Source organism: Camelus dromedarius, chromosome 5 (assembly GCF_036321535.1).
Source record: "Camelus dromedarius isolate mCamDro1 chromosome 5, mCamDro1.pat, whole genome shotgun sequence".
Taxonomy (NCBI): domain Eukaryota; kingdom Metazoa; phylum Chordata; class Mammalia; order Artiodactyla; family Camelidae; genus Camelus; species Camelus dromedarius.
The window spans coordinates 68,265,281-68,527,790 of record NC_087440.1 but is presented as its reverse complement, the minus strand read 5'-3'; the positions used below and the strand labels follow the sequence as shown (position 1 = coordinate 68,527,790).

Sequence of the window (262,510 nt, the reverse complement as noted above, 5' to 3'; positions counted from 1 at the left end):
AGCACCAGGTGGGAGGTGGAGCAGGGGTAACAAGGTGAAGCACATGGGGTCAAATCTCAGGAGGCCGCACCTTCTATTCTGAGGCCCAAGAAGCCACTAAATGCAGGGATCTTTTGGGACGGTCACTCCTGTGGCAGTGGCCTGGGGAGGAAGACTTAAAAAAGTGGGCCCAGGGGTTTTTACCAACACCTACTAATGGAGAAATAGAGGAAGAGACTGAGTTCATCCTGCAGTTGTTTTCGGAGCTGGTTGTGTGGAAGATTTAGACCAGGACAGAACAAGGGCTGACAGGTAACTGGGGCTAACTTGGTTTCAAAGGACACTTCCGGGTCCCCTTGCTTCGGGACCAGAAGGCAGCCGCCAGTGCTTTCCAGAGCAGGCGGGGCCAGCTGGATCCTAGGGTGGCTGCAGAGGAGGATGGAGCGTGAGGCAGGTGTTTATCCGTGGGCATTTCTGGTAACCAGTTTGTGCCACTGCTGTCCTCTGTTTAGAAGGCTACAAGCAAGCAAACGGCAAAGGGTTTATTTGAGCTCAGTGCTGCTTTCACCATTGCCTGTTCATTCTCTACCTTTCACTGTCACCTGGGGGAAGGGCAAAATGCCCTAATAGACTTGCAAGTGAAAAACGCTTCCAGACTGTGTAACATACTAATTTTCAGGACACTCTAACAAGCAAACATACCAGACAAACAAACACACCAAAGTGCTTAATCAACTTCTCAGCTAAATTTAACCACTTTTCACACAGCCTAGAGAATGTGACCTCTTCTGGTTCCAAGTCCCAACTCTCCACTTAACAGGTCTGTGATGGAAGGCAAATCATTCAATTTCTCTGTGCCCAGAAAATGATGCTAATAATTTTAGTATTACTACTACTGTCGTACCTCCTTCACAGGTTGTTATAAGGGTCAAATCAGGTAAGATGGGGGCAAGTTATTTATAAAACATAAGGCGCTAAAAATACGTTATTAACATTCAGCTCATCCATCAGACGATCAATCTCATACTCTCCTGTTTTTTTGGATTTCGTTCTCTGTACATTAAGTTGTAGGAGGGTTCTGACAGGACAGATATGTAACACTCAAGGGGGTAACTGAAGAGAGTTTAATTGGTGAAGCATCCCGGGCTAGCAACACTGAGGTAGTTATCTCGCTATAGGTCTGAAGGGACAAATGGAGAGTTGTTGGAAACAGAGAGCTGTGTTCCCACGGAGGAAGAGAGCCTCAGCCCAGCAGGAGGGGAGCCTGGGAACTAACAATCCCACCTCACTCTCCTGCCCTCTGCTTTCCTGCTGCTTCATCCCACTGGCTGAACCTGATGTCCACAGAGGCCAGCCTCTTGGGCATGGAGTGGATCTGCAGGGGCAAGTGGAAGCTCTCCAGCAGAGCCACTGAAGCTGGTCTCAGTCTCTGCCCTTTTGCCCTAAGATTTGAGATGTTACTGTAGCTGGCCTGCTGCTACAGCAGCCAAGCATCATGATCTTCTAAGTTATTAACAAAAGCAACACACCATGCCCTGGTTCTTTCTAGTTTATTGTTTGGTAGAAACACTGGCTCTTTAACACTTTGTATAAACATCTCACAAACTGCTTCTCCTAGATGACAAAAAGTCAAAAGCCAGTTTTTTTTTTTTTTTTTTTTTTTTGAGATGGGGCCCCCTGAACCTGACACTGAAGTCACCATGATAGAAACAGGAGCTGCTGTACCTAACATTCTGGAAGGTGCCTCAACGAAGGCATGGTAAGGCCTGTTTAAAACCTCTAACATCTAAAAAGAACCATCTTTCTTTCCAATGCCTATGAATGGTAATAAAGGAGAATCCCAGACATCTGATACTAATATAGAGTGAGTTTGAAAAGGCTGCTTTCATGATTTCCAACTCTAGCCTTAAATCTTTCTCTAGATTCTCAGAGAAATGACTTCCCCTGCTCTCCAGCTGACTGTAAGTACACATGCATATTTCTGGGACCCAGGCACCGGCTCCGACAGTCTTGCCTGGCCTCATCATTAGGTTTCTTGAAAGGGCTTTTGGTGAAAGAAGAAGCTTTAATTATTGTCAATCTTAAGCCCTTAGAAAAGTACTTTTTGTTAAAAAAAAAAAAAAAAAAAAGCGGGAGGGGGTATTCTAAGGAATTCAACAAGAAAAGGAAATAGGTACCTTTTATGAAAAGGACTTTAAAGCCTTCTGAGCCCACAACTTAACTGAAATAACTTTACTGAAGTGTCTCCACATAAAACATAGCACCCGTTCCCCCACAGCTGGACGGATGGATGGGATATGCATACATGGAGCATCCATTTAAAACAAAATAACCTCATTGCAAACAGCAGTTGTGGCAAAAACATGGCTACTCTTCACTCCCTTGAGTCACATCCACCTCCCTCCAGGCTGCACCCTCAGAATTAGCTATAGGAGAAGCAGTAAAGGTCCTGCCGGACGGCCATGAGCAACCCCGGCGCTCCCTGGAAGCCCCCAAGCCGAGAAGAGAAGGCCACGCTGGGAATGTCGGCCTTGGAGGTGGGGTGAGGGGAGGGTATGGTTCTGAGCAGCTGGGCATCGTGGAGGCTCCAGATTCTCGTGTAGCAGTCCTGGCCCACTGAGAAAGAGGGAAGGCAGGTGGCAGGTTAGTGAGAGAATGCAGAGGACAATTTGTGGACCTGGTTTTCTCCCATGATTCCTAAGGGCTAAAGATGAGTCCACGTGAGCCAAAACAAACTCCAAATTATTTCTACTGATAAGATGTACTTTTTGAAAATTAAAGTTACAGGTCGCCCTGGGTCTCTAAAACCACAGCTAACTGCAGGCACTCTAAGTGACAAGAGGCACTGGGTGGCTCATGGGGCACCATGGCTAACAGGTGGGCATCCTGCTTCTCTTGGTGTCAAGGGCTACTGAAGAGGGAGCCCAACCCACATGGTCTAGATGACATGCAACTGATTTCTTTTTCATGAAATGGTAACCAGGAAGATCTCTTAATTTCATTATATCCTGGGGACAAACTAGGTGACAACCCTCCCCAGAGCGCTTCCTAGTTTAATAAGGTTCAGTACACAAGACCGGATAGTCCTCGTCACCGTTGTGAGGAATCTGACACCTGACACCATTGGTTACGGCAGCCCAGACAACATGTGCTACTGGAGATCTTCAGGGAGGAGGGCAGACCTTAGATGTCATGGATTTCAGTGTGTGCTTTTGACCACCTGAATGACTCTACGACCAGCTATGGGTCAGTTCAGGCTGTGCAGTTCGAAGATTATTGCAGCCTGCCTACTACACACATCTGCCTCTCAACAAGGATATTTTCTACTATCCAGAACATAAAAACTCTTCTGAGATGAAAACTTGGGGAAAACAGACTGTTGGTGGTGAGAGTAATAAATAATGCCTAAGAAAGTTCTAACAAAATCATGCTTCTTAGCCACACAAAAAAACTCACAGCAAACAGGTACTTCCTGTAGGAATATTAGCAAATTTGAGGATCTGTGAAGACTGAGAACATATCCCTTAATAGTAGGGCCTACTATTTCATCTGTGAAACTGTCCAATTTTCATGCTAACAGAATATTCCATAGCCCAGAAGCAGTGTAATCTATGATCAACTTGTAATTACTTTCAAGGGGTTTTGGTGCTAGGAAGCTCTGCTTCCATTCTGCAAATCATGTGTTCACAGTAGTGCTGTTAAAGGGACCCAGCCATCAATTCCTTTCAAGGACCTCAATCTCTTTTCTTGGCATCTGCTGGTGGATGTAAGAGCAAAAAGGACAGGGAGCCCAACGTCTTCGACGGGACAGCTGCATGATGGGATGAGGGTTGCACTGAATGCTCACCTGGTGAACAGACTTATACCCCTCACCCAGGTCTCTTCAGTCACTGTGTTCTATTGCACTTTAAACTCTTGTTTACTAATGTCCAATTCTACATCCTGTCATCTCCCTGACCCCAGGAGTCCAAAATTCCTTTATTCGGTTTTGTTTTGGAGTCATTTCTCCCTCGTCTACTTAAGTTGCTGGGGACCTAAGGGACAGTGTTTGATGAAACCGATCTCCTCATCCCCAGGTACCTGCCACCACGATTCCTTCTTCTTCATGCACGTGCAGGGGCAGGTGGGCATACTCATTCACGTGCCCTTCATACTGCCTTATGCACTTAGTGGTCCTCAGGTCCCACAGCTTGATCTGTGGGAAGAAGCATAAGGGGCTGTTAGGGAGGGTCTAGCAGGTACGCTGGTGAACCCCAGGCACGGAAGCTAGAGAGGGTGATGCGGTCTCCAAAGAACTCTTCAAGTCAGAAAAATCTAAGTCTCAAACTCCTAAGCCTTTGCTTCCATTAAAAGCACCGGAACCAGCTTCACGTCTATTTAGAGCGGACAGGGCTTCCAGTGGGCAGCAAAGCCCCGCACAGCCCACAACTCGCCTGGTCTCCAACTGCCTTTTCCCGGCTGCTGTCTGGCATGAAGGTCTCTTCGGCAGAGCCCTTCCACCTGGCAGAGCTCTGGGCCACCAGCTCCAGCAGCCTGAAAAAGTCAGTGGCACCCCTACCGTTCCAGCCATGTCGGATGCCATGACACATTGCTCTTCTTGGAGGATTTGTACAGAGGTAACTGCTGAGTCGTGGAACAGACGGGTGGCCTGCCAGCCCTTGCCCTGATTTCGACAACGCAGATCAATAGCAAAGATCTCCCCGGAACGACAGCCATTAAACAGCAAGGGAGCCTGTGGAAAGAGGGGCTTCTCAGTACCTCCCTACCAAGGCTGGGAGCGTTGAGACCTCTGGAATACGACCCCTGCCTCCCCTCCCCTATCCCAGCCCCTGGTAAGAAGTACAGGCGCAGACAGGTTCCTTAGGGTTTGAGCCTCAGTGGAGTTGGAAGGGTCCTTAGAAAGGTCAAAGAACTGGATGCTTCATGTCTCTCCAGTGTCCTCCCCAATGGCTGCAACTGGGACCTAAGGTCTCACCCTGACCCCCTCCCTGTGAAGTGATGGCACCCTGCCTCCTCCCAGGTCTTTAGTGAGAAGCTGGGTGGTGAGTGGGGAAGGGGAGAGAGAAAGATCCAGATAAAGACACTGGGTCCCAAAGAGAGTGGGAAGATGACTGAGGAACCCTGGATAATGACCTCTGCTTATTGTCCAAAGCAGACACATCTCCTTCCACACTTTTAAAGAAAGGTGGCATTTCTACAGGTCAAGTCTTTGAAATGTAGCAATAAGAAGAATCTTGATTGTTTAACATATAAAAGGTGTATCTGACAGTTGCATATAAAACTATTAAGTGTTATGAATTGGTACTTGATTTACACATTAAAAAAAGGACTTGTGCTGCTGGCTAATCTAAGTACTCAAGAACTGCTAACAATTTATTTAAACAGGAAGTTGTTTAAAGCCAGCTGAGCCAAGCATTTCTGAATCAGCCAAATTTCACTCAGCACAGACTTATTCACCAAGTAACCCATCAGTCCTTCTGCTGCCCTCTTTTTCCCTGTAAAAGAGGGAGGACCACTAGATGCCACACAGGGAATCCCATCTCAATCCAGCAAAATGTCCACTCTCGGGAAACTGTGTATTATGCACGCCCTTCCAATCCAACCAACCATGAGCGCAAACTGCTGGGCCAAGACATCGCTGCTGGTCCCGAAGGACTGCCGGTGCCCCGTCACCACACTGGTCACCAGGACTCGCCGAGACAAACCTGACAGACACGGAGATGGGTGGGGAGACAGCGTTACTCGCAGTCTGCGGGGAACGACTGTGGGCAGGGGTTTAAGGTCTGTGAAATCCTTCTCCCTGGGCACGTGGGGCGTCAGCTGTGGCTCACCTGTACTAAAGCAGTTATTTGCCTGGATGTTCAGGGACCATGCACAGGACCAGGCCCCAGGGATCCGGAAACTGCAGAGCATGCCAGGCCGGTCTCCTCCTGCTGAGGGAACAGGAGCGTAAAACCTGGCTGCCTTCCAGGGATGGACATCTACCCTCCATGCTGCCGGGCCAGTGACCACCAGGCGTGGGAAGCCTCCAGAAATAGCTGCTCAGAGGGCCTATATCTTGGCTCCATCCTGGGTTTTATGGTAGCAAAAAAAGGGGCACTCGGCTAAGGGTGCCTAGCTCAAAAGTGGTTACTCTGAGAGAACATATGGACCTTTCCTGCCTTCCCAGCAGCAGTGCTAGAAATACCAACAGCCACCAGGGAGGCAGTGTGGTGTCACAGATAAGAGGGTTTCAATTCCAGATCACACTCAAAGCTGTGTGAACTCAAGCAAACTTTTTTTAAAACTTTTTTTTTTAACTAATAAAACATATATAAAGGGTACAAATCATAGTATGAGTTTAATGAGTCATCTCTAAGTAAGTACAGCCATGTAACCACCACCCAGGTTAAGAAATAGACCCCTTGTGTCCCCTCCCAATTACTACCTCCCCACGCACTTGTCCCTTAAAGAGAACCACTATTCTGACTTCTAACACCATCTCTCAGTTTTGTAAGGCAAATTCTGAACACTTTTGTTTCAGTTTCCTCACCTGCAAAATGGTGATAACACATACTCCCGCCTCATAAGCTTGCTGTATGATGAAATGCTAGGCACCCGGCTAAGTGTGCATTAAGTCACTCCATGTACCCCGAGGGGGTAGGTATTATCTTTCCTTTACAGAGGCCAGGCAATCTGTTCAAGCTGGGAAGGGGCAGAGCTGGGATTCATGCCAGCACTCTTACAGGACTGACCCTCATCCAATTGATCCTAATTCTCTGAAAGACCGAAAACTTAATATCCAGAATGCTGCCAGGCAGTTGAACTGTCTTCAGCCAGACAGAACGGAAGTATCTGCCACATGGTAGGAGCTTAACAGATGTTCTCTGGATGATCTGCACAGGCGGCCCAAGTAAGTATTTTGATCTCTTGTACTGTTTACACACACTTTTAACTGTCTGGCTACTGAAATGAACCAAAGGGAGGTGCTAAGTGAAGATGCACATGTACAAATCCTGGGGCAGTTTAAGGAATCCTCCCAGTTGCTTCTGCAGACTGTCCCTATCCTGCGAGCTCTGACCTGGCTCACCCAGCCTGTGGTTCCCAGCCCTGCTGTCCAAGCCATCACCATGGAGCTTATGCCGTTGTTGGCTGCAGCTCCTGGGAGGCAGAGGACAGAGACATTCCTCAGAGCACCTCCTTATCCAAAGGAAAAGGACCCCCTGTACCTGGATGACTGCTGACAAACAGTGACGCTGGAAGCAGGGTGGCACAGCCTGGAGTCTCTGCAATTCCCATGAGGCACAGCCTGGAAAAGCTGTTAAGGACAGTCAAGTACAAGGTCTCCTCTGGGAGGAGAATAGGCATTAGTAGCCTTCAAAAATTCTTAATAATACCCATCATTCATATTTAACACGTTTCATATTTTTTTAAAGGAAAAAAGGTCACAGTTAAAAGCCTCCCTTTAACTTCCCCTACCCAGAAAGAATCTATTCTAAAACTGGTCTGAGGTCTAGACCATAATATTTCCCCGATATGATATTTGTCCATGAGCAATATAATGAACTACCTGGCTTTAAAATATACATAAATCACAGCACACAGAATCTCCTATAACTGTTCAGCCTGCATTGCCTCCTAGTCATCTGTGTTTGTCTGCAGCTCCAGCTCATCTGTCATCACCACAGAGCATCCTCATGTAAGAATACACCCCAATTTATTTATCCCATCTCCTGCTGATGGGCACTGAGATTGTTTTGGCCCTTTTTTCTCCTCCGCTCCATGGCTGGAATGAGCCTCTCTTCCTATCCTGTCTCCCACTCCCATGTGTGGGAGGCTTCTCTAAAGCAGTTTCTTACATCCATGGTAAGAATTTCACTTTACACTACAACGTGCTATATACACACAGGCATTTTAAAGTTTCATAAAATATTTAATGTTACTAAATACGAAACTGATATTTTCTAGTCTACTTCATTAAAACAAAAAGCTGCTCAATAAACTGATTTCATGGTCCTCTGATAGGTTATGACTCAAGTTTGGAAACATGGCTCCAGTGTCTGTACCTGGAGTGGAACTGTGGGGCGGGAGGGTACATTCACCTGCAACCTACAGTGGCTGTCTCATTTACTCCCACCGGCAGCTTCCCCCATTCTCCACATTTGCCAAATTTGGCACTATCAGACTTTAAAAATCTGTGCTCATCTGAATGGGCATAAAATATCTCATTTTAATTTGCATTCCCCTGACTACCTCTGATTACAATAATTTGGGTTTCCCTTTCTTTGAACTGCCTCTTTATTCCCTTTGTCTGTTTTTCTATTGGACTGTCTCTCTTCTGACTGATTTGGTTCCTTTCCCTTCAGAGCCAAACTTCTCTCAACAGGAACCTACGTTTATCCCCACTTCCTTGCCTTTCTTTGACTCAACCCACTGAAATCCAGGTCTGACCCTCGCCTGGAACATTCTACCCAAAGTCTCCAACGAGCTCCTAATTTCTAAATCTGATGAATACTTTTCAGTCCTGCCCTGTGCCGAGCAGCAGTTTCTAACTACACACTCCTCTTGGTGTTCCAGCCTTGGACCTTCTCCTATCACCAAGATTCCCTGGCCTTGATCCTAAGCCTCCTGGATTCATGCCTCTCCTCCCCCGCTGCCCATCAGTTCTCCCCCTCTCCACTGCCCTCTTACTCTCACAGCGGCCTTCTGTCCGAGGTCTCACCCTCACCAGCCCATCACCCACACTGCTATGTAAGAAATGGCTCCTCGACCACAGTCCTCCAGGGGCACCCCACAGCCTGAAGATCTGGACTTGCAAGGCCCTACCTAGCCAGAGACATCACGGATACCAAACCACTTGCTGCTGCAAAGGTGCCAAGCTCTCTCCTCACTCTTCCTTCTGACTGGAGCTCTGTCCTCTCCTTCCCATGTGGGAACCACCTCCAGAAAGGCTGCCCCCATCTCTGCACCCTATTGTATTCAACTGCCCCACAGACATCACTGCATAGACTGACCACCCGTTCAGCTGCCCAGGTCCAGCACCTTGCACAGGGACTGAATATGCTCAACAGACATTGGTGGAACGAACACTCACGCACACCTCACTGAAAAATCTACATCTCTGCCACATAATGAGGCACCAGTCTTGACAGTCCGAATGTATGACGTGGGCTTATCATGTTGCACTGGGTAGTCAGCCCCATGTTAAGGATGTCCAGGACAGTGGCTGCTGAAATTATAAATGAGAACGCCATGTCGGGCAGCTCAATTCTTTCTGAAATAAATCTCTTTTCCTTCTGGGTTTTAAGGGCAAAGATGTGGGGAGAAAGTCCTTACCCAGGTGCACTTTTAGTGACTATGGCTGAAAGCCAGGTTACACTCAAAACCTGTACGGTTCTTACAGGGCCAGTATCATAGATTTAATCCTTTCATAGGCCACAGGTCAATGCATAACCTGGTAAGTGCAGAAAAAATGCAGTCTAACTTCCCACCACTCTTTGGGGAAAAGCGCAGAGCGAGCACAGGTCTGAATCAGGTTTTGTAAAGGGAGAAACTTCCACGACCTTCAGCAGAAGCAGCAGGTGCACAAAAGCCTGAAGATTACCTGAAATGACCACCAGAGGGCAAGCCACTGATCAAACTGCAAGAGACCACACTCTCTAAACCCAATTACAGGCATACCTTGTTTCACTGCGCTTTGCAGACAGTGTGTGCTTTGTTTTGAACAAACAGGAGGTGTGTGGTGACCAGGTGTTAGGGCAAGTCCACTGGCACTATTTTCCCAATGGCATCTGTTCATTTTGTGTCTGTGTCACATTTTGGCAATTCTCACAGTATTTCAAACTTTTCATTGTCGTTATATTTGTTATTGGTGGTCTGTGATCAGTGATCTTTGATTCAAAAAGATTATGACTTGTTAAAGGCTCAGATGATGAGCATCTATCACGCTCTTAAAAGACTACAGTATAGTGTAAACATCACTTTTATACAGGCTGGGAAACCAAAGAACTTGTGTGACTTGTTTTATTGTGGTATTCGCTTTACTGCAGTGGTCTGGAACCGAATCCACAATATCTCTGAGGTACGCCTGTGTGTGGATTTTTGTCCTCTCTTTAGCCCACCGAGAAAAGTGTGGAGACAGTGCCGTATCATTTGAAGATCAGAAATGAGAGCAGGTTGTTTTCTCTCTAAGGCCTGATCTCTTCTGCCCTCTGGTAAGATCATCACAATAACACATGGTCCCATCACTCCCCAGAACCCGACGAAATGAAAGCCACATAAAACTTTCAATTTACAGAACACACAAGTTCTCTGTTTGTCTTACATAAAATTTATAATCAGATCTCTAATGTGCTTTAGGCTTTAAAACCTTTCAAAATAGAGTGCTGTGGAACAAACTGTTAAAAAAAACCCTGAAAAAACCAGGTTCCAATTCAGGCGTCATTTGTTGAGGAACCATGACATGGCCACGCACTGTGCTAAGTGAATTCATGGATGTTAACTAGTTAACCTCATGACAACTCGTGAAGTTGATGTTCGGTATAACAAGTGGTCACATAGTTCTAAGAACTCATTTATTACGGAAATGAACTGTAAGACTCAGTAATGTGTGGCTTTGGGTCAAACAACTTCACTCCATGAAGGACATGATGGACAGCTGTCCTGTGCATCCTCATCCCTGAGCCCCCAGGGATTGCAAGGAAGGACCCAGCTCCCCTGACACTACACAGTATATACTATGTTCCTCCAAATCCTTGATGGCTCTCTGGGAAGGGAAGGCACAGACTAGAATGAAGAGTGCTCTAAAGAAGCCATCTCCGGCTGGTGACCTAGGGCCAGAGCCCACAGCCCCAGTCCAATGTCAAAGGAGCCTCCTCCTCTGGTGCCTGCCCTCAGCCTCCCTTGCCCCAGGACCACTGCAGCTCTGGGCTCCTCCTTGGCCTCAGGAGGATCTGGGGTTCCTTTCCAAGACTTTACTGTTCCCTTCTGCTTTGTTCCTCTGTTAAAGCACTGACTCAAGTTTCAGAAGTGTCTGGCACATAGTGACATCATCCTAGGACCTCAACTACTTCTCTGTGCTTCATGCGAAGCCTTATTTTCTATCCATGTGCACCGCTCTTTCCTACAGGGTGAGGTGTATGTGCAGAATGGCCCAGACTTCTAGAGACTAAGACACCATCTCACAAACCCCACAGATGCCTAGGTCCATATCAGGGCATGGCCTACCCACCAAACCCCTTTACCTGCCAAAAGATACAGAATGTGGGAATCCAAATGATTCAGTGAGGCCCAGCACACAGCATTCACCTGGTGAGGAAGCACATAGCAAGATGCAAAAATTGGTTTGACTGCCAACTCATGGAGAGAAACAGACAAATACTTTCTTGTGGAATACAGGTATGTGACTTCTTTCTTCTTTTCTCACTCCTTGAAAGGGGGCTGGAACAAGCATCCTGAGAACGGGGAAGCTCCCTACCCTATCATGTAGAGCCTAGAGAGGGAACAGGAGGAAGTAGCCCCCAGGCCTCAGTTCTTCCTACTCAGCATGGGCCTCACAATGAGACATCTGGTACACTCTCCGGGGCAGGGATGAATTCTGGGCAATGGCAGGGACAAACCTAACTCTGAAGGCGTACTGGATCTCACTTCACCCAGAAACCATTTTCAACATGTAGCCGTCTTGTGGCTCATGTCCCAAAGAACAGAAAGTCACAGCTTCTTACAGATACAGCCATCAGCCCACTGCAATGTAAAGACTGCCCCCTAGACAGCACACTGGGTACCTTCCGGTTGGTGAAGTAGAGGTTTTCATGCATATGCACCCGGAGTGCAGGGGTCTTGAGGCCGCGCAGGTTGATGATGCCGTACTTGGAGCCCCCGACTTTGACATCATTTACCGTGAAGAGCCGGTCACTATTGGTATCCGCCTGGAGGGGAGACGTGGACTGGAGGTGACCTCCCAGGCTGAGCCAGGTGGGTTGCCTAAGCCCATCTCCCCAGCCCCCATGCTTTGTGAATTTTCACCGCTTGAGAGCTCCCGTCCATAAGGGAGTGTGGAATGATCTCACTTGCCCCTACTTGGTGTAGCCACCACTGGGCAAAGCTAACAGGTGCCTGGTCTCACAATTCAGGCATAGAAATGGCAGTGAGGGGGCATGGCCAGGAGTCTGAGGTCTGCACAGTGACCCGACTCAGAACTGGGTTTGGAAGAGTCCTTATGTCCATCCAAAGGAACTGCTCAGATGAACCACTTGGTGACAGAGCATGTAGCCATCATGAAAGTCACACAGTAATGTGGAAAATGCTAGTTATAATTGCCAAGGGGCTAAAAAGAGGAGACAAAATTGTATTCCTATTATACAGGACCTGTGATTACCACCAAATTAAAGAAAAAAAAAAGGGCATTGCAGTGAAAAAAAATTACAAAAGAAAAGACTGCATTGGGATCTGGGTTATTTTTTTTAATTTTCTTTTTTCATTAAAAACTATGGTTAATAATTATTTCAAAGCAAAACTTCTACATATTTATGTGCTTTGTATAAATTCATAAATATAAAATATACACACATACATGGGTTTGGATGCTGGTGAAAATGCACTCACTTTGCAAGTTCACTTGGGAAGGACAATTATGCTCCTGAAGAATCATTACCAGTGGTAGAGTCAGATCCAAAAAAATTGATCCCTGGGTGGCAAACAGCACTTTTCACCCCTCTGGTCATACCAGCCAGTCAGTCATCGTGACTCTGCCTGAGAGGAAGGTCTTCCAAGAGCCAGCACACAGTTTGTGTGAAACAAAGCGTGAAGACCATGCACCCAGGCTACGCTAGGTAGCAGGTGCACAGTGACCTCCACTGTCCCCACCCGGCTTACTGAAGAACCCCGGGAAAGAGCTCCTGAGGGGAACCCACTGCAAGAAAGTATTCTACTGACTGAGGTCAAACTGTACCCCAAACACAGGGGAGTATGTGAGTCCCGGATTCCAACCTCCCTTAACGTGGGAGGGCTCTGCTGTTGAAGTCTCCTGGGGCAGGACCTCAAGGGTCAGTTCTGTAGCCTTGGCCTCCAGTCCTGTCAGCAAGCCACCAGGCTGAGGCTCTCTATTTCGTATCCTTCTCTCACTCTCCTTGGCTATCCCTTGGCCTCCAGGAAGGCCAGGGCTTGCAGGGCAGGCTACGCTCTCCTGTGGCCTCAAGTTGCCAGTCTAGCAGAGAGGTGTGGCTCCTGTTTGCAGTGAACCTTCTGGTCCTCTGCCAACATTTCTCTGGCCCGTAAGCTCAAGTAGTTGGCCCTGGCTTCCAGCCCAGGTATAACCACAAGCAGAGAAGACTTTCTGCTTCTTGCAGATGATGTAATGGAGGTATGCTGGTTGTGTAGGCCCAGGGACACAGCCTGCAGGCCCCTGCTACTGAAGTCAGTGACAGCAAGCAAGGGACTAATACGCTGTTGCCACTGAAGGACACTGGGGCTTCAGGTCTGGCCACCATCCTGCCTAGTACAGAGAGGATTAGAAGCCCCTGCTCCACTGTGTACATTTTCAATTGTGTACACAACACATCCAAGGGAAAGTTACTCTGTGATCATTTTCAGTCAGTGTGTGGTGGGCCCTGGCTCTAATGTCAAGTGACAGAGTTGTAATGAGGGTAATGATGGTCAATCACAGCCTATCTTGCCAGCTTGGCACCTGCCAATGGGTACCTGATAGGCGCTTATTAAAACCATAAGACTAAGAAGATGCCACCTGCTTTCATGGCAACTGGCTTCAATGCTAAGCCATGAACTGTCTGGGGGATGGCAACCATGCTCCTGGCACCACAGAGAGCTCCCTCCCACTCACCAGTATCAGGTTAAATCGGTCACTTGCCAAAGCGGAGGGATCCGAGCTCTGAATTTGGACCTTTTTCCTCTGCATACAGCTCACTCGCAGCTCATGGGCTAAACTGCAGAGGAGAAAGAGGGGGCAGGGCGGGTATGGATGCCATACGGAGATATCCATAAAGAAGATGCTGGGGTTCTGCCCTGTCCCCTGAAGACCATCTCCCCTGGTCAGCCCTCTCCTCTCCATATTAAATCTCAGAAATGGAGTTGAGCAAGGCCCCAAAGAATCTCAATTTTAGAATTCTTAGGAAAACTAAAGCAAAGAAATGGGTGGCCCATTCATAGGGTCAAAGAAAGTCAGAACTAGAGGGATTTGTTTTGGATCACCTACACAACTCTTTCTTTTGAGACAAAGAGAATGTGCCTGAGAAATGGACAACCTGCTGAAGAGCACACAGTTAATGAGAAGCCAGGCACACAGCCACCCATCTAAGCGCTCCTCTCCCTCTCCGAGGACCGAGCAGATTTTAGGGTGGAGAACAGATCTCTCTAACTAGACCTTTAACCCATCTCCCTCTCAGAAGGAGGGACACGCCTCTACCTGCCCTGGTGGACACTGCCTGCAGGACTGGCCTTCCCTGAAGGGGGCCGCCTCCTGTAAGCCACCCACACAGTGTTGTTTCCTCACTGGCCCAGGCACAGTGGGAGGCAGCAGAGTGCAGGGGTCAGAAGCTCAGGCCTAGGAATCAGGACAGATCCCACCCTTTCTAGTTTTACCTTTGGCAAATCATCCCACTTTGAGTCTCGGTCTCTTCAGCTGGAACCTGGGGGAAGTGTCAACCTATCTCACAGGGTTTTAGTTAGAACTGTATCAGACATCACAAGTATTTAGATAAAATTTAGTACACATCCATTTAATGTTCCATTTTTGGTGACAACTCATTAGAAAGGGAAAAGGAGGCAGAAGTCTGATGAGATGAAGTTAAAGAACCTTCTACTAAACTAAAAATGATTTACAAGTAACACAGAGGAAACATCTTGAGAAACTTCTGCCCAGTTTCGCTGCCTAGAGCCCCTCTCCGCTCTCCCTGGAGACCAGCAGGAGGGGCCCCCCTCCCCCCAAGGAAGAATGACTCTCTCAGGGCTGACTTCAGCAATAGAAGGTAGGCTGTGAGCTGGAGACTCAATTGTGAAGACTCCTCACAGAGTAGCTACGTGCTCTATTCTGACTGGATTCTTGGACCCCAAAAATAAGAAATAGGAAAAAAGCATTCATGAAGAAAACATAACAAGGAGGCACTGTCTTACCGGCAATAGCTGGTGACGTTGAGAAAACCCAGCTTGCTTTTTTGTAGTAAGGAAGATGCATTAAATCCCAACCTGGCTATTTTCTAAATTAAAAAAAAAAAAGAAAGATTCGATGAGGTTTTATGTTACAGGATAATGGAGACTGTTCTTAGTTTCATAGCATGCAACGAAGAAATAGGTACTACGCTGGCAGAAATCACATGCATAAAAATCTGATGGTCTCCTTTGCTACAACACATCCAAGGGAGAGTTACTTTGTGATAGTTCTCAGTTAGTGTGTAGTCGGCCCTCCTCTCCCTGGAAAGAGGAAAACCCCATTACGATAAAGCATGTGTGAGCTGGGAAGTCTGCTCGGCACCCCTCCAAGCCCCCATCAATGTATACCTGGGGAAATGAGGCCACTGAGCTACTACTGAGTGCAGCGATGGCACTGGACACTCAGGTCTGCACTGTGTTTTCCATTCGACCTATGGTGACTGTGGGGCCTAGATTGTCCATTCTATTGTCCCATAATCATCAAAATACCCTGGCATCCACCCCCAGAAGGGATACCAGAAATCCTCATATCTAAACCACACACCCTGATTTTCTATTTAAAATACACAGTTACCGAAGCTCTATCATACTGCTACCTGTGAGTCTCCTGGGGAAGGAGATGTTAGAATTACTGATGAGGCCTAGCAAATAAGAAAAGCAGGGTGGCGGTGGGAGGAGATTTCTTGCCTGTTCTTACTCTCTTCATCAGGTTCCTGTCAGGGAAAATTCGTTGCAACCCTCCCTAAAGTGCGCTGCGCTGTGTTACAGGGGCGTTTAATTGGCACTTCCCTGCGGCAGTGGGCGGAGGCTGGCAGGAGAGGAGGGGACAGGATAGCTGGCGGGAGCGTGGAGCCCACCTTTCCCTGCTTGTCCTCTTGCTCTAGCAGCTGCAGCCTCTTGCTCTCCATTTCCTTCTGCCGGATGCTCTCCTTCGTGAGGGGGTTGCAGTTGTTATGTCCAGGGAGCAAGCGGAAATAGCGCTTCTTTTCAGGATCATAGTAATAACCTGGTAGATCTTTAGTGAAAAGAAATAAAATCCAACTTAAAACACCATGCACTGAGCCATGCAGTAAGGAGCCCAGGGGCCTGTCCACCAGCCCTCACAGCTGCTGGACTTTTCTGAGGGCAGGAGGTGGGCTAGCGCCATCCTGGGCCCAAGTCAGCACTGGGGGAGCTGTTTGCCTCAGGATCATCATTCTAGACAGCCAGCTCCTCCCTTTAGTGTTTCAGTTTGCTCCCAGAATTTCCTCTGAGCCAGGAACGGGCTGGTGACACACATGAAGTATACCCACATGTAAGTGAAGACACACACACACAAGGCTGAGGAGAAAAGCAGCCAGAACAGACGTAACCAGACGAGGAGGCAGGACAAGGATTTTTTTTATCTTTCCCCACTGGCAGGGCGGAAGGAGATCTGTCCAGCAGGTTGCCTTACCTGGCACAGAAGAACTGCCAGCTGTGCCGGATGAGGTGGAGGGGGCCTCGTCATCACAGTGGCTGGAATGCCGTGGGCTTTGCTGTGCCTCCGCATTATGCCTGTTGACACACAGTCACGGTAACTTGTAGCCAAGGGCTTGAGTCCCAGTAATTCTCTGACTGTGGGGTCCTACAGTTCCACAGCCTTCACCTCTGACCCTCTGATCCCCAATTACTTGGGGAGCAGTGACCCCTCTTTTCCTTGGAAGCAGTTTGCCTAATGCAAATATATCTAAGTTGGGGCAAGGTTTTGGTTTCTCATCCTTAAGTGAATGCATGTAACAGTAATTTTCTTTCTGTATCTGCTCATTTGAGCATTTTGTGAGGTCTTTTGGAATTTTCCAGATGAAAATGAGAACAGAGATCTTGGCCAATAAGAATTTCACCAGCTGGGCTTATTTGTCAGCTCAATAACAGTTACAAGGCCAGGTGAATTTCATTCTTTATTGGACTGAGCAGTATGGAGAATTTAAACTTTACTTGGCTACCCAACCCTACAGATGGAGAAACTGGGGTTCAGGGCACAGAGGTGATTTGCTCAGTAATACTGGGATAGAGCCATGGTTTAAACACTCACTTTGCAAAACTATAAGCCACTTCCGTGGCAATTTTAGACTAAAGGATATAATGATAAAACAAAAGACCTAATTTTAGAATCCTGCTACAATCAAGAACTTCCCCTGCCCCACAATACCAAAAAGAAAACAAATTGCAAAACCAGGATGAAGGAATGAAAGAACTTTCTCTTTTGTCTATTAATACTAACTATGCACAGTTTCAGGGGAATTATTTATTTTCCTTCTTTGGCCCAGAGCTTCCTGAGGCAGCCTGTCTGTGATCAGCAGCAAGAGGAGGAAGGATTAAGTGTCATGACAAATGTCTACGTTTCTAGTCCAAGGACTGCTGCTCCATTCTTTCCACATGGAGCCCAGAAGGTGGCTGTCCACTGTGTTTCCACGCAACTCTGCCAAGCTGAGTCAAGACTCTCTTCTTGCACAGATCACATTTTGCTACACTTTGTACTCTTGTGGGAAGGCCTGGAGCCCAAAAGTATCTATGTTTCTCCTTATAAAACATACAAATATTGGGTGCTGACTTGCTCTTTTTAAATATGGGTCAAGTTTGGGACTTTGGTTCAGAGTAATATTTTCTGCTGCATCTAATGAAGCCCACCAGGTACAGAGGGCCGATTCAGAGCCAAGCAGCCTGACAGTGGCTTTACATACATTATTGTGAACCTCACAAGAGAAGTACTGTACAGGAAGAGGGACTCCAAGTCACTAAGTAGCTTGCCCAGTTTCACACAGGAAAGAGCAGAGTGTCAAACCCAGATCTCCTAACTCCAAGGTCCTTGTTCCTTCCACATTCAGATGCTTTCTATCATCACTGTTTAGGTTCATCTGTTCTAGAGAAACATCCTGGCATTTGACATATTCTGCTCCTATAACTGGAATCTGTCCATTTTAAAAGGAGATCTGGAGCGTGGAAGTTTTGAAATTGGCATACGGGTCTCCTTTGGCGAGGAGGGGGCCGTGCAAAGACTTCCTATGGCCAGAGGTCATGTCAGCAGCCTTGAACTGTGAAGAGGTGTTTTCTCTTGGGGAGGGGAAGGGAGGGGGTGTATCTTGTTCTAAGACTAGACTGTATTTAATTCATGCAGAGAAATAAGTAGAGTGTGGAAAATATTTATTATGGGGACTTCAATTAAATATACACTAAGTTTTATTTTTTTAAGCTAGGTGGAAGGTACAGTGTTGGTGTTCATTGTATTATTTATAACTTTCTGCGTTTACTAAATACAATATTATTTATATTATCATATATACTATATATAGCCTTACTTAGGATTTAGGCTGAATTAATGAAGTTAGGTTGCCGGAAAGCTATTTTCACAGGCTGAAAAAAAAAGAAGATAGAGCAAGTCTACAAAATGGAGAAGCAGCTCTTCAGTTGTATCAGATAATGTTTAGTTCTAAGCCTGTGGCCAAGGCTCTGGTCAGAAGTCATGGTCACTCTGAAAAGCAAGACAAGTGTGGTCAGCTCCTCACTACCCCAGCGTGGCAGACAGGCCGATCTGCAGCAGAGACATCCCCCTGGGAGCCTGTCAGAAGTGCAGACTCCGGCTGGGCCCCTCAGACCCTGCATTTTGCCGAGACCCCCAGTGAGTCATGTGCGTGTGAGGGTGCTGGCAACGCTAGAAAGACACTGGACGGCAGCACTTGCCTCTCATTAGAACCATGCTGTCTGAACCAGGGGTTCTGCGAGTGGCTCCTTCTCCCATGTCTTCTATTCTGCCAGCTGCTTTTATGCATTCCAGCTCCTGAAAGAGAAAAAAAGAAAATTACTTACAAACGCATGTATGCACACTTTTCTCTTCTGTTTGCTTCCCTCATGCTCAGAAGTAGGCAAAAGGATTGGCCCAACTTGGGTTATCATCAAAGTCGTCACCAAGCCTCACCTATAAAAGGACCGCCACCAGGCAGACACATGGATAGAATCCAACGTGTCTGTAGCCACTTTTCTGGCTAAAGTCCTCTCACCTCACAGCTGATGCCTGGCCCACCAACCTGCCAACCTCCATTCCCTGGGTCACTGTGGAGGCACTGACAGACTCTTACAGTTTACTTCACAATGACAGTTTGAGCCTGGCATGAGAACCCTCTTAGGCGAGACTTCTTTTCAGATAACACCAGAGCATATAATAATTTTTCTTTCAATTCACACACATCCCTATTCACAGAGAATAGTTAACAGTGAACACTTTCTCCTACTCAGTTTCAATACTGACCAAGGCAAACTGAACAAATTAAGCAAGGTCTGCATATTACTTCTCAATGTGCTTTTCACTTAAATCAGCAAATCATCACACGTTTTAACACTGGGAATCATATTAGGAATTCTTAAAAAGACTGAACTGTAGTACATGAACCAGTTGCTGGGAGTTTCAAGCTTTCCTAATGCCTGCTGATCTTTTCCACCGGAGACATTGTGATATCTTACTGAATACACTTTAAAAACATATTCAAATGCCATAACAAAATTAGAAACAAATTTTTAAGGCTGAGTGCAACCAAACGATAGATTGGAAAATCTATTTGCCTTTATTTCTCAACTTCTACTTTTGAGTGGGGAATGCCTGTTAGCATCAAACAGAGCATTAGAAGTCTGGATCTGCATTCCAGAATTCTGTATTTATCCAACAACTTTCATGTCAACTTATGATTGTGAGCTGGGGCTAATTCAATACAAAGGAAGAGTAATTTAGTGAGTATAGTACTTAACCAAACATTGCATGAATTCTGTAATGTAGTACTCGATCTGCTTGCTTCAGAGTCATTCTGCCTCCCCCACTGCGCCACTCCACAACCTGGATTAATTTAACCAACCACTCTCTAGTCCCGTGCCAGAATTAGTAAGCACTACTAGAGCAAGTTATATAGCCATGCTGACTTGGAGTCATCATAAATGTCTCACTTTCATTCTCTGCTGGGACATTATAAATTAACCTGATTTTATTTACTCCTAGTCTGATTCACTCCTGACAGTCCAGGGTTTTACCACTCTCCTAAAATCCCTTCCTACTTCCTGCCAGTCACCCTTAATAGATAGCATAGCTCCCCACCTCACAGAGAAGAGATATGTTACCAGCAGGAATAGCCCAATTTCTTTCCCATCCACTCCACAAACGTCTGCCTTTACTACTTTTTATCATCTTCTCTCTTGTTTTGGAGAAACAGGTGTCCCTGTACCATTTCCAGGCAAACCCTTCCCACCTGGCTGTTTATCTCATTTTCTTCTCAAACGCTGCAGACATCTGTTCCCATATATGTTTAATCAATCTTCCCCTCTCCTTATCTCAGCTTATATAAACATGCTCATGTTTTTCATTTGTATGTGCTCTACCTCTAACCCAAAAGGAATAGAAATGTTCGGAAAGCACGGTCTACAGGTATACATTCCACTTTGTTCTCCAATCATTCTTCAACCCACTGCAGTCAGACCTCCTCTATCCTCATCTTTCTGCTAAAATGCTCTTGCTGAGGTATTAACTAATGATGGCCTCCTTGCCAAAGTTAGCAGTCTCTTTTTAGCCCTTATTCCTGCAACGTGTGACAGCATGAAGCATCACTCTTCCTTTAGCTTCTGGAATCTTCCACTTGGTTCTCCTCTTACCTGTCAAGTTCATCCTTTTCTAGTTTCTTTTGGGTACCCACTCCATGTGTGTTTTCCACTGTTCTGTTCCAGATCCTCCTGTTTTCATACTTAATACCACCTTACTTGTCAATACAGCTTCATCGCTAATCCTAGCATCCCTCTTGAGCATCAAGTTCTAATTAAAAGGCTGCCTTCTGTCTACTGCCATAGACCTAGCAGCCTCAACATGTTTAAAAGTGAGTTCATGATCTCTCCCTTGTGCTCAGTCTGCTTTTACCTATCTGTAATTCCCTTCTCTGAAATTCTCCCACTGCCCCACTCCCATCCAAAAGTATAATAATTTTATTCATTTTCCTCAACAATCCCTTTAATGGCTCCTGGACACCACAGGCAAAGGTCTACCTTTAGATTAATTATCTTATGCCTCAGCCAAAGAATAAAGTTGCATTTATTAACTAGTTAAGTTACAAACTAGAAGGCACTGTGTATAGGAAGGGAAATATGTATGCTCAGTGTTAAGAAAACTGGTAAGAGAAATAAGCCATGTTGACATAAGATTATTATTACCAACTCTATTCAGAGATAAAAATTTCTTTAGATTGTACATCCTGTACATGACTCCAATTTGCTTAGTTATGAAATAATACATGAATATACTGAAGAACACAGGTAACGGTGAATCAAAGACTTTAGGTCACCCATCAGGAGGCAGGGCCACTGGTCCACCTGCATCACTATTCTCAACAGTTGGGCACTGCACGATCAGAAAGACACAGTAAATACTGAAATAAATGGTGAGTGATTTTGGTCAAAGACAATGTTTTTAAACCATCAACTCACACAGCACAGGCTCAGACACTGCAACAGAATAAGGGAGGCTGACATTAACTATTTTAATAAGAAATACAAAGTCAAAGCCACTTAAAAAAGTCACAATAAATAGAAGTTGACCAAATACAGAAAGGGTTAAGAGTAGGATGAAACGGTATCTTTTTATACTTTTAATAAGCCTATTTGAGGGGTGGGGAATGAGTCTTCCCCAAATGCAAACATAGTTCATTCTCAATGTGAACTTTAATGGATTATGCTTACACTTATCACCCTGTACTGAACTTCTGTTTGTACTCCTACCTTGTATTAGACATGATGTGAATGCTTTAAGGCAAAGATCCTGCCCTTGTTCTTTTTTTCTATTCCTAGCACCCAGGACCTAGTTGGTTCTTAGTAACTATTCACTGAGCCAAAACAAACCGAACAAACAACTCCTTGAAATCCCAGGTAGCTTCCTTCTGCTCTGGGCATTTTCGTTTGTTATCCAACATATATTTACAAAGTGCCCACTCTATGTCAGGCACTGGGCTAGGCACTGGGGAGCAGGCAGAGATAAAGAAACTGGGGTTCCCATTCTCAAGGCACTCGTTGTTTAGCAGGGCACGTGAATGCATGAACCAATTCCTGTAGTGCATCTTAAGGATGAAGACCCAGATCTCTGCAGGTGCAGTAGGAGAGAAAGGAGTGACTGGTCTGAGTGAAAGGGACCGAGGGGAGACAAGAGTTTTAACCACAGCCTGAAGAACGAGTGTCAGGCAAGGCAGTGCGCTGAGGGGCCTGCAAGCAGTTTGGTATGGCTAGAACCTTAAGTAAAAAGGGCTAAGGGATGAGGCTAGAGAAGCAGGCAGGATCAGATGCCAAGGTCTCTGGGTGCTGGGTGATTAGCATGATTAGACCTGCGTTTTAGAAAGGGCACTTTAAAGGCAGCAGTGGAGGGAATAAGTTGGAAGTTAAAGACTGCTGCGGCAACTCAGGTTAGAGGAACCCACTAACACAGAAGTGATACTTGGGAAACAGAACCCTGAATTTAGAAAGATTTAGAAGGTGAATTTCACAGGAGAGGTGGAGAGAGGGGAGCTGATAACCGATACGTGAATAATTGGTAGTGTCCTGACCTGGGAGAGCAAGAATAAATGAGGAAAAGCAGTTTGGGAAAAGATGAGAGTGAGTCTCATTTTGAATAAATCAGTCTCGAGATGTTTGTAAATAAGCGTCTGGGAACCAAGAGGGAAAATGAGGCTAAAGATAGAGTCATCAGTACGTGGTGACAGACTGAGACAAATGTGGCTCCAAAACCAAATATATAGCGGGGATTAAAATTCAAAATTAGAGACAATTTAATTGGACAGTAATATGAAATCAGTACAATCAGTTTCTAGATCAGTGTTTCTTAACCAAGGACAATTTCACCCACCAGGGAACACTTGGCAATGTCTGGGGACACTTTTGTTTGTCACAACCTGGGGGGGAGGGGTGGGCTGCTGCTAGCATCTAGTGGGTGGAAGCCAGAGATGCTGCTAACCATCCTACAACACGGACGGTCCCTTACAACAAACTATCAAGCCCCAAATAGTCCTGAGGTTAAGAAACCCTGTTCTAGTTAGGAAGTGCTCAACAATTTGCCAGGTGAAATGCTGAATCCCAGTACCTTCGTAGATACTCTGCCAGGCACAGACATTAAAAAAGATGTGGAAGGCTGAGCTTGGCTTTGCCTCTTAGAGAGTCTTTCAGTCTTTCAAGTACTTAAAGGAGTAAAGAAGAATAATTTCTAAGAGATCACTATTCTAGAAAGACAATGTTAATCTCAAACAAATAAACATGATTTAACTTTTTGAAAAATGAGCAATACTTATCAAGTAACTTATACTTGCCTTTTTCTGAGAAGTGATTCTAAGAAAATAATACAAAAGATTATAAAAATTATATGTAAGGTATTTACTGCAATTTTTCAGTTCACTTTATGAAGCTAGTATTACTGTTGCCAAAACCAGACAAAGGTAATCACAAGACTAGAAAATTATAGATCTACCTTATGAACACAGACACACAAATCCTCAACCAAATGCTAGCAGACCAAATCCAGAAGCATATAAACAGGATTATACACCATGACCAAGTAGGATTTATCCCAGGAATATAAATGTATGATTCAACATACGAAAAGCAATCAACACAAAACGTATTAATAGAGTATATGAGAAAAAAAACCCTTTACACGAGTACCTCAATAGACACAGAAAAAGCATTGGACAAAATCCAGTACCTTTCCTGATAGAAACTAGGCACAGAAGGTAACTTCCTCAACTTGATAAAGGGCATCTATAAAAACCCACAGCTAACATTATATTTAATGGTGAAAGACTGCAAGCTTTCCTCCTAAGATCAAGAACAAGACAAGGATGTCTGTTCTCACCACTTCAACACTGTACTGGAGGAGGGGGAGGGTAGAACTCAGTGGCAGTGACTGCTCAGCATGCAGGAGGTCCTGGGTTCAATCCCTAGAACCTCCATTAAAAAAATAAGCCAAATTCCTCCCCACCAAAAAAACCCCACCGTACTGGAAGTTCTAGCCGGGGGCAACTAGGCAAGAAAAAGCAATAAATGGCACCCAAACAGGAAAAGAAGTAAAATTTTTTCTATTTGCAGATGACATGATGTTATATATAGGAAACCCTACTAGACCAAAAAAAAAAAAAAGACCACCCACCAAAACTATTGGCACTAATACATGAATTCGGCAAGGTTTCAGTTTACAAGAGTAATATATAAAAATCAGTAGTATTTCTATATACTAGCAAAGAACAATCTGAAAATGAAATTAAAACAAATACATTTACAACAGCATCAAACAGAATAAAGTACTAGGAATAAACTTAACAAATAAGTGCATAACTTGTACACTGAAAACTGTAAGACACTGTTGAAAGAGATTAAAGAGGATCTAAGTAAATGGGAAGACATCCATATCATGGACTGGAAGAAATAAGATGGTCTCCAAACTGGTATAGTTTTAACGCAATCGCTATCAAAATTCTATCTTTGGCAAAACGACGAACTGATCTTGAAATTCATAGGGAAATGCAAGGGAAGCAGAATAGTTAAAACAGTCTTGAAGAAAAAGCGAAATTGGAGGACTCACATTTCCCAATTTCAATGCTGCAGTAATCAAGACAATGTGGTACTGGCAAAAAAATATAGATCAATGGAGTAGAATAGAGGGTCCAGGAATAAACCCACGTATTTATATGCCAACTGATTTTGACAAAGGTGCCAAAACCTTTCAGTGGAGGAAAGAAGAGTCTTTTCAACTGCTGGGACAACTGGATATTCACCTGCAGAAGAATGAATCTGGATCCCTACTTCACATCACATATAAAAATTAACTCAAATGGATCTAAGTTCTAAGACTATTAAACTTTTAGAAGAAAAAGGTGTAAATCACCACAAACTTGGATTAAGCAATGGTTTCTTAAATATGATACCCAAAGCACAAGAAAAAATAGATTAACTAATTAGACTTCAAAATTAAAAACTTTTGTGAAAAGAATACTATCAAGGAAGTGAAGACAACTCACAGAATGGGATAAAATATTTTTCAATCCTGTATTTGATAAGGATCTAGTATCCAGAATATATAAACAATTCAACAAGAAAAATAACTCAATTAAAAAATAAGGAAAAAATTTGAAGACATTTCTTCAGAGATACACAAATCGCTACAGAACATGAAAAGATGCTTAATATCGTTAGTCATTAGGTAGATGCAAATCCAAACCACAATGAGATACCACTACTTATCTACCAGGATGGCTATAAAACAGATAACAAGTACTGGTGAGGATGCAGAGAAATTTGAACTCTCATACACTGCTGGTGGGAATGTAAAATGCTGCAGCCACTTTGGAAAACAGCTTGGCAGCTCCTTACAAGGTTCACTATAGAGTTACCGTATGACTTAGCAAAACCCAGCAGAAACGAAAACATATAACCATACAAAAATCTGGACAGTATCGTTCACAGCAGTATTATTCATAATTGCCCCAAAGTGTAAACAATCCATATCTCCATCAACCAATGAACTGATAAACAAAATGTGGCACATTGATACAACAGAATATTATTCAGCCATAAAAAGAATGTAGTACTGACACATACTACAATGTGGATGAACCTTGAAAACACTATACTAAGTGAAAGAAGTGGGACACAAAAGGCCACATACTGTATGATTTAACGTATATGAAATCTCCAGAACAGGCAAACCTAGAGAGAGTGTGAGAGAAGTGGTTTCTAAGGGGTAGAGGAAGAAAAGAATGTAGATACATTAAAAAAAAAAAAAAAAAAAAAAAAAGAGGAGGTAGAGAGTGGGAAGTAACTAATTGGTACAAAGGTTCACTTCTTTTTTTTTTTTTAAGCTTTTTGAAAGTCTATTTTTCTATTTTGAATATGCTTTTTTCCGTTATCCCAAATGAGTTGATAAAGGCTCTGATTAAACTGTTTTATGTTTTCAGGAATAAGAGTGACTTTTATTATGTAGTTGGTAGCTTGGAAAATTTTTACACAATTTTAAATGATTTATGATGTTCCATGTGTTCTTGTTTACGTTTCCCTAAGCATCATTCTACCGAATTCCTAGTTTCCAAAAGCTGTAGTACCATACATAATATTTTAGTATGATAGTAGTTTTATTTGTTTTAAAACTAGAATCAGGTTGAATGTGACTTTAAAATTTATGCTTTGCCCATTTGTAAAACACTGAGATATTCACGTCACATTTCCTTTATTGTTTGACTATACACTTGTTGAAAGGTAAGTTTACAGATCAAATGATGAAGCTTCATGTTTCAGTAAAAAAAACTTGTCTTTTTACTTAAAGATTCATGGAATAGAATTTATACTTAAGCAGAATGACTATACACAGAAACTTTTTCTGGAGGCAACTTAAAAGCAAAGTGGAACTGGTAGATCTTTTGGTTTTTGTTATTGACTTACTATATAGGACTCCCAGCCAGGTATAGAGCATTAATATGAAATACTGAGAAATTCATAATCTTAAAAAAAAAAAGGTGGGGGACGAAGTATACAAAAAGATCACATTACCACTAAGAGGCTGAAATGACTGGATTTGTAATATTTTTTAAAACCTTCATTTTGGGTCAGCATAAATATCCTTTAATTTTTTTTTTTTTTGCCCTATTTTCAGAAGCATTCCATTGAGGTTTAACATAGCAAGCCAATATAAAGTTCTACAGTTCAGCAATTCTGAATTCTGAGTCATATTAAGATGAAAATGGAAGTCAAAACTTAGGAAAATTTTCATCTGTTACATCTAATTCATCTTCTGCTTGTTGATCCTCTCTTAGAAAGGTGGACACCTTTCCTGTTCCAGATAGACACTTAGCTGACAGAAAGCTCTGAAAAGGCAACTGTGAATTTGCTCTTACAGTATCTAAATGAGATGGATAATTTGGCAGACACCTAGAGCTTCTGAAAACCTAGCTATCTGTTCATCAATCTTTTGTATATGTTGGTAGGAGGCAATGTATACCTCTAAAGCTTTGCGTGGAAAAGCATTTCAATAGTGCTAAATTCTGAAAACATAATCTTTATATCACTTGCTTTCTGCTTTTCAAAACTGCCAAGTTTGCTCCAGATGAGAGCTGTTTGCATGGCATCCACCGTGGCTCTCTGTAACTGGCTTCGCCCTGAAATGCGCGTCCAGCAGATGGGCGTGCTGATTTGCCCTTTTTACTTCAGAGAGCTGTTTAGCTTCTCCATTCCTTGTTGCTGATGTTGCCGTGGGGTCATCTTGTTTCGTTTTTACAACGGTTGCTTTGGCTGCACGTCTCTCAACTGCGGCGTGTCCGTTACCCTGAAGTTCTGCAAACTCCTGAGCGATGTTTCCAGCCTGGCTTCAAATGTGGGGTCTCTGTGACGCCTACTGGAGGCTGTCACTCACCGGAAGGTCGGCCTTGCCTCCCAGTCTGGTAGTTTTCCGCGCTACAAAATGCTCCCGGTTCGAGCGGCCCCCATTCCACTGGCGCTTCCTGCCCCGCCCCCCAGCCGCCATTCTGGGCCACACAGGCCCGACCCCGCGGCCTCAGGCTGGTGGCGTGGCAGGCGGCCTCCCTTGGCCTCGGCCCGAGGTGGGCCCGGAACTTGGTGGGGCATTCAACGTCGGGGCAGGCTCCACTCACCCCCACGTCGCAGCCGGCCCTCAACGTCCCACAGAGCACATGGCCGGGGCCCTCGGCGGGAGCCCAACTCCACTGCTCAGAGCTGCCTGGGCCGTGCTGGGGCCACAGGGTTTCTTTTCGCAGAGACGAAAATGTTCTGGAATAAGACAGCGATGACGGTCGCACGACCCTGCCAACATACTACAAAACCCGCCCAACCGTACCCCGTAAAACGGCGAATTTTATGGGTTGTGAATTGTATTTTACTACAGCAGTGCTATATTTATGTGAGAAGCATCCTAAGTATCCAGCGACAGGTGAGTTAGGGTTGCAGACACCAGCGGACTGCGGCGTGGAAAACTCAAACGCCACCGGTTTGTAAAGCTGAACACGAAATGGCCTCTACGGGGAGCCCGCCGTGCCCACCCCAGCCGGCACTGTAAACTCTGCCTCACAAACGGAGGCCGCGACCGTGCCCAGAAGGACAGAGTGGTGGAAAAGGAGTTCCACCCCTGCTGGTCTGGCCTCAGGACTTATGACCCTCAGGACACCACCTCAACTACAATTCCCACTGCCCTTGAAAGCTAGAGTTGGAGGCTTTGGAATGTTGCCTGTTTCCTCCAGGAAGTTGTCGCCTCAGTCTTCTTTCCTACTGGCTGTCTGAGTCACAGGACAGCTCTGCAGACCACCTCACGCCCGTCCAGGGAAAGGGGGTGTCACGGTTTCCGAGGTCAACTGGGGAGACGACGGGGCCTGCTAGACATCGCGAGTGCCAGCATGGAAGGGTGGCTTTGTCGCTAATGTCACAATTCGGAAAGCTTGGATTCAAGCCGCGATTCCAGCGCTTACTAGTTGGTGAGTTACCTCGGGCAAGTGACCACTTCACCGGGGCTCCTTAAGCGTCCGACAAAGGTACTACCAACCTAACTCCCAGGGCTGGTGTGCGGAGAGCGAGGTTAATGCCCGTAAAGCAGTCAACAGCGCCCCGCACTCAGTAAGCGCTCAGTACGCGTTACCTGTGAGGCTGACCCGTGTGAAAAAAGTCAACCACAACCTGAACTTTCAGGTGAACCGCCCCCGAGGGCCCGTAGTCCAGCCACTGGCAGCTGTTGGGTGGCACCTTCACATCAGGGTTTAGAAAAACGTTCCTTTGGGTCAGACACGGAGAGGCAACACTCGGGGTCCCCCTCCCCCGTCTCCACGGCTGCAGAGCCGACAGGAAGAGCCGACAGGAAGAGCCGGCTCCACGCGCTCGCAGATCGCACACAGCCGGAGCTCGCCGGCCCAGCCCCCACCCCACGCCACGGTCAGGCCGGCGATCCACGTGCTCGACTCCTCCCCGCCCCCTTCTCAGGCCTTCCTCCCAATCCCCTCTCCGGTCCCGAGCTTTGCGGGGCGCGCAGCAGCCGCCTCCGGACCGACCCCAACTGTCACTCCTGATAGCGCAGACTTACTTGATCAAAAGGGTCCTTTCCGGCTTTCCCTCGGGCCCAGGGTCAGCAGGAGGAGCTGCTAGGCGTGGAAAGACCCGGAAAGACCGAGCCGTAGCGTCCGCCAGTTAGTTGCGTCCGTTCTTGTGTTGCCTCAGCGGATAGGGCCATGGCGGCCGCCCCTTCCTTCTCATTGGACTCAGCTTCTGACTGTCTACGCCAATAGGGTGGATCTTAGGGAGGGGGCGGGGACCGGGGACTTAGCTCCGCCCAGCTTGGCAAAAAGGCCGCGAGCCGTCGGCTGGCGAGACTGGGCTCGCCACGTTTGGGGCGTGGCCATGTGTGTTTGGGGAGGGAACACGCGCGTTTGGGGGCGGGCCCGGGGCTGGGCGGGGCCGGAGGCTGAGTTCAGACCTCAGGAGAGCCGAGGTGGCGTCTTCCTAAACTGTGGATACGACACCCGGCACCGGGTATTTTCTCTGTCCGTGGCTGGTCGATACAGCCTGGGAAGTTCCTCTCGCCGCTCGGGGCCACTATCTTTAAAACTGAGACTTGGGAAAGAGGAAAGATTGTGTTGTGGGAAGGGCGAAGGAGGCTCTGAGATGAGTGAGAGAAAAAGGAACAGGTAGTGAACTGGTGGTAATGTGTTTCGCTGTGACCTCAGGTAGCTGAGGCTGCTGACCCTTGTTCTGTATGGCTCCAAGATGCAAAGGAACGTGCCCTGAACTTAAGTCAAGAGGCCTTGGTTCTAGATCTAGTTCTGTTTTCTTGCTGTGTGACCTAGGGCGAGCCTCTTCCCTTTCTGTGCCTTGATTTCTTTTATTGAAACACGGACGTTGATCTAACGTTCTGATGGTCTCACCAGCTCAGTTTGTTCATACGACTAACATTTCCAGAATGATCTCTGTGCTGTGCCTTTTTCAGGTGTCAGCTGACAGCCATCAGATGAAAGGAAAACGGAAGCTTGTGATGGGCACTTGACTAGACTGACATTTTTGTGAGGCGAGCTGAGTTCTAATAGGCCAGGCTTGATTGCTGCAGGGAGCAGGCCTGGCACACCATGTGCCCCCATTAGAAAACAGATTGTGGGGTTTATCAGCTGTACCCATTTTAAAAGCATTTCAGTCAATAACAAGGAAGGTGGGATTTTGGCTCTCAAGAATTTTATATTAAAAACTGTGGAGTGGCAAGAGGTGACGAGGATAATGAGTGAAGTGAGTATACTTGGAATAAAGGACAGCTTCAGGAAGCTTGAGTGGCCTGGAAGAGAAAGTGGAGAGAGAAATTCTAAGCTGGACAAACAAGCTGACTGGAAGCCTGATCAAGGAGTAGTGAGGCATTCATTTTGGCTGGATAAGAGGGGAGTCTTAGAAGCAAAACTGGCAGGGTAGGATGGGTCAAATGGCAAAGGTAAGGACCTGCAGGCAGAGGGAGCCTCCGAAGGCTTGAGGGCTGGGGAGTGGCAAGACAAGAGCTTTGGGGAAGTCACCTGGGCAGCACTGTAGACGAAATTGGAGAGGAAAGATTGTGGAAGTCAGCTGGAAGCCTCCTTAGAACCTTCTTGCACCTACAGTCCTTTTGAAAGATAGGACTGAACCAGAGTGGCGGAGGCTGGGATGGAAGGAATGGGTGGAGGCGAGACATTTTAGAGGAGGGAGAATTCTGTGAGAGGAGTCAAAAGGGATTCCAACCTGCAGAGCCAGGGTCACTGGAGGAAGTTTGAAGGAGTTGGCTTGGAGTTTGCTGAGTGAATGAATGAATGGCAAACAGCTGGCCATTGGGCTCTCTTGAAAGTTCACTGAGGGAACCTGGGTATAGGCACAAGATGTGCCTTGGGGACCTGCAGCAGGCACATTGAGAAAAAAGATTAAAGAACATTTGCAAATCACAAAGGAAGCCTGGCCTTGGACAAGTCTTTTGGCATCTGTGAACCTAAGTTTCCTCACAGGTGAAATGAGGATAATGATACCTGCTGAAGGGGCTTGTGCTAAGTAAATGCGATGACTGTAAAGCACCTCGCTGCTAGGTCTGCACTCCCACGGACTGAGCACCCTTTTTTATGAGGATGGCTTGGTATATAAATGGTGCATATTACTATCAAAGGTATAAATAATTCCTTTTTAAAATTTCCTCTCCAGAATTTGAAGCCAAGGCAAATAAGTTTTTATTTGAAATGGCATCTAAAATGATAGACATTAAATTTGACTACATTAAAAAATACTTTTATAGTCCTTGTCATGTGTCACATATTTCCTAAGCCCTTTCCATATATTTTTTTTTTTAATTACAACAACCTGTGAGGCAGGTACTGTTAATGTCAACACTTTACTGATGAATTGAGTCACAGACAAGTTAAGTTGCTTGAGCTGGTGAGTGGCAGAGCCAAGATTCAACCCAGATAGTTTCCAGAGTTTGTGCTCTCAAGGCAAAAACTACCATAAGGAAGGCAAAAGACATACTCCAATTTGGTGTTAAGTATCTACAACTCATATCACATAAAGGCTAAAATTTATAAATTATAAAGTGCTTTTACAAATAAACTCAATAGAAAAAGGAGCAAGTCGCTATACCAACCATATAGGAAAGGAAGTCAGCGCGAAAGGATGCTCAGCCTTACTCAACGTAAGGAAAATGTGGCTTAAAACTCCTGACATATACTTTTTTCATAACCAGATAGGCAAAATCCAGAACTTTGCTAATACTCAGGGAGACTCTCTTGTGATTTCTAAGGGAGACAGTTTGGCACTGTATCAATATTTATCAAAGTTAAAAATGCACATATTTTTGACTTAGCAATTACATTGCTAGGAATTCATCCTAAAAATATATTTGCTTGTGTGCAAAATGACTTAGGTACATGGAACACTGTGTAATAGTGAACGTTTGGAAGCCATCTTAGTGTCAATTAGTTGGAGACTAGTTAAAAAATGATGGTAGGGGGAGGATATTGCTCAAGTGATAGAGTGCATGCTTAGCATACAGAGTCCTGAGTTCAACCCCCAGTACCTCCTCTAAAAATAAATAACTAAATAAACTTAATTACCCCCCTCTCCTCCACCAAAAAAAGGTAAACCTAATTACCCTCCTCAAAAAACCCCCCAAAAAACAAATAAAAAAGTGATGGTACATTCATTAAGTGGAATATAGTGTGCTTAAAAAAAATTAGGCTATTTATATATTGATATAAAATCACCTCCAAGATAGATTCTTGGTGAAAAAAGCAATGTGAAGAACAGTATATAAAGTATTACATAGGGTGAAAAGTGTATGTATGTATGTATATCTCCCTGGAATGATAATATCTGTTACTTCTAGGGAGGGGACCTGGGTGGTTAGGTGACAGGGGTGGGAGAGAGCTTTTTACCCCATTGTACCTTTTGAAATTTGACCAAGTGCATATGTTACCTATTAAATATAAAATTTAAATGTTAATTAAACCAAGTCCACGTATTACATACAGCAACTGACTGCAGAAATTGTTCATTTTAAGAGGTGACATGTAAGTTTGCTGCTAAAGGAACTAGGATGCCTGTCAAATCCCATCGTGGAGACGCTAATCCAAAATGTAGTCAATACAAACGAAACATAATCAAATTAACATGCCCCTTATGTGGTAAGTCTTCCCAGAACTCAGAAAAAGGATTCTTTTAATCAGAATTTGTCAATGTTTATTCAGCAGTATCCAAGGGATGTGAATGTCTTGGTCACTGGAAGTCTGGATCCAGAAAAATTCTCTAGTCCTTTCCCTAATGTGAACTAAATATCCCATAAAACTCTCCAAACCTCATAGTATAATTACTTGTTCACCAAACTGCTGATGACTGATTCAACTACTCAGGGAACATGATTCTGGGAAGGAGGGAGCCCTGAGTAGTGGGCAGGAATATTCTAGACACTAGGAAGTTATATATCCCAGTAATAATTAGCGTGTAGTATTGGTATTCTATGTACTTAGGTAAACTGAAGCAGTTTCCAAGGGTCTGGTTCAAGTAACTGGTAACATCAAATGTTGAAACCCACAAAACCAGGGATGAGACTTGTGGTACTTCTAAAATATTATTCTTAGTTAGCAGCCTGACCAATTTAACAATTAATAAAACACGCTTGATTCAGAAAATTTAAGAGACAGAGAAGCACAAGGTAAAAAATATACCCAAATTACCTATGATAATTCCATACCTCCAAAAAACCATTTAATATTTGGATGTCTCTATTTCTAAGCATGTAATTGTTGTAGTTGTTTGTATAGTTCATTAATTCTTTCAAGAAATAGTTACTGAGCCCTTGGAATGCCATGCCTGTTCTAGGTGCTGGCGATGTAGTTGTGTTTTTTCTTTTTAATAATTAAAAAAAGTTCTTGAAACAATCACCAACTAATAGAAAATTCCAACTATAGTACAGAGAACTTTCATACTGGAATACTTTTAGTTACATTTTCTACAAACAAGGGCATTCTCTTACATATCCACAATATAACCATCCAAATCAGAAAATTAACATTTCTATACCACAACCCGCTAATCCTCAGCCCCAACTCAAGTATCACCCATTGTCCCAGTACTTTTCTTTATGGCGGAGGATCAGTTCAGAATCATGTGTTGTGTTTAGTTATGTCTCTTAAGTCTCATTCAGTCTAGAACAGTTCCTCAGTCTTTAATTTTCATAACCTTGACACTTTGAAAATTATAGACCAGTTAATTTGTAGAATGTCCTTCAGTTTGGGTTTGTCGGATAGTTTCTGTGATTAGATTCAGACTGCATCTTCAACAGGAAAATCAGAGATGTGACACGGCATTCTCATTGCATTCTATCAGGTGGCAATGATTTTGATTTGTCCCATTTTGGATGGTTAATTTTTCACTTCTTGATTAAGGTGATGTTAGCTAGACTTCTCCAATGTAAAATTACTCTTCCTTTTTTTTTTTAATTTAAAAAATAAACATTTAAAAAAAATTTGAAATACTTATATAGACTCACTGGAAGTTGCAAAAATAGTGCAGAAAGGTCCCTGCATCTTTCACATAACTTCCCCAGTGGTAACATCCTGTATAACCATAGTACAACATCACTCTTTTTGTATTATGGTTAGTATTTGTGAGTCTATGTGAATATCCTATTCTTTATCAAACATTCAATTAGTTAATTTATTTAGGGACTCATGGTTTCCTACCTATCTATCTATCTATCTATCTATCTATCTATCTATCTATCTTGAAAACCATGAGTTCACACCAATTCCAATTCCAGTCTATCACCACAGGGCTCATTCAAGTTTTTTCCCTTTCTATATTTGTATCTCCCTTCTCCAACAGTGAAATTCCTATTATCTTTAGTTTATTTACTTACTGATCAATTCTTCTCTATGTGGCCATACATACAGAAGTCTCTGCCACCACTCCTTCCCCAAGGCAGATGCCCTCCTAATCCCACAGAGGCTCTGAGAACCTGTACTGGGCCTTACTCTCCACCCCCCACAAAGAGGATGCCTTCCTCACTTCTCCTGGACTTCAACACTCCATGTGAGGGTGTGGTTTTGGAGAAATAAAATCCTTACTTTCAAGGAGCTTATATTCTATTGGTGGGGAGGGGAACAAAGAAATAAAACACGAGGTAATGGTTAAGTACAATAAAAAATAAACAGGATAGTGTGATAAGAAATGAGTGGGGTGCTACTGTGGGTTGGTGATGTGTTGATTATTGTCTTTGAGCTCTCCCTCACCCCATCCCCATCCTTCTTTGTCCTGCTGTGTGCATATGTACCAAATATATTATGCTGGCTCCTCTGCTGCCTGCTTTCTGATTGAATTCCACCAGTAGGAGACAGGTGAGTGGGAGGAGAGAGAATCCCTTGCCTGCTTTGGGATGTATTTTCTGGCAGTGGCCTCTCCTCTGGTCCCAGAGGGCCCCAGCTCTCATCAGGCTCCAGAAATTCTGTTTCCTCCCCTTGTCCCTTCAAGGTCCCTGTGGTAATAGCTTCCTGTTGTTGCTAGTTCGTGGGTGCCCCCAGTGGTCTTGTCTCTCTTTATCCTACTTACACCTTAGTTAATAGTTCCTTCATTAAAGTCTCTTGAACCATCAAGTTGGATTCTGTTTCAGGAAAGGCTTTGAGGAAATGACTTTGTTTAAAAATTATTGTGAACCATTTTCTCAGGTCAATATATACTCTTATACAATATGATTTTCAAAAACTCAGTTTGATCAGTTAAAAAAGGAGAACATGGGAGAAGGGTATAGCTGAGTGGTGGAGTGCACGTGTAGCATGCATGAGGTCCTGGGTTCAGTCCCCAGCAGAGCACTTCCATTAAAAAGATAAATAAATAAATCTATTTACCTTCCCCCACCAAAAAAACAAAAGGAAAAAAAAAAAAAAAAAAAAAAGGAAAATGTTAGCCAGGCTTGTCTTTCTGGAATTGTGCACAGAATGGATTCCCTTCTTGTCCTGCTCCTGACCTGAGGGCTAAGAAAGTTGAGTTGTGCTTTCAAGGGGATGGTATCTACCCTGTTGTGACTCTACCCCCCACCCTGGGCATCCAGAGTAGCCAAGAAATGCCATTTTTGGCCTCTTGATGGTACAGAGTGTACTTTTTCCATCAGGCTTCTTCCTCAGCTGTGCGTTTCTCCAGTCTCTGCCCTCCTGGGAGGGGTCTCAGCAATTAGGAGTCAGTGGAGCCCTTTCTTGGACACATATCATTGCAGGAGCCTACTTTTTCTTTTTTTTTTTTAATTATTTTTATTTTAAAAATTTGGTTTCTTTTTTTGGGGGGAGGAGATAATTAGGTTCATTTATTTATTCATTTATTATTATTTTTAATGGAAGTACCGGAAATTGAACCCAGGACCTCATGCATGCTAAGCGTGCGCTCTACCACTGAGTTGTACCTTCCCCGCCAGGAGCCTACTTTTTCTACCTTCTTTTATTACCTTGTCTACTGGGTGCCAAGAATTGTGGTTCCATTTGGAGGATTCTTCAAATAATAAACTTTTCTTCCCCCTCTGCTAAATATTTGCAAGCCTGGGGGTTGTCCCAGGATGGTCTAGATTGGAGAGTGAGAAGGGGCTTACAGGAAGAGTACCTTGCTATAGCTTCCATGAACATCATCCATTTCCTTAGCAAGACTGAAGAACATTAAAAGGATGTGCACTGTTTCCTGTGACTGGCTTTATGAGTGTCGACAGCTTTATAGACATAGGAAGCTATAGATGGAGAGAAGGAAAAAAATGTCCTGCAGAATAAGAATAGGAAAAAAAAAATTGAGGCATGTAATTGTTCCAAATCATACTGCCTCCCTGGTTTCTTCTGCATTCGAATTTCTGTTGAACACTGATAGGAGGATTGCCTTTCGGGGACACGAGGAAGGGAATGGGGAGGAATTTGGCTTCAGTTTAGACTTAGGAAACTACAAAAGGACTTGAAGCAGCACTGAATTCATCAAGAAACCCGTGTGTACGTGTGCCTGGGGAGGCTCTTAAAAAATCTAGTGGGAATGTGGTCCCTGGTCCCAGGAGAGGACACAGGGACTGGGATCAGCCTTTCTGTTGTGTCTTTCTGGAATCAGATTTGTAGACAGTCAATTAAACCAAGACAGCTAAAGTTAAGGAACCTTTTCAGCCCCAAATTGTGTTCCCTCTCCATCTCTCAGATGAATCAACACTGAAAGCTACATGCTCTCACAAAATTAATTTCTTCCTTGTTTTGTCCCAAATTTAACTACCAAGTCTTCTGTTATGCATTAAAGGAGGTAATTTGAGGTACTTTGACCCTGCCTTTCCAGGTTAGAGAAATACTACACTGTGGATAAACATATTTGAAGGTGTTTTGTATTTGGAAGGAAGACACTTTATAAATAATGTTGCTTATTGTTAACCATCATAGTCTAGAGTTTAAGACTGTGTGCTGTGGAGCCAGGTGGCCTGTGTTCAAATTCCTGTTCTTCACAATTTAGCTGTGGGACCTTGGGCACGTTACTTGATCCCTCTGAGCCTCAGTGTCCCTAAGTGAAAAATGAGGAGCATACTCGCCCCCATGTGAGTATTAAAGACATGTGGATTATGCAAAGCACTTAGAACAGTTTCTGACCCACCCGCAGTGAGCACTTGAGAACTCTGTGAAACCAAACCCCCAAAGTTGCATTATAACCTTCTTTCACACAGTGGGAATCCCAGCAGCTTAGCTGTATCCTCTTGAGAGAGCAGGGAAGGTGAAGGAGAATTGCAAAGAGCAGTTTCCCAGGCATCTGTCTTACCATTCTGAGGCATGGGTGTGATTTCCCTCCCTCTCTCTCCTCTGAAGAGGCGGCTTCTTCCAAAGAGGCTAAGTGTCAGCCTTGGTGGGATTTGCTGCAGAAGTTTTAACCACTTCATTTCACAATGGCAGCTTCTGCAAAATAAGCTGCTCTTTCTATAAATGGCTTCCTCTCACTGCACCTTCGTGGACAGTGTCTAATGGTGGGGTTGGCTCATTTTCTGGAACCAAATAAACATTTGTTCCCACTAGCCCCATGGTGATAGTGCCACTAGTAATGAGCCGCCGCGTTGCCCATTGCTGCAGGAGCCATTAGGGAAGGCCTGATAGAGTTCTGTTTATTGCCAGGGGAGGTGTCAGAGGCAGAGAAAGCACAGCTGGGCTTTCCGCCCCTGGCAGATCGTGCGGTGCAAGCACCCAGAGCAATCATTCTTATGCTTGTGAAGTCAGGATGTAAATTCCAAGAGGAATAAAAATGGGTAAGATAAAGGATTTGAGGTCTATGACTTAGAACCATTTTTCAGAAAGGTTTCTGAAATTTTGAATAAGTTAAGGTAATATGGTGGTGCAATTGAAAGGACACTTCCTAAGAGGGTAGCAATTTGAGCAGTGCCCTATTAAGGAAGGAACTCTGAGCTGGTTTCCTTGTCTGAGTTTGCACTCTGTGGTGGAAGCCAACATTCTCTGGTGTTGGGTAATTATGCATTGTAGGTGCTGAGCCATGGGGGAGATCTTCAGAATGACTAGGGTCCACTGCAGTGCAATATGCACCAAAATAAATGTTGTGACAAAATCCATTAGTCCCTTAACTATATGTAAGACCAAACCAGCCTCTGCAAATACACTGAGATTGTGCACAGCTTCAGTTGGTTGGCGGAGAATGCTGAATTTATATGAACATGAGATTGCTACAGAAATAGACGCTTCTCAGAATTTCCTTAAGGCAGGTTAGACAATCCATCACAAAGCATTTGTAGGCTCTGAGGATGATTTTGGCTAGATGGAGTGAGGTTTGCAGATAGACGAATGTCCTAGTCACTCCTCTTTGTGCAAAGCACCAGAAACCCAGTCAGACTGGCACAAGCCAAAGTAGAATTTAGTGGAAGGATTTCGGGATATATTGCGGTATCTAAGAGGAGGTGGCAGTGGAATTAGGAACTGGAGTGTCAGGAACCTGTTGATTTCTCTCTGCCTCTTGAGAGCTACGTGAACTCTCATCTCTGCTTCTCTCTGCACACTGATTGCTCTCTTTGACACAAATCCCCTGCAGCCTCATGCCCACTCTGATGAGCAGTAAAGTAAAATGTAAAAGGTCTAATAATGTTTTAGAAATAAGGAAATGTAACTAAAAAAAATGTAAGGAAAAGACACCTCTGCCAAAAAATGTAGAATCTAGAGTTCAAGGAAAATGAAGATTCATATTTTCTTGGCATCAATTGGTATCACCAGGAGGGAAGAAATATCCAGGGCCCCTGATTGATTATAACATGACAGTGGAGGGACTGTCAGACCACCCTGAGTGATGTACCTGGCGGGAACGTGGGTGGAGCCAAGAGGGAGCAGAAGGAGGACAGACTTTTATGTTGTGTAAATACTGAAATCAGGTCTGTGTTCTTGAAAACTTTTTGATTTCTGCAGTACTGTCCTGCTGACTCAGGTCTAGGCAATATGAGTAATAAATTGGACACATCCTTGTACCCTCTCCTGTTTTCCTAGTTGGTACTGCTACTAGGGAAAGCTGACCTGGAAAATGTGGAAAATATCCTGTGGGAAAAGAGGTGAGTTTTAGTCCAAAAGTCAGTAAGTAAGGCTAAGTAAGATAAATAGCCATGTGATTGGGGTGTCAGAGCCTGAGTGAGGCAAGGAGGGCACTTGTGCAGAAGAAGGGGTACAGTGGGGGCAGTGGTGGTCCAGTGCAGGTGTCAGAGTCTGAATAGGGTGAGGGGGGCTTATGCAGGGTAGAGGGGTGTCAGTGATGTTAGTAGCAAGGTTAGCCCACTGTAGGGGTACTGGAGCCTGAGTGGGGTAAGGAGGCTATATATTCTCAGCTGAGGATGGGGCAGTGTTGGGAGACAGGTTATATACTGGGGCAGGAGTGGGAGGGTGGGCAGGAATCGATCTGTATTAGTTTGCTTGGGCCATAACAATATACAACAGACTGAGTAGCATTAAACAACAGAAACTTATTTTCTCACAGTTCTGAAAGCTGGATGTCTAAGATCGAGGTGTTGGCAGGATTGGTTTCTCCTGAGGCCTCTCTCCTTAGCTTGCAAATGGCTACTCTCTCACTGTCCTCATCTGGTCTTTCCTCCGTGCATGCATTCTTGGAGTTTCTCAGTGTCTCTCAAAGGTTTTGGGGGGTTTATTTTTATTTATTTTAATTTTTTAATTGGAGTATAGTCAGTTTACAATGTGTTAATTTCTGGTGTACAGCATAGTGATTCAGTTAAACATGTATATATTCTTTTTCATATTCTTTTTCATTATAGGCTATTATAAGATATTGAATATAGTTCTCTGTGCTATACAGTAGGACCTTGCTGTTTTGCTCTTCAAATTTCTTCTTCTAATAAGGACCCCAGTTAGATCGGATTAGGGCCCACCCTAAAATTAAAATTAGACCCTCATTTAAACTTAATCATGTCTTTAATGGCTTTTCTCCAAATCCAGTCACATTCTGAGGTATAGGCTGGTTGGTGGTTAAGGCTTCAACTTATGGATTTACAGAGAACACAATTTAGCCTATAACATGATCCAATAAACAAATATATTGAGAATAATGGGAGATAGGGTCCTTACTGTTGGAGACAGGAACTGTAAATATAGAAAGGTAGAAAACTAGGTTAGAATTGAGATACTAAGGTGAAATCATGGTTTTCAAAATGTATGAATAGATAGAAAACCAAAAACCAAATACAGATATAAATATGTGTGTATACATATGCATATACATATATTCCTTATCTCTGGCCACTGAGAGGGCCTAGAAGCAGCAACATCCTACTAGTGATAAGCACACTGAGATCTTGGTTCCTAAACACTGTTTTCTAGTACTAGTAAAAGGAACCAGTTGTTGTTGTTGTTGCTGTTGTTGTTGTTGTTTTTTAAAAAATGCCTGATTCTGGGGTAAGGGCAGAGAAAGTCTAAGATGAGTCTGGAATATCCAATTTGAAGGGACTTCTGCTGGCCAAATCTGGGGCTATTTGAGCATCAAAAAGAATGATGATAGTAATGGGCTCTAAACCACTGAATAAGTAGGAATCATTAAGTCCATAATGATATAACTAAGCGAATAAATAAGTGAAGAGAGGAGAAAACTTTTTCGAACAGTAGAATGCCAACAAATAAATGGAGAAGGGATGGTGGAGTTAGAAAATCACTATTTGATAGCCATATAGAAATAATTCATTAAAGAAACATTAATGGATGCTGAAACTAGAAGGTGAAAGTTTGATGAGCTAAGGATACATACATAATTTCAAGGTATCTCCTAAAAAATACTTACCAATTACAAAGTGGGAAAGAGTAATTTATACAGTGGAGAAACCCCACTATAGCATCTTAATCAAGTGACCAAAGCTAGTGTCACCTGTAATGATACAAATCTAGATTGGGTACCATCTGAAAGTATTGCAGTGAGAAGGACCCAGCATCACTTTTGTGGTATTCCTACCCAAAACACATAATCTGAAACTAATCATGAGGAAACATCAGACAAACCCCTATTGAGGGACATTCCACAAAATAGCTGTCCTGTAATCTTCAAAAGCTTCAGGGTCATGAAAGACAAGGGAAGTCTGAGGAACTATTCCAGGTTGAAGGAGACTGAAGAGATATGACAATTTATTTCAACATGTCACCTAAATTGGATCTTCTAGTTTTCTAGAGGATATTATTGGAACAATTAGCAAAACTTGAAGGGATCTCTAGATTAGATGGTGATAAAGTGTAATGTTAGTTTCCTGATTTTGATGCTTGTATTTTGGTTAAATATGGAGAATGTCTTTGTAAGAATCACACCACAAAATGTTTTAAGTATGATGGGGCATCCTGTCAGCAGTTTATTTACAAATGGTCAGGAAAATGAGGTTCGTCGTCCTAGTTTTACGGATTTCTTTGCATTTAAAATTATTTCAAAGTTACAAAATTATCTGGACCAAAAAATAAACAAACAAACAAATAAATAAATAAAAATAAAGATATTTTATTGGCCAAAAAAACCCTGAAAGTTTACTATCAGCAAACCCTCTAAAGGAAATTCTAAAGCACTTTTTTTTTCAGGCAGAAGGAAAATGATTTCAGATAAAAGGTTTGAAATGCTGGTTCCATTGTAGGTGTAATTATGCAAAGCTAAAAATCCGAGAAAAAATTGCCAGAAACGGGATTAAAAATAAGGTTTTATATGAAAGTATCCACCTTGATACTGAAAAAACAAACCAATGGCAGCAGCAGCAGCAACAGAGTGATCCCGAGCAAAGAAAAACCCAGATAAAACTCACTTCGGTGTGAACAAAGCTGAGATCAACTATAGAAGACACTTTAGGAAAGACACCATAGGAAAGCTTTCAATCAAGTAAATAAAGTCTGTATAAGTTGTAAAAACAAAAAAAGCATGGCTTAAGATTAATAAACAAATTACTACTGAGATATTTTTCATTTTTTCAAACTAGATCTTTGGAATCTGGTGTGTATTTTATGCTTATAGGACATCCCAATTCAGACAAGCCACATTTCAAGTGCTTAATTGTCTCAAGTGGCTAGTGGCTACCATGTTGAACAGCACAGCTCTATATAGCAGATTGTAAGCTTTCTAACCAGAGGAAATGTCTATGTAATCCATCTCTGTATCTGCAGCAACTAGCCCATGCCCGAGACATAGGAGATGCTCAATAAATGTTTTTGATGATTGGCAAAAAAAAAAAAGTGTAAGAAAATGAATGATAAAAGATGCTCAGTCAGTCCAGGAGAAGGCAAGAAAGAGAGAAAAAGGAACTTAAAGTATATGAAACAAGAAGAAAGCACATAATAATGTAATAGATTTTAATCCAAATATATCAGAATTTACATTAACTGTATCTGAACTAAGTGCTTCAGTTAAAAGACAGATTATCAGACTGGATAAAAAACAAAACAAAACCTAACTATCCACTGTTTACAACATAAAGATATGAAAAATTTGAGAGTCAAAGGGGAGTAAAAATATACCATGTTAAATAAAAGAGAGAGTTTTTGGCTGTGTAACTATTGAACAACTTACATTTATTTTAAGGCAAAAAGCATAACTAGAAATAAAATAGTCACTTTTTGATGATTACAGGTTCAGTTTACCAGGGTGATGTGATAAATCTACTCTTGAATGTACAAAAATATATAAAACAAAATTAGACAGAACTAACAAGAAGGAACTAGCAAATCCATAATAAAGGGCTGTTTTAACATATGTCTGTCAATACATGATAGGACAAAGAGCTAAAAGTCCGGAAGTGCATGAAAGATTTGAACAATACTATTAGCAAACTTAATTTAATGGACGTATCAGTATATACAACACTGCATCTAATAAATGCAGAATACAATTTCTTTTCAAGACTAAGTAATATTTACCAAACCTGGACATACAGTGGGCTATAAAGCAATTCTTGACAAACTTCAAATGATCGAAATAATAATAAGTGTGTGTTTTGTGACCACAATGTAATGGTACTAGAAATCAATAACAAAAAGATAACTAGAAAATAAATCCCCTTGTATATGCCAGTTGTATTAGGTGTCTTAGGTTATCCTGCAAATAAACAACCTCAGACTCTCCTTGACTTACAACACACTTATTTTTCATTCATGATCATTCATGTTCACAGCTGCAACTCTGCTCCAAGCTATGCGTTGACTTCAGGTCTGCTTTCTGTCTTTTTATTCTGGAATTTGGGCTGAGGGAGCAATCTCTAAGTGGGACATGCCTTTTTTGTGTCAGAGGGCACTGGAGTGCAAAAGGCCTAGCTAGCCAAAGCACACAATTGAATCTAAAATCTCTGCTCCTAATATAGCATATACATAGCAAAGAAGCCACATGGTCAAATCCAAGATGAATGGGCATGTATCATCCTAGTACAGTTTAGGAGGGAGTGAATGAGCAAAATAATATATCTATGACTTAAATTAAGAAATCTGTTTCTATATAACCCATGGATCAAAGAAGAATCACTATGGACATTAGATTAAAAACTGAGTTAATAATTAAAAAACCCAACATATTAAAACCCTAGGATGCAGCTAAAGCAATTCTTAGAGGAAGTTACATACTTAAATGCATATGTTAAAAATGAAGAAAGACTCAAAATTAATGGGATAAGCGTTCATCTCAAGAAGTGAGAAAAAGAATATAGTGGTTGTGTCTTAGGAGGGTGCTGGGTGGCTGGGGGACAGGAGTAGAAAGAATTATTTTTCACTGTATATCTTTTTTATCTTTAAAATTTCATACCATATGCACTTATAATTAATTTTTAGGAAGACACAGCATTGAATATGGCTTATAATGCATCCATTTCTTGTATACATTTGGCTTGAGGGGCTTGAAAGGGAAAAGAGAAAGAGCAAAAAGAAATTAATTTAGGAATGAGAAGGAAGACATAACTATAGTATAGAACATTAAGAGTAAAAGAATTCTGAGAGAGTGTAACATACAACTCTATGGCAGCAAATTTGATGTCTTAGAGAAAATGGATTATTTCCTTTCAAAATACAAACAATCAAATTTCACCTAAGAAGAAATGAAAAACCAGAATAGATTACTTATCATAGGAGAAATCAGATGATTCAAAATCTCTGATTAATTTAATCGGATTAATCTACCATTTAAAGATCTACTTTAAAAAAAGGGGGGCCCAGGTCAATTCAAAGCTGAATTTTATCTAACCTTTAAAGAATGGATGATTTTGAAGTTATTTGAAATATTCCAAGCACTAGGAAGAAATAAAAAGCCTACATAATTTTACAACCCAAACTTGATAAAGGTAGTGTAAAAGTAGAGTTATAGACCGATATCACAAATGAATATATATTTGAAGAAATTTAAAATAAAATATCAGCAATTAGAATCTAGCAAAAAGAACCTAGAAATCTCTCTCTCTCTCTCTCTCTCTCTCTCTCTCTCTCACACACACACACAACAACAATCCCCCCCCACCCCCATGCCAAGATCAGGAGGCTTTTTTAAGGTGATTCAATATTAGGACACTTTTTGATAAAATCCATATTTAAATAATGGAGAAAAACTATATGATCATATCAATAGATGCTATCAATGCACTTGATAAAACTTATTTCATTCCTAATAAAACTCCAATAGTAATAGAGTATAACAACTTAAATATGCCAAAAGCTATTTACCAAAAGCTAACAGCAAATATTGTCCTTCATGGTGAAATAGGAAAATAATTTCCATTAAAATCACTGTCATAATTTGACTGCCAAATTGGAAAACAAGAGAAAAGTTATCTTTTTCTCCCTGATGACATGATTACATACTTAGAAAAACTGAGAGACTATAGTTAAAAAAACAAGTACCAGAATTAATAAGATAATTTGGCAGTGGGGATAGATTTTAAATAAATGTAAAGATCAAGAACTTGTCTCTACTAAATGTGGAAATGGGAAAAAGTATTGGATTTACAATAACAACAAAAATAATAAATACTTAGATATAAATCTAACAAGACACAGGATCTATATAAAGAAAACTACAAAGTATTAGTAATAGTATAAAAACAGAAATGAAGATATGAATAAATACAAAGGCATATCATGTTCTTGGATATAAAGACAAAATTTAGAATGTCAGTTCTCCCCAAAATAATATATACATTTAATACATTCCACTTAGGGTGCTCATAGGGTTTTTCTTAATTAGATAAAACAATCTTAAACTTTATACAAAGGATAATTGAGATACCATGGGGTAAAAAAGAATATCAGAGATCAGAACTTACTGGTATAGGAATTGCCGTTGGCATAGAAATTATTAGAGCAGAGGACCACAACTGAGAATCCAGAACTGGTACTCAGAAGAGGTTAAGGTTAATACACGATAAAGGAGGCATTTGAATTCAGTAGATAGAGGATGAACTACTTTTTAAATGGTGTTGATTCAGCTGGTTATTCTGCCAGAAGAAAGTAAATTTGGACCCCTATCTTACTTCATATACACGAATAAATTCCAGATGGAAAAAAGATAAATGTAAAAAAATAAAATAAATATTTTATAAGATAATATAGGAGGCTAGTGGTATTTTCTAAGGATCAAGGAGATCTTTTTAGCCAAGACTGAAAGAAAGTTATAAAGAAAAGATAAACATATTGGACTAAAAAATTCCTTTACAAGTATATTATAAATGGTACCATAAACTAAGTTAATGGGCAATTCATAATATCTGTAATGTAGATGACAGTTAAAGTCTTAATTTCTATAAAGTTAATGTTAACAGATTTCAGCTCTTATAAGTTGACAAGAAAAATAGTAAGTACCACAATTGAAAAATGAGCAACAGATATGAAGAGAAAATTCACAGAACAAGTCCAAATATCCTCTGCCATAAAAAAGATGCTTACTTTTCTTGGTGGTCAGGACAAGGCCATTGGCAGCACCTTCCTAGAAGCTAGAAAAGATCAGGTCCCTTCCTCTGCAGTGAACACAGCAGGGATTCTTGGTTTTGCAAGCCATTTGTGGGCTGGAATTCAGCCCCGTCAAACTGTGTGCAAGCTGCAAAACGCATGCTGTGGTCCAGACTAAGAGAAATGCAAATTAATAGTGAAATATTGCTTTATATCCATTAAATTGGCAAAAACTTGAGCTATGATACCTGTTGCCAGCAGGGATATGGGGGAAGTGTGCTCTCATACATTGGAGTTGTAAAGCGTTCCAGCCCTTTTGGAAGGCAGTCTGGCAATATGTATAAAAATACGTATTCCCCTTGACCCCAGAATCCTACTCCTAGGAGTCTGTTCCATAAAAATAAAAGCGCTAATTTGTAAGGACATGTGTGAGAGAATGTTTATTGCAGCATTGTTTGTAGCTGCCAAGAACTGGAAACATGGTGAATGGCCATTAATCAGGGAATGGCTGAAAAATTAAAATATATTACTCCATAGAATATTACATGGTCATTAAATGGAATGAATTATAGCCTTGCCAGATGTCTGAGAGAGATTTCCATGAGATACTGGTGAGTGAGAAAAGCAAGATGCAAAATGGGTGTAATATGATTCCATCATGGTAAAAAACAGACCCAAAAAAAGCCTCCTCACATGGGTGTCTACAAATATGTATGTGTGATTGTGTATGATAACAAAAGGAAATCTACATGGACACAATCTAGGTTGTTAATGTTGAACGAAGAAAGGAAAAGAGGGAAAGAGTTGCCTACAACAAAAACAGCAAGTATGATATAATCCCATTCATGTAAAATTGTGGGAATTTCTGTGCATAGGTGTGTATACACGTACGTGTGTGTACAAAGGAAGTTCACCTCAGTGTTACTGGTTAGGATGGTGAGATTTCAGTGGACTTTTATTTTCACGATTGTTTCTTTGTGTATTGTTCCAATTCTTTATGATGGACATTTTGTATTATTTTTATATCCAGGAAGAAGATGAAGTTATTTTCATCTTGAAAAGAAAAATAACAACAAAAAACAAATAAACCCCAAACTGGAAACACTAATATGACCCAGTAACACACACATTCTTATTTATAGTTGGCTGGAGGGGACTCAGCTTGAAAAGGTGGTAGAAAAGAATGGACAAAGTGAAGGTCTATTGCTCTGAAGCATTACCTCCATCGCAAATTATGGGGCAGTTGGGAAAATGTTTCGAGTCAGTCGCATGTGTATTTGTTACAGCACCTCTTTTTGATGGTTTCACTGTGTCAACAGAATTATTTGCTGCTTTTGGTAAACTTGTAGAAACTTTCAGTAGAAATTTGAAATTTTGGTACTAGTTTTTTCTTTACGGGAGAACACAGAGGGGTGGAAGATCACGAGAGGGGAAAGGACAGTATAAGGAAGAGGTTGGGAGGCCTCTCCAGCAGCTGGGGTCACTGGCTCAGTGTGACCTGCTGCTTTGAAGGTGTACAGTTTTATTCATTTGAGAAAGAGGTTTCCTCCCTGCTTTTAAGATGGCTAATGAAAATAGCATTATGTGATGTTACAGACCGGCATTGCAGATTTTAGATTTGAGAATGAAATTCATTTTTATGTTTTGGACTTAAGAGAAGAGGTATTTGGACTGGGGTTTAGAGATTGGGAAACTTGTCCTAGTTTTAGGTCGATACTGGTAGTTAGACTGAGTTTAGTTTTACTCAGTTATCCTTTTACAAACTGAGAAAAACAAGGGAAATCCTTCCTGCTCATAACATGAGCACCCTGAGCATATGTCCAGAGTTGTTGAGAGATTTAAATGGGCTCATATGGACAAAGTGCTTTAGAACAGTGCCTGCACTAGGGAAACAGGACCTAAGTTTTGCTCTTACTACTATTATTATTATCAGCCTTTTCTCATAGATTGGACTTGACTGTGTGCATGCATGATGCACGCATTTTTTTTTTGGAAATGGCCAATAATGTAAAGTATTGATTTAGTTTAAGATTTTGAGATCCTGTGTGAATTGCTTTGTGTATTATAATTCATCCAACACCCTGAACTTGAGGGCACTAAATTATATCTGGTGGCAAAATTCAATCAGTGGTTACTTATAGTCATCTCATAGTGAGACTTAGGGATTTAATATTAAAAACACTTTTGATTTCCTTAAATAAATGTGGTTTTCAGTGAATCAGGTGTTATTGATGCTCTGTTTGGGATATGACACATAGAAAGTATAGTTCTGTGGGATATCTAGCAGTTTTTGTCAAGGGCGTCTTTTTCTGATAATTAAAAAAGGAACATTTTCCGATATCATGCAATGAAGGATGAGTTAAGGAGTTTTGCTCTTGGGTTTGGTGTTTTGTTTCATTCCCTTTGTCCCATCACCTATATGACCTCTGTAGACCTGAGAGCAGTCTTAGAATGCCATTACTAACACTTTGTGCCTCGTTCACCTTCCCTGGAGTTTCTGGATAAGCTATTTTGACCCACCCACTGGGAGATCACCCCTGGTGTTGGAAGGTCAGGAGCCCTGAAAAGAAGGCAGGAGATGAGAAGGCCTCATTCTTCCTGCATTAGCTGTGAACCAGCAAAAGAAACCCCCTGCAGGGCTTCCAGATTTTAAAAGCACCCTGGTGCTTAATGACAATTGTGTGAGTGCAGAGCAAATGCAGGGGAACTCTGCCTCTCTCCAACCTCATTCCTCATCCCATTTCTATTAAAATAGAAGCCAGTCAAATGTGCTGACCAGCGGTAGCCTGAATTTTTACTCTCTGTGCTCACCTGCCTGCCTCACTTTTGGAAATGATGAGTAAGTTCCAGCTTGTTTTTGGCATCTTTCTTAAAGGGCTTTGTCTGGGGGATAGATTTGTATCCCTTTCCCAGGGATACAAATCTGTGCCCTTGATGCATTTCAGGCATCTGGTTTCCCTTTATTCTCTTGGTCCTGGAAAGAAGATTGGGAACAATCGTTTGAGTTCTCAGTCTGTGCTCTGGGCACCTCTCTCCAGAGTGTCTGAGGCATAAATCTGTCTATGACTTCTAGGCCAAATTGAATAGTCATCGGAAGTATCAACCATCAGGAGGCGTGGCCTGTGGGACTTTTCCAAAAGGCAGGGCAGGGCATCTCAGGCCATTCTGCTGGATGTTCAATTTCAGGTCATTGACCATTTAGGGGACATAAATACAGGGCTGTAGATACAACTTGGCATTCTCATAGTAAGAAGTGGAAGGCGTAGATTTCATAAGTGAAGAAAGTAATATGGTGCAAGTCATATGTTCACACTGACGTTGTATAGGGAAGGTCTCTCTAAGTTGTCGAAGCAGGGAGAATGCAGGTTCCCATGCATTGCTGGCTATCCCAGCAATCCAGGCACTCTGATCAAAGTGGATCATTACATGCTGGGACTATTTTTTTCCTCCTTAAGGAAAAATCTTGCAATTCTTTTGGGCCAAACTGGAATAGCCAGGGAATACATGCTCCATATATCATCAAATCCACTGAATGTAAGTTTCTGGCAACAAAAGAAACTGGACTGGTAAACAATTTGAGGTTAAGTCTGTGTGGTTAATTTTTTCTTTCCCTCTCAGTGGATAATAGATCTGATGCCAAAATAGCTTTGGCTATGGAACTGGGCATTTTTTCCCTACCTGACTCAGCATGGGTGATAAATAAATCAACTGTTTTACTGCTCTAACAGTATGTGGGATCATGGGTAATCTTTTCTCAGAGGCAAGCCATGTCCCCACTTCCCCCAGCTTTGTAGATGCATTCATCAAAGCTCAGAGAGGAAAGAGTGACTTGCTTTTTTATATCATGCACATTTGGTTGACACAGTGGAGAAGTTCCTTAATTTCAAACAGGTGACCCTGCCGTGGTTCTTACTCAACTGCATCACTCAAAAAGTATCCTAAAATTGGAACAATCAAGTTTTCCTTTGCTGTATTGTTTGACAGGTGGCGTATTCATTGCATGTCAATGATGTGGCATTAATTCATGACTGTTTGCCATGGACTTAATGACATTAAATCATTCAAGAAACATCTAGTGAATACCTACAGTCTTGCAGAACTTCGTGACAAAAGGACTCCGTTGTATCGTCTTGATGCTTTTTCAACCTTTTTCTGCCTTGGAGGTATCCATGTAAACATTGCTGCGTTTGGCAGTTTCTTCCAGGGCAGAGAACCCAGCAGCATTTCCCAACTTTGCTGCTTCAAAGTTTGTCTTCCCCACCAGCTGACACTAGAGGGCGCTCAATTGCCAGTAACAGATTTGGGTGCTTGATGCATTATTTCAAGAATTTGGTTTTATTCTTTTCAGTGAGGAAAGGTTGCACAACTCCATCTTCCTCAAAAGAGGAGACACTCTAACGTGGGCTAGATGTTGGTTTCCATTATGGCTTTCTCCCTAAAAATCCAGGCTTTTGAAATATCCCTGTTAGCAGTGAGTAACTTGCTAGTATGCACATCCCGTATATTATATTTAATCACATCCTATTATCATCTACTGAATCCACATCCAATTCCATGATATACCAAAAGGAAATTCTTGAAGGGACTGACTCCTTTATAAACTCAAAGAATTTACCAACAGACCAATTTGGCTCCCATTTTGCTTTCTGTTACATCTAATGCCATTTTCCCTTGAGCCTCCCATTTTTGGCCCAGGATTATTTGGCTTCAGCTGATTTAGTGGACCACATTCTGTTTACTTCTTTTTACCTCTGACTGCCCCTAACTCCACCATCCCTTATCTTCTGTCCTTTCCCTTCTTTGTACCTCTTAAGCACTAACCAGTACTCAGTCTTTCACTGCTTTCTAAGGAGACGGGAGGAGTATTTCTCAAGTGCCTACTATGTGTCAGTTGCTTTTCTTTATGTCACTTACACTATTACATGCATTCTTTCCAGCAACTTTTAGGAGTTGGTATCAATATTCCCATTTTACAGATGAATAAACTGAGGTTCAAGATTAAATCACAGAGCAGAGGTTGTGAACCTTGTACGAAATTGAGCCAGGATTTAGTTCTGAGGTTTTCTGATTATGTTTTTTTCTGTACCTCCCTTCTTACTCAGACTTGCATACTCTTTAGAACTGTCATCAGTGTTTCCAATCATACCATTCCTTGTCATGTTCCTTGATTTTACCGTATGCAAGTTTAGCCAAAATTCACAACTTACGATAAACATTAGTTAAAGACCTTATAAAATGAAAATGGACCTCAATTCTGATGAAATCAGCCCTCCTACCCCCATTATAACTAAGGATTAAACAGAAATCAAAGTTGGGGTAGGAGTAGCTTTGGTCATTAAGTAAAATAGATTCTTGGTTTAGCGCCCCTACTTTATGAGATTTCAGTTTAGGAAGCATCCCAGGGTGGCTAACATGTAAAATTACAATACTTATGCTTGACTTCATGGAAAGACTTACCAGAAATCCAAAGACCTTCAGAGTCTCTGTTAATGAGCTCATTTGTTTGGTCGTGTTATAGCTTAAATATTTCAAGCTTTTCATGGCAAGGAATTTCTCTGTTACTTGGTATGAAGCAGGAGGCTACCGTGAATATAGAATTATCAAGTTGAAAGTTGAATTCCCTCCAGTAGTCTACAGCTTCTGTCTAATGCAGCTCTAAAGGAGAAAATGGCCGTAGAAATGTCTGGGTTAGTAGACTTCTGACATTTATTATGAGTAGAGATTGATAAAACACTTTGTTGCGATATAAATTCACATATCATACAATTCACCCATTTAAAATGTACAATTGAATGGGTTTTATTATATTCACAGATATGTGCAACCATCACCATGGTCAACTTTAGAACACTGTCATCACCTCAAGAAGAAATCCTGTATCCTTTAGCCATCACCCTCCTGTTTCCCTACGTCTGCCCTCTCCAGCCCTGAGTAACCACTAATACAGTTTCAGTCTCTGTGGGTTTCCCTATTGTGAACTTTCCTATGAATGGAATCATATAGTCTTTTGTGACTGACTTAGCATAATGTTTTCAAGATTCATTGATGTTGTTGCATGTATCAGTACTTCATTCTTATTTATGGCTAAATAATATTCTGTTGTGTGGATATGCCACCTTTGGTTTATCCATTCATCTGCTGATGGACATTTGAGTGTTTCCACGTTTTGGCTGTTATGAATAATGCTGCTGCGAACATTCACATACAAGTTTCTGTGTGGACATAAGTTTTCACTTCTCTTAGATCTATACCCAGGAGTGGAATTGCTGGGTCACATAGTAATCTATGTTTAATTGTGTGCAGAACTGCCAGACCATTTTCCAAAGCAGCTGGACTATTTTTCAATCCCACCAGCAGTATATGAGGATTCTGATTTCTCCATATCCTTGTCAACACTTGTGATTTGACTTTGATCCTAGCCAACCTAGTGGGTGTGAAGTAGAGATTTTTTAGTAGGATGGGATTTATATCTCTAGATACAGTTATTTATGCTTTTCTTTATTCTTTCAACCACCAATTATTAACAGTCTGCTAGGCCTAGGGCCAGGCTCTGGAAATTTAAATGTGCCATCCCTGCCCTCCACATTTTGTGGGGTAGGGAGACATAAAAAGAGACACACTAAAACATAAGGTATATTTTAATATACCTATGGCTAAAACTGCGAAAGCCAAAAGACTAATTGGAGATCCATTTAATCCACATAGGTTCTCATCCAAGCTATGAAATGGGTACAATTAAAATATTTAATATTAGCTTTATAAAAAGCCTTTTTAGAAACATGATGGTTTTCAGAGTCATTATGAGCCAGCCCCTTGTGTTTAGAAAATAGCCTTGGAATTGTCAATAGAATTGTCAGTGAGTTCTACCTATTACAAAATGGCAATTATACCAAATTTCGTCTGTTGTGCAGGGATAACATAAGTTGAGAACAGAGAACGTATGGTGACTCTGGGAATCCAGGTGAGAACAGAGAACGTATGGTGACTCTGGGAATCCAGGTGAGAACAGAGAACGTATGGTGACTCTGGGAATCCAGGTGAGAACAGAGAATGTATGGTGACTCTGGGAATCCAGGTACCAAAATAAATTGTTTTCTTGTCTGGACCTTACTAATCCCATTTCGTTGGATTTTTGCTCCTCTTTACCAGAACCAGTTGCTTCCATTTTTCTCCTCTTCTAGCAGTTCTGCCTCACTCATTCTCCATCGTTATTTTCTTTGGGGTTCTGCACCCTCTGGGAGGAGCTGTCCCCAGGCTGGCTGCCCCTGTTGGCTTAGATGCATTTAAAATGTACTGGGTCCTCTGTGGACTTCAGGAGCATTTTCTCACCTCCTCCGTTTTTCCTCCTGAGTAGAATAAACATGGAGTTGAGGTCCTTTTGCAGCTATGCGGGCCAGAGTCCATCGCCTAGAGCGTCAGAGTAGAAAACATCTGCAATTCAGCATGCGTCTGTCCCCCTCTTTGCCAGAGTGTGGGACATTTTAGGTCCTAAGGCTTCTGTCCGTCTCTCCTGCTTGTGGACACCTATTTTTATATGGTGGTGTAAATATCTGCAGAACAACCAGACTTAGCGTGCTCTCCTGTGCTTGGCTCTTCCACTTCTCCTGGATGAATCCTGCCTAGTGACAGAGTGGACGCTTGAGGTCATGTAAATTGTGTGAGTGAGGGAAACAGGTGCCTCAAGTGTCACCACACTTAAAGCAATACCCTGCAGAAAGCCCTCTTTGGGGGCTCTTGAGGCAGCCACTTTCGCAGATGAAAAGAAGGGTCTTTACCCAGGAAATGGCTGAGGGGGTGAATTTATTTCTTTACCTGTTGAGACAGTCTGAAGGGAATTTGGTTCATTTATGTCTTGGTCCAACATGGTTCTAGTCGCTCCCCATGGTGGTAATGGGGGAAGGTCCCCCTTCCCCCAGCCCTGCCCACTTCATTCTGTTCTTCTCTGCAGGAGCTGCCAGGACTTCAGATATGGTATCCATGTGCATGGGCCGAGGGAGAAGTTGGAAAATTTGGACTTGGCAGGTAGAGAAAGGAGTTAGGGATTAAAAAAAAAACAATAGATAGGGCGAGAGCTCTATAACCAGTGGCTCTATCAGGAAGAAGAACCGAGCCCACTTGTGAGTGTCTGCATTTGTGAGGGAGAAAAGGGGCCGGGGCTAGTCCTCAGAGTAGACTGATTACTCCGTGTGATTTGAGTGGAGAAAGCTCCTGTATAAAAATATCCCATCCGCTGCCTTTCCTGGTGCCTGAGATTCTAATCAACCCACTGCTTCTGCGTGTGTGTGTGTGTGTGTGTGTGTGTGTGTGTACTATGTATCTCATGAAGTCTTGATCCCTTCCTTGTGAAGGTTTTGGGGTGTCCTAGAATCCTCTCTTAAGATGCAGCTACCCACGAGGGAGATTCCTTTAAGGTGACTCAGAGCATGCCCTGAGGGGAAGGGTGGGGATTAGTCTGAATGGACTTGGAAGAGGCCCTTGATGGAAGGTAGAGTCCACTGAGAAAGGAAAAGCCAGAGGAAGGGAGTTTAAGAGAATCCCAGCCTATTCACAGTTTCCCCAGGGAAGAGATTTATAGTAACATTAGGAGGGAGATTGTGGGGTAAGGGATTAAGATGTCTAGTAAGGCAAACCTCCTCTCCCACAGTAGAAGGTGCTAGGACTTCATTGGTCTCCAGTCTTCAGGCCTTGGCCTTGACTTTGTGTTTCTCTAGTCAAGTGGAGCTGGCTGTTGGCATTTGAAGGAGCCAGAAACCTGGCATCGTCCTGGGCCCCCCTCACGTCTCCCTCAAGTCCACAACAAGCCGGCCACCAAGTCTTGCAGGTTCTACCCCCTCTCTTAGGAGGGATCACTGATCCTGTCCCTTATCTTTACCCCAGTGCCACAGCCTCCTAGCACGTTCCCAGGCCGCCAGCTCAGCCTCTTTCCAACCCCCAGTCATATTCCTGCTGAAATAAATGAGCTTTCTAAAAAGGCAACTGCTTCATTTTCACCCCTAGCTTAAAATCTTTCAATGTTACCTGATTGCCTTCCAGATAAAACTACCTTCCTACTAAGGGATCCCCTGAAATCATGATGCCCCCTCTCATCTCCCCAAAAGCTTTTTATATGTGCTGCCACCTCTGCAGGGACATCTTTCCTCCTACAGGTCATTTTTGGACTCAGCTTGGGGATCACCTCTTCTAAGAGGACAACTCATTTTAGACTTTTCATCTAGTTGATGCCTCATCCAACCTCACAGTGGCCCCTGTTCTTCCATCTCATGGCATCATCCCTGCCCTCTCCCCATCCCCACCCTGAACCCACCTTTCAAATATAAGTCTTTTATAGGTGGGAACTGTCTCAGGTGTTGCTGTATTCCAAGGCCCAGCAGAAAGGAGGCATGGTGGTACAGAGTAGGGAATCTATAAATATTTGCTGAATGAATTAGCTGTTTTTACATTATGTTTTGGGTCTGAAAGTTTTTTTTAACCCCTTGACTCATTTCTGAAATCTACCCAACCATGGCCCAAATTAAATGTGACCTCCTCCATGAAGCCTTTCCGTCCCCCAGCATTAAAGGGACTTGTTCTGTCCACTGAGGTTCTTTGGCATATATCACTTCTCCCTTGTTTTACACCAGTTTGGGAACATTTTGATACCATGAAACCTTGAAAACCCAAAGCAGTGAATGCACTCAATAAACACCCAAAGATGCATCCATTGGGATTATGGGCACCATGCCAGGAAGGCAAGATCGGCTGGGCAGGCCACTTTCCCTTTTAAGTCACATCAAGTAATTACTCTGCTTGCTTGTAGGGTTGGGCCTACTATTTTTATTCTCTCTCCAGATGGATGGGAATTGCTTTTTGAGAGTTGTTTCCATGTCTGATTTATTTTTATTTCACCACCTGTGCCTAGCACAATGCCTCCCTCATAGAAAGCCTCCAATGGATGAGTGAATGAATGAACAGAGTAGCGGTAGCAGCGTCCATTGGTTTGGATTTGACTCTTCTCTGAAATAAGAGGTTTCAGAGGTCTGGCCCTAGGAGCATCTCTTATATCTAGACTTCAATTTTTTTCCCTGTGCTTTGAGATTTTGTGACTAGATTAAGAACCCCTCCACCTACAATCCCAAGAAGAGAGAAAACCAGATGGCAGTTTTGATGCCCCCTCTTCAGCTCAGTGCCTAGAACATAGCAGAGCTGGTTCTGGGTCTCAGGGAACCAGCATGGCCAACCAGCTGCCAAGGCCATGACTGATTGTTCTATGGGTGAATGGAGGGACTAAGGGTGAGCTTGTTCTTGTGTTTTGAATACCCACAGGACGTCAAACTCCTTCAGCTCCCAGAGCCCGCTGGGAACTGCCTTTATTTTGGATGGCCTTTGTGGCACACTTCCTCTTTCAGATGAACTCTTTGGCTCTTTGTGAGTCCTTCGTCTCCTTCTCTTACTTCTCTCTCTTATTTCCACATGTCTTAAAGATGTCAGCTGAAAAGGCCGACACTTGTTACAGAAATGCCATTCTTCCCTGCTTTTGGATGAGCATCTCCTCACAGCTTTGATTCATTTTCTGCTGAAACAGTCTTCAAAATTCATAAGAGAAAACAGATTCAGGTACCTCTAGTGGTTCAGGTACTTGGATCCTCTTTTGCACCACGACTGTTCCTTTGGATGGGTGGCATGGAACACATACTTAAGGCGGACCAGGAAATTTTGCTAACTGATGTCAAAGCTGAATTTTGGGAACGCTAGACAAGATGGATTAACATGATTGAGAGAGGCCTTATCCTTCTTTCCCTGGTCACATACACTGTCTAGAGCAATACCGTACAATAGAAACACTACAGGAGTGTTTTAAAATTTCTTAGTAGCCACGTTAAAAAAATTAAAAAGAAAGAGCTAAAATTAGTTTTAATAACATTTTTAATTTAACCCAGTAAATCCAAAATAATGTCATTTTAATATGTAATCAATATGAAAATGATTAATGAGATCTTTTACATTCTGTTTTGGTCCTAAGACTGGTGCGTATTGACACTTACAGTATATCTCAATTCAGACTAGTCATATTTCAGATGCTTAGGAGCCATGTGTGATTCATGGCTCCCATATGGGGCAGCACAACTCTGGACTCTCCAGGTGGGATGGGGAAGTGGTTATTCTGGGCCTCCTCCGTCCTCCAGATTAAACTACCTAACCAACTAAATCAAGATGAAAGAGATGGGGAGGGATAGAGTATATTCAGATATATGAATATCTATAGAGCCTTAGAGATTGTATTCTTAAAGTGTTTTGATATAGTCAGTAAGAGGACATTTTTTGGGTTTAAGTAATTATATGACTCCTAACTGAACCAGTCCTATTTATTATTTTGTTCTCATGAAAGTTGTTCTTTGCTCATTTTTCTTGGATTAGTTTAAAATCTAAACTGGATGGACAGTTTCACTTTATGATGTGTCCTTTTATTCAGATATCCTACATTCCTTATGCCAATAGGAAATAGTTAAATACCTATATAAAAAATAATAATTAGCATGTATTGCTATGTGCCAGATACTTGACTTGTGTTACCTCACTCAATCCCGGAAGTAGGTTCTATTATTACTGCCATTTATCAGATGAGGAAACTGAGACATTCAAGTTGCTAAGTAAACTTGCCCAAGATAACCCAGCTGGCAAATGGTGACCTCAGGCAGGTAGATTTCAGAGCTCAAACTTCGAAACACAATGTACAGCACTTCCTTGCAAAATTAATGTAAAATTTAACATTCTCTCTAAACTTTTAGGGTTCTTGTCTCATTTAAACAGGTCTACTCTACATTCCCTTGCTTTTGAGCATTCTGACCAAAAATATGTGCCTTTTTGTGGGGTGAGATCAGTACATTTTAAGTCTTATTTGAATAATTTGTCCTCATGGCAGATGGGTCAAACCATCTGCAAACTGACAGATGGAATTTGCCTTCCCGTAGAAAAAAATCTTGATCTGTGACATAAAAACCAAAGTTAAAATAATAATAACTCTTACATTTCTTATAGTTGATAAAAGGTGAATTCACAACAGTTTTGTTTATTTAAAAGTCATGCTTGTACTGACAGAGTTAAAATGACATTCCATTAGATATGAAAGGCAAGTCCATACTACTTAAAAAAATAAAATCCTGTCTTTAGTTCATAAATTTTTCAATTCAATCATTATAAAATATAACTTTAATGTTTCAATTCTGGGTTAAAATTTCCCAAAGTGAAGACAGATCTGGTCCACCATATTCAAGTGTGCTGGATATTTAAGAATTATGCTGGTTTCTGCATCTTGGCTTTAACTTAATAAATGATTATACATGCTTAGAATATGTATTTTTCTTTAATGTGTAATATAAATTTGTTTCCCCTCTCCTACTGGAAGCCTTGTTCAGGGCAGGCACTACATTTCTTCCTTACTTATCAAGCTGTGTATATTAAAACATACTGTTGCCTTCCACTCTGAATTGCTATGCTTTTGATATCTCAAAGAGGCCGTTGGGAGTTCTGACTGTTACTTCAAACTCATACTTCTTGGGTTGGAAAACAGTGCTTGCTTTTTAAAGTTGTCAAGGCCCATCCTAGGCAAAATACTAGCTTTTGAACCAATCCCTTGACAAATTAATAAGGAAGGGATTTTCAAATTTTAATTTTAGAAAAGGTGATAACTTTTTCAAACTGCAAGATGCTGTGTCGAGAAGTTACAAAGCAACCTATAGGCAGAAAGAAAGGGTTAAAATTTCAAGTCTTTCAGACACACTGATTCAGTCTTGTTCTCTTTATCTGTAACTCTAATAGTGTGTGGAGTTGAATTTTGAAAGTTCTGAAACTTAAAAAAAATTTATTTTATCCATTGCTTTGAGTGGAGTGCCAGGAAAGGGAGTGAGAAGGCACAGCTTTGAAGAACTGGCACTTTGGCATCTCCTCTCACCCCCTTTTCACCCCTCCCCCACTATTTTAGCTATTTGACCTGATTAAAAATTTGGGATGGTGGCCAGATTGCTGTATGCTAACGAGGCCCCTATTCATGATTTAGTGCGATTTCATCGACCCCGACCTTCCTGGCTGCCCAGTGGAAGCCTGGCTTCGCAGAAGTCTTCCAGTTTTGTCAGGGGTTCGCCAGTGAAGAGTTCGCACTGACTTGAAGCAGACACACTTTGTAAACGCCTCGGGTCACAGTGGATTGTTCATTAGCAAATTCTTTTCACCTTCTATCTAACCAGTGAAAGGTGACGCCAGAATCGCGTGTGCTACTCCCCGAAAGAGACCCTGGCAACAACCAGTCTAGATTCCACAACTTCTGCCTAGTTACTCGCTTTCCTAGGAACAGAAAGCGTTTCCGAAGGTGCCCTTAAACCTCTCCTCCCTTAAGCCTAAAGGTCAGAACGCCAGGCCCCAATGAGCTCCCTAGACGTCCGGAATCTGACCATTTCAGAAGTTTCTGGTGTGTGAGAACAGAAGAGGTGGTAGTGGGGGACCGCCAGAGTAACTACCGCGCATTACGTAACGAAAGCCCAGGCTGCAGAAGGGAGCGAGCCTGACATTGAGACATTCCAGGGGGAGGGGAGTTGCTGTCCTGCAGTCGTCAGGAACGGCGGCAACCGTTCCAAGAAACCAAGAGAGGAAGGTGGCCGAGATAAAGACAACACTTCGGGAATGAGAATATTAAAAAGCCGCAGGACCCAAAGCATTAGCAAACGTCAGGACACGTGTAGTACTTTGTTACACGAAACGGCAGCCTTCCAACTTTTGCACGGGAACAAGGGGATTTGCCCTTCGGGAGATTAAAAACGTAACAGCAAAGCCAAAAGCTAATGAATGGGATTCAGTGGTTTGTTGTAATACTTAAATATTTCTGTCCAGGAGCACAACTCTCTGCAGTTATTTAGAAAGTAGGGATTCAAACCAAACTAGAATACTCTTCCGTGCGTCTCCACTTTTCCCAATCCGAAAAGGAGCGGCTCGCGCGGTACTGCCCCTTTAAGACCTGCTTGCTCTCGGGCTCTACAAAAGGGAGTGACCTCTGGGCTTTGACAGCTCCCCTAATAACTACCACCGTGCAGGCCCCGCCCACCTGGCGACCAGCCGCGCCGATTGGCCGGCGGGCCGGTATCCTGTGCTCTGATTGGCTCGCCGCTTCCCCTGAGCGAACCTTTAGAACTCTGAGACAGACAATATTCTGTTACATTGTAGCAAAATGGCGACTGTCATTCACAACCCCCTGAAAGCGTAAGTAAGACTAAAAAATGTACATATTCCGCGTGGTTTAAATATGAAAAAAAAGGCGCCTTCTGCGTGTCGAGCGCTGCCAATGCACTGCGCTTGCAGGCGCCTACAGCCGTGGCGGGGCTTCTCTCTTTTCTTTCAGCTCTTACTTCTTCATCTTCTTTTTTTTACCCCAACGCGGAGAAATGTCAGGAGATGCAATTAACAAGAAGAAAATTGTTACATTTATGTTCTTCTAAATTGGCGGACAGAGAGAGAGGGGTTATAGGCGGGGGAGCCAGGCGCTCAAGCGCTCTGCAGCTAGGGGATCGTGGGCAGCTCGGGGACAGCACGGTCCCCCGAGTGCCCGGCCTCTCGGGGCGGTGAGCGCGGCGCGGGGGGCGGCCGAGCTGGGGGTGAGCGCCGGGCAGGGGCTGCCTGGGTGCACTTGGCTGAGCCCCGCGCCTCCGGAGCCCGCGGCCCCCGCCTGGCTGCTAGGTCCACCGGGGCGTGCGGACCGCGGCAGCTCCGGAGTTTGCAGGGCGCTCTCTGCCTTCCGATCGCTTGCGGGGAGTTTGTGCAAACCTTCCGGAGTTAGGAGGACCGCAGGGGGAGCAGCGGGTCCCGGGAGCTCTGGGGCCCAGGTGGTTGCCTGGGGCTTTCCTGCCGGGGCAGCCCCCGGAGCGTGACGGCAATTCGGGCAGTCGCCGGTGTGTCATCGGGTGTGTTTGTGGGGGAACTGGCTGTAGTAAATTAACGACTTGGGTTAACTTGGGGGTGATTTGGAGGCAGGAAAGCTGCAGGTCTTATGAATGGTTTTCTCGCCTCCTCTGGGTGAAAAGCCGAAGCAGGCGAGGGGCAGCGTCTGCTCCCGGCCAGAGCGAGGGGCAGGTGCCTCTGGCCGCCGCCGGGAGACTTTGAGCGGACGCCCAGATCCGGAACGGAGGGGGGCGGGCTGGGCGAGGACACGCGGGGGTCAGTCCCCGGGTCCGACAGCCAATTCCTGCCCGCCTTCCTTCCCCCTCCTTTTTATCCTGGCTTCCTTCCTTCCTTCCTTCCAGTCGGTGGAACTGTTAAGCCGCCAAGTCCACTCGCGATCGCGGAGCCGGGGGTGGCTTCGGAAAACTAGCGTCGTTCTAAAAGGGATGCTATTGGCAATGATGTTGGCAGAGGGGCGCTCCCTCCGGATCGCGGCGCGACGTGGGTGGGGGTCTGCGCCCCTGGGATTCGGACTTACCAGCTAGGCTGGAAGCCGCGGGCGAGGGGAGGGGGAGGTGCGGGTGGGGAGCGTTTCGTGCCTAATTCTCGCGGGTGCGTGGCGGATGCCCACCCAGGTTCTTTCATCTCAGCGCATCTGCGTCCGCACCCTGGGCTCTTTCTGGAGTTGGAAGCCAGGTTCGCACCGAGGGTGGTGGTGGGGGGCGGTAGGGGGGTTCTTAACGCGAAGGAACGCGCGGGGAGAATGGGAAGTCTTTGCATCAGCTTATCTCCTACAGGTAATAAGGGGAAAAGGGTAGTGATGTCCCAGATCTCGGAGTTTTAAGTGTGTGTGTGTGTGAGTGTGTGTGTGTGTGTATGTGTGTGTGTGTGTGTGTGTGTGTGTTGGCGCTGCTAAGAGGACATTGGAAGCTGAGGCTGATCGAGAGCAATTCTTGGCTTCAGTTCTCCTTCGGAAGCTCAGATACACTGCACTTGAACGCCACAGCGTTTCACCCGAGAAAGAAAATGTTTTATGGCAGAACAAATGGGCGTAACTTCGCGGCATCCTTGCTCGAAGTCGCTCGCGCTGCCACATCGCTGATGCTTTTTCTTTTCTTTTCTTTTTTTTTTAATTTTAACCGACCCACAGCTGATGTGCAGTTTTCACATTTCCAGCCGAAATCGCATAGCCAGACTGATGCCACCGGGTAAACTCAAGTTAGAGAAATCTATTTCACATGTGCGCCAGGTTTGTTTCCTATTGGAAAGGCGGTACCCTCGTTACCCTGGAGCCCGTTTATGCGCGGGCGGGCGCAGTATCTCTACGCTCGTTTCTGAACGCTCCTGTTTTTTTGGGTTTTTTTTGGACCGCAGAAGGATGCATGTTTGGGGAGAGTTTGTCGGGTGGGGTTAGAAGTAGGGGAAAGGACAGAAAAGCGGGCTGTTTTTTGGAATTAGTTCTGAATTATTACACTTGTACTTTGTATAATTAGAAACAGTTGCAATGTGATGTATTTGTAATTGAGTCGCCACACACACGTACACGCTAGCATAGACAGAACACCCCTGCCTGCTTTTTCTAGGTAGGAGTTGAGTGGTCGTTTATAATTAGCCGCTCCTTTTTACATCCCCACCCCTTTCCCTGAGGGTAAAGGGGTGTAAACAATACCCTCGACCAGCGGAGCCTCCTGCGCCCTGGACGTTTTTTAAACTACTAACGCAGAAGCACGCACGTTGTTACTGGGAGACCTACACCATTTGCCTTTATTTAAAAAACAACTTGTTTAATAGAATCTCTTATATATTTCATTTGTTTTTAAAAGTTGCTCATCAGGAAACAATACGTGAATAAATTATGCATGGGATAAATTAGAACAAAGCGCAGAGACACATCAAGCTGAAGGGGTGGTTGGTGGTGCTGGGAGGAGGGGAGCAGGGTGAAAGGTTTGAAGAGCTATGTTTTTATCCTCATGTGTCCCTCCTGACAATGAAATGGATCTGAATGACATTAGCATTTTCTCTGTGTGCATTCTGAGTCCCTTCCCTTAAAAAAAAAAAGCCAACATCAAGGACGCCCCCTATAGAAACTGTTCACACAAAGGTTTCCTCTAGGATTAGGGGATAAAGTGGAGGCAGGTCATGTCCGGGAAGAAACAAGCTCAGGTTTCATGCAACACCTAAGGCTCTGCCCATGCTAAGTATGGACCATTTTTCATTATACTAGCTTTTGCCACGTGGGACATTCAATAATTCAGTAGCTCTATTAACTGGATGGCACAGTTTGAATCTCATTGCTTTGGGGTCTTCTTTAAGGTCTCAAGTTCCTGGAGCCACATCTCCTCTCTGAGCAGTTTAGCTTTCTTCCTGCCTGTCTTTGATCTCCCCTCAACTCCCTTTCTTATTCCTCCTCCTTGTACCCTTCACCCCCTTCCTCTCTGAAGCTGACAGCCGGGCTTCTCTGTCTGTTGTAGCCTTTAACATCTTATTACTGCCCAACAGGGTGTTAGAGGCAGAAACAGGAGCTGCCTGGACTGATCAGATCACAAAGGGGACTCGGCAGGTGGCCCCACAACCAAGCAGTCACATCTGGACAAATAGAATTTAAAAGCATCGATGGACATGTATGATGTGTAAATAGGTAGTACACGTTATTTAATTTAGCAGCTACATTGACTGAGCCTAGATGTGTGAGTCACTCGTGTTTCTTACATGTACAAGCAAGATAAGGGCCATGTATTAAAGTAAACACATGTAGGTAACATAAATATGGAGTTGATAAAAGTCTGTGAGTAAGTCCGTCACATTACCTATTGTATTCTGGTTGATTTCTGCAAACCCAGGAAACATAGTGCTTTTAATATGAATTCTAATCTTGCTTGATATTATACTTCAAGTTAGCCACTGTCCCCCAAATTTGCTATCAACACTTGAAACAACTTACTCTTTTATTAAGTTATCAAAACACTGGTTTGTATATACTTAACTGGGAATGTCTGCCACCTTCTGTCAGACTGGATTATGCACATATGTATCTATTATACTAACTGCCTGCTTAGAAAAGAATAATTGTTATTATTATTTAATTATTCCATATGAACTAACAGGGATTTACCCCAAGTAACTATTTGTTTATAAAGAATGAGACCAGTAAACTATTTGGTCATGCTTGTAACATGTGAACATACAGATATATAATTGTATTGAAAACTTATTTTGTAAGGAGTTTCCCTTGCTTGGAGGTATGTGTTTATATCTCTGTTTTGTTGTTAACAACACAACTCTGGGAGAAGCTAATATACTTACTCAGCCAAGGTCCAACACCCACTCAGGTGTATAGGTGGACTTAAAATCTTCATCTTTTTATACATTCTATGACCTGGAGATAGTGTATTCTAATCTAAAGTGGTTTTGTGCCTGTAAAATTTGTGTAATTGTGTCGCCACTTAGAAGCCAGACCTCACTCTTGCTGTGGCACGCAGTTTGGATACCAGAGAGGACAGTATAGGGGGGACACATTCCTGGTTCTAATCTCCTCTTGGCTCTTTCTGTTGAGGTGGGGGGACATGGGTAGGTACTAGGTGGGGAACATTGGGGTTGGGACTTCATGAACTTGCTGCCTTTTATGGGCATGACTTTAGCCCCTTATGAAAAAGGACCTTCAGACGTTTTAAGCCAACAGATGTCTAAGAACCACCTTCTCCATCTGCTTCTGGTTGTCACTGAAGGAAAAAAAAGGCTTAAAATCTCCAAACTTCATTAGCGCACATTATTTTTCAGCCGGAAGAATGTCTGGTTTTGATGCGATACCCATAAAGGATATTAATTTCTGCCAGAACCCAAATGAAGGCATTGTCACAGGGTAAACCTCTGAAAATTGCTGGGCCTGCAGACCACCTGGGAGGCATCCAGAGGTCGCCAGTTGAAAGGGAGCTGCTCATTTCCATAAAGTAGGCTGGAATTCAGAGGCAGCAATTTAATTGGAGACTTCTCATCCTCCTTTGTCTTTTTGGAATCATGCAGGTAGCTGGAATTTAGGTACATCTGAGAAAGACCATAATGTCTAAAGCTGTTTCAGAGCCATCTGCTCAGATCAATGCAAAAAGTAAAATGCCATGGTCAACATACGTGCTTTGAGCCTGCACCAAAAAAAGAAGAGAAACTGAGGCTGCTGCCATGCTGTTGGTAGCGGTGCTGGGGGCTGGGTCATTTAAAAAACCAACAGAATCCAGGCCTGTTTATTATCCCAACCTCTGCAAAGTAACTTTTGTGGTTTCTGAGTGTTCTGAAAATCACTGGAAGACAGAAAGCTAGCCCCAATGTGGCAAGCCCCTGGCCAAAGAAATGCCACAACCACTGAAGTAGTTTTTGCCCAGCTAGGGTTTTCTGGCAGGGGCCTATGTAAGCATGACCCTAGCTTTAAATAGTCTTTAAACATGTAGGCATTTAAAAAGGAAAGATAAAAGAGTGATCTGGGGTAGGGGATGGGGAGGGGATAGGTGAGTGGATAGAAACCACTGTGTGGCCTGGAACTCTGAAACGATGATTATTTAACAGCAAGAGAGATGGGTATTATGATCAATTGCAAGTTCTAAAGGTTTTTAGTTGTGTGAGCAACTGGGGAGAGATGAAGTGTTGTGGTGTTTTTGTAATTTGTTTTTCTTATTGGTCCGGTTACTAGTGTTTCACAGTCTGTCAAACCATATGGATGAATGGAGCTAGCATCGTAAAACTGTCACTGAAGGAAGGTTTTTGAAGCCTGTGATTTGCATCAGAGTTTTAAAAGCAGTGGTTAGGAGGTGTTGGGGGCAGGGATGGGAGTGGGAAAAGAGGAGTGGCCTGTGCTGAGAATTTCTAGGTTGTGTGTTTGTCAATAGTAGTAGCAGACAGGGGTGGCAAGGGAAGAGAGAACCCTGAGGTGGCTAAGATTTAGGGGGCTGTGTTTGGAGGCAGGGAGGGGCAAAAGGATTAAGCTCAGGGCTCCTAATAATGGGGTTCAAATAGCCCACAGTGAGTCCTCCACCTCCGGGCCTCAGCGCTGAGCCCGGGGAAAAATAATGGCACATGTCTAATCCCCCTTTTGCACCTTCTCCTCCCTCCCTGAATCCAGAGACTGTGGTCATCTCGGGTTGCTATGAAATGAGTGAGTTTTTTTCATTGCTATTCACTTTGAAAATCTGCTGTTTATATTAACTGCAATTGGAAGCACCACCAGAAAAGGTTTTTCAGTCCCCAGACTTTCACATGCCATGAATATGGCCCTGTCTCAAACTCTGTCCCTTTTCCACATTCATTTCTCACCCGTGGCTAGTCTTTTGTAGCAGTGATGACTTCAGAGTAATGGAGGAGAAAAACTCTGGGAGAGGATCCCAGAGCTTTGAGCTCTGTTGTCAGCCCTACTCCCCCCTAGCTATGTGGTCTTGGACACAGAACTTCTCTGAGCTGCATATTCCTTGTCTTTAAGATGAGGGTGATACACCTTGACTGCCAAAATTCCTTTCAAGTAAAAAACTTCGTGGCTCTTACTATGGTCGATTTGGACAGGGAGGACAGGTAGGGGCCAGGGTTTGAATTCTTCCTCGTTTTTAAAGTGTGGCTTTAAAGGGGACTTATTAAGACTGGGAAACTCGTAGTTTCATCTTTTCTGGTCCAGTCTTGCCCCATTATGCTACCCCTTGGGATTCTAACCGGGATCAGACTTCCTCTCCTTTCTCAGGGCTTAAGGCTGGGAACTAGTTGGTGGCTCATTTAGAACATAGGTTTTTCTTCTGATTCCCCCTTTTGAACATTTTTCTTCTCATCAACACTCCAACCAGAGGGTGGAGACAGGAAAGAGAAGTGGGAAGACTAATTGGCCTATCTTGCTGTTTATGAGCACTCAGATAAAGTTTTTAGTGGTGCAAATGACTGGAATTGCTGAGAACATCTATCTTTCTTTAAATGTGTGGAGGGAGAAAGGCAAACAGCTGAAAGATTCTTCTCTGGATTTCATTTATCCACAGTCTCCTTGGAATTGTCCTCTCCTCCACCATGGCACTCATCCCAATTAACATGGAAATAAAGTGCTTATTTCAATTCCATTTGGGCAGCTGCAGATACCTGGCTGTTAAGCAGGTGGGCCTGTACTGATGTCTCACTGAGCTTCCTCTCTTGTATCCTATGCCACTGCTGAGGAAACGGAGGTGTCCAGCAGACAGAGTCTGGCCAGGCCAGAGTGGATATTAGCTGTGTCTAAATTGGAATTCACTGCCTCTCCTTCAGTGACATGCCTCCAGAATATCCCAGATTCCTCTGGGGGCATTATTATCAGGCTTTCCTTTGGTTGAAAACTCCCCTGGCAATTTTCTACAAGCCTAAAGGTGGAAGAGGGGGTTGCAAAATCCATCAGAGACTTCACAGAAGCCTAAATTGTGAGAGGCAAAATGAAAGAAAAAACAAAATGGTCACCCTGACCTCCAACACGTAGAGGCAGCCCCTTCAGTTTTTTTTCAAATTGTAGTAAAATATACATAATACGTATATTTGGGCATGTATAACATGTAAGTGTACCATTGTAACCACTTTTAAGTGTTTAGTTCATTGGCATTAAGTACATTCATAGTGTTGTGCAACCATCCATACTGTCTGTTTCCAGAATTTTCTAATCATCCCAAACAGAGACTCAATACCCATTAAAAAATAACTCCTCATCCTTCCTCTGTCCATCTGGTAACCACCATTCTACATTCCGTCTGTATAAATTTGCCTATTCTGTGCATATCATATAAGTGGAATCCTACAATATTTGTCCTTTTGTGACTGGTATATTTCACTTAGCATAATGTCCTTAAAATTCATCTGTGTTACAATATATGTCAGAATTTCCTTCCTTTTTATGGCTGAATAATATTCCATCATATGTATATGCCACATTTTGTTTATCCATTCATCCAATGGATAAACATGGATGGATTCCAATGGTGGACATCTAGTGGATTCCAATGATGGACATCCAATAGATTCATCCAGTGATGGAAACATCTTGGGCTGTTTCCACTTTTTGGCTATCTTGAATAATGCTGCTATGAATGTGGGTGTATAAATAGCTGTTTGAGTCCCTGCTTCTAATTCTTTTGGGTATATGCCTGGGCCCCCTCCATTTTTAGGGTTATTAAAATTCAAAGACTACATTTCTAGGTAGTACCAGCAACCCTCCTCCGTATAAACTTTAAAAAAAATTATTGATAGTATCATAGAATTCAACTTCTTTACCTCCCCACCCCATGCCTCCCCTGTAGAAATACCAATATTTTGTTGGGGAGGGTGGCAAATGCCCTGGGAACCCAGAGACTCACTTCTCTCATCCCCAGCCACAAGGATTGCCTTCCCCTTGTCCTCTCCGCTCCCACCTCTTGAGGGCAGGGACTCCCTGTGGGGGTCAGGGCTTGGGCTGGGGGAGGCTCTAGGAAGTGTAGCAGCAGCAGTAGTCACCTGGTGAGGCAAGGGGTGGAGGCTTCCTAGACAGAGTGGTGGTTTCATCTGGCAACAGGGGGTTGGGTGGAGGGAACACTGGGATGACAGGACACCTGAAAGTCAAGAGTCTGGCCTCTCTTTACATGAGAAGGGCTTGCATCACCTTTCATCTCCCTCCCCCTGCACCCAGCTCTAATGACCCATCTTGAGGGGCCCAAATGAAATAATTGATGTAAAATCATTTCAGAAGGTGTAAAGTACAAATGGGAGGTGTTACTAGAACTGTAAAGTTTCTTGTAGCTAGTGGAGGCCCTCTCAGAGAGTCAGCAATCCCTCATATATTAAACATTACTATGTTAAAACTGAAATAAATGAAAAGAGTCTGGCATTACACATCATGTCTAGTCATTGTTTCTCAGGAAATGCAAAGCCTCACTCATCCAGCTGTGTGTAAATAGCCCTGGGATCTCAGTGGGGTTTTCCCATTGTCTGGGTTTGAAATAGGTGAGAATATGAGCTCAAAAGAAGCCCTCATTTCATTTCCTATTGTCAGCCCTGCACTGAGTCCACCCTCTAAGATCAGAGGAAGCAGGAGCTGGTGGGCAGACGGAGTGCTCTCTTGGCACTTGGGGTCGGGTCATCAGCCAGTCTCTGGCTCCTTCTTCTATCAAGGAGACTCCAGGGAGAGAGAAGCAAGGGTCAGCAGCAAGAACTGATTCCTTATACAGAAGTAGCCTATGGACAGCAGCGTGGTGAGGGTCAAATCTCAGAATGACAGAGTTATTTGCCAGTCTTGGAAATGCTTCAGATTCAAGCTTGCTGCAAAATGACAGCATTCTTTTACTTTACAAAAGCAAATTAAGTGAAAAAACGTCATCCCTACTCCCATTATCTTCAGCTAAGGACTCATTCCATGTCTTTATTTGCTGCCAGTTGAGCTCAGTGAGAACTGTCTCACCCTCTTTGGAGCAGTCATCCTGTCTTGGCTAATACTGATTGCCAGCCTGCCCCTTGGAACTAAACAGCAGAGTAGCCTCCCTCCCTGCACCTAGGAGCTTCCACTCCAAGGAAAGACCTTCAGTCTGTCTGTTTCTCCTTCCAGACCCCTGTTCTTTGGCAGGGCAAACAAAGTAAGTGCTTGTAAACCAGGAGGCTGACTGCTCCTCTAGGCTTCTAGGGAAACGTTGGTTGCGGGGGTGGGGTAGGGAGGGAAGGCAATGTGGTGCTGGAGATGGGGGAGGGCAGAGTGGATGGGGTAGTCGAAGTGGAGAGAATATATTCTCTTCTGCTAATTATTTTCCCCGAGGACTTAGCCAATGCAGAACCATCTATTATCGTGGGAGCGCTCTATGGTGGTTCTGCCTGTGATGAATGCTAAGTGGAAACAAGCAAGAAAAATTAACAGGCGGCTGCTTCTGTCCACCTAATTAAAATGCATATCCAAATGCATAATTCCTTATGTTTCCCCATGCACACACTCCCCTTCCAATCCCAATTCTATGGAGGAAAAAAAAAACACTTTCTCCCAATCATTTCTCTTGATTGTATTTCCATCAAGGAAGAACTGGAGGGTTCCCCTAGAATAGAGAAGGGCCATTCTTGTAACACTTCTAAAATTGCTGGGTTTTTTCTTTTCTTTCTTTCTTTCTGTTTTTTTTTTTTTTTTTTTTTTTTTGCTTAGATTGGCCCTGAAAATTCTGAGCTCTTTTTTTGTTTAAAATGAAGAACAAAAACTTTATCTCACTGCTGAGTAAAAAGGAGGAGGGAAGTAAAAAAAAAGAAAAGGAGAAAGAAAAAAGACAGAGAAAGCAAGAAAGGAAAAAGTTCCCACCATTTCTGCTGACCTTTTTGTTTTGTGCTAAAAGTCTGGCTTGGATCAGCAATGAGAATTTTGAAGGTCTTTTCTCTCTCCTCTTCCTCTTTGTACCTTTTCCTGACTTTGCACTACCTCCCCAGCCCCCAAAACAAACAGTCCAGGGTTTTGCAGAGAGATTTTAGAAGATGCATCTCCCTGTGCAGATCAGGTAGAGAGAAAAAAGCCTCTGCATATGGAGCAAGATCAGAGACGCTGACGTCACAGTCTCAAATAGTTTTGAATCCAATAATGATACCTTTTCACCCTTGTCTTCCTCACTTTTTGTTCAACCAAATGATCATTTTCTTCCTGTCGGAAGAACAACTTTATTCAGTGGTTGTAAAATATTTAATAGAACACGAAACTTAAGTCACTATGTTAAATTCGACGTCACTGCCATCTCTGCGGCAGTCCCCCTCCCCCGGCCAGCATCCCCCAGTCCTGAAGCCCCTTGACTGCCCTCCACAGCAGCCCCAGCTGTTGATTTATCAGGGCCGGCTGGCTCAGCAGTGCATGGAGATTGCTTTTAATTAACTCTCTTCATTTTTCCCAATCTTCAGGGAGCAGCAGCCCTTTAATGATTTTAATATTTTATCTGGATTTATATCCGCCTTATTTGTTGTTGTTTGACTTCCACATTTGTTCTTCCTGAATCGCTTCCAGACTGATAGATTTGTTTGCCCCTTTCCCCAGGCCCCCCAAGACCTTCCAAGAGAAGGGATGATGGGTTCCAAAGAAGGCCCAAGCTTTCTTCCCAAGCTTTCTGCTGTCCGCACAGGGAGAGGTGCCTTGTGTTGGCCTGTGCCATGGTTTGGATTAGAACCTTTGTCTTAGAAAGCCCAGTCTCACCTGACTAAGCTGAGGGTGTTTCCGAGTTTTACATTAAAGAAAAAAAAATCTGAATTTTAGAAAGTGAAGTCTCTTTGCCTCTTTCGTGCTTGCTGCCTCTGTAAGGGAATGAACTGCCCTGGAGAGTTGGATAAAAACTGCTTCCTGGGTCCAGAGGTGTGTCATCTTGCCCACCTAAACCTGGCATAGGTCAGTGGAACTGCTGCAGGATGAGGTCTTCAGGGCAGGGCTGGATGTACGTTGTAGTCAAGTCTTGGCACCACTTTCTGTGTCTTTAGATGTGGTTGGGGTTTGCTTAGCAACTGCTTGGAAGAATAATTTAAGTGTGATCTGAAAGAGGACCTATTTGAGGCTGCCTTCTCCTGTACCCTCTGTTTCCTGTTCCCATATTTACTTCCTACATACCACCATCCGAACACCTTTCCGGCTCCCCCTTCCAGCTTTTGGCTGCAAAGTCTACTCCTTCCCTCAATGGCCCAGAGAGGCCTGGCAGGTAGACTTGTGTGGGGGTTAGTTTTCAGAACCAGCTTGTCCACAGAATGCCCTTTTGGCATCTTGGTTTGGTGATGTGTCTTTAGGGTTACTCGTTGCTAGGCAACTGCCAACTGAAGTTTGAACCTAATCTGGGGATTGCAGTGAATTGCCCTGGGTGACTTGTATCCACATTTAGGGACTTGGCTTTGCAATCCTGGTTCTGGGAACAAGAAGTTGAGAAGATATTTCTCCATGTGCCTTTATGGAAAGAGGTATCGGTTTGTAAAATCTAGCCCACTGACTGGCACATAAATGTCTGTACACACAATGTTTGTTTTGGTGATGAAAATGGCAATTTCTTCCCATCTCCTTGTATTCATCCCTTTAGCTCTGCTAGGTCTGAAAACCTATGATATGTCAGGTACTGAGCTGTCTGTGGAACACAGAGACAGAAAACCATGGCATCTACATCACAGTCTGATGTTCGAGATACTCAACTTACTCGAGCGTTTTTTCTTCACTTTTCCTTGGCAATACAGACCACCCCCCCTTTTTTTTTTTTGAGTAAAAATAGATTTATTTAGAGAGATGTACACGGTATGGGGGAGGGGGTTAGAGTAAATGTAGATACATGAATGCAAGAGAGAATGACTGCAAGTTGCGGTGTTGCTAGTTTTTGTGTGTTAACAAGTGAGAAGATTATTCCAACTACTTCAGCGAAGGGGTGGGGATTCCCAGGAATTGGGTCACCATCGTCTCTGACCTTTCATGGTTAGCCTTGGAACTGTCATAGCGCCTGTGGATGTGCCATTCACTAAGCTAGTACATTACAATGTGTATAACGTAACTCAAGGTCCACTGCAGGTCGAATCTCCCGCAGTCTTGGGCCTCCAGGTCTATTGGGAGTTGACTTTTCTGCCATCTTGGTGCTAATTGCTGTGTCATTCCTTTAATGGCTGTGTCCTGTCCCCTTCCTTCCTGTCTCATTCCCTGCCTCCAGAGATTTTACTCCCATAATCTTCTGTGGGTACAAATGGGTGGCTGTCGTCTTCTGTAGCTGCTTCTAGGCTGAGTAGGGGCACTGACCCTGCCTATCTCTGAATGCCTAATCTAGGGATCCTAGGGGTGGGACAGCTCCCTGTTTCTTGGAAGGTAAAAAGGTATGGGCTGGAATTCTTGCATAGCCATCATCTTGATGTTGTAACCACTTCTATAACATTTCTATGAATCTTCTTAAAAATGAAGCACCTTTGCAACAGCATCAGAATACAGTGATAACCGGGCAATCACAGACCCTTTTGAGGACCCTATGAAAGTTCCGGATCATCCCCTCTCCAAAAAAATGCATGTAGGTGTGAACAGCTTCATATGGTTTTATGGGGTTCCCAGACTTTGAGGAGCCCCTCAGTGGGGACCTGATAGGTCCATGGTCTCCAGGTTGAGAACCTCAGAATGAGAGATGTAGGTGAACTTGTTATCCTGAAAGGATGGTTCTGTATCCCTGCTCAGAGAGGTGGCACACTTCCCACTCCCCCTATAGTCTCACCAAACTGCTCAAGCCTCCTCCAGCCCCATCCTACCCCAGATGCACTTGAACATCTACCTGCTCATCTTCCAGGCACTTTAAAGCCCCCTCTTTCCCAGTGAAGCCCTTGCTGACACTCAGGTAGAATTGGCTACCCCTGCCTTTGGTCCCTTAGTCCCAAACATACTCTTCTCTCCTGGCCACTGTAATACTTCAGTCTGGTTAGTTAAAGTGTAAGGCCGTGGAAGGCTGGGATGGTGGCTGCCTTGCCTTCCCATCCCTAGAATCTAAGATAGCAGGCACTTAATAAATGTGTGTAACTGAGCAAATGTGAGTAACTGAGCAAATGAAGCCAGCAGGTAGACACACTGCTCTTCTCGCCTAATTTGCTTCTAACTCTTTAGAATTGGCTTGTTTCTCATTCTCTCCCTTGCAGGAGTTTGGAAAAGGCAGCAGAATTCCTTTCCCTACATTCTTCAATTTCAGGAGTCAGAAAACAGGCACAAGATTGCCTTGCTTGCATGTAACATGTGAGGCTGTGATGAACGTTAGAATCATTTATTCCAGCCCCTGGTTTCTTTACCACTTCATTCTTGTGGATCTAAAAAACTTGGCTTTCCCTCTCTTTGGTCTTTTTGCTCTGACCTCTTTCAGGGACTAAGTATCCCAGGGCTTGTGTAATTAACCACACTTTTATTGAGTGTCTACTATGTGCTCCCCTGTGTATGGGATTTCCTTTAGACTTATTTATACCCGAGGATTTGTGTGGGTTTTTAAGATAGAAGAGACCAGAAGGTGCAAATATTATAATGATTTAACTCAAAGTTGGGATTTGGTGAAAGTTGACTACCTGCCTTTTCCATTGATCTTTGACTATAACTAACAGTGACTAGACCACAGTTATAGTCAAAGATCAATGGAAAAGGCAGAATATATTCTTTGAGAAATTTTTGTATACTTTCATAATGCCTACTTAGATAGAACTTTACCTATGTCTGTGTCCCAGTCATGTTTAATTCAGGTAAATTTATTTCACAATGAAACAAAAAATGATATCCTGGGCCTTTATTCTTCATATTGAGAGAAAGAAAAATAACTATCATCGTAACTTGTGTATTTCCTCTTGCCTCTTTTTGACCCTCCAGATTGTTCAGTGTTGGGGCCATGTGGAGGAAGGCGCCACCCTGGAGAGGCCTGGTTCTGTGTCAGGAGGAAGGGGAGAAAGCCAGAGGTGGAGACAGGCCATTCAAGTCAAGTTTTAATTCAAATTCTCGTCCAATAGACATCCTTTAACGTGGAAAGCCAGGAAAACTAAAAATGCTGATGGTGCATGAAGTATAGGCTGGAGGAGCAGAATTGTACAAAAGTGTTTGTGGACTCAGAGAGGTCATCCTGCACCAGCACTGACTCTGGAAGTTAACCCTCCTTCAGTCCCGGGTGTAGCCCTTCAGGATGGAGGGCGCACATGGGGCCGTCCGGTTTCTGGTGCTCATTTCCTTTCTGGGCAGCCATCCCAGTATAACAGATACTTATACATATTCTGTCCTCATTTTATCTAATTACACACATCTCTGGGGGATGGGAAACAGGTTTGGATCTTTCGATTTTAGGTCAGTTATGCACAGGGTAGCTGAGATGAACACTGATCTATGGAGTTCTATGGAATTTGGAAAGTTCCCATAGTTCCCTGGTCCAAAGCACATCAGGCGGCATTGTTTGCCACCTCAGAGGCTGAAGGTTCCAGTTAGCGTTGGGAAGGGATGGAACCTGACGGGTTCCCAAGTCTGAATGTAGGAACCTTTCTGAGACCGAGGTAGCTCTTGCTATCCTTGGAGCAATAGGATTCTTGTTTTGTAATTTGGTGATCTGCCTAACAGAGAAGACCCAGTTACATAGATCCCTTTTCTGGTGATGATTTGTTTTCATTCATTATCTGCCCAGAATGTGGTCAGTTTCCTGAGAAATACCGAACAAAAAAAGTTCTGATCAATGCAACAATCTCTGTTATTGCCCAGTGTTGCCTGGAGTTCCTGTCTTCTAGGCAATCCACGTAAACTGGTCTGAACAATGTAAAAGCTCTGAAATGTCCCCACCTTTCTCCAAGACCCAGAGCTGTCGGCCTTGGGCAGTCCAACTTCCTGGCCATCTCTCCTCCGGGCTGTTGTAGCTCTACAAATCCCCAGGAAGCAAAAGCCCACTGGTTACTCCTTTATTTTCTTTGGCTTTCCACTTCTTATTTCATTTCTTGACTCTGACCTAAGCCTTCCCAACGCTCTGTGGGCCCTCGATAGAGGAATAATCCACTTAATGCTTCATATCAAGGTTTGTACCTCCAGCCTCCATTTGCTTCTTACCTCTTGTTGCTTTCATCTGGGCTGTGTTGACATCTCTCTCTTTTCTCCATGCATCGCACCTTGATCAAAAAGCACTGAAGAGGCACAAAAGGAAGGGAAGAGTATTCCATCTAGTCCCTGGGGGTAGGGGGCACACTCCACCTCGTGAATATTGGAGCAGGGAGAGGGAAGGAGGAAAAGGCAAAGCTTGCACACAGCAAACGGATGAGAAGAAGCCATAGAGAAGAAACAGGATGTGTGAGGTTATGTGATGGGAATAACTGTACTCAGTGAACGGTCCAGCCCCCGAGGGGTCTGTGAAATTGGAAGAGAGAAAGCATCCCATGGTCCTATCAGAGGAGGTTTCTAGGGGGAGGTGGCTTTGAGCTGAGTTTGGAAGGATAGCAGGAGCTGGTCAGGCTCATCCCAGTGGGGGATGAGGAAGGGGAAGAGCAGGTGTGGAAGGGAAGTGAGCAAAAATTTGAGGAGCCTTCGAGTAATTCCTTAGGGAATCCCCTCCCTTTAGGGGGTTGGGGGAGGGCCGTGAAGGGCCAGGTGGGAGGACACATGTGGAGGACAGCAAACGGATCTTTTTGGCTGGATAGGAGTGGGGGGTCCATGAACAGAAGGTAAAAATGGGAGATAGCCTGGGGCCAGGTTGGTCTGGGTGGAGCCCCAGTTTGGCAGCCAATCCCTGGGAAGCACTTGAACACTTCGGAGGCCAAAAGAGAGACTCCAAGGGGAGGTAGGTTATCACCCTGTGTCCCTCAGCAGGAAGGACTGTCCACCTCCAGAGAAGCCTTCTCACTAATTCCTGGTCCTTGGTTTCCTTGGTTATGTCTTCTCAAGTGTTTTCCAGGATACCTCCAGAGAGGGGAGGAGGAAGAGGAATCCAACAATCCGGTCAGGTGCAGGGCAGCCCTGGCCAGCCTCATGGGCTGACTTGCTAAGTAGGGATTGTAGGATAAAGCCCTTCCAAGTGGTGAATCTTAAAGTCTTTCCCAGGGGCGGGAAGGTATAGCTCAAATGGTAGAGTACATGCTTAGCATGCACAAGGTCTTGGGTTCAATCCCCAGTACCTCCTCCAAAAATAAATAAACTTGATTACCTTCCCCCTACCAAATTTAAATAATACAATAGTAAATAGATGAAATATTAAAAAAACAAAAGTCTTTCTCCCTTTCTATGCTTTAGTCACCACCCTCTTTCTATAACAACAACAACCACCCATAAATGGTTAGAAATAAAATATACAAATCCAGTCCAGGGAGGCAAACATAAACACAGACCCTTAGCGCTCAGTCAAAGCCTGGTTTCATAGTTCAAATGGGAGTGGGGTGGGTGCAGTAAGGTGGGAGCGTGGTTTCAGGGGTAAGTGAGGCTGCAGGTCTGTTAGACAGTGTTTCTTCCTGGGAGGATGGAGGTGATTTGTTCTGAAGGTAATTCTTCTCCACTCCCACCCCAGGCCTGCAGGCACTCTGTTTACCTATTCAAGCTGCCCACCTAGTGTTGCTCCCTCCCTCCCACCAGAAGGCCTGGGCCCACCCCCAGGAGCTAGCTTTCATGGGGAGGCTGGTGTCACCCCAGTCCTCAGGTTCCTTGGAGCCGTGCACTCTGAGATCTCAGATGCCCTGTCCCAGGGGGTGGGAGTGTGGCAAGCAGTGGCCCTGTGGCTTGGGTGCAGAATCTGGAGCTGGAGAATCTGGGTTCACATCAACCCCCATGACCATGAGCGGGATTGGATTCCTAACCCCTCTGTGCCTCAGCGTCCTCATCTGTGATAATTTCTGCCTTCAGAGGGTTCTTGGAAGAATTAAATAAGTTAATATATGTAAAATGCTTAAAAGAGTTGGCACATCTCACCCTCTTAATAGATGTGGGTAGTGACCCTGTTTTTCTATCAGTAAAATGCTCAGACACACTAGCTGATTTTTTTCTCCCCACATTGGCGTCTTAAGGAAAATGAGATAATAAGTAGGAGAAGCTCTGATTTCCTTAGAAGAAAGAAGTTCTAGAACTTTATGGCATTATTATTAGTAACTCTTTGGACAAATGTGCCAGAATAGACTTTGGGGGAAATTTATTTACGGGATGCTTTGTCCAGGGGTTCAGATTATTGCTTGATGCTGAATCAGTGCTGATGTTGGGTCCTTCTGAGAAATAACGGGAAGAAACAACACACAGAGCTGAACTGGGGCGCGGTTGAAGTCCTGGCTCCTGCTGCCATTCACTGCTGCCGCCTCCAAGGGGGAGGCCGGGGCTTCATGCCTGAATGAGCTCTGTCCTTTCCACAGCTGGCAAAGGGCTACAGACCAAAGTGGGTGAGGGTGAGAGTCGGTCTGGATGCTTGTCTCCCACGGGGTCTGCCACCCCGTTGCTGGTGTGGAAGGTAACGGGCCGACACCTTGCTCATCTCAGCCCTCCTGTCCTGGTGGGTGTGTGTTTCCGTGTTCCAGCACAAGCTTTCTGTAGGCAGCGATCTGTGCTTGACAAGCTGGCATTCCAAACTCCAGATCTTCCAAACACCAGACCCCTATGTTATTTTTAACTGTCCAAAGTTTTTTCCACGTGGTGTAATTGATGGGACTCGATAGCCTCGTCAGAGAATCTAAACTTCAGCTTGTTTCGCCTCCCTTGAATGGGCATATGTCTGATGACCAAGCAGAAAACCACCCTGTTTTCGGAATTGACTAGTCTAAATCTTCCCACCCGCCCCACCCCCAACTCATCTCCGGGGAACAGAAGTGAACACAAAGATAACCTGAGCTCGCCTGTTTCTGTGGCTCCAGATAGGGGGGAGGCAGATCCTTTCTGTCTGCGACCTTCTCCTCCCCTCTCTCTCTGAGTCCCGATAGTGAGGGACAAAGCTACTTTTTCAGAGAGATAACAGGAAGGGCATTGAGGAGCTGGGCACTCAATCTCTCTGGCTCTCTTTTTTGGCCCCCACATTCCCTGAGGGGTAAGTCGCATTCTCATCGTCCTCTGGGGACGGTCCTGGACAGATGCTCTTGTTTGAGAGAGCCTGAGATCTTGTGGTGTCCAGTGACTACCATCCTTGTGACACCAGAGGGGATTCTCAGTTCTCCACGTCCAGGAGAAAGTACACTATCTCACTCTGGCCTCTCATATGCATCGTGAATTTCTCCAGCTTTGTCTGTCATTTCTCTTTTACATTCACACGTCTCTCCCAGATGATGGTGCACTTGGCATTATCTTCTTAGTTGCATTAGTTGAGCAGCTACTGTGGCCCTGGGTGTACAGTGATGAGCAAAACCAATATGGACTCTATCTTTGTGGAGCTTGTGGTCCAGTTGGGGAGACAGACATTAATCACATAAATACATAAATAAAAGTTGGATCTGTGTTATGTTGTAAAGTCCAGGAAGATAGAAGAGAGTAAAGCAGGGGAACTGTTCTAGGCTGGTGTGTTGAGGGAAAGTTTCCTTGAAGAGGCAATATTTCAACCCAGGCAGAGGAACCAGCACATGCAAAGGTCCTGTGGCATGTTGGAGGACCCAAAGAAGGCCCTTGTGGCTGGAGTGCCAGAGAGAAAGGGAAAGTGTGGCTCATGATAGGGTAAGAGAGGTCAGGAGGGGCCAGAACATGCAGGGCCTTGATGGATATTTTAAGGATACGTACTTTCTCCTAAGAGCAGTGAGCAGCTGTGGAAGGGTTTAAGTTGGGAAGTTGACTTAATCCAATTCATGTTCTAAAAGTCTCCCTCTGGCTACGGGGAGATTTTGTGATAGGGCCTGGGAAGGATGGGATGAATGAATTCTGAGGAGGCTTTTCTGGGTAAAATTTGGAAAATAAAAATGAGAGACGAGCATGTCCATGAAGTACAAGGCATTAGCTGGATAGGGTTGTGACCACAAAACTTTCCCTTGAACTGCCCCTCTTCTTCTGCTCATTACTAGTCCCATTTAGTCGTTTAAAGACCTGTTTTCCTCCCAGGCAGAGTCTGAAGCAGTTCACCTCCCTCTGCTATCCCTGCTGCTCCCTCCAACTGTCCTTTGAACGTCTGAAGGTGTGGCCTGAGGGCTACATACCTGAGAGGCATCAGTGTGACTGGTGAAAGGTGGATTCCTGGGCCGCCTCCTGGATGCACTGAATCAGAATCTCAAGGATGGGGCCATGTGGTCTGATTCTTGTTTCTTCTAAAGCTGGAGCACTACTCTTCTCCCAGCCCTGCACAAGTATTTACAGGTGTCATGATGCTTTAAATGTGGGGAGTTAAATGGGTACCAAATGTTTTTGAGGCACAGAAGGTCAGGCCTCATAATAATGCACTGGAAGAGACAAGGCTCTGGTAGCTTCAGCATCCTCTTTGACACAGTTACAAATTGATGGAGTTGGTGGGAGGAGGGGGCTCAAACCGGCTGTCTGACTCCAAGCACTTTGCCCTTTTTTCTTCACACCTCTGTTCTCCAGTGGGCACGTTTAAAAAGCACTTGCCTTATAACTTCCAGATCTAGTTCCTTTTCAAAAAAGATCCACTACCTTTTTGGGGGCTCATGAGATCCATCTGGAAAGTGGGTACCCAATTAGTTCATGAAAGGGTGGAACCAGGTGGGTTTATTGTAATTATTATTAATAACTTTTTAGTATGGAAGATTTTAAACCCGTACAAAGATGGAACGGTATACAGAGCCTCCACGTCTCCATCACCCAACCCAGCTTTAACAGTCGTGAGGGAGGCGGGCATCTTCTCAATTGCTCAGACTTCGTGATGCTCTCATTTTTATGCCCATTGGATGAAATAGCTGACAGGAGAGTGGACAGCAGGAACAGAGAAGCTTTCAAAGCACCCCCACCAGCTAATGACTGGAGAGGGAGAAAGCTCTTTGGACTCAATTTGTCCACCGACAGTATCGCTCATAGGCAGAGCTGGTGCTTGGAACTACAGATCTAGGGAATATCTTAGAGGCCATTGGAGGGCTCCCTCACTGTCAGACGTGACAGCAGAGGCCTGGTAAGGCCTGGGTTATACTCCTCAGGCTCCACACAGCTAAGAAGAGGCAGAGCCAGGTGAATTCAGGTCCTCCGGCCCTGCCTTCCTTACACAGTACAGAGGACCTCTTGGCATTTTTGCGTTAGTGTTTTCTAGCATGGAGCTGTGGGACAGAAACCCCACCAGAGCCCTGGTGATTGAAGTACCAGAATTTGGTCTGCTCAGCCTTTGCTTTCTCTTTGTGGAAAAAACCCTTAATGTCGCCCAGAGTTCCCCTCATCTGGCCAGGAAAGACGTCCCTAGAAGAAGAGTACTGATGAGAGCAAGGGGGACCACACGCTCTGCCTGCCCTAAGACTCTCGCAGCCCTGAAGCTAAATATGGCAAATTAGTGAGTGCCATGGACTTTTGAGGAAGGAAGAAATCAGTTTCACTGGCCAGCTTCCTGGAGGAGGCAGGGCTGAAGGGGGTCTTGATGGATGGGCAGAAGTTAGGGAGCTGAGGAGAGAGAGGCTTTCCCTTTAAGAGGGGAGCCAATCTCTCAGCACTGCACATTGACCAGGAATTATTTAGCACCTCCTGAAGTGGAAGGCTCTGTACTTCACAGCGAGGGGGATACTGAGAAGCAGAAGATACAATTTCTGTTCTCCAGGAACTTTCTGTCTAGTTGAGGGACAAGACACATGTTGCATATTCATGTAAGTGGAGGACTATAATAAAACTGTAAGAGGCAAATTGGCTTTTAAGGTAGATCCAAAGAAGAGTGAAATGGTGAATCACAAAGAGGTGAAGCACAAAGCAGCACATAGTAACAATACGGATGGCCACGTCCCCAGTGTCTTCCATGTGTGTGGCTGTGGGCTGGATGCAGTGATAACCGCATCATTACATAGCAGCTTTTAAAGTAATAGTCACACTCATTCCAGCTACCATGTCCTGAACACCTGCGTGTGCTCGGCAGCCCTGTGCTGTGTGCTTACACATGTTAGCTCATTCCACCCTCTTAGGAAGCCAGCGGTATTAACTGTTTTACAGATGAGGAAACTCCAAAGAGTTTCAGCAGCTTGCCTAAGATTCTGAGACATGGACCTGGGTCTGTCCATCCAAATGAACTTGGGTTCAAAAAGGAAGTGTGAGTATCAGTCAGACTGAGTAGTTAGGAGAGAGAAGCCTGGACAGGTAACAAAAGACCTATTCTAGACACCTGTGTGAAAGGTTTGGCGCTGATCCTCTAGGGGTTGCGGTTGGGATGTGGCGGGGTGGACGCTGAGGGTGGTTAATTTGCAGGATGGCTAAAGTGGGGAGGCTGTGGCGGGAAGTGACTAGGGTCTACGAGGTGGCGGCAGTGGGAATGTGTCTGGTCAAACCAAGTAATGAAAGCCCTCACAGCCCATCAAACTTAATTAAAATCAAATCAACACTCTGGCAAACCCATCTCATACCAAGTAGAGGTAGAGAGTCCAGATCCTACTGGGGCATTAGTTCTGGTCTCAGTATAGCTGCAGGGACTTCATGACAGTGTATTTGTAAAATATGAATGTGCTCTGCACTGAGGGGCTCCCTCCGCATTCATGGTGCTGGTCCTCAGCTTGGTCCTCAGCTCGGTCCTTGGTGCCCCGTCATGATCTCTTTCCTCACCCCTTTTCATTTCTTCCTTACCGCAGTTGTTTCAGTATTTTGCCATTTACCTGAAAACCCTCTCCATCCTTTCACTCTTGGCAGATGATTTCACCCTAGACTTGTTCAAGAAAATTGAAGCGGTGAAGCAAGGAACTTCCTTGTCATTCCTGCCCTCTGCCTCATCGTGGTAAAAGCCACCTCTTCAGAGGGCCCTCCCCTACCCACTCCATCTAATACTGTCCCTGCCTAACTCTCCCATTACCCTTGTGTATTTTTTCTCACAGTGCATACCACCATCAGAAATTATCTCTATGCATTTGTTTGTTTACCTGCCTAATGTCTACCTTTCCCCTTGGAATGTAAGTCTCATGAGAGCAGAGACTGGCCTGTCTTGTGCACTGCAGCACATCGTAAGCGCTGGGCCAAAAGAAGGTAACTCCAACATCGAAGTGAATGAGTAGATTCCCATGACTTTAGCCAATGCTTCTGATTTGATCTTTCTCTCTCCTCCTGACTGTATTGCTGCCTATGCTACTCCATCTGGTTGTCCCTCCTCAAGCTTATAGTCTAGATAAAATTGTCTTCTCCCCCTAAAGCTGCTTATTCCTCTTGGAAATCAGGGTCATCTTAGGCTCTCTTCTCACTCCTACATACACATAGTCCCCAAGTTCTGTTGGACTTAACCATCTGCCCATCTTCCCATCCATCCATCCATCCATCCATCCATCCATCCATCCATCCATCCATCCATCCAATAGCTATTTACTGAGTGCCAACCCTGTGCAGCACTGTGGGAGGTGCTGGGTGGAGAACTGAGAGCTTTGCTCTCATATCCATTTTCAATCTTGGAGGTGGGGACAGATATAAACAACCCTGATCATTCAAGTGTTACAGGTGCTTTTTATTCATTCATCAAATATTCACTGAGCTCCTGTTGCGTGCCATGCACCACAGGTGCTGGGGATACAGCAACCAATAAAATGAAGTCCTTGCCTTCACAGAACCCACATTCCGGTGGAGACCAGCAGTAGACAGATACACAGGTATAAATGCTATGGGGAACATAAAGTGAGGTAATGGGCACACGTGTGTGTTTGCCTCCTGGAGAGGACATTCAGGGATGGCTTCACAGAGAAGGTGATGTTTGAGCAGAGACCTGCAGGAGGGGAGGGAGTGGCACTTGCAGATAGCTGGGGAAAAAGCATTCCAAGCAGAGGGAACAGCCAAGGCCCTGGGCTGGGTGCACTTTGGGGAGGGTGTATGGGCATGGTGGGGTACAAAGGAGGGAGGAATTCTTTCTACTTGGAGGGACCAGGGAGCGCTCCTTAGAGGAGGTTGCGAAACTCCCTAGCATGATGATTCAGCCTTGCGTTCCAACGCCTGTCTACGGAATCTGAGCCTGAATCACCCCAGACGTAGGACTTTCTACTTCCGGGCCTTTGCTTCTCTGACATTCCCTGCCAGATCTCCCTCCTCTGAGTCCCATGCCGCTCCCCGATGAACTCCTCTGGTTTCCACTCATGCTTCAATTCCTGAGCATCTCCAGGCAGAACCTGTTGCCCCTCTGCGGGTCCCCTAGCACTTTGTTCACACCAGCGGAGCACTTAGTGCCGTGACGTCTGGTGAGCTGTGTCTGTGCCAGTCACCTCCGCCTGCCAGAGCTCCTCGCAAGAAGGAACCATATCTTAGACCTTCCTGGGTCTCCCGCACCTTGCACTATGTTGGGTACACCGTGGGTGGTTTAATGTACGCTCAGTGCACATTCCATTGGAAAACATCTTGTTTTATCACCAGCCCATTCTATGTAGACATGCAGGCAGACATACATGCCCTTTTTCTACACATCAGTTGCTTTAAAAAAAAAAAAAAAGAGTCTTACAGTTTCTAATGAAAGCAAGAGGGTCATGAAATTAATTTGTCACCCTGATGCCAGCTTCACTCAGCTCACTCATGACCTGGGAAGGGGCTTTTAAACATGTGTTTCTAATCTATGTGCTAATTTCTCTTCCCTTTCTCAGTCTTCCCTTCCCTGCAGACTTGTGGGTAGTAACTGCCTTCAGGTCTGGTGGCACCTGAATCTCCACCGGCATCCTTTGAGCAGATGTTTTCCAGCTTTGGGCCTGAGAGGAGGGGAGGTGGTCTCTGATTTAGGAAGGGTGAGAGGGAGTAAAAATGAAATGAGATTTCCTCCCCTCTTGAAATTCATTAGCACTTGTTTGTTTGCTTGAGAAGGCCTGAAATGTGTACATTTTGCTAGGAAATGCAGAACATATTTAAGAGGATTCTGTGATTTTTCCCTCCATGATGAGGAGTTAAGAATATTTCCAGGTGTCCTGGGATTCATTTATCAGTTCAGCAAATATTTACTGTGCACCTAGCACTATTCTGGGTGCTGGGCATCAGCAGTGAACAAAATGGGCAAAATCCTTGCCTTCTTGGAGCTTGCATTCTAGTGGGGACAGACAGATGATAATCTAAGTAAGTTAATAACTGAGGTAGTGATAAGACTATGAGGGAGTTGGGATAGGGAGTATTAGGGAAAGACAGTTGAAAATAAGGTGGCCAGGGAAGATCTCACTGAAGAAGTGACATCTGAGGGTCATTTGGGGGAAGAAGATTCAAGGCAGAGAGAGCAGCAAGTGCAAAGGTCCGGAGGTGGAAGTGTGCCTAAGGTTTTGAAAAATAGCAAGGAGGCCAGTGTGGCTGGAGCAGAATTAGAGAGAAGGAGAGTAGTAGGAAAACTTTGATTTATCTTTGGAGTTGGGAACCCACTGGAGGGTTTTTACAGCATCACCCTGGCTGCTGAGTTCAGAGTAAACAGAGGGAGCAGGGGCCAAGCAGGGAGACCAGTAAGGAGGCAGTGGCTGGAACCAGGGTGGTAACTGTAAAGGCTGGATTTGAAATACATATTATAGATAGGTTTGACAGCTTCTGCAAAGGAATTGGAAGTGGGGAAGTGGGGTGTGACAACAGGAGAGGCATCACAGATGACTCCCAGGTTTTTGACCTGAGCAAGTAGAAGAATGAGATCCCTGAGATGGTGAGAATCGGAAGCAGCAGGCCTGTGTGGGTCCAGTTTTGCCCTTGTTAGGCTTGAGATACTGATTCGACATCTGGGTGGAGATGTCCAATTGGCAGGGGTGTTGTTGCACCTGCCCTGGTTGGACCACTACCCAGGGAGGAGATTAGGATGTGGTCCAGTGAATCTTATGGGGACCTGGACGCAGACTGGTTGCTCCAGAGGCACAGGGAACTATCTCTGACTGTGTACCATTGCACTTTAATTAAAAAAATTATTTTTAAAGCATATTTGGATTCAATTCAAGAAATATTTACCAGCAACAACTATGTGTCAGGCATTGTGCTAGGTGCTGAGGATAAAACACAAAAGTAGGACTGAAAGGATTTTTGTCTCTTGAGAGTTTATAGTCAGTGGGGGAAAGAGTGCAAAGCATGCATTCTATTAGGACAATGGTAAATCCACAATTAATATGATAGACCCTACATCTTGATAAATACATTAAAACCTTTACTCATCACACTCTGTTGCCATTATGATACAGGAAGAAAATTTGAAATTGGGGTTTTTCCATATTGAAATTTTTTTTTTTGGCCAAGAACGTTGATTTGGAAGTCCTTTTGCACTGAGTGCAGGCATAAGTGATACACTGAACAATGCTAAACGTTTTCCCATGACCAGACATTCACATAGGAGGTCCTTGGTTGTATTATTGAGGTCATATAAGTCATTACTGGCAGGGAAGTTTTGTTTTTAAAAACTGCTATATTATGCATGCTGGTAAAACTTTACCTAGTTCAGCCTGAAACGTGGATGCGAAACCTTCGTCAAAGTGGCGGCAGAGGTTATTAAAAACTCCGATACGAATGTGGCTTGTGGTGGACCTGGCATGGGGAGGCCCTGCTGCCCTTTCCTCTACCATCATTTACTTACCTGGTGGTTGCCTTGTTTTGGTCTCTTTGTCCCACGAAATGGGGAACTGGGTTGGCGTGTGTTGTTGGGTGGTAGTCTGTCTCTTGGTAGCAGATCCTGTCTTTATTTTGGACAAGATCTCACATGATTCAGGGATGACTTGGAGAATATAGCCCTGACCCTAAATCTTGGAGGGTTGGGGTGGTGACATTTATAGTAGCTCCTTCTCCGACATGAAAACTCTGCAAAGGTGGCACTTTCATCTTGTTCACCATCGATCCCTAGCCCCTAACTCAATGCCTGGCACAGAGTAGGTGGTTGGCAAGTATTTGTTAAGTAGACGAGTGAAACATGCCCCCATCCCCTCCACCAGTCAAGCTGCTCTCCTTTTAAATAGACAGAGTCTGATAGTAGCTGACTTTGGACAGAGTTGTCTTGGGAGTACTGCTCAGGCGCATACTGTCTGTCCCCTGGGCAAGGGTAAGTTCAGACAGAGTGGCCTGGGCACCAAAATCTAGCAACAGACCTGATGGATGCTTCTAGAAGGTTTGGGGGAATGGTGTGGGAGTGAAAGGAAGCCACAAAAAGAATGAAGTTAAATGTAACAGTGAAAGGGAAGAGTTAGTCTAGGATGATGAAAAGCTCAGGTAGGAAGACTGCTGGCTGGGGCTTAGCTTTTGGGAGATACTGCTTCCCTGTTGGTCTTGAAAAGGTTCCTCTTTTGCTGTATATTATGAAAAATTTCAAACATACATGGCATAATGAATTCTCATAGACCCATCACTCAGCTTTAATAATTAGCAACTCATAGCTAGTCTCACTGACAGCCTACCCTGACCCTCACACCAGGGATTATTTTGAAATAAATCCCAGACATCATTTTATCTCTATTTGAGTGTGTCTCTGCAAAACACAAGGATTCTTTTTAAAAACATAGTCACAATCTCATTGGAGTTAACAATAATTTCTCAATATTATAAAATATCCAGTTAGTGTTGAAATATATATATCTGCATCTATAGGTATGTGTATGCATATAAACATACATATCATTATTATTGTTATTGTTGTTGTTGTTATTATTATTATTATTATTATTATTATTTAATGGAGGTACTGGGGATTGAACCCAGGACCTCACGCATGCTAAGCACATGCTCTACCACTGAGCTGTTAACCTCCCCTCCATATATATTATTGTTTTAGTGGTATTTTGAAATGAATTTATTTTTATAAAAGTGTTTTATATTTGTTACTAAAAATTCAAGCAACACAAAAATGTAAAAAGATGAGGGCAGAAACATCACCCCAGATCCATTTGATGAACGTCATTTCAGATACCTCTCCATGTGTATATTTACAAAGAAGAATAGAAGTTGAGTATAAATGCTTTTTAAAGTCAGAAATACTTTTTTATATTAAAAAGAAATCACTGAGTAGTATTAGAGCTGAAAGGGCACCCAAGGCTCTTTGGCTTTTGTAGAAGGCAGGGCTCTGCCTCCGTTATGTTTATACACCCCTCCCCCATCACTCAGGTGGCACTCAGGTGGTCAATAACTACAGTTTGAATTGAAGGGACCCTTAAGAAATTTCTTAGTCATCTTATATAGGATAGCCCATGAGTTGAAATCACTTGCCTAGATCCCACAGCTGGGCAGGGCACACGTGAGGCTGGAGCCCGTGCTCCCAGGTCCTGTTTCTGTGGTCTCTCTAGCCCATGGGATTGGTTCAGTGCACAAGCTTGGAGTTAGAAACACCTGGGTTTGATTCTACTCTGACTCTTCTCTCGTGACTTAGTGACTGTGAGATCCCTTCACCCACACACTTTACCTACCAATGGGCTGTAGTAAAGGAGATATTGCCTAAAAAGCCTACAGCATGCTTCCTAGCATGTACCAGGTGCCAAATAAACACTGACTGGAATTGTTATTATTTGTAGTAAGAGCAGCAGTTGTAGTAATAGCATCATTATTTTCTTATTCTACTAGAACAGTCAACTGGAACTCAAAGAAAGCTCAACCCTCTCCCCGCCCGCACCCCCCTCAGCTTCCTAGTTGCAGATGGAACACAGTCTATAACTCTGACTTTTGCTTTCTTCCTGCCACTGGGGAGAAAAGATTCATTCATGTGGGAATCCTTTTCCTGTATTGCATCAACTTCTCATTGGCCGTTTGGTGGTCAAGGTTCGTGTGTCTTCTCTCTGTACGTAGTTTAGTGGTGCTGCCTTAATGAGAGCTTTGCAAATAATTATTCTAAGCTCTTCAAATAGAAACGCCGGGCAAAGGGCTGGGTGCAAGACATCTGGCCTTCCTGGTTGCCCCTTCAGTCTGCTGACTCAGCAGCTTTTCCAAGGCCCTCCTCCAGGCCCTGGGCCTGTCAGGTCACTAATGGAATCTGCTGGAAGCAAATTAACTCATGATAAAAGGGCTAACAAATCACTCCAGCTGTTGGTGTCTGCCCCAGGATGGCTGGCACTGCCCCACTCACTCCTAAGACCTCACCTCACATTTCATACCTCTCCCAGGGAGCCCCACTTTCTCTTGCATGGTTACTAGGAGCACAAGGGCTGAGCTGCAGTCTCAGCCCCGCACAGCAGACCTCGGGCCTGTGCACACGAGACGGCCATCTGTGCGACCTGACCGTGCCTTGCTGTGTGGGAGGCCTGAGAGCTGGCCCTGTGCATTATTCACACTTCTGGGTTTAGACTGGCTTAACCATTTCCTCCAAGTCAAGGCTGGGACAAGAGGGGGTGGGTGGCAGGGCAGGTCTTAATCATGGTCTCTCCTTCTTCCCTGATCACATACGTGCTCTTTTCAAAATATTGTCTCCTGTGGGGTGGGACCCATGTTCCACCTGGGTCTGTTCCGTTCCCCTGGAATTCCTGGAATGCAGCTTCCCTCCCTAGACCCGTGCCGGGCTTAAGGGGGGCCTTTACAAAGCAGGCTGGGAAATGCCTGCTTCCTTCCAGAAGTGGCAGGCTGCCACTGTGACATTCTTCTTCCCCTCTCTCCTCAGCCCTCTCGCCTCCCCCGAAGTCACCTCATTCCTGAGTAAACTGAGGTGTTCTGGTGGGGGTCCTGCTGGCTGCAATAGGGGTGATGAGAGAAGAGGGAAAGATGATCTCCTTCTGCCTCTGAGAGAGGGGCCCGGGGGAGAATTTTGTGGGGTCAGAGAACCCCCAGCAGCATCCTGCGATGCCTGTGGAAGAGAACTTGAGAAATGGAATGGAGATGGGGTGGTGACGGATACTGTGCCTGGGATAGAAGGAACCATAGACATCCTCCTTCTTGTTCTGTCGATGGAGAAAGTCCTCGTCCTTGCCTGAAGCCATCTAATGAAATGAGCTATACGCTAGGGCCCAAAGAATAGGCCAGGCCACAGAAGATGCTCATTAAACACTTGTTTCTGTCTTTACTTCCAATTCACCCATCTCTTTGATAGCAGTGGTTGATCTTAGATTCAAGAACGTAAGTCTCCTGACATTTCCTAAGAACTAAAATTACACCTGAGTGCAGGAATCATTATCTGGGCTACTGCTTATCACTCATGCCTTGAGCCACTAAAGCCCCCTAAGGTACGAGGGCCCAGCTGACAGAGCCCAAGTGTTCACTCCTGATACTGTCTTCTCTCCTGGCCTCATGATCCGGGGATGCCCATGTTTTTACTTTGCACCAAATTGACACATGGGTTAAAGAGTCAGTAGAGTCCTTTGCTTTCCTTAATACCCCTTTGGCCAGTGGGACTCTGAGGCTGTCTTAGTTAAAAGGCTCTCTGTGCAGAAGCATGGTTAGGTCAGAGATAGAGCTCCAGGCTGGGACAGAGGAGGCCTGAGTTCTGTGTCTCCAGGTGGCTGAGTCTTTGAGACACAACCCAAGAGGTGTTCATTGACCGATATCACTGGAGTGCATTTGAGTGTTTTGAACTGACTGAAGCTTTGTCTACAAACCACGCTGCCCTGGTCAGTTCACCACTCTGTGCCTCAGTTGCTTTTTCTGTATGACAGGGCTAATATTAACGATCTACTATCTCTCCAGGGATAATGATGAGATGGCATATGTGAAATCTCTTTGAAAACAAAGGGTGAGTTCAATTCCTAGTTCCCTTATTTGTATTGTACTATATTGTATTTTTCTTCCTGTGATGACAAATATACCATTTGAAAGATCATTTCATTCATCTCATAGATAAAAAGATAGCAAGGTAAGTGTACATCATCCTTGCTTAATAAATCAGAGCGATCGTCACTGGTGAGTCAGTACTGGAGCAGGCGGGAGCTGGGCCCTGGGCCTCCCAGTTTGGTCTCCCCGCCCCTCCTGCCTGTTACTTTTTCACATTCCATATCAAAGTCTCACTCGTTCTTTCAAGTCCTATGTAGTCTGGGCTCTGATCATCCGGGGACTGCACAATTCTTATTAATATTAAAGGTGAGGATTTTCTTAGCCTACTTCCCTTCGTTTCTAAATCAGTCTCAGGAAGGAGAGGGCAAAAGTAGAATTGGAAGGACATCTGTGCCCCTCAAGGAATACCTTCTGGTTTGTTGCAAATTCGGACTCCCTCTGGTGACTTTAAGGATTGTGATGAGTGAACTGTGAACAGTAACTGGTTAGCTGCAGAACTTCTGTGACTATTAGAGTTTTGATTTCAGGGTCAGGCTAAAATTGACAGTCTGATCCTGCTGCCCAGCTCTGCCAAATAAGAGGCGTTCAAGAGACCCAGAGTGTACATTTTCCTTCATGTAACATTCCCAGTCACTGATTTGCTGATAACAACTACATCTAGCTGTATGTGTGGGCAAAACAGATGTGAAAGTTTTCTAAATGAATTGGATTTTCCTATTGGCCTCATCACTTCAACCCTAGTGTTTTTTTTTTTTTTTTTAACTTCATTTCTAATTACTTTACAACTGGTAAGTGCCCCTTTGAGATTAGATCTCCATTTCTCAAGCTTCCAATGGAAGTGTTCTCTAAATAAACACTTAAATGATGGAAGAGGTTGGTGTCACTTGAAAAGTCCATTCTTTTTAAATGTTTTAAAAATTTTTAATTGAAGTGTAGTTGATTTATAATGTTAGTTTCTGGTGTACAGCATAGTGATTCAGTTATATACACATATATGTATATATTCCTTTTCATATTCTTTTTCAACATAGATTATTACAAGATATTGAATGTAGTTCCCTGTGCTCTACAGCAGGACCTTGTTGTTAAAAGTCCATTCTTTAAGAGAAGAAAAAGATGATTTTAATAACTGGAGGGATTCGAGCCCATCAGTTGGTGTTGTGAGTTTTTTTGTGTGTTCTGACCATTCACAGGGACCGAGCAGTGGGAGTAGGGTGCATGTCCCACTTGTGCAGAATGATGGCTTTTCAGCTCTGCTGCTCAGATGATCCCTAGGGAAGTCAAGTCTAGCAGCCTCAGTTGTTTTCCAGGCCTTGGAGCTACATTTCTGCCTCGGGGTCCTCCTGATGCAGCTTCACCTTCCTACTCTGTGAAGTGGGTTTCAAGATCTTGTCCTTTCTTAGCTTGGAGCATTCTGGATGAAGCGACCTGAATGTTGACAATATTGTCAAGAAAGTTTATAGTATTTTTTTGTGTAAAAGAGAGCAAGATATTTCCAAAACCTACTGGCTTAATTTTCATTAGGTGGTGGGACAAAATGCAACATCTAGGGGAAAAAATGATCTTAGAGTAATTTTTTATTTTATAATTTTAAATATTTAAGAAGTGACACCCTGATTGTAAGGAAAAAAAAAAAAAGCACAGTACAGAAGGGCATAAAAAGGGGGAAAAAAAAGAATTGGGGAAAAAAAAAGATTTCTTCCCATATTGCCCATTCTGCTTTCCACAGTTAAGAACTTTTTTTTTTATGAACAAGTTTTTTTTTTTTGTATATTTTTTATGCCTCTGAAAGCATCCACATGTGTACACCAGGCTATGTCAGAATAGCTGTTGGTAGTTGAATTAAAAAAAAAAATCAGTCGTAGGGTGATTTCCCTTCTTCCTTTCTTTTTTTTTTTCTAAACACCTTTATTGTATGACTCCTGTACAGTAAACTACACGCATCTCAGATGTACAATTTGATGAATTTTGATAGATGTACCTTATTTCTTTGACTGCATGGTAAATTGAGAGAAAACTCATTCAGACCCTTTAGGAAAATCTTTTCTAGAAAAACTGAAATATCCCCAGTAAGCCTATAACTTGCACACGGCATGGGCTCTGTTCAGTGATGCAAACAGTCCATAGTGTGTGGCAAAGAACTTAAGTTTTTGACAAAACACAGACTAAAAACATTCAGTGTGGAAATCAGTGTGTAAGGTTACTGACTGTGTGGAGAAGAGATTGTGGGGTGTTTTTATATTTTTTATCAGCAGCACACAATTTTTCCAGGTATCTCAGATCAAAATATTAAAGCTGGACTAAACGTGTAATGCGAGAATGTGTGACGTTTATGGCCAAGCACAGTGAAGGGCTGTGATGCTTTGAGTGTGAGCTGTGGGAAGCTCTGGGTTGGCTCTCTAAAGATGGAAAGACCAGCCAGGCAGGGGATGGCCTCTGTGTACACACACCAATCCTCCCCTTCTCCCTTTCAAGAAAGGGGTAGGGGTACCAAAACAATTGGATCCTGATTTCAGTTTTTCTTCCCACATGCAGTGGCAATTAGACTCTCAAGAAGGGGTTTTGAGCCCGAGTCCAGTCATCTGAACTCTTTCTCTGGTTCCTGGCTTGGTGCACACACAGCTGCGCTCCGAGTTCCCACCCTGTTTCACTTTGCAGCCTCCTCTGGGATGGGGCAGTAGGAGCCTTGAGGGGCAGCCTCAAAAGCAGTGGCTTCTCCGCCGCCTCCTCCTTCACCCCAATTCCTTAGGTTCATTCTTCTCCTGCAACTTGACTCTCTCCGGAGAACGAGATCTCGGGCCTGGAGCCCAGTGCTCTGTTTTCTCCTCCGCCCTCCCTTCCACTACCTGCGGCACCCCTTAGCTTCCACATCCTCAAAAGGGATAATGTTCTCCTTGAAAGCGTCTTTTGAGGATTAATTGATGTTTGCTCTATGCTTTGAAGAGAGAATCCTATCAAGTCGCTCTGCTGTCCTCAAAGCTGGCCCTGGTTCCAGCTGGTGCCCGGCCCGGCCAATTAGGATGCAGGCTGAGCACGCCTCTCACTGGCTGCCTTTCTGGGCATATCGTTTGCCTGCTCAGAACCCACAGTAGAAGGGCGATTACCCAAATAGGAGGCACAGATCCTCAAGTGGACATTTTGTGCATTGTGCGTTTTTCACTTGGAGAAGGAGTATTTGCATCAAAATGATCATCCCTCGGGAAGTCAGTTTGTGGCCATCTGTGACATTTTCTCTGTTGGAAATTGTTCTTTTCTCTCTCTCTTTTTAAAAAAGCTTTATAAGTGTAGGAGCAAGATGAGTTATAATCTGCCACCTCTCAAAGAAGTCCCTTTGCCAGGCCATTTATATGTTAATTGCGTATGGTTTGGGGAGGAAAAGGATGTTACCTGGTTCATGATAAGTGTTGTCATCTCAACGAATTCTTTGTTAGAGTTGTTTAATCAAAGACATAGAAACTGCAACCTACTTATTGGAAAGACGCACATAATGCAGTGTGAGTTAAGAACCTAAGTGTTCTAAGGAGAAGATAGATAAGAAGGAAAAAGTTTGTTTTAAGGATAGCCCAAACAGGGAGTTAGGAAAAAAAAAAAAAACAAAAAACCAACAGTCCAAGACAGCTTAGTTGTCTTGTCATCATGGAGGACAAAGCTAGAGAGCAAAGCCAGCCAAGCATGCTGGGGTCCTCTTCCAACTCCTCGGATGGGTGTTAGGATGGGACAAGGGACTGAGGGTCTGCTGCTGATGGTTCCAGTGGGAGCAGCGTTGCCTGGGCTGCCTATGAGTCCTCCAGCATCTGATCCTTATAAATTCTCTCAAGCACTTGGCAGGGGTGGGAGGGTAGTTTTTGTTTCTCAGCACAGGTCTTATTAATAGAATTATTGTTTCACTTTTCTAAATTATATTCCTGGGATTCTGGAAAAATCAAAGATATGGTAACCCCAAACCTTCATTCCATCGAGGAGCCATCAGCAACTGCTGCCCCTTTTGATGGGGCAGTGGGACAGACACTAGTTCACCACTTGAGGCAAATGATGACTTCTTACCTGTGTGGGAAGTTACTGAGAAGACAGTGTTTATCCAGAATCATATGTATGAGTACACATGTGTCACACACACACACACACACACACACACACATCATCCAGGATTCAGGCCCAGAGGGTATTACAGTATAGAAAGGTCATATCTCAGCAGGTTCAGCGTGTATAATCTGAACGACAGATTTGAGAAAATTTAATCTGGGGGTGAGATGAGGAGAATCAGATTATCATGGTACATGATAAAAGAGGTGTTTGTGACCTGTGTGTCGAAAAATAAAGTACCTTTCTTTGGCATGCCCATGTGTTTGGAGCAGCAGTGTGGAGGAGGGTAGTGACCAGAGAGAGGCAGGGTCACGGGGCCTGTATTTAAACCTTTGTGATGGTCTGGACAGTGCCTGGGACACTCAGGAACTCAATAAACATTATCTAATGATAGCCAACCATGGATTTGCTGAGGAACTCAACTTTGAGACCTGGAAGAATAATCTCTCTCCACCGTCTCTCAGTTTGCTCATCAGCAAAATGGGGCCATCGCAGCAGGCACTGCAAACACAAATGCCCGCATGGGCCAGAGAGGCTGTGTCAATGAATGAAGGGGTGTCTGGAAGGGAAAAGTAGAACAGGGAATGGAGGGGACTGTGGTAAACTGGAAGTTCATGTCCACCCAGTGGGATATCCAAATTCAACTCCAGCCATTTGCCACGTGGGAAGGAAGGCCCATTGTTGCCAGGACTCTTGATTTTTTTAAGAGAGGCTTGAAATCTGAATGTGTATATAAACTCTAATAACTTTTGATATAGTTAATTCAGTCATCAAAAAGCATAGTACAACCAACAAAACGTTCTCGGAGGCCATATTTGAAGCATAGGCCCTAGGTTTGCAACACCTGGGATAAAGCCTGATTGGTGCCTCCCTCCCTGGCTGCAGACTCTGCTGAGTCTAAGGCATGAGGAGGAAGGAGCTGGAAGAATGGCTGTGAGGACAAAGTTGGGGTGAAGGTGGGATGTGAAACTTGGACCACACTGTTAACCAGGCTAGATGGGCAGATCTGTACCCTGTGGCTTCAGGGAGGAGAGTTGAAAGACCTGGCAAGAGGAGGCAAGCAGGAGGGTAACTCCAGGAGAGGCAACTGAGGGGAAAGGCACAGGCTCTGGATGGCAACAGCATGGGCAGTGGGATGCAGAGGTCAGAGGGCAGTGAGGGCAGCCCAGGGAGCAGGAGAAAGCAAGAGGGAGTTCGGTGGACCCTGGGGCCAAGGCTGTTTGCCCTCTGCCCTGCTGTAGCCTGGTGGGTGTGTGCAGCCTCTCATCAACCATGCACAGAGGAAAAGTGTCACGGCCACACTAGAAGCTTTGTGCACTAGGCATCTATTCAGATAAGCACAGAACAGTCCCGCCCTCCCAACATAGCAGGGAACACAAGCCTGTCACACATGAGGAGAGGCAGGAGAGCACAGTAAGAAGAGAATAAGTTTAGGGCTCAAACAACTTGGGTTTGACTCTGACCTTTGTCGCTTATTAGCCATGTGGCCAGGGCAAGTTACTTCTTTTTGAACCTGGTTTGCTCATCTGGGGATAATAAAAGTTCCTACCTTGTAGAGTTGTTGTGAGGATTAAATGAAAACGAACGCGGTAATGTGTGGGAAGTGCTTAGTACAGTACCTGGACTGTAGTAAGTGCTCAAATTGAGCTCATCATTATTGTGAGATAAGCGGTAACCTCAGCTAACATGCGGTTAAGCATAAAACCCATTGTCTCAGCCGAGAGCTGACAAAGATGCAACAAAAGTTTACTCCTCCCTTGTTACAAACACTTCCCAAAATATAGACTCTCTGGCCTGAGCTCCTATTTGCCAGGAAAGCAAGGGAGACATTGTACCTACCTGGATAAGGGTCATCTCCTGAGCTTGGGTACATCTGGTCCCAGGACCACCTGGTTTACATAATGGTGTTTTTATTCATCCAACAAATATTTGCTGAGCAACTACTACGTTCCAACACTAAGAGAGGGTTTTGGGGATGCTGAATAGAGTAAGACAGGCTTTGGGCCTTAGGGCACTGAATCTAGCATAAACGGATAAGCTGCTATAACAGATTCCCAAGTAGAATGGCCAAATTAGACAGGCTTATTTCTTTCATATAAGTCCCAGAGGGATCACACCAGACTGGCAAGGTAAGTCCATGAAGTCATCCTTGGACATAGGTTTTGTTTTGTTTTGCTTTACCATTTCTCATCTTTATGTCTGTCTTTCAAACTATGGGAAGCAGGAGATGAAATCTAAGGTAAGCAGCTTGTCATTAAAGGGCTTCCATTCATAGCCCATTGGCTGGAACTTAGTCATATGGCCACATCCAGCTGCAAGGGATGCTGGGAAATGTAGTCCAGAGCAGATCACCTGGTATGTAGGTAAACCTTGGGAGTGGAGATCAGTACAAAAAGGGAGAAGGGAGAATGACTACTGAGGGGCAATTAGCAGTTTATACGTCAGGGAGATAAAGAAGTAAATGAACTCTCACAACACATTTAGGTAAATGCTTTTCTTAAGAGTACCGTCTGTAATCCTTAAGTAGAGAAATATGTTGTGGTTCTCATGTGATCCTGGGTTAGGGAATCAGACTTCTGGGTTCAAATCCCAGCTCTCTCTTTTGCCTTTGGCATCTCCTCCACAGGGTTGGTGTGAGGATTAAATGAATTAACCCACGTGAAGCTCTTAGGACAGGAGCTGAGCCAGAGTCAGTGTTCAGGAAGTATATACTATTCCCATTGGGGAGTTAGGGTGGGGTTTGTTTGAGAAAGTCAGTTGACTCCAGGATATCTGGGGAATTGCTCATGGATTCACCACCTCTTTCAGTTTTACATCTTCCCATAGACCTTGTCTCTCTGGATGTAACATTGGGTGTTGAACCCTTGGCCCCATTCATCATCGAGAAAAGCTAATGAAGATAAACAAAGCCATCTGAAGGGGATGGTGTTTTGAGAAAATAGAATCAATTTGTGTTTGCCTTGACTGGACGTAGGGGAGGGGTTTAGAGAGGATGTTTCAAAGTTATACTTAGCTTTCTGTAGTTTGAATAGGAGCCAGTGAACTTAGCACATGGTCCACAGGCCTCTTCTTAGGTGTGTCTGCAAGCATAGAGCTCCAGAAATTATGTTAAAACTCTGCTACTTGGCTGAAGAAAAGGGATAGTGAGCAGTAGGCCTCGTGGGGGCTGGGGAGATCCTTGTCCTTGGAGAAGGCCCTGATGGCCTTTCTAGGGCCCCTTCAGCAAGAGGAGAAGAATGGAAAAGCTGCCTCTCCCTGGGTGCTGCACTGGCAGGAATTGGGGTGTCCTCTTACCAGGAGCTGGTATCCTATGATATACAGAGGCTATCACATTTTCCGTCTTCTGCAGGTGTCATGTGGAAAGAGAACCTTCCTTGCTTCAGAACATGAGCCTTCACTTTTATTGGCAACTCACACAGTGGAGAGATTTTAGCAGAGAAATAAATAGACATTGGAAAATGGTTTTTAACCAGCTTTCTGCACTGTCTCATCTTTGGGTTTGAGGAGCTTTTGTACCTTTTTGCACCCAAGTCTTAGAACTGGACCTCACACTATTCTGGAAAGTAGCATAGGATGTCATGTCACAGTTGGCGCCATCTTCAACTCCCTAAAAACATCTAATTGACTCCTGGGAAATGAGGTGGATGTGGGAGAAGAGAGCACATATTAGAAGATTCATATGTGTTTAGGACGGCTCCGCTGCACTTGTAGAGAGGCCAGCAAAGGGGGGCCAGGGGCATGAGTGTAGCACCTGAGGCCTGGGTCGGATCTAGGTCATGGGCAAAGAGGCAGGTGGTTGTGTTCCTGCCTCCCCCTCGTAGCCTTAGCTGACCTCCTGAACTTGACCTCCAGGGGTCATAAATATCCTACACCTGGCTAGCCTGGGTCTTTAGGTGGCCGTGTCCCAGAGTTGTCACCCACATTTTTTCCAGCTCTGTGAACCTCATTTCTTCTCTATCACTGGTTCCCAGCTAGGCCTTCATTGTTCCTTACCACTGGGATCACTCTTTTATTCTTCTCTTAAGAAAGGCTTATCAAGGGAGTGAGGGTGGTAGTGGGAGCTGATTAAACTTGGGTCTCCCATTCATGGAGGACTCAGAGGAAACTTTGACATTATCTCTGCATGAGATTGTACACGTAGTTTACAAGATGTTCATCTCAAGGCATCAAATGTATAGTCAGTCTGCCTGGACCATACATGTCCGTGGGGCACTCTGAATTAATACTGAAAAGGACAGATCCTGTAATTCTCTTGAGATCATAATTATTTTACATTGTATTTAAGTTTGTGTGTGTGTATGTAGAAAGTGTGAATTTGTTGAAGTGTGAGCATTTAAAATGTGTCATAAATGTGCGCGTCTGGGTCGTGGAGCTGTAGCTCGTGATCGCTTCTGCAAATGGGTTCCGTGGCCTCGCGTCCCCGTCCCCGCCACCTGTGATTGTGCGCCGAGGCCCCCGAGGGGTCGCCGCCGAGGTTTCCACCAGCCCATTAGCAAGATCATGGCAGCCGTCCCCTCCAGCGTCTCGCTCGTGGCCACCCATGACTACGACCGGTGCGGCCTGGGCTCCACTTCCAGGAACAGCTCCTGTGGAAGTGAGGAAGTGCGGAGTACCCTGGGGACGCCATCCCCCACCCCCTGGGTCTCCACAAAGCCGACTCGGGACACTGGTGGGCTAGCTTCTTTTTCGGGAAGTCCACTCCTCACATTCATGGCCACAGTGTTAGAGTCCGCAGAGAACTCGGAATCACCCCAGACCTCCACTAGCACGATCACCTGTGACCTGGCTCCGGAAGCCATGGGGAAGCAGCAGCGTGGCAGCCAGCCTGGCAAAACCAACTCCGGGTCCCCGTCCTGAGTGGCCGCGACCAGCTGCCAGGCTTCCTTCCAAGGCGCTAGGCTCACAAGAGCCCTCCCCCTCCTCTTCCCTCCCCTCCCTGAGACTAAGCAGGCTACAGCCAACAGAAACGGTTGGGTTCTTTAATATCAAAACAGCAAAACAGCAAAAAGGAAGTTGAGAGAACCCCGCTCTTTACTATCCAAGCCACATGAGAGCCTTTCTGACACTTCATAACCCTGTGCCTTGCACCAAGTAGAAAATAAACTCTAAGCAGCCATCAAAAAAAAAAAAAAAAAAAAAAAAGTGTCATAAATGTAGTAATCATGCTTTGCCTTTCTTCAGTTTTTTAATAACCTGGGCACTTGAGTCTCTCTGACCTTTTGAGAGCCCCTTTATTCAAGCCTGCCAGATAAAGCGGTGAGCAATCCTTTTAACACAAGAGGTCAATTCAGGAAAAGTAAACAAATGTGTTTACAGGTTGCTTTTCCCCCAAATCAAAATGGAAACAGTTTTCTTGAGTCTCATGACCCAGGGGTGGGTGGAGTGTCAAGGAATGTTTATCCTTATAATTTACTGAGTAGAATAGTGTTGAGAAATGTTTATTGTTACAATTTACTGAGAAAATGAGCACGACTTTTTAGTCATTGAAAACTTATATCCAGGTGTTTGGAGAGTGTTTTCTAAGTTGTCATTCTGGAATGAGACCTCTGGATGCTTGTGTGATGCTCACCAGTGCATGGACTAACCCTGTAACTCATGAATCAGTGTTTTCTGTGTGTTAGTACCTCTCTTGTCAAGTATAGCGCCCAGCACATAATAGGGGCTTAATAAATCCTTATTGGAAGCAATATGGTATAATGGTTAAGGAGGCAGATCTTTAGCCAGATTGCCTAGTTCTGTCACTTATTAGCTGTGTGACTTTGGGCAAGTTTCTTAACCTCTCTGGGCCTCAGTCTCAGCCTGCAAAGTGGGGGTTATATCAATCCCTGCCTCACAAATGGGGAATGGATGACTTAATGTATGTGAGCACTGAGAGCAATGCCTAGCATACGTAAACCCTGCCCACGTGTTAGCTGTTATTATCTAACCCCACACGGAAACCACGTTTGCCTGTGGTATTAGAGCCATGTAGAGAATGTCTTTCCATCACTGGCTTCCACTTTGTCACCATTGATCAGATTTTCTTTCCAGTCTCTTATCTGTAAAAACAGATTTGATTTCCATGAGGCCCTTTCCCCTCATTCCAAACATTTTTTTTAAAGGGAAGAAAAGCAAAAAACCAAAAACCCCAAATGTTTTTAAAGCAAACCTGGGTCCATCTATAATGGATAGTGCATTGGATTAATTACCAGGGTGGAGGCTGCACTTCTAGACTTTGTGAAACCTCTCTTTTCCATAGAAAGTGCCAGTTTCTCTGTTGTCCCTTTCATTTCTTCTCACAGAAACCTCTTGCGCCACGCTTAGCTAACCAGTATTTGCATGGACAGGTGAGCTCCTGTAAAGACACACCAGATATAATCTGGCTCCAAGAGCCTTGTCCACCTGATTATTCTTCTCTTAATCACCTTTATTTTTGTTCCATGTCTTATTTTTAAAAATTTAAAAACTAGAAGTATCACATACATACAGAAAAATGCACATTTGTTCAGCTCAGTAAATTCTGACAAGTTGAACTTACTTGTGTCATCAATGTCCAGATTAAGAAACAATGGGACAGAAGCCCACCTGTGCCCCTTCCAGTTACTATCACACCTCCTACCCTGCCCTACCGAGGGTGACTATCCCGATTCTAAACCCACGCAGCGGAATCTTCTTGAAGGTGCACTTCAGTGTGTATTTCCCCCATCACCACAGTGAGGATCCTCCATAGTGCTGCTGTAGCTCTAGGGTGTACATGCTGGGTGCGGTGTAGTATCCCATCACGTGAGTGCACCATGATTTCTCTCCCTGGTCTACTCCTGATGACCATGTGGCAGTTTCTGGTTTGGAACTTACTCTGAGTTGTGCTGGGAGGAACATGCTGGTACATGACAGTGGGACGGCTAGGTCACAGGATATTCAGTAGGTGCTGCCAAGAGCTCATCCAGAGTAGGGGTGCCCATCATCTGCTTGATTTTGATGAAGAAAACTTCCAAAATCAGGTTTGATTGGAGTTTTAGAAAATTTTTTTATTGAAGAGTAATTGATTTATGACATTAGTTCCAGGTGTATAGCAAAGTAATTCAGTTATACATAGACATACATATATATTTTTTTCTTTTCAGGTTCTTTTCCATTATATGTTATAATAAAATATTGAATATAGTTCCCTGTGCTATACAGTAGGTCCTTGTTTGTTTGTTTGTTTTAATATATATAGTAATGTGTGTCTGTAAATTCCCAACCCCTAATTTATTCCTCCCTGCCCTTTCCCCTTTGGTAACCATAGTTTGTTTTCTGTCTGTGAGTCTGTTTTTAGTTTGTAAATAGAATTTATATCATATTTTTTTAGATTCCACATATAAGTGATATCATATGATATTTGTCTTTCTCTGACTTACTTCACTTAGTATGATCATCTCTAGGTCTATCCATGTTGCTGCAGATGGCATTATTCCATTCTTTTTTATGGCTAAGTAGTATTCCATTATATAAATATACCACATCTTCTTTATCCAGTCATCTGCTGTTGGACATTTAAGTTGTTTCCATGTCTTGGATATTGTAAACAGTGCTGCTATGAACATTGGTGATTTGAGTTTTAAAGCGGAATAACATTATACAAATTCTGTTGATTTTATCATTCCTATTACTCCCCTCTCATGTGTTATAAGCCATATGGTAGTAAGGCAAATTTACTCGAGTTGCTACAACTGCTTCTTTTCACAGAGGTTCTTGAAAGACTTTTAGAACTGCTACCTGAAAGGGAAGGTTTAGGAATTTCTCCACCCACCAGTGTCTTCTCTTTTTTTCAAGTACAGGAAATATTAATTACTACACCCCCTGCATAAGAAGTACACTCCTCTCCCACCCGGCCCCCAACCTCACACCTTGTATTGGATGAAATTTAGAGCTTAAGGGAATTTTGAGTGAAAAGTCAAACATCAGTGAGATCACTGATTTTTCCAAAATTTGCTCACTGGATCATTCCTCTCATAACTTCAGTTACAGCTGTGCCTCTTCAGAATGTGACAAAGCCCGGCAAGTGAGGAGTCAGGTCTCTCCATCTAGTCCTGACTTTGGGGTATAAACAACAGCAGTGCAAGATGCCTCAGGAATGCAGAGAGAAAGGCTTCCTTGCGCAGCCCCAGTAACTTTCTACAGAGGTCTTAGAGTTTAATTGAAACTGTTAGTTTTGGCTTGCCCTCTCTTCCCTGACCCCCAAAATAAGCAGCTAGAAACAGCATCCTATAGAAAAACAGCAAAAATAGCACTTCACACACTGCTCCCTCATAAAAATAAAAACCTTCTCAAAAGCACTCTCCAACCCTGCACCACTGGGCAGTTATATTTTACTTTGCAGCTGGGAAAATTAAGACCTGCAGAATTGACACAGTAAGTGCCTGGAAGAACGGTGGGGTTGGAGGCCAGACCCACACCTGGGATTTGCACGTCTAAGACCAGCAGGGTCCTTTTCTAAAGGGGACTTTTAAGGATGAAGTGACAGTGTTGGGAGCTCATCAACATGGGTGAATTTCACATCCTGGAGCTGGGCATTTTGTCTGGTTAGAAAATGATCTTGGTCCATATGTAGAAGAAGTTTATTGCTCTTTTATTTGTAGTAACCAAGAATTAAAACTCTGTGAATACCCATTAGTAGGGAAGTGGTCCAAAGCAATGGTACCTTCATACCATGGATCATTACAGAACCATTAAAAAGGGCTTTTGGCTAAGTATGGCAGAATGAACAGGAGGGAGATGAGTGTGTATAATATATAATTCTATTGTTAAACAAACAATAACCACCCCCTAAAACCCCTCACTATTTGTGTGTGTGTGTGTGTGTGTGTGTGTGTAAGATTACATGGGTATGAGGAAAAATGTGGAAGGATACAGACAAAAATGTTAACCTGGGCCACCGGGGGAAAGCAGGGTCAGGGATGGAGGCGCTGATGTTGCGGAAGGGAGTACAGGAACATGGTATAAATGATAAAATGCATTTGAATAAATTATATATACACATGCATAAAGAAACTCATAAAGAGTGCATGCAGAAATAAAAAATTCAAACAAATGAGTGGTTCTAATCAGGACAAGGCTGTGAACCCTGTAGGGGTCAGTCAGTTTGGTGAGGGTGAGAGCTCAGTCCTGCGGCTGAAGGCTTCACCCTCTGGCTCAGTTCTGTTGCCAGTGCAGGACGTAGGTCAGAAGCGGATCAGGGAAAATGTGTGGGTGGCTGAGCACAGACACACTGCTCCGTTTGGCAAACCGATAATCGTAGCTACCATCTTCGATGTGTCTGTTATGTGCTGGCATTTTCATAATTTCTCAGAGTTAGATATTTTATCCCCATTTTATGAGCAAGGAGAACCAAGAGCAAATAAACACTCAAGTCCATGTGTTGAGTGAATGGCTCTGAGATTCAGGCCCTGGTCTGTCTGCTTCCACAACTCCTGCTTTTCAGCTCGGAGTTCACATCCTTCTGCCCTTGGTGGGGTGATCAGGGCTGGCTTTCTTTGATCCAAACTGCAATTTCTGCAGGGCCTTCTCTCACAGGTATGGGTCCTAAAGGACAGGTTTTGCTATTAAAACCGGCCAAGCCACCATCCAGTGACTGTTTCCTGTGTGTACTTGCTGGCCTGGTTTTAGATGGCAGAGCTTCTTACCTGTGCGAGCGCAAAGCAATCTGTTCGGGCCTCTGTTCCCAGAGGAGCAGGGCTACACGGAAAAGTAGGGCATCTGGACACCTACCTCAGGACAGGTGAAAGGCAGGCTGGCTTGTTAAGAAGGACAGTGTTATCAAGCCTAACATCTGGCCCCCGAACTGTATCAGCAGCCTCTCTGGGAGTAAGTGCTTGGGCTCTCGTGGGGACATTTCTCCCCTCTCCCCTGGCCACCCACCCCCCCAGCCCCACTAAGCACAAAAGAACTAACAGTAGTGGCTTGTTTGGTGGCCTGGTAATGTGGCTTCCACCCAAATCGCTGAGCGCCTCTGCTGTCACCAAGGATTCCCCAAAGGGAGTGCTTGAGATAAAAATCTCAGTTTTGTATGTCAATGTCACCTGGGATGAACTTTCCCTTTTCTTTGCCTTGGTTTCTTCATTCATAAAATGGGGATCAGATATTTTTCCTGCTTAAGATCAAAAACATAAACAACAAGTTCATACTGTATAGCACAGGGAACTATATTCAGTATCTTGTAGTAACTTATGGTGAAAGAGAATATGAAAACGAATATATGTATGTTCCTATATGACTGACATACTATGCTGTACACTAGAAATTGACACATTGTAAACTGACTCAATAAAAAATACATAAAAAAGCATATATTTATGATGGGTAATTTTTTTTTAAAACAAGAGACATGTTATATATTTAGAAAGATAAGGCCAGTTCTGTGGGTTAAGTTTTGGCTGAAAATAACAGCACTGCTGACACCAACAGCAATCACCATTTTAATTTAGTCAGTCTGGATGTTTCCAGTGCTAAAGGACCACTGTTTTCTACAGGGTGCTGTGTCTTCACAATGATGTTCCAGGAGTGGTCCTATTACATAAAAGTTAACTTGACCGCAGAGGGTGAGCTGGCTGCAAGGACAGCCTTCCCTGGGCCCTCCTGCCCTTTGGGACGGCACATGGCCACCACTCCCCTGGTGGGGCTGCAGCAGCTGGAGCTGGAGCCACTACCTGCCACCTTCCATCAGTGCCCGGCAGAAGTCCGGCGGATCCCAGAGGGGAGGACAGAGGAGGAGAAAGCAAGTAGCAGGCTATGTTGTGTTCACTTGAGGACGTGGGACAAGGCCTGCCCACGCCTGCACCTTTGCTCTTTGCCCCAGATTGTAGACTGAGCCTCGTGGCTGTGGACAAACTGCCTGGTCTTTCAGAGTTTCATTTTTTCTTTCCAGTGGAGCAAAATTCTTTTGACTGCGCCTGTGTAGATGTTGTGATTGTGAACAGTGATCTTGTTATTAGTTCCTTAAAGCCTGGGACTAGGTCTCCAGTACCCGCACCCAGTAACCCAAAGGAATGCCTTTCACTGACATCGACCCCTAGAGCTTCATGGCTAGATAGCGCGGAAAGTAGTCATTTAGGAACTATTTTTCCTTCTTCCTTTGCATTCCTCTGTGCGTGATAAAATGTGTGATTCGTACACCTTTTCCTTCATCCTTATTCTTCTTTGCCTTTATTTTATTTAAGAAGTGATTTCCTTCTGCCCAGTTAAGTAAAGCTGATAGGACCTTAACACACAGCCCTCTTCTGTTTGCATTTCTGAGAACTGGCGAAATCTGTGCTCTGCTTGTTCTGCTTTAATGAGGGAGAGATTGAACAGCTTGGGAGGAAAGCGTCTCTGTGTCCTGGGAGCCGCTTCTCACTCCTCCCTGCTTCTATTAGGGCTGTAGAGTCTTCTGAGGTCCCTGGACAGTGTCAGTTTCCCAGATCTAGATAAGACAAGGGCTGGAGCTCCTAGTGGGTTCCCAGGCATCGGATAGGAGGATGTCCTTTGGAGAAAAGGAAAAAAGTCCACCTAGATGGAATGATAAAAGGAATGACATCACAGTAAGCATGGCAACCAAAGGGCCATCACAGTCTCCCCACGAGGTGGTCAGAACCCCAAGGGAAGACCTGGTTTCATTGTTTCCCGCTGGGGCAGGCAGGAGCAGGGGGGCATGGAGGAGGGGTTGCTTACCCAATGGCTAGAACAGGCCAGAGGTTTTGCTTTTCACTCCAGATCTGCCTCGCTGCTCCAATGGTCTCTCTGGAGTGGTGTGGTGCCACCTCAAAGCATTTTCATCCTGTTGATTTATTATCCAGGGTTGCCCTGGGAGTTCGGTGGGAGAAGGGGAGCAAAAAGAGAGGGAAGTACATCATTGGAGAGGGAAGTAGAGAGAAGAAATTATCATTGGGGAGTTCTGTGGAATCCCGGAGCCCCACCTCCAGGTTCTGCTCCCTGGAGGCTCTGAGCTCTCCGATAAAAGCCGGATCCATCTCCTGTCCCTCACTTGGTTTCTTCAAGCCTTGATGACTGCAGCTGACGGTGCTGAGCTGGGTGTCAACCATGTAAGTTGTGCTGATTTCAAAGTCACTTGTGTTGAAAGCCCAGAGAGATTGAGAGCAACTGCCCAAGGCTCTGTGTGGACAGAAAGCGGCTATCCATGCGGTGAATGCTGACACTCAGACGGCCTGGAATGCTGTCTTGTGAGGTCGGCTTGAACACAGTGCAGGGGTTGTAGGTGTTGAATACAGGGCAGGAACCGGGAGGTTGCCATTCTGGGGCTTGTGGGTACCTTGGGCCCAGAAATCATTTCTCCTTTCTGTCTTTGTTGGGTAACTATGCCCAGGTCCTGCCTGGTTGCTGTCTCTCTGTAGGTCCTATCATGGTTGCTTGTCGCCCTGTCACCGTTGCATGTTGGGGTCTTAGAAGTGAGGCAGCCTGACCAGGGCGTGTGCAGCCATCATCACAAAGTTCCCGCACCATCTCTACTCATCAGTAGAGCCAACCACCCCCAAGCTGTGGACCTTTTAAGACATTTAGGAGTCCTTTGAGAAGCATGATCTTTGGTGTCTTTAATTAGAATATCTGGAGTTTTGGCTTGTTCAGTCAGAATATCAGGGCGAGCTGGAGAAATTGCTCACCCAGCTCCTTTTGGCTATGAGTAACTTTGTAAAGTAAGTGTACTGTCTAAAATTTTTTTTATAATTGAGATAAAATTCACGTTTCGTAAAGCTCAACATTTAAACATGTACAACTCACTGGTTTTTAGTATCTTATCGAAAAATTATTTATTTAAATGGTAAAGATTAAAAAAAACCCCAAAAAACAGAACCATGCTGTTTTTGTACCTCAAAAAAGTATAACATAATTCCTTAAAAATATTAATAGCCAGTCAATGTTCAAATATTGGCTTTTAGTATTTTAAAGTATACAATTGAGTGGCTTTTAGTATATTCATGATGTTGTGCAAACATTACCACTTTCTAATTCCAGAACATTTCATCACCCCATAAAGAAATCTTGTTCCCAATAAGCACTCACTCCTCCTACGCCCTTCCCCCAGGTCCTGACAACCACGAATCTGCTTTCTATGTCTGTGGGCCTCCCTGTTTTGAATATTTCATATACATGGAAGCAGACAATATATGCATCCTTTTGAGTCTGGATTCTTTGACTTGGCCTGTTTTCAGCATGTAGTGATATCGTGGCATATGTCAGTACCTTGTTCCTTTTTATGGTGGAATAATATTCCATCGTGTGGATATATCCCATTTTATTTATCCATTCAACAGTTGATAGACATTTGGGTTACTTCCACTTTTTGGCTATTATGAATAATGCTAATATGAACATTCAAGTGCAAGTCTTTGTGTGGACATATGTTTTCAGTTCTTTTGGGTATATGCCTAAGGAGTGGAATTGCTGGGTCATATATTAACTCTATATTTGATTTTTTGAGGAACTGCCAAACTATTTTTCCATACCATTTTACATTCCTACCAGCAATGTATGAGGGTCCAAATTCTCCACATCCTTGCTGACACTTGTGATTATCTTTATGATTATAACCAGCCTAGTGGATATGAAGTGGTATCTCATTGTGGTTTTGATTTGCATTTCTCTAAAGATTAATGATGCTGTGTATCTTTTCATGGGCTCATTGACCATTTGCATATTTTTTCTGGAGAAATGTCTATTCAAATCCTTTGCCCATGTTGTAATTTGGTTGTTTGTCTTTCTGTTGTTAAGAAGTGAGTTTATTTTAATACATCATTGTACTTTCCTCAACTCCAGCATGGTGTGACCAGGCTATGGAGATGGAGGACTTCAGTGGGTCACTTAAAATCAGGCTGAGGTCTCTCCTTCTTAGGCCACTCCTCAGTGTTCTTGGGGGTCCTCTCTTCCTTGTCTACCCTTAACAGTTTTGTCTCCCAGAGTTTTTGTTCTTTACCTGATACTTGTTTTGCTCTGTTTCTCTCCGGTTGACTTTATCCACACCCATGACATCCATGACCATATAATATATATCGCTTATTGCTCTCAAATGCATATATCCAACCTGGACTTCTCTGGAGCTCCATATTTACAGATCCAGGTGGAACCTCAGTATGTACAGAACTCACTAGCCTCCTCCCCCAAGCCTTCTCCTGGATTCCCCATCCAGATGACCAGAAGCATCATCTGCCAAGTCAGCCAAGCTGGAAGTCATCTTGGACTCCTTCTTCTCTGTCTCAGGACATCTGCCCTCTTCCTGCCAAGGACTGTCTGTCTGCTCTCCTTAGTAGCCCTCTCCAGTTTGTCCTCAGTTCTTCACTCCCACTCTGACTGAGTTAGTTTCAGGTCTTTGTCATTCTAACTAGACTCCCTAATTGTGAGTTCCCTCCATCCACATATCCTCTGCTAGAATGATCCAATTATATTTCTCCCATCTTAATACCCATCAGTGATTCCTTGTTGCCCAAAGGATAAACACTAATTCCTTTTGTCCAGCATACAGGCCCTCCTGAATCTGACCTCTACCTATCTTTCCAGCCTCATGTTCTTCTTCTCATTCTGCCTTCAGCCCTTTAGCCATAAGGAATTCCTTGGAGTTTCTTGAACGGGTCGCATTTTTTCAAACCTCCATGCCTTGAACGCCATGCTATTGGTGTGCCTCTTATATAAGTGGTCAAGGGTAGATTTTTAGGGCCAGATTATGGATCCCATTTGGCCCAAATTGAATACTACTACGTATAGAGAACACCGAGACTGTGGGTCAGGTGTGGATTCTGAGTCAATAATTTATTTGTGTGAAAGAATTTCCATACCTAATAGACATTAAGCTTCTTTTGGTTGTATTGAGGAACTGCCTGCATTGCAAAAGTGATGAACTCTTCTGGAAAAATTCTGGCATTTGCCACAGCCTGTTGTTACTTTAGTTACTTTGTGAACCCAAAACACCAATAGGGCAAAATATTTGGAATAAGATTTGTATCCCAAGGTTGCCATAGCTACTGGCCATGATGAGCACCAGCATTGCATATTTGTCTGGAGCCCTACACCTCTTGTTTCTGGGATGTCTTACAACTTTTTCTGAGGATGTTAGTCCTTAGAGAAAGTGAGTGAAGTCAAAGGAATGATTTCTGATTCTTTCCAAATAATTAAAAAAAATCTAATTTAGTTTATTATCTAGTGCTTTCTCTCCTCTCCCTCAAAGTTTTACTTAGAAAAATCTCACGGCTGAAGAGTTGCAAGAATGGTACAACGAACACCTCTAGGTACTTTGCTTAGATTCACCATTTACTGGCATTTGGTCACCTTAGCGTTTTCTCTCCTCCCATTTTATGCATGTATGTGCACCCCTAAACCCCAACCCACCACAACCCCCAAATGGTCTTTATCTTTTTCTTTGTATTTTGGTCATAGTATTAAATAGCCTGGAGAAGACAGATAATGCATGATGGGGCAGAGAAAGGAGTTGCTGGATCCTCTTGTGGAAGGTGATTTATTCTCTTAACAGTTTCCAAATGGTTGGAGAAGCCATGAGACTCGATCAATGGCTCCTTCCGAGAACTTGTTAATCCTCTCCTCCTCTGAGGCTGCAAATGTGATCACCTGTATTTTCAGGAAGGGTGAGATTTAGTTCATAACACGCGTTCCCCTTTGGGTATGTTTTAGAGCCTCCAGTGAAGCTCAGTGCCAAAACTGAAGCCTCAGGCATTTGTCTCAGTGTTGCCTCTGACTGGAGCACACTGACCAGGGTGATTCTGAGCAAGTGCCTTTTTCTCTCGGAGCCTCAGCTTCCCACCTACAAAGTGAGGGCTTGGGCCAACTGCCCTCTCCCTGTGACCTGTGACGGCTGGAAAACTCTGTCCTTCGGGAAACTGTCAGAAGGTAGTTAATTTACTTGTGAGATGAACCCCAGAAATTTATGCTGACTGGGCTTCAGCCAGGACCATGTCTGGTTTATAACGAGGAATGTTTTTCCCTTGTAATTTTTCCCTTGTAAGAGCTACGGGTGTTCTGTCTGCTGAGGCGGAGGTGGGCTTGGTGGGGACGAAGGAAGCAGCAAGAACTCTGACCCTTTTGTTGGAGCCTCCTCACCTCCCCTCCCTTTGAGGTTGTTTGCTTGTTTAATTTGTCGGTCGCCTTGTTTCCCACACCCTTTTATAGCTACGTTTGTTCAAGGATATTGCCACCTCCTTTTTCTCTCCCTGGCCCACCTCCAGTTTAAATATCTAAAGAGGACAGCAGCAATCTGATGATGTTGATGAAATGGGTGACTTTAATGGTGGACCTAAGCAAGGCTGCACTCTCACAGGTGGGGTGAGTGTTATTCAGAGTCCAGGTAGTGGGTGGGTGGTGTGTTGATACTAGTCCCTAGAGGGCTACACAAAGTTCCCACCCACAGAACCTGGGGCAGGGCTTCTGGACTGGCCAGACTTCTTTTATGGGTTTAATCCCTATGAGGAGGATTTGAGAAAGTTCTGGTAAGAGAGGAAAAGACATAGATGCAGTGGGATTGAGGAAAGGAACTGGTGAGAGCTGAGTGATTGGGAATTCATTTATTCATTCAATAAATGTTTATTGAAGACCCATTAAAATATGTACAAGGTCCCTTTACCCAGAAAGTCTTAAATCTGGGTAGACATCATTAAGGTGCCAGACACTTTGCTATGTGCTGTATGCTATAGTGGTAGAAATAATATTAGTAATTGTCATACTAATCCCAACGATCACGTGTCAGGCATGTTGCTAAGTGGGCTACTTCGATTCCATTTAATCCTCCCAACTCTGATGGAAGGACGGTGCTGTCCTCATCCCATAGAGGAGGAAGGGAAAGCTTAGAGCAGGCACTTGCTCGAGGTCAGGCAGTGAGTAAAGGCAGAATTGGGATTTGAGGTCAAGTCTGATTTCAAATCCTATCTTCTTAACCTCCATGCCTCTCGTGCCTTAAAGCTGGTTTATGGACTGATGCCAGTCTGTGATGAAGTTTGCACTGGTCTAAAATATAAGGATAGTGTTACGAGATTTTTTAATAAGGCTTACTTTATTTCAGTGGTTCTCAACTAAGTTGATTTTGCCCCTGGGGATATTTGGCAATGCCTGGAGACTTTTTTTGGTTTTCACAACTTGGGAGTGCTTCTGGCTTATAATGAGTAGTTGCCAGGGGTGCTGCAGAACATCCTCCGTGCACAAGATAGCCCCCCCACCCCACCCCAGAACCCCACGGCAAAGCCTTATCTGGCCCAGAGTGTCAACCGTGCTAAGATTGAAGAACTCTGATTTTATCTGAAGGATTATCTTAATCTTAAAATTGTATTATTCTGACTTTTGGGATTTGTATTAAATGTCCTTTCTTTTAAGAAACAATGTAGTAGACGGCAGTTGGGTTATAGGATGTCCTTCTTTGGCAAAATAAAAAAAAGTTGGCAAGATTATGGGGATCCCTCTGATGTTGTTGTTAAAAGCTTCCTGGACTGTAAAAATCAAACATCTAAGAATTACTTGAACTAGGTATTATTTAAAAAATGCTGTTTGTTAAGGATTAAAGAAGGAAATAGTCTCATGCATAATTAAGGCAATGCCTAATGTGCCCCTGGAGCTCCTGGGGTTTGATTTAATACCACTTAGTGCCTAGTACTGTGCCAGGCAAAGGAATTTTGCCTTGATGGGCTTGTGATCTCTGCAGGAGAATTCCGTAGGGAACCTGCGGAAAACAAGCAGGAAGCAAGGAAACAGGCTGGCAGATGATGGCCAAGTTTGGTTGGTTGAAGCTAACATGGCAAACCAAGAGGTTTCTACCAGAATTGTAGATTCCTGGCTTGGGTCTACTATCAAGTAATTTATGTGACCTTAGGCAAAGCACTTAATTTCTCTGCCTCTTGCTTTCTTGTTAGTTTCCTGTCTTGGATGAGGGCCCCCTCCAGCTCATGTGAGACAGCCGTCTCTGACACCCCCCTTTCCCTCCGAACCCCAGTGGGACACTAGTCCTGTTGATTCTATTTTGGAAATGTCTCGAGTCTGCTCAGTCTCCTCCTATCCCAGTGCATTCTCCATGCAACATCCTGAATAATTTTGCTAAAACATAAATCTGATCACGTCACCTACCTCTGCTTAAAACTCTCTGTGGTTTCCTCATTGCCCACAGGACGAAGTCCAAACTCCTTGGCAAGGCTTTCTTGGCTCTATGGTCTGGGCCCAGCCCACCTCTCCAGTCTCATTTCTCATGCTGCGCCCTTCACCCCTGCTAACCCCGTGGTCTGGACACAACGGAGGGCTCACTCTTAACTGAGCACAGTTTACTGGCCCACCTCCCTGGAATCTTCTTTCTTTTCCACCTGGCAAAATCAGACTTATATTTTAGGGTTTGTCTCAATCATCTCTGGAAGCTGTCCCAGGTCTGGAGACAGAGTGCGTGTCCCATCTCTTCCCCTCCCTGACTATGAAGCCGTTGAAGGCAGGGCCTGCATTTATCTGGCTCTGTCCTGTAAACTTCATGCCCCGCATGGTACTCATGGTATGAGCCCATGGTAGGTGCTCAACCCTTGCTGGGTAGAAAACAAAGAATAAAGGAGGAACAATTTAAAATGGAGATAACAGTATTTATCCTTTGTTACCACCCAAGGTTGCTTGGGGCATGAACGTGAGATAATATTTATTGAAGAACTGAAAAATGAGAGGCCACACAAATGTAAAACAAGGTATTCATCATTGTTTTCAAAAAGAGAGATTGTTAACTTTGGAATGATGGATGAAAAACCTTTGAATTTCCTCCATTATATCACTGTCAACGTGGGTGTGCACGCATACTTATGCATACACAGGCCATGCATGTAAACACACACAAACACACAGCATTTCTAAGAGTCAGGTGTTGGGAGTTGGTATCCCAAATAGAAAAATCCAGATGGCCAGAATTTTACACAATTCAGCAAAAATACGCTTTGTTGGTGCAGGAACATGAATTGTGACTTAGTAACCTGTACCTGTCTGGGAGCCTCTAGTGACAAAGGGTCCTCTTCTTTCCCAAAACTGGGACTGAGGGTAGGGAGGACAGTGGCAGGAGGGAGGGGCCTGGCTTCTGTTTTCTTTTGTCTCCTTTTCTTTCTCTTCTTTCTGATTCCTCTTTCTTCTGAATACTTCTGCCCCAGTCCCCCGACACTGAACATGGTGCATCAAGGAAAGAAGAAGCAAAGAAATGGAAAGAGAAGTCTGGGCACTTTGCAAATCCTATTGTGCTAACCTTTATTATTGGTGTCTGTGAATATACCTGATTCTCAGGACTGCTCCCCAGACCACAAGTGCATCAGGGGCAGGTACTTTCTTTATATACTTTTGCACTTCTGCAGGTACCTCGCACCGTGATAGTTGTACCTGAATGTTTGCTGAATGAATGAGTAAGCTCACTCAGTAAGGACAAAGTTTACCTCTTATGCCAATTCCCTGGTGTGAGGCAATCTTCTTTGACTCTCCCTCTGGTTTGATTGTCACTGCCACCCTACAGGGTTGATTTTCCTCTGAACCCCACCTGAGAACTCAGAGGCATTGAGTCTTGGGCCTGGATCCCTCCACTTCTCAGACCCCTGAATGTTGCCCTGGCACAGAGCAGGGGGAGTGGAGCCCTACAGGGTGCAAAGAGGGAGGCTAAAGGATTAATTGCTTAAACTTTATTACAAAGGCTGGTCCTATTGTTTACAGGCCATTAAAAACCATTATCATAGTCCCAGGCTGGGCAGACAGCAGCTAGCTGCTTTGATGCATGTCTTAGAGAGATAAGGACAATTTATCCCTTGTTTTGACTTCAGGATTTCTTCTTGGTTTATTATTTGATGCACTCATCAACTTTCTCTGCAATTGTCCCTGGTCCCAGACAAGTTTTTCAAGTTATTGGCAGGGGAGGTTCAGATTAGGATCCTGTAATTTTGGAGCTATAAGAGGCCTGAGATGAATGGCTGTCCGTAACCTACCCTGTCCCTCTCCCACCTCCACCCCTATTTCTCCCCCTGGCAGAGCAGTTCCTGGACACACCAGCTTCTCAAGGAATTTGCATGTATTGATCTCTGAGCAGGGCAGACTTTTCTCATGACCTTCAGCGAATCCTCCCATCTCCATGGTCATGTCTACTGCTGAGAAGACTTCCTAGAGCCCTCCCCCGCCCTGACCCAGCAGCCCCTCACCCAGCATCCTGGGGGTACTGTGCCTGAAGATGCAGGGGTTATCTTCACTCTGCCCTCTTCTGTGATGGGCATATCTAGGCTTCCCCTGTGTGGGCTGGGCAGAGCCCTTGAGAGGCCTCACCCACACCCCAGACAATCTGTCTCCCTCAGGGGGTTTTCTTGAGGGTGTGACTTTCCATCTGGACAGATATGGGCATTGGGATGGAGGCTCTACCAACCACCCTGCAGTGGTCAGGTCTTGGTCCAGTGATCCTGTGGAATGTTCTATGTCCTGGACCTGAAAAGAAGTCCTCATACTGAAGCCTGGATACTGAAACTCACTTCTCAGCTGATTGACTGAAGAGCCAGCTTGCCAGATCTTGGGCCCTCACGTGCTTTCTGAACAAGTGAATGAATGGATACAGGAATACGGGATGTCAGCCAGTACCAGATTGCTCCTTATGGGTCTGTGCCTTCAATTCAATATGTATTTACTGAGTATCTGCCGTGGAAGTGTGGGTGCTCGGGGTCAAAGGATGTGTAAGACCCAGGTCTTGACATTCAGGCATTTTTATCTTGAGGGAAATGAGATTCTTGTAAGACAAGGCCGGTAAGCACATGTGGAAATAGAAACACAGCGACTTGTTGAAGGAGCGTAAAGGACAGTGGGTTAATTCTGAATGAGGGGATCAGGAGAACTTCAGGGACGAAATGGTTTTTAAGGATTTCAGTGAACAGAGATGAGAAAGGAAAGCAAGTCTAGACTGGTAAACAGCAAGGGCAGAAGTTCTGATATATGACAGTGCCCACAGCCTGCCACAGACCAGGTCTGGCAGCCCCAGTCCAAAGCCACTTCTCCCTTCAGCCAGGGTGGCTCCAAATCCATCTCAGACAACACCGAATAATCCCAGGAATTTTTTCCAGGCGTCTGACCCTGGGGCAAGGCTCAGGGCAGACATTCCTTTCCTTCAGACTTTACTAGGGCCCCATGTTGCTGGATTCTTCTCTTTGGAGGGTACTTAGGACAAACTCAAGGATGCCCTGGAGTTGTTGAAGGAGTGGGTAAGCTCCCTGCCCTAGATCCATCAGTTTCCATAAGATGTTTCTTTGCCTGTCCCCAGCCGATCTCACTGCCAGGACAAGCATCACCCTCTTCCAAGGCTTTGCTCATGCTGTTCCCTCTCTAGAAAGGCCTTCCTCTCATTTCTGTTTGTCCAAATGCATTCACCCTTCCCCAGAGGCCCAGACTCCTTCTGTAAGGAAATATACCTTTTTCTGAGCTCCCAAATCATATCCCCTGCTGAGGGCAGGGTTGGAGACTGGCCTCTCCCATGTCAGGGGCACGCCACAGGATGAAGGAGAGAATGGAGCTTCCTACTATCCCAGTTTTATTACAAACAAGTATCCAGGGTCAATGTGTCTTTAACACATTAAAGAAATCCTTGCAACCCCCCTGATTGTTCATGTTCTCAAGGTAACTGCTTAGTTACCTTTCAGAGAGTGGGAGGAAGCCAAGAAAGAGAATTCTTAATCTTGTGGAGCAGGACTGAGTGCAGAAATGTCTTGGAAATGGAAGATTCCCTTGGCTCCCTGCTCCAGCAGCACTGCAGCCCATATATAACTGTGGGCGAGTTCCCCCTCTCCGAGTCGCTTATCTCTGCCTCACATTCACAGACTCACCAGCCTGGAGTCTCCCTGGATTTTGGCCAAGCCAGTTGGGAATGCATAATAGCCGAGATACGGGATGGGGTGAGCCCGCCACGTCCTTGCACGCCACGGTGAAGGTCTCCCCTCTCCCCTTCCCCACTTCTAACCTTTTCTCTGGCATTGGGATCTAATCTTTGTGGTCCCACCTCTCTCATCTTTGAAAGAGGAGCGATTCAGATTCCCCATTTGCTGGTGGCTGTGCTAGTAATTATGGACACCCCTTGGAGAATGGGAGGGAGGCTCAGGTGAGCCAGCTGGGACCAAATGGCATTTAGCTAGCTACCATTTTGAAATCTCAGCTAAAAGGCCTTGTGAGTTTACAACCTTCTCTGTAAAATCTCCCGCAGTTCACTCGCTGTTTACAACCAAGATTTTGGTTTTGCTTGAGTGTCCTTGTTTTGCTTTTTGTCCTGGCAGAAATAGGGACGAGAAAAGGAAAGGCCCCTGGAAAGAAGATTCTAGCCTGATGGGAGAAGGGCTGCTGGGAATGGGGGGGGGGGTCCTGTTGGGGGTCTGGAGCCTACACTAGAGGCAGATGGTATGGGATCCTGCTGTTAGTGTTCCTGCTTTGGGAGTGGCTCTGTTTTGGGGTGCACTGGACGCAGTGGTTGATAGAACTTACAGAACAGTTGTGGAAGCTACAGCTTCCTTGCTGAAGATGTCTTGGACACTATTAGAAAGGATAGTTTCCATCCCATAGACAAAAGCTGAGTCACTAGCTAGAGTTACCAGGGGTTTTCTGGTATGTTCTTTTCTTCCAGTGCCTTTAACTTAACACCGTGGGATTTGGGACAATGAGTTCTCTTTAGGTGAGTGGGGCAGTATCAACGCATGGGATTGTAACCAAGTCAAATGCCTTTGTCTGTTGTTGGAGGTGTTTATATTAAGTGTGTGAGTGAGGGAGGGGGGAAGGAGAGAGGGAGAAAAAGAGAGAGAGAATGTGAAGCATTTACCCTAAAGCTACAGGTGTGGGAGTGGGGTAAAGTGATGGGTTGGTTGGTTATAGGACAAGATGCTGTTGATGTTTGTTTCTAGGATGGTTTGATCTGTGTGAACCTTATGATTTTTTTTTTTTGATTTCATGTTAATATTCCTCCCTGTATTAGTCTGCTTGGGCTGCCAATAAAGTACCAAGAACTGAGAGGCTCAAACAGCAGAAATTTATTACCTCGTGGCTCTGGAGGCCAGAAGTCCAAGGTCAAGGTGTCAGTGGGGTAGAATCCTTCTGAGGGTTGTAAGGGAGAGCTGTTCAGGTCTCTCTTAGCTTCTGGTGGTTTGCTTGTCATCTTTGGTGTTCCTAGGATTGTATAAGCATCACCTCGATCTCTGCCTTCATATTCATCTTCATGGCATTCTCTCTGTGTTCATGGCTCGGTGAGCAAATTTCCCCTTTTCATAAGGACATCAGTCATGTTGGATTAGGGCCCACCTTAATTGCCTCATATTATCTAATTAGGTCTGCAGTGACCCTGTTTCCAAATAAGGTCACATTCTGAGATACCAGGGGTTCGGACTTTAACATATGTATTTTGAGAGGGTACAGTTCAACCCATAACACCCCCCTTCCTACTTCTAAAAAAAGTGTTATTGTTTTTTAAGGGGTTTTTATTTTTGAAAAAGAAAGACCTCTATGTGATTAAAAAAAAAAGAATTAAAACACGACAGACAATAAACTAGGAAAGAAAAGTAAATCTAAGACTCCCTTGCATCCTTAGACCCTAAATCTTCTAACCAGAGCCAACCACTGTCACTCATTTTGTTTCATCCCTATGTCTTTCTGGAGATGTACTATGAGCATAAATGTATATCTGTCCATCTATTTTTCCCTTAGAATAGTTGCATTCTAAATGCCCCGTTCTGCACCTTGCTTTTTCAATGTAACAATGTATTTCAGAGAGCCATATCAGTAGGTATATAACTGTCCTATTTTTAACAGATGCATGATATTTCATTGTGTGGATATACCATGATTTATTAATTTCATCTCTTTTTTTTAAACATTTTTTATTGAGTTATAGTTACTTTACAGTGTTGTGTCAAATTCCAATGTAGAGCACAATTTTTCAGTTATACATGAACATATATATATTCATTGTCATATTTTTTTCACTGTGAGCTACCACAAGATCTTGTATATATTTCCCTGTGCTATACAGTATAATCTTGTTTATCTTAATTTCATCTCTCTTGATGGACATTTAGGTGATTTCCAATCTTTGCTGTAATGAAAACATCTACCCATGGGTGTAAGTCATCTATACATATCCTTCCTAAAGTTTTTATATATAGTATATAAATTAAGTATGTTTAAGAAATATTTAAGTTCTTACTATGGACAAATATTTGATATTTCATCATATTGATTATTTGTATTTATTCAGCCCAGTGGCTTGTCCTAAGTCCTTACTGAAAATTCTTGCATATTGAGCTCTAGTTTTGATTATTCTTTAGCATAGGTTCCTAGAAGTAGGTCAGATAATCTGGACATTGTTAAGTCTCTGGCTCCTTATTACCAAATTGTATTCCAGAATGTACCAATTTATGTTTTTGCCAGCAGAGTGCCTATCTTGCCCTACAACACTAGCCTTTATCAAACAAACAAAAAACTTTGCTAATTTGGTATGTGAAATATGGCATTTCATTGTTTTAATATTTTACTTGTTTATGAGCTATTCTTATTTCCTCTTTTGTGGTTTGTTTGTGTCCTTTGGCCTCTTATCTTATTTGGTATTTATTTATTTATTTATTTATTTATTTATTTATTTATTTATTTATTTTTGTGGAGGGGAGTTAATTAGGTTTTTATTTGTTTATTTTTTAATAGAGGTACTGGGGATTGAACCCAGGACCTCATATGTGCTAAGTGTGCACTTTACCACTGAGCTATACCCTTCCCCCATCTGATACAGTCTTAATACTATTTATATCAATTTGTGTGGGAACTTTACATATTGATATTGATTTGTCATATCTGTCGTATATGTGGCAGATGTTTTCATTAGTGGTTTGACTTTTAAAAAATTCTTTTAAGCCATTAGTGTGGTATAATTTACATACAATAAAACACTCATTTTAAGTACCTAGTTCTATGAGTTTTGACAAGTGTATATACCCATGTTAACCACAACCACAACAGAATCTTTCTATCATCCCCCCAAATTCCCTTGTGTCTCTTTGCAGTCCACCCCATCTCTTGCCTCAGGCAACCATTGATCTGCTTTCTGTCTCTATAGATTTGTTTTGCTGGTTCTAAAATTTCATATAAATAGAGTTGTACAATATATATTCTTTTGAATCTAGCTTATTTTTCTCACCCTATTTTTTTTTAAGATTTATTTATGTAATTGTGTATGGTAGTAGTTTGTTCCTTTTTATTCCATTAGATAAATATACCACAATTTTTTTTATCCATTCACCAGCTGATGGACATTTGGGTTGTTTTCAGTTTTTGGATACTATGAATGAAGCTGCTGTGAGCATCTCTGTATAAGTCTTTTTGTAGGAATATTTTTTCCTCCCTTTCTTCTGGGTAAAGGCTTAGAAATGAAACTGCTCAGTCATTATAGCAAGCCCATTTCTATATTAAGCAACTACCATACTCTTCCAAAGTGGCTGAGCCACTTTATATTCTGATCAGCAATGTGTGAGCATTTTGGTCGCTACACATCTTCACCAGCACTTAATGTTACAATTTTTAAAATTTTAGCCATTTTCATGGGTATGATATCTTACAGTTGTAATTTGCAGTTTCCTGATGACTAATGATGCTAAGCATATTTTCATGTGCTTATTGGCTGTCTGTGCTCTTTTGTGAAGTCGGTTAAAATCTTTGCCCATTAAAAAAAAATGGATCATTTGTCTTCTCAGTACTGAAATGCTAGGACTCTTTATATATTCTGGACATAGGTCCCTTGTCACATATATGTATGATGAACACTTTCAATCCGTGTTTTGCATATTCATCTTCTTAACAGTGTCTTTTTTTTCATTGTAGTAAAATGTCTATAACATATAAGATGCCATTTTAATCATGTTGAGTGTACACTTCAGTGGCATTAATTACACTCACACTGTTGGGCAACTGTTATTTCTGTCTTTAAAAGTCTTTTAAAGAGCAGAAATTTTTTGTTTTGACAAAGTCCAAATGATTCTTTTCCATTTGTGTTTCTTGCTTTCTATGTCCCGAGAATCTTTGCCTACGCTAAGGACATGAAGATTTCCCCCTATGTTTTTCTTTTGGAAGTTTTATAATTTTAGTGTTTGCTTTAATTTTATGGTCCATTTGGAGTTACTTTTTGTGTATTATGTGAGGTCAAATTTAAGCTTTATGTATTTGTTTTTAATACTGATAGCCACTTAACATGAGTAAAAATTAATAACTATTATTTTTTGTTAGCCACTGATTTATTTCATTGCTATTTTGCTTAGAAATTCCACATTCCTGTCCCATGCAGCTATCAGACATATATTCATCTATATAATTTCACCTATATAATTCTTTTTTTTTTAAGTTAAAAAAATTTTTTTTAACCTCAGTCTTGGATTCACTTGGAGTATGTTTAGGTTTATGTTGAGTTGAGGGACTAATTTGATTCCTCCTCAATAATTAATTGAATAGTGGGAAAGGCAGTTCCTATTTAGGACATAAAGTGGGAAGAGGGGAGAGCTTTTGTGAAGTGGCAGCCCTTTGGGCTTGCCTGGGGAGGAGTTGTGGGAGACATGCCAGAGAAGCTGGCCTGGGCAGCCTGTAGAGGACCCCTGTACTCTGTACCCTTGGGGGTCATGAGCCACTAAGAGATAAGATGGGAGTGTTGCTTTAGTATTGTGTAGGTTGGTTTTGACTGGGGAGAGCTCAGAGGTGATGGAGGAAAATATAGGGAACTAGAGGATGGCTAAGTCCCAGGTGTTGGTTGAGTCCCTAGGAAGTGCCCTGCCAAGTGAGAGTCTTTGGCTTTGCACAGGAAAGAATTCAAGCTATAGTTGAGTAAAAGTAGATTTATTCAGAGAGATGCACACTCCATAGACCAAGTGTAGGCCATCTCAGAAGGCCAGAGAGGCCATGAGGTGGAGTGTTGTTAGTTTTTATGGGCTTGATAGGTTCATATGCTAACAAGTGAGAGGATCATTCCAACCACTTTGGAGGGAAGGGGCTGGGATTCCCAGGAATTGGGCCATCACCCACTTTTTGACATTTTATGGCCAGCCTCAGAACTGTCATGGCACCTGGGGGTGTGTCATTCACCATGCTGATATATTTTAATGAACATATAATGAAACTAAAGGTCTACTGGAAATGAGCTCTCCTACCATCTTGGGCCTCAAGGTCTACAGGGAGTTGACTTTTCCACCATCTTGGTGCTAAGTGCTATGTCGTTCCTTTAATGGCTCTGTCCTGCCCGCTTCCCTCCTGTATCAGAGGGATGAGGACTGAAAGTGGCAACTGCCAATTTCTAGCATCAGAGAGGGGCTGACTGTGACAGAGAGGAGGGGTGGGGGTGGGAACTGCCAGTTCTGAATTTCAGAAGGGGTGAAGCTGGAAGGAGGAGTTAAAGATTGACCTTGAGATTCAGGTTGAGCTGTTGGGTAGAACTTTTTTGCTTTAGCCAGAAATAAAGAAGGCTGGAAAAATTGGCTTTCCAAGGGGATAAAAGAAACTTTAAAAAGATACTTTTAGAGAAAAATTATGACAGTCTTTGAGAGTATAATCAGAACAATTCCTTATATTTTGTACATTTTAAAGTTTCCAAAATGCTTTTACATACTTCTTCCTTTTGAATTTTTCATTTATACTTGGTGTCACAGGCAGGACAGATGTTACCCCACTGTCTGTCCCACAGCTGAGGGAGGAGAGGCTGGGGGAGGTTAGCAGGCTCGCCTCAGTTCTTTTCTCTGAGTTTCAGGCACTTGTGGAGTGAGGAGCAGGAAGCCTGCAGTAAATTCTGATTTGGCTTCTACACACTTGCTGGGGGAGCGTGGCCAGCCTCTTCCCACCCTCAGCACCTTAGCTTTCTTATCTGTTAAGTAGGGTTGATAATATATGTACCCTTAGCCTCACACAATGGAAGGCCAAACAAAATAACCTACACAAAAGAGAGCTTGCAAATATAAAGCAGGATGCAAATATCAATCTTATTAAGGTTATTTTTTCATCAGACTAGGGCTGGGAATCAGTTGGTCCCAGGATGGAGAGATGAAAGTACCCAGGGTCATGCTGACCCTGTAGGCTGAGTTGCTGCTGAGGTGTCCAGAGGTATGGGCCACCTCCCAGGGAATGGGCAGGGGGTACAGAGCTCTGAGGCATGGTGAAGATGCCCATTCAACCTCCAGGGCTGGAGGCCTTCAAGGTCAGCTTCGGGACAGCTGAGGGCTCACATGTACTGGGAAAAACTGTGGATTTGGATTCAGAGGCCTTGTGTTTGAAATGATTTTCACCATTTCCTTATCTTTGAAACATCACATTATACACCCTGGAAATACAGAACTGCTTAAAAGTTTCCCAAACTTGCTGTGTCCTGTGCCTTTGGTCAAACTCCTGCTCCTTCAAAGCAGAGTTTAGAGAGAGAGAGAGGCTGGAAGATGCTGTACTGCTGGCTTTGTGGAAGGGACATGAGCCAAGAAATGCAGGTGGTCTCTAGAAGTAGAAAATGGTAAGGAAACGGATTTTCTTGGAGCCTCCAGAAGGAACCAGTCGTGCTGACACCTTGACATTAGCTCAGTGAAACTGATTTTGGACTTCTGATCTCTAGAACTATAAGATACTAAATGTGTGGTGTTTTAAGCCACTAAGTTTGTGGTCATTTATTATAGCAGCAATAGGAAACTAATACAATGCACTTAAGATTCATCAAAGTTATTGCACGTTTGGATGCATTCCACTGTATGGATGTATCACCACTTGCGTATTCATTTACCAACTGATGAACATTTGGGTTGTTTCCAAGTCTGGGCCATTAGGAATAAAGTTGCTATGAACATTTATATGTATAGGTCTTTGTGTGGACATATGTTTTCATTTCCCTTGAGCAAATGCCTAGGTGTGGGATTGCTGGGTCATGAGTATATATTTAACTTTATAAGAAACTGCCAACGTGCCTTCCGAGTTGGGTGTCCCATTTAGCATTCCCACTAGCTATACATGAGAGTCCCAGTTATTCTGTATCCTTGCCAGTGTATGGCACATAGCCATTATAATAGATGTTCAGTGGTATCTCACTGTGATTTTAGTTGCATTTTCCTGATGGCTAATGATGTTGAACATTTTTTTTTTTCCACAGGCTTTTTGGCTATCTGTATTACTTCTTTTGTTAAATGTCTTTTCAGTTCTTTTGGCCATTAAAAAAATTGGGTCATTTGTCTTCTTCTTCTTGAGTTTTAAGAGTTCTTCATATATATCTTTTATTAGATATATGTCTTGCAAGATATTTTCTCCAAGTCTGGTTTATGTTTTTATTTTCATATTAGTGCCTTTCAAAGAGCAGATGTTTTAAATTTTGATCAAGTTCGATCGATATAATGAACTTTTTTCTTTTGTGGCTCATACTCTTTGTGTTCTAAGAAATCTTTGCTTAACCCAAAGTCACAAAGATTTTCTTCTGTGTTTTCTTCTAGAAGTGTCATAGTTTTAGCTCTTATATTTAACTGTATAATCCATGTTGAGTTAATCTTTATATAGGGTGTGAGGTAAGGGGTTAAGGTTTTTTAAAATCAAAAATTCGGGGAAGGATGCCTTTGACTAGTTTGGAGACCAGGTTAATGCTGGCCTCACAAAATGAATTAGTATTGTGCTAGGTGCCACGGGGAATATAAAGGTCAGATCCAGCCCTTACTGGAATCACACACATAAACACACCTTAAGTATGATAAAGGCAGAGTTTGATTGGTTCCTTGAGGGAACTACAAAGGACCTACTTTTGGCATTCCAGGAAGGAGGAGGCCATGGGAAGCTTCAGAAAAGGCTTCCTAAAGGTGGTGCTTTAGTAGGGCTGCAACTTTGCCTACATCTGGGGTCACAAGTCAAATGCTAGTCTAGAATGGCGCTCCCTTCAGGGTGCACAGAATAGAAATGGATGGTGCCCACCTGGAGTTGTAAAACATAGTGGCCTGGCTAAAGTGAGTCTGCCAGCTGAGAGCCCAGGGGAAGGTGGGTGGGGTTGGCAGGTGTTTTGTGTTGGAGGGAATTCTCTTAAACTCATGATTGGTTGTTTTATATAAGTATGCTTTTGTTTCCCCCACTTTTTAATTAAACTCCCACTGATCTGTGTCCTCCCCTTCACTGAGTATGGTGCTGGAGGCCCTGGAGAGGAAGGTGGGGAGGACAGGGACCAGCCCTCGTGGAGCTTGCCTGGCTCTATGCTCGGCACCCTAAACGTGCAACCTCATTATTCCTCCCATCAACTCTGCGGTCGCGGCTTCTTTATTTCCATGTTTTCAGATTAAAAAAACGAGACTCATAAATGTTAAACGCCTAGCCCAGGGTCAGCCACTAGTCAGGAGCGGAGCCGAGATGACTGTCCTGTCCCCTGGCTCCCCTCGGCCTCTGCAGGACTCTCCCCCATGACTCTCCCCCATAGCTCTGAGACAACTTCATTTCCGAGGAAGGCGGGCACACAGACAGGAAAGGAATAGGTGCCGGGGGAGGTCAGGATGAGATATTTGTGAGTGGGTTTGTTCTGATTTAGCAAAAACACTGGGCGCTGGGGGCCGGGCCGTGGCTGGCAGGCTGTGTGGTCAGGGTTTGCAAAGCTTCCAAAGATCCTTTTGCTAGAAGGGCTTTAAAAGCTGCAAACTCTCAGCAGTTTCTATCAGTCGGGATTTTTCCCCTCCAGACTGAATTTTGTCAGGGCTTTGCTGGCTTCTGTGTTCCCAGATTGACCCATGTCTCCCTCACCTGAGCGGCACTGCTTAGTCCTCACACCACTTCCTGTCACCAGTGCCTCCCCCGGAAAGAGTTCTTTACCAGCTCTACCTTCTTGTCCCCAACACCCACCTCTCCGCTCTGTCAAAACCCTCTGATTTCTCCAAGGAGCGTGGGGCACATCAGGGACAAAGGAACGCCAGGACCGAGTTTTGATACAGATTTGGGGGTTTGCTTCTCTTCTGGTCTCGTATTTTTACAGGAGGTCCCTGAAAAACAGGGAAGCTAATGCTTCAGGGGCTTGGTGTGCCTGGAAATCAGAGGGTGCCGTGTATGAGAAGGTCCCGATGCCCCTGACCCTGTTCCAGTGTCCCGATCTCGTGGAATGCCCTTGCCCTCAGACCCCCACCTCAGGGGGTCTTGCCGGCTTGCCCTGGGCATTGGCTTCCTCATTTGGTCACCATGGGCCCTGCCCCTGGCAACTCAGAGGCAAACAGAGATAGGGCCAGGCCCTGGCTGCCTGGCCTTGAGGTCAGCAGGAAAAGTAACACCTGCATCCGAGAGCCCTCACCCCCACCACCGCTCCCCAGCCTGCGATGCCCCTGTGCCCGGCTGTCCCTGCCCACCAGCAGCGCTCCAGGAATCCTGAAGTGCAGCCCCAGTGGCTCTCGGTGACTTCATGGGGAGCCGTCTGGGTTGGTTCTCCTCACCTCCACCTCCTTCCAGGACTTGCCAAGGATGATGCCTCCAAGCCCCTCCCAGCTCCCAAAATACCAGCCCTGCCTCCTGGCCCTGCCAGAAAATGCTTCTTAGCACATTAGCGGGTTTAGCCGCTGCAGTGGCAGCCATTTAGCAAGCTGCAGAGGCACATAGATTTCATTCTGGAATTCTTTCCAGCTGCTCGCTCGCTGCTTTGACAACACTAGGCGGCACCATTACTGGGAACCTGTGGGGCCTGTGAGCTAGTAGTGGCTGGCGGCCTGGGGCTGGGGCGGTGGGCGCAGCGGGTGCCTGAGAGAGGTGGGTGGACAGTACCAGTCTCTTCTCTCTGGCTGACCTCCCTCCTTGCCTTCTGGAACTTGCTTGGAACAGATTTTGGGACGCCAGCAAGTTATTTCCATCTGCCTCTGTGCTGCGGCTTCTGCTTGCACGAGAGACGAGGCAGCAAGACAGAGTGAAAGGAAACAGCTCCTCCAGATATCGTCTTGGACTCAGAAGACCTTGCTGCAGTTGCTTCCCTTCCACTTAGGAGCTGAGTGTTCTGGAGCAAATCACCAGTTCTTCAGAACTCGCTGTTCTCATCTGCAGAGGGACTCATGTGGCCCACCTCTCCACTTTGGGGTGAGGTCGGGGCGTCTACAAGGCTGTGTATGGTACAGTGTTTTCTAAACTGTTAAGTGGCAAACATTTGCATTCCTGTGAGCTCCTGGAGGGCAGGAACTATGTTTTGTTTGTCTTTGAATTCTCCCATCCTGTTGATTTGTTGGATAGAAAAGTAAATGGTAAATTTCTGGAAGATTCTGACCTGCCCATTGGTGGTCAGTGTGGTGAAGAAAAGTAATGCTATGGGGGTATTAATTTGTTAGGGCCGCTGTAACAAAACACCACCGACTTAAACAACAGAAATTTATTGCCTCCTAGTTGGAAGTTTGAGATCAAGGAGTCGGCAGGGTTGGTTCACCGAGGACTATGAGGAATATCTGTTCTAGGTTTCTCTTAGCTTCTGGTGCTTTGCTGCAGACCTTAGGTGCACCTTGGCTTGTAGAAGCATCATCTAGATCTCTGTCTTCATCTTCACATGGTGTCCTCCCAGTATGCATGTCTCTGGGCCCAAATTTTTATTACATATCATTTAAAAAATTTATTATTTTTGCTTTTTTTGGGGGGGGGGAATTAGGTTTGTTTGTTTGTTTATTTATTTAATGGAAGTACTGGGGATTGAACCCAGGACCTCATGCATGCTAAGCACGCACTCTACCACTGAGCTGAACCCTCCCCCAAATTTCCCTCTTTTTCAAAGACACCAGACATATTGGATTAGGCCCTACCCTAAAAACCTCATTCTAACTAATTATATCATCAGTGGCCCTATTTCCAGTCATGATGGGCAGGGGTCTTCTGAGCCCAGGGGCCCAGCTGTGGATGGGAAAGACCAAGGCAGTGGGCCAGACCTGGCTGGGAAAAGAGTTCTTCTGATGCAGATGCAGGTGGTTGCTGGGCAAGCGAACCCATTTTCTATCACCATTCTTGGACTTTGGGTAGTAGGGGTTGGAGGTCTTTGTCTCCTAGAGTTGATTTTATCTTTTCCCTTATAAGTATGTCCTCTTAAGTAAAATTGCACCATTTGTGTTTTAGACTTAAATGTAGTAGCTGTTCTTACCCTTCATATCCCTTTCTTTTCCATGCCCCTCTTTCCCTTCAAGACACTGACCCCGTGCACGCAGGACACCTTCCTTACTACTCAGAAGCATGGGCACACAGTTGCAGGAGTCTGAGGGCTGATGAGGTTCTGTTTTCTGCCCTTCCCTTCCTCCTCTTGTTATCATGTTTGTCCCCCACCAGTCTCCTTCCAGAGCGTCTCTCTGACGAGGTCCCCTTCATTCCATGAGCACCCCCTTTGCCCTGGGTGCTTGCACATCAAGGCACATTCTTGGTGGCGGGGTCCGGATTGAGTGCAGCCCCAGACCACGGTGTTGTTGCTGGTTGTGAGGGCACAGGGACGGCTTGGTGCCCTGCCTTCTGTGTTAGAGGCTTCACTGCCCGCCATTCCTGTCTTTCCCATGACACGCTCCAACTTAGGAAGGGGCTGACAAGGAAGAAGGCGTTTATGAAAATAACCCCTAAATAACAAGAGGGAATCTACTGAATTCTTATTACATACAGACACAGTGCCTTTTCCTTATTTATTTCTCTCAGCCCTAAGAAGGGGGTACTTTCATTAGCCTCATTTTGCAGATGAGCTGTTGAGGTTTTGAAAGGCAGTCAAGGAAATGTAAACCTCCCAAGGTCATTCAGCTAGGGAGGGACTTTTACAGTTCTCAAGTAGAACCTCAAGTGCTTCTCTCTTATCCGCAGGGGACCTCAAAGGGTGGGCAATGGCTCACTTGCATTAGAATGACCTGGAAAACAGAGTGAAAAGTCAGGCTCCTGGCCTCCACCCTAATCTACTGAATCTGGAGAGGGTGGGGTGGGGCTGGGAATCTACATTCCAAAATTGCTCCCCAGGGACTCTTGGGTCTACTTCCTTCCAGTGCCTCTTCCCTTCCTGTTCCACCCAGGCTGCTGAGAACCTGCCATTTCCCACTGAGGGGTCTACAGTGCAGGGGCATGTGTGCTCTGCAGCCCAGCCTCACGTCCTCCCTCTCTTTATGGTGTAGAGTAGACCTGGAAGGTCCAGTGGAGGGGAGCAGAAACTTGCCACCCCCAAATATGTCTCTCTGGCATATTAATTATTTTAACCTGGCTATTTTCCAAGAAACCTCCAACAGGGAAAAAAATCCTGAAAACCAGGTAGAAGTTACCATTTTCTAAGAAACATTTACATGTATAAGGGAAATGTCCATTTGTAAGGGTGTCTCCCTTGCTGTACCAGAAAGTTGACCAGATCTCTAGAAACACTATCTATAGAGAAGGCAATGACTTCAGTCTGCATAACAACCTTACCCTTTTTCACTGTGCGTTTCCTGGTCACCTCCCATAGCTGACACTCCACCACTCCACACCTACCTCCCCCTTCCCCACCCCGGCGGCCCTCCCCACAACCCCCCCCCCCCAAACTCCAACATTCTCTTTTGTCTTTAACTGAGAATGCTAATTAAGGTGAGGACTTCCATCCTTTTGGAGAGGTACTCAGTTTTCCTGCGTTTCTCCCATGTATACATGTTATTAAATTTCTGTTTGATTTTCTCCAATTTTTCTGTCTCAGGTCAAGGTAATTCTTAGATCAGTCAGAAGAGTTTAGAAGGGAAGAGGAAAATTTCTTCCTCCCTGACTCAGACTTGCACCTGGGTTGGGAGAGGGTGGCTGTGTGACCCGTGCTGACCTGTTGGCTTCTGACCCTTCCCCTATGTCCCCATGTCCCTCCCCAGCTCCACTCTGCCCCAAGGCCCCTGGTGGAGGGACCAGGTCTTGGGTCATCAGGCAGTAATCGGGCAGGGCTGGGCAGGCCTGAACTGTGTTTGGTGATGATGTTAAAGTTTCCAGAGACTGAAAGGGAGTGAATCTTCTGGAGGGAGCCCTGGCAGAAGCGTGGGGTTCTCCTGGAGGGCCTCCGTGTAGTCACACATCCTGTTCTTTGCTGTCTTTCTCTGCACGCGTCGACCTTCCTCAGTGGTCTTTACTCTCTCCTGTACCCACAGTTCCCACCCTCTCATCAGGAAAGAAACACCACTACCAAAGAACTCTCCCAAACAAACAAAAAACCCCCAAACCAAAACCCAGTACATTCCAGCAACTTAAGGAAAATTTGAAGAAAGAAGCGCTGTTGTCCTATTTACTAAGTGAGCGAAAGTTACTTAATCACCCATAAGCTTTAAGTTCTATCCTGCGGAGCCCCTGCCCCGTCTATTTTTCTGAGCTGCACAAGCACATCTTACAGAGGGTAGTCTTCATAGGCTCTGAAGACTGCAGGGGACATTGGAGCTAGAATGTAAGCCCCACGAAGGCAGGAACCTGTGTATCCCCAGTGTCTAGAAGGTGTCTGACACGTAGTAGGTGCTCAGCGAACCCTTTTTGACTGAATGAATATTAGAGCTGAAAGGCACTGCCAAGTTAAGCTTGTCCAGAAGGATCAGATGAACAAACAGAGGCTCCGAGAGATAAAATTGCTTGCCTGAGTTTGCACAGAAAGTTGGTGGTATGGCTGGGGCTGGACCCCAAATCAACAGGACTTTTCCCAAACTCCCAAGAGTATCAGACGCAAGTCGTGGCTTCTGAAACGTACATTCTTAAGCCCTGAGACGCCTGGCAGGTTCCCTGGTGAAAGAAGCTGTTTAGACCCCCTTCTCATTCTGGGTCCAAGATTTCAGAGGTCCGGATAGAAGCAACAGGCTTCTGGGAGGGTTTTTCCCCGCTCCCAGAGTAGAGAGCATCTCTGAAAATGCTCGCTTGGATTTCTAGGCTGACATTCTAAACACTACCTCATCCTGAAAGTAAATGGTGAACTATTTTCACACTCTATTAAAATTTTAATTTGGAAAACTCTTGTCCTTGGAATGTGAAATTCACCAGGCACTTTATATCCTGCGGGCAGAGCTCGTTACTGGAACCTTCTTGCCAGTCCCACTTGTGAGCCCCACTTGTGGAGAAGGACCAATGGGATCTGACCAGCATAGTGACTTTTACTGTTTGAGTTCAAAATGTCTTGTTTGTTTAAAAATGTTCACTCTGTTCAGGGTTCTTCTCCCCTCCGCCCCCAACACACACACACTCCTCCTTCACAAGCAGGGCACTTGGACTCTACAGTGGTGGTGGGCGATATGTGAAAAATTAAAATGATTACTGTGAGCATCAATCTGATAGTCCTAATTTCACCTCATTTCTGCAGCCCTCCAACCTGACTCTTACTCCATTTCTGATCTCCCCCTTCCAGACCTTCCGGCCATCTTTGATCCTCCTCTTTCCCTAATTCTCACTCTGTTCTAGACCTTTACCCCAGTCCTAACCCCCACTGCATCCCTCGCCCCATCTCTGAGCTTATCTTTTCCCATCCCTGAGGTCAGGGTAGGGTGACCTCAGGGAGGGAGGGAGATTATCTGGTTTTCGCATTACCTGGTGTTTTTTAAAAGCTGAAAGTTCAGTGGTTTGTTTTTTAGATATTGTTGAAGGGCCCTTCTGTCAAAGCTAGCCAAGTCAAAGGGCGGTATCAAAGTTATGCTGGAGTCAATATCATGCCCCAACCTGTCAGTAATACAAATAATGAAGTATGTATTAAACCTTCGTTACATATTCAGGACAGCACTAGGCACTTTCTCTAGTGCTATTTTGTTCAAATCCTTACAGCAGTCCTAGGAATCAGGTATTTTAACCCTGATTTCATTGATGGGAAAACAGGAACAAACATCTTCAGGAGGTAGCCCACAGGCATACGGTAAGTAAGAAGAGCAATTACAGAATTACTAGGTGACACTTGAGTCCTGAATGGGTGAAGTGTCTGCTTCAAGGTCCCCCTTGTGCTTGTCCAACTGATAAGCCTGCTTGGATATCTTAGCGTGGTGTGATGGCTGCCCCTGAAATGCCCAAGACAGAGAAGATTCTCCTCCTTGACCCTGTGGATAGGTGGGCAAGCACTCCCTCGGGCCATGCTAGAAATACACCTGGGAACAGTTTTCCAAAGGGACAGACCATCCTGAGGAATGGTGGAGAGATGAGATTTGGCGCTGAGTTTCTCCCTGATCTTGCTGCATTTTAACAAATATTTAAACACTGGGCAGTATGGGGACTAAAAAGAGACCAGTCTGTTCCCTGCCCTCTGGGAGCTGACCGCGTAGAGGAGCATGACGCAGTTAACTCCGTGGTAAGGCACCCGGCAACGACATCATGCTGGGGGAGAGTGGCCCAGCACGTGGAGAATCTGGGGAGAGAGTGACTCACAAAGTCACACCACATTTCAGGAGTCATTTGGTGGGGCTTTCACTGGAGGTTTTCCACGCTTCCAGAATGGTGCTGATTGTAAGAATAGCCTCTCCTCTTTCCCAGTGAAAGAAGTTGTAACGATGGAAGATGCTTTCCCAAAGTTTGCAGGACTGAACTTTGTTATTGCGAGAGGTGATGAGGATGGAGATGCTTTGGGTCCTTTGAAGCCCTGAGCTGATGATGTAAGGTGAGTGTTGGAGCCAAGGTATGGAGAGGTGAGCCGAGGGGCAAGAACTGGGTCTTACTATTGCCCTATGCCCACCAGCTGGCCCTGGATGCAGGGAGCTTTCACTGAGGGAACTAAATGAGAGCTTAAAATCAAGATTCTGTGGGTTTCAGGGAATACATGATCAGTACTGTTGGTCAAGTGCAGAATGACCAGGAAGTGAAAAAAAAGAGATTAATGACTGTGAAAAGGTAACTTCTGAGGAGGGATGGCTAAGAGCTCAGCAGAATGGACAGATAAGAATATCATATATTTGAGGGCCTTCTCAGTAAACATAAGGAACGTGGTTGGATCATTGCTAGAAAGGGCCTTTGAGGATTTAAGAGAAGGGTCCTCTAGCCCCCGGGGTAGTGTGTGGGGCCCGTGGAAGAGACGAAGCCTGAGTGGAAGGAGGTTCTGCCCGGAGTCCAGGAGAGGCAGACACATGGGACCACAGTTCAGAGAGAAGAGACATCTTTTCCTTAGAAACTAGATATGCTTGGAAAGAACAGTCCTATTTTCCGCACCTTTCTGTTACCAGGACACCCCAAGCTGAGCCTGTGTGTATCGGGCTGCCCCTGCTCCTCGGCTCAGATGTCGGGCTTCATCTCAGTTTCAGAAGCAGCAGGCTTTCTCCTTCCTTCAGTAATGGCCTGTGGAGGCAGGTCCCATGCGGGGCTGGGGCTGCACCTTGAATTTAGAAGTGTGTGTGTGTGTGTGTGTGTGTGTGTGTGTGTGTGTGTGTGTGTGTGTGTGTGTGTGTGTGTGTTCAGGGCTGGTAGGGACTCTCACTTTGCATAGGAGGAAGCTCAGAGAACAAAAGTGACCACTTCTTTGTTGTTTCCCTCCCTTGCTAGCTCGATGCCTCGCAGGTGGCAGAGGTGCAACGCCTGTTTATTGAATAAACCAAGGAAACACAGCTAGTTACGGCAGAGATGAGAATTCAGATATTCTGATTTTTTGGGGGGGGGGTCACAGTCTCTTCCATGACACTGCACAGGGTTCTGTGTGTTTTGTGCCAATTTCCCTGGAAACTGGTTTTGTTGGAGTAGTGAAATGGCATCTCTTTATTAATGGGATGGATTCACTCAGTAGCATCAGATTCAACTATCTTTGAGGGGCTTCCGATATGTCATGCACTAGACTTGGAACTTTCTCATGCCCTGCTACTACTTCCTCTGCTTTCTGCCTCCTTACTGGAAACCACAACAACAACAGCAACAAACAAACAAACAAACAAACAAACAAAACCCCGACATCCCTACTCCTGCCCCAAATACTCTATCAGTTCCAAAGCAAGAAGGTCTTGTACTTAAATAATCACGTGGGGAAAAAAAAATCCTACCCTCAGATAAATGTGAAAGGATACTGGCGTGGGCAGTTTTCAGTGTTATTTAAATTAGGGATTTTGGGGATTGTTGTTGTTTTGTTGTTGGTCTTGTGGGATGGTGTCCAGTGGTCCAGCATTCACGCAATGCCTTGTCTTCACTATCGCTTCTCCGAGGATAGTTATAGGTTGGCATAATGTACCTATTGTTCTGTTCCACAAAGCAGCACTGTCACAGAATGAGGGGGTGGGATGGGGGGATGCAGCGTGGATCAGGAAGGAGGATCTCTGTGAGTGTGTGAGTGTGTGTGTCCTGGACAGCTGTGCTGCATCTTGAATTATTTTTCCTATTCCATTCAGTGGGTCCCTCTCACCTGTGCCCTGTTTCCCCAGTTGTCCATCCCTCATTTTCCTCACCAAGTTCTCATTATACTTTTCCCTCCTGGGCTTATCACTAAATGCCGGCCCAAGTCTGAGGATTTCAGCCATAGAGGCTGAGCTAGGATGTTGAAGGAAGGGTTTTAAATTGTATAAGTGAAGTTATTTGCCTGAGACTGACAGGCTCAAGGGCTCGCAGTATTACTGATGACCTCAGAGGTCATCCAGGCCAACCCCTTTCACTGGACAGCTGAGTTGTTCAGAGCTCTTGCACCACAAAGCCCATGATACTTTCCGGGACACATTGGATAACTCAGGCGTTCATCCACTCATCCAGCGTAAGCTCACTGAGTGCTCGCCGTGGACTAGACGATGGCTATGTCATGATGAGAAAAAAAGGGCACCAATCCTACCCTCTGGGGCTTCCACTCCAGGTGCCCAGGTAGGCAGGTCCAACATCTGCAGGTATTGTGGGGCCCACTTGAGCCTGTGGAATCCAGGGCGGGGTGACGTGCTGGCCTTGTCTCTTGAAGCTGAAAATTAGGACCAGATCTTCATGGCCCATGTGCCAGCCATCACCAGGCAAGACTTTTTTTTTTTTTTTTTTTTTTTAAATAAATGAGAGTGAGATCTCTTAGACTGAGATCTCCCTTGGAGATTTTAATGGTAATACCTGTCTTACATTTCTCCCTCTCTCCCTCCTCCTCCTGTCACCAGACTCTTCTGCACAGGGGCTGGTAGTTACGTGTAGGACTGTTTTGGACTCCAGCCATAAGCAGTGTTTTTGACTCAGCACCACTGGCATCTGAATGGGTTGACTACCTATGTTACCGTGAGCCTACAGGCCATGGCCTTCATGGTTCACCCTGAAAGGGGCGAAGCCAGGGGACACAAGGGCCACTGGGCTGAGGTTCTGTCATCAAGCTTAGAAGGAGAGAAGAGCTTCTCGATCTTTGGAATGAACCTGTCTCAGTTTTGTCACCTAGAACGTTATACTAAAAATTTATGTTCTTTTTTTGGGGGAGAGGAGGTAATTAGGTTTATTTATTTATTTATAATATTAAAAAATTGTTTTGGCTATTTTAGGTCATTTGAATTTCCATATACATTTTTATTTATTTATTTATGAATTTTTTTTCAGGGGAGGAGGTAAGTAGGCTTATTTATTTATTTATTTTTGATGGAGGTACTGGGGATTGAACCCAGGACCTCATACATGTTAAGCATGTGCTCTACCACTGAGCTATACCCTCCCCAACAAATGTATGTTCTTTATTTAACACTCCGCTTTAACTGGGAGTCCTTATTTTACCTGGCGACCTTACAGGGCAGGGTGGATGGAAAGATGGGCAGTGGACAGGGACCCTGTATCCCCACAGGGGTGATTGTGGCAGGATGTGGTTAGTGGAGCGCTGAGGTCCTGAAGGATGATGTGACAGTTCCTCATGAGAAGGGTAGCAAAGACACAGATCAGAAGTCGAGAAATTGAGGATGTCTGCCGTTTGTGGTTTTTGGAGAAATCACCATGGAGGAATTGCACTCACATGAGCCAAGAGAAAAGAATGGTTTTTAGCCTTGCTTTTCACCCAGTTGTATCTGAAGTACATTCTGTAAAAGAAACAAATGTATTCCCTTTGTGTATATTTAAAAAAGAATCCAAATTCTTTCCTCCTGGTGAGTTAAAACAAACCCCCAGAGCTGAAAGTCCATGTACTCAGGGGCAATCAGGTGTCTCAGGCTGCTTGGGGAGGGGGCATGTGCCTTGAGGTGTGTGCTGACGTGAGAGGTCAGGGGCTCAGCACCTTTGCGCCCACTCCCAGGAATTAAGTCTGAACATTGATTTCTACATGACTCTCAAATGCATAGTGTATGAACACCAGGCATGTCCTTGGAGATCACACCCTGAGACCCAGGAGCTCTCAGAACTGACCAGCAGTGAGGGGCCTCACTTTACAGATGGGGACACCAAAGCCCAGAAGACTTAGTGATGAACTTCACGCCTAAAGCAGCAGGGCAGGATGAGATCCAGGTCCTGACTCCCAGGTTGTATGTGGTTTACCGTGACTGTGTGCTCACCAGTCTTGTCGCCTTTCTCAAATACAAGCATGCTGAGGGCAGAGACCATGTGCCTTGTCAGTTTTGTGGTGTCCCAGGTCCAATGACAGTCCTGCACACCAGCCGATCCCGTTAGCCGCAGGCAAAGAAACGTTTGCTGGCTGGTACCCCCCTACTGCCGTTGATTGGTTTGCTCCTCAGCGAGAATTTATTTTCCATGGCTCATCCGATGCCTGTGATCCCTCCTCTCTGGGACTGAGTCTTCTTGAAGGTGGACGCCTGGCAGGGATGGTGTCCACCACCAACGGTTATTCTCGAGGAAGCTAGTACTTCTTCCCCTTCAGCAGTGGCCCTTCTTTCTGTCCTTGGAGTAGTTAGGTGTGCAGCTCTGTTTTCTCCTACTCCTGGAAGCATTCATTCTCTGGCTGTAAGGAGAGATGAGATGCAGAGCTCTCACATTTTGTGTTTGTGCCTCACCTTTGGGGTGGCTTACCTAGCATGACCAGCCTTGTCTGGGTGCACTGAGTCCAGGTGCTATTTTCCTGATCTGTCTCTACTGGACGTCCCTATGCTGAGCCTAGAGACAGTTGAACCCACCTGGTTATGGGATCACTTGTTAGTAATCCCTGGAAAGATTCTCTTGCTCAGAACTCTGTGACGACTTTACAAAGACAGTGAAGGGGGGAGTGTGATTTACAGGGGAGGGAATGGTGTAGAGCTTCCCATGTGGTTGCCTGAACTGTGCGCCCACGCCCACAGTGAACAGTTCACAGAGTGGTCTGTGCCAATCCCCAAGGTCATGGTGATGCCTTCAGCCAGGTGGCAAAGGAACAGGCCTTGTCTTGGCTCTGAGCCTCATTCCTATAGCTGCTATCTTTCTGTTTTTCCCGTGATTCTTTGAGCCACTTAGTGTCCCTCCATGGCCGCCCTGGACTCCTCATGTCCTTGTTTCAACACCAAGCCTTATGGATACATTTGCGGACATCTGCCTTCAGTGACTTCAGGTCCAGACACCAAAGCACAGTGCCTGCATACCTACTAGCTCTTTCTGTCTCTGTGGCTGCTGCCCAGATCTGAGCAGATGCTAAGGATTGAGGAGGCTACTGCCTCGGGCCAGTTTTTCATGTGATGTAGCCACCGGTGAATGCCAGGAATGGTTTCTTCTTGTGATGCAGTATTGGTGGGATGACGTTAACCACCCTGGCTTGGGAGGGGGAGAATAACTGTGGGGTGAGTGCCACTCAGAGAGTTGTCCCCCAGTATTCCAAAGACCAAAGCCACATGGAAGTAAGCCTGTGGTTATTTCCTTTCCTGTATTATCAAGTGGTCCCTGACCGCAGTTTCCTGAGGGTATTAGCCTTCATGGTGTGCCTATTTGTATGTAGGCTCAGTTTGCAAATATGTAACCACTTGCCTGTTTTCCCATCCCCTTATCCATCCATTAATTCATCCACTATTTTTGCTTAATTGTGATGTTTGCTTTATTACAGTACTTTGAGACCAAACTCACAGTATCTCTGAGGTATGCCTATATGGCCAGGAGTTCTGCATGACATATTTACACAAACCTCTACAAAACCTGTTAGCCACATTATTATTATTATTATTCAGAGGTATAGTTTTTAAATCATCTAGATTAATAGTTTAATGATTTTTTTCATTATGATATTCATCTGTGAAATGTAAAACTCAAGTGACTGACATCCGTCTGTTGGTTTTAACTGATCTATCCATCATCCATCCACCCATCCATCCACCCAGCCATCTAGTAAGGGATGGTAAATTTATGTACTTAAAAGGACAAGGCAGGTGAAGTAAATTAGGAAAATGGGCTTGGCAAAGACAGCACGGAGTGTTGGGGATTGGTGTGAGCTGGAGAGTGCAGTTTTTGGAGCTTCCATTTACAATATTCCCTGACTCTGCTTCCTCTCAGGTTTGATGTGTGGCACCTGATGGTCACAGTGAACTATCTTTATCTCAAAAGCATTTGGGTAGGAGCAGCCTAGAGGTGTTTGGATGGGTCCCCTGGTCTCTTCTTCTGCCTTGGGTAGAGTCTATTGGTAAAATCCGAACTCTGGAGTGTGCATCAGTCAGGGCTTTTTAATGTTGCAGATGGCAAGAAACTCAAACTGCTTAAGCACAGAGAGGAATGTTCAGGCTCAAGTAACTCAAAGTTCAGAACATCTGCTTCACTGGGGTGGGTCTTGGGGCTCAACAAGTTCATCTGGTTTCCCTCTACCTCCCCTTTCTGTCTCAATTCCACTTTTCTCTACATTGGCCTCCTTTGCAGAGAGGCCTGCTTCACGGGGGCCTCCCAGCAGCTTCAGATACACATTTTTATTAGCTATTCCATAGCAAGAGAAAGAAAGTGCCTCTTTCCAACAGAAATTCCAGGACTGACCCGGAATTTGACTACCCTGGACCACATACTCATTCACCTTTGGAGCAGTCACTAAGGCCTGGGGAGGTGCTTTTCTCATTGACCAGGGCTGGGTCACAAGCCTGTCTCTAAAGCTGAGAGGTAGATGGGTTTGATTTTACTCAACTGATGGTGGGGGAGAGCTGGTTCCCTGGAAGAAAACAGAGGTGTTACTGGAAGGAATGGCAGCTCGGCAGGCGGACCACCCCTGTCCGTCACAGGGAGGGTGGGTTGTTGCATGAACTGGGCTCTTCCTGGGAGCAGCACCCAGGACCCTGAGTGGGACCAGAGCTGCCCACCCTTTCAGCCCTACCCCTGGGTTGAGCAGTGGCCACCCTTGACCTCTGTCGAGCCCTCGTCAGGCACAGGATGAGGACAGCACAGCTCTCAGTGGGCGGAGGCTGTCTTCCTCTGCCTCCTACACGCTCCCAGGATGCTCAGGTCTCAGGAAACCTGATTCTTACCCCAGAACTTTCAAAGGTTTTGGAGTTTGGGTAGAGGGCAGTAACCCAAGAGGGTCCCAAAGTGCTCGGAGCACTCTTTGAACTTCCAACCTGGTCCTGCCATTGTAGGATGAATGGCCAAGCTCCTTTCAGCAGTGCCTGACTTGGGCTCAACACTTGGCTACACTGATCCCATGACTTGGCGCAAGGCAGGAACTGAGGCCGTTGGAAGAGCCATACTTGGAATTTGGAGCCTCTGACTTTCCACCCTGGGCAGAAGCTGCTGGAAGGGGAGAGGGGCCAGGCTGTATCCTCAGCTGCACTGAGGTGTGGCCTAGTGGGAACCCAGAGTTCTCCACTGGGACTTTGGTCCCAGAGAGCAAATCAGGCAGGTGTCAGGTCTGACCTTAGTCACGTGCAATCCTCAGTGCCAGAAATACCACCTCTCTTTGGATTGAGCAACAGTTTTCTCCTTGCCTTCAAGGATAGTTTTAACTGTTTCCTACTTTGGTTGCTTTTGTTTGTTTGTTTTGTCTGTTTTTGTTTCTGTTTTTTTTTTTTTTTGGTTGTTGAAAATGTGACTGCCAGAGAGCAGAATATTAAAAGGAAGATAGAAGAAGGGTAAATGGAGCTCCTAAAAGGACCTATTTAGAAAAGCACTTGAAACTATCAAGAAGTGAAACTCTGCTTATTAAGAAGTAGGATTAGTGATGGCGGAGAGCACCCAGGAGACTTCACACCCTGTGTCCTGCTGCAACAACCCGGTGAGGCTAATGGGGAACGGTCACTTTCTTTTTAATATCTGTTTTACAGAGGTAGAAATGATAATTAAGAGGGTTGGGAAGGGCTTGCAGTTATTGGAAGAGTTGAGTCTACAACCCAGATCTCTAAACAGCTAGCCTAGTTTTTAAATCACCGTACCTTACGTCGTAAGTTCATGTGAAACTTTCTTTTTAGCTTGACTAAAGTTGGTGAAAAAGAATGTTGATGGAGAAGAATAGAAAAAAATGAGTCTTTTTATTAGGTGTCTAGTAACCCAATCTGAAAACATTCCTCAAACCAAAGTACCACAATAGAATTTTGTGATCCAACATAGTTTCAACTTTCCAGCATGCCATTCATTCATTCACAGTTTTATTGATTCATTGATTCAATACTTTATTTGTGAAACAGTTACTGTGTAACTATTACATGCCAGGCTTATATTGGTTATTGAGGACATAAAGATGAAAAAGACACTGGTTCCTATTAGTTTTGCTGCTCACCAATGTGCCCCAAATCTTCCAAAAGCAACCATTTATTTTGCTTACTATTCTGTGGCTTGGCAGTTTGATCTGGGCTCAGCTGGGTGGTTCTTCTGATCTTGGCTGGGCTCACTTCTGTGTCTGTGGTCATCTGCGGGGGAGCTGTGGGCTGACTGGTCTAGAATACCCTCTGCCAGAATGGCTTCTCTCTGCTGCGTGTCTGTCTTCACCCTCCAGCAGGCTAGCCCACACTTGGTCACATGCCAAGCAACGAGGCAGGGTTCCAGAGAGCAGAGTGGAAGGCCTCTTGAGGCCTGGGCTTGGAACTGGCACAACCTCACTTCTGCTGGATTCTACTGGCCAAAGCGAGTGTATCCTAGAGGACTACTCAGCTGCAGGAGGGCGGTCTTGCTTATTCTCCTATCCATGTGCGGTGCTTAGTCTTATTTCCTACGGGCCTTGCTTCCCGTGTCACTTCTCCACACTTCACCTTGCCCTGTCGGGAAGACCTGCCCTCTCTCCTTTTTCATTTTCCTCTAATTCTACCTACTGTTCAGATTCCACGTTTATAAGACCTTCTGGGGATGTTTCCAGACTTAACTAACCTCTTAGGCGTTTTTATCAGAAAAAATACTTTTTGTGGATTGCATTTACCACTCACAGGGTATTTGAGTTAGGAGCTGAAGATGCAAAAAATATCCCTGCCCAAAAGAGGTCTATTTTCTAGGAAAATGAAAGTAATAAGCAAAACCTGTACCTCTTAGAACTGTTGTAAGGATTAAATGAATTAATATGCATACATTGCCTAGATAGTGTCTGAGAGATAGTAAGGGCCCCATAAATCCAACATACCAAGGTTTTTTTTTTTTTTTTTTTTTTTTTTTTTGTGAAATTTAACTACGCAACAGTCCTAAGAGGCAAATTTTCCTGTCTCCTTTACAGATGAGGAAAGGGGTGCTCAGACAAGTTACACAATTTTCCTCAAGTCACATAGCTAGTTAGCAGGAGATCTGAGATTCAAATTCTAAAACTTTTTAAAACACCTGAGATGCCTTCATGATGAAATCAAATGACTCATGATGATGTTGTAAAGATAAAGTCCTTGTTCCTTTGGTCTCTGCTTCAGTTTGCCCATCTACACAATGGGAAGGTAGAAAGATTCCTGATGAGAATGTTGACCGTAACCTGTAGCCCAAATCAGTCACAGTACAATTAGAAATCACATGCAGTTATTTGTAAGAGGAAGACACGTGGAGGGATGGAGCACGAGTTTGTGGAAGAGAAGAGCGCTTGGGCCTCACACTTGTCTTCTTTTTGCAGAAAATAAGCTGAGATCCCCGTTTCTGGACTATGTCCCGGCTGGGAAATTCTGAGCATAAATCTAGGTCTTTGGGAGTCTCTGCCGGGGCACCTCTGACCTCACAGGGTCAGTCTGCATTGGGCCGAGTGGCCCCGCTGCTTCCTGGGGCCTGACGGGGCCTGCTGGTATTTGCAGACAGTCAAGTAGTTCATGTCAACCTGGCTTATTTAGTGACTGAGCCTGATAAAAGCAAAGTGACTGGCTAATGGGACTAGTGGGCAGCTCATTAGTTGTGAGCCTGGTGTAGAGAGAAGGGTGTGTTTTATTCTTTATTCTTTATGACGTAAGTGGAAAGTTAGTACATACTTCTAGTTGAGGAAATAGAAGCTTATATAGATGCTGAATGGTGGAGCCAGAGCTGGTGCCCAAAGTCCATGCTCTTAGGCACCGTACACCTTACACTTTAACTAGATTTTTGCCTCAAAATAAACAATCTTCAATATTCTTTTTATTTATTATTTTATTTTATTTCTTTACTTTTTAGTTGAGGTATAGTTAATGTATGCTATTATGTAAGTTTCAAATGTACACCTTCAATATTCTCAAGTATAAGGTAGAACCTTACCTCTTACAATCTCTCACCATTGCTGTAACAGTTCTCCAGTGCCCTTTGTAACAGAATCTACCTTTGGCAGAGAGAGTAGAGGCCCCTCAAAGATGTCCACACCCTCATCCCTGGAACTTGTGAATATGGGGAAAGGGATTTGGCAGATGTGATTTAATTAAGGGCTTTGAGGTGGGGAGATTATCCTGGATGTATGTGGGTGGGGTCCTTATAGAGAGAGGCAGGAGGATCAGAGTTAGAGATGGTGATGTGACAATGGAAGCAGAAATCGTCCTGATGCAATAGAGGAAGGAGCCACAAACCAAGGAATGTGGACAGCCTCCAGAAAGTGAGAAGGCAAGGAGATGGATCTTCCCCTAGAGCCTGCAGAGGGAACGCAGCCTTGCTGACGCCTCGATTTTAACCCTATGTGGCTCATTTTGGGCTTCTGACCTCCAGAACTGTCAGTTATAAATTAGTATTGTTTTAAGGCACTGAGTTTGTGGTCATCTGTTACAGCAGCAATAGGAAACCAGGACACCAGCTTTCCACATGTCCTGTTGAATATTCCAGAGTTCTAACCTGCTAAAGATTTTTCCTCCTTTGTGACCCAGTGCCCTTTAAGCAAAGGGGATAGATGCCCTGGGAAGATCTGTGCTGTGAGTCAGGTTCCTGCTGGTGAGGATGGTTTGCACTGAGTCATTTGCATACTGACCCTCTTGGCTAGACCAGCTGGCTAGTGGTGGGGATGCAACCTGAGCTAATGGCATTGAGATACTTTATTTTTTCATATATTCTGCTGCTGCTCATTCTTGCGGACAGAGAGGCCAGTGGAACAAACAAACAATGCTGTCTGGGAGTGACCCCAGCTGTCTTTTCTGCCCCTGGTGGTAGCAGCAAGTGGAAGGTGGGATCCCACGTCATAGTAACAACAGCTGATATTTATTGATCACTCTCAGTGGGGTTATCTCCTCTGTTCTCAGTCATCTTATGAGGAGGGTCCTATTATCCCCATTTTACAGGTGAGGAAAGTGAAACTCAGAGAAGTCAGCAGGTCAGTAAAAGAGGAGCTGGGGCTTAAACCTGGCCTCCTAATGCCAGCGCCCAGCCCTTCACTGAAATCCTTTGCTGCCTGTCACATGGCTTGGCATGCATGGGGTGGGCATTCCTTACACGTTTACTGGATAAATGAATGAATGACTGTCACTTAAATGGGCCAGAAGCAGCTTTGTGAACTTCCATCCTAGGGTGGCAGGGTAGACTGAGGGGCTGCCAGAAAACCTAGCTGGACAGCAAGGAATTTACTCCTGCAGGTGCAAAGGCAGCATGGAGCTGGCTATCTCACTTAGCATCTTGTACCTGGACTTGTGGGCAGGCCCAACTAAATACTTGTTGAGTTTGCTGATGTCTTCTCTCCAACAGAGCTCCAGGCACCCAGCAGGTGGTGGGGATGGTGATCTCTCAAGGTCTTCCTTCTCCTGGGGCTCCCCTCACCCCATCTTTCCAGGCTCCAAATGGCCCAGTGAGAGTGGGAGTTGCGTGTGGGCTTTTAATTTCTTTCCTTCTCCCTGAACGTGGATGAGAGATGGGGGAGAGTGATGATGGAGTTACACTCAGTGTGAAGCTGCAGGGGAGCCCATACGGCCTTTGCCCCCTTAGAAATTACCCACGTCCCTAATAGACTGGCAGCTTGCGTGGATGCTTCCTCCTTTTTGCTTTCTTTTATGTCTTGCTTTTGTGAGAGAGAAGAGAATTTACCACCGACGAGCCTCATTCCAGATAATGAATGGAAAGCAAGTGACCCCAGCTGCCTCTCCCTCTCCCGCCATCCCCAGGAATGTCTTGTCAGCCACAGTGGTCTCTGCCCAGCCGGCTCATATGGGGTGATGCTGCTTCCTTAAATTGCCTCTGTCTGACAGTTTTGGTTTCCTTCTTCTCCAAATCTCCCTCAAGCCATGACTTCATTTACAGCACTGGTCAGAGCAAGGCAATTCTATTGATTTTCCTTCCTTTTTTGTTCTCAGTTTCTCCGTATATGAATTGGGTTGAATCATGTTTGCCATTCTCCTGTCCTAGGGGAGGTTAACTTTTTGGTGTTTAAAGGAAAGGGTAGAGAGTGTTTTTGATTGGAATGAGAATATTCAAATTTCGGTAGTGCACAGATATAAAACCCAGTTTTGTGTGTTCCAACATTTTTTTTTTAAAAGAACATTTTCTGTTCTGGATGTTTTCCAAACAGTCTGTAAAATACTGTGGGGGCCATTCACCTAGAGATGTCACATCAATGATTTAAGATGTGGAGGGACTGGGGGAGAGGAGGTTCAGGACAGCCCTGGAGATTTGGGCCCCATCTCAAGCTGGGTCACTGGAAATGGCCTCTGTTAATTGGAGCTTGTCCTGTCAGGACATATCAGACAGGGCCACCGCGACACCTGAGCTGTTGGGGGTGGAGTGGTCTATTGGAGCAGGTGTCACTGCTGCTGGGTCCTGGGGGTGCTTTGTTACTCTGGGGAACGAGCCGGCCAGCGGTCATGTGGACTGAAGTCAGGAGGCTGTGCTAAGCTGGTTTCTCCAGGAGCCCAGAAGCCAGGACCGAAGTGTGGACTATTTTGGGCTGTGTGGTGGTGGCAGAGCTGGCGTGTGTGTGTGTATGTGTCCTCAGGACTGTGTCCTCCAGAAATCACTCCCGAACTAAAAATGTGGTTTTTTTTTTTTTTTTGCCACTGCCTTCCAAAAAAGAAAAAGAAAAGTCTTTAGTCCTTGAATTGTGTTAAGGGGGATTATACATTTTGGCTGCAGGGAGGAGGTGAGGAAGCATAGTCTGGCTCCAGATCCCTCAGCAGGAAGCCTTCCTCCCTTTTTGTTGCCACCTGGTCCCTCCGCCTGCTCCTTCAGTTTCCTCATGACTGTCCCGGGCATAGGCATGGAGGCTCTGAGCCTGTGGGCGTGTTTTGCTCAAACGCTGGTGTGCACCCAAGAACAAGCACACGGCTCCCTGCTGGCTCTGCTGGAAGGAGCCGTGGGGGCATGTTCCAGTCCCTCCTGCTGGTCAGCATTTGCTGTGGCCGAGTGATGCCACGCTCCTTGGACAAAGTGACTCCAGGCAGCATGGAACCCTCTGCTCCCTTCCCTAACCCACACCCCACACCACCCGGCTCCCTTCAGCTCAGTGTCCCTGAGCCTCCTGCCTGGGCTGGTTCGAGTCTGTGGTCCTCCTGCAGAATGAAGGGCTGGGCTGTGAGGCCGCATGGACTAGAGGGAAATTAAAGACTGTCGGCTCGGGCTGACCTATATTCTCACCCCAACTCTACCACTTGGTAGTTTTGTGACTCTGGTTAATTTCCCTGTCCTGTTTGAGCTGCGGTTTCCTCATCTGCTAATATTAGAGTGAGTGTGTGCACATGGCAGCCGAGCTCTGTACCTGCATACCATGGTGGCCCGGCAAATGTGCGGTTCCGATTGCTGAAGCTGGGAAGTTGGTTTTGTTTGAGTTACTAGTGCACCATCTGCAGGGCCCCCCTAAAGCCTGCCTGGGAGGAGCCTGAGTCCAGCAAAGGAAACCCCCGTCCTGGACCCTATAACCTCTGTTTTCATGTTAGTCCCAGGCAGACAGCTTGTTGGGGTCCTGGCAGGTCTGCCCTGGAGCAGCCCGGTCCCCCCAGTATTGCCTTAGTGGTTGCCAAAGGGCAGAGGTTGCCAGGAAAGTCTTCCAGCCAGCAAGTCAACATTTATTTATAGGTCTTGGAGGGAGATGGCCTCTGGGCCATGAGGAAGGGCCTGGCGGAGGCAGCTGCAATGAGCGGGGGCAGGGGACGGAGCAGTGCCTGTGATGGGGGCACTGGCGGAGGCACAGAGGCCAGGCGGAGTTTGTGTGTTGGAGACTCAGGGTTCTAGCAGAAAGCAGCCAGTTCACCCAGAGGGAACGAGGAGTGTTTAATAAGATGGCTATTTATAAAAGTGTGTGCAGGGAAACATACAAGGGGACGGCTCGACACCCTGGGGCAAGGTCAGGGGAGATGGGAAGGTCACTGGGATTGCAGAGGGTAGCTGTGTGGAGATGGCTGCCCCGTAAGAGCTGTGACCTTCAGTAGAAGATGCAGCCCCCCACTCCCCACAATGACCCAGCAAGGAGGTGGCTGGGGGAATAAATACCCTATCTCACTCTCTTCCTTTTCTCTGATCTGTTGGCACCTGCCGCTGGCCCAGGCCACCAGAAGCAGAGGGAAGGGAGCAAGTGGCTGACTGGACAGGCCTCCTAGGGGACTCAGCAGGGAGAGAGAACCCTGAAGGGCCAATGGAGGAGACTCGGAAAGGAAGAGAGACTGGAGACCGAACTCATCCTATATCTCTGTGGTCTCGGGTGAGTGTGTAACCTCTCTGAGCCTCAGTTCCTCCTCTGGAAGATGGGAATGATAAAGATGTCCTGTCTCATTGTGGAGTGCAGTGAAATACTAAGCGCTCAGCTGTGTTCCTGGTGCAGTGTAAAGGCTCCATAAAGAAAGCTCGAACAGATTGGGCATTTGCATGGAAGTGTCCAGCTGAGCGGCCAAGTACTGTGTAAGGCCCGGTGGGCTAACGTTTATCCAGTGTCTATTTATTGAATGCTTCTGTGCCAGGTACCCAGTCTTAGGTGCTAGGAATACAGGGGTGAACAAAACCCACCAGTCTTTCTCCCAGGGAGCTTGCATGTCTAGTGGGGGGAAGACAAGCAGTAAGTAAAGATAGATCAAATAATTTTTGATGGTTGGCAAGGTCCTAAAAAGACCATAACCAGAGCGATAGGTTAAGCATGAATGCTGTGGATCAGAAGTTGTGGGAAGGCCTCTCAGAAGGTGGGGTGAGTGGAGAGAGAAGGGCAGAGCAAACGTCCCGAGCCAGAAGGAGGGTAGTTTTTTGGGGCAGAGAGGCGACTAGGGTAGTGGAACATGGGGCTGAAAATGGCATTTTCCTCTAGGCTGGACAGGAGGACTGGCCCCTGGACATGTGCAGTGACCATTAGCTGTTGGCTGTTTTTACTATCACTTTAGTAAAAATTAATATTTTAGAAAGGGTGGCATAAGTAAGTGGGTAGGTACAATATAAAATGTTCCAATGGACCAGCAACCATCTACTGTCAAGGTGGTATAAGGTGGGGAGTGGTGAAGAGTGTGGACTTTGAGGCAGATGGCCTGTTCACATCCTGACTCAGCGCACTCTCCAGGTGACCTTGGGCTGATGACTTGAGGTGTCTGAGCCCCCATGTCCTCATCTGTATGATGAGAGATAGGGTGAGCATCTCTCTCATGGGGCAGTTGTGAAGATGAACCTGTATCTAAAGCACTTAGAAAGTGCCTGGGAGGGGGAAAGGGGTGGCAGAGCTCAGTGGGAGAATGCATGCTTAGCATGCACGAGGTCCTGTGTTCAATCCCCAGTACCTCCATTAAAAAAAAAAAAAGCAGCTGTAATATCCAACAGCCTGCTTTAAAAAAAAAAAAGCTATCGCTAAGGATCAGGAGCAGATGCAGAGCTGGCTCAAGGGGATGTGACCCGAGGACTCTGCTCTCAAGCTCACAGTCGGGGTTGGGACATGTGTTTAAACAGATCCCAGCCACCCAAGGCAGCACACAATGGTCCCTGAATAAGTGGCCAGACCATTACTCAGGGGAGGCATCATCAGAGGGCTGGCATGGCCACAGGAAAGCTTTAAGGAGGGATGTGAAGACAAAAAAAGTAGTGTTAATACTTAATCTGGTGGCATCAGTCAGGTGAAGACAGAAGTAATCAAATCAGTCCGCCCTGAAGCACTCACTGCTTCTGCTTTCCTGTGCAGCCTCCTACCCCAGGCCTGGCCTCCATTTACCTGTCGTGTCTGTCAATACAGGACAGCCCTCCAGCTCCCCTTGGTCAGGTCCAGGGAGCCCTTACATCTGCTGGAAGGTGTTGAGACTCTTCTCTCAACTTCCCCCAGGCCAGAGAGGCAAGGAAAGGTTAGAGGTCAGAGGACAGGCAGTGGGGAGCTGGGAGGACCAGGTAGAGGGTGGAGGGCAGTGAGGTTGGAATTAACCAGAACCCTGTGTGTCTGGCAAGTGGCAGATTCTTCTGGTAAGATAAGTGGAACCCTCTGCAAGGTAATTATTAGAGAGCATAAATTCCCCAGATAACCTGTCCTCCGGAGAGATATTGATGGCTGTGGGGCAGGCATGTGCTGGAGGCTGCTCCCTCTCCACAATATTGACTCCTGTCCCGAGCCTCCTCCTCCCCCTCCTCTTCCTCCTTTGTTGCCTTTCCTCTAATCAGCTGCCCTGCCCACCCCTCCTCCCCCACAGACCTCGCCTCCGGCTCAGGTTGGCTCTTCTGGACCTTTCTTTTCGCTTCATCTCAGCTGTCTTAATGACTGTGGTCTCAGCAGGATTGGTGGAAGAGGTGCAGCCCCTGTGGGGAGGAGTTTCTAAGAGAAGGAGGCTCTGAGCTTTACTGGGGTCCAGGTCCCCAGAACGAGCACTTACCAAGTGCTATCAAGTCAGTGTCGGGCTTGTGAAGGGCCAGGGCCGTACCTAGTCCTGGGGATTGTAGATCAGGTGCGTAGCACGGGCAGGCAGGTGGTGAGTACCTGTTGGTACATCTCTCTGCTCTTACAGTACTTTCTGAAGCTCTCTTTTCTCTCCAGGGCCTCCTAGGCTTTGACTAATATTCTCTAAATATTTGTTTAGCAAATATAAGAAGAGGCAAAGGGCTGGTTGAGGGGTAACCAGGGAAGCAGGGCCACTGGAGGCAGCCTTGTCCCAAACAATTCAGTTCTGGCCCGAGACCTGCACCCCAACTCTTGACAAACTGGACCTGTCTTTCTTAGAAGCCTGTTTCCTGCCATCACTGACAGTGTTCTGGGTGGGAGGATCTCACAGCTCTCTGACCTCAAACAGCTTATCAATAGGGTGACCTGATTGTTAATCAGCCAAGCAAAGATGCTTTTGAGAGGGAAAGCGGGAGTTATTAACAGTTATGCCAGGACCTCGATGGGAACCCGGACTGTTCCACACAAACCAGGTCCTACTTCTTGAAATTCTCTGCCTGAGATAATGCCGGTCCATAGAAGCCTCTCCAACTTTCTACATCCCTGGTGGTGCTTCAGTATGACTTAGAGGTTGGGCCTGGGTGCTTCCTGGCTGGCCTGCCTTGTCCCTTAATTTGGCTCTGCGCGTATTCCATCACCTGGAATATGTCAGAATGATTCTCTCCATTTGACAGAGAGGTTGAGAGACTTGTCCACCCACAGTGACTAAGTTCCAACTTCGACCTGGAACTGAGGTCGAAGCCTATCAGGGGCCAAGCCCCATCTCTCTGTTCCATGGGATGGAATGTCCTCACCGAAGCAGTCAAGGGCTGGGATGCTTCTGTCAGCCTTGTGCAGATCCTGCTCACTTTCTGGAAAAGAGAGCGATGGATGAGCAAGGCAGGGAGGCACTGGAGGCAGAAGAATCCTTAAATGGAATCTCTGCTGTTCCTGGTTGTTCCTGATGACTTTGTTCGGAGTCCGAGGGACAAGAGGTTTTGACATCTCCTTTTTGACAGAGAGCACCCCAGGGAGGGGCACTGCTCTCAATTTTCCATGGCCTCAGCAGTAGTCTTTAACTCATTGGAAGTAAATGAAGTCTGTGTGACTCGATAGAGCATTGTTTTGCCCATTGGCCGAAAGGGCTTCCTAAATGAAGAAGGGCTTTCCAGGGAGGCTAGATAAAAAATTTCAGTGATGAGTGTTGCTTGCTGTGGTTAATGATAATTACTAAATAGGTAAGGTGAGCTAGTGCTTGTTTTCCTTATTATTAACTGTACTTATGGATTTTTATCAAGTTGTACCCAGCTGGGATAATTGTAAACTATCTGCTTACGCCATGTGGCTCCCGGCCATCTCATTCTATTTTCTTTCATTCTGAAGTTGGGGTCTTTTCACTATTCGAGGCTTGTGCTATAAACCAGGGGTCGGCAAACTTTTTCTGTAAAGATCCAGGAGGTAAATATTTTAGGCTTTGCAGGTCGTGTGGTCTCTGTTGGAAGCACGCTGTTCTACTGCGGTGGCAAGAAAGTGACTCTGGACAATACGTAAACAAATGGGTGGGACTGCCTGCCAATAAAACTTTATTTACAGAAATTCATGGCAGGCCAGATTTGGCCCAGGGACTGTGTGTTTGCAAACGCTGGCTGTAAACGGTGGAGAAATACCTGAACTAGAAACCTGGACACTGAGGATCTGATCTCAGCCCTGCCCCTGTGTGACTGGAGGAAGTCACTTCCCCTCTCTGGCTATTGATTTTCCTTGCAGTACAACCAAGGCATCAGACCTGACAATCTCTAACACTCTGGGATTCTTAAATCTGCCTCTAGTTTATCATATTTTGTCATTTTTCTTTTCCTCCCTTGAGTAGATGCTCAGAACCATAGAGTCCATTGCCACTCGTCTACCTTCGGGATGGATTTGGTTTCTAAACCACATAATAACATTTTGTATGTCTCTGAGGGCATCTTCTCAGGCAGCACTATAACCAACCTACTTCTTGAGTTACTGAGAGGTGATTCTGTGACAAGGAAGTTTATCTCTGGACTGTTTGGCAATTTGGGAAACTGAGGCCCCCAAAAGAGAAATAGCTGAGATTATGCAGCAAATAGGTGACGCTCTTAGAGAAACCAGGTACCTCCTCAAAAAAGAAGTGTTGTCCAAGTCATTCTAGCTCTGGATGCTCAACTTACTGTGAAGGGGCAGTGGTGTCCCTGTGGGAGGCTGGTGGTATAGCGGCCAAGAGCCGGGTTCTAGACCGAAATTGCCTGGGTCTGTATCTTCAGAATGCCACTTAAAACTCTAGGCACATCACTTAAAACCCCCTGTGTCTTGGTTTCCTAATCTGTGAAATAGGAAGAAATAATAGGATGGGGTTGTCATGAGGATGAAATGAGATTATACACATAAAGTGCTTAGAACAGTGCCTGCACACACAGTACGTGCTCAAAACATGGTATCTGCGCCACTGCTGTTTGTATGAGCATTATCATCTTGTCATCCTTCTGTGAATATGTTGAGAATGTCTTGTATACTTTATACTGGACTTATTTTCAACTTTTAGGTTGGAGATGTGGGCTGAGTGCTTTTCTCCTGTCCTAAATGTTAAGTGAGTTTTGATGAGGTGGAAAGACTGGGAGAGGAAGAGGGGGAGCAAGGGGAGAAGACAGTGGGGAAAGGGAGGGAAGGAGGGAAGGAAGGAGGGAAGAAGGGAGACTTGGCAAAATAGGTCCATGAGGAAAGGAGGACCAGGTTCTAAATCCAGTCTTGTTTCCTAATAGTTGTTGGGGTGGGAAGGAAACTAGACTTCCCTTAAGGAGTTTGGAGGTCGGTATCCTTTGTCAGTATCCTGGGAGGTTATGAGGGCAGATTTAGGTATTTCTAGAGTGCACTCATCTTTCAGTTTTGGTCTTGGTTTTTTGCAGGATATTTCTATCTTTTCCACCAGAGGACTTAAATCTGGGGACATGATCAGCCTCTTGGTTAGCCTGGCTTTGTTCTGTCCTTATTAAAAGGTTTATGAGCACGTGCCTCAAAAAACAGCAGGCCTGAGACAGTTTTCCCCGGGGGCTGCCAAGAGAAATTGGGGTGACTCTCAACCTTGTGGCACGTTAAATGAGACTCAGTGCTTCTTTGTTTGGCTTGATGTCCCTTAGAAGGACAGCCTGGATATCATTTGGTCTGCAGGGCGTTTGCTTCTGCAGGCTGATCTTAACCAACTCTGACAGGAGGGCAGAGGCCCCCAAGCGAGGTCAAGACCACAAATCCCATCCCAGCAGGTGCATGATGGGGAGACAGCGCCCTCCAGATGACCTTCAAGTTCCCATTGATTTCCCGTCAAGCAGTGCTTCCCCACCCCCCTGCTGCTCCTGCCCCTGCCACTACCCGTGGGTTCGGGGCTCTGGAAGAGGACATGGATCAGCTCTCTGAGAAAGAACATGCAGAGGAGGTTAATTCAGACAGAGGCCCTTTCAGGGAAGGGGAGTAAGTTACGTTGGGGACCGTCTTCTGGCAACTGCTGGTTTACAATGCCAATATCAGTTCCAGAATGTCCTTTTTTGGGTATAGAAGGGGGTGGCTGATGTCATAAATGGCATCATTTATCCACTTCGTCCCACTTCTCTCCAGGTTTTGGGGCATGTGGGTAGCATTATGGTATCATGAGCAAGATTCAAGTCTGGACGGTAGACTGGGTCCCTAACCCACTGCCATGTGCGTGTTGGGAGGATCAGAAGTGAGAAGGTAGTGGTATGATTCTCATTGCTCGTGCCGGGGGCCTCTCCCTAGCGCTGACCTCCTCACTCTCTGGAATGCCGGCTTCCATACCTTCTAAACTCACTGCTGCAGACCCACCCAGATCTTTCATTTATTTGTCCAGTGTTATGTACTGAGCATTTCTCATGTGCCAAATCCTGTGTTTGGTACAGGGGAATCCAATCATAGACAGATAAACTCGCCCAGAGTTCACAATTTTGTTATGTAGAGATGATCAGCAGGCCAAGAGAAAACAGAAAAACTTTTTGGTAGTAGTAAATACTATTCAAAAATAGAATATGAGATAGTAAGGGATAGAGTAGGGTGGACTGGATTTCTTTGACGAGAAGCCAGTCATGAGAAGATGTGGGAGAAATGTATACCAGGAAGCAGGAATAGCATGTGTAAAGGTCCTGAGGTGAGATGACTTTGGTTAATTAAAGGGACAGAAAGAAGCTGCAGTGAGGATGGAGTGCAGTAAGCAAGGGGTGCAGGCGACAAGATGAAGTAGGAAAAGTGGGCATAGCCAGGTAGTCTGGGGGCCTGTATCCATGGGAAGGAGTTCAGATTATATTCTGATTGCAGTGAAAGCCATTGGAGGGGTTTAAGGAGGAGAATGTTGTGATCTGCTTTCCATTTTAAAAAGATCACTTGGACTGCTACATTGGGAATCGACTACAGAGGATGTGTTCTTCGTGGCTGTGTTTTAAATGCCAGACCAGTATTCCCGTTACTTCGGAGGGCAGCGCTGAGGCTCTTGGATTCCAGCAGCAAAGATGGGATCTGAGGATGTGTTTGTCCAAGAATTGTCTCTAATCCACGATCTGCTTCTCCTGGCAGTCACACTCAGGGGACAGCATACTGGTGCCTAGCACATAGCTGGGGTTTCAGAAAGGATTCAGTCTATGAACCGGGGAAACTAAAAATACTTTCTCAGTCAATGAAGTTTCTGTGATGGCTGTGTGTTCTCTTTCGAGGTATGCTTTACCCTAGATAAAGCAGTCTTTTTTTTTCTTTTTTCTTTTTTTTCACTTTTGAAAGTTGGTTGCATACTACACATTCTTTAGCCTCCAGAGGAGAGATTTATTTTGTCATGTCTGGATGCCATTTGAAAGGCAAACCTTGGATACAAGAAAAGCTACAGTTTTCTTCCTCCCCAGAGCATCCCCCTTTCCTGACACCACCCCCTCATTCTCCCATTATTTACTGGAAGGACTCACACACTGCTTTTCTCCTGCCTGCAGTCTCCTGTCCTTGGCAGCCCCTTGACTTCAACCCCGAGTTGTGTATGTCATCAGAGCACCCTGTGGCAGCTCAGAAATCATGGCCGGGTTCAATATAAATTCCGTCTTGCTTAGGCAGCTTTGCATAATAAGTCCCTGAAAAGTCTTCACCAGAGCAGAGGCCGGAAAAGGGATTTATTGGGTCTTGCAGGTCTGAACATCAGACTGAGTGGCATTTCAAGTCATGATGGGAGTTTTCGGGTTCATATTCTTCATCTGATTTAGCTTTTGCAGGGTGACACTCTTGTCCCCAAGGTGCCTTTCCTGTGATGTTAGGAAGGTCAGGGTTGACTCCAGAGTGACTACTCTAAGGATGTCAGAATCTCATACCATTGCCTTGATCAGGCCTTGTGGATGTTTTGTGAGAAATGAGGACTTCTGTGAGACTCGTCTGCCACAGGTATGTGCTGCCAGGTTAATCTATGCCAGCTGCCTGAAAAAAATTTTACCCCAGGAGCAAAACAAGCTGAGTTCAAGTCCATGAACCGAGCTTTCCTGCTCTGCTGTTAAAACATGGCAGAAGAGCACCACAGGGCTCTCTCATTCTTGCCCTTGCCTCAGAGGTTGAGGGAGCTATCCTTCAATCAGTGGGTCTCATGTTTCTCACAATCACTGGGGGAACCTGTCAGAAATCCAGATGTGTGGATCACATGCAAACCTCCAGAATCAGAATTTCACGTTGGCACCCCACCCTCCCCACCCACATTGATTCTGACACAATCTGAAGTTTGAGAGCCACTGCCTTAGTTCGTTCTCCTGGAAGGTGGGGTTATGGCATCTTTGACAAGCACAAAAGGGGTGTTTCCTGCATCAGCCAAAGAGGGAAAAGTCTTTCTGGGGTGGTCTGATGATAGCAGCACAGTATTCAATGAGCTTCTTACAACGCTCAGAGAAGAGGAGTGTTAGTTCTGCATCTTGGTGTGAATCCTATAGATGGACAAATACATTCTCAAGAGCGGAAGCAACCTTTTTTAAGATGGTGGGGAGAATTCAGTAGGATCTGAACATACAGGATACCTGTTTTCAGATGCCTCATCTTGTACTCTGGAGAAGCCACATTACTTCAGGCTCACCTCATTTTCATCTGGAGAAAGAGTGTCCCAGCATCTCTCACCTTGAAGCTTCCCCGAGTTTGCTAAGGATGGCGGGACATTTCAATCAAGCAATCTGTATTTACCACACGCTTTTGCATTCCCAGCACTGTGCTTGGTGGGGCAGCACAGAAGTGTATAACTCTTAGTCCCTGTCTTCAAGGTACTTATCATCTAGCTGGGTGGGGTGAGAGAAGGAGGGTGGGAGAGACTGGCCAAACATGAGTGAGACAAGTAGGGAGCTCGGAGAGGCAGAGCGCAAGCACTGTTGGCAGGAATAACTGGGGGAGCTTCCTGGAAGAGGCAGGACTTCAGCCAGCCCTTGAGCAGTGTTAGGTCAGCCAGGCCAAGGACAGGAGGCGAGAATTCCAGGTAGGAGGGAGGACCTGAGTAAAGTATTTTGTTGGAGTCCAGGGTAGGGCTGCGTGCTTCATAAATTCAGGAAGGTCAGATGAGGATTCATTCATTCGTTCATTTTATCATTCATTCATCATTCAGCCCAACACAGCAAGCTCTCTGCTGGGCTTGGGGACAGCAGAAAACAAGCCCAATATGGTCTCTGCACTTGGGGCAGGCTTCCGACTGCTGAGGTTGTCAAGCAACATCTACTCTCCTCTCTTTGATGCCTGAGATTTGGCCTCACCACCCCACTGCCTAATGTCTTGGGGCAGAGGTTTGTGTGGGCACTTGACAGCCTCACAGACACTGCAGTAGTGAGTGTTGTGAGTCACACGGAAGAGATAAGCCTGCTCAGGCAGAGGGTCATGTCGCAAAGTGGCAGAAAATGGAGGTCTTTGTGGGTAGGAGAAATGAACCACCATTAATATGGACATTTACCTCCGTGCACCAGTGGTTCTGTCATTTCCTTCTCTCTCAGACCTGAAGTAGGAGCTATGTTACCTGTATTGTGGGAAGTAGATTTTAGGCTCAGGGAGGGTAAGTGACTTGCCCCAGGCTTGTGTAGACAGTAAACAGTGGAGCTGGACTTAGAGTTGCCAGATTCTAAGCCTCTGTTCTACCCCAATATCAAGGCTCTCCAATTCCAAATTGGAGGAATTTGGGCACCGATGGGAGCCATCCTGGCTTCTGTGCTGAGGAGTGCCAGACTGAAAGCTGGGTTCAAGGGAGGTTTCTTTCTGGCAGCTGGACAGAAGTAGAGCTACAGCGATTGCAGTCCGCAGAGACTGTAGTAACTAGGGGCTGGGGGATGGACTGTAGTAACTAGGGGCTGGGGGACGCGGGCTCGATGACAGTGCCTGCAAATGTTCTCTCAGATCTTTTTTAAAGTTGCAAGTAGATAGTCATGCAGTCTAAATCACCGACAGTATGTGCAACAGACTCAGAAGACTGTGCACACACATGCAGCATAGGCCTCACTGCTCTAATATAAACACCTACCACAGATGAGTGGTGTATGAGCTGTTGAGAGCAATTCAGCAAGGACTTATTGGGCACCTGCTATGTGCTGGGTTCTGTGCTAGATGCTGCGAGTGAATTGGTTAAAAGTCCAGGTGTGCAGAGCCGCTGGGTTACAGTGCTCCAGGAAGTACCATTCACACTGAAGTTTTTATGAATGGTGCCTCCTGGTGTGGCTTAGTGCAAAATCTGAGTGGCTGTGTGCCGGGGCCCTGCAGCTGTGGTTCCTGCCCTCGTGGAGTTTAGAGTCTAGTGGGGAAGACAAATATTAAACATTGCATTGAGTTGAAAGTGACATTATTAATATTATTATTATTGTTTTTGTTGGAAGAGGACAGAGTGAGGGAGGAAGGGGATGGACTCTCTCTTACCCATCCTCTACAGCTCTTCCTATTTTAAGTATCAGAAACACTGTCTTAGCTGGAGCTGCTCTAATAAAATAACCACAGACTGGGTGGCTTAAACAGCAGACATTCATTTCTCACAATTCTGGAGGCTGGGAAGTCTGTGATCAGGGTGCAAGCATGGTCTAGGCGAGGTCTGGTAAGGGTCCTTCCTCTTCTGGGATTGCAGACAGCTGCCTCCTTGCTATGTCCTCACATGGCACAAAGAGAGAGAGAGAGAGAGGTGGGGGGAGGGAGGGAACTTTCTTGTGCCTTTTCTTATAAGGACACTAATCTCATCATGGGTGCTGTACCTTCATGACCTAATTACCTCCCAAAGACCCCATTACCAAGTGCCGTCACATTGGGCTGAAGGGAGGGGGTGTTTAGGGCTTCAACATAGGGATTCTGGGGGTGGGGGACACAGTTCAGTCCATAGCAAACACTAAACTTGGTTTTCTTTCAAGGGCAGCTTTAGGAACTGTGTAACTACAAGGTAAATGAAGAGATTCCCCCTCTTTGCCAAATATTGCCCCCTGCTTGCAAGTTATTATAAAACGTGGCACAAATGGGAGAGGGCTCTCCACACCACAGTTAGAGTTAGACATGTTTAAATGCAAACAGGAGGACGTTAGCATATTGGTGGAGATGAGTCTTAAGGTGTGTGCACGCGGGCAGTTGTGGCAGTGTGGGCAGACAGCAGGGAAGCCCCATGCCCACCCAGGAGAGGGGCTGATGAGGGGAAGAAGGGGCCAGAAATTCCGCCACAGACCAGGGCTGCTCTATCTATGCTCATCTCTGTTTATGTGCACAAAAAGCAGTGATCGGCCAAAGTCCTGTTTTTACAGCCAGAAGGGACCTGTGGCCACGTGGTGGGAAAGGAGAGAAGGGGATAGCTCCCCAAGACATGAAAGAATTCAGTGCCAGCTGGGATAAAGGGAGGGGAAGGGTCAAGGACAGCGTGCTAGGGAGATGCAGAGTGGTGTTCCCTCAGGTCCTCGCCCCCACCCCTGGAAGCCCGGAGACTCCAGGGAGAAGCAGGCTCTGGTGGGACATGAGGACTTGGCTCTTGGACACATTTGATATAGGGCAGGACACCTGTCCTCAGGTCAGAACACAGGACCAGAGGGACAGTGAAGAGGGAGGTGGAGCCCAGGTGTCTGGGTGGGAGGGTTGGAGCAGGACAGTGGAGATGGGATGAGGTCTTGGGAGAGGGGTATGGAAGTGTGAGGAAGAGGAGCAGAGGGTCTCAGAGGAGTGCGATGGGCTCTGAAAATCCCTTTTGAAGGAGTGTTACTCTTCCCACTCTGAATCCTCTTTGGTGCCTGGAATCCACTTCTCCATGGATGCGCTCAAGCTGGGGCACTGGCAGGCTCTCAGAGCCGGGATGGCTCTCTCACCCCAGGCTGGATAGCCAGGGATCCCACAGAGCCCCTCACGAAGCCCCCAGAAGGCCCCCAGAAGCCGGCAGCCTGCACTGCTCCAAGCAGCAGGCCGTGGGGGACTCCTGCTCTGGTGGAGCGCCCAGCAGTTTGTTCCCCCACCTTTCCGGCTCCCGATTGCAGCCTTGAGTAGCCTGAAGTCAGTTGTTGATGAGAACATCATTCTACTCCGCCTCTTGCCAGCTTCTTCGAGCCCAAGCCATCTATCATCCTGTGGAAAATCCAGCCTCCTTGGTTTGGTGCAGACAGGTGATGGCTGAGACTGGGCCGTGCCTGACCCAGCCTGGGGCGCCCTGGTCACCCCTGCACAAAATGAGTCATTTTGGCTGCCAGCCTTTCCCTGCTCCCTCTGCCCCTTGCAACTTTACTGCAAATGTCACCCCTGGGATCCTATCGTTGTGGGATTTTTTTTTTTTTGAGAAATACCATATTGAAAAGGACATTTGTCCCCTCTGCTGTTTAAATTGCTTTCCACGGGTTAGGGAGTCCTGGGCATTGATTTTCTTCTCGAGAACAGAGCGAGCCCTGTGAAGATTTTGGCTAATTAACTTTTGGAGAAGTGCTGCTTGAATTTATCAAAGAGGGTGAAGTCTCTTTTCTCCTCCCATATCTTGAAAAGGGCTTTAAACTTTTGTTTCCGAATCCCTGCCAACACCTAGTCTGTTTAAAAGTGACTTCCCTGGAGACATGGCAGAGGGTGATGGCTGTCATATTTTTGTAGCTTCACTCTTTAATACGGTTGTTCCAGTCCTCAGAAAATCTCTTGTGTTTACATAAAAGAGGTATCATTCACACAAAGATTACATTTAAAAATACACATTTTCCCCCAGCATGCCTGTTACTAATAACATTGCATGTTATGAAAGTGGAAAGTATTTAAGATGAAATTAATTTTCACCCAGCGAGCCACTTTGTTTGACTTTTTCGTTCCATTCGGTGTGGGGCATGGACTTGGCCAAACTCACTTCTCGTTTTCAGCAAGTTCATTTTCTTATTTCTCTCTTTGGGACTGAAGCTGTTGGAAGTGAGTTCCAGGCATGTCGGGAAAGGTCTCATTTGAGACCCTACTGTAGATTTCTTTTGTATTGACTTGCGGAAGGTTGTTTGGAAAATGAAAACCCTCTTCTCTCCAGTTGATGAATTTTAGTGTACAATTTTCTTCCTTCCTTCCTCCTTTCCTTCCTCCCTCTCTCCCTCCCTCCCTCCCTTCCTTCCTTCCTCTTTCTCTTTCTCTCTCTTTCTTTCTTTCAATGGGTTCTCTTTCAGCAGAATTTCTTGAGTCAGAATAGTTATCTTTTTTTTTTTTTTTTTTTGTCAGTCTGTCGAAAGATGGTGGGAAACCAGATGAAGATTTCTCACATTGGACAGTTCTCTGTCCTGTGTTCTTGTCAGTGCTCATTCATGTGGTGTGGCTGGTCCCTGTTTTGTGGAGGGGAGCTGGAGCTTCTAGGACACCCTGGACGGCTGTGTGTCATCTTGCCTGGACAGTTCTGTTACAACGAGCTGCCTTGCTTAGCAGAAGGAGGCATTTAAGCTGGTGGGACACAGATGCGAGTGCTTTGTAGGAAATGGTTCTTTATTTTTGATCAATCTCATGATCCTTGTTACTGACTTTGATTACATCAGCTTATGCGCAGTTCCGTTTTATAGCATTTTGATGGGCTTTCATCCTCCCTCCCCCGTTCATTTCCAGCTGTGTGACTATTATAATTTGATTACCGTTAGGTTTTGCAACTGCTAGACACTTTCTGAGCTGTTGTGCCTTCCTTGTGAGAGGGAAGATGTCCAGAGGTAAAAAAGGAGCAAAAGGCTTTTTTTTAGGAGGCATGTCTACAAGGAGTTTCCAAAAGACACCTCAGAAGCTTTAATGATTGTTTTGTCCCAGAATAAGAAATTTGCTTTAAATTCTTTTGTAGAATTTTACCCACTGACTTTTAAAAAAGAATATAGAAGATAAATACTGTATGGTATCACTTATATATGGAATCTAAAAAGTACAACAAACTAGTGAATATAACGAAAAAGGAGCAGACACAGATACAGAGAACAAACTAGTGGTTATCACTGGGGAGAGGGAAGGAGGGAGGGGCAATATAGGGGTAGGGGATTACAGTTACAAGAATATACAGGGAATATAACCAGTATTTTATAATAATTATAAATAGAGTATGAATTTTAGAAATTGTGAATCACTGTACTGTACACCTGTTACTTAGAAAACATTGTACAACTATACTTCAATAAAAATTTTAAAAAAGAATACAGAAGAATCCATTAAAAATTTCTTTCTTTAAATATTTTGGTTAAGAAATATATTATTTTATTTATTTTTTATTTTTGGGGGGTGAAGTAATTAGGTTTATTTATTTATTATTTTTGGTGGAGATATGGGATATTGAACCCAGGACCTTGTGCACCCTAAGCATGCACTCTACCACTGAGCTAGACTACTGTCCCCTATTTTAAACTTAGCCCCCAACCCTACCCCTCCTCCCATTTTGGCTTCCTTGAATCTACATAGACCAAAACAAAGGGACATTCATATTGTCCCTTCAGAATGAGCTACTTGATTCTCCTTTTTGGCTCTGCAGTCCTTGTGGCTCCTCCCTTTCCTGCCTTTTCCACCCCCCTCCATGAAGAAGCTCAAGTTTACCTGGAAGGCATTTTGTTACTACATTTGTATTTCTTTGGGCCATTTATTAATCTGTCAAGTGCCTATCTTTTATTTTTTAGGTATTTGATCTCATTGATAATGTTTGTGTTTTACGTTTGATCAGTTATATTAATGTTGTGTTTTTGGTCTTTGAAAAGGACATGATCCTAAAAAGAGTAGCATCACCACGTGTCCCAAGGATGCCAAAGACTCAGGAACATAAAATTTACTGTGCTGAATCAGATCACCACTCCAGCAAACTGGAAAGGTCTTTCTATTTGTGTTTTAAACTCTGGGAATTGAATTATTTTGGGTTCAACATTCAACTGTTATTATTTTAAATGCTTCTTTCATTCGTTTTTTCACCAGAAAGTTATTTTTCTTTAAGTGTGTGGTTTTAAAAGATTGGTGACTGCCCTTCTTTACCTCCTCCCTCCTATAGTAGTTCTACTTTCATAGGATATTTCCTCTGACCTTCTATTCTTTTATATGGAGTGTATTGTAATGGAAATCTTTGTGTCTGTGTTAGTAGTTAGAGTGCCTTTGCTGGTTACTGAGATAGGAAGGAAGGGAGCAGGGCATAACCATTTAAAGAATGACACAGCCATTGAGAAAAACAGGATAGGACATAAACTAGTTAGAACCAGCTAGGCCCAAGATGGCAGAAGACTTGACTTCCAGCAGACCTTGAGCCTCATTATATGCTCATTGTAATATATTGGCGTGCTAAGTGACATACCCACAGGTGCCATGGCAGTTCTGAGGCTGGCTGTAAAAGGCCAGTAAGTGGGCAGTGACCTAATTCCTGGAAATCCCCACCCCTTCCCCAAAATAGTTGGAATAATCCTCTCACTTGTTAGCACATGAAATTACCCAGCCCATAAAAACTAACCACCCCTGCACCCCAGGGCCGCCTCTCTTGCCTTCTGAGATAGCCAGCAGTCTGTCTATAGAGTGTGTATCTCTCTAAATAAACTTGCTTTTACTTTACTATGGCTTGCTCTTGAATTCTCTCCCGCACGATGTCAAGGACCCCCAGTAGGCGGGGTGCATCCCAGGAACTCGCCTGAAACCTGGGATATGGCCATCCTCTTGCATCCCATTTTCCTGCAACATTACCACTGGGGAAAAAAGTGACCAATTGTGGGGGGGGGGGTTGGCCTAGTAGATCCTATGCAGAAGGGTGTTCCAGAGCTGCCTCCATTCTGGAGCAGGACTTAATGCTTTTTAGAACAGGGACTTGTCACTTTTACTGGTGGTTTGTTTTTGGGGTCCTCGTTTCTTGGTTAAAGAGTTTTTCTAAGTTCACTGGTGGATTTGGCGTAGGAAATAAAACCTGCTGGAGACATGACACTGAGTTGGATTCTGCTCCTTGACAAGGTTCTTGGTACACATTGCCTTGGTCATCAGAACTGCAAAATCTTCCCAGGAAGGTGAATGGGTGACATCAGTTTCTCTCTGGGTGTATTTTGGTTTTCCCTGGCCTTATTCCTCCTCTGTCTCCCCGCAGGCTCGGGGACCAGTTCTACAAGGAAGCCATTGAGCACTGTCGGAGTTACAACTCACGCCTGTGTGCAGAGCGCAGTGTGCGACTCCCGTTCCTGGACTCGCAGACCGGGGTAGCACAGAACAATTGCTACATCTGGATGGAGAAGAGGCACCGAGGCCCAGGTGAGCCATGCCACCCCTGGGGCGTGCGCATCTGCGGGCTCCCAGCCTGGTTGCAGGTGGACCAGAGATTGTCCGGGATTCCCGGCAGCTGGCGTAGGGGAGGGGCAAGCTGTTCAGGGAACCGGGGATACTTTAAAGAAGCTCAACTACTTCGGTAACTCTTGGCTCCAAGGATGGTGTGGGACATTGAAACCACATTGGCGGCGAGGGTGGAGTGAAAGAACTCGGGATATTTAACCCCTAAAAGGGGAGACTGAGGACTGACACCTTTTACTCTGTGTGTTGGTGTAGCTTAGTGGTTATAAGCTGAAAACCCGTGGTCAGATTTTGGTTTGAGGCTGAGCTTTGCTGTGAAACCTATTCCCCTCAGGTTCCTCATTTGTAAAATGGGGATACTAATAGTGCCTACTGAAGGATTTTGTCGGGATGAAATGAAAATATTCATAAAAAGCGCATAACCTGTGTTTAGCACATAGTAAGCATGTGCTCTAAAAATGCTGGCTGTTAGTGTTAATGTTATTGTTATTATTACTATTACTGTGACACTAGTCTCTAGGCTTCAGAGAATAGAATAAAGACCGACGGGTGGAGATCAGGGAGCAGTTAGAAGAATGCAGTTTTCTGGCTCTATATGGATATATTTTAAAAACTTTTCATTATGGAAAAATGTCAAACCCATACAAAAGTGGAGAGAGCAGTAAAATGAATTTCTGTGTATTTATCACCCAGCTGCAACAGTGATCAACTCATGGCCAATCTTGTTTCATTTATACTCACCCCCCACTTTCTTCCTTGAACCTGAGTTATTTTGAAGCATATCAACACAGCATATTATTTCATCTGTAAATTTTTCACCATGTATCTCTATAAATGGTAAGAAGATAACACAGCAACCCACGATAGCTATCAAAGCTCAAAGTTAACAATAAGACTTTAATAACATCAAATATTTGTTCAACGTTTATTTCCCGTGTAGTTGAAATCAGGATCCATGTAGGACTCCCACATTGCAGTGGCTGATGTGTCTCTTCAGTCTTTTCAAATCTGTAGCTCTCTCTCTCTCTCTCTCTCTCTCGTGGTATTTGTGGAAGAAACTGGGTTGTTTGCACTGTAGGGTTTCCCAGAGTCTGGATTTTCTGATTGCACCCCCATGGTGTTATTTCTGTGAATTGGTAAGAACAGACTCAGGTTCAATTCTGGGGGCAAGAACAGTTCCTAGGTGGAGATGTGTATTTTCATCAGGAGGCTTGTGGGGTCTGGATATCTCTCTCTCACCAACATTAGCAGCCCTGGATCGTGATTGCCTAGATCCTTTATTCTATTAAGGGTTGCAAAATGGTGACATTCAATTTGAGGCTGTCATTACTTTTTTATTTATTAGCTCTACAACGTTTAGAAAGAGAAACATCTCCTCATTCAAATTTTGGTTATTGTGATGTATAGTTCACATATGGAAGGAGGGATAAATGATGTTTTACCTTTTATTTACCAGTTTTCAAAATAATGAGTTGGTCCCCTAATATTCTCCAAAGGCAATCAGTAAAGTTATTATTATTATTTTTAGTACCATCATGAATTCACAGATTTAAACATATTGGATACATTTCAGTTCGTTGTAGCTTTTACTCTTATTGATGCTTCAATGGTCCCATCTTTGGCCAGTGAGGGCTTTTGTCCATTGCTGGTGTTTTGAAACAACCTAGTAGTTTTGGATCGCTTCCTTGCTATCCTAATATTGGGACAAATGTTTGAGGCACATTTTGTACATATCCTGCCCCAGACCTGAAATCAGCTATTTCTCTAAGGAACTCTGTTTCCTCTTTGTAGGAATGCTATTTCGAGACCACAGTCTGGTGGTGCTCATTGCCCCTGGGTTGGTCTGTTGTTTCTAGGACTTTTCAGTGAGCAGAACTAAAGAAACATAATTTGTTTTTTTTCTTTTTAAGAGAAAATACGTAATGAAATTTACTGATATTGTCCATTCAATTCAGTTTTACATGGTTTTTACCTAACTATCTTAATTTTCTCTTTTTTCCCACATCAAAAAATTCCTGGCTATTAATGATGCCAGCATAATTACTTATTTGCTTTATTCCGTGATATATACACAATAAGATCAGCATAAAGTGAGACTACAAACAATACGTTTGCTGAAGTGATTTAAGGGTTTTTTCCCTCTTATTTTTGCAATTTTTTTTTCATCCTTAGCATATTTCCCATTAAGCTTGTCAAATTACTGTGTTTTAAGGTCACTTGAAATAGTTCTTCTGTGTGGTTGTGCCACTAACAATACGTAGCTGGATTAATTTGTGTGATTTTGCTTTCACTTATTAAGGGTATTGCTACTTAAAAATTTTTTTATATAGTTACTTTGTCTTTTTAAATTAACTTTTTATTTTGAAATAATTATAGATTCACAAGAAGTTGTAAACATAGTACAGAGAGATTACCTATACCCTTCACCCAGGTTTCCCCCACGGATATAACTTGTGTAACTACAGTACAGTGTCAAAACCAGAAAATGGACATTAGTGAAATGTGTGTGCGTAGTTCTATGCCATTTTATCACGTCTAGATTTGTGTAACCACTACCACAATCAAGATATAAAACTATTCCATCACCACAAAGATCTCCCTCATCCTACCTCTTTATAGTCACACCCACCTCTTCCTCTCTTCATTTTCTTTCTTCCTCTCTTCATTTAACTCTCTTTATCAACTCCCATTTATAATATATCTTAAACATTTCCTCTATGTACGTTGAAAATAGTATCAGGCAGACTGATAATTTTTGCTTCAACTGTCAAATGTAATTTTAAAAACTTAAGAGAAGTGCCTTTACTCAAGTTGTATTTACTCAATTTTTTAGTCTTTTCTTGTTCTTTCTTCCTTCCTGATGTTTCAAGATGCCTGCTTTTGTAGTTCCTTTCTGATTGAGTACTCTCTTTAGCTGCTCATTTAAAGTAGGTCTTATGGTAACAACTCTTAGTTTACCCTCTTCTGAAAAATGTCTTGATTTGCCCCTCATTCCTGAAGGATATTTTTTGTTGGATATAAAATTCTGGATTGACAGTCATTTTATTTTAGCACTTGAAAAATATCTTGCCACATCCTTTTGGACTCTGTGGTTTGTGATGAGAAATCTGCTGTCATTCAAATGTTTTCTCTTATAAATGAGGTATCATGTTTCACTCAATGCTTTGAAGATTTTTTTTAGTGTTCAGAAACTTGAATTTGGTATATCTTGGTGTAGATTTCTTTGGGTTTATCCTTTTCAGAATTCACTTAGCTTCTTGAATCTGTAGGTTTATGTGTTTTTTTGCCAAATTTGGAAAAATTTCCACCATTATATCTTTGAATATATCTTCAGCTTCACTCTCTTTCCCTCCTCCTTCTGAGACTCCACTGGGAAAGAAAATTCTGAGACTCCAAAATATTATAGTCCCACAGTCGCCCCCACAGGCCCTGTTCTTCTTCTTTTTTTCTTCCCAGTCTGTTTTCTCTCTGTTGCTCAGATGGGATGATTTCTATTGTGCTCTCTTCAGGCACACTACTTCTTTCTTCTTTGATCTACCCTCTGCATTCTGCTGTTGAGCCCATCCATGGAGGATTTGTTCTGTTTTTGTTTTTCAGTTCTAAAATTTCCATTTGTTATTTTTTTATATCTTCTACTTCTTTGTGGGACTTTATATTTCTACATTTGTTTCAAGTATTCATAATTGTTTGTTTGAAACATTTTTTTGATGGCTACTTTAAAATCCTTGTTGGATAATTCTAACATTTGTGTCATTTCAGTGCTGGTGCTGGAATCCGTGGTCTTTTCTCATTCAAGTTGAGATCTTCCTGGTTCTTCATATGAGTGATTTTGATTGAATCCTGGACATTTTGCCTATAATATTATGAGACTATAGATGTTATTTAAACCTTCTATTTTCACAGACCCCTTCTGACACCATGCTGACAGGGGAAGAGAGGTGCCCCTCATTCCTGTCACATGGTGTGGAAGCCCAGGGTCTCCATTCAGCCTCTGTTAACATACTGGTAGGGGAAGAGCACCTCATTATTGCTGAGTGGGGATGGAGTTCAGAGTCCCCACTAAACCTTCACCAATACCAACATGGTTGGGAGAAGGAAGGGTGCCTCAGTACTATTCCCTGTGTGGCCTTCACTGACACCATGGGATGTCCGCTCATCACTTGACCTCCCGACACTAACCCAGCAAGGATATTGGGATGCCCTGCTAGGCTGCCCCTTTCCTGATCCTTTGGATAGAGATAGCAGTATTTTCTTGGGGCTTTTTTGGTCTATATTTGTTGGTGTTTCTGGGTTATCAGCTTTCCAAAACCCAGTCTGGGATATGTAAACCAAAAAGAATGCCCAGGGAACTCACCACTCTGTTGTTCCTTGGGTGAGAATGTCCCTAGCTGGTCACCCCTGTTCTCTTTACCCTTCTGTGTCTTCCTTTTTGTTGGATAAACAATGTCTAGGAATTTTATTTGTACTTAGTGGGAGGAATATGGAAGAGTATATCTACCCCATCCTTCCAGAAGCAGAAGTCTCTGGGTTGCTTTTTTTGTTTTAAAAAAAAAAGTTAATGGCTTTATATGAAGTATAACTGACGTAGTATAATCTGCACATATTTAACATATACAGTTTGTTAAGTTTTTACATGTGTATACCTGTGAAACCAGCACCACAATCAATATAGTGAACGTATGCATGACTCTCAAAAGTTTCCTTTTGTCCTTTCTAATCCCACCCTCCTGTTCTTCCTCCTACCTCTACCTTTCACCACTTCCAAACCCCAGGCATGCTTTCTGTACTGGAATCATACGATATGTACTTCTTTTTTTGGTGGCTGGTGGTGTGTGGTCTTCACTTCTTTCTCTCAGCCTGGTTATTTTGAGATTATCCATGTTCTAGCAGGTATCAATGTTTCATTCTTTTTTATGCCAAGTAATATTCCATTGTATGGCTATATCACAGTTAGTTTATCCATTCATCTGTTGATGGATGTTTGGGTTTGTTTCCAGTTTTTGACTATTATAAATAAACCTGCCATGAACATTTGTGTGTAAGTCTTTGTATGTACATATACTTTCATTTCTCCTGGGTAAAATATCTAGGAGTATAATGGCTAGATCATAAGAGAGGTATATGTTTAACAACATAAGAAGTTGCCAGGCTGTTTTTCAAAGTGGTTGTACCATTTTATGTCCACTCCAGCAATGTATGAAAGTTCCAGTTTATCTGTATTCCCACTAACACTTGGTATGGTCAGTTTTTTTTTTTTTTAAGTTTTAGCCATTCTAAGTGTTCTGTAGTGATATTTCATTGTGATTTTACTTTATACTTACCTAATTAATGTTGAGCATCTTTACATATGCTTATTTGCCATCCATATATATTCTTTGGTAAAGTGTTCAAATCTTTGGACCATTTTAAAATTAAGTTGTTGGTTTTCTTATTAATAAAATTTGATAGTTCTTTATATGTTCTAGATACAAGACGTCCAAATTTGTCCTTCTTTTTCAAAGTTATTTTGGATATTTTAGGTCCTTTGTATTTCCATATGAATTTTATAATCAGTTTGTCAATTTCTACAAAAAATCTGCTGGGATTTTGATTGGAATTGTGTGAAATCTAGATCAACTTGGGGAAAACTGACAGTTCTCAATATTGAGTCTTCTAACCCATGAGTATAATATATCTTCCCACTTATTAAGGTCTCTTTTAATTTTTCTCATCAATAATTTTTAGTGTCAGTGTATAGGTCATTCACATTTTTGTCAAATTTATTTATAAGTACTTAATATTTTTGATAATATTGTAAACAAATTTTTAAAAATTTAAATTTCTGATTTTTCTTTGCTAGTATACAGAAATAAAAATTTTTAATGTGTATTCATCTTGTATCCTGCAACCTTGCTCTACTTGTTTATTAGTTCTAGTAGCTTTCTATAGGTTGCACAGCATTTTTTACATAGTTGGTTAGTGAAAAAAGAAAACTTTTCTTTTTGGTATGAATGAGTTTTTTTATTTTACATGTTCATCACACTGCCTGGAATGTTCAGTACAATATTAAGTAAAAATTGTAAGAGTAGACATCCATATGCTGTTCCTGATCTTACAGCATTCATTCTTTCATGATTAAGTATGATGTTAGCTGTAGGTTTCTTGTAGTTTTTTTTGTTTGTTTGTTTGTTTTGTAAATCAGATTGAGGAGTCTCCTAGTTCTAGTTTGATAGTTTTAAATCAAGATTGGATATTAGATTTTTCAACTGATTTTTCTGAGTCTATTGAGAGGATCATGTGACTTTGCTTTTGTAGTTTGTTAATATGAATTACATCGACTGATTTTTGAATGTTCAACTAACATTGCATTACTAGGATAAACTCTACTTTGTCATGATATATTATCCTCTTTATATATCATTGGATTCACTTTGCTTAAGTTTTATTAGAATTTTTGCATCTACGTTCATGAGAGATATTGGTCTATAGTTTTCTTGTGTTTGTGTCTAGTTTGGGTATCTGGATGATGTTGCCCTCATGTAATGAACTGGGAAGTATTCTCTCCGTTTCAGTTTTCTAGAAGAGTTTATGTAGAATTCGTATTTCTTCCTTAAATGCCTTGAAGCCTTCACCAGTGAATCCATCTGGGTCTGGCAGTTTCTTTAAACTATAAATTTAATTTCTTTAATAGATATAGAATATTCAGGCTATCTACTTCATCTTGAGTGAGCTTTGGTAGTTTGTGACTTACATGGAATATGTCCTTTTCATCTAAGTTGTCAAAATTTGTTGCAAAAAATTGTTCATACTATTGTTGTATTATCCTTTTAGTATCTGTAGAATCTGTAGTGGTATCTCATTCTTATTCCTTATATTGGTAATTTAAATCTTCTTTTTTACCTGATCAGTCTGATTAGAGATTTGTCAGTTTTATCGATCTTCTGAAAGTAATAGCTTTTGGAATAATTGATTTTCTCTTTTTTTTCTGTTTTATATTGTATAATTTTGTTTTGATCTTTAATTTTCCTTTCTTTTGCTTACTTTGGATTTAATTTACTCTTTTGCTTTTTTCTTAGAGAAGAAACTGAGTTTAATGATTTGTAATCTTTCTTTTCTAATATAATTTCTCCCTAAATATAAATACTGCTTTAGTCTCATTTTATAAATTTTGATATTGTGTTTTTATTTTTATTCAATTGAAATACTTTCTGATTTCCTTTTTTATTTCTTCTTTTGCCCATGGATTATTTAGAAGTATGGTATTTAGTTTCCAAATATTTGGGAGATTTTGCAAAGATATACCTGTTTTTTATTTCTAGTTTAATTCCATATGATCAGAGAATACTCTGTATGACTCAGACCCTTTTAAATTTACTGGGACTTGTTTTATGGCCCAGAATATGATCTATTTTTTGATAAATGTTCTCTTTCATCTGGAAGAGAATGTGCACTTTCTTATTGTTGCTTGGAATGTTCTAGAAATATCAATTAAATCAGGTTGTTGATAGTATTGCTCAAATCAACATTCTTACCAATCTTTCTATTTGTCTATAAACTATAAATTATCCAGAAAGAATGGAAATTTCTGACTATAATTGTGAGTTTGACTATTTCTTCTTACAGTTCTTTCAGTTTTTGCTTCATGTATTTTAAATTTCTGTTATTAGGTACATGAACATTTAGGATTGTTATATCCTCTTGATAAATTGATCCTTTTGTCATTATATAATGACTCTTTAAATTTCTACTAATATTCTTTCCTCTGAAACCTACTTTCTATAGTATTAATATAGCTATTCCATCTTTCTTTTAATTAGTGTTAGCATGGTATATCTTTCCCCATTCTTTTAATTTTAACCTATTTGTGTCTTTATGTTAAAAGCAGTTTTTTAAAAAATAGGTAGCACTTAGCTGTGTCTTGCTTTTTTAATTGTAACCTGTTGATTTTTTAAAATTAATTGCACTTAGATCATTTATATTTAATGTGATTATTGTTATCATTGGGTTTAAATCCATCATTTTGCTATTTGTTTCCTCTTTATACATCTGATTTTTCTTCATTTTCTTCCTTTTTGGGGATTAATTGAATTTTTAATTATTTCATTTTATCTCTTTTGTTGGCTTATTAACTATAACTCTGTTTCGTTGTTTTAATGATTGCTTAGTGTTTATAGTACGCATCTTTAACCACAGTTTACCTTTAAGTGATATTATACTACTTGATGAATAGGATATGGACTCTATAATAGTATTGTGGTAAACAGAATAATGCCCCCCACCCCAAAGATGTCCACATCTTAATCCCTGAAACCTCTGAATATGCTACTTTACATGGCCAAAGGGACTTTGCAGATGTGATTAAGTTAAAGACCTTGAGATGGGCAGTTTATCTGTGATTATCCAGATGAGCCTCATATAATCATAAGGGTCTTTAAAAGAGGGAGGCAGGAAGTCAGAGTCAGAGCAGGAGATGTGACAACAGAAGCAGAGGTTGAAATGATGCAGTGGAGGAAGGGGCTGCAATCCAAAGAATGTAAGTGGCCTCTAGAGGCCAGGAAAGTCAAGGAAATAGATTCTCCCCGGAGTCTCCAGAAGGAATGCAGTTCTGCTGACACCGTGATGTTTGCTCAATAAGGCTGATTTTTGACTTCTGACCTCTGGAACTGTTAAATGAAAAATTCATGTTGTTTAAAACCTCTCAGTTTGTGGCAATTCTTTACAGCAGCAATTGGAAACTAACACAAGTGTACTCTAAAATGAAAGTATTGGCTATGACCTTTGTGCAATTGTTATACATTTTATTTACACCTATGGTATAAACATCATACTGCATAGCCATTATTTTTGTTTAGCCAATTATCTTTTGAAGAGTTTTGAATAATAATAAAAACATGTTATATAATTACTGATGTACTAAACCATTTCTGATGCTCTCTGTTTCTTGGTGTAGATATATATTTGGATCTAGTATTAATAAAGGATTTCCTTTAACATTTCTCGTAGTGTAGATTTGCCAATGATTTATTCTTTCAACTTTTGTATGTCTGAAAATATCTTTGGTTTGCCTTAGTTTTTAAAAATATATGTTTGCTGGGTATAGACCCTAGATTGACAAGTTTCTTTTGTCCCTTTCAGTACTGTAATTATGTTGAACCACTGTTTTCATGCTTGCTTTGTGTCTGATGACTAATCATCCTTATCTTTATTCCTTTATGTGTAATGTGGCTCCTTCCTCTGGCTGCTTTTAATAGTTTCTCTTTATCACTGTTTTTGAGCAGTTTTGCTTGTGATGTTCCTTGTTACAGTTTTTTCCCCCCAGGATTCTTGTGCTTAGTTTTGTTGAGCTACTTGTATCTGTAGGTTTACAGTTTTCATCAGATTTTGAAAATTTCCAGCCTTTTTTCCTACAAGTATTTTTTCTCCCCTCTCTGCCCCTTAGGGACTCCAATTATACATATGTTAGGCTCTCTGAAGATGTCCCACTATGCTGTTCTCCTCCTCCTCCTCTCTTCTTCTTCTTCGTCTTTAAATTCTCCTTTCCCGATGGGTTTTATTTTGGATAGTTTCTATTGCTGTGTTTTTAAGTGTACTGATCTTTTCTTCTGCAATGTTTAATCTGACATTAATTTCATCCAGTTTTTTTTTTTAATTTCACACATTGTAGTTTTCATTTTTAGAAGTTAAATTTGAGTCTTTTAAAAATATCCTATTTTTAGCTTTTAAACAACTGAAATACGAATAATAACTGTTTAAATGTTCTTGCTGTTAACTCTACTATCAGTGTCAATTCTGGTTTGTTTTCAATTGATTTTTTTCCCTCTCATTATAGGTCATATTTTCCAGCTTATTCACCTGCCTTCTATTTTGGATTGGATTCCCACCATTATGAATTTTACCTTGCTGGGTGCTGTATATATATTTTTATTCCTATAAATATTCTGGAGCTTTGTTTTGAGACATTGTCAAATTACTTGGAAACAATTCAAACTTTTCTTGTCTTGCTTTTAAGATTTGTTAGGTGGAACTGGAGCAGTGCTTTGTCTAGGTCTAATTATTCCCTATTAGTGAGGCAAGACCATTCTCTATACCTTACCCAGTACTCCATGAATCGTGAGGCTTTCCCAGCTTGCTGGTGGGACCAGACTATTCCCAGCCCCCTATGAACTTCAGGCACTGTTACCTCTAGTCTTACCAGGTGGTTCTTTCCTTGGTATTGAGTAGTTTCCTCACAAGCATGCAAGATAAGCACTGAGCTGAATACTTGGAGGGGACCCTTTGTGGATCTCCACAGTTCTTTCTCTGTGCAGCTCTCTTCTGTTTACTATTCTGTTCCTTGAATTCTAGTCATTTGGATTTTCCCAGACTCTCAGCTCTTTCTCTTCAACTTAGACTCAGGGAGTTTTCTGGGTTCTACCCATGTTCCTCTTCCCTGTGCTGCAGTCTGAAAACCCTCTCGAGGCAGTAAGCTGGGGCAATCATAGGGCTCATGTTTTTTATTTCCAGTGTCTCAGGGATCACTGCCCTTCATTGCCTGATGTCCAGTGTCTTAAAAACTCTTGTTTCATTTTCTTCCTTCATTCCTGGTTTTAGGTGGGAAGGTAAGTCTGATCCTTGATACATTGTCTTAGCCAGAAACAGATGTTCCTTTTATATTTCAATTTAATTTAATTTTGAAATCATATAAAATATTTACATGGTTCTAAAGTCAAATCTACAAAGCATGGTATATTCAGAGAGTCTAGCTCTATTTCTGTTCTTCTACCCTGTTTCTTTCCTTTTTCTAAAGGAAACTTTCTCTTCTACTGGTTAATATTATTTTGTTATTTGTTCTCTATAAGTAGCTTTAAAAAATCTTTTTTATCTTTCCATAAAAAACCCTATGCAAACACATAATATATGTATATCCTCATTTGTTAAAGAAATGATAGTATTTTATATGCACTATTCTCCACCTTGCTTTTTTCACTTAATAATATATCCCATTGCAGTGTATATTTCAATGGCTTCATTATATCCATTGTGTGGATATACTATTGTTTATTCAACCAGGTCCCTGTAGATGGACTTTGGATTGTTTCCAGTCTTTTTCTAGGTTTGAAAATACTACAATAAATTCATATTTTTGTATTTTTGCATGTCAACCTATGATATAGATTCCTAGAAGTGGAATTGCTGGGGCAATCAAAGGGCAAATACATATGCAATTTTGCTAGAGATGCCAAATTTCCCTTCATAGGGTTGTGCCATTTTGCATTCTCACCGGTGGTGGATGAGACTGATAGGCATATTTCTAATAGCAGACTCTTTCGACAGCATAGTAGACTTCTTCATGGAAGGGTTAGGACTAGAATTACTTCAATAGAGCCCAGGGTGGAGACTCAAGTCAGGGATATTGGAGAGGCAGCTCTTGTATCAGGTAAGAGTCAGATCCAATAACTTCTAAGCTCCCTTCTCACATTATAATGTTATTACTGAAAAAAGATCTCTTGACAAATTTAGAAAGCACATCCTGGTGAGTATCTGATTCTCCACACATCTTCTGTGCCTTACTACATTGTTTTTATATTACCAAGGTGCATTTCTCCATGAGCAATTTTAGTTGGTGATAAGAAAGGACACAATAAATTCCACAAGTGGCTTGATGGAGGAGAGTGGATGGGCTGGGGACTCTTTTCCTAAGTGCTTTGGTATAGGGAGCTGCTTTCTCAAGGGCAGGACTCTGTGTTCTAAGCCTGCTGTGTGTGGACCAGCAATGGAATGGCTCAGAGGAGAGTTCTACAGGATAGTGGAGAGGTTTCAAGTGTGGACTGGGGACTAGGCTACCCTTATGAGCTACGTGGCCCTGCACCAGTTACTTAATCACTGTTAGCCTCACTGTCCTCATCGTTTAAATGTCTCGTAGGCTTGTTGGCACAATGAGATAACAGTGAGTGTGAAGTGTTAGCCTAGGACAGAGTGAGAGCTCAGGAAATGTTAGCTACTGTTACTGTGACAGCTTTTGAGTGTGAAGGGACTGGTGAGGGGCCTGGGGACCTCTGGGCCAGAAGAGGCAGGCAGCATTCTGGATTTGAGGTCTACTTTGCTAGCAAAGTCCTGGCACATGGGACACGGAAATTGACTCTTAGAGAGAAGCTCATAGAGAAGAAGGGGAGGGGAGGCAGGAAGGGGATGCTTGGTGAGCCAGATAGAGAGCCATGCTGAATACCCAGGACTGCAGACTTTCAGGGAAGAGAGAAGGCACTGTGGCCAGGGATGGTTCAGGAGTGCTTCACTGAAGAGGTGGTCCGTGAGGTGAGGGCTGCTCTTAAACGAGCCAAGAGGAGAGGGGAGGGCAGAACACCAGAAATGACATGGTGTAAGTGCTTGTGAAATACATCATCCCAGCCCCTCAAGTCCTACCTAGGGGCTTATCACTCATCCCTCCAGGTCTGTAGAGTTGGTCCAAATTGGCATTTTCAACCACAGATATTAATGGAGTACTTATTATGTGCTGCACCCTGGGGAAATAAACATGAGTAAGTTTTGATCTCGTTTAAAGTTCCTTGTGTGGGAGGCTTTTGAACTACAGCTGCCTTGGTGAATCTCTGATATTCTGGTTCAGTAGGATTGGGCTGGAACCAGGCTTATCTGTCCTATTCAATAACTGCTTAGGCGGTTCTAACTGCTTAGACACGCAGTCTTGGTGAAGAATCTCAGGCTCATGATTAGGTGTAGTCACTGCCTCTTTCCCCCGACTCCCATTCCCCTCCAGTTTTTGTCTTCACAGTTTGCTCCCCTTCAGACCCAAGCAGGTGGATGGGATGGATGGTTGGGATGAAGATACTTGTCTACTCTTGGGACAGAGGGTGGACACACTGATATAAATACACAGCAGGGAGGTTGATTTTTATTCAAAATAAGGACGAGGGAGATTCTGTCCCGATAAGAGTTGGCCAACAGTGGGACAGCGTCCTTCAAAGTAATGAGCTTGCCACTGAGGGAGGGTTCCATGGCAGCCGCGCGGCCACCTCCCTGAGCTGCTACAGGCAGAGCCCTTCCCTGGTGGGCTTGAACTGCCATCGCTCAGCTCCCTTCAGGGGAAGAGGAAGCCACTCCAGTGCTTCTTTTCAAATCTGTTCCCATCCCATTTCACCTTCAGAATTCTTAATGGCTCACGCTGTATCTGTCAGAGGTGCTCATAACACTCAGGATCCACCTGCTGAACCGGGGCCACGCATGTTACAAGAGATTTGTCTGGAGTCTGCCGACTGCGCAGGCGTCGAGCTCATCCTGCTGAATTTTCCTATGGAGCCAGTTCTCCCCGCAGCCAGTGTGTGAGTTCCTGTGTGGATGTGTGTGCCCGCGCGCGCGTCCATCATGCCTGTGCTTGCACATGAGTGTGAGTGTTGTACCTGGAGTTGCAGCTCAAAGTAATAGAAAAGCAGTTTGCTCATTGGGGTGTGTGAGTGGAGGGGGAGCTGTGGCCTTGGTTACTGAGAGGGCTGGTCCCCGCTCTTGTCTCCCACCTCCCTCTCCCCTCCTCCATATCCCCCCGGCCCCAGGCTCACTCCTTCAGGTTAATTTCCCCGGTTGCAGCTGTGCCTCCATCCCCCGCCTCCCCCTCCTCCCTCCTCCATCTACCGCACACATGGGCTTTGAGTTATGTGCCTCCTGTTCTAATGAGATAAACAACATAACTCTCACGAGGCTCTGCTCATCCCTCTATAAGTGGAACTCCAGGGCTGAACGTGTTGGCCCTATAAAGGCACCCTGGTGCCTGTCAGCTCAGGGAGGAGGGCAAGGAAGGGGGCGGGAGCCCTGAGAGAGTTCTTGGGGCCATTTGCTTGTTGATACCAGTCGAAGCAGACATCAAAGGGAGGCCTGTTTCCATCCTTGTGGCTAATGGAGCAAAGAGCAGCCTTGTCATGCCGGTGGGGGCCTTGTCCTGCCACGTGGGCAGAGAGTCCAGGCTTGTCTGAGTCAGCTAGCTCATGATAATTAATAACTGGCATTTGTATGAGGCTTCATGGTTATAAAGAGCTTCTTGAATATCAGCTAATCCCCACGACAGTCCCTGTAAGGTAGGTATTACTAACACCCTTATCTTACAGGGGAGGGGACGGGCTCAGAAAGGTGGTGAGATTTCTAAGGTGACAGAGAATGGGTTTCGAGGGCCTGTGCTCTTCCTCTGAACCGTGGAGCTTCTCAATCCAAAGTTTAAGAATGAAATAGACAATCCCTTCTTCTAGACATTCAAACTTCTTCCTAAAATGGACTCTCCCCGGAGGGTGGACCTGCAGCTACAAGCTGAGTGGCCCGAGGCAACCTTGGTGCCCCTGACCCACAAGTGCAGTGACCACAGTTTCAGGGAGGTCAGAGGAACTGGACAAGTTTCGACTTCTTATCACTTAGTATCACTTGAGTATGCAGGTCTGGACTAGTTCCTTCTCACTCGCCTGCCTTTGGTCAGGTTGGAAATACCAGTGAAGTAGCCTGTGGGACCAGAAGGAGTCTAAGACACAGATTCCCATCTTGGGGTGGGTGAGGTGGGTTCTGTGCTCAGTTCTGAGCTCATCTTCTGGGGTCCCTCTAGGATGGTTTGGATGTTGGTAGAGGAGTCTCCTGGAGCCAGAAACAGCAAGGCCAATGGTCATTCCCTTCTGCATTTCCCAGGCTGGTTCTCTTCTGGTTGAACCAGTATTTCTTGATGTACCTTCCAGGCACTGTGCTAAGTGTTGTGGATACTCGAGATGGACATGGCACCTGCCATCCTGGATCTTATGAAACTAGTGGGGATGACTGTCTAGTAAGCAGGCAATTAAGATGCTTTGGGAAAAATACAGGGAACCCACTGGAAAAACCATTAAACCAGTCTTGGTACATGAGAGAGAACACCCAGGCAGTGACTAGCTGATGCTTAGACATCCAGAGGTTCTTTGTCAGATTTGGTAACAATCTATAAGTTTCTTAAAAAACAGAATCGTTCACTTTCCCCCGCCCCATCCCCTGCCACCTATATTCAGATTGGGTAGGTCTGGCATGGATTTTGAGCATTGGTGGTAATAAATTCTCCAGGTGATTTTTGGCTTCAGCCTGGATTAAAAATCACTAATCCAAGAAGAGTGGGGTTTATGGGACTAGTTCTGGGATATGGAGCAACAGACTAGCCCTTGTACTTGACCTTCTCTGGGATCCTGGGGACACCAGCCTCAGAAGTGGCCAGACATCTGGAAGGGAATCCGACTCAGTGTACTCATTTGAGAATTATAGGATGAGAGGTGCTGTGGTCCTGGAGTGAACCACACCAGAAACGTCAAACTATTCCCAGTGATGCCCTCCTCAGAGGTCAGAACTGGACCTCACATGAGAGGGAGACCAAGCTTACTTTTTCTGATTGATTTCTATAAACCAGCCAGTCTAGTTCTCCGAGTCAAGGAGCTCAGAGCTTCAGGATCCTTCTACTGTGCAGAAGACCTTGCAGTTATCAACAAAATCAAGTATTAGAATGACTCTAGGATGTGATGGGCCCTTAGCTCATAACATCAGAGATTTTTCTGGAGCCTCTAGGCTCCATCACCCTCAATGGTTTCTAAGAATCAAAAGGTAGGGGTGGAAGGGTCAGGACTCCCAACTTGTTCACAGCCTAGCAACCTGTGGGAGCAGCTGTGTGATTAATAATGAAACTTAGCACATAAAAAGAATTTGAAAATTTTGTTTCCTTTAGTGCTGGAATAGTTGCCTCTGCTTTGGATCCAAACCAAATGGGTAGAAATGACAAGTATGAATGAAAAATGAATGAATAGATATATAGCGATAAAACTTTTGTAGATTTTTCTCTGAAAAGTGCAAAAATGAAGCCAGTTTTTCTCATAACTTTTAAAATTGGAAGACAGCAGATGGGAACAGGGTTGTGATGTTTTCTCAGCCCCATGGTCCTAGGCCGAGGAAGTGGCCCTCTCATGGGAGGCTGCCTGCATCTAACAGTTGTCTCGTGCCACGTGTGTCTACAGAAGACTGAGTTGTGACTTCGATGAAAGTGAACTGGAACATACCTGTTCATTCATTCATTCATTCAGCAAATGTTTAGTTTGATTCTTCTCTGTGTCCGGCACGGTTCTGGCTCTGGGGATTCTGACGTGAGCAAGACAAGGTCCTGTCCTTGCGAGGCCTTTCATTCTGGCGGGGGTGGGTCAGTTGGCTTCCTGGTTTATTAGGGGGTGCATTGGGCAGTCTTCTTAGTCTGCAAATGACCTGACCAGTCTTCAGCCCTCTTCCTCTCCCCTCAGCCTCCACCCTGCCCTTTTCTCTGGGACTAGACCATGGTCTAGCGTGGGGAGTCCACGTTCCTGCGAGGCCCCTGGCTGCCATGCTACGCACCACAGGATCCACAAGCGTGTGGCCTGATGAGCAGGAAGGCTCCTCCGGGCTGCTTGGCATGACAGATGATGCTGGTGCGGAACTGTGGTGTCAAAGGCCAAATCTAAATGGAGACTCCTGTTGGGAGACAGTGTGACATGTTTAAGCCTGGCCACTGGACTCCTGCTCATTTCTTTTTGTGAGGCCCAGGAAAGGGCAGGGATGTACAGGTCTGCCAGCTGTGCAGGCACGGAGCCTGGTCTCAGGAGCAGGCTTATGTTCTGATGGAGTTTGCACAGGGCTCCCTTTGGCTTCAGTGAGTTGCCTAAAGCCATCAGTGGGTGGAAGAAGCCCGTGGGTAGGAGATCTGGCTCCTTGATCCTGTTTACTTGAAATGTTTCCCAGTCTGGGCTGTCTGTAGGTAGATGGACTGACCTCTGCTGCTCCACCTGGAGGGGAACCTGCTTGACCTGGACAGAGGGGCAGTCGATGGGCAGTAGCTGGATACGCACTGCCTTGGAAACCCCGTGATAAGGTTAAATCTGGAAAAGTCCCTCTTGTGGTTTGAAGGTTCCTCTGATCTTCTTCCTGGGCCAGGAGAGAAGAACTGGTTTTGGTCACAGTGATGGCTCATTTTGGCATGTGCTTGCTGAGACAGCACTGTGGAGCAGACAGAGCAAGGGTCCTGGGGTCAGATGACCTAGATCCTGCCTCAGCTCCACCGTCTACCAGCTGTATGACCTCTTACTGTGAATGAGACAGTTAGACAGGGTTGGTTTCCAAGGCCCTTCCAGCCTGGAGCCTTTAACCTTTACACTGTCTCTGTCCACAGGCCTCGCCCCAGGCCAGCTGTACACGTACCCTGCCCGCTGCTGGCGTAAGAAGAGACGATTGCACCCGCCTGAGGATCCGAAGCTGCGGCTGCTGGAAATAAAACCTGGTCAGTGCCCTGTGGATCTTGGCTGGGCCTGTGATGGGAAGGGTGGGGAGTGCGGGGCTGCTTTGTCCATAGAGCTGAGTTTTCCAGGACAGTGTGTCCACGTGGTGCTCTCAGGAATAACCAGGTCCATATGCACCCCCCCACCCCAACCGGCTTCCCTCTCTCTTGGGGTCTCAGGCCTTCCCCTTCCTTTTGTCTTTCTCTCGCTACCCAAGGAGAGGAAAGCCAGCAGGCACAGGGTGGGAACGGGCCCAGCAGGAATGACTTTCGCAACAGAGTGGAAGGAACTGCAGCCCTTTAGAGCCGGGGGTACCTTCCTGTGGCTTCGAGTAAAGCAACCTCGTCCCGGACTGTGTGTTTCTAAGGAGGACAGTGAACCCTGTACCCTCTTCCCCCTTACTGTGAATGAACTTCTGGAGCATCTTACAAGAAAAGGGCCAGCCACTAAAAACAGAACCCATCTTGGACATGGGAGTGAAAGAGTTTCAGTTCAGAATTTGCCTCTAGGTGATGTTGATTGCTTTGTGGCCATGCAGAAGGTATTGGTTAGTCTTCTTGACTACTGATCTGTTATTACACTTCTGACCGGATGGCCATTTTTAGACCTCATGGGTTGCAGCAAGGCCAAGGGGTTGCCCTGGGTCCTTAGCTTTAAGGGAACCTCTGGTCTGGGGGATGCCAGAGCTGGGACATGACTCAGAGTGGTGGCAACCGTGCTGTTAAGTGGAGCAAAGGCAGAGCTGACATACCCCCTCCCACTGTCACCAAACAACACAGATCTGGCAAGGCTGGTTGCCTAGTGATGCCACCTCACTCCTGCCTTTCCACACTGGCTCCTTACGCTGCCTTTTCTCTGCAAAATCTCTGCTTACAGCTGTTGGGATGCTTTCTCACGTTTCCATTGTTAAGCATGCTTTGATTGTTCACTTTAACCCAGATTTCACTTGTGCAAAAGTTTTGTTTGTTAGGGGTAGGTGCTCCACCCAAGTTCTCAAATGGTCTTGCACAATTTACAGACCCTTGCAAAAACTGAGGTTGTCTCAAGCTCCCTGAGATGCAGGTTGTGGGAGAGCCAAGTCTCCCAAAGCATGATAATGTAAGCCACATGTATCATTTTATGTTTTCTAGTCTCAGCATTCAAAAAAAAAAAAAAAAAAGAAAAGAAAAGAAAAGAAAAAGAAACAGGTGAAATTCATTTTAACAATGCTCTATTTAATCTAACGTAATAATATCATTTCTACATGTAATCAATATAAAAATTATGAATGAGATATTTTGCTTTTTTTGTTATTATTTTTAACTCCAGTGTATATCCTACACTTTTAACACATTTGAATGCAGACTGACCACATTTCAAGTGCTTGATTGCCACACATGGCTAGTGGTGGCCATATTAGTCATTGTGGTCCTAGAATTACACTCAAAGTGTGGTCTTGACTAGCAGCACTGGGACCTTGGTAGAGATGCAGAATCTTGAGCTTCACCTCAGACCCTCTGTGTTAGAATTTGCATTTTATCAGATCCCCAGGACTGCATCCCCAGAATGCATATCGAAGTGTGAGAAACACTGGCTTTGAAGACTTAAAGGTGGCGATACCACAAGTCAGTATGACATGACTCCACACTGTCCCTGTTTCTTTATTAAACATAAGTAATTGTCGATATGAACAATTTATTTTGGAGGTGGGGGCTCCCTCCTTACCTGTTCCAGATCCGTTGGTCTTGGTCTCTTGGATGTGGCATGGATGAGTGATGAGGTAGTCCCTGGTTTGATTCTTAACTGGACCAATTTAATTCTACCCCACTCAGAGCTTTGCAGTAGGTGCTATGGTGAGAGGGGGAGCACATGCCCACTGGCTGTGTGGGCTTTGAGCGAGGGTACTATTCTGTCACTAGTTGGACGTGCGTCCATGTTGGAGTATGTGAACCCGCTGGGTATATCTCCCCACCTGTAAATAGCACAGTGGTTCCTGGGATTCCTAGCCAGCCTCACAGCTTCCTCATGAGGATCAAATGAGCCATGTGCAATGGTATTTGCCTTTTCTTACCCTTTCAATTAAAAATCAAAAAAATTTTTGAGTAGGGAATACAGTCACATGTTTTGACATTCCAAAGCTATAAAAGGATATATTGTATGGTGAAAAATAAGATGCAGTCTCCAAAGAGGCATCGATGGTACCGTGTTTTGGGGGATTCTTCAAGAGAGAGTTTATACACACACCAGGAATTACATCCATATGACCTCCCCCTCCTCTTTGCACCCAGCATAACCACCTTGCACTTTGCCCTTTCCATTAAAAAATGTGCCTCAGGCATTGGCCATGTCAATATATAGTTTCCTCATTTCTTTTTCACAATTACACAATATTCCATTGTATGATTGCATCTCTACTTATTTAACCGGGCTGTTCCCAATTTTTGTTTCTAATTTTTCCGATTTAACCAGTGAATCAATGAATATTTTACATGTATATGAGGATATCTCATATGTAACTTGTTAATTTAAATGATTTTATTATAAATACTTGACACCAACTTAGTCTTTATTCTTTTTAAAAGTCTCTATTCTTAATATTCATATAAAAAGTATCTATTAGGAACACTTTATATCAGACTAATTGGATGGTCGTCTATAAAATCAAAGACATTTAGTACTGTAAAATATCTCGGACATCATTAACTCCAATTCTTTATTTCATTGAAGTCCAGACAGGTTAAGAGACTTGCTCAAATTCACACAGCAATTCCTGTGGGAACCGGCAGAAAATCCAGGTTGCTCAATTTCTCTGTTCAGTGCTGTTTCTGATTCCTCATGCTGCTGCTGGTATGCTAACTTAAGTTTCTTTAAAGAAATTTCAACAAGTTTTTTCCCTTAAAAACTTTATTTTATGATTGTAAAACTAATACATTAATTATTAAAATACACCCAAGAGACGGTTGAAATTTCTTCAGTCATAAATGTCAGACACTTAAGTCGAACTACCTTAAGCAAAAAGAGGGAAATAGGTTCATGTAATACTGAACCCAGAGTTGATCTGGGCTTCAGGCAAAGCTGCATCCAGGGGCTCAAACATCATAGTGAGGGCTTTGTGTCCCTCTTTCTACCTCTAACACTCTCTTCTCCTCATGGGGCAAGCAAAGTAGCCACCAGCAGCCATAGACTCAGCACTCATCATATCCAGCAGAAAGGCTGTTCCCTTCAGTAGCTGTGGCAGAGAAGTCTCTGGAAGGACTGATTAGCTGAGTGGGTTTAGGTCTACCCCACCAATTACTGCCACTGAGGAGATGGGGCACTCTGATTGAATCCTCCTCATCATAACCAGTATCTGAACAGCACACTAGTTTACAAAGTTATGAAGCATTTTCATTTATATCACTTCCTTTGGTGATATAACCATAGCCCTGGGAATTGGAGAAGGAATGAAGGGGTAAAAGTGTTATAAGCTCATTTAATAGGCTATTGGCAAAGCCAAGCGGGATTTACTGTGCTGCTCACGAATCTGATAACCTATATTCTCACTATTGGTGGGACTGAGGCTAGAAGCTGCTTTACCAGTGTCTGGTCCTTTTGTCTACAGACTTTTAACACAGGCCTCCTAGTGCTGAATGTGGAGAGGGTAAAGGAAGACCCTGGGGCTGGCAGTGTGCTGTAGCCAAGTGCCCTGTGGCACCGTGTCTGTATCTGGGATCACATGAAAGGTTTCTTGGGCTTTGCCTTCACGTTTGGGGCAGAGGCTGAGGTGGCTGTTCCAGGCCTCAGCAGGAAAAGGCCCAGTGTCAGAGATGGCCAGGGACCTGTGGGACGACCCTCTCTGGAAGGATGAGCGCCAGGCTCATTGAGGATGTGCCCTCAGAGGTGTAGCCATATCTCATGGTGGCACAAGACCCTAGCAAAGTTGGGCCCACCCAAGGCAGGCTGGCTCCTCCACACCAGCACCTAGCAGGCGCTGAGAAACAGTAAGCTGTCCAGAGCTTTTCAAATGACAGAGATCCTCCTCGGTGAACTTGTTCCCTCTCTGGGTAATCAGACCTACTACTAAGCCTACTAAAAACAAAAACAAAAACCCCAAAGCCTCGGGCCACAGGTGTGTCGTTTCTGTATCATGTTCTGAGTCTGTACCACTGGGCCGGGCCTGACTCTTAGGATATACCTCCTCACCAGCCTGTGACTGTTAAGTTGTGAATAAAGATGCCCAGGGAGTGTCTGGGAGTCAGTGATGGGGCCCCTCGGGCTCGGACCTTGGAGCATCAGGGCCCGTCTAGAGAACACAAAGTAGCATGACCAATAAATGTACCACTCTCTTCCTGGAGGTGACACACGTTTGCAGTTGAATTTTTCACACAAGCCAGCGTTTCAGAAAAGGTTCTTCATCCAGGGTCCCAACTAGCCGGTATGGCATCTTTGTGCAAATGTAGAAGAAGGCGCCCCCTCTGGGTGGACGTTTATAAACAGCGCCCCTTCTGGTGGGTTAGGAGAGCACACACTGGCTCTCAGCCCTTTTATGTCCCCTTGGCAGGGGTCCCTGTGCAGGTACCATGTGCCCACCTCTCAGAGATGGAGGGAGAGGCTGGGGGCCTGCTCTCTTTTGCACACTGAAGTGGAGTTGGATGTACCCTTTTTGAAGGTCAGTGCATAGCACCTATCAGTATTTAAAAATCACATGCCCTTTGACCTATAAATTCTATGGCTAGGGAATTTATCCTATAAATTAATATATAGTCAGAATGTATCAGGTTGTCCACTGTGGCATTGTTTGTAAGAACAACAAACAAAGAATGAAAACAACCAGAAGGTGCCTTAGTAGGGGACTAGTTAAATATATAGTACATTCATAAACTGGAATACTATTTTGTCCTTTAAAGGAACAAGTAGAAAAAGTGGAAAGACATCCAAGCTATATTTTAAGTGGAAAGAAAAAAAGCAAATTGCACAATATTATGTATAATCCTCTTTGGGCAAACCTTGTAGAAAACTGATAATCAATTTGTCCATCTTGGGCTGAATCTCTTTAAATCTATAGAAACTGAAAGAGTGTGTTTATGTTGAAAGAAAACCAATGAATGAGCCAGCCAACCCTTGGCACCCCTCCACCACCCAGGCCCTGTGGATGCCCATCCTCTCCTCTCTTGGGCTCCACCATCAGCGCCTTGTGTCCTCAGGGGAGGGAGAGAGAATTTCCCCTGATTAGTGAGAGATGGGGCATTGGCCTGGAGCGGAATTGTCTCAAGGCATGAGTTTCCTTCCATGTCAGACCTTTTTATGCGTAATAAGGAGATGCCACAAACAATTTGCCATGGAAACACCCAATTTGCCATGGAAACACCCAGTTTGCCCCTCCCATCTTCCTTTGTGTCCCTGCCTGAGTCCAGCCCGTGGTGGGCAGCTTTCAGCAACAAAGGCCAGGGTATAATGTGGGTTAGAGTGGTCCTTGACCCCAGGTCTTCAGAGCCGAGAGCTTTGTCAGGAAACCAGGTCAGGGCAAGGGGAGGGGGTGTCCATTCAGGAATGCTAAGGGACCTTGGAGAAGGGCTGAGGGCAGGGCTGCAGAAACATCCACTTCTGGTTCAGCCCCACACAGCACAGAGCTTACCTGTGACATCTCGGAGCAGGAGTGGGGAGCAGATTGTGGTTGCTGTGAAGTTGTTTGTTCCTGGGCTAAATTATACACTGATGGAGTACTCCCCAGGCCTGCTGTCCTCATCCCATCTCCCTCACTGTGAATGTGCCATCCTGCCTATGTTTCTTTACTTACTTGCTGAAAGTACAAATGTGTCTGTGTGGGGGTGGGATGGTGCTGAGAGCTGGGGAGAGCTCTTTGGAATTTGAAAGCATTCTCAACGTCCCTGGACCTCTGTGTTTCTCACGCCTAACATTACCCCTCCAATCAGTCTTGAATAAACATCTTGCAACCTCCTACCTGCCTGGGCATCTGAAGGACAACACATACAACATTATTTCTCTCTGCTGACTGACAATGGAGTTCAGTGTTCCCTGCAGCTTGCACTTGGCTGCAGAGGCAAATGCAAGGTGTTTCAAGGCGCAGCCATCACAATTCAGGCAACACGAAGACTTGGGTGGGGACTGGTGCGGAGGCGGGCCTCCCCTGGACTGTTTCCCCAAGAATGGAGCTCTGTCCTTGCAAAGGGAAAGCCGAGCTGGCAGGAGAGAAAGGTGGGTGTAAATATCCACCAGAAGGCCCTGAAGCAGGGCAGATATTGGGCAAAAGCCAGCTGATTAAAAAAGAGCCTTTAACTTCACTGTTTTTTTTTTTTTTTTAAATGAAGAAAAGGAAAAAGGCTGAGTACAAACTTTTACTTGTGTCCTCCTGTATTAAATGCACAGGTAGTCTGCTTAGATCAGTTAGCATCTTCTAACCCCAGATTTTATGGTTCCTGTGGTCTAGAGCAGATTTTATCTTTGTTATATATGGAGGTTGGGAAAACTGTGGCATTGAATTAGGAAGTTAATTTCCCAGGGGATATCAGTGGTGAAGCCAAGGATAGAACCCAATGGGGGAACCTACCAGGACTGGCGCCATGTTGCTCCAGGACTCAATACACACGTTCATCCTGGCATCATCGGATCAGCAGGCCTCCTGGAATGTACCTGGGGCCTTGTAAATCCCTTCTGCTCCAGGACACTTGGGGAGCAGCATGGCTCTTTGCCACCCTTGCCAGATTCCAAGGGTGATGAGAAGGAAGGAAGCCAGGAATAGAGTTCTGGTTCTTTCTCTTGTGTTTTTGGGCAGCCACTCAATGACTGGGCATGAATGACCAGGATAATCACCGCCCCACCACATGTTGTTGGGGGAACATGAACAGTTGGGCAAGAACCCTGAGGATATGATAGGCTAGGGTGCCCCAAAGCAGAGGGTGCCATAGCCAGCCAACAAGAAGTCACAGGACCCTTGGAGGGGTACCCCCAAGGGGGCGGTCCGGGCAGAGAGGCCTGAGTCCTGCCTGCATGGGCAGCGGTGGAGAGAGCGGCTTTGCCCGCCTAGGGTGTCCTGGCCACACTGCACTGCCAGAAGTCTACAGATGGGAGCAGGCTGTGGCCAACTTCCCCAGCTTTTGAAAATCCTGCATCTTAATTAGTTCCCTACTGCTTTTGTACATGGCCCACATTCTAATAGTCCCCGGCTTCTTCCACCATTTGCTCTCTGATGTTCGGTGCGATTTCTCTTCTCCTCGAGACAGTCTCCCCGACTCCTCCAGCACTCTCCCCATCCAGAAACAGCTTAAGGAACGCCAAAGTGCCAAGCGTGTAGCCCGAGATTGATGAGCCTGTCAGCTGGCTCCCTGTGCCCCCTGCCTCCCCTCCCCCGTGTGCTCCGTACAGGGATGAACCGGGGGCGGGGGTGGGCGAGATGCAGGGACGCCGAGGAAGGGACCCGTGGAGCCCCCGGCCAGGTGTGAGCCAACGGGCAGCGTGACCTTCTGCCGGCCCGCGCAGGAGTCTGGCTGTGTCCTTCCGAGGGGGAAGGACGCTGGGTTCCCACCCCCATCTGTCAGAGCTTATCTGTCTCTGCGAGGGGGGTTGCCTGAGCTTGGTACGGCCGGGAGAATGGATGCCTTCAAGTGCATCAGGGGGAAATGACCAGTCATTTGTCTCTTTCCTGCCGTGTCAGAGCTGCCGCCATCCATCGTGGAGGCCGCAACAGCCGCTTCTTCAGCTCTTGTCAGCATTGTGAGCAGGGGAGCCAGAGAGAGGTGGGCAGGCCACACCAGCCCCGGCCCCGTGCCCGGGCTCCTTATGCTCCTTTCGCCTTCCAGGTGGTCTGGGGAAAGGAGCCGGGGCCTGGGGACCGGGCCGGGGCCCTGGTACTGTGTGCGTTCGGCGGGGCTCTGGGCGCTTGGGCTGGCGCAGGAAACCGGCCGCAGCTGGGAGTCGGCCGGGCGGCGCGCACACCTGCTGCTGAGCTTCCCGGACCGTGGTTTGCATTCGGCCCCAGCAGAGTCACGTTTAGGGCAAGGGCTGTAAGACTGAGGAATCGCCCTGTTACACCAGGGCCTGTTCACTTGTATCTCTCCCCAGTGCACACGTTTGAGGGCAGGGGCCCACCCGATACTCCATCTGTAACCCCAACACCCGGCATGGGCTTGGCACATAGTAGGCGGACAGCAAAGATTTATTCAAGGGATGAAAAGAAGAAAGGTGCCTGGTGTCTGGTCTCAAGCTTGTAGAACATGGCTTGGCTCTCATCATGCCCACATCCCAGATGACTGAGGCTGAGCAGGAGAGGAGGCACCTTCGGCAGCTGACCTGGCCTCTCCATCCGATTCCGAGCCTGGGCTATGGGGCCTGTCCCAGCTTTGCCATCTTTGGTTTGGGGTAGTAGGGGCCTCCACTGTGCTGAACAGCTGTGCTCTGCAGGAGAAAAGGCATCAAATAGGAATCACAAGGTCTGGGTTCAAGTTCAGATCCCTCTACCTACTGGCTTTGTGATTTTGAGCAATAACCACTCTGACCTTGATTCTTCATCTGTGAAATGTGGGTCACTGCAGCTGCACTGCTTGCTTCCCCAGGGTTGTTTTGACAGTCACGTGGGATGGTGGAGCTGGAGGGCTTGGCCAGTGTGAAGAGGCACCGTGATGCCATCTCTGTGCTGTCCTGCTGGCTGGGCTGAGGAGATCTCAGCTGACGCTGTCTCTGTCCCTAGCACGAGGGATGTGCTCACTGCGGGCAGCTCACTGCCCAGCTGGAAGAGCATGTGCTGTCTGGTCAGCATGCGAACCCATTTCTGCCTTAGAGTCTTTTAAAAGCCCAAGTCTAGTATCTTTTATACCAAGGAGAGAAGGCCTGGCATCTGGCTGTGGGATCCACCTTTACCAGAACCACAGCTTTCCCAGACTCACCCCTGTGTCCCAGAACTCAGTCCTCTGGCACCGTTGCCGGGGGCACAGAGATAAATTTGGAAGGCTTCCTCTCTGCTTTTACGAACACCTGTCATCCCATGGTGCTAGGCCAGGCCTGTCTGGCTGGGTCTTTTCTCCTGCCCTTGGCCTAGGCTGATCGGCCATCTTAGAGAACCGCTCCTCTGTGGACTCACTCTGTATGGCTCTATATACCTTTGTCCCTTGGCACTCGGTCCCCAGCCTCCACACCCGGCCTCTATCCTGGTTCACTGGGTGGGGATGCCCCTGCTCAGGGGCCAGGGAACTGCCCTCTGGCTGTACTTGGCAACCAGGACATAGGTGCTGCGAAGGCAGGGCTTGTCTGTATCACACACGCCCTCTCCTAAGCGCTGGCTCATTGGCAGGGCTTCACGCCTATTGCAGTCACTCCTAACTGGTCTTGCTTCTGCCCTTGCCTTCCTTCAGTTGTTTTCTGAGTGTTAAAATATAGGTGTCATAATGTCACTCTTTGCTTGAAACTGCCCGTGGCTTCAGATGGCACTCAGAGTAGAAGTCAGCATTCTCGCAGTGGCCCACACAGCCCTTCAAGGCCCGGGAGCTCTCGGAACTGGGCTCCTGCTCTGCCCTCAGGCTCACTGTGCTCTGGGCAGACAGGCTCTGGCTTCAGGGCCTTGGCACTGATGGCTCCTTTGTCTAGAATGTCCTTTCCTGGATGGCAGCATGGCCCCCTCCCTGCTCCTTCAGGCTCCGGCTTTCCTGGCCACATCTAAAGCTGCAGCTACCCTCCCCTGACCCCTGGGACTCCAGCTTCCTCTCCTCTGCTCAGTTTCTCTCCAAAACACCAATTACCATCTGTCATACTATGGGTCTTGCTTGTTTATGTCTTGTTTCTCCCCTACTAGAATGTAACTTCTGTGAGGGCAAGAGCTTTTGTTTTTTGTTCTCAGCTGTGTCCTCAGCACCTAGAACAGAGCCCGGTACACAGTAAGTGCTCAATAATGATTTATCAAGTGAATGGGAAGAGCAAGATCTCTTCTAGGTGGTTCTGCTGTGATTTCCAAATCTGCAGGACAGTGTCCCCTGGACTAGAGCAGCATCTTGCCCTCCCAGCCTTGCCTCATCCTCAGCCTCGCCTATCCTCTTAACTGCTCCAGACTTGACTCCTTCACTTCCATTCCCCCGGGACCCATGCCCAGGCTGGGGGAGCTGTGCCTCCTGGTACCTGATGGTCCTAGAGTGTCAGAAGGCGAGGAGTTTGGCTGAGAAGCACAAGGAGATGGAGACATTGGGAAGCAAAAAGGAGGGTGCTCCCCCATTAACTGAGCATCCTCCCCTGCAGATGCTATAAGTCCATTATCTCTTCTGGCCCTGGAACAACACCAGGATATGAGCTCTCCAGCTCTACAGATGAGGAGATCAAGGCCAAGTGTGCAGTGCACGATACTAGAGCTGAGATTTCACCCCAGACAGCTTCTTGCACTTTCCAGTGATCTGTGTTCGCTCGATCCATTTCCCGACTCAGTCCATTCCCACCGTCCCTCGCCTCCCTCACCTTCCTGCTAAGTTGCACTGATGTGGCCTGCTGACCAGCCCAGTGGAGAGCTTCCTTTGACAGTGTGGGTGTTTTCCTGTTCTCAGGGGGGAGGAGAATGCTCATCTGTGTTGCCGATCTCTGGGTACTGCCAACAGGGGCCCATCCTTGTGTGCTGGCTTAGGGGCAAGTGGGTAGGCACAGCAGAGAGTGGGGACCACCTCTTGGGGGAAGGATCAGTCCTTCTGTTGTGTGGCTGTCCTGGGCTTCTAAACAAGCAGTAACAAGGGCCTGCAGGGTGCAGCCTGGGCAACGGGTCCTCATTGTGAACCTCATCTATTTTGAGCTTTATGAATCACAAAACAGGGAGTCCAGGGTAGCCAAGAAAATGGCACCCCTGAGGAATGAGCAGATGGATTCCCGGGCCTGCCACCATCTCAGGAAATCAGGGCTTTGGCCCCCTCCAATCTCTTCCCCTGTGGGGTAAGAGATAACAATACCCCCTTCTCCGTCCCCATGAGCCTTTAGCTGATGGGGATAAATGAAATAATGACTCTTAAGCTTCTTGCTCCTTGGGAGTAAGTTGATGTGTAAATCTAAAGAAATATGATGAGCTTAGCTCCTCAAAATAATAAGCACCCAGAAGAGAAAACTGCACATTTGTATTTTTAAAGAAAAACTAGGGGCAGGTTAAAAAAAAAATTCCGAGCACTTATGATGTAGCAGGAAGATTGTCTGCCATTGTCTGTGGGATTCTTCCCTCCCCTTGCACTATGACTCTATCTCCAGGCTCCTGCATCAGGGAGAGCTCATGATGGATGGACGGATGGATGTGCCTTGTCGGGGTGTTTCACCACGATTTCCCTTGGGGCAGTCTGTCTGTTGGCAGAGCACAGCCTCCCAAAAGATGGTATCTCTTGCAAACTCGACAGCTAACAGACAGCTCCTCTCTTTGTATATTTCCCCAAAGAAGAACTGTCTTAATCTGTTTCTTATATGGCATATTTTATTATAATCCATATATGACTTGCAGGTCCCCAGTCCTCCATCCTGAGCCAAAAAATGCATGAGGAGTTAGAGGCACCGTGAGTCCGTGACATCTAAGCGTCTGCATTTTTAAATGACCTGGGATTTAATTACTCTCTGTGCTCCCATGTTGCACTTTCGGGCTTGTCTTGCCTGCATCCTGTTAATGAGCTCAGTGGCTCCAACAACCCAGTGGAAGCCTTGCATTCGATGCGCTGGGTGGCAGGCTTGGGGCACCTGTGTCAGAAGCCTGTGGCTTTGATCTTCACCCGAGAGGGTGGCTGCTCTGTCCACAGCCCTAGAGGGAAGCCATTGCTCTTCACTGGTGATTTTTTTTTTTTTTGGCTTTGCTTTTATTTGTGCTTTTCTTTTCTTTCTATTTTTTTTAGAAAGACTTTCTATGCTTCAATCCTTGTTTGTCTAAGAGGTTTTTTCTTATTTGGAAACTGATTTGCTTCGGTTTGCACAGAAGCTGTCTCTGGTGTGATGGATCGTGCTGGAAGTCACCCAAGGAGTATCTCTGTTCCCAATTAGAAGTGGAGGCTGAGCTGCTTACAGGGGCCCAGGGAGGCGGCTGGCTTGGGTGACAGCTGCTGCCGCTCTGGAGAGAGTAACGATCCGTGGGTTTATATCCATGTGAATAAAATCAGGCTAATTTAAAGATGAATTACGTGTGTGTGTTTAGACCATTTTCTTTTAACGTTACATGTTGGATGGCTCCTGTCCGGTTATGTGGTCCCCAAATTTGTGCGAGGGTCAAAATGAATACGCTTATAAAGCATTTCTCAATCCTATATCCAGATGAGTTGTATTAGAATAAAACTGAATCAAGGAAATCCCTAAGGGCTTCATGGGGAATATGTCTAGGACATACGTTGTGCAAGAGCTTGGACCCGTTACCTTATTTTTCTTCACTCTGGGACCTCCTGTGGTCAGGAGCCAGAGAATGTACTCTCTGCTGCTTTGTTGGGAGGGCACTGGTTAGCCTGTCACTCTGACCTTGCCAGCTTTACCCATAGTGCTTTGAAACCAGGGTTTGCCAGGGGTCAGCAAGAATGCTGTTCTGGAATGGCGCTCAGCCGGGTATCAAGTAGACAGCATGAAGAACCATAGTTAATGTCCTTCCATTTTTTGGAAGCAAAATCATAGCACATGTTGCTTTTAATGCTATAAACCTGCACTGTTTAATACGGTAGCCACCAGCCACATGTGCCTATGGAACACTTGAAATGTGGCTAATCTGAATTGAGATGCTCTGTGAGTGTAGAATATACCCTAGATTTCAAAGACTTAATGTGAATAAAATAATGTAAAAAACTAGAATAATTTAAAAATATTGATTGCATGTTGAAATGATATTGTTTTGGATGTACTGAGTTAGATAAAATATATATATTAAGATTAATTGCACCTGTTGCCCTTTACTTTTGTAAGTGTGGCTACTAGAAAGCTTAAAATTATATAAACGGCTTGTACTATATTTCCTTTGGACAGCACTGCTGTACCATTAAAATCAGAATCATCCAAGCTTTGATAATAATAACATGTAGCATTTATATGGCACTTAGAACATCCCAGGCTCTTTACACATATGATCTCCTTTTGAATCTTAAGTTTTGAATAGAAAAAAAAGCAAAACAAAAATTCAGCCTCATTTCCTATTCTGTTTCTCATACTAGTTTTTGTGGATCTTTGTAGAATTTCTTTAAGCAGTGTATTACCACGTTTAATTCTCACACCAACCCTGTGAAATAGATACAGTCATCATCCCCGTTTAACACATAAGGAAACAGATGTAGAGGTTTAAGTAACTAGCCTGTGGTCCCTTGACTAATACGTGGCAAGGCCAGTATTTGACTCCAGGAGTTTCTGAAAGCAGAACTTCTATGAGCCAATTAAATATTTTGGTTAACTAGGTAAGGATAATGTCACTCAATTTCTCTGGAATTCTGGGAGAGTCTCTGTCTTTCTGTGCTCTACTTTCCTCAACAAGGGATTGGACTCAAGATGCTGTTGGGGTTCCTCCTAGCTCTTTGCAGGTAGGAGAGCCCATTTCAGTCTTACCGTATTGGTTCTCTTTTCCCTCTTTCTTCTGACACTGTGCCCATCTTGTCAAGGACCAGAGGACTGAGCAAGTAGACTGAATGATGGGAAAGCAGGATGGAGGAATACTTAGCAGAGGAGGAAGGAGGAGCAGGAGAAGGAGGCGGAGGGAGTTCAGCAGTGATGGAAAGTTCTGTGTGGGCTCAATACTGTTGTGTGGGGTGAACACCACGTGGGGATGTTCATACACAGCAGAGCTCAGAACCGTGACACACACCTGCCCTCAGCCTCAGCAAAGATCTGCCTTTTATCCCGAAATATGAAAACTATGGAGAGGGTATAGGAATGCAATGGATGTGCACAAAGGTTAGGATAAACTTTCCTTTTCGTGGAAGGACCAACGCAAGGCAGAGTGAAGTCCATACAGTCTAGAGATTAGGTGAATGGATTCTGAGGCAGACTGGGGTCAAGGCTGGACTTTGCTCCTTACCAGCTGTGTGATATTAAGCAAGTTGTACACCTCCCTAAGCTGCAGCATCCTCATCTGTAAAATGGGACAATAACTGTGCTCACCTTGGGTGGCGGAGGGGATTAAGTGATAACACAGCAGTAACAGGTGCCACCTTGTGAATGTTTACTGGGTGCCAAGCAGTCTGCGTGTACACAAATGTATTAACACTGGTCAGGGCTCAGCCTGAGCCTGCAAACTACTACTAAAGATATAGCCAGTGGGGCTTTAGTCACCCTCTTAACCATGTCTAGGAAAGATCATTTGGCTGCATTCTTGTCCTGTTGTGTGGCTTTCTGTGAAGTTACTTAACTTCTCTGAGCTTCAGGTGACTCATTTATAAAATGATTAAAGCAGATGATCTGTGAGGCCTTTTTCAGCTCCAAAATACAGTGCAATTCTGGAAATAGGATTTATTTAGTGTTGAGAAGGCTAAGGGGGATACTAGAATATGAACTTCATAGATCTATATATATATATATATGAGTATTATAAGTTTGAAGGATGCTGAAGAGCTGTTCTCTTTTGACTGAGGACAGGACATGAGGCGACACATTTTAATCATTTTAAATTAGACATTTGGAAGCCTTTTCTGACTTGGGAGAAAGAGTAATATGTCATCGGAGCAAGCTCTCGAGTTGCACATTGAACTCATTGAAACAGACTGTTGACTATTTTTCTGACACTTAAATGTAACTTTATCACACAGGCCTCCCCTGACCCCCTGACCTAAAGTAAACCCCCCCACCTCCCACCATATTCTTCCTTTGCATTTCACTCTGTTTACCTCCATAGCATTTATGACATTTTTAAATTGCATATTTATTTTGTATTTAGCATTTAATGTCTGTCTCTTTAGATTGTAAACCATTTAGAGGCCTGGCTGGTCGTTATTTGGTTCACCTCCTATATACCAAGCCCCAGCACAGTGGTTGTCACATAGCAGGTGGCAGTAAATGTTTGTTGAATGAATAGGTGAGTGAGTTTCAGAGGTGGCTGATTTGGTGCTAGTGCTTTTTGATGGAGGTGGATCCTGTTTGACTTTCATGTTAAGAAAACTCTCAAAGTCCTTATCTCTCAAGGGACTTTAGGTACTGTTTCTCCTTCCCGCCATTGTATTCTGGGGGCTGGTCACACATAGGTGTGAGTTTCTTTAGTTTTAATGGGCTGCCCCGAGTGCTGTTCCTCTCGTGGGCTGGTCAGCCTGTGCCTGGTTCTGGTGGAGGAGACGGGGGAAGCTGGAGTTCCACTGGAGGCAGAATAAAGCCCAGTGGAACACAGCTTGATTGTGCTGGTTATTTCCGTGTACTCCCCCAGATCCGCCCTTTGTCCTTCTTTACACCGCCCTGTGCCCCGGGAAGCTGACCCCGGTGGCTGCATCAGTGAGGCTCCCTTGCCCTCTGGCTCCTGGTTGAGGTTGGCCATTGGCCAATGGGAGGGCAGAGCAGGAAGACGAGGATGGAGGGAGAAAGAGGTTGGGCCATGTGTCCCTGCGCCCGGTTCTCTGGCGTGCGCGCTCAAGAGCCATGCTGCAGCTACAGCGCCTACCGGGGGCGCTCCATGGCACGCTCTCTAGGTCTCGCAAACGCTCTCTCTGTCCCTCCGGGAATAGGAGTGCTCATGGCTCCCTGCTGTTAATTCCCCTGGGTGCTTCACCATTCCTTGTTGTCCCTTACTCCTGTCCACACCTCTGTAAACAGTCCTCACACTGAACTCTGTACAAATGGGCCGTTCACTCCCATGACTGTTTGCTCGGGCACCACGCCGTCAGATCTTGCACCCATCTTAACCTGATGCAGGGAGGGGCCTGTGCATCTAATCACAGTGGGGTATGAGGTACTGGATCAGAGGAGAGGTTGGAGGAATATTTTGTAGTAAATCCAAATGTGATCACCTGTACCTGAGTTTTCTGTTTCTGGGGAAATACAAAAAAGTCCCCAAGAACCTCCTTTGGGTTACAATTTGGGGGGATGTCATGAGAAGGGAGTTCTGTTTCTCCCTTGGTTTCTCTCATGGGCCGGGCTGGCTCTGGCTGCCACTGCTCCAGTGGCCCCATGACCTCAAGCCCCAGGAAGCCAATCAAACTCTGATGCCTTCAGAACAGATGCCCCGGCGTGCGGGCACTGCCGCTCCCAGCTGCTGGTCTGGGGCCTGTGAGGCATCTGCCCTCGTTCTTTTTCTTCCCTTGGCTTTAGAGGCCTTTACTTCCCTGATGAGTTGATTAGAACAGCCTCTCTGAAGTTAAAATCACTTTTCATGGGGTAGACTGGAGCCGGGCAGCCAGCATGGCCGGGGGAGGTCGTGGGGTCACCAAACAAGAGCTGGCCTAGAGGGAGAGGATGATAAGACCGAGGCCGACATTGGTGTACCGCTTTGGAGTGCTCAAAGCACTTTAATGTGAAGGAACACATTTATGCGCCACAAAATGGCCTTGTGGGGGGCTGGGCATTGTCACCCTCACTTTGTAGATGTGGAAAAGGGCTCGGGCATCCTCCAGTGCCTCGCCCAAAGTCACAGGGCTGGAGAGTGGCAGAAACAGGACGGAGACCCAGTTCATCTGACCCCACGTCCATCTGGCGCCCTTTCTGCTCTGCTTCTGCTGTCTCTAAGGGAGCAGGCAGGGTTGGGCTCTGTCTCGGGGATTGTGGCTGGAGACAGAAAAGCTCCAGTGTTGGGAGGAGAGAGCCCAGGCTGTCGAGTCCTCCCCAGGAGCTCCAGTTCCTGCAATGCCCTTGGGGGCCCCTCCTCCTGTCCCTCCTGCTTCGAGTGACCTGAGGCTGCTTTTCTGTCCTTGCTTTTCAGAAGTGGAGCTGCCCCTGAAGAAGGATGGGTTCACCTCAGAAAGCACCACCCTGGAAGCCTTGCTCCGCGGGGAGGGGGTCGAGAAGAAGGTGGACACCAGGGAGGAGGAAAGCATCCAGGAGATACAGGTATTTCTGTGCTTGCTGGTGGGACGCCCCCGAGCATCACCGTTGTGCTCCTGAGAACTCCAGCCCCGGCTCTGGTCCTCCTATCACGGAACAGGGCTGTGCCTCAGCTACCTCGGGGCGCTGTTGCTGGGGAGCTCGCAAATTCTTTTCTGATTTAACCTGTCCCCCTTTCCCTCCCTCTCTGTGTTTATCCATTCAAAATGCAGTTTGGGAGCCTACTGTGCAGCAGGCACTGTTCTAGGTCCTGGGGGGCGCAATGGTGAGCAAAACAGACTGGGTCCTGTTCCCCAGGGAGCTGAGAGTCCACAGTCCAGCTCTGAACTCTCGGTTGTCTGCACCAGCCTGTCCAGAGTGATTCCCTGCTCCACCCCATCCTCGGCGCCGGTACACCAGCCGTCTTATCCTTTCACATCACTGCCCACTCCTTCTTCAAGGCCAGTTTCGAAGTCACCCTCCTGGCAGGGTCAGTGGCTCCTGTCCCCGTGTGTTCACCATCCTCTGTGCACAGCACTACTAAGGTGGTCACCATGCAGGGTCACCATTCAGGATTATAATGGTGCACTCTGACTGTTTCTTATTCATTTTTCTTGACTCCCCAGTGTCGAATCCAATGGTTGGCACAGAGGATTGTAATAATATTAATTAATACAAATAGACATAATAGTCCTAAATATTAAACATAATTAAATTATTAAAGTTAAATTATATTTATACTTTATATTGAATTTTTATATTTTATGTTGTACAGTACATATGATAAAATTATGTTTATTAATTTTACTTCCAATTTAATATTTACAGATTAATTTATTAGCATTATAATTAAATTACTAACAGTTACATTTTTGGTTTGCTTCGTAAGTAGCACCAGTGTGTGAATTTCACTGAGTCAGGGACCAGGCGGTGGTGTTCACCATCGTACCCTGGGGGCCTTGCACCTTTGGGCAGAGTCAGGTGTCCCTAAAGGCAGTGAATGAGTCAATGAATGTGGCCTTCTCTGCTGTTCCTGCGTTCAGATGAATCTTTTCTATTCAGTCGAGTCTTTTCTATTTGGTTGTCACAACATGGCTTATCTTTGCTCCCTCCTCAACTTCTCCGAGCCCCAGCCCCAGTAAAGATCCTTATTGACTGTGACCTTTATTTGTTTGACACACTTTGGAGTTGTCTTCAACCCCAGTCCTTCTCTCACACCCAATATCCATTCATCAGGAATCCTGTCCGCTGTGCCCTCAATGTGAATCCAGAGCATAGCCCCTTCTCACCACACCCACCTGGTCCAGGGCACACGCATCTCCCGTCTGAACTCTTGCGGTAAAGTGATCCCCCTACTGATGGTTGAGAGGGAGCCCTTGCTGCGCTCAGAACCCACGCTGGCCCCTGTTCTCTCGAGTATGAGTCATGGCCCTCCTACCTCTCTCCAACTCACTGCTTCCTCTCTTCCTTCCTTCCTCACTCGGCTCCAGGCCGCCACCTCCTTCTGCTGCCTCCCCCGCAACACACACCGGCCCGCTCCACCCTGGGCTTTGCTCTGGCTGTAGAGTCCTCTCCCCACACATCTGCTGGGCTCTCACTCTCACCTTCTTCAAGGTTTTGCTCCTGTCCCTCCTTCTCTGTGGAGTTGACCCTGACCACTGTGTGCAACACCACATCCTGTGCCCCTGATTCTTACATGCTTTCCTCTCTCCTTTTCCCCCATAGTTTTGTCACCATCTAACAGACTTCATAGTTTTCTGATTTATTATGCTACGGTTTATTTTCTCCTCCAATAGCATGTAAACTCCTCAAGGGCAGGCGTCTTTGTCCATCTCGCTCACTCATGTATCTCAAACATCTATACACTGCCTGACACTTAGTAGGTGCGCAACAAATGTTTATTGTGTGGGTGCACGAGTGAACAGATTCCTAAGAGTTGACCATCCCTGGTCCGTCCCCTCTCCGACATGTCCTCCTCTGCTAGCTGACCTTTCATCCCCAAACACAACTCTGCTTGTGCCACGCCCTTGTTTAAAAAACTTGGCTAAAACACTTTTGTTTCCTGCTAAATAAATCTGAAATGATGAGTGTGATCGTCTTGAGCCCCCTCTCCCTGCTCCTAACCTAGTTTTCAGGCTTGTTTCCCACAGTTCCTTTACTCCCTCTGTTCTTCAGCCTCTTCCCTCCGTGCCTCTGGTCATGCTGTGCCCTTTATCTGGCGTAGCTTTTCTTCCATCTCCACGTGCACAAATTCCACCCATCTATTAGGCTCAGCCCTGATACCACCTTCCCCATGAAGCCTTTCTTGATAACCGCCCTCCCTTTCCCCCTAGTTCTCTTTTTACCGCCAGCATTTAGGACACCTGGGAGTTTCTTCTTCTTCTTCTAATTCCTTTTTTTTTTTTTTTGCTATTCATGTATTATCCCCCATTTTTGGACTTTCAGATATTTGAAGTCAATGTCTGTCCCATCTAGATTGCCCATTAGAGTAGTTTTTGCTTGGTTAGTGTAATTTGACTGAGTCAGTGAGTGGGACAGAACCATTGCCCAGAAGCCTTGATGCTCCAGTGACAGTCAGCCCTTTCCCTTTCGAGCTGGCAGTGGTTCAAGTGGGTTCAAGTCCTTCTCAGTGGGTTCAAGTCCTTCTCAGGCAGCGTCGGGCCAGTATACGGGTTGTTGTTGTTGAATCGTTATCATCACCATCATCCCTGATGTAAACTGAATGCCTACTATGTGCAGAGCATGAAAGCCACCATCTGCTGTGCTAGAAGCCAAAACCAGGACCCAAAGCCAGAGGAGTTTACATGTTCTTATTGGCTTTGATTATTAAAATCAAGTGCACGTCTAGCAAATGGTCTGTTTTGTTCATTTTCCCATTCATTTATTCGCTCCATCAAAGTTTATCGAGTGTCTCCTCTGAGCAGGCGTGGTGTCGGGTTCTGGGGAAATGAAGAAACCAAGAGAGACCTGTCCCCTCCACTCATATTCTGTTATGACATGCAGACAGAAAGCAAGGACACAGACAAAATAATTGCATTTCAGGATACTTGCTTTGAAAAGAACAGAGCATGAAGATTCAGTATAAGAGGAGGGACAGATTCTAGGTAGTGTCCTAAGGGAGACAGGGACTTAACTCAGTCCTATGAGATGAGAAGGAGCTGAGAAAGTGAGGAACCTAGGAAGCAGCCTTCTGGGCAGAGGAAAGTGCTCCTGAAGGCCTCGTGATAGGTCCCAGCTCATCGTGTTGAAAGAATAGACAGAAGGCCGGTGTGGTTGGAGCACAGAGCTGAGAAGAGAAGGGCCCTGGGTGGGGATGGCGAGGTGGGCAGGGCCAGACCTGCAAGAGGCTCTTGGTTTCATGAGACATGAAAAAGGAAGCCATTTGGAGGATTTTAACCAGGGCAGTGAATGTGTGTTTCCTCCAGATCCCTCCAGCCACTATGTGGAAGAAAGATGGGATGCAGGGCCAGCAGTGGAAGGAGGGAAATCAGCTAGGAGGTTTCCGCACTGTTTCAGGCCAGAGATAATGGAGTCTTTAAAAGGGAATTCCTTCTTTTTTTAAACACACACACACACACACACACACACACACACACACACACAACCAAGAACCATTGTTAGCATCACTGTAAAGACTGTTTAGAGTAACAAGGAGAAGAGTTATTTTAAAATGTGTTTATTTTGCAGATAATGTCCTTGGACAGGGAATGCATGAGTTACCAGGGGATCAGCTGCATCTCTAGTTGGACACCCTTGCCCTTCATTGCTAATACAGGACGCCCCCTCTGCTTCCTGAGCCCTGAATAGAGCTTTGTTTGTTAGGAACTCCCGGCTCCTCCCGACTTATGTAGAGAGGCCTCTGGTGTCAGGGCCACGTTGCAGGAAATGCAAAAACACAGGAAATGCTGCTGTCACATCTGAGGCCTGGGGCTTGGACTGGAGGTTCTAGAGATACAGGGAAGCCAGTGGGAAGAGGGAGAGAGAAGTCAGCTTACTCCAAGACACTGAGGCCATGCAGCACGTCTGGGGACTAGTGCAACTAGTGCAGCTGCCTTCACTGATTTTTCACCTTCCAACCCAGAGTCCATATTGCAGGTAATAAATACCTTCATAATGAAAAACGAGCGTGGAGTCAGAATGGCACTGAGATGCCAGAGGCAATGACCTTTAAATTCGAGGCACTTGGAACTTACCATGATTAAATGACTTCAAGACCCAGAAAGTTAGCGATGGCTATACAAACAGCAACCACAGGCATAACAACACCCCGTATTTATCCTACATCTTTGCACTGAAGACTTGTCATTGTATCACTAGTGTTCCCACCTACAGTTCAGAGAGGCTGGCCTAGCTGTGGGCCAGAGGTCGTCTCCAGCTGCTGCTGCTTCCCTGTCGGATGGCGAAGGTCTGCCCGGAGACCCTAAGTGCTGCCAGCTGACGACTTCCCACAAAAGCATAGCAGAGAATCCAGACAAGAATTTACTAGTCCCGTTTTGAGTTCTTTGGGAGGATTTGGTAATTGGCAATATCCTGACCCCTGTGATGGGAATGGGGCTCTATGACAAGAAGCAGCGGGAGAAGCTCGCTGGAAACTCACCTCTGGGCTTCCTGCTCGGAGGACAGGCCAGGGGCATCGTTAGGATGCCACCTGAACAGTGATGGTGATCCCAGAAGGCAGTACTGTGCGTGCTGCTTTCTAAGCCTTTTCCCAGCTTGTGTGATTGTCGTATCATCACCACAAGGATGGGTGGATGCTGTTATCCTGTACAATTTGGTGCCCACCCGCCTTTCTAGCATCATCTTATGCCAGTCTCTCCCTGAGACACTGAACTCTTGTCGCACTGGCCTCTTTCTGCTCCCTGGACAAGCCATGTTCCCCTCCCTGCATCAGAGAGCTTGCTCATGCTGTTCCTTCTTCCTGGAATACTTTCTCTCCTTCCCTCCCCCTGGTCCCTATTCCCAAGGTTAGTCTCTGTTCATCCTTTCCATCTCAACTCTCTTAGTTCATTTCCTCAGGTAAGCCTTACCTGACCTCAGATTAGGTAAAGTTCCCTTCTAACAGCCTCTCTTAGCGCCTTGAACTTGCCTGTCACAGTTTGCATGGCAGTTGTAACTATATGGTTATATACGTGGTTTGAATCTGTCTTCCCTTCATTAGACTGTAGAGTCCATTTGGGGCCAGGACTATAGCTGTTTTGTGGCTGGTCCAGCACAGCACCTGCCATGTCATCAGCCCTGGACAAATGTTTGTTGATAGAATGAATGAATTCCTATTTGATACTTGGGGGAATCTGAGGCATGAAGCGATGAGGACTCACCCAAGGTCACACAGTGAGCCTGTAAAGAACACCCAGGGTTCCTGATGTGGAATCCAGTGAGCTCCATGCCCTTCCCCTTCCCCAACTTCCACTCTGGGGGCTGGGTCCTTTTCCCTCCCTTAAACCTAGAGATACACACCTTACCTCCCCTTTCCTTCCCTCCCCCAAAGGGAGTGAAGTGCTCAGGTCCTATAGGAAGTACCATAATACACCTTGGAATTCTCAGACACAAGGGCTGAGAAAGAGATGGAAAGCTCTGAGCTGATGAACCTGACCTTGCTTTGGATGCGCTGTGTGATCCTGAGCAGTCGAAACTTTCCCGCCTCAGTTTGTTTACCTGAAAAGAGATTGGATTCTCTGCTGCAGTGTGACTCACAGGGCTGTTAGAATTAAATTCATGATCTTTAAGCTCCATTACAAGTAATGTGCTGTAATGAAAATCCATTTCTCTTAAAAAAAAAAAAAGATGGAAGATGATGAATGACACATTAATGTCAAATTCTGGTGAGATGAACAGGAAGTTACTTGTTCTCATCAAACAGGGCAGGGTTCCAGGATGCCAGGGAAAGGAGAAGCACATTTTCATCTTTGAGGTGGCCCTTTAGGAACAAGAGGACAATTACATTAGAGTAAGTTTTGACCAGACATCCTGGGCCCACGTAGGAGAGTATCCCTGCCAAAGTATTCTCTTTTTAGAAAACACTTCTTGGGCAAATAGAATTGAAAAAGGTCAGTGTTCTGGGAGGATGTGGCTGACATGGTCCTGGGGGTTTGAGAGAGAGATGGTACCGCCGAGAGCGCCAACTCCGGGCCAGCATGTTGGAGGCCTAGCTTCCCAAGCAATGGCTGCATCTTCACTGTGTTAAAAAAAATACCAAAAAATCAGAACACCCCAAATAACCCTCTGATGGTTTTCTCCTCTGCATTTTATTTCTCATCCCCTCTATTTTCTTGTCCTTTCAGAGGGTTTTGGAAAACGATGAAAATGTAGAAGAAGGAAATGAAGAAGAGGATTTAGAAGAGGATGTTCCCAAGCGGAAGAACCGGACCAGAGGACGGGTAAGCTGGGGATGCTGTGAGGGAGCCGAGAGGTCAGGGAGGCTGGCGCCTGGTGAACAGCCCGTCCCCAGGTCCAAAGGCCCCCTGCAGCTAGAGGGGAGGGCACAGCTCAGTTGTAGAGTGCGTGCCTAGCTTGCGTGAGGTCCTGGGTTCAATCCCGAGTAACTTCATTAAATAAACAAACAGATCTAATTACCTCCCTCTCCACCCCCACAAAAAAAAAAAAAAAGAAAAAGAAAAGAGAAAAACCAAAGTCCCACTGCAGCTAGACAGAAGTTGCATCCATGGTCTTCCTGCAGAACACCCAGAGAGGAGACCTCCAGATGAGCTCGTATCCCAGGTGATAACCTGCAAGAGTTTAGAGCTGGCACGAGACGGAAGATGAGGCAGAGGGCGCCCCGAGGGGGATGGGGAGGGTCTGGGGAAGTGGGGTGGGGTCTGGATTGGGGTGGAGGATGAGGAGCCTGGGACTGCTGTCCCCATTCCTCAGTCGTAGAAGGAGGCTGAAAGCGTCCTGTCCCCGGGGCCATCCCAGAATGACAGGGCGAGGGCACTTGCTTTGGGGTGTGTTTCACTAGGCAGAGAGTGGAGCAAGCTGGGAAAGCGTGGGGACCATAGCTGATGATTCCCAGGTGGGTGTGGCAGGGGCTTTGGAGCCTTGTGAGCCTGGAATGTGGCTAGAAAAGGCCAGAAGCCTGGGGAATGGCTGAGGGGAAATCCGTGGTAGAAGGAATGAAAATATGACGGTGACCCTTGAGGGGAGGGAGTCAAACCTGAGTGGTGCTCTCAGGCAATCTGGTTGGTCCTCCAGAGTCCCCAAGTTCAAGCCCGAAGGGGTTTTCTGTGGTCACCTTCAGGGGTCTGTGCGAGTGTCTGACAGTAACCAGGTGGAGCGGGATCCCTGAGGATGAACTGCTCTGGGTCCGGAGAATCACCTCTCTGAGGCCTGCCCGGCTCCTTCAGGCTCTAGGCAGGATGCTTACCCCTCTCATGGACAAGAGGCTAGTCCTGGATGCCCTCTGGGCTTGTGATAACTGCGCCAAGCCTCTCTGTTCCTGTGGCTCTTGTGCCTGAATATACATCAGAATCACCAGGAGAGCCTATTGGAATGCAAACTCCCAGGACCCACTCCCAGAAGCTCTGATTCAGGAGGCGGTGGGGGGAGGCCTGGGGAGGCCTGGAGAGCTGTATTATAAGTAAGCCCCTAGGTGACTGGTGCAAAAGATCTGGTGCTGCCCACACTGAGTGAAGATGCTCCGGCGCCGATGGGACCTGGAACTTCTCCATCTGGGCAGGGCAGCCCTTTGATGCTGCACACCGTATACAGTCAGCACCCAGTTTCAGCAGTGATCTGTATTTTGACACTCTTGTTTTATCTATTCTTTACTCCCATGTGTTGTTAGTTTGTATGTTTGTTTCTCGGTTTGTTGTTTTGGTTTTTTGGGTTGTTTTGGTGGAGTATTTGAAAGCAAGTCCTAGACATTTTCTCTTTTATCCTGCTCACACTTCAGTGTATATCTCTAACAGGTATCATTATTGTACTCAATAAGAATAACTATTCTAATATCTATTATCCAGTCCTTAATCATTTCCCACTGATTTTCTCAAAAATGCCTTTTTACAGTTGGATTGTTTGAAACTTAAGTCTCTTGTATTCTATAATCTACCCCTTCCTTGCTACTCCCTACCACACACACAGTTTTTTCTCCTTGCTCTTTGTTTGTTGAAGAACCTGGGAGGCTGGTCCAGTAGAATTTCTCATATTCTAGATTTGGCAGACTGGTGGTGTTTAATGTGTCCCTCCATTCTCTTTATTTTCTGAAAACTGGTGGTTTGATGAGATACTTGATTTGTGTGTGTGTGTGTGTGTGTGTGTGTGTGTGTGTATAAATATTTTTTGGTGGAGCTAGAATCTTTCCTAGCTGTGATATGTGCTTCTTATTGCTTCACATCCAGAGACATATGCTGTCCACTTGTTCTGTCTTCAGTGGTGGTTAAGTTGATCGTGGATTTAGGTGTTGTCAGCTTGATCTCTCCTTAGAAAGTACCCCATCATGTTGTCATCTAATCATCTTAGTGGCCACTGATGAACTTGCCTTGACTCATGACTGCATTGGGGGTTACAATATAATGAATTTCTAATTCCATCATTAAAAGCAGTTTTAGAGTGTGGAGTTTATTTGCTGTGTACCTCTGGGCCTGCTTCCATCCCTTCCCTTAACCCAAACCAAACTTACTGCAACCTAGACATTGAACTTATGGTCAGCAAACATGAATGGTGTCTCTTCTCTGTAAGAACACCAGCAGAAGCGGCAGCCCCAGCCGTTTGAGCTTTCTGTAGGCTTCCTGTCCACCAGACAATGTGATGAGGCTCTTCACACTTCTGTTGGGACAGAGAGGCAGTCTAAGGCTGTACACCTCAGTGCCTGGTGGTCCCTGAACCACAGCATCAGTGTCACCTGGGAGCTTGTTAGAACTGCAGAGCCCAGCCTCCACCCTAGACGGACTGAATTAACACCTGCACTTTAACAGGACCCCCAGGTGCTTTGTGTGCTCACTGAAGAAGTTAAGGCTAAGGTAGTGATGACAAGAGCAGTCTCTGCATTGTTTGAACCATGAGTTCAAATCCCAGCTCCACCACATACTAGGCTTTGGGTGAGTTATATAACTTCTGTGACCTTGACCAAATTATGTAAGTATTCCGGGTCTCAGTTTCTTCCTCATTAAAATAAGGGTAATAATATGCAACCAATTTTGAGTGCTTAATAAAGGCTAGATGTTTCTAGGAGGGTGCAAGCAAAGGGAATAACTTTCAGAACTTTGACAATGGAGATTCCCTGATAGGTGAGGGAAATTCAGACCTAACAATTAATAACTGTGTCTACGGCAACTTGAGCCTAACAAATCACTGCTCTTTAAATTTCATGAAATTCCTGTGAGCCATCCATGTGAGGATTATCATTCAGTTGATCAATCAGTATTTGTGATGCACTGTGGTGCAGCCCGGTGCATCTCAAACTTGAATGTGCATGTAAAGCGCCTGGTGATCTTGTTCAAGTGCAATTCTGATGCAGTACGTCTGGCAGGTGGGGACTGAGATCTTGCTTCATTAGCAAGATCCCAGGTGATGCCAGTGCTGCTGGTCTGAGCACCGCACTTTAAATAGCAAGAGTTTAGAGCAAAGGTTCTCAGTTTTTTTGGTCTCAGGAATTCTAAATTTAAAAATTACTGAGAGCTCCCAAAGCTGTTGTTCTAGTGGGTTATAACTAGTGATACTTCCCATATTAAAAATTAAAACAGAAAAAATGTTAAGAATACACGAGCACTCAGAGTGATGGCACCATCATATCATGTAGCCTCTGGAAAACTCCACTGTGCATTTGTGAGGGAATGTGAGTGAAAACTTTCAAATAACATTTTAGTACTATTACAAAAATAGTTTGGACATTGCAGACCACTGAAAGGGTCTCAGGGACATCTCCCCACCCCAAGGATCCCTGGACCACTATTGAGAACAACTGATATAGAGCAACTAGCCTTCTGTTTGGAGCTGAGTCTGTCCTAGTCGAGAGTTGCAGGAAACTCATGGCTTGAGCAAAAATGGGAAATATTTGAGAAGCTGTTGGGCCATTGCCCCAAATCTGAGCAATTTTTAAAGATTCGGGCAGGACAAGAAAGTGACAGGGATTTAGGATTAGGAAAGAGTAAGGAACCCAGGCAGCTTCTGGCCTCAACTTCTCCCTCTTTCATTCTTTTCTTGTGAGATTGCCTTTCCTGCTTCTCTGTGCACATGGCTCCATAGCTTCTGAATTTATGAGTCCCCAGTTCAAGTGACCATTTACCAGTTCAGAGTCCCTTGGAGGCAGAATCTGATTGGCTCAGCTTGGGTCAGGTGTCTCCTCCTGAACCAGCCAATCAGCTGGTGGCCAGTGGGGCAGGGCTGTGTGGTACAGTTGTGGCTGCCGTGGCCCACCAGTGTGTGAACGGGGAGGTGGAGCAGGGAGGGTGGAAAGGGATGGGCAGTTCTCAGAGAAGGGACACTGGTTTCTTTTCGACATCAGCTTCAAAGTTTCCTGTAACAGATCCTGGAAACCTGGGCCTCTGCCTTCTACTGGCCTTGTGACTATGGACAAGTCATGAACCCTCTCAGAACCTGTTTCATTAAGTGCCAAATGAGAGTCATAATATTACTTGGTTAAACTCAGATGGTGTTGTTGGAATTAACTGAGCTAATTTATGAGAAAGAGCTTTGGATGCTGTGTGCCCAGCAATAGTGCTACATGTCAGGGGTTCATAATAAAGTATGAAGTGCCATCTTTGTCCTCCAGGATCTTGGAATTTAATTGAGGAGAGAATGCTAATAGCCATGATACAATTAGAAAGCAGCAGGCTTCTGACTGTGCACTAACCAAACGCAGTAAGAGTTCAGAGGAAAGAGAGATCAACTGGGCAAGGAGGGGAAGGAATTTATCGAGCACTTCCTGTAGACCCAGCGCTGTCCCCTGTGGTTTTGCACCTCTACAACAACTGCAGTAAAGATGTTGCTCTGCCCATTTTGCAGCTGAGAAAACTGATGCTTAGAGAAATAACTTGTCCAAAAACACATAGCTGGTGTTTAAGCCTATGTCTGTCTGACTTTAGAGCTGATGCTAGTTTTACTTCTCAATGTGGCAAGAGGAAGATCCTTGCAGGAGTGGCGTGTTAACAAAACTAAAGTGTGCACCAGATGTGGATGGGCAGAGGAGAGGCTGGTCCATGACAGGGATCAATAAAAACAAAGACTTGGATATAGCATGAGCATGAGGTCATCCTGGTAGGATTGGCACTAGGTTGTCATTGGATGTGTCAGTGAGTTTTAGACGGCAGTGAATGAATGTGTAAATGAATGAATGACCACGGGCTCCTGTCCTTTACTCTTTTTGCCTCATTGGTCTGGGAGTCGCGCAGGATGGACTGGGTAGGGCAACGCGGAGGTAGAACCCCAGCTGGTGGGTTCTTTGAGCAGTTCCGGGGGTTAATTGATGAGCCCCTGGATTAAGATGTGAAATTGAAGGGAAATGCCTTTAAAGGAAGACGCAATAGTACTTGGATACAGAGAATGAAGGAGAAGAAACAGATGACTGACTTACTGACCGGCTGACTGATGGATTGATTCATTTATTCAGCGAACATTTATTAAGTAAGTGCCGCTTATGTGGCTGGCTCTGTGTCAGGTTCCGGGCATAATGGTGGCCCAAATAGGCATGTTTTCCATCCTTATGTGGGGAGACAGAAAACCAGCAAGTACACCAGCACATGTATGGTATAATGTCAGACAGTGCTAAGTGCTAAGTGCTGTGACAGAACCTGAAGCTGGGGAAGGGAAAGAGGACGATGGAGGGGAAGCGAGAACATACGTTGGTCAGGAGCGCTTCCCTGAGGAGGTGACATTTGAGCAAGACAAGTAGGATTCTGAGTTTCCAGGAGACTATAAGGTGCTGCAGCCACAGGAAGCACCCCTGGCCTGTCTCCTCAGTGCCCTACAGCCACGATCCCTGTTTCGCAGTTGAGGAAACTGAGGTGCAGGGAGAGAGTGGGGGCAGCGGCCACCCTGCTGGCCAGCCCTGTGTGTGAGATTAAACCCTGGCTCCGGGCTGCTCCCCCAGAAGCCCGGTGCTTCCGGCTCCAGCGCTCCTCCTCGTCTCCCCCGTGGTATTTTTAGTCTCCCAGAGCCCCTGCCCGGCTCTGCTGTTGCCTCTGTCATTCTGCTTGACTTGCTTTCACTTGCTCAGAGGCGGCAGTGACAAGGCTGTGAGCTGCACACGTCAAGCTGTCCCCGGCTTCTCCTTCTCCGAGGGGGCGGGGAGGTGGTGAGGGCTGCTGAGGGTGACCACCCTCGGCGTGGGCAGGCGGGGAGGCCTGTCAGTGCCCGGGGGTGACGGCCAGTGCCGCCCAGCTCCCTCTTTGGGTCACCTCTGAGTCACGAGGGCGAGGGGAGGGGGCTGCTGGCTGTTGTGTATTCGGGGGTTGTGGGTGGGGAGGCAAAGAGGGACTGAGCCCAGGAGGGGAGGGGAGGAGAGGGGTGGCATTTTGTAATTTGTTTTGGAGTGAGACAGCTGAGGAGGTGGTGGAGCTGGTAGCTTGGAGGTGGTGTTGATTGCGAGGTGTGTGTGTTTGGGGAGAGTGCAAGCATCGTGGGGCAGGGGGACAGGCCTTTCCACTGTGGTGTCCCCAGTGAAAATGTGCGTGTGTGTGTGTGAGAGAGAGAGAGTGAGAGAGAGAGAGAGAGAGAGAGAGAGAGAGAGAGAGAGAGAGAGAGAGAGAGGGAGAGGGCACTTCAGGCCTTTTGACCGAGAAGTCCCCCTGGGCCACTTTTCCAGGCCAGGCCCCTAGGACCGCCCCATTTTCCCTGCACACCAGGTGCTGCCATGTCTTATTTCTGGTCTGCTGCGCCTTCCTTTCTGTCTCCAGAGACCCCAGCAGGCCCTTCCTTTGGTTGGGAGTTTACTGCTTGCTACTCATTACCAGAGAATGACCTGGAGGGGGCTGGGGTGCAACACACGTGACCAGTGTGGGACTTACAAAGGTTTAAAAATAAACCTTGCCACGTTCTTGTAGCCACTGTCCTGGGGCTGCTGAGCTGCCAGCTCCCTCTCTGCTGCTCTTCTCTGTCCCCGGAGGTAGAGCTCATCCCACCCCACCCCAGGTGATGCTGACCCTGTCTGGAGATGCACACGGGGTGGTGCTTTCAAGGGTCCAGCCCCAGGAGACCACGAAGTGTCAAGGTCTCTGTCTCTGGCTGGAGCCCTGAGCTGCATGAAGCTCACCCTGTGGACCAGGCTGAGCAGGGGAGGGGGGAGCTCCCCGCATGCCCTGATGCCAGACCTGGCTGGCTCTTGAGAGACTTGAGCTGCAGGGAGCGTGAGCACAGGAGTCTGAGGTGATGCCTGCAGTTATGCTACTTGCTCTAACACGCCCCTCAGCTGGGCAGCTGAGGGGAGCTGGGTTGGCATTTCCATGTGGTGTCAGCGAAGCTGGAAGGCTAAGGAGTTGGGGGGAGAGGTTCCGGGGCAACAGCAGAGTATGGGACTTCAGTAGATCGAGGCTTCACAGTCAGACTGTCCTGAGTGGCCTGGCCAAGTGACCTTGTGTAAGCTACTTAACCTCTCTGTTGCCTCCTAATCTGTAAGATGGAGGTTAATAGTAGTATCTCCTTCTTGGAGTTGTGAAGATTTAGTGAAGTGACACAGGTGAGTAGCTGAGTGATTTGGGCAAATTCCTAACCTCTCTGGGCCTCAGTTTCCAGGCCTGTAAAATGGGGTTGGTATAGGTACACATGTTGTATGAAAGTTGAATGAGGAGAGATGGGTGAAGCGCTCAGGGCCTCACAGAAGACACGCTCAGCAGTGACTGGCAGCGTAACAAGCATCCCGCTGTTCCCCTGTCTCCCCAGGCCCGTGGCTCTGCGGGGGGCCGAAGGAGGCATGACGCCGCCTCTCAGGAAGACCACGACAAACCTTACGTCTGTGACAGTAAGTACAGCAGAGGCCGCCTTCCTGCCCTGGCCCCACCCTTCCCTGTGCTTCCCTGGTCGTCAGCCCCGTCTCAGGCTCCCCGCTCCTTCTCTGGGGCCCGCACCACGCCTGCCTCCTCCCCACAGTCACCACCTCACCTCCTGTTGCTGCAGCTTCTGGCCCCGGGTGTTTCTGCGTGAGGGAGGAGCAAGCCAGGGAGGCCTCCCCGCCTCGGACGCCGTCCTGCTGTCTCTGCAGTGCCTTCCTTCGTGGCTTTCCTCCGGCTCCCTCTCTTTCACGGTCTCTGTCTCCTTAAGATTCATCCTCTATTTCTTTCTCTGTTTCAGAGAGTTACAAACAAAAGCATAACTCAAAATCCTCCGACAAAGGTACTTGGCTCCTGTGGCTTTTCATTTGTTTCCCTTTAATTTCCTTTCTCTCGCTCTCCCTCTTGTCCTAGGTAGGGCAAGTTATGAATCTTTCTCTGACGATGACTTAGTTTAATAAATAGCCCTCGGTCCATCTCTAGCCTTTCTTGCTTGCTTCAGAAGCATCTTTTGGCCAAGTGATTGCCTGGCTCCTGGGTTTAGGGTCAGCAGACAGGGCTGGGGAGCGACTGAGGGGCAGAGCAGCCAGGGGCACTGGTGGTGGGTGGACCTCCAGAGACCCACAGCTTCAGAGGGACTGCCATCAGCTCGAGAGAGCTCTGTCTTTCTCACCTACCAGAGCACAGGGTGCTGGGCTGAAAATCCTTGCTCTAGTTATCTTCTCGCCAGATCGGGTACCATCTGCTTGCTTCATGGCAAGGGCAGCCCTCAAAACTGCACTCCCTGACCATCTTGCCTTCCCATCTTTTCCTCCTTGAGGATGCAGAGCTCCGCCATGGGCGAGAATGGGGCTGCAGTGAGGATGGCAGGGCCGCCCATCTTGCCAGTGTCTGCGGTCTCCATGAAAGCAGGAGAGAACCAGGGGAAGAAGCAGGCACAGGGAGTGTGTTGCGGGTGGTGCCATTTTCCTCCCTCTTCACTGGCCTCTTTTGATTTCAAAAAGTTGTTCTGTGCCCGGTGGGGTGACAGCTGGTTGGAGAACATTTTGCTAGAAGAACTCAAACTCCTTGACCCCCATTTGGCTGCTTAATACACCGTGCAGATGACATTCCTGAGAGGACTCCTGCAGGTAACATCTGCATCCCAAGGCAATGCTGGTCCAGGATGAGGAGGGAGCAGGGCATGGGGTGTGATGTCTCTCGGCAATACCAGGAAGTGCCTGCTCCCGCCTGGGTCTCTTGCTTCCTGGATGGGGTGCAGTTTTGTTGTGACGCAAGCATGCTAGCCTTCGGGAGCCTGGTTCTGGGCTTGGAAGGGTCCTCAGACCCCCGGGGAGCAGACTGTCCAGCTGTGTCTGGCCGGAGCAGCCCAGCTATCAAGAATGCCAACAACTGCTTTGGAGCTGGAGCATTGCCACTCCATTCCTCTTTTAAAAAGCTATATTTTCTTAGGTGATTATCTGCTGTGGCAGATAGTGGGATTACTTTTTGCCCTATCTCTCTAGCTTTCCCTGGATTCTCAGCCAATAATAATCCCAGGCACACCCTTTCGCCCTTCTCCACCCTGCTGTCAGCTCCTCCCTTCTCTCCTTTGTCTCAGACCTCTGCCTCCTTAGTGTTTCCTCCACGAAGCACCCTTTGTGGGTATCCCTCTTGCCGGGCTCACACCCTCTCCCCCGAGCTCCTGTGGCTTTGTGCAGGGACTCTCAATGCCATTTTTACTGTTTACTGGTCCCCTCCCCACAGGGTCTTTTCCTCTCCCTGTTTACCCTGTGGTGCTTGGGAGGCCAAATTGCAGGCTTGATGATGTTGGCTTTCTGGAAGTCTCAGCGGCTGCTGTCTTGGCTCTGCCTCCCTTTTCCTCCCTCGGCAGAGCAGGGTCCACTGTGGAATGCCCTTCTCTATTCTGCTTCTCTTAGGAAATTGTGTGGCAGCTCAGTGATTAATAGACTTTATTTTTATCTGGTGCCCTTCAGACATGTGATCCTTTGGGATAGGAATGACCTTTGGAGAGGTCACGAGGCCTACCTCCCACTCCTGAACTGTGCAAGGAATGCTTTTAATAATCTCTAATGCATCCTAAGTAGAGAGGTGTCTGGTCACCTCCTTGAATGTCCCCAGGGATGGTGTTACCACAAGCTGCCCTTTCTTCCATGATTCCAACTGTGCTTTGAATGATTTTTTTTTTTCCTTAATAAGAGTTGAAATTTTTCTCTCCTACAGGCCCCTTTAGCTTTTGTGGATCTTCCCCCAACAAATAGGAACACTCAGCATTTCTTCTGTGCTGGAGGCCCTCTTACCATCCACTTGTATTCTTGGTTTACCTAGAGACACAGCCCATAATTTCTGCAATGGCCTGCTCTGAATTCCTTTCCAGGTTTAGTTTAAGCTCAGTGCTCTCATTGGAAGCAGCACCAAGGCCAAGTGGTTCAAAGAGTAACAGACACATTTCCTTGTTTATTTTACACATCGGTTGTTAACACCACCCACGTCTGTAGGGAATAGAAGTGACTGACCACCCCATTGTGCTGTGCACCATCTCAACCCCTTCCTCCTTCAGTGCCTGTCCCGACCCCCCGGCTAATGCCTCTGCAGGTGTGTGCTCTTTTCTACTTATGCATCTGATGGTTTCTTCCTCCATAAATCACTCTGCATTCAGCCCTATTGACTCTCCGTAAAGAGATACAATAATATGTGACTTCAATATACAAGATTCAATAAAGGCAAATTTAAAGACATTGCCAACTAGTTAAATTTCATTCTCCACAGATTCGCAATCCCTGCCATTTTTGTATCGTCTGTGGTTTGATTTGCATAATCCCCACTCCATCTTTCGAGTTATTTATGAGAATATTAAGCCACCTCGGCCCCCGCCACCCCTTTCTGGGTTTATGTTGGAGTAGTTATAGCCATTTTTCCGGTGGGATTGTGTTTAACCCTTACTGGTATATATTCCTACATAGCTGTCCTGCTCTGTTCTCGGTCCAAGTTTCCCTTTCAAGATGGGTGGTTGAAATATTATCTTAGCTGCTAACTTCAGGTGATAGATAGTTTGCTTGTTACCTCTCACTCAGCCATTGAATTTATTCCATCTCAGAGAAATATTAAATCATCTGAACATAATTTATTTTTTACCCAGTCCGTGGTATGTGTGTGTAGGTGAATACTTCCATTTTCCAGTAAGTAACCTATCTCTATTAATTATTCTGGAAGTTCACCAAGCTTCAGGATGAAAGTTCTGTTTCTTCCCTTTTAATCTTTTTCCAAAGGGAAAGATTTCATTACCTACAAGCAAAGCACCCTCATATGACTTTGTAGGAAAGGCTGTCAGTGTGGGTCAAAGTGTGGACCTGGATGAACTGTGCAGAGATAACTGAGATGCTTTTTAAAATGTGGGTTCCCAGGCCTCACACCCGAGCTCCTGCATCAGAAGCGCTCGGAACAGGCCCAGGAATCTGCATTTTTAAAGAGCTTCTCAGGAGATACTTATGATTACCAACTTTTGAGAATGACCAGTCTACCTCATTCGAATTCGAAGGCTTCTGGCCTCTGACTGATCAGCCCTTTTATTATTCCCTGCTTTTCGCATCTGGAAGTTCTGGAGTCTCCAGGAATTCTCCAGGCAGAGTGCCACTGGCTTACGTTGTTGTTTTAGTTGGTCTCTTTAGACTCTTTCCTTTCCTGTTCTTTCAACATTGATACAAAACTCAGCAGTCCAATGTAAAAATCCAGCGATCCAGCACTTGACTTTAATTTACTTAACAGCTTTAAATCCTAATAATACCATTAACTCCCTCTTATAGATAGGATGATAACTGGGGATAGACATATGAAAGAAACCCTTGGATTTGGGCTACTGGGATATTTTAAACATCATTTCAAGAGTTTGCTACTCCTCTTCTAACTTTTCTCAACCCTGGATTTTCTGTTAGCATTCCGGGGCAGACGCCTGGTGGGAGACCCACTTTTCCATTTTCTTTGTTCAAGGAGCATCATAGGAAAGAAGATGGTGGTGGTAGGGTGATACTCAGGGAGAGGGAGGATACTTGGTCTCTGTGCCTCAGCTATTTAGGGAGGAGCAAAGCACCCACTTGTCCTTCTGCTGGGCACAGTGGAAGTGACTTATGCGGTTTTAATTTTTTTTCTCTCCCCAATTTTTCTTTAAAAAATTAATTTTAATTTAATTACATTGCAGAAAGAATGCTTAACGGGAGATCTGCCCTCTTCAGCTTTTAAGTGTGCCCATTGTCGTACAGCAGATCTGCAGCGCTTACTCTTCCTGCTTGAAGGAAACTTTATGCCTGTTGGTTAGCAATTTCCTATCACCCTCTCTCCACCAACCCCTGGCAACCTCATTCCACTCTTTGATGCTATCAATTTGGCTATTTTAGATAACTCTTATAAGTGGAACCAGGAAGGAGATGTCCTTCCATGACTGGCTCATTTCACTTAGCATAATGTTCTTAAGGTTCACTCACGTTACTGCATATTGAACAATTTCCTCCCTTTTAAAGGATGAATAGTATTCCATTGTATGTATACACCACATTTATTTTATCCCTTCATTCATTGACGGACATTTTGGTCGTTTCCACACCTTGGTTATTGGGAATAATGCTGTAATGAATATAGGAGTGCTAATATCTCTTTGAGATCTTAATTTCATTCTAGTTTTATTTTTAATTTTTCAAGGAATCTCCATTCTGTTTTCCATAGCAGCTGCACCATTTTGCGTTCCCACCAGCAGTGCACTAGGGCTCCAACTTCACATCCTCGCCAACACTTGCCTTTTGTTCCCAGCTTTTTCTGATTATGATAATAACTCTTCCTAACAGAGGCTTATGTGTGCAGAGCACTGTGCAAAATAAGCATTCTATATACATTGTTTCTGTAAATCCCTACACTAACCCTAAAGGTGAGAGGCAGGGACAATTGACCTCATTTTTGCTGTGAAGAAATAGGGTCAGAGAGGTGAAGAGACATGTCCAAGGTCACACAGCTGGTTAATGTTAAAGCTGGGATATAAATCCTCATTTCTTCAACTCTAGAGTCAACACACCATAGGACATCTCTGTACAAAGGGCTAGTTAAATATACCTTCCTCCAAACTGATACGGAATTTGGTTCTCCAGAGAGGTGAGGCAAAAATACGCTGTAAAAGTGAGTGAATGAGCAATCACCCTTTATTTATGAGGTGAAGCCTTTTCCACTGTTGACAGATGCTGTCAGGTGTCAGGTGGGCAAGCTGGCATCAGGTAGTAATTGTAGCTGAAGTGGAATGGAGTAGTTTACATAATTTTGAGCCTTTTAAATTTAAATCTATTAAAATCACCCCCACCTGCATCATCAACTGGGTCATTAGGGTAGATTAGTGACTAAAGGCAAATAGACATGACTGAAGCCTTCCTGGGAATGTGACTCACCTCTGAGTTGTGTCCGGTCCTCACATGCCAGGAGTGATCCCTCCCAGCTCAGCCTTCATATCAGCGAGCACTTTGTCCTCTACCACCCTCATGCACAGACGTGTAGGTTTTGATTGTGTGGCCTGTGACTTCACAGGGTTGCCTCCCTTCTCAAAATCCGGTGGGGTGTAACCCTGGCCAGTTGGGCGGTGTCAGAATAGGGTCTGGGTCCCTTCCTGCTGTCCTGGGCGGTGGTGTACTGGAGGGGGAATGGAGAGGCAGAAAGCAAAGAGTCTGGGGTTATAATCCTGGTTCTACCCTTTAGTGGCTGTGGCACCGTTTTCCTTCTTCGTCAGTCTGGGCGAGCGCCTTTCTTGAGTCTCTAAGTCTTCCATCGCCCCCTCCCCACACTGCGGGCTCCCGTCTTCCCAGGCTTAGCACTGAGGCTCTTTCCCTGAGAGACCAGGTGTCAGGCCGTGGGATGCGGTGACTGCTGCGTGGGCTGGCTAGGTGGGCGTGCGGAGCAGCCCTGGCTTGCTTGCTCCCAGGGCGGTCCAGAAAATCTGCTTGACCTCAGCCTCCTTAAAGTCAGTCTGGTTTCCCTGGTTCCTGAGTGCACAGAGAGAATCAGGTGACTGTGGCAGTCTTACTGAAAAAATGTTTGAGGGCATTAAGGCCCCGCATTCTCTAAGGCTCGTGTGCTTTTAGCTTCACGCCGCAGTAGAAAAGCCGATAAGGCAGCCTTCAGGCTGGCTGCCCCTGTCGCCGAAGGGGAGCCGGGCTCATCACTCAGTTGTTGCCACTGTTATCTTGCAGGTCCTTGCGTGGGGTGTGGTGGGGGAGGGGTGGGAAAGGCTCTGTGCCCCAGAAACTTGATGTGTAGAGCATGGGATTGATCCTTGGATTCTGAGTGCATTTGTTCTGGCAAAGCTGGGTTTGTTTAAATATTTAAATGCCCTCATGTCATGGTCACTTGGGTAGCAGGTTGTCCCAGCAGGGCTGGTCAGAGACAGGGCTGGGGAGAGGCTGACGTTTCTCTCTGATACCCTCAGAGCCCCATTTCGCTTCTCCCTTTGCTCCTACTGCCTGCCCTCCCCAGCCCCCGCCCTGCCCCTCTAGCACTCTCGAGAACCTTGCCATTGATCACCAAACCTAGGTTTGCCTTTTCTGGGCTGTCACCCACAGCCTATTTATTTATTTATTTATTTATTTATTTATTTATTTATTTATTGAAGTATAGTTGATTTACAATATTGTGTTAGTTTCAGGTGAATAGCAAAGTGATTCGGTTTATATACATATATATATAACATACATATATATGTATTTCTGATTCTTTGCCATTATAGAATATTACAAGATATTGGGTATAGTTCCCTGTGCTCTACAGTAAATCCTTGTTGTTTCTCTGTTTTATACATGGGAGTGTGTATCTGTTAATCTCATACTCTTAATTTATCCCTCTTCCCGCTTCCTCTTTGAAACCATAAGTTTGTTTTATATGTCTGTGCACACCCTCTTGAATTATTTTCTCATCCAGTCAAAAATAGTATACATTCACTGCAGAAAAATCAGAAATTACAGATAAGCATAAAGGGAAAAATAAAAAATCACCAGCAATCCCACTCGTTAGAGATAACTTCCGTTTTGTTTTGTTGTATCCTTTTTTAGGATTTTCTCTCTCTCTCTCTCTGTCTGCGCACGCCAAATATCATCCCCCAATAAATAACATACCATTTTAACCCGTTCCCCCACCCAACCACACATGAGAGACATCCTTCCATGTCAACAGAGACATTTTTATGTCAACATTTTAGGGCCATGTGGTGTTCCGTGATATGGCCATGCCCAGTGTGTGCAATCATTGCTCCATTTGGACATTTAGACAGTTTAAAATTTGTTCACTATTAAAAATAATATTGCAGCTAAATGTTTGCATAATGCTTTTATTATTTTCTAGAAGCAGAACTGTGAGGTCAAAGGACCTGGTGCATAGCCTTTGGTTTCTCTTATTTCAAGTCCTGGGGGCGGGAGTGGGGGGTGAGAAGGGGCCGGGTCAGGCAAGCAGGTTAGAGAGCGCTGTGCCAAGAAGGAAGTGCGCTGACTTTGAAGTGATGAGAAGCCGAAGGTCAGATTGTCATTCAGAGTTTTCAAGAAAATCATCTTGCTGTGGGAGTGTCCCTTGTCCTGAGGTATGGAGTGGGGCTGGCACACAGTTAGGAAAGCTACGTGTGATAATGTATATAAAAATGTTTGCACACGGTTTGTGCTTAATGAGTGTTTCTCACACCTTTGCCTTTCCCTCATTTCCTCTGCCTCCAGTGTAGTTCGAAAGATAAGGCTGACAATAAGTGTAGGAGTCATGGAGGAGGCAAAAGTTTGTTGACTTACATTATGGGCCAAGAATGTTCTATGGGTTTCATCTCTATTAATTCTTTAATCCTGGAGAAAGTACCAGGAGATAGATGATATGATCATCGCCATCTTATGGATAAAGAAACTGCTGAGAAGAGGGGTGAATGATCTGTTCAGGGTCACACAGTAAATAAGTGGCAGAGCCAGGATTTGGTCCCAGTCAGCTCTCCTCTGCAATCTCCCCATCCCCCAGTCACTCACCTCTTCCTGGAATCTGCCTTACCTTGTACTTTCCTCCGCGTAGGCTACCTCACACATCATATGATAACAGTTTGTCTATTTGTCTGTTCTTTAAGCTGGACTGGGAGCCTTCAGAGGGCAGGGACCATGTCATATTCAACTTGCTTCCCAGAGCCAGTTGGCGTCACTCCCAAAATGTTGATGAACGTGGGGTGCATGTAGCAGGACAGAAGATAGACCAGCGTGGCCAGAGTGTTTGGGTAGGGAGGCTGGGGGGAATAGAGTTGGGCAAGGACGCTAGGAATGCCAGGCTGAGTTGCTTAGAGTTTGGCCTGCAAAGTCAGATGGATGATCCTGGGGACATCTCTGGAATGGTTCATCTGTAGGATTAGGTGTTCAGGGGAGAGAGCCCGAGGCCTGTGGCTAAGGGGAGACTTTTCCAGTCAGGAAGAAGACATGAAGTCTGGACGGTGATAACAACAGGGATAAAATGGTTGGGGCAAACAAGAAAGACTGTGGAAGAAAAATCCACAGAACCTGGCAGAGGACAGACAGGGTGTGGAGTATAAGAGAGAGGGAGGCGGCAACGAAGACTCTTGAAGTCTTGAGCTTGGGTAGTGGAGACATGAGGGAGGCTGAACTGGAATATTCTAGAGGAGGAGGTGATTTGGGGAGTGCTGAAACACTGACATATGGGTTTGTGGAAATGGCAGGACATCCAGGCACAAGTGTCTAGTAGATGCTAGTTAGTGAGGAACTTATACCAGTGTCCTAGGTGGATGGGGGCTACTTTGTAAGGGCCAACGAGCAGCACTAGGTAGGCTGAGACTGACAAGTAAAGCATCTGAGGGAGCGTTTATGTCAGATATTCACCCAGAGACCCCAAAAGAGAGCACACTGGCCAGATTCCCAAATGTTTGGGGGCTGTCACACTTTATGGTATTGCATCCGATTTTTTTTACCTTTTGCTATTTATATTCCCCAGAAATGTTGACAATTATATTTATTATTTAAATGATTTTTAATGAGTATTTAACTAAGAATGATATTTTACTCTTTAAGCTAATTAAGGACATGCTAATGTATGACTCAAGAGAATAAGGAATCAAAGACCCTGTGTCTACAAGGGATGGTGGCCGGAAGAAGATGGCCCTTCAATCAGAAGCCCCGGATTTAAGTCTTTGCTACATCACTCCCCAGCCCTGACCTGGACAAATCACAACAACCTCTTTGAGCCTCAGTTTCTTTTTCTGTCAAGTGAGGACAATAAGATTAACCTTAGAGGGTTTTCAAGAGGATTAAATGAGACTGTGTGTACAGACGATTAGTTCACTGCCTGATTTCATAAATGCGCTCAATAAATATTTATTTTCTTTATACCAAGTCAGGAAAGGGTTCTTATTTCATATTTTAGGTTGAGTCCTCAGTTTTGTTCTATGCTGTGGCTGCAGGAGTTGTCAGGGACCAGAGAAGCATTCTGTTAGCTTTAAAAGAATGATCAGAAATAGCTAATGTTTGTCAAACATTTGTTATGTGCCAGGCAGTGTGCTGAGTACTTTATAAGGATGAACTCATTCACTTCTCACCATACCCATAAGAGGTACAACTATTATAATCCCCATTTTACAGACAAGGAAACTGAGGCTTGGAGAGATTAAGTAAATTGCCCAAGGTCACACAGCCAATTATCTGACCTAGGAGAGCTGACCCCAGAGTTCATCAGAATTATATTATGCTGCTTCTCTGTAGGGCAGGAAAGAGTTCCACAAACAAATTTAACACTTTGATTTGGGGAGTTTCTGCATTTCTCTGCTGGGGTTCCAGAGTCAGGGTATAGAGTATTTTGAAATGAAAGCCTTGTTGCTTATCTCCATTCTTCCTGTGGTTTTTTTCTTTTTTTTTTTTTTAAAACGGGAGTCATATTTACATACAGTAGATTTCTAAAATATGCAGAATGCCCTCCCTTGATGAAGACACAGGACTTGTGAATCACTGGCATTTGATGGCTTCTGGCACTGGGCTCACTCCTAATACATGGGTCAGAGCCAGGCCCTGAGGAATGTGGCTTTGAAAAATCAGGGTGTTACACCCCAGCCCTATTCCAGCCCCCTGTGTTTCTGACCAGAAGAATTTAGCTTAAAATAAGCATCAAGTGTGGCCTGGAAGAAGGCATGAAGCTCCAAGAAGGCAGCTGTGGACCTGGCTGGGAGGGTGGGGAAAGGGGTGTAGGCAGCCCCTGGGTGGAGCCTATGGCTGGAAACCTACATGTTTTTCTGTCATAGTTGAGGGACTAATTGCTTCTGGAGGCACATAGGCCTTGGACGACCCCGAGAAGCAGATTCATGAAGTATTGGAATGGAAAGACTTAGAGATCATCTGAGGCACCTGCCATATTTTACAGATGGAGACACCGAGCCCAGAAAGGTATGGGGTTTGTCTAAGGGCGCATAGCTGGTTGATATCAGAACCAGGGCCCGACCACAGATCTGCAGAGGGCCACCCATGAGCGGGTCAGGGAGGGAAGCCTACCTGGGCTTACCTGAGAGGATCTTTTTGGTGCCTAAATGTTGTAGGACCTGGGCCATTTTTAAAACCACCACTTCTATTGCTTGAGCTCTGTGGAACCATCATTAGCTCTCAAGAAAATCCTGGGCATCTAACATAGTCATGGGGCTAAACACCCCACCCAGAGGACACAAGTCTGAGCTGGTGGCTGTCTGCAGTGTCCCTTGGGTTTTGTCTCAAGCTATTCACAGCCAGGCTTTTCTGACCTGGGGTTCCTCCCCATGTTGGTGTAGACATTCCTCTGCCCCCTAGATGATTCTGCAGAGAGAAGACCGAGGGTTGTTGGGAAGATATGGGGATCCCCAGACATTTGAGCTAGTCTGGTAGGGTATGTTTCTTCTGTCAAAATGGCCCCGGATTGTATCTGTCCTAGCCTCAGCAGAATATAAGGGCTCCACTCAGAAGGGCTGCATGGAAGAGAATTTAATGATGGAGTGATTGTGTAGGTGTGGGCAGGATAAAGGTACCACAAGGGAGAGGGGCGCCCTCCCCATCTCTGCCCAAGGAGCAGGGAGGACATGTGACTCCCAGGGAGGGCTGGAGTGGCGAGGAGGGGAGCCCTTGCACCAGGGATGCTACTCGGGCAGGGATGGGCAGGGCACAAATCTTCAACCTTTATTCTTATCCTCCATTCTCCTGCCAGTGCCTCTCCATGGCCAAATTCCACCAGAAACAGAAGGCAAGAGGCCAAAGAGGTCAGCCCCAGGCACTGGGAGGGGTGGCGAGTGTAGAATGACTAGCATATCTTCTAGTCCTGAGTTTAAATCCTGACTCTGCCATTAAATAGTGAGTTGCTTCAATGCTCCCAGACTCAGTTTCCATCTCTGTAAAATGGGTTGATAATCCCTACCTCCTGAGCTGTTGTGAGATTCAATGTGTGCCTACCCTATAGTCTGTCAGTATGATGCCTTGGAGACATCTGCCAATGACAGGCACTGCTGGGTCGATTTTACAGATGAGGAAGTTGAGCTGCAGGGAGAGGGAATTGGTGTCCTCAGGGCTGTATGTAAGTGCCATGGGGCAGAGCTGGGAAGGAGATGCTGCCGTGACTCCCAAGGCCCAGGCTTTGTCTCTTGGCCGCTCAGATGCTCATCCCGTAATTGCTTTCAGTTGCTGCTTTCAGGCTCTCGGAAACCACTGGCTCAGATACCCACTGCGTGCTCCAAGTTGGGCTGATGAAAATGTGCCAGAGTCATTAAGTTATCAGTGGGGAAGGCGGCCGCTTCTCCCCGGCAGGAAGGATTCTGCTGTCTGCTGCAGCCGGCTTTGTTCACACAAACTGCCCCTGATTGTTGTTCCTCCTCCTCCTCCCTCTCTCCCTCCTCCTCCTCTTCCTACCCCATCCCCATAAGAAGTGAGTGGTAGAGGGTTGGTAGGGGTGGGGCGGTGCTGTAAATAATCTGGGGCAGCACTGAAGGTATTCATAACTCCAGGCAGGAGGTCCTGCCTGGAGAATCCAGCTCTGGATTGGGAAGTGGGCAAGCACTAATTCTGCAGCTTGACAGATGGATCTGCCCCCGGGGGAAGGAGAGAGAGGAAGGCAAGCTGGACCTTCCTTATTGTCACAGCCGTTCCTCTCCATGTGCGCCGCTCCAGGAACCCACGATCCAGGTGCGCACTGCCAAGGTGAAAAGAAGGACCTTGGTCTTGCACAGGCAGGGTTGACTGGTCCCAGGGGTGATGGCTGCAGAGGTGCACAATGCCAAGGAGCTCGCCCTGGGGAGGGAGACTGGAGTGGGAGAATGGGGACACAGCCCTCTCTGAATGCTTCAGCAGTCTTGGGGCTCTGTCTGATTCCGCACGACAGATCATTCCAGAGTGAGACTGCTGACATGATAAAAGGATAGCAGATGGTTCTAATACTTCATTTTCAGAATGTATCTTTCCCAACATTCTTTTTCTTGCAACTTCATCACCCCAGATTTCAGAGGAGAACCTCCTAGTCCCCTCCCCCCCTTTCCCTTTAGGGTTTATTCCCTTTGTGGATCCATTGTGGTGGCGGTGTTGACAATAACAGCTGACAATGGCTGAGGCTTACTGTGAGCCCTGCACTGTTTTACATGTATTCTCTCACGTAGGCTCACAACTGCGGTAGGGGTGCTGTCATGATCATCCCCGTCTTCCAGAGAGGGTGTTGAGCCACAGAGAGATTTAGCCATTCACCCAAGATCATACAGTCCGTCAGCAGCAGAGCTGAGATTTGAACCCAGACAGTTCAGATTCAGCCTACCCACATACCAGTACAGATCCTGCCTCTCTGAAGGCAGGGTTGACCCAGAAGCAGGGCCAGAGCCATTGGTGGCACTAAAATGATCACTGCTGAGTGGCTAGCCCCTCTGGCCAGCTTTCCTAAGTTACCTCAGAAGGGAATTCGACTCCCAGCTAGAGCTGGGTGAGTCCTGCATTCACAGTGGCAGCTCTTGCACGATCAGGTTGGCTGTTTGGAATAACTTAATCCCAGATCTCCACCCCCTGCCCCAGTAGGTTTCCAGGACCAGATACACAATTTATTGTGCCCAGTGCAAAATGCAAACGAGGGGCCCTTTGTTTAATAAGTATTACAAATTTCAAGATGGTGACAGCAAAGCGTCAGATTAAGTGTGGGGCCCTTCTGGGCATGGGACCCTGTGTAAATACACAGGTCACACGTCTACGAAGCTGGCCCACAAGTGTTCAGAGTGGCAGGAAGATGTGATGAGATATATAGAGAAGGTGAGACGGTGCTGGATTCTCCATCTCTCCCAAACCAGCCAAAGCAGGATTTCCAGGGCATTTCTTTTCATCTCAGTGTAGCAGTCTGATCTAGATACACTTCAACCAAAAATAAATCTTAGAAATCTCTTGTCCCCAGGATGCAGTTATTTGGAGGACTGGGACGTGGGTCAGCAGCTTTGCTTTGGGGTCAGGCGTCTTGCTCCATGAACTCCCATCTCTCCCACCATGCCTTTCACTTTATAGCCTCCTTTCCCTTTATAGCCTACAATTCTGCCCAAGGACCTACTCTGTTAAAGGTCAAGCACCACTCAGCCTCCCTGGACCCCACAGTCCCATCTGCCCACCAGCCTGACTTTGCTCTCCACAGCCATGCTAGAAGGCATGGCCTGTTGGCCCCGTCCCCACTTCCTTATTTCCAGAAGCAGCCTAGCTCGCTGCAGTCTTGTTCTCCACGAGGTTACAGATGCCCTGCTCACTAAGGTGACTTCCTAATTGTCAAAGTCAGTGGTTTCTTCTCAGTCCTCATCCTTCTTGGCCCTTCGAAGGCATCTGACATTATCCTGGCTCTGCCTCTGTGAAACGGGGGTGCAGGTGGCTGGGAGTAAGTTTACTTGAAGCACCAGCATGTGCCTGGCACATGGAACACACTCAGTTGCTGTTAGCAGGACTGGTGGTGTCATTATTACTGTCACCTGCAAACCGTGATCCTCTGGCTTAAGTTACTCACTCCTGTGTGAGTCTTAACATAGTTTTAAAATTGGTTTCTCTTTCTCCACCAGACTCTTAAGATACTGATATTTTCCGAGTTCTAGCCTGTGTCCACACCTGTCTTCTTTCTCTCCACTATCTCTCCTGCCACTTCTCTTCCTATCCAGAACTTCTACAGCCACCCTGCCAACTCCAAAATCCACATCTCTTTGCCAAGCTCCAGTTGGATAAGCCAATCCCAGACTGAACTCATTCCCTTCCTTCTCTAAATCTGATTTTCTTCCTACATGCTTCCACCCAGATGCCCAAGTCAGAAACCTGGGTATTTCTCCTGCGTCCCGTAGCTGACATCGAGTGCAGGCTCCCGTGCTGATCGTGGGGCTGCGATAGGGTGCATGCCTGCTGCTGCGGTAGGGGAGCTGTCATGATCATCCCTGTTTTCCAGAGAGACACATACTGATGCATGAATAGTCCTAGGCAGGTAACACACTGGGGTCCTAATTTTGATTGGAAAGACTTCCATGGAGAAGGACATTGGAACTGAGAACTGAAGGATGGTGAAGCATTAATCAGGCACGTTGGGCCTGGCGGACATTCTGGGCAGTGGGAAGAGCTTGTGCAAAGGCTCTGTGGTGGAAAGAAAAGTGTTTGAGAAATGAAAAGACCAGTGGGCAGGAGGGCTGAGAAGGAGGCGGAATGTGGCCTCGGGTGAGGCTAGGGAATTGGGTGGGGGTGGGGTGGTGGGAGGGAGGGTAGATGGGGGCTGAGTGGCGCCTGGCAGAAAGGCCGAGTTGGTGGTAGTCGTCTGGGCTCCTCCTTGCTGCTTACTCCCACCCGCTCCCCCTTATTCCAGATTCTCTCTTTAGCCTCTTTCCCATCCTGAAGTCCTCACTGTTCACACATTGGAAATTAAAATAGTCTCTGCCACCTCCAAATTCATCTTCCACACTATAGTCTTAAGCGGCATTTTTTAAAAAATTAAAGTATAGTTGACTTACAATGTTATGTTAGTTCCAGGTATACAGCAGTGATTCAGTTATACATTTATATATATATATATATATATATTTTCATTATAGGTTATTACAAGATGTTGAGTATAGTTCCCTGTGCTGTACAGTGGGACCTTGTTGTGTATCTGTTTATATATAGGAGTTAGTATCTGCAAATTCCAAACTCCTACTTTATCGTTACCTCACCTTTCCCCTTTGGTAACCATGTTTGTTTTTATGTCTGTGAGTCTGTTTCTGTTTTGTAAATAAGTTCATTTGTGTCATTTTTTTAGATTCCATATATAAGTGATATATGATATTTGTCTTTCTCTGTCTGACTTACTTCACCTTGGTAGGATAATCTCTAGGTCCATCCATGTTGCTGCAAATGGCATTATTTCATTCTTTTCTGTGGCTGAGTAGTATTCCATCATGTGTATATGTGTGTGTGTGTGTAGACACCACAAGTTCTTTATCCAGTCATCTATTGATAGACATTTAGGTTGCTTCCATGTCATGGCTATTATAAATAGTGCTGCTGTGAATATTGGGGTGCATGTATCTATTTGAATTGGAGTTTCCTCTGGATATATGCCCAGGAGTAGGATTGCTGGATCATACAGTAACTCAATTTTTAGTTTTTTAGGGAATCTCCATACTGTTTTCCCTAGTGGCTGCACCAAATTACATTCCCACCAACATTGTAGGAGGGTTCTCTTTTCTCCATAGCCTCTCCCGTGTTTACTGCTTGTGGACTTTTTAATGATGGCCATTTGTACCGGTATGAAGTCATACCTCCTTGTAGTTTTGATTTGCATTTCTCTGATAATTATTAAGCAGTATTTCTAAAATGTAAATCTGATTAAGTTGGTCCTTGGGGTACAACCCCCCTGGCTCCCCATTGTCAGGATGAAGTCCTGCCCACCTTCCTCTCCTTAGTCCCCCTCATGCCCACCCCCATGCCCCCTTCCCACTGGCTTTACTGAATATCCTGCAGTTCCCCCAAATGTTCTGACAGAATGTGCTTTGGTGCTCTCATGCCCTCCTCCTTTGTCTGCCCGGTCATGTTTACTTTCTCACAAGCTGCAGCTCATCTACCTCCTCCGGGAAGCCGTCCCCATCACCCCCTCAAGCCTGTGTGCTGACCCCTCCTCTTTGCCTGGCACATGCTCCCATTAGTGCGTTTGTCCCCGCTCCCTCCTTGCTAGTTGACGTGTATGTCTCCTCGTTCTAGACTGTGGATTCCTGGAGGGAGAGGACTGGGGCTCTTTTATCTTTGTTCTCTGGTGCCTCAAGACTGGGCACATGTTAGGTATTTAGTAAATGTTTTCTTGACCTTCACCACCTGGTGATGAAGGAATGACATGCTATAAGCAGGTGGAGAAAAATGGAGCTCTATCCGGAAATCTCTGCCTATAAGGATCGTGGTTAAGGGGTCCAGCTTCCAGGATGTCCCTGTGCTTTCTGGTTCTGTTTCTTCTAATAACCAAACTCAGGTCTCAGGGCTGCCTCCTGCTGCCCCTGCCTTGCACTTCCACCCAAGGGCAGGCAGAGTCAAGCCTCCATATATTCCGTCTTCGGGCAGAGTGTTTCTCAAACTGCAGTGTGCATCAGAATCACCTGCGGGGCCATTAAAACAGATTGCCGGGCCCCACCCCGAGAGTTTCTGGTTCGGTAGGTCTGGGGTGGAGCCCAAGAATTTGCATCTCTAACAACTTCCCAGGTGATGCTGATGGTCTGGGGACCACTCTTTGGGAATCTCTCTTCTAGCAAAAGGATCTGTTCTAAAAAGAACTACTCTTTCTGGTGTTGGGGAAGGAGACTTGGGGAGCTTTTATCTGGGGTTTAGTTTTGTAGGTTTTAAGAACTGTTAATGTGAGATTGATGTGGATAGATGGATCTGATTCTCATGCTTACCTCCTCCCCAATCTCCTGGCGTTCCCACAAAGTGCTGGCGTGTTCACCCATCAACTATTCAATGGATGTGTTTTGAAGGTGCAAAATGTGCATGGCAGTGTGTGAGGTGGAGTTGTTGCTATGAAGATGAAATCAGTAGGAAGCTGTCCTTAAATAAGAGAGGTCCTCCTGTACAGTCAGAACTATAGTTCAAGGAGATCAAACAAGAAATGCCTGCTTGGATGCGTAATGAGTTCCCCATCAGTGGAGTTGTTCCAGGAAGGCATCTAGAGTGTTCATGGGAATAAAGCAATTTGATAGATAACTAGACCACATGACTCTTAAAACCTTGAAATTCTGATTAAGGAAGACAGTGGTAATTGACAAAACAAAGTGGCACAAATAAAATTCTGTGGAGGGTGCAGTGGGGAGATCTGTAGAGGCAGCTGAGGCTTCCCCATATAAATAGTGACATATTGTTTTTATTTTTAATAAACATTTATTTCTCACCTGGAGTATGCTTGCTAACTAAATGGATTTATATCCAATGACCCCATAATTTGCTGCTTATTGACCTTAGATCATTTAAAAGTTTAGATAGAAAAAGCCACCAGCAGGGCCACAGTGGGGGTCTTCACATGTCTCACTTCCTGAGTCAAATGGAATTGATGTATTTAGTGCCATGTTGTTATTTTTTGCAATGTTTACAAGAGAGAGGAAGCCATTTGTAGGACTTGAATTTATAGTCACTAGGTCACCAACCTGAGTTTCAGACTCTCACCTTAGTAAGAAAGTCCAGCCACTTGCCAGATTCCATAGTAGAGGAAAGGGTCGAAGTCCCCCTTTCAGGAGGGCCCAGCACTTAAGACGTGGCAGGCCACTCTGAAGCCCCTCACCCCTCACTGCCGTTTATTGAGCATCTATTATGTACTGTGTACTGAGTGTGATACTATACAATTATTATTAATAATCCTTCAAGGTAAGTAGTACTGTCATCATTTCAGATTTTAAAAAAAAAAGGCACAGAGATAATTACCTCCTCCCAAAAAAGCAAAAGTAAAAAAAAAAAAAGACACAGAGAGATTATGTGTCTTGTCCAGTTTCACACAGCAAAACTCCTCAATTCATTTTTGGAAGTCAAGATAACCATAGAGATGAAAATCATGATAAAAGATGGGCCAAAAATTGTAGCTCTATCTCAAGTCTTAGTATGGATGCAAAATACAAAATTAGAATATAGAATGCAGCAGTGTATTGAATAGATACTATGCTTTGACCAAACGAGGTTTATCCTAGGAATGCAAGAATGGCTCACTAGTCAGAAGCATTAGGAAATCAATATAATTCACCATATCAACCGACGAAAGGAGACTCATCTATTAGCAGATGCTGAAAGGGTGGCTAATAAAACTCTCCTATAATAAAACTCTACGTCAGGAATAAGAGGAACTACTTAAACTTGATAAAGATGAAAAACTAGCTACTTATATCACATAAATCCAACTTCATTAAAATAGGAAAAGCTTGCTTTTGCCATTTAAAAATGTTGTCTTGATATTCTTACAAACAAATTAAGCTAAGAAGATAAAAAAGTTCATATAAATATGAGAAAGAAGAGATGACATTATTTTTTGCCAATGGTTATAATACCTGAAAAACCTCCAAGATCCTAGTAAGGAAGAAAGCCCTATCAGAAGTAATGAGGAGATGGGGTAAGATGGCTGGGTCCCTGCTCTCCTCCACACTGTGGCGGTCATGCAGCTGGTCAACGCCTGGAAGTGGGATTTGAACCCAAGTCTGATAATGAAGTCTGTGCTCTTTCCACCTTGTGAAGTGTTTACACTCTCTGCTGTCACCCAGTCACGTGAAAAGAGAGCCTCTTAAAGCTGGCAAGCTCGGGGGCTCCAGCAGATCTGGTGGGGATGGCTCTGCTGGGAGAGGTGGGGACAAGATGAGAGGGTTGGCACCAGGTTTTTCCTGGAAGACCCTCAGGCTTCTGCTACCATCAGTGCCACCCCTCCAGGGGCTGAGATATTGGGCTTTGTGGCTGAGGGAAGGGTGCAGACAGTGGTCCAGTCTTAGCCACTTAGCCAGACTTCTGCTTCTCAGGTACTGAGCAGCCAACCCACGGAGCTGCCCCTTTCTTCTTGGCTCCAGGAAGCCGTATTTGTGTTGCTTGTTGTCCTTGTCTCCTGCTGTCCACTTGAGAGGTGGTGCCTACCAGGACACATACTTAGAGATTTGGGGTATCAGACGCTTCCCGGGCCATCAAGGGCATGAGTTCTTGGTTGCCACATCTACCAAGGATGCCTCGGACTCATGTTTTCATGATGGAAGTGGAATGTGTTTTTCTGGCACAAAATCACTGGGTGATACCTTAAAAATATAACCCATATAAAGCTTTTGTGCTTCATGCAGAGTCAACCACAGAATGGTGAAAGTACCGCATGGGAAGCCAGGAGACTGGGCTCTCTGCCACAGCTAGCTGTGTGTCCCCAGGCAAACCACTTAGCCTTGCTGAGCCTCACTTGTCCTGTCAGTGCCATGGGGTGTTGGAACTCAGTAGATTCCCAGTGTCTTTTAACTTCAAAGTTGTTACAATAATTATCACCCTTATCATGTGCCCAGCTCTGTTCCAAGTGCTTTGCATAGAGATGAACTCATCATAACCCTTTAGCTAACTACTATTATTATTCCCATTTTCCCTGTGAAGAAACTGAGGCCCAGAGAGGGCAAGTGACTTTCCCAAGGGCTCACAGCTAGGAAATGATGGTACTCTTACACTGTTTAACTTCCAGCCTCTACTTGTATGGCTGTACTTTACCTGGGGCTGTTTTGCTGTAGTGGTGTTGGTTCCATCCGGTGGGATGGGGGGTGTTGGGAGTAGGAGACTTTTTTTTAAGGGAAACCCAGCCCTGGGGAGGTTGGACGGGAGTCACTGCCTGGGAGAGTGATGGCCCGGACTGCAGAGGTTGCTAACCTTTGTGTTTTCCCTTCCTTTCCTCTTCTCCTCTCTAGTTTGTGGCAAGCGCTACAAGAATCGGCCGGGACTCAGCTACCACTACGCTCACACTCACCTGGCCAGCGAGGAAGGGGATGAGGCCCAAGACCAGGAGACCCGGTCCCCACCCAGCCACAGAAACGAGAACCACAGACGTGAGTTCCCCGTTGTGGGGTTGGGGGAGTGATGAGGTGGGTGGAGCGTTCCTTTTTCTCACCTCTGGCATCTTCTGGTGGCACCTGGTGATTGGTCTCGACGACCTGTGGTGAGTTGGGTATTTCAGCCCAGCCCCAGATGCCCCTGTGGGTCAGCCGAGCCCCAGGCTGGGAGTGAGTTGGACAGGGGAACATACCCAGCTCTACTCCCGGAGGACAAAGGTAAGTATTAAGGCAAAAGGGAAACATCCTTACCTGGCCATTGTCAAACGACAGACCTGCTACCCTTTTCCTTCAGCTCCAGAAGATCTATTCACGGCTGCTCACCTGAGCTGGGCATAGCCCTGCAGTGTGTCAATTCAGACATTCCAAATGTCTCCTTGGCCACCAAGAAATGTAGAACATTCTCAATCTATTGTCTTGGCTCTTATAGGGTCACATTTTGGTTCAAGGCTCTACTGCCTTGGAAATACTGCCCTGGAGCCTCCATGCTCTGTGTTTGAGCGAACATGACCTGGGTGCTCTTGTCATTTGAGATGCTGGGCTCTGAAGACCCCAAATAATCCTGAAGACTTGGGTTTCCATTTCTATTCCTTCTTTCTATCCTCAAGTTCCAGTTACAATTTAGGGAGTCACAAAGGGCTTAGCATTCACCACGTGACTTACTTCTGCAACATTCCTTATGGCTTTTGGGACTACCCCAAACTCAGAATGGGATGAGATAATGGAATCTTTAGGGCTTGCTTTAAGAGATGGGTCATTCTAGGATCATGAGGTGAAGGATAATTGTGGACATGCCTTGTGTTTTTTATTTGGCTCACAAGATTTTGTGGTCAGTGTTCTTAAAATGAACAATTCAAAGTAATTAAAGGAATCAGACTTTTCAAAATATTCAAATTCTAGGGTTTAAGGGTGACTCCCATGGCTTTCAGTCAGTCAGCTCAGTTAACTGATGTCAACTGGCTGTCTTCACCAAGTATTTGAAATAATGAGCACAGCTCGGCCAAGACCTTCCTTTGCATTAGGAAATGCACCCAGCCCTCTTTCCCCTTGTGGCACTGCCTTCTGTCTGAGTTCGCCTAGGCTGCCGTAACAAAATACCAAAGACTGGCTGACTTGAAGAACAGAAACTGGTTTTCTCACAGTTCTGGAGGCTGGAAGTCCCAGATCAATGTGCCACCAGGGTTGAGCGTCTCTGAGCCTCTCTCCTTGGCTCTCAGGCGCCCACCCTCTTGCTGCCCCGTCACACAGTCGTCCATCCCTCTGTGTGTGCATACTTCCGCTGTCTCTTTGTGTCCAAAATTCCTTCTCTTAGGACACCAGTGAGATTAGATTAGGGCCGATACTAAGAGTCTCATTTTAACTTTTGTTCTTTAAGCATCTCTTCAAAGGCCCTACATCCAAATGTAGTCACATCCTGAGGCCTGGGAGTCAGGGCTTCAGCACGCGAGTTTTAGAGGGATGCGTTCAGCCCCCAGCACCTTCTGTAATTCTTGCTCACTTTCAGGATTCAAGCCTTACATGTGAGAGACCCCTTATTTTCTTACCTTCTATTGTCATGTGGGCAGAGCCTGAAAAGCAGGCAGGAGGCGCTCACCTCCCCGCGCCGGCTTCTGGGGAGCTCCCACGCTGAGGTCCCCGCCTGCTCCCTGGTGGGGGTTCCCTTGGTCCAGTCACCCTGGTCTTCCAGAAAGGAAAATATATTGACCTGTACCGATCAGCTGGTTTTCGCATTTCCCCATCTCTCTTATCCCTTCTCTGACCTAAGTGGCCAAGGCGTTGCTACTGTCTCCTGCCGCGAGGCGCCTGAGAACTCTCCCCTTTGATTGGGGCGATTTGGGCTGCGACCTGGAAAGTGTGTATTAGAGATGGCTGCTCTCTCCAAAGTATTCCTGAGCGTGGTGTTATTTCTCACCTCCCCCCCACCCTAGTGCTGGCTTATCTCCTCTACACCTCTTCTCAAATGTCAGGCCGTTTTGTCCCCATGTGTAGGGCATTCCTCGCGCTGCGGGGCTTGGAGTGCTTCTCTTTTGTCCGGGTCTCTTCCATGTGTGTGCATGTGATGGCAGCTGCAGAGGGAGGCTCCTCGTGGACCCCCAGGTATCCTGCGGGCCCCAAGTGGACCCAGGGGTCTCCTCCTTAGTGATTCCTGCCCGCCCCTCCCGGCTGGCTGTTGACTTCGAGATGGGCCCCGGCCCACATTTTCCTCTGTCTGCCAGGATCGCCTCACGCAGTCTCGTGGGTCGTTGTCTTCCCTCCCCTTGTGTCCTCACCATGAGGCCAGGCGGCCTTGCTTAGGAAGGAAGCGGGTCCTTTCTCCTCCTGGATGGAGACACGGCCCTAAGAAATCGTACCCCGTTGCGTGTTGTCCTTTCTGGGGGTTTGTCAGTGAGCGCTCTTGCTCTGACCCCCTCCGCCCCTCTTCTCTCACCCTGCTGATGAGAAACGGGGCTCTTCAAAAAGGATCGTCCGACTATGCAGTTTTAAACTGCATAGAAAAGAGTAGCTGTACTGGGGCTTTATCTGGAGCCTCCTCACACGAGGAAGGTTCCAGAACCCTCACAAACAGCTTTTTAGGGACATCTCTTCGCAAGGCCTCTGAGAAGTCTGTGATTACCTCTAATTTTACTAGCGGGCAAGGTGTGGCAGAAAGGCCCTTAGTGTCCACAGAAGCCATCCCTTTCCTCTTCCACGGTTTCTCTGGACAGATCTGAGAGACAGCGGCTCTTCCCAGGTTCTCTGCAGCACAAACGCCGCTGATCTGCTTGCTGCTCCGAATGTGTGCTGTTTCCTCCCACATTCCCCTGGTGGGTGCCCCGCCCCCGCAACCCCAACCATCTTCTCGTGAGCGCTAATTGCCAGCATCATCAATACCCAGTCATTAGCTGCTCCCACTGTTTGGGGTGGGGGGTGGGCTTCCATCCATCCTGCCCCTAAACGCCACTGGGCTGTGTGGTAAATCGAATGTGACGGCTCTGCAGCATCCTGAGGTCTCCGCTTTGTGGTCCTCCCTTGGCAAAGCTTTTGAGTGGGGGAGGGAGACAGGAGAGGTTTATCCAAAAGGCTAAGCTGCAGTTCCTCCAGGAAAAGCTCTGGGTGCCAGCGACGTGGGAACGCAGACTTTTCCCTCTTTAGCAGAGCCGCGGGGGGGACCCAAGCTGCTTGTGAGCACAGCCCTGCAGACTCAGGAGTTGCCAGTGTCACGGGCATCCGTGTTTGCACCACCTGCAGCAGTTGAGACCTTTTGACTTTGGTCCTCCTGCTGTCCCTGGCGGCTTCGCCTCAGCTGGGTCTCCTGCGAAGCCCATTGCTCATCACTGCTCCTGCGGCTGCTGAAAGGGCAGAACGGAGTGCTGGAGCCAGCACTGACCTCCCCCGGCCCCGCTGCCCCGCGCTGCCAGCTCAGCACTCACTGCTGCTCCTCCTGTCCTCCCGCCCCTCCCGGCTCATGCTCTCCTGCCTTTGTTCCTCTCCTCCTCTCTCATTTTCTCCTGAATATATGCTTCTTGTCTCTCCTGTAGGTTTGTCCCTTTTCCTTTGTGCCCTTGCCTCTCTGCCTGAGCTCCAGGCAGCCCAGGGATGCTTGGCGCTCAAACAAACCCCCTACCTTGGGAGGTAGGACTTTTCTGATGGGGTCTTCCCCGCCTGAGCTGCTGCCCCTCTCCTCCCTGTGGGAGGCTGGATTCTTCTGCGTTCTTTTATTTCTCTTACCACCTTCCTCTACCTTCTACAAATGAAATCACTGTATGTGTGTGTGTATGTGTGTGTGAGCGCGCACACGTGTGTGCATACAGATACAAGCACACATAGACTACGTATATATAAATAAAAGGAGGGAGGGTCTGGGGAGGTTAGGACTCTGAGAGGTGCCACTCAGAGGCATTCTTTGTGACTCCTAAATGCCACCTCGGTAAACAAAAAGAGCATTGGATTAGTATTCAAAACTCCTTAACACAGGTTCACAATGTCAAAGCTCTTCTTGAATTTCTTTTGACCTCCTCTGCACAGTGGGAATCTATTATAGGTGATTTTTTCAAGGTTCCTTTCTGGGAGGTGGGGTGGGTATGGGCATTCGTGAGATCGTGGACCTAGACGGACAAGCTGTGTAGATAAATTCAGTCTAATACATTCATCTGTCCATCCATCCATAGATCCATCTACCCATCCATCTTTTGGTTTGGTAACCATGCTGTGAGTACAGTCTAGGCTCCCATCCTTGAGGAGCTCACGGTGGTGAGCAGGAATGTGTAATAGGGTAAAGAGAGTGGTGAAGGAAGCCAAGGGCTCAAGGGCACAGTACACTCTCTGCTCCTTAGGACAGCAGTGCTGTAAGTGTGGCATCAGCATCACCCAGGAACTTATCAGAAATGCAGATCCTTGGCTCCACCAGACCTCCTAAAACAAAGACTCAGAGGTGCAGGCCAGCAATCTGTTTTAAAAAGCTGTCCACAGCATTCCGGTGCACAGGAAAGCTGGAGAATCATTGCATTAGGGGATTTGCAGAGGCTTCCCTGAGGAGGTGACATTCAAATTAGCCCTTGAAGAATGAGGAGAAATTTACTGGGAGGGAGAGGGCTTCCCAGGTAGAGGTACTGTGTGTTCAAAGGCAGGGAGATATAAAATAGTACGGTGCATTCACACAGTTGGTTGTGGTTGGATCTGACACTAGTGTTGGAGGAATGGTGGAAACATGGGCAGGGCGCACAGCTGGAAGCGTCTTCTCCATCAGGCTGTGTGGCTGTCACCCTGTAGGAAAAGGAGAGCCGAGGTGGCCGTTACTAGAAGTAAGAGCAAATGATTCATAAAGAAATCCGCCTGGCATGTTATTCATTGTTATATGGTGTATCTCTCTTATTTAATAGCATCAATGAATATAAAATGCTCTCTACAACACACTTGGAGCTCCTATGAGGGAAATGTGTTTTAAAATATGGATCTTCCAAATTTATTCCAAGCCTGTTTCTCAGGTCCCTGGAATGGAAGTCAGGCTGTCCTCGGTCCCGGGAGGTCTCGGTCTTCTGGCTAATAATGGTGTGCCTGGCATATAGCTAGGCTCTCAATATCTGTCAAGAGAAGAAAAATCCCCACCCCAGTGTGCCTTTGGAGGGCATGTGGTACTCTGCAGAGCTGGAAGAGGAGAGCCGAGTTGATTAAGGGTAATGTTGGCTGATTAGATAATCTGAAAATTAGTCTGATAATGTGCAAATTATCTAAAAGAAGCCTATGATGTCATTGTCATACTGATGGGAAAGATCTAACAGATGTTCGTCTTCTGACATCTCTGCTCTCTGACATACGGCCCAGGGGCAAGGATGCAGCTTTAAAGAAGAGAGTGAAAAATCATGTTTGACACAAGCTTAAGAATTTTGGATCAGTCTGAAAGGTGCCTGAAAAACCATAAAACACACACAACTCACCACTTACCCGGCCTGGAAGCAGGAAGTACAGGCTTTGTGGCGCGGGAGAGAGAGGACCACTTAGATACACGGCTCTGCCTGGGAGAGCGCGCTGCTTCTCGCTCCCTAAAGCAAATTTGGAAACTAACGACAGGTGTTCCTTAGGTGAATTATTATTTAACTAAACAGTTTACACATTACAAAGCAAAGAAGAACCCGAGGGGTGGGTCTGGCCTTGAAGGTATGCTTGGAGTTAATCCTCTAGACCCGTGGGCCATCCACAATCTTGACCTACTGGCTGAGAAAATGGCACTGGACTTGGCCGGGCCAGTGTGCGAACGACTCTGCTGCCCTGACATCTTCTGTCTGTGTAAATGGGGGCCAATTACTTACACTTCTCTGCTCCTTCGTTGCCTCCTCTGTAAAACAGAGAGAATCATCATACTGACCTCGTGGGGTTACCGCGAGTCTTCAGGTGCTGTGGGTGTTTGGCACCAGGCCCGCACACCTCGGACCAACAGAGCACGTCTGGGACCACAGATGGCTAATCGGAGTCAGGGCCGGTCTGCGGCTGTGCGATACTGGGAGGCTAACTGCCTATGGGGGTCTCATTGGCATCAGGCGGAACTATCTGGCCCTGGAACATTCTTTGCTAAATCTTAGATATGGGACACCAATCCTTCCTTACGGGTTAAACATGAATATTTATTAAGCACTTATTGTGCATGCCCGCACTCGTGGGGCCAAGTGTAATTGGGTCTCAAAAAAGGCATACCATGTGGTCTTGGCCCTAGGACAACTTCTGGTCTGACTGGGGAGATCAGATGGGTACGTGAGACCCAGAGGGAGGAGGCTATGGAGCAGATCTGGCCAAGTGTGGCATCTCTGTGTTGACCATCCGTTTCCCCAGGATGAGGCATCTACCTGCCCCTTGCCTGTCTGTGAGCCGCTTTTATTTCTTTCTCAGTTTTGGCCTAATTACCTAAAATGTTCAGGATTGAAGAGTTCCACATCGTGATCAGTGACAATGACAATAATACTTGTTGACATTCCTCAAATGTGTCAGACACGGTGCTAGGCGTGCCACGTTTATCTCATTCATCCCTCACAGCAACCTTATAAGGTAGGTGCTGTATCCCCCAGAGGACACCGAGGCACACAGAGACCAAGGGCTGTGCCCTTGGACCTGGAGCATGAATGTGAATTCTCCAGCCACGCGTCACTTCTTGGGAAAGCTTACTTATTTAGGCTTTTGATTTTTTTTTCCCCCCTGCCTTTTCAGAAATAAAATTATTTACAGAGGAAAAGAAAGAGGGAAAGGCATGATGGAACATCTACTAGGTGTCAGGTAATGTTTGCAAGTCTGTGAGGCACGTGCTTTGACTCTGTTTTTACAGCTAAGGAAACTGAGGCTCAGAAAGGTTGAGGAACTTGCCCCAAGTCACCTGGTTAGCAAGATGAGAAGCTGAGATGTGAATGTGCTTGAGTTGGACGCCATTCAGTTGTGTCAGGATACTGAAACCCCAAGTGACAGACCCCAGTCTCAGCCTGGGGTCTTTGGCATGGTCCTACTGCTGTCCCTTAATTTCCCCCCAAAGGCCAATTATCAAACGCATTCTATTACACAGTGGTTTTCAAAAGAAACGGGTGTACTAGTGGGCAGTGTGAAAGTCAGTGTAACAAAATAGCATAGACTGCCTGGCTCAAAAAATAGGAATTTATTTCTCACAGTTCTGGAAGCTGGAAGTTCAAGATAAAAGTGCTGGCAGGGCCGGTGTCTGGTGGGGACTCTCTCCTTGGGTCAGTGATGGCCATCTTTTTGCTGTGTCCTCACACGGCCTTCCCTTGGTTACAATCAGTAGAGAGAAGCAAGCTCTGTAGTGTTTCTTCTTATAAGGGCACTGATCCCACCACGAGGGCCTCATCTTCATGACCTCATCTACACCTGATCACCTCCCAAAGGCCCCATCTCGTAATGCCATCACATGGAGGGGCAGGGCTTCAGCATATGCATTTTGGGGGAGAAACACCTCAGTCCATAGCAGGCACATTTAATCTTCAAAGGAAACTAGCTGTTAGTGATGTTATATGGACCCCTCCCCGCCCTTACAAATTCTGCTTGAGGCTTTAATTTGTAAATGAGTTTTGTTCTAGAAAAAAAGAATCACACATCATTCAGTTCAATAATTTTTCTGCATCCTTCTCTCTCATTCCATGTCTCAGTCTTTCCTGACTCTCTTCTCTCTTTCTGACCTATTCTTAAAAAAAAAAAAAAAAAAATACTGTACCTAAAGAGAAAGTCCTAGGATTCCCCCTTGGCTCTGTTTTCCTTCACACCCATTTTGGCTCCCTATCCAAAATGTACCCCAAATCTGTCTCCCTGTCTCCGTCTCCCTCACCATCAGCTCCTGCCTGGATCACTGCAACTTCCTTATTGGTCTCTCAGCCTTTGTTCTTGCCTCTTACAGTCTTTTCTCCCTGGAGTGGCCAGAGGGGCCTTTGTAGAGTATAAAATACACTATGCCATGCAACGCTTGCGGAATGTTTATCACACTTGAGAACAATCCAAACTCCTCACCTTGAGGCTCTGTATTTTTGCTTCTCAAAGTGTGGTCCGCAGTATCAGCATCACTTGGGACTCAGGTGACCACCTTGTCCAGGTTTGCCCAGGACATTCCCAGGTTTAGACTGAAAGTCCAGTGCCCTGAGAACCCCTCAGTGCCAGGCAAGCCTGGACAGTTGGCTGCCCTGTTGGGGAGCTTGTAAGAAACGTGGACTCTCAGGCCCAACCTGGACCTGTGAATTCTATTGTGAATTTTAACGAGATCCCTAAGTGATTTATTTGCACAGCACTCAAATTTGAGAAGCCCTGGCCTCCGGGGCCTGGCAGCCACTCTGATTTGATGTCCTTTGGGTGGGTGGCTGTATGTGCCCGTGGCCGGCTGGTGTCGGCTGGTCCAGCTAAGAGCCACGCTGCCTGGGCCCAGAGCCAGTGCAGCCACTAACTAGCGTGTGACCGTAGATAAGCTTCCCTGTGCTTTAAGTAGCACCTGTGTGAAATCCGAACACTAACGCATCTGTATCATAGGGCTATGCAATGATTAAATAAATTAATTTGTATAAAGCACAGATCTAACAGAAAACGTGTATGACACAACGTGATATCACTCTCACGTGTCTCATTAGAGCCATGGTTCTCCAGCCCGAGCGCATCGCAGTCACCTGTTCCTTACTTTAAATGCAGACTTCCTGATCCCACCCCAGAATTTCAGATTCAGTAGGTCTGGGGTGGGGGCCTAGAATTTGCATGTTGAAGAAACCCCCTTTGTGAACCACTGCCTTAGAGAAATCCCGCTTTTGAAGACTGATGGCTAATCAGTATTTCTCTTAAATTCTTTTTTTTCTTTTGGGCGCCCCCGAGGCAGGTAACCAGGAATCAGATTCCATTGTTAAATCTGGGGAAGGGGTAAACTTCATTTTCATTCTTTTCCTAAGACTCTGTCCTACCTCAGGCAAACGTCTCTGTGGCTCCCAGTACCTGCCTCCCAGCTTGCTTTCTGGATGTGTCACTCGTCTGGGCCTTCATCCCTGGGCTGAGCCGCCCCTCAGCTCTGTGGTCCCTGAGCTCTTCTAATCCTTGGGGCTGGTGCTTAAGGCCCACCCCTTTCTTCTTCCTGAGCACTGTTTTCAGTCTGAAGGACATAGAAAACGCTGGTCCCTTGTAGACTGATGGGGCTGACACACCCGAGTCCCGTGGAGGTGGTTGTGGGAAGAGGCGTGGGGAGGGGCAAGGCTGAGCACGAGAGGAAGGGGGCTTGCTGAATTCTGATACCACGATAATAATAGCATGACGTCTGATGTGGACAAGGCTTCTGCTCTAAATCTCTGGGATGTCCTGCAGCTCTCTAAGGGGGAATGACACCACTTCATTCACAGCCCTGTCGACATAGTTCCTCTCAAGTTAAATGTTATCCCCTCAACTGGCTCATTTGGTGGTGATAACAAGTCGCTTCGCCGGGGCATGAACTGACCCACATGACCTTCCACTGGAAAATGGAAACATCTCCCTATGCTTTCCTTAATCAGCACTGAGAAAAGTCATCAGCCTTACTTGGTCTTTTCCTCGCTCTTCTGAAACATCAGTGACAGAGCCGGGGTTGCTGGCCTCAGGCTGGAGCACAAAGGACATTACTGATGGGCCATGTGACCATGTAGTCCCAGAACTGATGAGATGGTGTCCAAACTCCTGGCAAATTGCAACCCTAACCAAATGCATCCATTAAGGTGGAGACATCTGTGTGAACAGACACGTGTTTTCTGATTTTACAGCACAGCGTCTAGGAGTAAATATTTACAGGGTGTGTGTTTAAGGTATGAGTTTTGTGTCCCATAAAGATGGAGGAAAAGAGGATAGGTACAAGGAAGGGTAGGATGATGGACATTTTACATTTTTAGAAGGATTGGACGGCCACCAAAGCACATAGCCAGAGCCTGTGTTCTCAGTGGCTGCTTCCAGGCTCCTGGTGAGAGAGCGAACACAGGGTTCCTGGGGCTCCGGGGGCCCGCTGAGCCAGGGCGTTCTTAACCCCTTCCATCCAGGTTTTCCAAGTAATGCCTGAGGGAGAGGATTCCCCTGGGAGGGGCCCATTGGCTTTCTCCCCTGCAGCTTTATTTTCTCCAGTGGGCCCCCCCCCCCCCACTCTTTGTGTTGCTTCTGCCCCTCACTCTTTGTGTCCCCTGTTATGGACAGGACTGATGCTGGCAGTGCTTTAGGATGGTCACTCAGTCCTCAGGGGACACTTTACATCTGCTCAATTCCTGGTCTTTGACTTTGCCTGGCAGATTGTTTTTTTTTTCTCCTCCGAAAAGCCTCTGTGAAGATTTGCCCATCCTTTCATTAAGTATTTATTGTCAGCTCTGTGTCAATCACCGTGCCAGGTGCTGGGGATTCAGAGATTAAAGACCCGCTCCTGCCCTCAGGGAGCTCACGGCTAATAGGGAAAGAGACACAGACACAAATATAAAGCAATGATGGAAGGCTGAGTTCCTCTGGGTTTGGAAAACCTCGCTTTTCTGTCTCTTCTTTCACCCTATTACAATCCTCAAATAATCGGCCTAAAAGGGGCCTTAAGATGTCCTCTGGCATATTTCCTTGCTTCTAGCTAGGCATGCACTCAAACAACCCCGGGCCAGGGCCCCCTTCCCAGGTGCAGAGACCTCTCCACAGACGCGTCCTTCCTCCGACCATGCCTTTAACTATCGAACCACCTTCATTTCCGGCTTTCTTGTAGCAGGAACTGCCATTTCAGCCTCTCTGTCTCCTGTTGTCCTTGACAATGTGAAGTCTGGCAATTTAGGCCCATCCATAAACTTGAAGACTTATTCAGTCAGCCCTCGGCCTTCTCCTCTCCAGGAGGACTGATTGCAGGGCCTGGAGTCAGTCTGCATCAGCAGCGCCCCTTCCTCACGGTCATACGCTCGCACTGTGCTCAGTGCCAGGCAGCAGAAGGGCCTGGGAGGCTGAGCGGTCACGTGCTGCGTGGCTCCTGGTGTTCCTTTCCCCCCCTCCCCGCGCCGGGCTCCCCCGTTGCCCCGCCTTCCACATGCAGGGAGGAAGGCATCGTTTATCTTCCTCTGGAGTCCCAGGGTGGGGCCCGAGTTGCTATTAAGTGACCAAGAAGAACCAGCCTGCATGGAATCCCAACATTTTTATTCCTTGGATCTGTGGGATTTATTTTTTCATCAGTTCTAGGGAAGCAATGAAAAAAGGTGTCAGACCTTGGGGATAATTTATATGAGTAAACACGCAAGGAGTAGGGTGAGCAAGAGCATGAGAATTAAGGCCATTTATCCAGGCTTCGAGGCTCTCTGTGCCCTCTGGTCCAGCCTTCCCCACAGTCTCTGTCTCGCCACTTTAACCCTCTCCTGGCTCTACTCCGCGTGGGCCGGCATGGCTCTCTTCACAGCCCCAGCCTTCCACTGTCTCCCCCTCCCCTCCCTGGTCCCTCATTAAAGGCTGGGTGGAAGGGAGCAGGCGGTGGCGGTGGCCTCCAGCTGAGGCCTGCTCTCCAGCTGAGGCCTGCTCGCTGATTCTGAAGGGAAGGCAGTTGGCTTACCCCCTCCCTCATCACCCTCCCCCGCCTCCGCAGCTTCTTCCTCTAGCCTGGCCTGTCCCTCGTGCCCTGTGTGGCCAGCCTGGGGCCACCTTTGCTTCCCCTCTTTTCCTCGCCCCTTATCTTTACTCCGTCCTCTGAAGATGCGCTCTGCACAGCCAAGTGGCGCTGGGCTGGGATGCTTTACACTTGAGAGATGAAGTAATAACAGGTGGCAAGACCAGAGGCTGCCGGAGCCCAGGATTCCGGTTGCCATGGCAACACGACAGACCTGTGGAGGGATGAGAACTGTCAGCCGTGGAGGGTGGTGGGGGGACGGGTGGGGGGCACCAAGAGAGGCACAGCGCCTCCTGGAGGGCTCTTCTCCCTGCCCCCAGGTTACCCAAGTGCCGCACGCCCCTGCAAGCAGGCCCTGGGAAGACAGCTGCTGGGCTGGGGCTGGGTTTGGGCTGAGTGGTGGCCACGGAACACAGCCACGTGTCTTTGCATACCAGGCCCTGGCAGGCGGTGGAGCATCTGCTCAGGATGTGAAGTCATGCTTTTGTGGATATGCCATGGAGGAGCCTAAACTTCTGGCTTGCTTCCTTTTTCCCTAGGACGCTAGGGACACAGCTCTGGTCTCAGCAGAAGCAGGTGAAGGGCTGTGGCTGATGGCCAGCCTGTCCCCACTGCTCATTCGTCTCATGAGTGGCAGGCGTATCGCAGCAGAAGTTAGACTAAAAGGGGGAAAGACAGCCCTGTCTGGGTGATAATTCCATGGAAGACTTCGGGCCTTGTTTGCCCTCGACACGTGGCCTGAATGAAGTAAAAACTCCTGCAGTGTGGTCGTGTGCCCTGATGCCTTTCTAGAATGACTGCTCACTCTTTCCTGAGTGTGCTGCTGGGACTCTTTGGAGCCTGGCTTTTCCTTTCTCTTCATTTGATTTATTTGAACGTTGCTTCCCACCTTCTGTTATTTATTATTAATTTTTGCATGAACTTGGTTCTTGATTTCCATTTTTTTCCCCCTGTGAGCTTTTAAGAGTTATCTCCCCCAGGTAAACTCCTAAACTCTCAAGGCTCACTTAATTTTCTCAGCAGCTTCCTTATATCACTTATATGATCTCAGCCCATGAACATTCATCAACAGAAAACCAAATCCATCACTGGGGACGCCACCATTGAGATACCACTTGGGGCTTTGGCCTCCCCGTCATCTTGTTCTATAAAGCGAGACTCAATTTCCCATAAGCAGAAGCAGAATTTCTATTTAAATCCCACTTGCAAGGTCTGGGAGAGCTTCCTATTTATAGTAAAATCTTTTTTATAATGATCTCATAGACGGTGCTAAGAAATTGCTCACGGATGGGTCAGGCCAAAGGCCAATAAAGCCACGGTGTGAGCTTTACTTTAAAAAAAAATCTGTCATAAGTCTCTGGAATTCTCTGGAGAAGTGTTTTCACAGAGTATAGGACAATAAACAGGGTCACCAGGATGGATTACTGCAGTAGGGACATTAAATTCAAGTTCAAAGGGAATTTCCACTTTTATCAGGCCAATCTCAATGCATTTTTTTTTTTTATCGCTTTGGGCTTCCTAAATAAAGTAATGGGTGAATCATGTTGACTCTAAAGAGATTTATGAAATATTTCACATGCAAGGTTGGCTCTGGACTTCCCAGGAAGCAGAGAAATGTGATTAGAAACAGAGTCCCTGGGGACACAGACAACCCAGGGGTGAGTCCCGCCTCCTCTACTTCTTAACTAGGGCCTGAAGGCAGCCCCTTAATCTCTCTGGGCTTCAGTTACCTCATCTGTCAAATGCTCCCTACTTCACCACATTGTTGTGAGAATCAATGAAGTTGCGTGGCTGAAGCATCAGCGTAAGATCTGTCACAGTTCTATAGTGTAATATACATCTGCTTCTTTTTCTTCTCAAAACACAGGTGAGTGAGACGGAGCTGAGTGGGTGGGCACAACCTGGTGTCCCCTTCTCAAGAGACAGTGACTCATGGACTTACCCTTTCCTTGTATGTTGTGTATAAGATGATACTTCACTTACTGTGCATAGTAGGGGTACAGTACAGGGTTATGCTCCCAGCAACCTGGGTTCCTTGGCCACCTACTCTTGTGGACACTGGGAGCTAGACATGACCCAGGCCAGATGACTGATCAATCCATTTGGACCATTTGGACGTGGACCAGCTCTGGGGACTAGGGGAATAAACCAGGTGGTGAGTGATATTCAGAGTGACAAATAACCCTGCCTCTTTCCCCCGGGAGGAGCTCCCAATGCATCACTGGGCTGCCTACCTACTCCTCTGCCATCCTCTTCTAAGCCATTCATCTCACACATGCTTGTTAGCCATTTCCTGTATGCGGGACATGTAGGTTTTCCAACAATGAGTTGATGTGGTCCCCAATCTGAAGGAGTAAACCACTGAATATGGGGCAATAAGGTGTACACACATACACACAAGGGAAAGGTCATAGAAATGATGTCAACACCATGCTCTCCCCGAGGCCTGGATGATCTTTTCTGGCTGGGGAGTAGGGAGAGCTCCATGTGAGATCTCTCACCCTGAAACCAATGCTAAATACCTACAAGCTAAGAGAACCAGATGTGAAAGCTATGGCTTAGCCCATCCTGTGCTGCTTTACCAAGATGGAAGCCAGCTTTGGGCTCACTGCCATGAGATGAGACTAAGAACTGAAGCAGAAAGGATCTCACTGGAAAGTGAAGCATAACTGCTCACTACCACTTTCTATACTGGGCCATTGCTGGACTAAAATGGTACCCACTCCCCCAGCATGTCACACCTGCACACACCAGAGCCTGCAGCTGGGACTTCAGCATCGTCTTTATTCCCTTGGCCAGCAGCTTTGTATAACCAGCAACCAATGCAAATATATGTGGGGACCCTGCTCTGATTCCGTCTCCTCAGAAACTTCTCTTCATCAGATGAATTAAATTCTGTTTCTTTGGTCTTTCCATAGGATCAATTTCTCCATCATTGTTTTCTTTGCTCTACTAGATCGTTTCTGAATTTTTTGTTTCATGCCGTTTTGGAATCCCTGGTTCAATAGGATGTTCTACTGGTGGTCTGCTGGTGGCAAAAACTACAAAGAATCATCTGGGAGCTCTTAGACTCTATATTCCATTTCTTCATCCTCGTAAATCACAAGGAATGCAGTGTGTTGGAGAAAACAAGAGTCCGTGGCTGCTTAAAGATTTTATGAAAGGGGAGAAGATCTGACATGATGAAGGGTCCCTAACAGAACAGGAAAGAGACAGCTGATGAGACTGGGCCTCCTGAGAGGTCTAGTGGGATGACATACATGGGAGCTGTGATCACTCGTCATACAGGAAGCCACCTAAGTTGTGATTGGCATCTCCACATTTTACACCTAGTTCATACCAATCTTGGAGCTTAGCTTTGGTTTATACTCAGCCCCTAAACATAACGTAACCCACTTCTTCCTGTTCACCTTTTGATTGACTTCCATGATAGTCTCTTAATGAAGAAACCCTGAGTTTATTTGTTTCCTAGACATGCTTGGATTTTCTTAAGAGAGTTCTAAAAGTGGTTAAGATGGCAACTGAGAGAGAAAGGAGACGAGGGACTTCCTTCTGGATTGGGGCAATGAAAATGTTATAGGCAGAGTAAAATTTCTGCAGGCCTCTGGTTTTTGGAGATTATTTGCAAAACCATTCTGTATGACACACAGATGTCTTTGCGATGCAGTGACTGATGAAGAAAAGCCCACACTCCCCCGGCCACAGGGTGTGGCCAGCTCCCCTGTCTGCCCCAAACAACCAACACTTTTCTTGCAGAGAATCGTCTGCCTCCCCGAAGATGAAAATCAATGACTTAGAAACTGATTAAACCATCCAAATAGCAACTGATAAATGGATTAACCCTCTATAATGTAATTCTGCGAGCTTTTGTCTTCCGCCTTCCCCAGGTAAGTTTTTCTATTCCTGGAGGCAAAGCAGAGGCATGGAGGAAGCGAAGGCCAGGGGGAATCATATTAAAGTGGGTGAATCCGTTTATCACTTACTGTCTGGATGGTATTTCTGCTCACATATCTGCTTCCTTTTACAGATTTGTACCCTACGGGACCCTGATTAACGGTAGCCAGTGAATAATGAGAGAGCGGCAGACGTTGGGTGTAGCGAGGGGGAAGATGCCCTGGTGGTTTAGGCTGATCCCATAAACAGAGAGACTTTTTTTCTTCGTCACAGAGAGTGTTAATATGACAAAGAAATGTCCACAATAGGGAATGAAAAACAAGGAAAGTAGAGGTATTTTTCCAGGGCTCTTTAGCCAGCCCCTAGAAGCTAAGGGTTCAGTGCTTGGGGACTTGGGCTGTTCTCACAAGGCTTTGTTTTTAAGATCCTGCCCAAGATACTTCTTTGCCTTCGTGTAAGGCCTTTCAGCGTGGGTGGCTTATGAATGTCTTAAGCCTCAAGACATGCTCACTAACTTACCATTCAGCCCATCTCCAGCATGAGACTAAGCGTCCAGTTCTGATTAACTAGTCCTGGGTACTTTCTATGACCTGGACATCAGGGAGATGAGGCTAAACAAAGTGGACACCTGCGTACCTGCCAAGATGTTCCTCAGAGTCCCCAAGAGCCTCTGCAGGGTCCTTTGTGGAAATGACCACCCATCAGTGCCTCTTTGTTTTCCTTTTCAGAGGCAGGAGGAGTATCTCCTAAGCATGAGCATCTTTCCCAAGGGCAAGGCCTAGGCAATGACCGTTCTCCCTCCCTGTAAGTCACACCAGTGTTGATGGCTGCTGTCTGATGTGTCAGGCCTTGGCCTGAGGGCTGGTTTTTCAGGGATGAGAGAAGTTCACTTGACTAGGAGGCCTTCTGGATGCCCTGCTCATTGCCATCAGAGGAGCAGGGTAGTTTCTTTAAAAACACAGAGCTGGGAAATAGTGCAAAAATCAAACTCAGCTCTGGACGGCTTGTAAGACATTAGCTGAACCGAGGAGGATCCTAAAGGAAACTTAGCCCAAGTTAACAACTTGGCTGTCACGAAACCTCAGATTCTAAACTTTGTATTCTTTCTGGAACAGATTCTGCCGCAACCTGGGAGAAGAGGGGCCAGTGGAGACTCACCTCAGCCTAACATTGGATTTTTTAAAAAAAAATGTTTCCACAGCCCAGAAAGGACCGGATGGGACCGTCATTCCCAATAACTACTGTGACTTCTGCTTGGGGGGCTCGAACATGAACAAGAAGAGCGGGAGGCCGGAAGAGCTGGTGTCCTGTGCAGACTGCGGACGCTCTGGTGAGTGCGGCCCCTCCTCGCAGTGTGTGCCCGTAGCCCAGGAGCTGTCCCGCTCGCATTCCTCTGCCGTCCTCGGGGGGCGGGGGGGGGGGGGGGACGGAGGTGGGGTGGAGTGACGGTGGTGGTGATTTTGAGTGGAGAGGGGTTTTCAGGTTATTTTGGTATTTTTCTTCTTTGAGTCTTAAGAACCATAAGTTATGCCCTGGGATCCAGGTAAAGAGAAAGGAGGTTTTGGCTTCTGTCTGTCCGGCTTTTCCACGAGGTGGATATGTTTTGTGTGTTGTTGTTGTGGACAACAGTGAGTCGGTGTGGAAACACCCTGGAGATGGGCAACATGCTTCCTTGTATCGGGTGATGTGCATGTAATAAAAATGATGTGTTTGTTCTGTGGAAGAGCCCGGGGCAAACCGGAAGAGTATGGAAACATGAACACTGGGGGAGCTTCTGGAGTTGTGGGAGTCAGAGGCCTCTGGGCTCCTAGGAAGCTGCATAAATACCACCTCCATTGGCCACTCATCCCATTTTCTCATACGGAACAGACAGAAGGGAGCCTGAGAGTAGATCAAGGAGGCAAAAGAGTTGGTGTTCTTAGGGCTCATCTGGAGTTGACTTGGAATACTTTGAAATTTTCATCTTTATCCGGAGACTAAAATTGGTCTTGTTCTTTCCTTCTTAAAATGAGTTCAGGTCTTCAGGTTTTGTTCAAGCCATTGTCTTATTTTTCAATTCTATTATTTTTGGCTGGTTGTGGTTGGTTTTTCGTATTGTTTTATGTTATAACTAGACCAAAGTGCAAGGCAGGGAGGAGAGAAGGTTTCAGACTCATCTGTAGTCTCATCAGCTGCTGGCTAGTAGGTGAAATACAGTTCGGTGGGTGGTTGGTTCCAGCAGCCAGGAGCCGGGACTCTTGTCCCACCTTTCCACCCAGCAGCTTTTCTACTCCGAGTCCTGAGAGGAGGCCTGAGATGACCAGACCTGGCTTTACCATAGCAGCTCAGTTCTCCCCTTGCTTTGTCCACAAACCTTAGCTTTTGTCCTTTTATATTTGGTTTTGGGTTGCTTAAGCTTTAAGACTGACTTGAGCGGCAAATCAGGAATTGGAAAAGCACCGTGGTTTCCACTGCACACAACCCTCCACGTGTAACCCTTGAGCACCCTGACGGGGTGGCCGGTCTCGTACAATCCCGTCAGTTCATTTATTTGCCAAATGTGATACCTAATGTCGAACTTTTCAGTCCTACTGGTGCCAACTTAGAAGGGAGGGCCCATGGGATGGTGGACTCTGGGATTTAGATACTCAAAAAGAAAATGAAACAAATGAAATCCAATTCAGCAGTTTTTAAAAGCAAGCGATCGGACAAAATCTCCACCACCAGAAGCAAAGTTACTTGGTGGCATGGCATTCTAGGCAGAATGTTACAGACTGCTGTGGGTTTGGGATGTGTTAGGGAGGGCAGCTTCAGCATTCAGTGAAAACTGATGAAATTTCCCCTCTTCCTTTCCTGTAAAAGATGGGGTACTTGAATCTGATCCCCGGGGGACCAGAAGTGGGCAGTTGGTTTTTTTTCTCTCCAAAGCCTCTCTCTTACTGTCTTTGCTCAGCTTACTCTTCCTGGGATCTGTCTGTTGTGGGGCTCAGGGGGTCATTTTATACCAGTCTAGGTGTTCTCATTGCATTTGCCAAGGATTCATTTTGATGGATAGTTTAGTCAAGGTCTGACTCTGATGTTCCTGAAATAGTCGATACCTTGGGAATAAACAGGTGGCACTAACCCATGGGATACGCTTGTTAAGGCAAGTGGGCGAATACCTCTCTGGGCCTCCCTGGAGTCCTTCCAAGGAAGAGTGTGAAGCTCGGAAGAGCAGTCTTGTCCTTCCCACCTACCCTGCCACCTCCTTTTCCTGGGGGAGAGTGTGAGATTCCTGAAACTGGCACCATCAGTGGTGCCTCATGACCTCATTAGGGGGTTGTCCCAGGCCCCATTTAGAATGTGGAAAAGTTTCAACTTGACTTTCGTAGATTTGAGGACACTTTTATTGGGCTTTGCCACCCCTATTTCCCACTTTCTCAGTGCTCTGAGTTAAATATGAGTAACTGGGCTTTCTGGAGTAACTTTCTGGAGTAACTCAGACCTGAGTGCGTTTAGTGGCTGGAGGGCTGTGCATGGGCCCGCATGCACACCGCGTGCATGTGTATGCACACGTACGTGGGTGCAGATCACAGAACTGTCCTCCAGAGGTGAAAGAAAACCACAGGCTCTTTTATTACCTACTGCTTATCAGACTTGCCGACTTCTTTTTGCTTTCAGAGCAAATGAGCTACATGGTGTAAGGGCAGCATTGAAAGGGTCCAGAAAGAATGGGATTAGAAATGGGTAAAAATCAAAAATAAAATGGATGGAGGCTTAACCACCTTGACCGGGTTATCTGACAGTAATACCTTTGTAAAGCTGACTGTCAAAGTGAAGGACAAACATTGTGCAAAGAAACGCCTGCTGCAAACACCAAAGAAATACCAACCGGGCTTAAAAACCACCAAGGAAATGCATTGTCTGGGGCAGGGTTGAGCGAGCATGCATGCCAATGTGTGCCTACGGAAGAGAAGAAAGAAAGATCGAGGTTGAATCTTGCACTGTCAGAGCTGTGGACACATGTCTTATGGTAGAGATGATGCCTTTTCAGGGAGGGGAGAATCCTTTTCCCTGGAAATGTTGGCTTTGTCCTGTTACCCCAAATCCCTGTTGCCAGGTGACGCACACCCAGTTCACCCCTTTTTAGTGTGAAATGGTTTATGCTCTTGCTATTAAGAATAACCCGGTAATAATGTAATAAGAATATGAATAATGCTGTCTGTTGCTTAACCATGTGCTGATATATTCATCATACATGTCAGCTCATTTGGGAGGAGAAGGCAGGAAGGAGAAGGAGGCAGCAGCCGCAGCACGCACCACGGAGGACTTATTCGGTTCCACGTCAGAAAGTGACACCTCAACTTTCCACGGCTTTGATGAGGACGATTTGGAAGAGCCTCGCTCCTGCCGAGGACGCCGCAGTGGCCGCGGTTCGCCCACAGCAGATAAAAAGGGCAGTTGCTAAACGCATGGAACAGACTCTCTGGGCAATTAGCCATCACCCTCTGACTTTGGTCCTTGTTCTGGTTCTGATATACATATATATATTTTTTAATGAAAGACAGCTTAGGTTTTCCCTTCATCCTTGCTTTTTCTTCTCACCTTCCACGTGTCCCTGCCCCCTTTCCCTCTCTTTAGGGTATGTACAACAGAAGCACAAACTACTGAAACAAAACAGAAGAGCAGAATAACAGTCCTTCAGAGAGATGGCATCATGATGTACTATTTATTTTCTATAGAAATGGGAAGTTAGGCAGATTCTCTCTTTTTGGGGGGGAGGGGATCTTTTTGACACGAGCAGAGTTGATTTCCTCAGTTATCCTATTTATTGGCAAAATGAAGAGTGGAGGGGCATTGGGTTTGGAAACAAAGAACCGATAACCGTTAAAAATTATTATTTATATATTCTAGCTATTGTTAGAAGCAGACTTTTTTTTTGAGAGAGAGAGAGAAGGGAAATCAAAGACATGGAAGTAATGTCCTGTTTAGAAGACAGCCACTGGGGGGAGGATTGATTCAAAGCTCCCCAATCAGGAGGATTTCCTCGATGGCAGAGGATGGCACTTTCTGTGCCCCACGGAGTTGGTGGCTCCCCACGGCAGACCCCCTCCCCGTTTCTCCTCCCTGACCTTTCCATCTTCCTCCCTGCTTGTGATGAAACGGCGGCAGCTCCTGAGAAGCCCGGGCCGCCCATGTGCAGCCTCCCTCCAGCACCTGGGCCCTGACCAGCAGCGCCTCCTGGCCTGGGACCCTCCTCCTCTGTCAGCATAGCTGCTGTTTGGTTGTTGCTGGGTTTTTCCCTCGCTTTCCACCTGGCGAAGAGCAATTTCCACATGCAGGAATGGAATATAAGCAGAAAGGCATGGACTCAGCGGTGACAAACAACTCGAGGCTGCGCTCATGGAAGAAAGAATGTTACCTCAGTCTGTTTCCCTCTTCCCCTCGCCCCCTGTTTAAAAACGTATAAATACCCGTTGGATGATCAAGTCTCCTGTATTTTTCTATTTTTTTATAGTGCCCCCCAGGCACTTTGTTTTATGTTTCCAATAGCACCTCCTGAAATAAACCAAAGCAACACTTGCTCAAGGCCCCCGGGGTGACGGAGACCATCCACCTTGTTGGCAGCCCCGAGGATGAACAGCTGTGCAGTCCTAGTCAAAAGGTATGTCTTGACTGATCTGTCTTACGATGAGGGAAAACCATCACAGTTGCTTTTTTTTTTTCTTCTTTCCTTTTTTTCCTTTCCCTCCTCCTAACTCGTCTTTTGTTTTTCTGGGTTCAACCCCACTTATTAGTGTGGGTGTGGCCACTGGAGCATCTTCTACCAGCCATCAGCTGTCTGCGTGCGCATGTGTACCTATGCGGGCCTGGGCCTAGGTGTGGGATCTGAAGCTTGCCTGGACTGTGGGGGGCTCTGTGTGGAGAATGGTGGCTTATGGCTTCCACTGCAAGAGAAGATGGCTGGGGGGAGTGCTTGGCTAAGTCTGCCTTCCTGGGCTACGTCTGGAAGTGGAGTCCGGGGAAGTGAGGTTGGAGTTGGGTGCTGTACTTGGGTAGGAATGAGGGGACTGCATGTCTAGGGTGGAATTCCTTGCTCCAGGCACCAGTTGAACAGCCAATTAAAGAAGATCTCTGATTAGGCACAACATTCAACCCAGTTGATCTGAAGATCCCGAGCTCCCAGTAAGTAGGGTCAGGGTCTCCGGCCTTCATGAGAGCATAGGTCCAGATACTCAGGCACTGCCATTTGGCTTGGGTTGGGGGCTCCACGAGGCCACCCAGGCAACAGGCTGTAAGTGTCTGGGAAGATCTGCTTTGACAGTCCAGCCTTTGCAAGAGCCTCATGCATCAGACCTCTCATTAAAATAGCAAACCAACCAAACAAAAGCAAGGACCGAGCAAAGAAACCCGCAAATGGACCCTTTGTGCTTCCCTGGTAGGCTGAGATGGAAAGGGCTGCTGCTTTTCTCCTGCTTGAAATGTCTAAGTGCTCGCCTGGGCATTTGTTCTCAGTTGTGAGAGAATGAAAGTAACCACGTCACTCACTTTGGGGATGTTCTGCCTAATCTGTGTGTGGCCCTGATCCTAGGAAATGCAGCATAAACCTCCAAAGTTGTAATATTCCTGTGTGCTCAGGTGTGTGCAAAAGCTATCCCAGATGGTTCCAGTTTGTTTCTTCTATGGGGACACAGCCTGCTCTTGCTGTCAATCTCTGCCTCTTGGCTTCATCTGTTCATTGACTTTGACTCAGATATTGGATTCATAGCCTTATCACTTGTTCTCACTGATGAAATGTGAGTTTCTACATTAATAAAAAGATGTCCAACCAATATATATGCCATTTGAACTCCATGTAGTTGTTTGTAGTCCTGAAGTTCTCAATGACAGCTTGCCTTTGAACTTGAAATTTTTAAAAACCTGCATAATCAAAACAAATTATAAAATGTCACCTCATTTCAAGGTCTAGCTTAGAGTCCTGATGGGGCACCACGAGTGAGCTGTCTAAATGAGACAAACTCCCATGGAGAGATTTATCTGAGGATGGCTATTGCTGATCTATTTCCGTTTTGCTAGTCTAGCTTGATCTTCAAGGTCCCCTCTTGGGGGTGGTAGATGTCCTCATCTTTCTTAGTTGGCGTAGCCAAGGTGAGCATCAAAATGTATCTTAGCACTGCCTGAGGACCTTGTCTCATCTTGCTTATAGTATCTTTCTACAGACTCAGAATTTACATCCTTTAAAAAAACAATAAAGGACTGGAAGGGACTTTGACGATGATGAAGTTCAAATCTTTCACTTTTCATTGAGAAAGATCAACCCAGAGATGTTGAGTTACATTGAAGAGGGTGGAATGGAGGTTGCTTTGGAGGCAAGTATCTTGAAGTGAAGGAAGGAAGGCAAGACTGAGGAGGCAGTTGAGGAGGAAGCTGGCTGCACCAGGGTTTCCAAATGCCTTGATGGTCAATGTTACATCATTATCCTCCTTCCGTTATATAACAATGGCCAACATTTATATGCCAGATCTTGTTCTATTTGCCCTGGAATGGTTCATTGAATTCTCATGACTGCCCGTGAGGAAGGTACGTGTATTATTCCCAGTTTACAGATGAGGAAACTGAGGCCTAGTAATTAGGTTAAGAAATATACCTGAAGCCCCACAGCTAATAAGAAGCCAGGTTTTGATCCTTGGCAGCCTGACTCCAGGACTTACAGTCTTTACTTTTATTATTGTTCTGTGCTGCCCTTTGCACATGTATATGTATATATGGAATATATGAACATGTGTATACATATATATACATGTATCTCCCTTCCTCTTTCTTGGGTCCACCTGAAGAAAGGAGTGTTTGTAATAAAATAGCTTTAAAAGGTACCCTTATTAAAAGCAATTTCAAAACTGAAGAGTACCCAATTAGATCCCCCATAGAGAATTCCAATTAAAATTCTGTGCAGCATTTTATAGAGAGCTCATTTTCTAAACCATCATTTCTAGACATTCCCTCCTGAATGCCTGTTAGGGACATAGGTCTACTTTTTTGCAACCTTAGAAATTGCTAGAGTTGTGTGAGCAGTCAACTCATCTACCATTTTGTTGTTGCTTTTGTTAAATAAGTATTGTTACTCAAATATTAATATGAAAGAAATTGGAGTCACCAGGATGAAAATGGTCTGACTAGTTTCCTTTGTCCTCAGCTCAGCAAAGCATCATCCCAAATCCTTTAAAAGTGTCACCTAATTTTCTGAGTCCTAACCCAAAGATAAGAAAATCAAAGATACAGAACTTTCTAAATTTGTTACAACATTCAGATCCCCCAGGGGGAACTGTTGATGTAAAGGTGATTATCGTTGTTGTCTATCTGTTGTTTTTTCCTGCCTAGGACAATCCAACCCTTTACATCTGTTCCTGAGACTATGGAGAGATCAGACCCTCTTATCACCTTTAACACTGGGAGTGAGAAAATATGCATTTAATTTTTTAAAGGTACTTTAAAGTCACTAATGCAATTTGCTACTGGTATTGTGGAGAGAAGGACTTAATAAAAATATGATGCTCACATCAACAGCATCCCTTTAAGTCTTCCTGCTTACTTTGCATCTCTCTATGCACCTAATGGGCTGAAGCCTGATATTGCCTTTATATGGCACTTGAGGGAACACAAGATCATTACTCGGGGAGAGAACTAAAGGCTGTTTGGAGGTTCTCACTTCATGGTGGAATAAAATTAATTAATATTATCCCAATATGCCTCCTGTTACATCTGATGAATATGATCTTGAACTTGTAGTTAAAAGTTTGAGCAGACGCATGTACTAGGAATTATTCTGCAGGGGATTTTGTTTGGCCTTTGGAAGTGAAGTTACTTCTGTCTTTTCTGAGTGAGGCATTTTTGATCTAGTGAGTAGAAGCCTCGAGTGGAAAAGTCCTGGGTTCTGGACTCAGTCCGTGTGTGAGTTTGTTTCCATGAATCTCTGCCCTAGTTTCTCTATCCCGAGGGTGTGGACATTCCTTACCCTGTCAGAATATATAACCAACATGGCCTCATGAGGATTCTTAAAGCCACCCTGCGAGGTAGGGTAGGTGTTCTTTATTCCCATTTTACTGATGAGGAAACTGAGATTCAATCAGGTTAAATGACTGGTCTGAAGTCCAGGGTCAGTAGGTGGTATCTGGGTCTTCTAATACTCTTTCCTCAGTCTGTACTGACTTCTCCACAGATCTTGTTTTGAAGATTTCTTGAGTAAAATCAATAAAGGGCTTTGAAGTCTTTCATTCAAGACCTCACTGGGTTGAGAAGAGGTTAACTGATGCTGTAAAAACCAAACCAAACCAAACAAACAAAATAAAAACCCAAACATATCATCACATTGGAATCCTGTTGAGAGGTGGCAATGTCTAAGTCTTCATGAACTTTCCCAAAGAACAACGGTTGAGCTTTTTAAATGATCAGTGTGCTGGTGGTGACATTGGGGTTGGGTGAGGGAGTAGTGAGGTCGCAGGGTGAATCACTTCAAGCCCTGTTTTGGTCACATATCCAAGTAGTTCTTTTTTTTTTTTTTTTCCTATTTTTTTTTAAACATAGTTTTTTTCTTCTTCTTCTTTCAAAGACAAATGCTTTATTTTATTTAAAAAAACTTTTTTGATTGAGGTACTGGAGATTGAACCAGGACCTTGTGCGTGCTAAGCATGTATTCTACCACTGAGCTACACCCCCCCCCCTTTTTTTTGTTAGTGGAGATACTGGGGATTAAACCCAGGACCTCATGCATGCTAAGCATGCACTCTACAGCTGAGCTGTAACCCCACCTTACATATCCAAGTATTTCTAGCACTAAAATATTGAATTATATGATACTGTTGTATTTAATAAGAGTGATTTCTGACCACTTACTCAAAATAACAGTATAGGAAGAACCATTCTGCTTGATTGATTTACAAAACAGCTGAGAATGATAGAAGATCCTTGTTAGAAGTAAATTATTAGCTAAAAGATATTGGCAGTTAGGTTTTCAAAGTGTCCCAACACTGGCCCTCAACCAACAACTAAGACTTTAAACACTTTTTTTTTTTAACATTTTGAGGTAATTTTAGATTTATGAAAACTTATACAAATAATACAAAGAATTCCCATATCCTCTTCACTCAGATTCTTCAAATAATCACAGGACAATAATCACAATCAGGACATGCATGTTGACGCAATACCACAGTCTGCAGACGTTAGTCCAGTTTTGCCAGTTGTCTCACTCATGGTGTTTTTCTGGTCCAATATCCAGTCCAGGATCCCATGTTACATTTAGTTGTCATGTCCTCTTAAAATCCTTTAACTTAAGTCATTAGTTTTGCATCTTTCTTTGTCTTTCATAACCTTAAAACCTTTGAAGAATACTGGCTATCATTTCATAGAAAGTCCTTCATGTTAGGATTGTGTACTGTTTCCTAATGATTAAAATCAGGTTATGCATTTTTGGTAAGACTGTCATAGAAGTGATGCTGTATCCTTCTCAGTGCATAGTATCAGGGAGCACATGATTGATTTACTCCTCTCCAAGTGACTCAGACATTTGGCCTTTCAGCTGAGGTTTAGGCTGGTATGGCTGCAGACCTTAGAGGATAATATTTTCATTCATTTGGCAGCTGGGGACTGAGTAATAGCAGCTCAGGCCTGTGAAGGATAGGATGAAATTAAACATGGGGCCAATGGATTTATTGTCCATTGGATTTATTTGCAACTTAGTTTGGCAGACTAGATATTCACAAGTAGTTAAGAATGTGTAAGAGTATCGTGGGGTGGTTCATGATTATTTTCGCTTTGGCTCATAGCAGTCAGGGAGATTTTTTTGGAGGAAGCCATCCAGATCAACAAAGAGCTTGACTGTGGCTATTTAATCTGTAGGCAAGAATGTCTGTTGTCAAAGAGAATGGAGATTGAGCTGAACGAAAAGCAAAGTTGGGATTTATATAAAATGGCAAAAATCACAATATTTTTAAAAATTTGCTTAAGTATTGTTCTGTAGAATTTTGTTCATGTCATTGGTATTAATGCTTATCAAAACATATTGTGATTGTTTGTAGCCTTTCTGATAAAGCAGATGGTGTGTTCCTTGAGGGCAAAGATGATGTCATGCATGTCCCTCGGACAGTACCCGACACCATTGTGTCATAATTACTTGTTGAAATAAGCACAACTGAACAATGTTTCTGAGCTAATTAGTGGAAGGAGTTGGTGTCTTGTTCTATGCATAGCGGTTGCTCAGAAAGTGTTGCTGACAGAAAGGTTGAAGTCATATCTGGACACAGCACCCACTGGTCAAGTCGAGGAGGTGGATGGGAGCCAGGAGGCCATGAAGTGGTGGTGAGGGGTGAGGGAGAGAATGAGGATGTGAGGACGGGTGAAGGGAAATTGAAGATGTGTGGTGGGCTGGAAAGTAAGCTTCCTTGAGACTTAGGGGGGACTGAGAGCAGAAGACTGAAACATAGCAGGACATTCCCAGTGGCCTGCAGTTGGCCCAGGAAGAGAACATGAATGTAGAAGGACAGAGTTGGGAACCAACCAGCTATGTGGTTTAGATGGGACAAAAGAAGCATGTGTGTGTGTGTGTGTGTGTGTGTGTGTGTGTGTGTGTTGGGAGGTCAAAGGTAGAAATTTGAGGAAATGGAAAGGGCATGGGGGATGGTTATGAAACAGACTCACTAACTGAGTGGCAGAGGGGCCAGAGAAGGGTGAGAGGCATTGGGTGAGGGACAGAAAGACTCCTGGCAGGGGTGACAGTCTGACTGGGTGCCCAACCAGAGAACACTTGGAACCCCTATGGAAGGTCTGGCGAAAGGCCAGTGGGTTCTATCACTGGCGTGAAGGGGTTGGAGGAGGTGGTACAGTGAAGAGATGAGCACCAAGGAAGAAGGGGGAGCCTGGGAGGCGGCAACAGAAAAGCAGATCCTAGAGGGAGACGGTGGCATGGACTGGGATGGGATGGAGAGGAAAGATACAGGAACAAGTGTGGGGGGAGGGCTTGGTGGTGGGTGGAGATGAGACCTGTCTCAGCCTCCCTTGGAAAGCATGAGTAGATGGATAGAATCTTAGCTTTAGAAGTGCAGCTGATCCAGTCCTGTACACCTGACACGTGAGTGATGCCTCAGGTACTAGCAGGAGAAGTTGGGGCGTGGGGGTGGGCGGGGAATTTCAACTTGGAAGAGGCTGGGTGGCTCACTTGATTTTGAACTTTGTTCCCTGCCACCTTGGCCAGTATCCAGTTGGGCACCCCACCTTCCTTTCCTCCCTCCCTCGCCACTTAGCTCAGAGTGAGCTGGACACTGTTAGGGGCACCCATCTCTGCCCTCAGGAACGGCTTCTTGGGTGAAATGTGATAGTATTTGGTTTCATTGTACTCTTTCATGTTGGCTACTCCATTCCAAAGACCAAAATAAGTTAGCAGATTTCATTTCAGCTGGAAGCAAAACCCATGCCTGGTTGGTGCCCATCAGGCTAGAGGACTTACCTGGTGTGAAGTGCCACCAGGTTCCAAGGCTGACGACTGCGATCACTGGGCTAGTTAAGGACTGGAATGGATATGTTGGCTTGGTTCTCTCTTTTGAGTAATTTTGACACCTGGAGTCACTTGGGTCAGGACGGGGATGAGGGTGTAGGCATGAAGCAGTCTCCTTTTGGCCTTAGGCCGAATGGGACATCCGTTGGGGTTTTCTGTGACTGCAGCTGGTCCTGTACCGTAGGAACTACTCATGTCCGCTTAGGTGAGGCCACAGGTTGTATCATAATGGTCTTTCTGGAGTATTTAACATTGAAAAGATTCAGTTGGTTTCATTTCCAAGCAGAGGAGGTAAAAAGATTTTGCTAACACCCAGTTTTGCCAGCTACGCCGCCTAGGAACTGACAGTCTAGCCGTGCCCTCTGAGCCTTGAGTCATCCCGTTGGCCAGGAGCAGCTGCCCTGCCCTATTCCTGGCTGATTTCGAGCTGCAGGTGGTGAAGGCACAAGGCACTAGCCTGGTTCTCCCTGCGCATAGCCACGGCCTTGTTCGTGTGGCGATTTGCTGTTTGCGGTCTTTCTTTCTTTCTTTCTTTTTTTTTCCCCTTTTCCACTCATTTCATGTCCACCACCCCCTTAATGTAGACCTTTCTTTTTTAGGCATTTGTCCTGTGCTGTTGTTTTTTGTTTTATCTTTCATTGCCTTTCCCTCTGCAGTCAACGCTCTGACCTGGGGACTCCGATATCCTTCAAACAAGACGTTTCTGAAGAAGGTGAAAAGAAGCCACCACGATCTGCGCCTCCTCCTCCTCCTCCTCCCTTGCCTGGCCCCCTCCTGCGCACGTGTTTCTGCCAACACAGGAGCCTGGATTGCGGAAAAGCCTCCAATGCAACTCAGCTCAGCTCAGTGACGTCTTGGGAATGGCCTAACTGTGCAATAAGAAGAATTTCTTTTTTTCCTCTTTTTAAAATTCTCCATTACATTTTCTCTAAGTGTCCGTGAGAAAGTATGCAGGTCAGACTGGGATTGCTCTATAGTAGAAATAACTGAACACGAACAAACTGACAAAAAAAAAAAAAAAAAAGAGTTAACTATTTTATTTATTTCAATATTTAAAAGAAAAGGTGCTGATGTGGCAGAGTATTTTTGTTTAAAGTACCTTCTACTTCAAAAGTTAAAAGCAATTTTGTGAAGACATGAAAATCAAAAGAGGACTTAATGTAAAATAAAGACTGCCTATTAACTCTAAGGAAAAATACCCCACATTTTTAATAAGAGAATAAAGATCAACTCTGCTCTCTCGGGGTTTTTAAAAGCCATTCATGTATGTGCTTTAGGTATTTTTATTTCTGCAAGTTGGATGTGGTAAGTGAGGAGTGATCGATTTTTTTTTCCTTCTTCAAAAGTCTATTGAAAGTGTTTGATGATGTCTTAAGACTTGACTGAAATAAATTAGGCACAAAGGCGGTCAGCAGTCTCTCTGAGCCTCCCTCCCAAACAAGTACCCAAGCAAACAAACAAACAGCTCCCCCCTTACCCTGGGCAAGCCCCATTTATCCCGTTTTGAGAAGCAGCCTGCCTCCTGGTTATCGTGTCTGACGAGGCCTAGTTCTGAAAGGAATTCCATCTAGTGATTAAATCTATCTCTGCAGATTCAACAGATTTGGATACGGACAGCTTTGTTTAAAATAATGTGGTGAAGGAAGAGAGAGAGAGGGAAAAAAAAGAACAAAAAAGTGTCACTTGGGATGACATTAATTCTGTCCCCTCGCGGCTCCTGGGGGAGACGTGTGAAGGGGGCCTGCTGCTGAGCCAGTTCCTGGGGCCTGACACAGTGAGGAAGGCCAATGTGAAAGATGGAAACCTCAAATTTGGTTGCTGGTGGGGGTAAAAAGGGAAAAGGCGAGAGGTCTGACACGTCATTTTATGGCCATGTTGGTGGAAGGAACGTTGTGGCCTATGAAACGCATTCAGCATAGTGTCTGCGGCCTAGTGAAGGGGCTGAGTTCACTGGCTGGGCCACTGGGTTCCACCCCCAGTCTCTTACCTGTCCACGCTCTTGAGTGTCCCTCACTGGTAAGCAGTCACAACCAATGTACCATCTAACTCTGGGTATTCCTCTCAGCAAAAGTCTTGAGTTGACAGTGTTACTGAAATGGTTCTGAGCCCAAGAATCTCTCTTTTCCCTTTGCAAGGGGGAGACTGGATGGGCACAGACTTCCTGCCAGCCCTGAAAATGCCAGTCCCCCGGATAGATCACCTAGAGTGTCTCTGTATCATTTTGTAGCCCTTTTCTGTGACGTTTTCTGGTAGAAAATGTCCCTTTCCAAAATGCTAATAATTATAATAATAATCCTCTCTCCCACCCACTCCCACAAGTTATAACGTGTAGAATTGTGATAAAACTTTGCATAATGTAGGGTTTGTATCAAGTTTGTATAAGTTTCTGTTAAATAAAAGTCTGTTTCCAATGCTTCTATAGCATCTCTGTAAATTTTGCTTTTCCAACCTCATCCTGCATAAGTTCAACTTTCATGCTGTCCTGTAGAAGGGACTCTGCCCATTTGCATGTCCAGGATTTGCTGAACCTTATTGTTTTGTGTAGAAACACAGTCTAGAACAGTGGTGGCCGCTGGCTTGGCTGACAGGTGGTGTCCTGGGAAGTGCACAAAGCTCAGCGTTGGTGCCAGCACCTGCGCTTTGAGTCCAGACATGCTGTCCCCTGCCCACCACCACCATGGCCGTCATCACCCTCTCCATGGCCAGAGTGGATTTATGAAGAGCCTGGTTATATGTACTGACTTAATATACCCGGCGAATGTTGTCGTCACACCAGGGCTAAGATAGTTTTGCACAAGAATGCAAGGTTTGGTGTGTGCTTGGGAAAAGCTGAGAGGTTCATGCTTCTATTGCCTAAAAGTGCTCTTGGTGTTGCCTCTTCAAAATGCTGGTTGGCATGGCTGTAAACCAGTCCCCCTGAGACAGGTTTCTCCTTGTGTGTGGATGTGGACACTCTTCTCTGACGGGTCCTCTAGGTCAGAGAGAACCACACCAGCCTTTCAGGCCAAGTCTTGCTCTCTGAGCATTGCTAGCCCCTGCTGAGGCCAGGTGGAGATGGAGCATGACTTTGTGATGCTGATGCTAGCACGTTCTATCCTCCTGTAGACTGAACGCCACATTATGGCATTCATTGTGGACTTTATACATTTCCCTAGCAGAAAAAGGGATTTTCCCCCCATTTTATTGTGGCAATATATATATATATGACATGAAAATTACCATTTTAACCATTTTTAGGTGTATGGTTCAGAGGCATTAGTTACGTTCATGTTGTTGTACTACTGTCACCACCATCCATCTCCAGAACTTTTTTATCTTCTTCAATTAAAACTCTACCCATTAAACACTAATTTTCCATTTCCCCCTCTCCCCACCTCCTGGCAACCACCATTCTACTTTCTGTCTCTATGAATTTGACTATTCTGGGTACCTCATGTAAGTAGAATCAGAATATTTATCCTTTTGTGACAGACTTGTTTCTCTTAGCATAATATCTTCAAGGTTCATTCATATTGTAGTGTGTCAGAATTCCATTCCTTTTTAAGGCTGAGTAATATTCCATTGCATGTTCATGCCACATTTTCTTTATCCATTCATCTGTTTCTAGATACTTGGAGTCAAAAGGAAGTTTTGCACATTTATTATACATCACCCACTTCCTGCAGTGACTCAGATTTGAGACACTAGGTCCAATTCAGAGGTTACCTAGGGGATTAAATATCTTTTTAGGAGGGAAGTGATTGCACCTGAAATCTTCTTTCTACTTTATACCCTGGAAAAGGCTACTTTGATTCTGATGGGCAAACACTCTTTACCTAAAGTTTGTGTTACCTCTTGACTAAGGCTTTCTTTGGAGAGACTGTTTGGGCTGCTTATAGGAACAGGCTGTCTAGTGTGGGGCTGTAGTTTCAGTGCAACTAAGGAGAGAGGAGACCCGGGAGACTCAGATGTCACTGGCAGGTGGTGAGGGCAGGGGCTGCCTTTTCCAAATGTCTGATGGGGCAGCAGCCACATCAGATTTATCCAAGATCTCCTTTTTAGCCCTTACTAGAGGATGCTTGATTGTTTGGAAAGGCTCAGTAATTTTTCAGATCTCAGGATACCTTTAAGTGGAGCGTATTGCTAAATTCTCCTAGCTACTTCCAGGTTTCCTTAGAAGGGCAGGGGTTGGGATGAGCATTTATATGCCTGCTCCATTGTCTCCGAGCTCCACTCTGTGAGGACATCTGAGGTCACCCAGATGTCCGTTTTTAGGCATAGACTAGAAGGAGAAATATTCTTCAGGCCAGAAGTTAGAAAATCCTGTTACGTATTTTACATAAACATGGCGTGAGCAGCACGATCCCTTGGTTACCTGATCTTTCCTTACATCAGAACAGGAACTACTTTGTTAAGAGGTGGTAACAGTGCTCATCAATGGTTTAGCACCAGTCTGACTGATACAGTTATGTTGGCTGTGCTATTAGCGATCGCTTGGCAAGGCATAATCATGGCTGAGATGGATCAGGAGGTCCTAGTGGAACACTGGCTGAAGGAGTATTGTGTTGTTTATTTTTAAGTAAGGATGATACCAGGCTGTGTTATGTGGGGACTAATGTGCAAGGGCTGGGAAGTACTTCTCCACTCCTATTTAATATTTGACACCACCATGTTCAAGTTAGCTGCAAATAACTGGAAAAACCAATGGGAACCAAAAAGATGATTAACAATGTTTAAAGGGATAGACAATAAGCCCTAAAGAAAAAGTTAAAGGATTTGGGCTTGTTTAACTTGGGGAAGAGAATGAGGGGTCACTTAATAACCATTAGTATTTGTAT

The 262,510-nt window shown here is 45.4% G+C and overlaps 2 protein-coding genes and 1 non-coding gene across 6 annotated transcripts; 1 reads left to right on the top strand and 2 right to left on the bottom strand.

Moving 5' to 3' along the window:
• Positions 1–845: 845 nt before the first annotated feature.
• On the bottom strand, positions 846–29,342 carry DCAF4 (DDB1 and CUL4 associated factor 4). 4 transcript variants are annotated; one of them, XM_031453991.2, is made up of 14 exons: positions 29,213–29,342; positions 18,820–18,916; positions 16,556–16,656; positions 15,978–16,135; positions 15,085–15,167; positions 13,796–13,898; positions 11,742–11,885; positions 11,216–11,265; positions 7,188–7,267; positions 5,811–5,912; positions 5,587–5,684; positions 4,538–4,711; positions 4,060–4,174; positions 846–2,595 (listed from the first exon to the last, which is right to left on the bottom strand). In XM_031453991.2, exons 2-14 carry the CDS (start codon positions 18,906–18,908, stop codon positions 2,402–2,404), a joined length of 1,491 nt encoding a protein of 496 aa, XP_031309851.1. In that variant the 5' UTR covers positions 18,909–18,916; positions 29,213–29,342; the 3' UTR covers positions 846–2,401. The 4 variants fall into 4 exon arrangements, with proteins under 4 accessions (XP_031309851.1, XP_010974856.1, XP_064342164.1 ...); XM_010976554.3 differs by having other exon boundaries at positions 5,811–5,909; XM_064486093.1 differs by lacking the exon at positions 846–2,595 and having other exon boundaries at positions 4,064–4,711.
• Positions 29,343–60,231: 30,889 nt separating this feature from the next.
• On the top strand, positions 60,232–260,101 carry LOC105086255 (zinc finger protein DPF3). The gene is made up of 10 exons (XM_064486090.1): positions 60,232–60,263; positions 161,466–161,626; positions 178,809–178,916; positions 195,683–195,810; positions 202,065–202,160; positions 209,593–209,671; positions 229,591–229,728; positions 246,390–246,518; positions 249,412–250,811; positions 258,350–260,101. The coding sequence occupies exons 1-9, from the start codon at positions 60,232–60,234 to the stop codon at positions 249,612–249,614; spliced, it is 1,074 nt and encodes a 357-aa protein (XP_064342160.1). The 3' UTR covers positions 249,615–250,811; positions 258,350–260,101.
• Positions 134,522–134,594, bottom strand: TRNAV-AAC (transfer RNA valine (anticodon AAC)). The gene has a single exon. It is a non-coding gene; the product is annotated as a tRNA-Val (tRNA).
• Positions 260,102–262,510: the final 2,409 nt, after the last annotated feature.

Coding starts and splice junctions, on each gene's coding strand:
- DCAF4 (XM_031453991.2), bottom strand. CDS start 18,908: ATGCATAAAAGCAGCTGGCAGAATAGAAGACATGGGAGAAGGAGCCAC. Junction 7,268..11,215: donor CATTTGGATTCCCACATTCT/GTATCTTTTGGC, acceptor CAGCTTTTCCAG/GCTGTGCCTCATGGGAATTG. Junction 4,175..4,537: donor CATCCGACATGGCTGGAACG/GTAGGGGTGCCA, acceptor TTCTTCCCACAG/ATCAAGCTGTGGGACCTGAG.
- LOC105086255 (XM_064486090.1), top strand. CDS start 60,232: ATGGCGACTGTCATTCACAACCCCCTGAAAGC. Junction 60,264..161,465: donor ATTCACAACCCCCTGAAAGC/GTAAGTAAGACT, acceptor GTCTCCCCGCAG/GCTCGGGGACCAGTTCTACA. Junction 202,161..209,592: donor AGAACCGGACCAGAGGACGG/GTAAGCTGGGGA, acceptor CTGTCTCCCCAG/GCCCGTGGCTCTGCGGGGGG.